This window comes from Centropristis striata, chromosome 8 (assembly GCF_030273125.1).
Source record: "Centropristis striata isolate RG_2023a ecotype Rhode Island chromosome 8, C.striata_1.0, whole genome shotgun sequence".
Classification (NCBI taxonomy): domain Eukaryota; kingdom Metazoa; phylum Chordata; class Actinopteri; order Perciformes; family Serranidae; genus Centropristis; species Centropristis striata.
In genome coordinates, this window is record NC_081524.1 from 31,432,089 (window position 1) to 31,720,446 (window position 288,358).

Genomic DNA, 288,358 nt, shown 5'->3' on the forward strand with positions numbered 1-288,358 from the left:
ATGTCACTGTGATTATCCGCCTGGGTTATCAAAATTGCTACACAACAATCTCATTCGGCAGTCTTGCTGTGATTGCCTTATTTGAGTTCCATTCTCTTTGGGTATAAAAGTAAAAAAGGAGCAGATGATTCTACACTTTATATCAAGGTACAAATCCTAGAATTTAGCAATGATTTGGGATGATTTAATGGATATATTGAAGCAGGATGTGTCATGAATTCATGTTGCTCCTCGCTATCACATAAATATAAAGCGAATCAGATGCAAATATTTACATTTTGCTGCACCAAACCTAATCATCAAAATTAGAGGGTGATGGACTGGAATATAATAAAACACAATAACTTTATATTTCTATGGGAAGAGGTAATGTTCTGCTGCTAGAGAGCAAATGCATCAATCTCAAACAAACTGTTAAATCCAATAAATCTATTAAATATATTGAGGACAAAATAATCACACGAAGTCACAGTGGTTGGTCATTTGTTAATGGCAAGCAACAGGGATTCATGATATAGCATTCATGTATGTATTGAATCACCATGAGTCATGCATTAGTTAAAAAATACTTGAGTTTGAGATGTGTAAACTTATTATACAGTGTTATCTGGGTCTGGCATGCCACACAGTCACATTCAAAACTCAAAAACAGAAGTAAAAATGTTATATAGTTCCATATTTGTTCCCAGTTAAACAATAAGATGTTGGGTGATTCTGAAACTAAATGAATCACTGAACATCCCTCAGTATTACCACATTCCTATAGGGATTTAAAAGTTTGTAATAATCATGTGAGTCTTAAGCGGAAACTTCTTCAGCATTCAAAGGACATGGTATGCTCCCCCAAGAATATTCACCAGAAAACCCATAGGATCATTTTCAAGTCCTAGTTGAAGAGTTCATGACATTTTCATGTGTGTAATATTGGCTTGATTGTTCCCTGCGATGGGAAAACCGACTGAGTTGAACTTATCATGCTGCGATTCACTGATAACACATTATTGAGATGCTAAAGCAATAATAATTATCTCCAGAATCACTGAGACCTGTCTCTGCTACGCTTTATCGTTTAAACAAGCTGGCAGCTGTGGTCAGGGTCCAGTGTAATTATTTTCAATATTGATTAACAATGAATCTATTAATGCTAGATTAATCAATATTGATTAACGGTTACAAAGTAGTGAAAAGTTGAAATCTTAAGAGTTATCCAACCAACAGTTCAAAACTGATAGACATGCAAAAAAAACAACAACAAAAAAAATCAGCAAATCCTCAGATCTGTGAAGCTGGAATCAGATCCTGTGTAACATTTTACTTAATTCAGATCCTAAAATGATCATCAAAGTGCTTGTCAAAGTATGTACCATGCTGCCAGTGGCCAACAAAGTACTCAGAATCTCCTGAAACCTTAACCTTGAAGTCTATTTTCTTCACAGAAATAAAGCAAAGCTTGTGTCAGCAGCAGTATGTGACAGCCACCATGATCTGCTAATAAGCTCAAAGACATTGAATGAGCTCTGTCTCATAACTGAGTTGTTTTTACTTTGGCTCCATCTTGGGGCTCATTTCTGTGGTGTTTGATTGCCAAGCAATGATTAAACACTACGGATGTTACTGTGACACCTTTATTCATTAATCTGATTGTTTTGGCCACTTTTAGGCAGCGGAAACAAGTTGCAAACACAATATTGACAAGATTAATAACTGCCTTATTATCAATCCACCAGTTAAATTACATCATCATTATTGATCAGTTATGTTTTGGAACACCAGATGAATGTAAGTCCAATATTCGCTCTCTTCTAGCTCTGTTTTTTGTCTCTACTGACTACTGAGGGAAATATTATTTGTCTCTGTAGCTTTGAAATGTTCTACTTTGTTTACAAGCTTGTTGCTAACTAACCTTCTGGTGCTTAGCAGTGTACAGAGGGTTTTAGGGCTTTTTTGATGAACCTGATGTCTACAGCAGCTTGGTTTAATCAAGCTATAGTTGTTTGTTACTTTTGTTGATGTGCTGAATGGCATGCAAAGCACCTTTGAGTTTTTTATTGTGTGCAGTGGCAGTTCTGCCATTTTAAATGGGGGCAATGCTGGGGTTTCATGCAATTTTAGGGCTACCAAAGTGAGTCTGCTATGTTCAAAAATTGATTTGGGATTAAAACTCATGATTTTTGGAGATTTCTGGAGATTTTCTCAGCTAATGTATGGTGAGCACAAACTCCATGGGATAAGCATACATTGGGCATTTCTGTAAAGGCATGTAAAGACATGTGTTTACCCATAGAACATGTTCAGATATCTTGATGTCAGAGGTCAAGGGAAATGTCAGTTTTTCCCACCCCAGAATTTAGCTTAACTTTGGTGCGTTATTTAGCCCCCTTCCCGACAAGCAAACATGACAGGGTAACAAATTATTTCTTTAATCATCTTACTTCATATTATACCAGTATCTTCATGTTAACTTTAAAAAAGAAACCAGCTATAGCCCATTAAATGTCGGCCAACATCTTGGGGGATCAGACGGGGATCCAGGTTTCAGATTACAGGGGCATTATTTTGTGACCAACTTGACACAAGGGGATTAGAATAGAGAATCCAGGGGGTGTTCCCAGTGGCGGACCTGGTAGAGCGCGTACCAAAGAGGCATTGTGCTTGTAAGCGGGCGGCCGGGGTTCGAATCCGACTTGGAGCCCTTTCCCGAATGTCTTCCCCTCTGTCTCCTCCTTCACCCTGTCCTATCAAAAATGGCCAAAAAATATCTTTAAAAAAAGAATAGCGAATCCAATAGCTTTTTTGAAATGGATATACTGTCGTATTATATCAATTAATTGCCTCATAAAAAATGCAAATTGATTTTTTTTCAATATCACAGATAATTACTATAATGCTAACAAATGTATTGGTTTAAAATACAGGACTGTGTTGCAGATTACGGCATTAATGGAAGCTTACATCTTCTTCTAAGATATCTAAAAGCACTTTTCTTAAAGCAGTGAGAAGTGCTGGCTGCATTTCTTTGTGAACAGTGTTTGCTTCCATGTCAGAAGACACACTCCTTTTCACTGCTTCTAACACTATTGTTTGCCTTTGTCCTCTTCTCCTGACATCCTTTCTATTGCTTTGTGTCCCATTAGGCTCTAGCTGTAGCTACATTTCAAAGAAATGAAACGGGTGCAGGTTCAGCAGCGATGGCAACGGAGGAAAGGTCTAGGTTAGGACAGGTCAGAACGAAAAATAATTCAGTGGTTTCTGCTCTGGTCAGACTTTTAGAACCCACAGGTGCAGCTCTGCACTCGCCAGGTCTCCCAGGAAACAGAAACGGTACTGACAAGAGGCGAGGCAGAGTGGAGAGCAGCCATCCATCCATCTGGACATGATTAGATTGAGTGTAACCTCTTAATGGTCAGTATAATTGTTATTCAAAGGTCAGACACACAACAACAACCAATACAAAACAAATAGATGAAAGGTTATTTCACAGAAATATGACAGAACAGTTTGTGTAAACTATTGAATTTTTAAATACTTTTAAACTTTTGTTTTAACTCTTTGTAATTGCTGTATTTTATATGTAAACTGTTTCTTATTTCCTTTGTGTTTACTGTCTGCTTCTCTAGTATCAATTTCCTTTTCTCTTTGATGGACTCCATTGCTATTTGTTTTTACAAAGAGTACAAAGTCCTGTGGTTTTGACCCTAACTTCCTCCTTACACGGACTTTATCACTCTTCATAGTTCGTCAACTGATTTCCTCCTTTTTCATTAACCATTAGAGGTCGTCGCCTAACAACACATGCCAATATGGGTTGAAATGTACTTCCAAATATCCTGGATACGGGCTTTGCCAACTGTTACCAACTCTGATTGCATCATTTGGGGGAAGAGCTAGAGAAAAAACATTTTTGGAATTTTTTTTTTTGATATGCAGCCGCTGGGCGATCAAGCTGTTTTGACTTCAATTTGGGGACCTGCCATCTTGTCTATCTTTATATACAGTCCAGTCTAAGGTCAAGCCCTTATGACCTCATAAGGCTTATATTCTGAGACTTTAAAAAGATCCCTTTATAGCCACTGAAGAAATTTTACGTCTTTTTTTACAAGCTGAGTAGGACTCCTTCCGTGCAATTTAAAATGGGAGGCTATTGTATCTCAAATAGCACATTGTGTCCAACCATAACAACAACTTTGTCTCATTAGAGTTTGAAAATTAGATCCAATAGCATATTATATAGATATTTTCCACTAGATGGGGCTATTTTATATTGAAGACATGCATTTAAGATTTTAAAATCCAGCTGTGATGAGAATATGCTGTTAGCTTAATGTGTATTTAAGTGTCCAGCCCCTGCTGAATGTTTGAATGCTGCTGTCTCTGGCACTAATTCTCTCTCTGTGTGTTTGCTGGGTCATCAGTTGAAATAATGTGAACACTGTACCAACCAATTTGATTTAGCAAAATCTCTTAGGTTAATCACTGTGATTCCAAACAGCAATTGTACATACAGCTCCAACATTTGTGGATGCATAATCACATTAAGAATGTGTCTGTACTGTCTGTTCCACACAACTTGTGCTCTAAATGTATTTTTGGATTGTTTTTCTGCACGTACGGGCAGCTCTTTGTATGGGTTTCTCTCAGCACGGTATGTTATTTTACGAATTATGATTTACGAATGCGGTCTCTGTTTCACAAGTATCTCCAAACTACATCAGGCATGCTGTATTTCAGATTTTCTGTCCTGAAGATAAAGCAGATAAGCATTAGTGTCTTGCTTTGTCAGATAAAGTCAAAAATGAGAAGGCTGTTATCATTTACTGAGGCTTATGAGAGTTGTGGCCCAAAAAAGTCAAAGCTATAAAGTATTTTTATTACTTTCATATGTCAGCATACAGCACAACGTAAGGCAAACTTTTAATAACACATTCAGAGGAAACTAAATCCTTCTATTTAGTTTCTCCAACAAAGCTAAAATATATATTTTGAGGTGACATTTGTGGCTACTCTGGGCACCTTCCTTCATATCTAACCATACCACCTTAACTATCAGCCTTCCCAGTCAAATCCTGTATGTTGTGAATGTTTTGTGTTTATTGCTATGCCAGCAATCAAGCTTAGCTTTGTGTGAGATGTTATCTCAGATTTTTTCCCCTTCTACGTGATTAAACCAAAAAAGGTGAAACCAGGCAATGTTTAATATCCATCAGGTTCCTTGGAGGTCATTAGACATGTGCAGAGATAAGGTGCAACTGCTCATATGCCAAAGGGCCCTTTAGGTGAAAGGACTTTTTCCATAACCACATTGGCAGTGACCCTAGAAGTTTAGAATGAATTTATGCCAGCATTAATAAAATAAGAGACATCTCAACCTGTGAATGAAAAGTATTGAAATGTGTTGCATGAATACTGAGGTCAACGCCTCACTATTCATCAGTCAATTACTCAATTTCACGCTCCCTGTCATTGCTTCATGTTTGGCCAGTGTTGCTGCTGCTTGTGGGTGTTTTCTTGACTCTCTTTGTACTGGAACATCTGAGCAATTTATTTTGTAACATTGTTTTGCATTTAATAATTTTAATAACATATTGGGGGGGGGGCAATGTCTCCTTCCCTACTCCCTACTCCCTACTCTTGGCACCCCTTCCTCAGACCAAACCCATCGTATTTCATGTTGGTCTGAAAAGGACAATTTGCTTACTCATCTAGATGCTAATGATATACAAATTGCTAATGTTAAGTTGTATGTTTTTCTATATAAGATGATTTTCTTCACTCTGTAGAGTTGACTCAAGTAGGCTTTGTAGAACGCCAATGAACATCACTCACAGGGCCTTTACTTCCTGACATATAGGCTCATTTGTGGTTCCGGTAATCAACAAACCAGAAAAAAAAACATGAGACGGTACATTGTATACATGTAGCTGGAATATCTTCAAACCACATCTAAATGAACCTTTTAGTTAAGGATGAAAGGAGATCCATCTTGCTGCTGTATGCATGAGGACTTTCAATCAGGCTTATTACATTCAGGACAAATGAAGATGAGAGCAAGACTTCTGGTTTTATGACCAGCATGTAATCAAGCAAAACATTCAATGATGCATAAAAACATGAAATCATGAGGATGTGCCTGTTTTTGGGCCCTTTAATTCACCATCTGTCACTGTCTGCAAAGAGCACCCTGTCATTGTTGTGCTGTTGTGTTTTCGATCAATATGTGAGGATATCATGATCTCCTGTTTTGAGTAAAGGAAATATGATAGCGTACAAAAAGCACAATTCCCCTCAACACAGAGATACATGGATGACAAACAACCCCTTCCTCTGAGTTACTGTGATGGATAATCCCTGCTGTTTTAGGTCCATTACCTCAACTGAGGCCTGGATATTTCCATGACAACCAGTTACTGTATCTCTGTCGAAATCAGTCCAGACTCAAAGCTAATGGCTTATTATTATATGACTGACAATGTCGAGTCATTTTCTCTGCCTTGGGCTGATCTCCCTTGACTTGCCAGCAGCCCTCCCCAACCCCTACCACCCAATGCTACCCCTCCCCGCCGTCCAACTCCCACAAACCCAACCTCTGCAGTCACAAATGCTATCAGTAGCTCTGAGTCAGGATAGATTGGACCCAGTCCTCCCGGATACATTATCACGGGCGATTTGATTTCTCTGGTCATCCTATTACAGCATCAAATCTGATCATCTTTAAGCAGGATTGTTATGGCTCAATAGATTGTCATGTCACAAACCATGACTCCACACTACACCTTATACTTGAGTCTTGATAGAAATGGTCAGAGATTTCTCCAAAATTCCAAAAGCACGATATTGAGGTACACCATACAAAAATCTGTGATTTCGTATGAACAACTTTTGACGTTTGTAGATTTTTGTAAGAACTGCATTTTTTAGTGCTCGGATGATGAGCACTTCTGTTCTGGAAACTGAGAAAATCTCAGAAACAGAGAAGCCCCATATAGACTAAACCCTCTAAATGTCCTAAGTCTCTAGTTGAGTTTAAAGTTGTAAAGTTTCATGTCAAGCTTCAAGGCTGTGACTATCCTTGAGGTCATTTTATACAATTAGATCAAGTTTCAAAAATTTGTCTCACTATAATGTCTACTGTGGTGGCTTACGTAACCACACTCCAAACTGCATGGGCTTGGCATAGAGTGGGCATGTCTGTTAAGGGGCTATTTGTGGGTACCAGTAGAACCCATTTTCATTTAGATATTCTGAGGTCAGAGGTCAAGGGACCCCTCTGAAAATGGCTATATCAGTTTTTCCCTTGCTGAATTTGGAGTGTTATTTTGTCCAAATTCTATTCTATTACATCTTATCAACACGCTATCATGACATGGTTGATACAAATGGATACCTCAGATCTTCTAGTTGAATACCAGTACTGTAGCTTTTAAACTGACCCCGCTACAACCGCTGAAAGAAAATAGATGTCTGGGCCACTGGTGGGCCTTCGCAATGCTAAGGAGTAAATTTAATTTTACAGATAGAGATCTTCTCTTTTGTTGTAGTATAACTGTGTAATTGTTTAAAGAAAAAGAAGAAGAACCAGGTCATTGTCCTGCTTTACTTAAAAATAATTAGACTGCAACAGTCAGTAAATTTAACTTCAAAAAGACGGAAAAATCAATGAACAAATTTGAAGAGAGTAAAGTAGGACTCTAACAGAATGCCCGTTGTCACTGCCCTAATACAACCCTGTCTCTCTTAGTCTATCATAAAACATCAAAGAGAGCGGTAACAAAAATCACAGCAAAGTCAAATGAATTTCAGTTAATATAAAATGTAATTTAGCCTTGCACTTAATAAATTAAAAGTAGTGCATCCTTCCAAATAACATCGCTAACATCAATACAATGGAAATAAGAGTCACATTCAGCTGAGTCAACAAATCTCACATCATCCATAAGCTTTACACAGGCAGCATTTGTTGTAGAGCTACTTTCCAAGATTGCAATAAACTGTTCAAGTTGTTCTGTCCATCTGCTGTAAATGACAGATAAATGCAGTACCCGGTGTATGCACTTTCCCAAACTTGTTTAAAAAATATATATGTTGGGCTGAAGGATTTGAATTTCATCAATGCAGATCTCCACAAGGTTAGAAGTTTCAGGGGGATTTTTGTCAGCCTGAGTATCATCTCTGAGGTAGGTTCTTACTTTGGCTTCACTTTCAAGTTTTAGAAGATTTTCATTGGTGCTCTGAAAGGATAAAAGTCAGAACTCTGGTTCGTTGAAGTGATGAAACAGTATTATTTCATCAGTAAAAAAAAAAAATCCATAAAATGTGATTCCATGACTCAAAGACAAATGTATTATTTATGCTAATACCACTTTAGAACTTGTTTCTCAGGAACAACAAAGAAAATAATAACAAACAAATCTAAATAAGACCAATGGGATATTTATTTGAAGTGTACTAACATAAAAGTGCTTATTGTACATTTGTGCAAAATTTGCTGACATCAATGTATATTTAGGCCTAATTTAATTCCACTCAAATAAAAATATATTAACTCTTCTTTCCGGGGCTCATACAATATATTTATTTATTTTAAAATATAGTGTATATATGTTGACTTAAGTAGGTAATTTATAATATTATATAATATATAAAAGTTATGCAGCTGTATAAATATTTTGTCAATGTGTGAAAATGTTTTGTGCCCATAAATATAATTTGCATGTGCCAAAGGTTTTTATAGCTGTAGAAATATTTTATGTATGAATCATAAAAAATGATGCAGGAGTTTTTGCACATAAATCTCCTGTCTGTGTATGCACGCACATAAACGTACAAGCACACATTTTGATCCTGTTTTACACTTGAGAGCTGACCTCGCGCATTTCAGATAAGCTTAGAGCAATAATGAGCCTTATCTGATCCCATACACCTCTCCCTATAACAGGGGTCTCAAACTCAAATTACCTGGAGGCCGCTGAAGGCAGTATCAAAACGACCAAAAAAAGACAAAAATTACTTAAAAAAGACACAAAATGACCAAAAAAAGACACTAAATTACTAAGAAAAAGACAAAAAAATGACAGAAAAAAAACTAAACTACTCAAAAAAGACACAAAATGACCAAAAAAACGACTAAATTACTAAGAAAAAGACACAAAATGACAGAAAAAACGAAATTACTTAAAAAGACACAAAATGACCAAAAAAAGACACAAAATGACACAAAAAAGACACAAAATTACCAAAAAAGACACAAAATACCAAAAAGACACAAAATTACTAAAAAAAAAAAAAAGACAAAACTAGAATATGTAAATTTCAGTGGAGATGTATGTATATTCCAAAAATGAGGAGTTTTTGAATATGATAAAGTCCCCAAAAAGGCGATTTAAGTTTGGGAATAATAATAAGTGAGAAAAAACGGACCAATTACAATAGGGTCCTCGCACCTTTGGTGCTCGGTCCCTAAAAAGTACCAAAAAGACACTCTTTTTGTTAACGCCGTCATAGAAACAAGTGAAACAAAGCTCCAGCTTGCGCAATAAAGGGACCTTCCACACACAACATGGTAAAGTGCCATTTAAATAAAACTCACATTAAACTTAAATGTCAAGGTGAGGGCCACAAAATATCGTCTCGAGGGCCCCAATTGGCCCGCGGACCGCGAGTTTGAGACCCATGTCCTATAATAAAGGTGCCCATAAGCAAGGCACCGACACCACCACTAGCTGCCAACAATAAATATACATTTCAGCAGAGTGGTGCAGGAAATGAGCTGCCTGTAGCTTTTTGTCTTTGAATGAAGAAATTTTGCAGCTGTTCGAGTCATTCTCTGTGAGATCCTCTTTCAAAATCACGACTCTGTTTCGCGCGTTTATTTAACCCTCCCTACCATGAAGCACGAGCTACTAATCATGCACAGACGTGCACCAACGTGCTTTTTAGCCCACATTTCTTGGCGGACTAAAGCTGCATTCCGCCCCACCCCTTACAAACAACATCATCACCACTGTACCTAAATCAGGAAGCACCGAGACACGTTTTCCTTTTCTTTTTCTTTTTTTTATACGGAGACACTTTGGTGATTACAGCAGCGGCGAACCATAAAGGGGAAAAGGCGTTATTGTTGATGTTGTTGACGACCACCGTCGACCACTGTTGAAAGAAGATTGACAGTTGGTTACATCCAGTACAAGGCTCAGCTGTGGATGCATTTGGCACAGACAAACCGGAGAAGGGTATGTGCACAGTCAACCTGGTAACATTTACACATAAATAAATAACATAAATAAATATAAGGCGAGAAAGCCAGTGTAAAAGACAGTTACACACATGTGGTGCATAAATTTATTTTGCTTTAGTGCTGTTTTTCGACCGCAGGATACGTGGTGTAACGATAGTAAACATGTTACCACGTCGACTGTTGTTTACAGTGCGTAAGAGCCGTTTCGAAACCTGCAGGAAAATATGCTCGGAATGTTGTTCAAGTAACTGTGTGACCGTTTATACTAAGTGATTATTAAGCATCACTGCCACCAAGACAGTGTCACTGCTTTGTCATGTGCTTTGACAGTGTCGCCCCCCACCACTTCTACTACAACCCACACCCTCCTTGTTGCCTTTTCTCGTTGACCGAATCCCAGTTGATGGTTGACTCATTTTAGCGTTAACTTGCTTAGTGGCGATATAACACGCCGTGTTGAATAAGACTCGAGACGTGCTGTCAATCATTACATGGTTGTCTTCAATTCGGCATACATACCGCACATGAAACAGGACTTTCACCCAATAAAATTTAGAGTTTTGTCATTTCTCCACACTGTTTGCTACCGGAAACGCTGCTGTGTTTTGGTGGCTGTGCACGGTTGGACGTTCAGGGAAACTAGTGATTTTGTTGAAGCTTAATAAAATGCACGTATAAGTAGGCGGATCATATGTATGCCGAATATATCAGAAGGTTATAAAGATTATTTTAAAGTATTGATCATGTAACACGATGCATGTGATTGTGCAGCGAACAGTGTTATCCTTAAACTTGAAGGTTTTAATTGGAGGTTTGGGATGTTTATCTGACAATGGAACCTGTGAGTGGTTTAAATACATATTGTATTTTTTGTATTGTCCAGTGGATAGACTGGTATGCTGGCTCTTAGGAGCTGACAACTAACACTGTCAAACCTTGAGGAAATTAAGTATTACATCACTCTGCATCCCAAGTAAGAACTGGTCAGCAGCAAGCAGCACTTGCTACTCTACTTTACATAAAAACAGTGAAGGCCTGTTACGGAAACCATACGGGCCCTATTGGCCTGACTGAACAGAACAACTGTTGACTGCCACACTGTTGGTCTGTTAAAGAGGAGAACTGCCAAGATGTAACAGCAGCATGCAACCCACAGGACAAGGACTGTAATTTTTACACATAGTCTGTTAGTTTCATGTAAAAGAAAAAAAAAAGAAAAATGAGTGGGTGTCAAGGCAGTGACATGCTCATTTACTGTCGCTGCTGTGCACGGTCTATAAATAAAGTACTCACACATGAGTGGCTGCTTACGTCTGAACCACACTGATTTATTAAAGCCTGCAGCCCTGGGTGTCCTCTAGCCAGGGAACACTCAGCAAGGTAACCTCTGGTTCCGTTTCATGCAACTACATGTAGGTTTAATCCTCACCCTTTTTTACCATCCTTTAGTTGATGAAGATGGACCACAAAGCAGGTCATGTAACATGAAAATCACGCTGTTATAGTCAGATATGGCCAATAACATGATTTTCCTAGATTGGCAGAGATGCTGCATTGATAGAAACATCTTTGGCATGATCTTGCAGATTTGTGGCATGTCAAGGATTACTAACACAACAGAAAAAAATATTATATTGATGAATGTGTAGCGGGATGCCAGCAGTTGTTGCTTAACCTTCACATAGTTTGAAGAGAAGCCTCTGTTTTCCTGGGACTACCTGAGCTGGGAACGCCACAGGAATGCATTCCTTTGCGTTGCATTGGATTTGCCTCAGCTCAGCCAAGAGGAAAAATGCCAAGAGGTTTGCTCAGTAGTCACGTGTCACTCTACATTCCTTCAGCTTTATGTACAAGACTTATACCAGCAGGCTTTTGTGTAGTTTTGCTGAGAGTGTAGTGAAAAGTTAGGTGTTTTGTTGTAATTTTCCATTCTAAGTTAAGTTTTCCAACCCGCTCACTGAATGTGTATATGACGGCACGCTATATTTGTTCTGCAGGTGACACAGTGCGGTTAGTCAACTTCCGTCCTCATGAACTTCCTCCCTTCTTCTCTCACTTCCCCTCCTGTCTGCGCCTGTTCTTGGCAGACAGGTTGAGTCACATTACCTGCTATTTGAACACCTTCTCTGGAACGCCGCAATAGTTTTGTAAGTTTGGCCTAGGGCGTGGTGCTGCCAGTCAACTCATGGCGATACATGGTCATCCGCAGTGGCGTCACTAGCCGGCAGTGTGTCAGCTCCACGTAGAGATCACAGCAGATGGTAGAGCTGAATATTTGGCTTCTGGATCCAAGTCGAGAGGTTGTGGCTCGGATTATTAGATAGCAAAAACCCCAGGTGGCAGCAGTTGTGTATCTCCATTGAGGAGAATTGAGCTTATGCTTCAAGCCTGAGGCTATAACATGAGGACGCTCCAGGGAATAACGGGAGGTGCCCATGCATAACAAAGCAAAACAAATAAATGCTTGAATTAACAATGTAATAGCTATACACAACAGTGGACCCCTGGGAGTGTGTTTTTTTTAAAAAGTCTAATATTCCCTCAACCATATGCGCCTTTTCAAGGGGATAGTCCCAAAGTGCTGAATAAGAGCTGTATGTTTGTCTGTATACTCACACCTCATTCTGCAAAACAACATCCAAGTGTTTGTGCATGTGATTGGAAGAGCAATTATCATATGTTGAGAAAGCAGGAAGCTACAGTTAGACATCGGTGGCCCTGGCATTTTAGACAGCCAGCTGGAGCCCACAGGCAAACGTTGCTTCTGTCTGCGGCGGAGCTGCTGTTGTTCAGCCAGACATTCATGGCTGACTGGTCACTAAGCAAAACACAAAACTCTGACTTCTCTTCCAGCCTGGTCCCACATATAACTGTCCTCACTTCTTCACAGTGTTGATTTCAAACCAGACTGGCATTGTTATGTAGGAGGAGGAGTGGTGATGGTCATGACTATGTGATAATAGCAGTGATGAGTGTCAATGCAGAGCTTTATTCAACCAGCATAGCTTTCCTCTGATTGCATGATCTGCCAGAAATGGCAGATATGATTGCAGATAATCCACAGAAAGACAGAATGATGAATGAAGAATCTGGGAAATAATTGGGTAACACAGCTTTGTGTTTTTGTCCTTTCGGTGCCATTTTTAGAGATGTACTAAATAGTTTGAGGCTTCGAAGCTTCATTTATAACTTTGACAATGGGATTCCAAATTAACTTCACAATGCTGCACAGCTTTGTTTTTTTTTCTTTTCTTGACATGCCTATTCATTCTGTTCAAACGCGGTTTAAAGATTAGGCTACACTCATATTATCAGTATTATACTATTTGTAAAATTCCATTCAGGAATCCGCTAGTAGAAGATTTCTCCGTGAGGAGAGTGGAGACTTCAGTGATTTGGAGTTGCTGCAGCTGTTAACTGAAGTTCCATTTGTCTCTGGAGCTGCCCGGGCTCTCCTCCTGGTGAAGTGTTCGAGTAGCGGGGGCTGAGGCAAACAGACTGCAGGTTGTGCTAGCTGCAAGCTAATTCTTGTCTCTTTAGTGGTCTGATAAACGGATGGAGAGAGAGAAAGAGAGGTCCAGACTGGGGCATCTCTATAGCCTACAATGAAATAACACAGTCTTGGAACCCATTGGCCATTGATCTAACAACACCATAGCCTCTGGCTGAAATGGCCAATATTTCTGTTCCAGTGTAGCCAGAGGAAGTCCAGCTATCCAAGCCAAGACTTGAAAGTGAAGTCTTCTTTCAACCACAGCCCATTCCAAGATTGCATTTCAGCCAATGCATTCATCATTCGTCATTCGTTCATTCATCAGGCATTAGCCACAGTCAATGTCAATCCTACCCAGGCTACAGACAGAAACCAGAACGATTCCGATACGAAAATCCTGTCCCATTACCAACAGATTCTGCATCCATATGCAGATATTTGTTTATAGAGATTTGTTCCTCCTAGAAGTGCGATAAAGTAAAACACAGCACTCTTATTCATCTGAATGGGGCCAATTTGTCAATTTAGCGAGGGTGCCAACACATGAGCAGGGTTTTCCCCAAAGAAAGTAGTTAGACCTGCTGGCAAGTTATTATATTATTGTTGTTAAGTTATTATTATAAGCTATTAAATAACCTTTTTCACCATCCTCCTGGAACTGTTAGGAAAAGCAATTAAAGCTGTCCTGAAATGGACCAACTCGATTGTAAAATCTTTGTTTTTCTACATTATCATTCGTTAAAATAATTGCATTTTTTAATTAGCATGGTTGCATATTTAGAATGTTAATTTTTCATGTGTAAAAGTAGAATTTGGTCTCACTTACAGTATATGCATAGGGAATATGATTCTATGATCTGATGAGTATTCATTGGGTGGGTGTTGGCCCTTTGCAAAACAAGATTTTGCCCCCCTGGTTCGTTGCTCAGTAACATGAACGCTGTATTTCATGTTTACCTCGTGACCATCTCAACCAAAGAAAAATGATTTGCTGCTGTGATAACTTGAACAAACCGCATTGCATTGTTTTGGCATAAATCTTTAATCGCACTACTAATGATTACACGTTATGTTAGAGCAGAAACAAACATTTGCTTTTGTTTTTGTATTCGTAGTTTTGGATAAAACTATCCTCAAGATGTGCCAAGTATCACTCGTATTTGCTCTTTCACCGTTAGTTTGATTTTTCAAATAGTACATAGCCCTGTTCTAGCAGAAAAACAGAAAAAAACAAGTCGAGACTGAATGAGGAGAGTGAAAGGAAGTGAGAAGTCTGAAACCGACTGGGCTGGCTGTGAGGCTTCCTGCAGCGTTCACTCATCTGTGCCCTCCCTGTGGGACAGATGTTGACTTTTGACCTCAAATCTCATGTCAAGAGCAGTGTACTTTAACTGGTTGATCGGCAGAGTGTAACTCTATCACTATTTCTCATCTCACCATCACTCTCTCGTGTCCCCTCTCTTCCCCTCTACACACACACACACAGTCAGTATTTATTACGTAATTGACTCTCAGTAGAGTGTAACATGGTGCAGTCACTGGGGGCAGCCACAGGGTTAAAAAGAAGCTCTTGTCTTGCTGCACATGAGGAAACTTAAAGCGAAACAAGGGAACCAGGCAAATGCAAACAGACCCACACGTGTTCCAGCCACTTACAGATTTAGTGGTACACTGAGAAATTGGTTTGTCAGCAGTGTTTAGCCAGGAAAGCTTCTTATCAAATCAAATATGCACGCAGTAGAACGCATGTACTTTAGATAAGAATGATCTAGAAAGAAGCCAGTTTAGAGTGCCAGAAATCATGTGACACTGGCCTGTATTTGAACTTAATAACAACAGTGTTAAATCTGTAAGTCAATCACCACAAAGGATGTATAAATCTATGATAATATAGCACAGCTTTGACTGCTATTCTGATTCATCTCCTCTTTTCAGCACTATAGCAACCCTGTATTATTGGAGTCACTGACCCTTAAACCCTCCTATAACAGAGCAAAATCTCACCACTGTGAGGTTTATATTCCCAAAAGATTATTGGTTTTTCATCCGCCGTGCCTTTGTGGGAAAATTGGACTTGGATGCTTGTATTGTAGACATTTTTTGTACAAACAAGCAGCACAGAAAGAAAAAAATGCACCACATTGTTTACTTGGTTGCTCACATCCATCTTTTCTGTGAGTCACAGGACTATAAATGTCAGATTCATGCTCGCTGGCCCTTGGTTTGAGGAAGTATCCTTCAGACAGGGCAATCCTGGTGGTGTGAAATCCATTTCCGCTTGTTGCTTTGGCTTTCGTCGTAATTGTTTCCCCAAAATGGAAGCACGACTGCAAGTTGATAAACCAAGCTTTACTGTGCTGAATGATATTGTTTCCCAAACTTGATTGTTCCCAAGAATTGTATTACTATGGTTGGTGTAGAATAATCCATTTTCCTCTTTTTGTCAGTATTATAAACAGCTTACTGACAGGGAGATTTATGTTGCAGCAAGGTAATATCCCTTTCATCTTCACAGACCAACAGTCAGTAGGAAAAAAATGGATATATCACTTCATGCTGAAAAAAGAAGGATTGGCCTGATGGACAACACTCCTATTAGACGTCTCTATTTTTCTACACAATGTCAAAACAATGATAATCCTCTCTGAAGAAAGTAACATATTTTTTGCTGATCTCTGTGTCTTCGCTCAGGTGTAAAATTGAAACCCAAAATGGTCACAGAGAACAGAAAATAGGGCTTAAGTAAGCCAATATGTGCTGCAAACAGAAAACATATGGTACGTTTGTTAAAAGCCACATTTGTTTTTCAAAATAACAAGCTCCTATCCACATTGATGCAATGTAAAAACATTAGTGGATTATGAGCACGTGGATTGGAAATAGCCTTGGGTGATGGGCAGCTCAGACAGATATATAATTGCTCATATGTGCTGCAGACGGCGCTGAGTGGTAATGGATTCTTCCAGGTGCTGACCTGTATGTAGCTGCCCTATCATGAGAGCTTTTTCCATCCTAATGGTATATTTAAAAGGCAAACAGAAATGTTTCAAGAGATGCACTCAGGCACAGCGGGCAATTAACAACAACTTATATGGGTTAAATTGGGAAAGAGCAATTTAATTTTCTCCCTCACTGAATGTTTTCCACCGCCTTCCAACCTCTGTGTTAATTACGGGGTGATGTGTGAGGAAAAAGTAAAGACCAGGGAAACAAGTGTTTAGTTTTTTTTTAGTTACATGTAAAAAGTACTGCTGGTGAATTATAATTGCAGGTTTGTACCCCCCGCCCTCCCTCCACTCCCCCTGCTTCTCACACTCTATTATGCAACAGTATTTTCTTGCAAGTCCTTGCAGGATCTCAGCTTGATTGTGTAACATATCGAGAACGAAACTGGCTGCGAGGCCTCACGTTCAGTCACACAGAAACCCTGTGACGTCCCCCATGCCCAACAAAGTCAACATCTACTTCTATGCTAAACTGAATGATTCAGCAACTGAGAGGGCAACTTGCTTTACAGACAGTGGTCAGACACAATTGCGTCAATACATCATACACAACAAAGCACAAGATCTGTATCTCCTGCACTGTCACCATGAATCATGGAAGAGAAGACGTAATCACATTCAGAGTTATAGTTTGTTTACAAAAACCAATAGCAGATGAAACAAATCCAGTTTAATTTTGTCCCTTTGTTTAAACAATGGGGAGCTTGTTTTTTTAGCTACTTGTTTTTTTTTTCTGTGACTGTTGGCTCAACACCCATCAACACTCAAGTATGATTTAATCCATGCACCTTTAAAAGGAAGTTGTGAGCTCACTAGCTTTACATTTTTGTCACACATTTTATGGGTGGCTCTACTGTGGAGGTTCAGTGGAGACTTGGCTGTGAGAAGACTTGTGTGACTACGTATAAGTGTGCTCTCAAGAGCCACTTTCATGTAGAAAACTGCACTAAAATAAATCTTAATTTATCTGGCTAAATGAACCATATCAACTAATCTATAATGTCTGTTTTTCATTGGAAGTTTATATTTTTGATATTTATATTTTTATCAGGAACGAAGAGAGAAATTTAATAACTTCTCATGAAATGTGTAATTAGATTCAGAAAAAAGTATATCAAACCACCACACACAGCCTGTTTTTTTATCTATATAATTAGGGCTGTAGTATTTGGTCTGGTTTCTGTCTTGCATTCGTCTTGGTCTCGTGCCTTGTTGGACTCAGAGCCAATATATGACATATGTCAACCGGAATACTTATAACTTCAACTTGACAGATGCTTGTTAGGGAGATTCAGCTTGACATAATATAGCCGAGTATTGTATTAAATGTAAGCTATTGAAAGTGAAAGCACTGAAATGGACAGCAGAAGATGATTTAAAATAATCATGCATTTCATGTTATGCCTGAGGGCTGCACAAAATGTTTGAGGGAGATCAATCTTGTTTACAGATTTTTTTCTGGCCATCCTAACTCCATAATCATTATTAGCATTGGAAAGACACTATTGCTTATTATGGTTATGAAAGGGACTTGATTTACTCTGGACTGGTATTGACTGCCTTTGGACTCAGTCTTGACTCGACTGGACCAGGTCTTTGACTTGACTTGACTTGAACTTTAGTCTTGACTACAGCCCTGCATATGATATGCTGACGTGATCAGAGAAAACTTACCAGATTGTCCAGCTTTAACCAGACTCCCTCTTCTTACCTTTTAAGTCTATAACTGTGTTAGGTTGATTTGATTCTTAACAGGTCCATGGGAGTCTGGTCTTTTATTTGAAGCTGATTAAAGCCTTTCTGAAGCAGCTGTTGGTGCAACAAGAACATTAACTCAAACTTATAAGAGAACAAGGTTATTTAAAGTTGCATGTATCAATATGGATAGATATAGAAGAACAGGTGGTCAAAGTAAATGTTTTTTGTATCATTAAAAAGGGCTGTAGCCTTTAAAAGTAAATGGTTGTGACCAAGTAAACATAAAAAGGGTTACATTGATCTCTCGACAGACTTCAGACTGACTAGTTTGAGTGAAGATAATGAGCATTCCCTAGCTAGATGATTAGGTTAAAGCAAGCTGTACTTGTTCGTTGTATTTAGCTCAACTGCTGAAAACACCAGCTCACATGGAACAGATGTCTCAACATGCACAATAGTGATCAAATTTAGCAGCCTAGGGAATCCTTAAACTTCCCCCTCCCCCTAGTAAATTGGATTTACAACCAAAGAAGGGGATGTTGCTTGGAGAGTTCATACTTTTTGTTTTGATGTTGCTGGAAATACCACACAACAAACTGCCTCGGTGCTTACCATTATGGGCTGCATAAAAACATGGGCCTTTAGTCTCTGAAGAGTCATTATGGAACTCAGTGTTGTGGCTCTCGTCCACCAGTCACTCATAGCAGCCCTGCCCTTAATTATGCATAACTTTAAGCCTTACTATGTCCCGGTTAGTAATATTAATATTAAAAAAATAGTTATATTAGCTATAGAGACCAAAACTGTTAAACATGAACATTTTTAACAAGGTGGTCATTGGGGATTGACTCACTTTTGGAGCTAGCCTCAAGCAGCCATTCAGGGAATTGCAATTTCTGGCACTTCTACATTAAGATACATTTTTGCTCCAAAGGTTGCTGCCTGCTTCCCACTGTCTGAGACACACCTCTCGTGTCTCAGATTGAGCTCTGTTAGCTTGTACTGTTGTTATCTGGTAGTTTGTTATTAGCATGATAGCCGCCTAACTGAACAACAGCCATACACCAACTCTACAGTGTTGTGTTAACATCCTTACCCAGAATGTACCCCATGTTTTGGTTCAATCTCAAAGCTCTCACCGACTTTGTTTTCAGCCAAAAAGCTCTCAAAACTCACGGTGTGCTACCTGCCCATGCCCATAGCGCTGAGGGACAAAGTTAGCTAGTTAACAGTGGAGAATGTAGCCGCTAAAGAGTACAGTATTAACCCTAAGGAGATGATGAAGACCATGCTAGTGCTACACTGAGAGTGACTATTGCATTTATACATTTAAAATGTGACCAAATGATGATCTTTCTCTATGCTAATGTTGCTCTTTGTCTGCTGAAGGCAAGTTCCAGCAAATGCTCACCATGACAGCTTTATACAGTGATAATATGCGTTTACAGGTATTTCCGTTGCTTGCAAGCAGCCATAAAAGATGCTCAGGGTTGTTAATTTCCTTCATTAATAACTTGTTTTAAGCCAGGCTGCTGCTCTCCTCAGAGAGGCTTCACTAGATTGTGTTTTAATGGGACTGATTTTCAGAAGAGAAACTGACTTTTTTCAGTTCCTGGGAGAATTTATATTTGCTGAAGATGGCCTTTTTAGTGTTTCTTTTGTTACAAATTCTGTTCCTTTGGTTGCTATTTACCTTGAGCCATTTTTCGGTGATAAAAAAAACTTTGAACTTGCTGATTAGATTTTAATCACACTTGTCTCTCCCTGAGATGCTGAAGCGCTGTGAAAACGGCTGGGGATGGTAAACAGTGCTCCCAAGTGCTCCCTGTTCAGAGGACAATAGATGTAATAGCACCTATCAATGCTTGATCTTTAGTCACTGTGGTAAGCTCTGCGTTACATGCAATTACAACTTGTGTATGTGTGTGTGTGTGTGTGTGTGTGTGTGTGTGTGTGTGTGTGTGTGATTTGATTTTTTACAGTGATTGTTTTTATTAACATATGTTTGAATCCTTTCTACTGATTGACCTGTTAGTGGGGAATGTGGAACATTTGAAATATGAATAATAATGCTGCATTCATGAATGAATTCAGATCATTTTCAACATTGTTGGAATCCTTATGAAGACTATCACGCTTTCTTGGCTGTGCAGCCAGTTATAATGTTAGAAGTCTCTGCCAACATCAATGGAGACCATCAACAGACCATCAATAAACCATTTTATCATACATTTTTGGCATAAAATGTACTGAAGCAGAAATATTTTTGACAAGGAACAGCGCAATGTTCTGTCTATGTATTGTTTTAACATTAAGAAAGGCCAGAAAAGAACATATTCATAGTGCAAAGATGATAAAAAGCCTTTTTTGATGGCAGCAAATTCCTAAAAGCCAAAAATGAATAATATGATTATTTGAAAGTAAAGGAGAATGATCCTTCAGAGGACAGAATTTTTTTTTTCTTTGAGTGGTGGATGCAGGCGGATATAATGATTCATGCAATATTCAACACTAACAGTTGATAAACACTGTTAGAATTATATATATTTTCTTTGTGAGTATGAAAGATATTGGTTGTTTTTATCTTGTTAGTGAGCTTTGAACTCAGATAGGTGATACTCCTCCTTACATCATAGACATTTCTTCCACATACAGAGAGCTTAACCTTCGTTACCTTTAACCTTAGTCTACTACTCTTCCCTTTAGGGTAGTTTACCTTTCAGGACATGTTGGGGTTTTTCCCACATTTGACAGTACTGTTGGCCAGAGTCAGTCCGATGTCTTTTTTTGAAGTTATAGATATTATTGACATATTGTTCAGGACTCAACAGTAACCTATCCTTGGTAGCTGCCTTTATTAGGTAAAAAAAATGAAGTGAGAAGGAGGATGATTTTCCTCCCGACTTGCATACAATTGGACTTCTTTTTGCAACTGATGAAGTGGCCCTCTGCTGGCTGTTAGAAAGAATGCCGTTTTAAGGGTTCCATTTGAGCAAATCAGGAAACACTGACACATTCTCATATGTCCCTCACCTTTAAGTGCCATACAATTACCCAGGATCTTGTGATTTTTTTCATTCATTCATTAATTGGATCATTAAGGCCTGCAGTTGAGCCATATGACAAATTAGCACTTTTTTCCATGACCACCACACATTTATTCAGATGGCAGAGCAGCAGGTGATGCTGAGGATGAGACTAATTTGCACCACTCTGTTACAAATAATATGCAAAAAAAAAAAAAAAAAGTGGATCCTCAGCTGTGGAAAATTGTATCAGATTCAAGGATTATAAAACTAATGAAGCTTCTAATCTAATAATGCAGTAGCACTGCAGGCCATCGGAAAAATAAACTCAATATACATACTGTGGTTCATTTGCCTATTTAGCTGGATTTGTTCAGGCTTGTATGAAAAAGAAATCTAGAAACAGAGGGTCTGAGTTGCTCAGGAAGCGATCATATGATAAGCAGTCCTTATAAGCGAGTATTGCCTATGTTTATACAAGATCAGGGTAACCATGGTAACGTATGCATGTCAGCATATCAGTGCTGGATTTTTCCTGTAATATCTGGAAAAAAAAGTGCCATGGCTTGTGCACTGTACACTGTATTTTCACAGTTTCTTATTAAAAAGAAAGTAAAATGTAGCAACCCCATGATGTCATGAGGGTACAATTGCGCCTATTTCGACAGGATGAGACGACCTTATGTGACCCTTTAATTAGCAGGCGACCCCCTCCACCTCTTGAGCCACAGCTGTCCCAGTTTCTACCTATTGATTGGTCGAGTTGCTGTTTAATAATGCTAATAATGCTCCACTGACAGCTTTCACACCAGCCCAAACACACTAAACTGGCAAACACACCAGTATATTTTTATCTTGTGCGATGCTACAGTTTCACACACTGACTGAAGAGGTACATAATCTTCACATAATGTGCTGTTACCGTCTTCTCTTGGTGTAAACTCATTCTCTGTTTTCCTTACAGTCTCTGTCAGCAGCATGGGCCAGCATCTAGGAAAGAGGGAGTCACCTGTAGACATGAAGGTAAGAATCATCCCTGCAGGGGCTCTAATGTCTTGTTTTGCATTATGTGGAATAATACCTTCAAATGTGTGTGTCAGTATTTTGTGTTGTGAGAATGGAGCATGTGTCAGATTATTTTCTTAAACCTTATCACTCTTAACACTGGCCTTTATCAGAAGGACTTTGGACTTTGTTGTAAACAAGCTTTCAGGCTCTTTCAGTGAAACTGACTTTTTACCTTCAACTTTCAGTGTGACTGTTATGTTTTGAACAGAATATTAACATAAAGGTGAAAAATCACAAATTCATTACAAGTGGTGTACTTATTTCTTAGGTCGATGAACATGTTTCGATGTTTACCAACGTTTTTATATATTTCTGAGCCGCCTACATGTTCTTGTTTACAACTTTCAACTCCGGTGGTTGGATTGTAAATCCAGGTTTTCTGGATAATTACAATGCCAGAGTCAACACTTTACTCTCATCTCTCAAATATTATTGAGGAGAAGTATATTAAGTGAATAATTCAATATCTCATTGCTTTTTATTTTCTCTTTGAGTGGAGAAAAGATTATTTAATTTCTTTGAAATTGTTGAATGGATGTCTTGCCTGAATAATATTAATTTATATCTATTATGATGATGCCATGGTTCTGGAGTAAGGACAGGCAGTATGAATAAAAAATCCAATCTACTCTCTGTTCATAGATAATTCGTTCTTTGTGGTAATACTGAAAAATGTTAAGATACACTGATGGACTTTAATTAAGTTTTTTTGGCATTGTATCCCATGCACTAAGGTCAAGTCCTTACCAGTGGTTCCAGGTTCCATTATGACCTGTGGCCCTTTGATGCATGCTGCCCGATCTATCTCTTCAGTAGAATGCATAGCATAGCTCTGATCGATCAAAGCTCCACTCAGAAAGCAAACATTTTAAAAGTTGTTTACTAGTTGCCTGTGGACAGACCTTACAAAGCATGAATTCAGAATTTGTACCGATTTGTATCATGTTGTAGTTATTTCCAGCATCTGTTTATTTCAATGAAATCACAGCAAAAATCTTTTTATTCTGGTCATTCCAGGCCATGCTTGCTGAAAAATGGGGTGTGGCTCTACTGCAGTCCACTTTAGATGATTCAGGACAATGTATTTGGCCATAGAGATCCAACAAATTAGTTTGTGCATATGGGTGGAGTCAGGTCGAAGTTATCATAGATCTAGACATCTGATTAACATCCATAGGGTGCCAGAGGAATGAGTTCTTAGCATTTTAGCGCCCTGGGATCTGTCCTCTCAAACTCAATGCAGATTTTTGGTTAGATGCCTGAAATAAGGTCTGTGGTTAGCACAAGCTCAAGAGATGTTCGTGTTTTGCTGTACGGCATAAAATACATAAGCAAATACCACCACTTGTGAATTTTGGAGTTAAATGAGCTACATGAGAGACTACAGTGGTTGTTGGGGCCATTCAACGTCATCACGCCAGACATGGACTGGAACTCTCTCACTAGTCCACTTCACAGCCGCTAGTCATATTTTTTAGCACTCTTGCAAACTCTTGTAGATAGTAGATTAGGTTATTGAACAATTTATTATGGCTATGGTTTTGCTAGCTTTTCAAAACTGCTGGTTTGACTGTCAGAGACTGTCTGAAAAAAACATGTAAGCATCAGAAACGTGTGTTTGCCACAGACCTATTTTTCCGAAACTGATCCAAAATCCAATGCAAAAATCACATAGGCGAATTCTCAATAGACTTCCTGGTAGCCATGCTACATCCTTTCATTTCCTCTTTATTGGAGTTTATTTTATCACAGTAGAGTAATTAAAGGATTTTAATGTAAAAAAAAAAAATCATGTCAAAAAATATTGTCAACCTTTTAAAGTATTTCTGTTAATGGAATTGCTGGGAAGTTTCCAAACTAATATTTTGCAGACTGCTTTGAAAAACAATTAGTTTTCTGTAACCGTCAGCATCCCACTCTTAATTGAGCCATGTCGCCATGGCAATATCGGAAGCATGATGGGCTCTTGTGTGTTGCCCGATAATAACCCCCCTTGAAACCTTGCCACAACAACACTGTGTGAGAGAACTCATTTGAACTGAAGGAAGTAAACAGATGATTATGTGCATCAAGGCTCACACTAAAACCTCTCCAGGTACACATCTCATTCAACCATTAGCTTGGGCCATCATTTGGATACACCCAGTTCAGCTCTCTGACATGATAACTGACCATCCATATTGCAATTATTTCCACAGAAACAACAATTTGTCACACTGGATGTCCATCTAGAAATTACTGATTTTTGGGAGCTTTTCTATTTAACAGAAATCATAGGTGTGAAATAGCCAGATAGAGGCAGATGTTATTCTCAAAACAGTAAACTAGATTTCAGTCTAGGTCTCTTTTTGCTGGGTGATGGATTGCTGCTGTAGGAGGACTTTGATCTGTCAGGAAGTGGGCAGGAGCAATAATGCACTTTAGTGCACCGGGATGGATCACTCAAAGATTGTGAAAAATAAAGCCTTTACATCAGTGCTATACTATAAACAGGAAGTATAAATATATATGAAATAAGCTTCAAGGTCTAGTGTTAAATAAAGTGCATCAGTAGGCATGTTTAATTGGCCCGGAAGCAAGGTGTTCTGCAGTGCCCCAGGGTTAGCACTTGACAGAAAATGTCTGCCTCTAATAGTGCTGTAATTAAATAGAGCAAATATGTTTGAGAGGATTTTTTTTTTACTCATCTCTCTGCTCTCTGAACACAGAAATTACGAGGCAGACACTGTTCCTGTACAAGTGTGGAGGAGGATCAGGCTTAAATTGGGACTGTAATTCATTTAATGACATCATGTAATTAACCCCAGCTTTGCTTAAGTCATTTTTGTCACCGATTTTAAAAATTACAGCGGATATAACAAGTTGGGGCCATTATGGCTGAGGCTGCCATCAGTTTTGCAAAGGTTGCTAGGTCGTTTGGAGCAGCCTTAACACCAGACTGAGCAAGGAGGTGTTAAGGAAAAAAATGCATTTGAGTCTGTGGGCAGCAGTGATAAACCTGCACAGCGCCTGTGGGGTCTGGCTTGCTGTAGACTACCTGGCTGCTGCCTGGAATGGGCGGAGTGATCATGTCGGCGTGCTGGGGAAGAGGGGGGCTTGAACCAGCAGGGAGGCTGATAGCTCAGCTCACAGATGATTTGTTCCCTGAGCTTACAAAGCACACTCTGGAGAGCGAAGAGCAGGAGCAAGAAAAGTGGATTCATTTGTCAATTGTGAAGCTGCCAGGAGAGGTGTTAGGCCAGCATGGTGCACCAAAGCTGCATTGTTTATTCAGCTTTGTAATTGTTTCAGTGCAGTGCCAGTTCAAAACATGCCTCTTTGGATTGGGCTATTTGCAGCTTTTTTTTAAGAACTGCTTATCCTTTTTAAAAGGAATTTGTTGTGTATGTTAGTATCCAACATCCATGTAACGTTACCCACCAAAACTGAACTGCAGTAAATGAGCTGCGACCTGTAGGTATAGGTCCGCTGAGCATGTAGGTGACGACCACAGGCTTGATAGCAATAATGGAAGTAGTCACGGTGATGACATCCATTGGTTTGTGGACTCTGGTTTTGGCCGTCACTATCTTGGTTTATGGCCAAGGCCATGTTATTTGTTTTTGCAACCAGTGCATGCATTGAACAAAACAGGAGCCAGATTGATGCTACTTCATCACTTGATGCTAGTGCTAGCTAGCTAGCTTGGTAAGTAAAGGGGCAATTAAATAAAGTGAACAAAATGTTACAATTCATTTTGATGAAGTAAAAACATACTGTGAAAGGGCCAAAGTTCTGTAGACAACAACACAGGTCACTGTGGTAGCAACCTTTCAATTACATAGTAGTCGCACAACAGCATACCCTGCTTTATTGTCTATTTTACTCTAAATGAGACAATGATTTACAAAATGAGAATCATAATGAATTGAAGGAGATTTGAAACTAGCAATTGAAGCCATAAACTCATTAGGAAAATGTTTATTTAGATAATAAATCAAGTGAAAAGTAGGGCAATTTTCCTGTTGTCTTTTCTACAGCCAGACTTCTTTTAGCAGCCAGTGGAGTTGTCCCCTGCTGGCTGTTAGAAAGAATACAGGTTTAAGGCTCTTCCACATTGGCTTCACTTTTTAGCCAGAAGCGTTTTTGCTTTGGACAACATGCTCGACTCGACATGTGTAGCGTGTTCCTAGCAATATACCTGCCCAGTGTGAAATAGAATGGCTCTCGAGACATGCAAAGGACACACTCACTCACACACAGATTCCTTGCTTTATAGTTGGATATCTCTCTATATCTGTCTTTGTTTTTTCCTTTTTTTGGCTTGATTATCATGACATCAAAGTCAATTTGAAGGTCTGGCAAAACAGCCAGTTGTCATAGTGACAGTTAAACAGGAACAGAATGTGACAGACGAAGGCAGGCTGTGTTTAGATGCTGCTGTCTAAGTCGTGATCTCTCTCCAAGTCTCTTTTCATATCAGGAAGGGTGAAATGTACCCATACCTCTTTTGTCACACCTCAATATCAGCTCTGGCAAAATATTTCTCTGAAATGTTCACACCGCTTATATTTTAGAGTCTTCAATCCCACTTGGAATTACTGGATATTAACAAGACCCTTGCTCCTTAATATTGTGTTTTTGCCAGGGAACAGAAGCAGATGCACATAGTTTGCTTAAATGCTCCCAAATGAAAATATATCTGCACTGATTGTTGCAGAGTCTCCTGACGCAGTGGATGGAGTCGTCAACATTAAACAGACAGATGCATGGAGATATATATATATATATATATATATATATATATATATATATATATACATACAAAAGTTGTTGTTCTACAAAGTTACTATGTAGAAAGTTGTTTTGTTGGATTCTTTGAATTCAATAATGCAATTTGTTTGAGCTAACTCTGCAGGTTGACACACAAAAATAATTGAATGCAATAAGTAATACAACAGCCACCATATAATTAAAAAATATATATGTATTTAACCTTTATTTTACCAGGAAGTCCCTTGAGATTGCAATCTCTTTTTCGAGGGAGACCTGGCCAAGATTGGTTGCCAGTTACATCCATAGTGTTGTTGCAGATTACTGGCCAACCATAGACGATGATACATGTCATGTTGAGATATTTCCTGCTCAGCTATAGTGTGAGGATTGATTCAACATCAACAGTAAACATCAGGATGTGGTATCAAGGCTTCAGCATTGTAGTGCACACTTTGTTTCTTAAGACTTACCATTTTCTACTTCTGTTAAACAATCAGATAAAAATCAATTGTAGCAAAGGTGGAGATAGTGATTTCCTGACAACAACCACAATGCAATGCAATGCAACCAGTGTACTTTTCTCATTTTGGAAAAAAAACCCTACAAAAGTGACTCTCTCTTAAAATGTCAAGTAATATCGACTGCTGTTTACTTTACTCTCTCACAGCACAGATTGAAGGTCTATGTGCTTTTAATTAATTGAGCACCAGCCTCCCAGGTGTGGATCAGGTTTGCAAAACTCTGTGAATATTCAAGGTATGAACTTTCCATGCAAATTATACGTAATTTCATGCAAAATACATGGAATAAATGTACCATGTCATATGCAGATAGAAACAAAACCTTAAACTAGGGATGTTAAGGTTTCAATTGTAAATCTGAAGTCGATCGAAAAGAGCTTTCAATTTTCAATTATCAAAATGAAAAATCAGGGTTAAAAATGTGACCGTAATGGCTTTCCAAATGAATCTAATAATTTGTAGAATACAAACACTGTAAAATGTGCCTTTTGGTCAGTTAGCTAATGTTACTTTCAAGTTAACTAAGGCAACGACTGCAAACAAACATAAGCCAACAACTAATTGAAATGTATTAAGTAAAACTCACAAATGCTAACAGTTAGCAAAAAGTAGCAGAATGTGTTAACCCAAACGGCTATTACACGGTCGCCCATAAAGTTGTAATAAATATTTTTTACCTATTACCATGATATGTATTTGATTGTGTACATGAATGTGATTTATTATTGACAGATAAAGTGTGTATCTTCTCAAAACTTTATTAATCAATGTTTTCCAAACATATCACAATGAAAATGAAACCACAATTAACAGAGGATTGTGTGAAAACAAAATTATTCCAACTTTATGGACAACCATGTAGATGCTGGTGAACTGAAATATCATTAAAAAAAAAAAAAAAGTATAATCATTCCAATAATTAAATCAAAAAATTTGTGAAAGCATGGCTGGAACAGTGCAGTACTGTTGGCTGCACATGTTATGGGAGAATGTTCTGTGCATGTAGAGAGTTGTCCTATTTTATTGGGTTGCTGGCAAACGATCTGTCCATGTGCTGGAAGAGTGTGCTGCTGAATGCAGTGCATGGTTACAATTCAACCAAAGGGCATACTTTTATCCAAAACATGCTGTAAGACCTAGTTTTTTTATGTCAATTTCCCCCAAAATAATATAACGAAAAGGTACACTTGTTGTGAAATTGTGCAAAAATCCACTTTCCATTTCGTTGTTGATTTCTCCAAGGAAAATTAAATACAATGGTCTGCTTCTGCCATTGGCAATAAATGCCACTAATGCCCAATATATTTATATATATAATAAATATATTGGTAAAATATAACATAACAAATAGCTCGAATGAGACTTACTAATAGAATCCTGTTGGAAAGGAACTATAAGAAATGCTAAGTAGTTTGTCCTTCCTGTAAAGAGGTGTTGTTTCATCAGTTCAGAACTAAGCATGTGCAAGAGATTATTTTACATTGTAACATCACAATATGATATTATTTTATCAATCCTTAATACATTTGCTACTTTGTGCCTGGTTAGGATACAGTTCTATTACTGAAACCACTGAATTGAAGACTGAAGTCTCCAGATGAGGGAGCTTGAGGCTCAGCTAGCAGACAACCAGACTTCAGCTTCACCATTGTGTCCAATTAAAGTGCTCTATGTGTTGTGACCAGCCCAGCAGGCCTCTTCCTGTGTCTTCTGTTCCTCTGTGTGAGATCTGAAACATATCTTATCTGAATCATAATTACACTTTTCTCACCTCAACTCTTCTTCAATTTGTACCATTGTTTGGCTCGCAATCGGATCAGTTTGAGCCACAAAAGTAAAACTGGGAAACCATTGGTCAGTGGAAGAGTTGTATCTTCCTCATGTTAAGATGACAGTTTCTTTTTTTTGTTATTGATCATGCTTTTACATAGGGGATTTCAGTCACTGGACAAAAATGTGTTGGGCTAATGTTCAATATTTCTTCGGATGGAGCCACTAATCCGTCGAAATATAAAAAAATATTATTTAGTGATACTGTTTCCTTTATTTGAGTTACAAACTGCAGGACATTTCCCTCACAGAAGGAATATTGTATTTAATTTTTCCAAATGAAAAAGTCTATTGAATCCCCTGAATGTCAGTTGAAGAAAAGCTTCAAACTATCACTGCTTCGTTTCTGAATGTTATCTTTATACCTTCAGTCGAATCTTCATTAGGTAAATTGAATTACTTTCTTACAGCTCTCAACAGCTGATGAATGTTAAAATGTGATTGTCCTCTTGACATTTGATGAACACTGGCCTTTTGAAGGTAGGTCTACACTGTGTATAGATCCCCACTGTGTCTAGTGCTTTTTATATCTTAGTGAAAAGGTGAGATGATCCCATTTATCTCAGAGGTGTGGATAGGATGAAACAGTGAAGGGCACAGCTATTACCGAACCACAGTTTGGAAGAGGAACTTGGATTCCTTTGAAAGTCTCACATCAGCCAGGCCTTGAAAGGTGTTGAAATGGCTACACTCCTTTTCCCCTCTCACTACTCAAACGTAAGGAGTACTTAGGCACTTTGGACACCATCCAGTACCCTACCACTGAATGGAGATCAGAGAGCTGAGTTGAGCTTAGGTAGCAACCACCATGACTGAGTGTTCCAGTCTTGAGATGCTCCTAAAACAAACCAACATGCACACAAACATTGGCCTTTATTTCTTTTCAGCAGTATAAAGAGCCAAGACACTAAAACACCTTCAGAGATGATTAATCGTTTTTTTTAATTTATTTGTTTTGTACTTGACTGTTGGCCAAGCCTTGCTTCTTTTACTTATTGTTCCGACATCTGGCAAGCTTTTATTCTCAATGGCACTCAAACCAAGACAAATGTGGCTAACTAACTAACTAATTTTTGGAGAAAAGGGGTTCAATGATTTCACAAAGAGGTGGACAACAGCAGTCTCATCTCACTCGTATTAATACATCTGGACATGTATACCTATTTTACTGTAGGCATTACTGAACATATGTTAGGGCTCCATCACCCATTACTCTATGGATGAAACCATTAACTGTATGTAAATAATGGACGTAGTCACCGTGACGTCACCCATTGGTTTGTGGACTGCCCGTTGGAAGCATCGAGTTTAGCGTTACACTCGTCGCATCTTGTGTCGCCATCTTGTTTCCGATACGGGAGCAGACCATAATTGGACTGTGGAGGAGCAAGAGAGATCTGACGACACTAACTTCATGCCTCTCTACACTGGCAACCCGACTGAGCGAAGCCGCTGCTAATTCATGTTAGCATTAACAGGAGCATTAACTGGGATGTTAATTTTACCTATCTCAGAAAACTGAACAGCAACTGTTGGGAGTGTCTCTTAGTCCAACCAAACGCTGAACAAGACATTTTAATGAACAAAACGTTCAATTAAACTGTCATTAAGTGAAAATAAAGTGTGAAAGGGTCAAAGTTATGAGACCAAACTGGTAAACGTACTTTTCTATATCTAACCTTTATATAGAACTTTATTGACATGTTGCTGTGTCTTGAAGAAGATTTTTACTTGTGATTGAAACCATAGTGTTGTCCTAAAAAAAATTCTGAGGTAATAAATCAAGTGAGAAGTTTTCTCATTTTGCATTGAAATGAATGGACAGAAATGTTTTTGCACCCACACTTAGCACCCCCTGCTGGAATTTTTGGTAGAATACAGGCTTAAGGCACATCCTGGTTTGCCTCCCTCCTCACACACGGAGGTTGCCGCCTGAATGAAACCTGGAAATGGTGCAATTAACAAGCTAAAAGGCCGCCAGGGTAAGGCAGAGAATAACTGGAAGCTCCCAGGAAAACATGCATCATTACATGTTGTGATCTTATTTGAGCTGATCTCCATTACATGCCCTATAGGGTCAGGTGATGCTTCACTGTCTCCAGCACCAACCAATAGGGAAGCACTGCTTAACAAGGTCTATATTTAATAAGCCACCAGTGGTGACCTGTGTGAAGTCATGCTGTCAACTTCAGCTCATGGGCTGTAGCTGTAGCAGCATCAAACTGCTACTCAGGCCCACTTAGGAAAAGTGGACCACATATTTTTTCTCATCCACCTAAAACCTCATTTGTTAACAATGAGGGCCAGATACATTGGAAGACAATAGTGTAATATTTTTTTACAGGTGATAGATATTGTATACTGAAAGCCTTCCCTAGACTCACCACTGTCCAACCATACGTTAGCAACCATAACAAGCCACAGGAGGCCTTTAAGGCTTTTAAGATTTTGTCTAGATGATAACCCTGGATTTGCAAAGGAAAATATTTTTCCTTTCATATTAAATATTATATTTATATAATATTTATATTAATATTCAGTTTTCATATTAAACTTCTGACAGCAGTTTAAAGGCTGCTTGAAAGCAGTTAGACTCTGACTTACTTTTTCCTCATTCTGTGATCAGCTGGATGATGAGGTCGAATGTGCTTTAGCATGTTGGATGCGTTTCCATTCACATAGCCTACAGTGGTGGAGCAATGCCAGCACACCACTCTTGTCATATGCACAACTTTCTGTTGCTGTTGTAGAGGACCAGGAACCAGTGGCAGGTCTTTTGCTGGTTCCTTTGGGCTTTCCATAGTTTGATGACTCACCTGCTAGCACGCTAGCTTGTTGTGCTAACTTCAGCTCATGTTGTTTCTGTGTATGGTTGTCCTTCACATTGTCAGGATGATAGGTGCCTAATGTCTGTCTTTTGGAGTGGTCAGTCTTTACCTTGATTTCAATGTCTTCTCTCTCGATTTCTCAAATGCATAATTGTATTGTGAATGCATATTGATTTCTCCCAAGTATTATTCTAGAAATTTGCTATACTTCCTTTGAAATATCTCTCACTGATATTGTTGAAAATGCCAATGATATCAATTCAGTAAACATATAATCTCCCCCCGCTCAGCTGCTGGACTGTGGATTTGTAGGCATTGCTAATGTTCTGCTTTTACAAAAAGTGCAAGTCTGGAGAGAGAGATAAGATAGCTGTGCCTGTATGTGTGGATATGTGGGTGTATGTTGAATACTGAGTGCTTTAATGATGGGAAACATGTTGATGTGCCAGACTGTAGGAATGTAGTGATAATGTATGCTTTATCGATGCACAAAAATCTGAGTGCAAAATATGTGTCTCTTGCTCCCTTGCTGCTTTACATTTGGTGAGCCCTGGACATCTGTTTCTCCACAGATGTCACAGCTCAGATCCTGTACTTGCTGAAAGTGAAAATTTGGATTTAGATAAGATATAGAGATGGGTATAAAGATAAAAATGGCAAATACTTCACCTTACCTTACTTGGATGCAGCGGATCTAGAATTTCTCACTGAGAGAGTCAAGTCAAGTCAAATTTATTTATATAGCGCATTTACAGACAGCTGAGCCGCACCAAAGTGCTTCACATAAAAGTGCAAAAAGTGCAATAAAATACAGAATTGACAAAGGTAAAAAAGAAACAAGCAAAAACAAAAGAGAGAGAAATAGTAGATGCTTCCAGCCCACCTTTCAGACTATTTATTTACTTTTTTTGTGTATACAATACAAAATATTAATCACAGCAGAATATTTCGACACACTTTAAAATGTGCCTGGAGGGCTTTAAGATTATAATCACCATATACATATCTTTGAACTTAACATTGAGCTCTTTGAAGATATTAATTTGTTTTAATGTAATTAAATCTGCATTCAGTTTTGAGCCTTGTTAATTGAATCTCTTCATGACAAACCACATTTACATAATTTGTTTACAGATTGAATGGCCAAATAACATTTCAAAAGCGAGGCACTTGGTTGGCCTTTTATATGTTTTGCATGGGTAAGTGCTTGCTCACCACACTCGTCCTCCTCGCCTCAACTCACAGGACTGTGTCACAGTTGCACTTCTCTGCATGCTCGTGTGATGGTGAGCAGTGTGCCCACAGTTTTTGAACGCCTGTGTTTATTCCCTGTGTTGGCAAACCCACTCGGAAGTGGAAGCTGCGGATATGAGTGCACATTGTCATCAGGGAGGAGGGAGAAATCTGTAAGAGGATTTATCAGACGTGAGGATTAGCAAATGCAGATATTTAGTTCAGTCGGAACCACTAAATAGAAACAAGTAACTTTACTTGTTGTGAATACGTATAGAGAGAAATGAACATGACATAGGGCTTGTTAGTTTTAAAAATGAGTAGCAGGAGAGATTAATGTGTCTAACCCAGTGACTCAGAAGTGCCTGTACATGTTGGTCAATCCATCTTGAACAATCTTTAAATTATGACTTCATGTAACAGCCTGAATCTGACCTGAGCTGACAGGATGGTACAGCTGCATCAATACTTCTGTATATCTGGTATGCCTGATAAGACATTCATTTCATTCAAAGATAAAAAATTATCTTTGTTTCCCCAATATTAACTTCCTGTCAGTGTCAGCTGCAAAAGATAACATTTCCGGCTGTAGCCACAGCGCTGTAAAATATACCCACTAAGTACATCAACAGAAAGAAAAAAGAAAGGATTTTTAACCCTTTGAGACCAACCGTACACCCATCTTTTGTCTTTAGGGGGAGATAGCATGTCAACAGTTGATACAACACGTGTATGTATATATATATATATATATATATATACATATATATCATCTGAAATCTGGGAACCTCAAGATTCATTTGAGATGCAGTACTATGTCCTAAGTTATTCTAGTTATAAATCTGAAAAAAAGTTGAGTTTTGTTTAGGTGCTTTGTCCAATTTTTAATGTGTGTTTTTAATTATGATAACAGTATACGATGGCCATTGTTTTTTTGGGTTGATACCATTTGTTACACAGATTTGGTGGCAATTTTTTTAAATTTTGTGTACCACTAGACAATTGATTGAAATGTTCATAAAGACACTAAGACCATGGAAAAACCCATGTGGTGCTTTAGTATCAGTATCTTTTGACATTTGGAGAGGCAATTGGTTGGTGAGCATTATTCTGGAATTTGCCCCTTTTTGTCAATATACTTAGGAAAGCCATACATCCTCTGAATGCCCCATGTCTCTAGTTTGTGGTTGTAAAGTTTCATAGTTATCCTAGAGGTCACAACAGTCTATTTTATACCAATAGGTCAAGTTTCAAAAAAATCGTTCCACTACAACGAAATGACTACAATTGGGACTAACATCATCACACATGAATGCAATTGGACTAATAGAATGTAAAGTCTCAACTTTCCAGTCATACCCAATTTATGCAATTCAAAGACTGTTTAGCAGCCCCAGTATGCAGAAATATTCAAATACACCATTTTAAAATAGCACAGAGTAATGCATTTATACTGTATGCAAAGACTGGCATGGTCATAGAATTAGCCTAAAGTGGGCATGTGTGTAAAGGGGAGACTCATTGGTTCCCATAGAACCCATTTTTATTTAGATATCTTGTGATGAGAGGGACCCCAAAGGAGCTTACTTTGAAGTGTTTCTAAGCCCTAACCTCGTTCTGGTGAGACATGTTTGGTGCTTAAGGAAGCTTCCATCGTCTAGTTTAACACCAATATCTTCACAGTGCTACACGGTGGTGTAGTGATTAGCATTCTAGCCTCACAGCAAGAGGTTCGACTCTGGCCTGCGGCTCTTCTGTGTGGAGTTTGCATGTTCTCCCCGAGTCAGCGTGGGTTCTCACCGGGTCCTCCGGCTTCCTCCCACAGTCCAAAAACATGCAGCCTAGGTTTAATTGGTGACTCTTAATTATCCGTAGGTGTGTATGAGAGCATGAATGGTTGTCTGTCTCTATGTGTCAGCCCTGCAATAGTCTGGTGACCTGTCCAGGGTGTAATCCGCCTCTTGCCCAATGTCAGCTGGGATGCAGATAAGCAGTTAAGGATAATAAATGGATGAATGAATATCTTCACTGTACTTCACATTAGAACTGAATCCACTACAGCCAGCAGAGATCGCTGGTGTTCCTGTGGGTTAATAGACAATCGCCTGCTGGAAAAGATTATTTGGGTTTCCTTTCTAGCAACTAACCAGATTTCAAACAGATGTGATCAAAATGCAAAACATTTAAATTAGGTCACAGAATTTGTATCAAGATCCACATCTAAAAAAGACATTCAGAGATCTGGTCCAAGCTAACACAATAGACAAGTTAGTCAGATTCCAACAACAGCTATCACTCGGTTTTGAGTACGGATATTGTAAGACTGATTATTGGCTCTGTCCTTTGAGACATATATAAACATTATTCCAAAAGCATAATTTTATTTATAAACAGAAATATCAACCCGAGCAGATATTAGTTTGAGCATATAAGAGGACATAAACATAGAAAATTTGAATTTTGAAATATTATATCAATCCCCAAATCTTATAAGTATGTCAAGTCCACCGCCTTTTTTTTATTTTTTATTACCCAAACTTGAATCTAAAATGCCCTTTTAAAATTCTGTTTGAATGTAGTTTTTCCTCCTGGCACTTTTGTATATTTAATTTTATAATATCACTTTTTATTGCTGTTTCATCTTTGACTGTTGAATGCTGAAATGGTCTGAAATGAGCTTGTTTTGATGATGTAACACTTGACCAGTAAATTAATCAAAGAGCTTTTTCTTCCAGTCAACGGGTACAAAAACATTCAAAACAATGTCAAACCCAAATAAATATGCATGACAAATAAACAAGTGTATATCACTAGGAACATTAAAAAGCTTGCTTTACAGATTGACTCCTCTTTCAAATTCAGATGAATACATCTGATAGATTTTTGAATTTGAGTCAAAATGGGGAAATGCATGCCATTCAGAAAGAATGAAAGTGTAGCACCTTCCTCTGAATGGTAAATAAATGGGTCTGGCCATTAAGCCACTGTAATTATAAAGAGCAAAAGCCTAAATGGGTTTAACTATCCCCGTCGTCCTCTCTCTCTTGTGCTCTCTCTGTTTGTCTCTGTCATTGCTCTGTTGCCATGACACCTCAGCACCTCACCTCTTCAATCTGTTTTTGTGTTCCTATTAAAGGCTCCATCACCTGAACCCGAAGCAGAGCAGGAAACAGCAGCAGCAGAAGCAGTAGCAGAATCTGAACCACAAGATGAAGTCTTTGGTAAGGGGTCAAACCACGTCTCCTATTTTAATTTACATGTATATGACATTATTTTAATTTCCAGAGTTGATAAGACTTCCCTAATAAAATGAACAGATGCGCAGAAAGTGAACTATGTCTTTGTTTAAATCATTTACACTGTTTTAATAAGTGAGTAAGAGGGAGTTTGTATTGATCATAATTAGGGAAATCCACCCTTATTGAGAGACTATAGAATGGATGCCACCGTCATGCAATAACACCATCAATAGGAGGTCTTCTACTGCAAGTATAGGCTCAATGCAGAGGAGCACTGATGCACAGTGAATATAAATATGCAACCACACAAACACAACTGTCTGTCCAACAAAGGTTCATCACTCAATGCAATATGGATTTTGTGTTTGTTTCTGAGCCGAGTTTTAAAGCACAGTGGAAAACACTGAATATTTTATCAGGAAATCAGCAGAACCTGGAATGACAGCTTTAAATCTACAAAGAGACCGTAGCTCCTTTAGCTCCGCTATCTTCGCTCAATATCTCCTTTTTTAACAATGAAAGGCTTCTGTTTCACAACCCTGGCTCCGAAGCTGCTAATCCTGCAGCGTGACATTTGTTTGGAGTGAGCAGTGTCGCTGGTGAAAGGTTAGCAGTTACCATGATGAATGAAACATGGTGGTTTGTGGAAGCCAAACCGTTCCTCATAATGAGAAAAGTTGTTTTTTTCCCTCCCAGGCGTGCTCTTACAGAAGTTTCCCCTCTGTCACATTCATTGTGACATGTTTGGCGTGTAGTGACAGGGGTTAAAAAGGGCTGTTGTAATCCTGCAGCTCAGCAGATGAGGGCAGAGTTTGTTGGCACAAACTAACAAGATTGATTTGAATGCAAGATGTTTTTTACAAATAAGGATAAATGCCATTATACTGAGCTATTTCTTATTTTTTAATAAGGCAGCGATTTGATTTAATTCTAATCAAAATCATATCAGATTGGACTTTTGGCTGGGATATATTTATATATTTCTAATTTATGCATACTGCATGCATAATAGATGGTGTAGAATAATTCAACAGAATAATACAACAGAAAATCTTAATCAAGGGTTGACAGAACTTGCAAGTTTACAAGAACTTTCCTGTAATAACAACATCCTCATTGTCTTTTTCTTTTCTTTTGCCACTTTGATTGAAACCATTAGTGTCTCTGAGGCTTCCCGCTGGCTCTTGTCAACTTGTAAAAAAACTGATCTGAGTAAGACGCAACCTCATCACATGATTGTTTAATGCAGAGGTAGAAGATAGAGACAGTCCTTGTCATATCATACATATACAGATATTATATGAGAAAAATGTCATAAACCACTGTGATAAGAGTCAGTCAATTCAGTCAGTATACTTTGGGCTATCTATACTGAACAATATTACTGATTATAGTATTCAGTGAGTGGGGAGGAGAGCCCACAAACAAATATATGCTACAATTAAACAATCAAAATCCAGTACATTCATGGATACATATGATGTGATTGTGTAGTATTGATTATTATTATTATACAACAATCATTGAAACTGTATCAGAGGGTGGATGCACCAACCAACTGATTGTCAAAGAAAGATCAATATTGACCTAATATTATGCAAATCCAATTTCTCCCTGCTGCAGTGTGTTTGTTTGTGTGTATGTGCATGCATTCATGATTGAATTTGAGTGTCTCTATTGATTTCGTGTCAGAGCAGCTTGTTTTAGTATGTAGTCATGCCTCCTTGTGCAAAGGGAAACTTGGTGGCGATTTGTTGTTCTCACAGATACTTTATTATTGGCAAGAACGCCATCTCATGCAGAGGCTGCGTCAGATTGATCTGTTAGCTACTTGATACGCTCCTTCTCCTGCAGCTAATTGATGTTCCCTGTGTTTAACACTTGCCATTGATCAGCATGGAGCAGACTTAGAGGATCCACCACTGACGCAAGTGATACTTCAAAGAAGCCACCCACACAAACACTTACTTTTAGCCTTTGGGGAGGAAATGGTTACCGAGCAGAGATGTGAAATTATCTGGCATGTAAGTCAAAAAGGTTACAGTACTAGTATCCAGGCTTGCTTAATTTTCAAGTTATTAAATGGCTTGATGCTGATTATTTCTTAAACAAGTGTCTTGGTGGACCTTAGATTTGTTACTCCGATTTAGCTCATGATGAAAACAGGGGTGAACTAAAAGGACACTCGGAGAGTGCAGACTTCTGCTGAGGCCAAATGCCCTATCGCTCAGTGTAAGTGAGAAATAATTGCTGTATTCACCTTATGATTCAGCTCTGCTCCAAAATGTCATGGTTTCTTTCTTGATCCAAGCTACATGGTTGGAAACTTTTTTGTCCACCTGCATCTGTGACTGGTGCATTCCTTATTCTACCAACCAATCAATAGTTTACCATTGTTTTTTATTAGCTGTTGAGTGAAGCAAATCTGGCGGCCACTTGAATATTTCTGCTGGTAGGCTTGTGCCAATTGGAAATCAGATCCGAAATCAATTATTGAAGGGTTGATAAACAATGATATGTTCGCAGCGGAGCAGCATTTCCACCGGCTGAGCCCCATTAATCAGCACGAGTGATGAGTAAATTTCAAATCCTTAATTAAAAACCAATTGGCCGTCTCTTTCACCGAGCCTCCCTTGCTTCCCAGTTACTCAGTAGCTGCTGGGAGACAGTAAACAGTAGCTACATTAGGTGGGCATGCACTCATAGGGGCTGGTTAAGTATACCAGCTAACATTCATGGTGCAAAGCTGCACTTCCAACTCATCCAGCTTTGTCTCCATTACGGCAAATGAACAACACTTATCTTAGCAGCCGGCTGGTGAACAGTCCACATATATGTTCAATAGCGATCTTGAGTAACGATGCTTAGATGTTCTGAAAATACAAATGATCATTGAAGCCTAATGGCTGGTGCTAAGCTCCAACCTTGGCTACCAAGTTTCATTAAAAAGAGCAAGTCGTTTTTCTGAAATCTTTTTGACAAACTGAACCACAAACATAACCTCTTTGGTAATCAGGGTGCGGGTTTAAGTGCCGATCTCTAATGGAGGGTAAGCAGCAGACTAAAACGTGATCTGACTGCAGTTTCTGCCACCCTCATTCTGGTGTTATAAAGAGTTTCATTCAAAGTGAACATTATTGAGCTGTACTTACACCATGAAGAGAAGTAATTAGCTTGGTTTTAAATTGATTAATCTAGAAAATGACAAAAGTGTACAAGAAAGTGAAAGAAAAGCATAGAGGTTCAACTTAAATAGAAGTTTGTCTTGATTAAGGTTTGTCAGCCTAGTGAGTGGAAATCAAAGCTCTATCATAGTGTGTTTTGTTTGATAGTTATTGGTCTAAATGCTGCTTCAGAGCACCACAGTGTAGATTTGATGCTTAATGTTTAACTGGGTCTTTGCTCAGTCAGCACTGCCTGCTGATAGAGTGTAAAAATCCCATTTTCTTATCAGTTTCTAAGTCTTGCTGGGGGAAAATTGCTGTTAGAATACATTTAAAACCTTCCTCTTACCTGTGCACCAAGGCTGAACTAATGTAACGCCATTAGGTTGATTCAGGGCGCGGGCAAAAGAAAAGAAAATGAATTTCCACCAAATTGGCACAGTGTGAGTGGTTTATGACGGGCAGGTTAGCTGTGCTTTATTGGAGCCTGTTTTGGTGTAGTTGTCATCAGCAGGCGTCATGACTCATCCCGACCTGTCCAGCGTCTGGGGATGTCTCCATGCAGCACTTCCTGTTTGCACTGCTTTTCCACTGAAGGGCAAACACCACCATCAGCTGTGCGGGTGTTAAAAGCCCATTATGGCCCCATTACCTGCGGCCCAGCCTGCAGCAGGCCCCTGCTCAGCAAAACAGACCCCCTCTATCTGTCTCTCTGACTGTTCCGTCCTGACTCAGTCTGGGTCTCTGTTCCTTCATCATCACAGGGTGAAGTAAGGAGAAAAGAACAGCAGTTGTGGATAGAAAGCTAGGAGAACCAGAAAAATAGTGGGTTGGTCTTGGACCACGGTTGTCTGACCAGCCATTTATTGGGGATTTTAAGTAGTTTAAAAGGACATATTGGTAATTTTGCATGTATGCCATTTCCATAAAAACAACAGAACAGTATATTTGAGATGTTAGGCTTGACAACTGATTAAAAAACAGTCATTTGAACTAGCCAAGAGCATTACAATAAATGCATTTCCATAGATAGTAGGTTAAAAACTGACATTGTCAAGAAGAAATGCATATAAAGAGGGTTTTGGCACTTTCTCTTGTAATTAGTTTGTTGTTGTGTTCAGTCTCTTTCTCCACCCACACTCATGAAGAGGACTTTAATGAGGTGAATCAATATGGGTTACCTAAGCTCTGAATTTTAGGTCAATCAATACTCAAAAGTAAGATGTATAGGAGGGAAAGTTTTAGAAGAGAGCACATGAGGAGCTATGGCAAAGCAAATTACAATGTATTTGTTGTTATGTCTTTATTTCATATATGTTGTGTGCGTCTTACCATAAAAGGCTAGTGTCATTTTTCCTGTGTTGTTAAGCTTTGCATGTTTCCTCCCAGTATCAAGTATGCCTTCAACACAAGGAAGAGAGGAAAGGGCTAGAGACGAGATAAACTCTTGACTGCATTCAGTCAAAGTGACCACTCCTGTGAGCCCTGAGGCTGTCATTTTTAGCCTCATATCTTTGTCTGTCCAAAGAAGCTGCACACTCTCTGTGAAGCCATAATTCTGCTCTGTGCTAAAGACTTTGTCTGGCAAAGGTCTGAGGTTGCTGGGAAAGTTGACACAGTAATACCCTCTGGTGGGATTAATGGATGAAGAAAGAAAGGCATATTGGATTATTCAGACAAAAAATATAATGCACATAAACTAGAGGTGGGAGAAAAAATAGATACAGCATAGTATCGCAATATTTTGCGTGGCAATCTTATATCGATTCATGGCCACCAAGTATCGATATAGCATTCCAACGGCCATTATTTTCAACTTTTTTTTTTTTTCAGAGACTAAAGTGGTCTCCCTTTTAGGAATATACTGGTACTGGTATCATATTAAAACTAGAAGATCTAAGGAATCTATAGGCACCATCGTGCATCAGGATATCATGTCAGTAAGTTGCTGAAATAACGCTGCAAAGTTAGGCTTTTTAAAAAAAAATATTTTGGTGATTTTCAAAGCGGTTATGTGACCTCTGACGTCATGCTATCTCAATGAAAACAGGCTCTTCCCACAAGTCTCCTCTTTACATACATGGCTACCTCCCAATTCAGAACTGAGAATTCTCTTATTTGACAAAACAATTCTTGATTAAATTAAATTGTGTGGACACAAAATGCAGTTAAACAGTTATATTGCATATATTGCAATATATTGTATTGCAATACTCACCATATCGCAAAATGCATAAGATTGCAATAATATTGTATTGTGACTCAAGTATGCAGATAAAATCGTATCATGTGGCCTCTGGGGAATCCCACCTCTAACATAATCAGTTAAATCATATAAAGTCTGTAGATTATATTTATATAATCTTATGTTAATGATATGTCAATTTCTTTTGAGTTCGTTTCCACTAAAATCTCTTGAAAATAACATTACTGGAATGGAAAGAGTCACCTTTGTCGTCTCGCTGGACTCTTCGGAACTTTACACCTTGAGAAAGCCCAGTTATAAAAGGAATTTTTCAGAAAAGCCAGTGTTGTTACACAATATATGTTACTGTTATTAAAGTCATAACACACAAAGTTTCTCAAACCATTTCAAAGTAACCGTTTTAACTTAATTACATATGACTTATTCCCCTTATAAACTTAGTTTTCAACTGACAACCTGAAACTAAAAAAGCAGAGGTAATGCATATATAATAATTTGCTTAATATAATATAAATAGTAGCCTGCTCACTGGCTACACTCATCACCATCATTATCCCCTGCCGGGGCCTGAAAACATCCTATTCCAAGCTTCCAAAGCTCCTCTGTTCCCAATTTTTTTTTATTTTTTAAATTATTTTTTTAATGAAAGATACTTAAAAGAAGACCATAACAAATAATATAGTGACACTGAACTGAACTGATATGATGTAATGTTGGCTCAGCCAGCAACTATAAAAAGTATCATACAAAGAGACAGTTACATAATTCAAATACACTGAATGGCTTTTACTGTAACTTTACAGTTTCTTTATGGGTGGACAATATATTGGACTGATACAACAAAACAGCATTGGACATTATTTATGAACATTTGATATACAATTACTGCACCCGATGGCTAGTGGTTTATCAGAATTCTGAAAATGTTGTGCACATACTGTAGTTGCACTCCACAAGCCCCTGAAAGCCCAAACAACAAAGATAATTGGATTTCCATCCTAGTCTTCCGAAGTCAAAAGAGGTTCAGCAATGATGTCATTTGATATAAAAACTGAAGAAGCAATCAGCTGACAAAGCTATAGACGGAACAGGACCAGAGATTGTCCTCCGTAGATCCATTTTTAGTTTCGATTTATTCTTTCTGCAGGTCACACTTGAGCTTCCATCAAGGAAATTGGATGATATTGGTGTGAGCCAGTTATCACTTATTTCATACACTATGTGCTTCCTTTGTAATTGCTTCGGGGATCAAGCCGCTACCCTTCAAATCTTAAGGGTGGAACAGGCTGCTTCAGGTTGCATTGATCTGGTCCAAGCCTGGTGGGGTTAGTCAGAGTGCTCTTCCTCAGTATTGGCTGAGAGTGGTAAAGATCTAAGTCCCCTCTCTGTTTGCTCGTTACTAACTCTGTAGAGAAGTTTCTGAAAACACAAATCAAACCATAATGAAAACATGCATCATTAGAATTAGATTTTTCCCTCTGGAGTCCTGTGAATATTTATTAGCTGGTTTTGTTTCCAAGGATTATGAGCTGGATGATGGAGTTAATGCAGGATTGTGTGAGATGTACACAGCTGGGCTTGCACTTAATGATATTCCCTTCATCTGGCCCGCACAGCTCACTATGCTTTTTGCATTAATGATTGTAAATGAGTAGAGGGAGTAAAGAATTTTTGTTTTATGAATTTTGGCTTCATCAGACACTAAGATCCTACAGATCAAGACAAATAGCCTCATAGATTATCTAGTTACATCCGCCAAGGAGGTTATGGTCTTATTTCAGTCTGTTTCGTGTCTGTTTGTCAGCAGGATTATGGAACAACTTCTGGCCTGATTTTAATTGAACTTGGTGAAAGGAAGGACCTATTATATTCCGTAGCAAAGATTAAATTATTTTTCACTTTCCTTAATAATGTGAGATAGGGCATTGGGGTTCATTCATGTGGTGTCAGAATAATTGGAAAATGTGTTTCACACTGGGAAAAGTCATGTCATGGCTCACCTGATCAGTTTTTCTTTGCTGTTTGTCACGCAAATACTATAAAGGGCAAAACATAAAATACCCCATGTTCTTGAATGTTGTTTCCACATCACATCTCGCTCATGAACACACAACAGTCAGAAGAGTGTATTCACGACTAATGGGCCCATCCAAGGAGCAGGTGAATGCATCGTTGGCCTTGGCAGCAGTCTGCCTTCTCTGAGTGCCATTCTTGTTGACTTTAAAATTGTAGAGGTAAATATTTTAAAAGGTTTGTTATACTTTCATTAAAAAAAAAAAAGTATTATTTTGGGTAATATGGAACTGACTTGTAGCTCATTCACACACTCCCTAACTTACATGGGGGGAGCTGTTTATTTTACACATTATATACACAAATGCTATTCATCATACATGCTTATGGAGGTTAGGAATCGGGCGGCCATTAAGCAAGGCACCTAAGCCCCCACTGCTCCCAAGGCACAGACATGTGCTGCCCACTCTTCCTAGCATGGTGTATTCACTGGTATGTAAACATTGGTTTACATTTATTGGACAAAACGCTGTTACAGTGAATCTTAATCTTAATCTTAACCTTAATTAAAATGCAAATTAAACATGGAAGTATTTAACCTTGATATAGTAAATTGATAGCAGGCACTTTTCTTTGCACATCCAGCCAATACGACATTAGTTCACAATCCTGATTACACCAACCTGTAGAATGTAAATCCAATATTTACCTCCCTTTTAGTTCTGTGTTGGTGTCCACCAACCCACGAGGAATATATCTGGGTCTTAACCCTATATCTGGGCTAGCATTAAAGTGAAACAATAAAAAATAGCTGAAAGATGCTAAAACACTACCCTTCATTGCTATTTTTTCTCATTTAAATCGACTGATGTCAGAAATATTATATGAATAAAATATATAACTTAACTTTCTGATCATCATAAATCCTGATGTCAGACTGTCAAAATCAAGTGGGAAAATATAATTTATTTTTGTATCATTTCTCCCTCCTGCCTCTCTTCCTTTGCCTCCTAGCATCTACAGTGAAGTGGAAACTATTTGATTTTAGCTGATTAGCATCCATGTGTATGTACAGTATATTCTCATTGTGTAGGCACTGCTGACTGTGCATGCCACACCGTATTGAGAATATGTATGAATTTGTTCCTCTGCTGTTCATTTGTGAGCTGTACACATATATAAGTGCAGTGTCTCAGTCATTTGTCTCTGTGGCTGAGGCTGACACTAGCTGGTACGGGCCCTGGCACTGCCAACACGAAGCACCTCCTCTCCATCCCCCTTAAAAGCTCTGATTGTTAAAGGGCATTATCCATCACTGGACCAGTGTTCTTCAGTTTGACACCATTGTTCAGATTCTCCCTTTCTGTCCTCGCTTTCTCGCCTCTGATCTCTTTCCCTTTCTTTCAGATTTTTTTCTTCTCTTGAGATCACTCAAAAATGATACGTTTTCATGGTCCACCAAATGCGTATCCATTCTTTTGTGTCTGCAGTTTTAAATTGATTTCATGGCAAGTCACTTTTATGTATATATCCGGACATCAAAAATTTACCTCAGGATGCTCTCTGTCTTTTCCTGAAACTTATGAAAACACACGCCATGTATGTGGGCCTATTTGTATGCCATATTGTAAGAGATTGTGCCTCAGTGTTGCTAAGAGTTCGGGAGGCCACGTCATCTGGCCTCGACCATCTGGCAGGACAATCACTGAGTGTGTATGTGTGTAAGCAGCTGGGTCTGTGGCTAAACAAGTCCAAGGGGAGGGGATGATGGGTAACCAAGAGAGTACTACCCTGGGTACTGCATCCCATATGTCAGACAAGATGAACTGGAGTCCTTTCCACTCGGAAGAAAACAACAAACTCAACTTAAAGTGGCATCTGTAGGCGTGTTTAGACATCGTATGTTGCAATTCAGAAACATACCGACTGTGTGTGAAGGATTACAGTTCACACATGGCACTAGATTGTTTCTCCGGTGTGGCTCAACTGACTGCTTGTCAACGGATTTTGCTGCTCTGCTCGCATTTGATTGCATCTCTGGGAACCCTTTTGACAGATGCCAGAGAAGGATCCACATTCATGCTCATTTTACACAGCTGGCCACAACAACTGTCTATACGGTAGCTCCCCTTGGGTCTAAATTAAAGCACCATGTCTGAGTAGTTTGGCATCAGAAAATCAACAGACTTTTCATCTGTGAAGGAAAGATTTGCTACATTACATGCACAGTTGACCAAGTGGGTCTTTAGTTAAATTTGGGATGGTTTTCAATTCATGTGGTCACATGCGGCCTTGACCGCCGCCAAATGTTGCACAAGCAATTGGATCTCAATACCCACATGTACACTTAGCCTTTTCATGTGTTTTGAAGCGATCAGAATTGAATATTGAAAAAAAAAGTGTTAGGGCTGCCAATGATTGACATTTAGCGTGGAAAAGAAGGATTGAAGCAATCAGACATGATCTGGACAATGAAGGCGGATTTATGCTGTGCAAACAAAAGTGTTTTAAATCCCATCTGGATAAAATCCAGATGTTTGACACTTGAAATGACAAAATCTAACCAGTGCTTTGTGGGTGCACTCTTACCAAAGCTGTCTGCTTGTGATAGATTGCCTAAGATTAATTTCCGTGCCAATGAATGTGATCAGGCCTGCAGTATCAGAATCCATCTCAACCCATTCTCCTTCAGCAAATGGAGCTGTCCCACAGCAGTGCTTTATTGGCATGTGCTTTGATTGTGTCTGCTAGCTGCTGGAGCTTGGACAGAGTGGTCACAGCTATGCAGGCGTAATTCCAACTAGTCTTATTCAGGCTATACTGATGTATATTAATAAACAGATTCTGAATAAAAGAATGTTTCATAATGTTTAGGGACCTAAAGCTCATCCTAAAGGATGATACGTTTCTTATGCCAGTGGTCACGCAGCAGAAACCAAAGTGTAATGTCTCAGTTGAAGCTTTTGACACAAAGATCCAGCTGGCTTACATCATGTCCACTGCCCTGTTGAAGTGTGTGTATGTATAAATGTCTCCATGGGTGAGGAAACGTCCCTGAGCACTACGCTGATGGCATCAACCCATGTTGGGCTCTATTCTTCTTCTGTGCTGTCCCACTGTCCTACGAGAGACACCCATTCATACAGCTGCCAATGAAAACCTCATCCTCACAAACACGTCTGTCATGACAGAGATATAGTACTGTGTTAATGCACCAGGCTGAAATGAAATTAAGATGCATGAGTGAGCTTGTAGAAAAATGAAATTGAACTATATTCATAGTATAAGATAAAATACAAGAGGTAGTTTATTTTAGTCTTTTATTCTCTCAGCTTCTCAGCACAGTTGAATGATGTGTGACGGAGGGAGAGGCTGAGTGGAAACCACATGGACTGCATATCCCAGCGCATTAATGTTGACTAAGTGACACGTAGTTGTCATATAGCTTTCTTTTGTCATTTTCTTTTGTTCTCAGTGATTTGACATACTCTGGCTTGAGGTGTCAAATTAGCTGTGTGAATCCCTTTCCCTTTATCCCACTAATTGGAGGTGTATCGGTCTCAACCATTTGGCACATTAACTGGGTGATTGCCTTGGACTGTCGCACGTCACGCTTGCTCCCCACCCACGTGCACAACGCGGCAAAAATATTCTGTGTGGATAACTGATCTACGTTCAACTGTTGACATCCCTAGGTGATTTGGCTTTATATCACTGTAAATCTAATATCTTTACATGTTTATCCGTTATATGTAGATTTTAACTCAGGCCCTAGGTATGTGATAGCATATTTCCTTATTTTGTGAAAATGTATAGTAGTACTGGGTGATATAGCCAAAATCTTCTCTTCTGCTCCGGCTTCGCTCCCACATGCAAGGATCAGAACATAAAGCGTTTTCCAAATGACATAAATATTGCAATGATGCAGTTCGAACACCAGTTTTCCACATTGTGATAGAAACAATATAAAGAAATATATAGACATAATCATATTGACAATATACAGTATATAGTCATATTGCCCAGCCCTGATTATAAGGATGTATTAACAAAAAATAAAAATATTATGCATAACTTGCAGCTCCTAAACAGAATATTGCATTGTTTTCCTTTGGTGTGACCACAGCTACTGACTAAACCTTGTATCACCTTCTTGAAAAAAATCTATACAACACATCAAATAGCACACACCTGTATTGATGTGAGGTAAAACTTGTAAATGTTTAATCCACTCTTGTCAAGAAAACAAGTGATGTAGAAAGATGTGTAAAAGATAGAGGGTGAAAATAGCTGATGTTTGTCAGTAAACAAATCGATGCGAGGAGCTGCTGGGGATGGTAGGCCATGGCTTTCATCATATTTGGTAGCAGTGCAAGGTGAGCCCCACAGCTGCTTGAATAAATACAGACGTGTTGACACCGCTGTGTACATGATGGAGCTTGGAACACTCACAGCACATAAGCCAAGCCAAATGTGGCTAATGCTCAGTATGCAGCTTCGGAAATTCAAAGTGTTTTTTTGGGTTTTGCTTTGACTTTCCAAAAAAAGAAAGATGTTTAGCTAACGGCATTACAGTGGTACAGTGGTTTGCCTTTGAATCACATCCTTCCCCATTTGAAATCACTGCTCAAAGTGAAGTTAAAAGGTCATGAACATGTCCTGGGTTATAAGAAGGGAGTGGTTCTTCTGTAGCTCTTATCTCTTCCAGAAAAATCTCCGGAGGACTAACGTCCTGAATGCCAGATGGGGTTTCAGAGACAGAGAGGGGCTTTTTTCTCAAGGCTTGTGGGTGCTTCAGATCCAACATGAATGCAGCGGCAGAAGGATTTTTCACCCCTGGGTGGGAGGTTTGGTTCAAGGCCACATAGCGATGGATGTTTTTTCAGAGGAATGCTTCCCGTGCCTCAGTCCCACCACAGTCCTTGTTGTTGTCCCAAAGGCTAGGCTACACATCCTCTTCAAACCGAGGAAGAGGAGGAAAAATGAGGAGATTGAGGCCCACACCCTGCATACCTCTTCCCTTGTAGATGCTGATCTTTCCCCTCTTGCAAGGGCGCCAAATTTCTGTTGAACAGATCAGATCATGTATGAGACAGTGGCGGTGACAATTGTCCTGGGCTCAGTAACCTGAAGTTGTCAGACCATGTCAATTATCCCCTTTCTTTCCACAAGAATTGTCAGGCCATTTTGGAGCTTTAATTTCCATGGGAACATCTTGGAGATGGCATATAATCAAAATGAGGTAACAGGCTAATATCTGATCACCCTCATCTCTGCTACATTATGAGAAGCTGAAAACAAATTTTGACTCAGGCCAGTATCTCTTGGTGCTTATAACAGCAGGTGTTCAGAGCAATGTGTTACACAAAGTGTGTGCACCAGATTTTGACCCCACTGTCTTCCCCTTTGGTGGTTTAAGGACCTCTCTGCTAAACCAGTGATAGACAGGGGGATTTCAACCATGAATTAATCAAGTATTTATGAAGGAAGTCCAACAAAGCGAAGGCAACATGCCCTCAGTAGACCCCAGCCTCCCTCTGCAGAGTTATGAGCCAGACTGCTGGATAATTGGCCCTTAGAAAGGACGATACAGAGGAAAAAGAGACATGCAGCATCAAATTTGGCCTTTTGTCTCCTTCATTTCTGTTTAGCAGCACCTTAGCAGACGGTGAAAAAATCTAAATATGTCATGAAAAGCTTATTCCCTTCTCTTTTAAATGTCCTTAAATGCTTCCTAGGTAAACACACCATCGCTCTACCATAAGCTGCCACAGTGAATAGAGAATTTGCAGCTATGCAGTGACTTTACATCACACAAAAATACAATTAGTCAACGTCGCCAGGCTGAGGGGCACAGATAATGGCAATTTTTGAAAAATGGGTTAGGTGTGCTGAAGGTATTATTAAGTTCTGCTGGGTGCTGATTGATTGTCTGACCCGTGGCAGTTGTTCTTATTAAACTAAAAGGAAGATTGAGTCATAGTGGAAACAAGTCAGTGTGTGATTGACTGTAATGTAGACATTGAGCCTCCACCCAATTAAGAAGTCGGCACACTGAGGAGCGCCTGGCTGTCACACAGCTGTCAGTGACCCAGCCGCTGAAACTAGGTGGCTACAAAGAATCTACCTGAGTCTCAGTCATGTCAGGTTTATTTTACACTTAGTACTGAACTGACAGGAGCCAGGATTTTCAGCTATCAGAAAGAAGGCAGCACTATGTGGGCGGCACGTAAGGATCCATAAGGCAGAGAGAACTCCAACAAACAAACCAACAAGATCATTGTGTCCTCCTAACTTCATTATGTAGCATGCTTGTCATATTACGTTCCAGTGCAGTGCCTGTACAAAACGTGCCTGTTCAGAACGGACTGATTGCTTGGCCTCCTGTAATACTTTCGCAAGAACTGCTCATCCAAACTACTTCACACCCAACAAGACTTGGGTCCTGAGCTATACAGCTGCCTTGATGAAATAGTTGCACCCCCTTGAAATGCTAGAGCACACATGTCATTTGGTAACAGCAAACTTTCTGGGACTAGACTATTTCCCGGGGAAAAGCATTCATTCTGAGGTATGCACTGTTTGAGTTTGCTACAATGTGACATCTCGGCACTCTAGTCTTTTTTCCTTGATCTATTCTTGAAAGCTTATGTCGTGAGTGACGGAGAGCGAGATGTACCCAGCATGCTGATCAACGATGTAACAGTTAATAGGGTTCCCCTCTCAATGCTGAGCACATTGTGTCCATAACTAACTACCCATAAATATGTCCCACAAATCTTAAGAGCTTGCATTCGACACTGCACTTCCATTGGGTCCACAGCAATACCAAAATCAAAGAACAAACATACATACAGACTGGAGCAAGACGGATAATTTGGTCAGCCAATATTATCAGCTGATATCAGGCTATTTTAGCTATATCAGCATATAAGTTGTCCGATATGCACCGATATGAACACTTTTTTTTTTTGCAGAACATATAATAAATTAATGTGATTTAGAAAATACCATCATCATGTCATTTTCCCACCAGAGCAAGTCATCGTACACCAGGATACTCGTATATATATACACATGAAGAATGCATATAGATTTGAGAACCTGTAAACTGGAGCTTTACTTACGCTGGTGCATTTGCTTACATATCTCAAACTTTTATCTAAAGTCACTTAATAATGTTTACACATTAGGTTTCAACTTGTTATCTTTCTTTTACAGACATCACGCTCTTTTGTTCGAATAAATAACAACATGTTTTCGTAATGGAGATTTGGAGGTTTCAGTTTACAGATACTGAAAACAGCTGATCACAATCACAAGCACTAATTAAGGGACCACGACCTGCCCTTTTCCTATTTATATCTAATGGCGACCAGAGAATAATAAACAACGCCGTTCACTATCTGATCTAGGCTGAGGTAGATGATAATGGATGGATCAGTCAGTCTTATCTTCACTGTACAGATAAGTAAGCAATCTAAATTAAGTAAATATCCAAGAAAATCACTAAAAAAAGTGAGTAGCGCAGGGATCAATACTACTACTGTTTCATTTGTGTTCGGAGGCTGAAAACAATTTGGTTCGAGTCATTGGTTCGTCCACCATCCTGCATTATTACGCAAAATGTGTGGGAGAGGATTTTTCGGTAATGCTTTATAATAAGGTCTTTGTAATAACCATTAATTAACAAGTAATAAGGCCCTTCTAATGCTTATTAACATTATTGTGTGTTTATAAGCTTATAGAAGTGTTAATAATGGCATTACAAACACCCATGACCCACCCATTATGTCTTTGTCATGCCTTTATTAATCTGATTTTGTTTGCTTATTGATATTAAAATATACTTTATTGCTCATCTATTATAAGTTAACTATAAGTTAACTATGCTTTTTGCAACTATCGGATCTAAAGCGAGAACAATGCCTTATTACTTGTTAATTAATGGTTATTAAGGACCTTATTATAAAGCGTTACCGATTTTTCTTTTATCCACCAAAGGTTATGGGTCGAAGAGTGACTTTGGATTAACCAGAGAAGTCACCACCTGGCTCAGGATTCACTGAGTCATCGGCATTGACCAACAAACCTGTCTGTCCTCCACACATGTAATATTGTCGGTTTTTGCATTGGGACACCAACACCCTGACTAGTAAGTTACTCATAAGCACATAACCTTTTTTATGAGCCAAACATGGCGGACACACAGCCGGTATTATGCTTCTGTATTATTGACTGTGGAGGGTTGTTAAAGTTCAACCATGTCAGGATGTTTTCCTCTTTGTAATTTGTTTTTTATTGGTATTCTAGTGGTGGATGGTAGCACCACTGGGTTTATAAAAGGGAGCTACAGGTGATGGATGATGGAAACGATTTTTAAGAGGACCCATGGGCAGGACACTGAAGGACACAAAACAATACCTCTCTTATTTATTCTACTAACAGCCACATAGGCTCTCCTGAGAGGAAAAACATTGTAATACAACATATTTACTGTTTGTGATAAAGAATAATTAGATATATTTCACATTATTTACTGCGCACAGATTATACATTAGATAGAATCCATTGTGATGATTTTTATGAGTCTGTGCTGCTGTGGGTGAGGATACAGCTCCATATACTTATGCACAATTTAAACAAATGAGCTGGATTGATTTGCTTATTCTCCTGCAATCCCTTCAGAAATGTCACAGATCCATAAAACATATTGAGCATGCACTGTGTCTTTCTAATGAGCCTCACTGTTGGCTGCGGAGATCCCAAGCCAGCTCTTCCTCAAGTGACTGGCAGGTCAAACTGTGTGCTAACGAACTCCTGGGAGAAACTTGAAAACACAACAGTAAGTCAGGGTTTTTCCTTTGCTTCAGAAACAGTTAAAAAAAGTTTTCAGGCCAACAAAGGAAAAAGTGCAAGCAACCTGCTGACAGTTTGAATAATCTAAGTTAAGCAGTATAGAGCAACTCAGTGTAATTACCTCTCAACTTTAGGAGTTTTCAAAAACTCGGGAGAGTATAGTAGGTACATATATCATCATCTCTGTGAAAGAGATGGGGAAATGCAGTGCTTAATAGCGTTCAAAACTTAAATCACAATATAGTATTGGGTCAGTCTTTGAACCCATCAGCTATGATGATTTAGCCTCTGGTGGCGATGGCCAATATCTTGATGGTTCCATTGAAGACTTCGGTAACGCTTTATATTTAGGTCCTTGTAATAACCATTAATTAACAAGTAATAAGGCCCTTGTAAGTCCTTACAAGATGCTTATTAACATTATTGTGTGTTTATAAGCTTATATAAGTGTTAATAATGGCATTATTAACAGATTTAGATTTATTAATCTTATTTTGTTTGCTTATTGATATTAAAATATACTTTGTTGCTCAACTATTATAAGTTAACTATAAGTTAACTATGCTTTTTGCAACTATCGGATCTAAAGCAAGAACAATGCCTTATTACTTGTTAATGAAAAAATACATTATTTCATCCATTCCTTACACTTCTGCTTTTTATTTTTTTTTGGATAGGCTGGGGAAAAAGTCATCACCCTCCAAACTCTTATTTATTTTGTAGAGATTGGTATTGGGTCAGTATCAAGACTTTTATTTTAAGCCTCCACATCTGATTCCTTTTCCCTGGCTTAGGCAGATAGAAACAAATGTCTGAAAGCAACACCAACAGGTTTAATTTTTTCTATCAGAATAATTTGAAAAGTCAGGACATTTTTACACATAGGGGCTTAATAACCAGTGTCTTCCTCTTTGAACAAAACATGACTAATTTTCACAAAAAAAAATTCTTGCAGCAATGATTTTTAGATATAAAGTCTTGAGAGAAAGTCTGAACAAGATGCATCATCTGCTTTGAAGCAGCTGTTAACCCTGACAGAATTTGATTACTTTACACTGAGGACTTAAATCGTCTCAAAATGACCTATAAAATAGCTATTTCACCTTGACAAGAAAGGAATTATGAGGAACTGAGACACACTGAGTGCTACGACTTTCACTTTTACAGCAGTGCAAACCACTAGGTAGTGGAATTATTGATGTGATAAAGAAACCACTTGGATGGCAGGAGAATGGTATTATCAGATCATTTTTGTTAAAGCTTTTAAATCATTATGTGTTATTTCATAAGTTGTAAAATGATGGAAAAAAAACTTTCTTATTCTATAGTTAAGCAACTGATGAGTTTTGGTCAGTCCTACATAAAAACTGTCCATGTATATTAAGATGTATCTGTCTGTCTGGATGCCATTACTTACAATAAAACTTTTAATGGTCACAATGCATATGCAATTTAAAACTTTTCTCTTCTGAATAATGCTGCAGGTCAAATGTGGTCGCTGACAGTTACACATAATCACCCTTGCTTCTGGATAAATGCCTACGATAAAGGAGGAACTACAAAATTGGGCATTTCCCATAAACATTGTTTTGATGAGTAACCTTTTTATATAACGTAGTGATGTGTGTGACAAAAAGTTGTTCTTCAGGGCTCCTCGGGGAACATAAGTTGGTTTCAGTCTTTACACACCAAGTCATATTTGCATCTATTCTTCATCTATATTCACATTTGATACATGATTTGCATATATGCCAGAAGGAAATCAAGCTGAAGAACTGGTTGGGCCACACTGGCAGATTATTATGCTGGTGTTGTCGGTTCAAATGCATATTTGTAAAGTTATTCCATCTAAAATTGAAGAAAACAGTATAAATGTCTACATGGCAGTTCTGCACCCAGAGGCAGCAGCCTTGTAGCTCTCCGGCCCCAAATCAGATAAGTGTCAACGTGCATTGGGTTGAAAATCCATACTTATAGGAGTTATTTTAGTGACACTGGGCCCATTGTTTCTCTGTAATAACTATGCAGCTCTGACAACAGGCCACTGTTTGGGCCAATATTAGCATGCAGATTCTCTGGTGTAGTGCTACACCATTTCTGTCAGTACAGTGTGTATATTGTTTCAGAGGCAGGAATGCACTGGATGTCCTCTGCTGTGGGAGCTGGCTAACTTAATGGATAGCTGTCAACGTGGACGTTAGAGAAGCAGCTGCATTTCCAGCTCAGTGGAACTAATAGGCTTGAACATTGTTGTTACATGGGTGAACTGAAAAATGAGCCATGATAATGTAGGAAGACATTTTGAAGACATTTTATTGTGAAAAAAAACATATTTAATCATTTTATTGTATTAAAATTAGGGGTTATGCAAGCACTCTCATGCATTATGCCCCACTTAAATTAAGCTGTGCATGCACAGTGCACCTGCTACATTGTTGTGACTAAAAAGTCTGCACCTGAGAAAACAGAAGGGGATTTAGGCGCCCTAAGAAATTGAGCGCTGACCTGAAATAAAATAGTTTAGGAATTTAGTAAACACTTGCTAATGTCTTTAATCTTCAATTTCTACCTTTTCCTTGTGGGCAGGTGAGGTTAGGTCCAAGTAAAAATGTGATCTGTTAGCTCTGCTGGTCTCTGCAGCAGCAGGAAGGGCACGGTCTTGTCAAAAGAGCCCATTGTGCTGCTGTTGTGTGCCATGCAGGCCCAAGCCCATAGATGACCCTTGTTGTTTCTGCGCAGGCCTGGGTGAGGCAGATGCGAACCAGAACAATGGCTGCATCTTGGAGAAGCCGGTGGTGACTGACTCCACGGGCGCTGAGGGCCCCCGCCAGCCCTGGGCCCATGCCAGCACAGCTGACCCTGACGCCGCCACACCACGCCCCCACCTGGCCCGCCTCTTCTCCCGAGATGCCCCGGGCCGAGAGGACAACACCTTCAAAGAGCGACCCTCCGAATCGGACGAGCTACAGACCATCCAGGAACACAGCGGAGCGGCTTCAGAGTGCGGGTCGGAGAGCCCCGAACAGGACCTAGAATAGGCTAGCTTTTTTTTTCCCTCCCTCCTTTCTTTTCTCTTTTCCCTCCTCTTTTTCGGTCTCTCATTTAAGAGAGAAACAAGAACCCCACATTTGACAAATACAAACCAACCACTACTACACCAACCATGGCATCTGCAAGCAGCTCTGCACAGGCCGCCTTCGGGCTGGGCCGGAGGAAGAAGAACCCCGGGCTCCTGGATCAGATTGGAAAGTTCTTTGGAGGGGACAAGAAGAGGAAGAGCAAGGTGAGGAAGCGGGAGAGTCTATGTGAAAACTCAACCTTTCTTATGTATCTGTTCATTCTGCTGAAACACTCCCAGAACCACTTTTTACTTCTGATTCTTTAACAGAATTTCTTGTAAGAATTTGTTGCAACATATTTGTCATATAGATTTGGTTTTATTATTGTTTTTATGGTGAACCGAAGTCTCACATTGTCCTATGATTCATCCTAAGTGGCTAATAGACACTGGATAATGACTTTGGGTGGGGTTTGTTTCATTTTATATTACAAAGAGCTGTGATTTTGAATCATTCAAATATACATTTCTATATTCTTCTGTTTTTCTTTCATTTGAATGGTACTGACATTAGTAGCATTTTCTTCTTCAGTTAGATTTAATATATCTGTTGTAGATGTGATTTGGTGAAATTGTTTGCTGCCATTTGTTTGTTTATTAGAACGTCAAACTGGATCATAAGCAGATGTGTTTCAGTTCAGGTACTTTCCGAAATGATGATGATGGAGGAGATGGGGAAATTCATGCTTGTATCATTGAGATGTAATAGTGCTACATTATTTTGGATTTTCTGGGGGCATTAGTTACTCTGCAGAGCTTCTTTGTAGAGAGTTATTGTCTTTGATGTCTCCGTCTCTGGGGGCATTTAAAAACTTCTGTGATAAGTCCCCCACAGGAAGGTACTTCACTACTGTTTGCACGGTACAGCAGTCAGATAAGCCACTTTCAAAGCTAATGATCGCATTATGCTATAAATGATCAAAGAGATATATGATGTTTATTAACATATAATGATATATATTAGAGTAGGAGCATATTATCATCCTCTGTTTGGGAATATATACAAGAGTCTGCATTCTATAAAGTAAAAACAGGCTGATTATGAGGCATTTGAGCCAGCATTGCTTTTTAATGACTTTGCACTGTAGTGTTGTCAAGATACCATCATTTTAACCATTTGTATAAATATACACAAAATATATACAAATATAACAATAATAATAATTGAGTTTACTTTGTAAGTCAAAGAAAAGTTGTTATAGTGTCTAGAGCCCAACTGATATTGGATTTTCGGTCCAGTGCTGATACAGATATTATGGAGTAAAACATTTCAATATCAATATATCGCCCGATATAGTTTATTACCTCTGTTATAAGGTCCAGGCAGAATGGGCTAAACACTTCAAGTTTGCTGTTTTATGTTACAAAATGCAAATGTTATTTTTATTTGCGCCAGCTGTATTTTGTTACAGTGACTTTAAGCTTTTGTCCTCTTTGTTGAATGTTATTATAGAGTTGACCTCACTGTGAGCAGCTTTTTGTCGCTCATTTTTGCTGTTTGCCACAAAGCCCTCTGCTGGACTTATATGTGATGACACCATCTGATTTACCCAAGCGTCTTTTTCTGCATTATATTCTGTTTAAAAAAAATAACAAATACACAGCACATATTGGACCCCACCTATGGTAATACCGATATATCTGTTGGGCTCTTATAGTGTTTGTCTTTGCTGTGCTAGGTTCCATTTGTACTCCTGGCACCAGAGTTTCCATCAGGTTAGACAGACTGGGATCCACTTCCAGATATGAAGGGCTGCTTGGCACTGTAGCCACAACCATTAAAAACCAGACTGCACAGAGAGCACTGGTGTTCCCACTGCTTTTCAGTCCATTGGCCCTGCACTCAATGATGCCCCCTGGAGGTGGGGATGAAATTGAATCTCAGCTTGAGCACCAAATATTGTGAAAACATTAAGTATTAAAATGTTGGTTATCCTGACAACACTACTGTACCATGCTAAAGCTAAACCCCAAATCCTTGCAGTGCTCTCAGAAAAAGGAAATGCAACTGCTGCTCTGCATGTTCCATCAGGAGTGCTCATTTTGACTACTGTCTGAAAGCATGGACAATACTGAAGATGCTTTAAAAGGAAAGCCAGGGAACAGTGAACCAAATCTTGGGGACAAAAATACCCTCTTTAATTTTCAGCCTGTTTTCCTGTCCAGCTTTTCTAACCCTACAGAGCACTTATCTGCAGGTTTTGGCCAGGTAATTGCAAAGAAACAGCATGAATACTTTCATGCACTCCCCCCGCGCCTTATGTCAATTATGAGAAGGTGTTTAATGTAGGATTCAGGATAAAAGTGAGTTTATACATACTGTGTGCTACAAACCTCTGCTTTAACTTTTTCTGCTCATCATATTATTTTGCTTTTGTAAAAATGTTCAGGGAAAATGTCAACAGAACAAATTGTGAAGCTTTCATTCAACAATAGTGACCAATTTGCTGCAGTATTTGTTTGATTTTCTTTTCCATTGTCATGGAATTGTACATTGCTCTCCATATTGATGACAGGTTTATGAAAACAAAGTTGTACAAATATATATTTATGTATTCACCAAGGGTTTGCCTTCAAAGTGATGAGTGTTCACATCTTAAGTGAATAACAGACAGGTTCGCCCCTCTGTTGCCTCTAGCAAAAGATCAACCTGCACTAACTTTCTGCTGCAAACACTTATTTTTCCAACAAGAATTTATCATGAAGACAGATTTTTTTTGTGCTTAATTTCTGATCTGCCCTGCCTGTCTGTGTGCACGGATTCTCCACAGACGTTCTAAATGCATACTTTGTTTTCTAGGCTGCGGTATTTTTGGGGGGAAGATTGTGTCAGTGTTTTCTGTTGGATCTTTAATATGCATGCTTATTTGAGTAAGGCTGAATTGTTTTAATGAATATGTGGCAGGTGTGGAGACGTTTAAAAGCTGATCCTTTATGCTCTTCGTGTCTTTTGTCTGATTTAATTTACATCTTTGAGCTTTGAGAAGATGTTAAGACATTAAGAGAGGCATGTTTCATTAAGTTTTGAGATGACGCCAAAAAACTCCAGTCTCAGGACATAAAACAACTGCAGGAAATCTGCGTTTCAATGCTAACAGATGTGGGATCATTTCAAATTACAGGGATAATGATGTGCTAATTGGAAGGAAAATGAACTTTGCATGAACATTAGCTACTCAAGCAAAAACGTAGACTCGTAAAGAACAGAGAAATGTTTAATTTCCATATTCATTTGTTGCATGGCAGACAGAATCAGTCCTATAATGCAACACAGGAGTGATTATATGAGTCAGGCTAAACCAAAACTCGTGTGATTCTCTAACCCCAGTGTCTTGGATGAAGAGGGGGTGTTAGCGCTGCCCCCCCTCACATCAGTCTGCTCACCTCAGGTTCACGTGTCTTTGACCCAGTCGGAGAGTTTGTTTGAACCAGCAGTGGGTCGGTGCCGATCCCTGTTTTGTTACGCCTTCAACTTTGCAGTGGATACTTGTAAACCATTTGTATCTGTTGTGAACTGTTGTGACCGGTGACCTGTTCCTAACCTGATCCTGTTCTAAGCTTTTTGGATTATTGCTTGATTAAAACTCTTTAACAACACCCTCAGCTCTCTCTTTGTTTTGTTTTAATGCTTCATGTCTGTCTTTTGGTTCTTTTTCTGTTGTAAAAGTATCATAAATTGTTTTAACTGCTCTGCTAACAGCCAGCCAATTTCAAGTGGTGTTGCAATGCATCTTTCTAAGATCAGCCCCGAGCAACAACAAAAAGCATTTATTCAGCAAGTTCATCTGCAGTCTAAGCCTTTAAGATTATAGACATCAAAACAAATTAATATTTTCCAAAGTTCACTCAGTCAATCACATGAACGTACATCAAAACAAAAGGAATTATCAGAGGAAATTTAATGGAAAGCAGAGTTTATCTCCAGGCTGATAGCACTGAGTGATGGATGAGTGGCTTTACCTATTTGTGTGAGCCTTGAGATGAAATAGCAAGAAGAGAGAATAAAACGGCTTTCTCTCACACTGTAACTGCAAAAAGGGCACAGCTTTGTCATCATCATTGTTTTTGTTTTCTCAAGACGTGAGTGAAACGGAATTCATTTGTTTTGACTCAGCTCGGAAAGCCGCACCGCCACAAAAAAACAAAAGAAAACGGCTCAGAAATTCAGTCAATGCTGACTCATTTTGATTCCTGTTTGAGATGGCAAAATGTGGGCTTGCATTCCCTTGGTAAGATGGACCGAGAAACGAATATAGCCCAGTACGCTGGCACAGGAAATTGTTGTACACAACAAACACTGTCTGGGAATTTTGGACAGACATGCATTTTAATTCCATTTAAACACAAGCTGCAAATAATTGATAGTGCAGAATTAACAGCAGGCCTGCTTTATTAGTCACACATGAAGGAACCTGTTGGTGTGTAACCTCTGAGTTCAAGAAATTAAAAGTGCAAATATAGCTCAAGCGTTTCATTTGTAGGGTTTAGTTATGTTCTACTTACCTAATACAATAATTAGACTTTAGGGACTGTCCAAACATTACTTTTGGGTGGAGTATAATATTATTATTTTTTTTTTATGTATTTATTTAAACAACGCCCTCTTCAGCATCATTATATAATTTTTCAACCTTTTCATTGAAAGAAAATTACAATAGTCCACAATATCACAAAATAAAAAATAAAACATTTATTTAATACAAGTCTTTTCGCCATTAAAGTGTCTGGACACGGAATTCGGAGCATATTGATTTCCTGCACTCAACATGATGGTTGTTTACTGATGTTTTAAATGTAAAGCCCCTTTAATAGGAGCAAAAAAATGTAAGATGGTACACAAGTTAATAGAAGTGGAATTAATAATTACCAGACTACCCTCCCCCCTTATATGTTCTGTACAGTCCCTAAGAGAATGAGTTTTTTTCTTCATCCCTACAGTCTACTACAGCACAGATAATGTCTTAATTACCCTTCCTTTTATTTGGGATTTGATCTTGCGAGGCACAAGACCTGAATGCCTTCCAAGGGGAACATGAAGCTGCAGATACCATGTTTGTGTATCTGTTTGTCAGCCATATCGATTGGCCCCGCGCTCCCTCTGTTCATGAATCTGAGAGAGCGCAGTAACAGAAAGAAGTCCCAAGGGTTAAACATAATTATTACTCCTTTCCTCTGCTTGAGTGAGGATGCACAGTCTGACAAAGAGTGCTGCTTCCTGTCGTTTATTGCTGCAGGGTAAATACCTGATTTCTTGAAAATATGCTGTAGAAATTTCAACACGATTCTGGATAAATATTAAAGTCAATGTTCAGTCTGAAGTGAGTGAAATAAGGATCAATCTATTATTTATGATCTTGATCTATGAAGATATTCACAATTGATGAAGCTTCTGCAAGTCTTCACTGCTCAGGATCAATTATTAATTATCATCCATAATAATGCAGATTCCTGGCCCAGCTGTGACCTCTAACCTCAGGAAGCAGTTGTGATCATTTACCTGCAGTAAAGCTACAGGGCATGAATACCTTGTAGTTCAGTCTGTGTCCTGAATCCTGATTTCTCATATAAAATGTGTACATGAGCAGAAATATTTGAGGGCTGCCCAGTTTACTGACAGAGAGAAAAAAAAGAGTTACATGAGAAGATAGATGCCTCTCATTGCTAATCTGATAATTATGAAGCTGGGACCAGATGATGCTTAGTTAGCTAAGCATAAATACTGGAAACAGAGATACAGCTAACCTGGCTTACTCTAACATGTTTTAGATGAATTTAACAAACAAGATGTGGCATATCATCTTGTGAGCTTTAGGGCAGCTGGCACTAAAATATCTCAGCAGATATTGTATGAATTTGGATTGTGTACAAATGTTCAACGTCCCCAGGAATGAACCTGATGACTTTGGTTATTTTTTTCTAATGTTATTTTATGTTGAATGTTATGTCTTAAAACCTGTTGGACGGATTGCTGTGAAATTTGGTACATTCATGTCCATTATAATCACTTTACTGATCCCCTTAATTTTCATGGACCAAACAATTATACACTCTTCTGTACGCTCTTCAGTGGAAGGCACCATAACAGAGTAGTACCCTGGTGGTGGAAAAAGATACCAAACTCCATCCAATCTACTGAGTCCCTCTCAATCTTTAAGAAGAGACCAGAAGACCATCAGACTTTTGGGCCATTTTTTTCTTTTGAGGCTCTAGCAGACTCAGAAGATATTGATAATATATTGATATTGATAAAATATGAAACAAGAAATTCCAAGGAATCCATAGGTACTAACAATGTCGTCAGATTTTGGCAGAAACTTCAAAGTTAGGCTGCCATGCAATGTGGGGCAAAAGCCACTTGGCACTTTGCATTTAATTTTTCTTATCCCTGAAGGTTGCTGCTTGTCAACAGCCTCACTTGTTTCAGATTGGACAGAGCCAGACTAGCTGTTTTTATTCAAAACAAAGCTAACCTTCTCCTGTTTCATTAGCTTTATGTGAAATGGACAGGTATGAGGGTGATATCTACTCAAAAAATCAAATAAACTTATTTTCTAGAATGTTGTCTTTAAAGACATTTCCACTGTCTTTTGTGCAGTCTCTATCCTAAAATAACTATAAGTCAAACTATAGCCCCTTCAGTAATTCCAGGAAGTTGCTATTTCTTTCTTCTTCATCTCTGTATATTTCTTGTTGTGATGAAAAGGAGGAGAAGAAGAACTGGATAGTTTTCTTGAGCAGAAGCCTTGATTGAAGAAAACAAAAAGAACACCAACTACAAAAAAAAAAAAAAACTCCATCAACAGAAAAATCAAAAAGAAATGTTTCACAGGTGCTGGACAAATTGTGTGTATGTGTTACAGGTAGACATGTCTTTGTGGCTCTTTTCACCCTGAACTACTTCTGACATCAAACAGGGATCAATGATCCTTTTCAAAGACGATACTGAAGTGAATGTTTGAGCTGAAGTTGGAGAAGCTGTTCAGCGGAGGCGTAATATCCTCAACATTTACCAAAACAACTTTTAATTTAGCCTCATAAAACTTCTTTTAACGACAGCTCAGTCTTGGAAGAATGCCTCTGTGTCACTACTCAAGACTTGCAGGTCTCCATCATCATTAACAGCATGGCAGGAGCTCATTTACAGAACCTCATTTACATTTGGATGCACAAAATGATCAATCCCCATGAGAGCAGTTAGATAAATTATTTAGTGTCATCTTTTTTTGATCTTGTTGTATTTGTTTTAGTTTATTTAGGAAAAAAGCGAGAACAAAGTGTGCAAAACAGGAGATAAGAAGAGAAATACACCGGAGAGACTCACTTCACATCAAAGGGACAACTGGCTGAAATTGAGACTGTACAAGCAGGATTCATTCAGCATTATTTGATCTCCTATTTCCTCTCGCATCTCTTCCTTCTCTCGTCTCCTCTCCCCCAAACAAAGGCAGGATAGCGGGCCACAAAGGCTTCTCTATTTTCTCTCCTCCCTTTTATTTCTGCCTCCATTTCCCATCATTTACATCCTGACAGAAACACATAGACACAAGAGGACATCATTAAAGGGTTCACTATTGAAGCATAGTGGGAAGCTACGCACAATGACGGCAACAAAAAATGACGTCTTTTCAAATCTGAAATAGTCATTTTTACACACACTGTATATTTCATGAGTATTCTGGGTTTTTCCATCAAATGGAACAAAACTTTTCTTTATATAAGCCATGATTGTCCATCTAGATACCCATTTTGGGTGATTTGTGTCCTAGATGGAAACCTTTCTTTTTCCCTGGGTTTCCTACACTGTATTGATTTAATTGTCGGTTGGTCCATTTAAAAAAAAAAAACCCATAAAAGACAGTAAAGGTGACGTATAACTAACACCACATCTATCCTTTTGTGTAAATGGTGTTGGTGGTGAAAGTTTCCCCTCTTTCTGTTACCTTACGGTTCTTTGATGTGAGATAATGGATGTGAATCATCAACAACACACACAGACAAACACACAGATTTTGCTGTTACATTAATGGGGTCAGAGAAAGGGATGAATGAGGTAACATTAACCGAAAAGACTGAACACATAGAGTGGGTGGAAATGATTTTTTTTTTTCTTTTTTCGGTGGGCTGCAGGTTGTTAATGGCGTTCGGTATTAGAGGAATTATACTGTTCACCTTTTATGTGTGCTGCATAACTTAATAGAGGATTCTTTTTTATTCCCGAGTGTTTTTACTCAGGCCTTAAAGTCAGAGGATATCGACCCTATTAAACAGTCTTCCTGCCATACTTTTTATAAAGTCTGACTTTGAAGAACTTGGCTGCATCAATTTGTTCTTTGGGATAATAATTAGTCTTTCTTTGTTAACATCAAACGGCTGACAAGAAAATTCTGACATCCTCAACTGCTCATTTGTTCCATTTTAATTTGTTTTTATCCTGATGTGTGGCTAAACGTTGTTGCCAGACTGAGATAAGGGTTAATGAGGTGATGTGGTGTTACTATTAATGCTGCTAATTGAATCTATCTGTAGCTGGATGGATTTTTATTGTGTTGAACAGACGGTGAAAATGTTTCTGATAAGGATTGTGTAAATTATCTCACTGTTATGCACACAAAAACTACTTCACATAATGAAAAAGCTGGAAATATAAGCATTATGTGATTAAGATATTACATCGCCATCTGTGCCAAAGTTGGCATCCACTGTCATTCTTAATATTAATATTCCAGGTAAGTGACCCTGTTTATGGGATTTTAAGATGCGGCTGCCTTCCTTTGCTGCTATGGCAACATGGAAATGTAGTGTTTTGGAAATTATCAACCTTTAAGAAAGTGAATCATTTCGTAATTTGATGTTTTTGTCCTTATCATTCAACAGGTAAGTGGGACAAGCTACAAGACAATCTACAATAGCATATGACATTTAATGGGGGCAAAAGGCCTTTTATTTGTTCATATTTTTTTTAATATAATATATAGTTTGCAATATAGTTTATTGCATAAACTTAAGACATGGCTTATTGTGTTTTCCTTTCTTTTTCTCTTTTCCTTCCTAGGGATCTTTCCGTGGTGCACTGTCTCCAGGCCCTCAGAAAGCTTCTGCGACTTCCCCACGTAAGCGTGGAGCAGAGAACGCTGTGGTCCACTTCTTCCGCACGATCGTGAGTAATAAATAATACACTCGACCTATCACAGTATCTCAGAGTCTGTGCATCTATCCCTGTGTCTTCCACCTTTCCCTCCATGTTTGTCTCTTTGCTCCTCTATTACTTCCTGTAATCTCTCACAAACTGTGAAATCTCTTTACCTCCTGTGATTAACTCCTCTTCAGGTGTCCCCCGCCCCTCCCAAGTCTAGGGTGAGTCTGCTTTATATTGCTACTGATGAAATTTAAATATACACCAATGCATGAAATACAAACATGGTAGATACATATATTCAAAGGTAATATATCCAGAAAATCAAGGATTGTAGCTAAAGTACATTTTATGTTCATGCATGTGATACTGAAACTTACATTTTTTACATTTTTATGACAAAACATTATATAATATTAATATTATAATATGAATTTGCATTTAGATCACTACAACTCTGAAAATTTGCACACTTAACCCTTTATCAGGCGAAGAACCGTATTTGGTAACTTCAGCGGATATCCAAATATTTTGAGAAAAAAGTTGCAAATTTACTAGATTAAAGTGGCAGATCTACAAGAAAAAAAGTCGCAGATTTAAGAGATTTAAAGTAGTAAATCTGCGTGGAAAAAAGTCCCAGATTTATGAGAAAGAAGTGGGGGAAAAAAGCAACTTTTCTCGCAGATTCACCACTTTAAATCTCTTAAATCTGCGACTTTTTTCTTGTAGATTTGACACTTTAATCTAGTAAATGTGCAACTTTTTTCTCGACCCCATTTTGATATCCACTGAACTTACCAAATACAGTTCTTCGCCTGATAAAGGGTTAACATATTCAACCGTTCAAACAGAATGCTTGAATACAATTTATTTAGAACTAGTGGTGTATTTTCAACATTATTTTCTACATGCTGTATGTCTTTGTTTCTGCTGAATGTCACTAAATGTGTGCTCTTTCCGATGTGAGCATCTGCCTCGCTCCTCTCTCCTTCGCCCCAAATATCTGCTCCTCCTCCCTCTGTTCCTCATCTGCTCCTGCCCCCCTGTGACCCTGTGACTTTCCCCCCGGACGGACCCTCCTACCTGCCTCCTCTCCTTCCCATCCTGCCTTTGGGCTGAGTAAGACACACATTTCTATTTGTCCCCTCTCTCTTTTACCTCTTGTCCTTGTCTCTTGTTTCTCTACACATCCAGTGGAGAGGACTAGCAGCCAAGATAGGCCTGGTAGGTGGTTTTAAAAAAAACACAGAGATATCATGCCTAATTAAACTGAGGGAGCAAGTGAGGTCACCCTCTCAAACAGCCTTGTGACGCCTGTGGCTGTGTCTCCATTTAGTCTCCATCTACCACTTTAGCCGTTGTAATCTGTCCATACATCAGTGATAACGCCCTCATTTCCTCCCACCATACCCATTTTGTAGCTTTGCAGCCTGGCTTGTCCACATCATATTCGTGTAATGTATATTCATGATAACACAGGCATTGTTCTGAACTTCATTAGCCGTCTTTCATTTCCAAAATTCCTCTGTGGCTGGCTGCAGTGAGGCTGTCTTCTGCTTCATTTGGGACGTTATCAGCACTTTATTTAGGGCCCTCATGCTTGTGTGTGTGCGTGTGTGTTCAAGTGTGTGGTCAGACAAAGGGGACTCTCCTTAGGGACTGTATGAAAATTATTTGGACAAGACAGGGGGTCAAAAATATATTTTCAACCTTCCTTTGCAAGATAGTTTAACAGTAACATAAATAGTTCCAACAAAACAATAATGCTTACATGCTCCACATGTTATACATTTTGAACTACTTATATTAGAGCCTCTCTTGTCCTCTCATCTCTGATCTGTGTAAGCAGTCCGCAGTTCAGTGTGAGTTTCACTGAATTTCTTTCATGTGACAAATGTTGATCTCAGCCAAGTCATTCACAGCCTCCCAGTGTCTCTGAGGAGTTCAGAATTTCTTATTTTATTTTATTTTTTATAAGATCTGGTTAGTGTGAACACTTTATGTTTGGGCAACATTTTAAATGTCACATGTAGAATAAAGTGATTTTGATAAAAATTTCACCATTTAAGGATTTATTTAAGTTTCCTTTAGAAGAAAACATAGCAATGTCACACTCATTTATATTATTATGACATGTCTTTGTCACCACTTCAATCATTTTCATATAGCGTTTTCTAAGGGAATGACCTTTCAAACCAGTTTATATAGTACATGTTTTTTTTATGAATTTTTGGTTGGATTTCAGCATCTCTTGTTTTTCCACATGAAAGAGTGAAGCTTCATAACCATATAAGGTGTTTCATCAAAGAGTCAAGCAGTGAGTTCTGAAATGTTTCCAAAATAAAATCCATCTGGTTGATTGCATCCAGCTTGAGGAAGTGAATAATGAATGTGATTGAAACACAACAGGAAACTCTTCAAGAGTTGATTAGCATTTGCTGTCATGTCAGCACATTGTCACGATACAGTGATATGCAGGATTTAGATGACTGTTATATAGTAAGTAAGACGTGCATGTTTTTATAATGTGCACAAAGAAATTCCACAATAACGGTTTCAAATTCTCTACAAGATATGCAAGAAGAAAACTTTTCCTTTTCATGTCAAACTTTGCTGCTGTAAATCTTTCCTTACTCATGCATAATTCACATGAAATACTTGGTTGAAAACTTGGTTGCAGAAATGCAACACAATTATACTGTAAAAGTCAGGCAAAATTGGATTCCATCATAATCCTCCGGTATTTTGAGTTTTTGTCGAGCACCGGATCCATCACTCCTGAGCACACACGAGGGAAGGAGGTCTGATGTATAATATTCTCTTCTACCTTTCTGGCCTGGAAAGATCCACCACATATATCCAAGATTTTTTTTTTTTTTTTTTTTTTTACCACACTGACTTCTTTTCTTCGTCCTGCAGGGTGACCAGAAATCAGCCAAGAAGGCCAGTGCAGGGGATGGCAAAGGCACCCTGACTAGGATCTTCAAAATGGTAAAATAAAACTCCTTGTCAAACACTTTCCAAGATATTTCCCAGTGGCTTTTCTCCATAAGTTCTCTTTCCTAAAGCAAAAATTGCATAAAAAGGATTATTTTATCTAATCATTTTCTTGCCCCTTTATTTTTTCTACCTCAGTGATGATATCAGCAGCAGAGTGAGTAACTGATTCGTGATGGAGGGATACTTGAGTTTAACTCACTCCGCATTTGTTCAACATTGATATGCTGAGAAGACATCCTAATCTCATTACCACTGCAGCAGCCGCAGAATAATAAGAGGCTTTTAGAGAAAAGATTGATCATCGCGCATGCTGCAAGCTTTATGCCGGCGCTGATATAATCATGCAGAAGATGGTAGATCCAGCTCTGATAAGGGTCAAGTATGGCTATAGCTAACATACTGTAACTGCTTTACAGGGAGGGAGTGGTTGCTTATGCACAATATGTAATATAACATTATTATGCAATTTCATCAATGGCTTGCCAAGCACGACTGGCTCCTTCAGGTACTTTGGAGGACTCACTGTGCACAATTATAGGCATAATATAAAACTGATCATTAGGCACAGTATACAGTACCTAAAGAAATACTTTTCAATGGCCAGCAATGTGTATTATATTTTAATTTAATCTAAAAAACAGGCATTTTTATAGTTGCTTACTACAATTTCATGGTGTGTGATGAATATACTAAAAACATAAAAATACATATAATTTCTTTAATCAGATTTTGAAATGTTTATAATATCTTGTTATTTATTTAAGAACTGCCCATGATATTTAAAGCTACTATAATCATAATACAATAGTTATTGCTATTGTAAATTTTTTACAATAGCAATAACTCAAATATTTATGTATAATGTGAAAGGTGAGAAAAGCACACGAGAGAACTAGAATGGCACTTGGACAGCACAGACCTCTGCCAAGGCCGATGGTGCATTCAGGTGCTTATCAGATGGGCCCATTTCCCAAGTTGTGAAGTCATTCTTCCGACGTTATGTGAACACAATATGGATGCTACAAAGAAAATGTGTTGTGTTTGAAAAACCTGTTTATAACTGTTTAGAATATTTGAATGATAGCGAATAAAATAAATGAAATGTATAAGGTGAGCTAATATGAGGAGTTCTTTTTTCCAATTCTTCTGACAACACACAAATGACTGCCGTGTTGCAAAAGGGAAAACTAAATTCTGTATCTGCCCTCTTATTCAGATGTATACCAAACTGAAAGGGTTCTTCCTCAACCCATGCTCCACTCTTCCGTCCTTCATGAAAATCCGGCCAGTAGTTTTTCCGTAACCCCGCTGATAGACAAACAAACCAAACCGAAAACGTGACCTCCTTAGTGTTTGTAATTGTCACTGAATTCGACAGTTCTCTTCTATTTTAGAAGTTTTTTTCTATTTTAACATCTTTCAGTCTCACATTAGTATTGTTTGCAGAAGTTATAGGCAGCAATTGTGAAGCATTTAGTGGCTAAAGATACAGCGCCTATCCAAGCTGATGGAGACCAAAACAGCAAAAAGTAGAATGAATACTGGATTTACATTTACCATGTGTTCAGAGACATCAAGCAGTGCTTCTCCCTGTCTGCAGTGGCGGTTCTACACAGGGGCCTACAGGGGCCACTGCCTCTGTGAAGAAGCCCTTGGCCCCTGCTGTGGCCCCTGTGTCAAATTAATAAGAAAAATGATCAATTTATAACGATGAACGACGGAACAATTCTTATCTATATTTGGTTCAAACAATACCTCATTGTACACAAAAGGAACCCAGCATGTGTACACTGTAAAATAGTTTAATTGTGCAGTAAAAGCTTGTGTATTAAGAAAAAAAGATCATTCCTACTGTACTGCACTTTCAAATAAAATAAAAAGTAATTGTGCAAAAAAATTAGATATGTCATTGTCGTACAAAAATAATAGTTATTGTTGGTAAGTCTCATTGTTTCAATCAGTGTATTTGTATCTTCCAAATATACTTAAATTAGATCTTTAAATAAGCTAAAATAAAGGTTTTGAATGCTTAAATATCATCTTTGCCGTTTTTTAATGTGCCCCTCTGATTAAACACTGGCCCCTGCTTGGCCCCCACAGGAACACTGGTCTAGAACCGCCACTGCCTGTCTGTTCAAGGTGTAAATAGGCAACATAATAAGGTGCTATGCTATGTATCAAAGATGTGTTATTATAAGTCCCCCACTATCCCGACCTTGGTATCACTGAGTTCTTAGACAAAAATGAATGCATTGAAGTACCTCTTAATGTTTTATTCGCTAAATAGCTTAAAACATGAAATGTCAAACCAGCTCCGAGCACAGAAATGACTCCCGGCATGACTCAGTGATTTGAGGTTTTCAAACTCCCACAGGAAAAGTTTCTAGACATTCAGTCTGTGGACAAGTCACCCAAATTTTAGGTTTTAGCACCTTCATCAGCAATTACTTCAGATGGAAGTATTCTCAACTGCTTCACTTTCTAATTTCCAGAACAGCATCCTATTAGCTTTTAATTACGCCAGCCTCTCTCACTGTACCTTTGCTTACTTAGTTTAGCAATTATTGAATCTGGAGAGAAATCTAAATTTCCCTGGGGCTGCATCCTCATCTGTAGTGGTTAAATTGTTGTCATGAAGCTACGAGAGAGTAAACAGCTCTGGAGATGAAGAACCTCTGGGACGCTCATTTCAAATCTTTCTGATACGGCTAATCATTGTTGACTCAGTGCCATCATATTATCTGTTTCCTCCACACATAAACAGGCTTCACAGTCCTAGTGAAAGTGAGCATAAAGCTGTATTAACTTTTAATTAACGTTTCACGCTTTGTTTCTATTCAGTCTTTTTTGCTTTAATTTTCCGACTTTGATTTTTTTCCGTGACAGATAAAGCACGAGTGCAGATAGATTATCTTCCTCAGCAATCCATAAAGATTTGTCTCATTTGTATAATCTTTCTGCTTTTCTGCTTGAAAGAGTAGGATGGAAAAATTACAGTCTGAGAGATAGCTTTGTAATAAAGACAGGATGTGTAATCTGAAAATGAGGACAATAAAACAATAGAACACATGTTTTGCCTCTGAAACACTGAAATGCTAACAGATCACAAAAAAACAATATGCTGTGACCTGTAGAAGTCTGATTTCCTGTCCAACTGCTCAACTATATTTTTCTCTTCACTTTAAAGACAAATACAGTAGGCTCTTCCTCTTACATAACTCATTTTTCTGACCTGCTTGCAAAATAACGGTTGCCAACATCAGTAGGCTGTACTCATGAACCGTTCCAGTGAAAGGTGATGCACTGGAATTCATTGCCAGACTTTAATATATTTTACTTGGTATAGTATAACTTTAGCTTATAGGAGGTCAAAATGGTCACACATTATCTAATAGTTTTGACTTTTGATCTACTTTCCTTAAAATGTTAACGTGTTAAAGTATTTGTTTGTCTTTATCACACAGCATTTTATTGATTTGATTTTTATTTTGTCTTCTATCAGCTTCAGTAACAATACACCATTGCATCAGGCTTGACAATTGGCCACAAACTAACTAACTTGTTTATTTCTCTCATTAAAGAATGACTCTGACTTTTCCATGTTAAGGCCAGGACTCATTATTCAGGAAGAGAACTTGATTTAATGATGTCTGAGTTCGACTCTCAGGCTTGATGAAAGAACTGGTAATGTCTGACGAAATACCCAAATTAAGGCCTCTAAGATTCTTTCCAGTTATCCAGACAGCTATCAATGTTGCTTCATAATGGCCTTCATCAGTGGCAAAGACCAAACTTTCTTTCCGTAAGAACTTATTGCCTACAATAGACCCTTTGGTGCAAATGGCATGATTAAATATGGAACATTTCAATTGATTTTTCAAGTGGTTGGATGCCTGAAATAAAGTGTCTGCTTAACACAAGTTCAAGAGATTGTAGCATTTTGTTCTACAACTTGAAATAAATCAGTAAATACCCCACTTTTTGAAGCTTTTATGTGTCTCAAAAAAAGGTTGCTAAAATGTAGCTAAATCAGACAACAGAGGTTGTTGTGTGTCATCGTCAGATTAGAGTTTGCAATGTTGCAGTCAGTTCATTATAGCCTTAGCTTTTAACCACTGGCGCAATTATTTAAACTTCAAAACTCATGAAAGTAGTGTTTTTGTGAAGATTATCTTGCTGATCAAAATGTGTAAATAAACATTTGCCACAGACTTTTCTGCAATAAACCCAAATCCAATGGAAAAATCCAATTGGCTTTTTTGTTGGAGAACAAGTGGGATGTTGCCTTTTGGGTTGGCCTACAAAAATCCGGGCAACACTCCGGCCTCCACCTAAGCTCCACCCACAAGAAAACACCATAATGTTAACTAACAGAAAAAAGGTCCATTACTGTCCACTGAAAACGTGTCACCAAAGGGCCAGACTAGCACCAGAGTAGTCCTTTAATGCCAGATGGACTTCCACCTCCACATTGTCATGTAATGTGTCTTGTCTGTCCTACAGGGAAGCAGGAGTGCTTCTCCAGGCAAACGCTGAAGTCCCTCTCCACAACCCCTTCCAACAGCACGAGGGCAGATGTTCAAGATCACGGGACTAAAGTGGGGAAAAAGAGGAAGAAAAGGAGGAAATCTTGTCACCCCCTAAACTCACCTTCCCCTCCGCCTCTGATAACACTCTAACGTGCGCTAAATCCCTCATTTCCCCCATTACCTCCCTGCCCCCCTGGCTGGTAGATAGCGACACAATCTGTTGCCCCCCTCCCTCTCGCCTGCATGCGTTGTGCTGAGTCTGTGCAGTCATCATCATTAGCGTGAACTTTTTGCTGAAATTGATCCCGAAGCCGCTCACATGTGCAGCCAGAATGACCCCTCCCCCTGCGATGGCTCTCTATACTCGTGCTTGAGTTTCTGTAGCGTCTTCGATGCTTCTTCTAACAAAAAAAAGATGGCTGAACGGAAACACACCTGGAGCAGGTGAAGGATCACGGCCGGTGCAAGTCCGACTGACTCGACCGTCATTGCCGCTTGCTGATTGGATGAAATGGCCGGGTTGTTTCTGTTTTTAAAAAGAGCGGTTTTCTGTCTCGTCACACTGTCTTTGTCATTCCCTCGAACCTTTTCTGTGAACCCAAACAAAAACCTGTGTCTAACAGATTTTACATCCTTATGAGAGCCATTTGGTCACCCTGTGTTTTTTTTTATTCAACCTTTGTGTCTTAGCTGTAGTTAAGCGTCTTGTCATGTAATGTGATCTATGTTTGTCATTAGGGCCTAAGGCTGGCTGTGGTTTTTGTGGTAAGAATTTAATTTCTAAACCTTCTAAATCATATATTCTGCAATAGTCACTGAAGAAAAACAAATAAATTAGTCACTTCTAATGTATTTCTTTTTCAGTCCATGAGATAATGATATAAACTAATTCTCCTCTCCATATATATGACTAAATCATTTCGTAGTGCACTGTTTTCCACCTCTAAAAACTGCCACACAGAATCTGGAGTGTAATGTTAGCGCTGCAGCATGGTGCCAGATTCAAACGTTTCCTCTTCGCTTTAGTGTAGTCTAGGTCTCTCCTTTGTCTTCGCTGTTTCTATCTCACGCATGGCACACATACTGTAAATTAAACACACAAGTGCCTTTCCTCCTGACTACCAAAACAATGTGCTGTGTTGCCCTTCTTGTGGATAGTTTAAAAAAAAAAACACAATTTCAAAAAGGTGCTCTGTAACTAACACATTATAAGGTGTTTCTTGGGAATGTGTAAGTTGCAAGTTTTCTGAAAAAAAGAAAAGCTCAGCACTACCACTTGTGCTGTGCAAAACATCCATCTTCCACATGTTAAAAAGCATCTCTCCCACTGTTTGCTTGAGCCTTGTGAGTGCTGTGTAGTGTTCTTGTGAATGGATCCTGTGGATGAATGTAAAAATCCTCTTCATTATTGTATGTGTAATAAAACATGACCAGCCACTTAACTGAGAATAAAAAATAAAAATTATAAAACCTACTCTCTGTGTTGTGGAGTGCGTGTTTCGTCCGGAGTGGCATGACCGATGGTATAAATGAGTCATCATCAAGAAAACTGAAGGGTAGTGAAGTGATGTAATTGTGTCAGGTCTCAGCATCACAGCAGGCACATGAATGTAAGTAGTAGTTTAGATTAAGTTTCTTTCATAAAGGCGGAATTCATTTGCTATTCATTATTCATGCCGAGCTTTCCCACGTACTCGTGACCGGAACAGCTGAAGCATCATTCAGGCTTGAGTACAGTCACACAGAGTATATATTTTCATGTTGGAAATGACAAAGGTACACAAAGGCTCGCTGTGAATCACACACACACACACGCACGCACACACGCACGCACGCATGCATGCACGCACGCACACACACACACACAGACACACACACAAAATATCATCTTTACCTAGTGTTTATTAAAAAACATTTTTTATTCCTTTTAATTATCCATTTTTTATTATCTTTAAATGAACATGTTTTTCACTCCAATGAGTTTTATATGCATCATTGGAAATGCAGTATACTGACATGTTACTGATAATAAATTGGAAAGACATTACATCTGATCCATTTTAATAACAGATCTTATAGTGCAGCGGGTGTGAACGCTGCTCGCATGTTTTTGTTTGGCCATTTTCTTGTAAAAGTTTAGCTGGGTTTGACGTTTTACTTGGATTGCTTTATGCTGGCACACCTGCTGCTTGGTAGACTGGCAAAGAAGGTCAAATATGACTCTTTGTTTTATAAATTTTCGATCCATGAATGTTTTATATTTGTAAAACTTTCCTTGAGCAAAGAACAATTTTAAAAAGCTGTGGCGTCATCAATTCAGCTACATTTTTTTAGCCATATCACCAATTTGCCTCAAAGGGCTTTACAGTCTGTACAGCAATAACAAAACAAAACAAAACAAAACCTAAACGGGGAGAAAAATAGAAGAAACCTCACAATGTAAAGCCTATGTACAGACACTCATATTTTTGCATACTTTATACGGAATCCAGAAAACTTTTTTTGGCCTATGTGCCAGGCAAGCAATTCTCATTGGGCTGAATAGCCACCATCTTTGGTCTGGTATGCAATTCTTCTAATACATCCATGCTTCACACCAGTGTCCAAGGATCAGCATGTAAATGTAAATATTGCCGAAACACATTTACCTCACTAGATTTTCGACACTGTGACCAAATCAATATAGAGAATTTATTCAATCGTCATTTCTATATTGTTTTGAGGAGATAAATATACACTCACCAGCAATTTGTACCTAATAAAGTGGTGGTGTGGTGATCCGCTGCTGTAGTCTGTCTGCTTCAAGGTTGGACGTGTTGTGCGTTCAGAGATGGTCTCATTCTCCTCTGACCTTTAGCATCAACAAGGCATTTTAGTCCAGAGAACTGCCGCTCACTGGATATTTTCCCTTTTTCAGACTATTCTCTGTAAAGCCTAGAGATGGTTGTGTGTGTTAATCCCAGTAGATCAACAGTTTGTGAAGTACTCAGACCAACAACCATGCCACTTTCAAAGTCACTTAAATCAGCTTTCTTCCTCATTCTGATGCTCGGTTTAAACTTCAGCAGGTCGTCTTCACCATGTCTATATGCACTGAGTTGCTGCCATGTGATTGGCTGATAAGAAATTTGTATTAACAAGCTTTTGAACAGGTCTAATGTGGCCAACTGTGGCTCAGTTGGGAGAGCGGTTGCCCCAAACTGCTCTCGATGCTGCATTCATCCACCTGTCTATGTGTGTGTGCTTTGAGTGGAAAGTGCTCTACAAGCGCAGTCCATTTATCATTAATGTGAGATTTGATCAATCACCTCATCTAACCCTCGGAAAAAAAGCAGAGCACATTTTCCAAAATGTAAAACTGTTCCTTCATTATGGGAAATTAAAGATACAATGAAAACTGCAAGTCCAAATAAGTAGAAAAATTACTTTAATCTTCTTAATTTAATATGGACAATAGAAAATACAACTGCAAAAAAAGAGGGGAAAAAGCACATCGTCTGTACATTGGCTTTGCTTCGTTACAAACGCAACATTATGTTCAAATTACATTTCAAACCAATCCATGTTGTGGTGGTTCATCAGAAAATATATGCAATCTAACTACAATATTTACAGAATCAACTACAGTTAAAGAAAACACAATGCTGACAGCTAACTGCCGTTCTTCACCAACATGTTTGTACACCAATTTGGGCACTAAAAATTGTTCTAACTAAAACAAACGTATGACATTGTCAGTTAAAGAAATATTTACAGTATAAATTTGTAAAAAAAAAAAAGTGACATTTCTTGTAGAGCCATGAAAAAAAGCTTTCTGTGTTGTTACAGTTGTTTGCAGCTCCGTACGTCCCTCTGAGCACAACAGTAATGAAAATACAGGACACTCAAGTCTTTTTCTGCAGAATCCAGTTTCCTCTCTTTCCAACAGGGTCAGCCTGAGAGGGAGCTGCAGAATTCTGTGGGATGCCTGTGTTTATTGAGCCGAACCTCTCCTGAGGTTACCATATTGATGACAATCAGACAGGAGCAAAACAGATAAAAGTCATTAAGCCAATCACAGGGAACCAGACTCCCTTTAGTTCATTGCTAATTTGGATAAACAGCTGGGGGCTGCTGCTCGGGTAAAAGCCCTCAGTATACAGTAGAGCACATCTATAAAGTCTCCAATCTTTTTCTAACTAAATAAGCCTTTTGAGAGGAGGAAAATGTTTGGCAAAGATTCTATGTTTAGTTATAAAACTCAATCAGTGCTCAGTATACTGTACAGTGCTGTCTGACTCTGGGTTTGTCGTCAGTGGAAAACGTTGTGCCAGTCTCCGGATGACTCGGGAACCACTTCCAGGTCCAATTCCGATGTGACCTCGACCTGGGGCGCTGATTCTTCTTGGCTCAGGGACACGTCTTGGATCTGACCTGCAGGGATAAAAGTAAGAAATGTGGGATGAGAAGCATGACTCCCATGCAGTTAAACGCTCCCTGAGAGAGGCGATAACAGCTTTGTAAACCAGAAGGAAAGGCCATTAAAATGCATTCACAGAGCAGCACCAGCAGCTCAGATTCTGTAACAGATTGCCAGAGGCTGTCATGCAAATGAGACCATTAGTCAAAAAGCAATCTTCCCTTCCCTCACTCCACCAACATTTGTTTTAATATCTCACATTCTCTCTCCAATGTCTGTTACACAAACTATGTAATAAGACTAGACAGATGTGGAATGCTCATTTAGAGTGGTAAATATGATGTGAGCCATGTGTCATATTACATTCAGCTTAAATAATAACTTGAGCACAAAACAACAATAAGTCACGTTGGCACAGGCTGAGCAGTTCAGACACGCTTTCTCTACTGCTGCGGGCCACGCGCTCAATTGATTTTTACAGTGGGAGTCATTTAATTATCTCCCTCTACTTTTGCCTCTATATCTGAAACACTTCAAACAAATATTCATTAAGTTGCGACAGATGAGCGTGCTCCTTGAAACCTCAAGTATTTGCACTGAACAGAAGAAGAAGAAGAGCCATAGAAAATTGAAACGAGATTCATCAAGGATGAATTTGAAAAATTTTAACCATTTTAATATTGAGATTCAGGTAACTCCTGCGAGCATGCGTGTCCCTGTGTGCAGTACAGAAGGATATTACATGTACAGAACACTGCTACTGTTTGATATATTACAACCTTAAGCTGCTGATATTATAGTAATATAATAGAAAAACTCTTCACCTGCAGCGGTGTCTTCCGATTATGTTTAATGCTGCAATGGCAGCTTACACTTTAGTTGCATGGAAGCATCATTTTTGGACTGAGAGTTTTTTCTTCATGTTGGATACTTCAAATGTTAGAAAATGCAAAGAAAAAGCTAACATTGTGTATCTGATTAGAGAGCTCTCTTGGCTTGCCCCATTTTTCAGAAAAAAATACTTTTGTACACACACACACACACACACACACACACACACACACACCCACACACACACACACACACACACACGAAGCATTGAGAAACAAGAGATGAGCAGTGTTTTATACTACGGTAATGTACAAGTTAAAACATCTCAAATACAACTTTATCTAATTAGCACTACCGGTAAACACAAATTACTGCTGAGGTCATTAGTTTGGCAGGTATTTAACGATTACCAAAGTGTTGGAAAATTCTTGAGGGGGTCATGAATGTGTGTAACAAATGACATGGCAATTTAATGAGACATTTCTGTAAAACCAAATGTGATGCTCATGGTGGCCCTAAGAATCTGGTAAATAACAGTTATTTTTGGTTGACTGCTGAGGTCAGCCTTACACATGGTTGTGTGTATGTGACTGATTGACTGAGTTAGCCTAATTTGTTTGGGGGGCGGGGCTACTCGAGGCTGCTCTTCCGTTGTCATCATCTACATTCGCAGCATGCGCCTATAATGACACGCTGTCATCGGCAGCATGAGGACAACATGTGCAGGTATTTAACATATTACTTGAAACTGTACAATTTATTCTAATATTCACAGTCCACCTTAGAGAACTGTTCCCACAGAGACTTCAAACAGATTCAATATTCAGTATCAGTAAGAAACCAGACTTTCACAGCAAAGACAAACCGAAGGGTTGTCTTTTCAATCCCATTTCTGCTTACTGTCGCTTCAGGGAATTGAAATTATTGGTGTGTGGACACAGCTGGATTGTGTCTGGGCAAACATGTTGCCACATTGTATTAAAAACTGAATGACTTTTTCGGACAGATAGACAATATTTCACATCTTTCTGTAGTCTTATCAGACCTAGAAATGTGTGTTTTTAGCTCAACAGGTATTTCAGGGTTTGCATGACTTTAGAAAACCCAAAAAAGTGAAGTCAGTGTGCCCTAACCTTTTAGAGTCTGAGCTTTATTCCCTGCAATGCAACAGAAACCAGTATTTCAGACATGACTTTTTAAATTATGTGCACCCAGTGGGTACCTGAGTCGAAGCTTCTGTGGAAGGGTTGAACAAGAACTGTCAGCATTGTTCTCCTCCTCAGGTAATCATCAATAGATGCCTGCCAGCCTCCAAGGAGAGGTGTTTCAATGAAATGAATAACAATGCATGTGTGTGTGCTGGTGGCCCTCTTGCAAAGGTTGACAAAAGGGAAGTCTCAACCTAAACCTTAACCAATGCTGTTGGGAAGAGCTTAACATGCAGGACATGCATCTGCTCATATCAAAGAGGAATCTGTTCTGAAAGCTTTGAGGGAACAAAGCCTGGTGCACCTGTCATCACAGTTTTCCTGCTCTACAATATCACGCAGTCTGCGAGAAACACAGGGGCATGTGTGTGCATGCACATTAGTGGTGTGTGCGGGGTGTCCGAGCGCTGGAATACGGATCATTCTGAATAGATAAATGAAAAGGATCATCAAGTGAGCAAGACAGAAGCTGAGAGTGAGAGAGAGTTACTGTTCCACAGGGGAAGGCCAGCACTGCCTCTCATCACTCTGAAGTGTTCAGGGACACCTTTTATGTGCAGGGCCTTGCAAATGAAAAAGTGTATTATATAAGGAAGGTGTGTGATGGATACATAAACACACACAAACACCACAAGGTGGAAAAGGGGACTTCATTATGGAACACCCATCTACGCTGACACTCTTAGAAGTACTGAGTTAACTAAGTTTTTGTTGCCCAGCTGCATGAACATCTGGCTGCACACACAAGTGTTTTTGGTCGGGCTTGTGTGTGCCGTGGAGTGTCGCCCGTCAGCTGCTCACCGTAGCCGTGGGATCTCTTCATGTGGTGTTTCATGTTGCTCTTCTGGGTGAACCGGATGCTGCACACCTCACACTTGAAGGGCTTCTTTCCAGTGTGTTTGACCATGTGGACCTGCAGAGCGCTCTTCTGGTTGAAGGCCTTGTCACACTGGCTGCACTTGAAGGGTCGCTCGCCTGCACAACAACAAAAACAGCAGAAGAAATTTAGAATTGCTGAATGGATCATAATGATGCTGCCAGGTTAACTGAGATCTACAGTATTGTATTGTAGTATAATCAGCATAAATTAATGAATCCATGGTTGAACTGATTTTATTGGATTCTTTATAACAATATCTAATGTGACAGAGAGAATTAAAAGTTTTAAAGTTATGCATTATATGAGTAGCAAAAATGGTATTTACACTATTCTGCTACTAGAAGGTAGTTTTATGGGCAGAAGATAATGTAGGCGTCCTGCATAAGTTCACAGGCAGCATAGTAAGAGCACACCTTGCCCTTAGGTGTGAATGAGAGCGTGATTGTCTGTATCTATATGTCAGCCCTGCGATAGTCTGGTGACCTGTCCAGGGTGTAGCCTGCCTGTGGTAAACGATAATGAATAAATTAACTAATTAATTTAGTTTTGTCTTAGAAATGTAAGAAAATAGTGAAAAATATCTATTACAAGCTGTCACCTGACTATTTAGTCTTAAAAATTCTTGTTTTGACTAACCGTTCAAAACCAAAAGATATTCAATATCCTGACAGACGACAAAGGAAAACACACAAATATTCATACTTTTCAAGCTAGAACTAGTTAAATATTGACATTTTTGCTTTTAAAATGATTTGATGCAAATAAAAACATTTTTGCATTTTTTCCAAATTGTTTCAGCTTGGTTTGAAAAATAAATAAAAAAATCCACCATTTTTGTCGCGTTTGGTAACAGTCTGTTGCTGAAACAAAACACTGTTGGGCAGTGATAGTAAGCCTCTCAGGTCCTGACACATCTTGTCTTATGATCAATAGCCAGGCATGAGAAATATAGTGTAGCCTTTGATGTGTGAAACCGTACCTATGCTTAAAGTATTTCTTTTATATGACACTTGTGGCATTTAACATTGTGGGAAGCCATGCTGATATCTAATGTAGTTGCATTTGGGGATGAGCACATGATGCACATGCACTCAAATGCCTCACATTATCTTTCAACCTATCATTACATGTTGAGCATTATCCAATGTTATCTGAGGATACTCTACTGAGGAATATCAAAACTGCAGTGTTAATAATCCTTATTTACTACATAAGTTGCTAAAATTGCTAACATAGATGTAGGGGTATTGTTCACATAGTCTTGTTTGCCAGTCACTGGGGACAGTATATTGTAATAATATTCCTTTTATTAAACATAATCTTAGTCCCTCGAGGCAGGACATGTCTATATTATCTGACATAAGAATAACAAAGCAGAGGAAACACACAGCTGTGCACTTCTAATGCAAAGACCTGTCAGCTAAATCACCACTCTCACTACTTCTGCACTCACACAATACAGTGAGTGATTAATAAAGGAACCTTTATGAATAGGAACAAAACTCTCTCACTTTTCATTCCATGCACATTCTATAAGCTGTAGATCCAGAGGTAAAAGAAGATGACGCTACAGATGTCAGGCGAGGTGGATGGGAGGTTTTAGGCCTTGTAGCTTCTTTTTTTTTATGTTGGTTAGACACAAAAGACGGTAAAACGCTCTTAACGCATTATTCAAATGGTTCTTTTCAAATGCTAATAGTCCAACAGAACTGTTGCTTGTACACTGAAGGGTAATAAGCGTGTCTGGGTGCTTAGGATTTCTCACAGAGATGAGGCATTCAAGGTATTTGCTGCTTATTAGCTGAGATTGTATGAACGCACAAATTGGTGAGTCTGAGCTGATAAATATAATCTGCTGTGCAGAATCTTGTTTTCATATCCAGTTCTTTTTTTCACCATGTTCTTCACGACTGTATCAGGACTCTTCATTCATCTGGACACAGTTCACTTGTTTTTATGAGTCAAAATTATAAAAAAAATTATAATTATTATTATTATAAAAATAATAATTTGGGTAAACAGCTGTTGATGTGGAACAATCCAATTTTAAAAAAAATCCCTGTCAGTTAAACATTTTATCATGAGCATGTCAATGTAGCAATTCAATGTGGAATTTCTATTATACACTTTGTGTATGTACATAGCACAGATTTGACCTAAATGTTTCTATGGTGCTCAAATGTTTCTCTTTATTCACATAAGTTCCCTAAACTTCACAGATGGCTGATATTACACAAGCCAGATTCTGAAATGCTCTCCTTTAATATCCATCATTACACAGAGACTTAGGTAGTTATGGAGCCCCAGTGTGTTCAATTGAAAAATACCACATAAGGAAAATAAATAAATATTTGAGAAAAATGTCACATAGATTGGCCATAGTAATAAAATTATAAAATGATTTTTAAAAAATCATTAAAACTGTACCTCAATTCGTAATTTCGCAATTTTTAATTTCCAGATAACAACATTTTGCTTCTGTCTGGCTGGATTTATAATCCTTGAAAACCTTCAGTGCAGAGAGCCACAGCCACATGAGAGCAAAGTACCTGAGGAATTCTGCCAGCTCTTCCAAAAAAGTTGCTCAATTTGTCACTAGCACAAAAAAAAGTAGTCTTAGAAATGACCAAATCTAAAAAAATAAGTTAGCTATACTGACCACTGTCATGAAAAGTGACACAATCTAATAAAAAATGCTATTATTAAATGAAAACAGAATTTAGAAAAATAAAATAAAATTGCAAAATGAACTAAAAACGATGGTCCTACATAGGTAGTGTAAGGGAGCTTTATAACCCAAGTTCGTTTGGTTAGTCCGAATCAGAGTGAAATTGATACATTTGGTGCGTTTAGTATTTAGTCTGATTTGTTTCCACAGTGCAGAAATGTAGGCGGACCAAATTAAAAAAAAACTTGCAGAGGGACCTGTACGAAGGCAGAGGTCTGGAAATATGGTCACAGTTTTATTTACCTGTTATGTTCATATTGTGAAGACTTGTTCCATAATCCTCTTACCTGTGTGTGTTCGGTTGTGTCTCTCCAGCTGGCTGCGCTTGGCGAAGGCCTTCACGCAGGAGGAGCAGTTGAACACTCGGGGTTTCTGGGAGCTGGGTGACGGTCCCGGCTGGTGCACTCGTTCATGTTCCTGCAGACAGATTCAAAGATAAATTTTAAACCGTTTCTAGTGGAGCACAAAAAAGTCCTCTGCTAGAACATCATCGAATGTCATGTTGCTCCGGCAGAAAGTGACACATTGAAGCACAAATCAGACAGACTCTGGAGTGTCTGGACACCCCAACAATCATTCTTAAAGACACTCTGATTTGACTTGATTTTTCTCTACTGTTTTGGGAACCAAGACTGTGAAATGATTTGCTCTGTTGCTGGGGAAATAGCGCGTCTAGTCATTTTGTTAAAACACTTTTACATTTTCAATATTGTGCATGATTCCTTTGAAGATAATGTTACATAACTTTCAATATTATTATTGTTATGTATTATATATGCACTATACATATATTAATACATAGACTGATAGATAATCAGACAGACAAATTGTGTTATGCAGATTATCTTTTTGATGAATGACTAGTTTAAAGGCTAATATGAATGAAAATTGGAAGATCTAGCCAAATAATTGATCCACTCTACACTGTAGTACAGTGTAATAAAACTAAAATCAGTAAGTGAGTAACTGAAAGATTAATCTGCAACTATTTTGAGAATTGTTTTTGTTATTTTTCAAGCATTGTTCAAAAAATTCCCAGCCACTCAAATGTATGTGTGTCAATTATGATGCTTTTCTTTGTCATGTTTGATAGTAAAATTTAATAATTTGAGGTTTTGAACTAGCAATTTTAAAATGTTCTTGTGGACATATTTTTTTTTACATTATGTGCACCAAAAAAACATTTTTGAGACTTTGAGACTAATATTGATAGCAATAAATCAATTATCAAATTCAAGCAGTTCACTGGCTTTGCCATGGTCTTTTGAGGGTAAAACATTAGAAAGAATAAAAACCATCGATCGAAAAATCATTTTTCCTCATAAACTTCTCAAAATGAGAATCCGGCAGCGTTCTTCTAAGCTTCTTATGCCTCAAAGGTGTTACACTGAGAAAACTGAGCCTTTTTAATGGAAAAAATGATTGTGATACAATAATACCTGGGCTTACGGCTCTGTATACAGAAATAAAATAGCATCAGACTGAAAGAGCAGTGACCCAGCAGGATACTGATGATCATAATGAACCTGCTGCACTGAGCAGGACTCGAGAAAAGTACTGGGCAACACAAGGCACACAGTCCCCAGGGAAAAGAATGTAAACGTTGGCATAACAAGTCTGCTGATAGGGGAAAGGGCCAAACTTGTTATGCTGTTCCTGCATCAAGTTTATAAGGAGATAAGAAAGACTGGAGGGTGTTTGGGCCCATTATGGAGGCAGTGTTTATTAAAGTGCCCAGGGTTGGTTTGGGAAAACTTTAATAACAACAACAGGAAAAAAAAACTTTAAAATACACAACCAAAACACAATTTCCATTGCCCAGTACCTCTCTGCTTCAGTCACCATGCTCACAATAAAATAATAAGATTTTTTTTTTTATATATATCATATGCGCTGAATATATTTGTGTTTATGAGTTCTAAGAAATCATAAAAATATGACGTTTCTTGGAAGGAGTAAATATTTACTGGCAAGTTGGGCTCCGTTACCTTTAACAACACGTTCACAGAGGTTTTCCTTCAACAGACAAGACTTATTTGAATCGTTGTCAGTAATTTGAAATGATTACTCATTCAACAGACTTTCCCACAATTCAATCGGTTTTGTGATTCATTTTGTCATGTTTTTCAAAGCAGAACTCTGATTTAATGAAATAACTTGAAAAAAATTGCATGTAAGTGCTGACTGACGGTTATTCAGGATGTCTAAAAGAAACTTTTACTTTAGATAATTCAACTTGAGTTAACAAAAGAGATGAGAAAAATTAAATATTGGCAAAAATGACAAGTCATACAAAGTCATATGTTATGATTAGGGGTATAATCGGTGTAACAGGGAACCCAGAATCTGGAAAGTAGTAAGACCTGGCTGGTGTTAATGACGTGGAACGTGTCACTCTGAAAAACACAACGAGCAAACAAACAAATACCTTGCCTATTTTTTGCAGAACTTGCATAAATTCTCTGATTTTGATGGATACAGAACTGCATTAACACCAAACCATGTGCTGTGGCTAAAACACTAGTTCTCCCATTTATTTTAACGTGGGTGGTGCGGCATTGGGGACCTCAGTGGGTGTAAATTAATGTCACACTGCGGTGACCAATCACGTTACAGCAATCAGACTGGACTTAACAAAAGGTAATCCGCTGCTTTGATCAGTTCGCATCAAGGTTATTGTTTTTTTCACAGACAATCCCTCATTTGAGCGGCCGAGCAGCTAAATTCTCACAACACAATGGAGACACAAATGAATCACACTCAACCCTGTGCTAATCTCCCCAACACCTGATGCAGCCTGCAGTGTCACGAGCAAAATAGGCAAGATGGTAATTTAAAGTGATCAAGTAATTGTGAAAGGGAGGAAGATGTAGTTCATCAAAGCAGGCAGATACACCAAATCCACTTCATTTATCTCTCTGTCAAGGTCATGTGAGGATAAATACTCCCTGTGAGTCTCTGTGTAAGCCCACAGATTTTCCCGACCCATATAGCACATCTAGTTGCAATTAAATCTTTATCATTAAATTATTTTTTCTGTGTTCCCAAATTATAAAGCAATGGAGTTTTGCTGTCTAGCGCTAATTAAATGGTGAAATTAGTATCCAGAGGCCAATAAAATGAAAATAACAGCACTGCTGATTTATCTCTCTCACCACTGGGTCCTTAAAAAAAATCTAAAAGTAGCAACAGAGTTCTGGTTGCAGACTAATGAGCAGCCTTGGGAACTGGAGAGGATGAACTTCGGTCATGGTCACTGTAGCTGTGTTTCCGTCAACGGACACATTTTGAAGATTTGAATGAGAAAAGCTTAATGGAAACACCAAAATCCGAAAAAAAAACTGAGCATAACAGTTTTTATGCTCGCTTGAGGTGTTTTTTGTCTTTGTCCTTGTCGAATAATAGTTATTGTGCTAAACAGGAGATGGAAACATTTTTTTGCAAATAAGTTCTGACATAGTGAACATTTAACTCAGCTGTTTCTGCTCTGATATGAAAAAACAATTATAAGTTGCCCAATTGAATCTAATTCCGATTCGATCTAAACCAGCTGATGGAGACATGCCAAAATAGCATTTTTTTCTGAATGCAACATCTAAAAATCTTCTACAAATTTGATGCGACTTTAATGGAAACACGGCTAGTGACACTCACAGAATCAGAGCTTGTGTAAAAAGCCATATCTTTTCTCCCTTTTCCTCCTGATCTGAGAGCTCTCGCATTTTATGCTCCAGTATCTCAACCACATGAAGAGGATGGGCGAAATAGAGAAGCACACATGCTCGCTAACAGGCTGCAAAGCACCTCTCAATTTAAGTGTTTTGTTTTGTTGTTGAGAGAGACAGTTTAGAGTCTGTCTGAAATGATACTTCATAAATGACTCTTATTTTTGCTCCAGATTGATAGACACGACTAATTTTTCAGCCTGAGTTAGAGGCAGACGACTAAAAATGTGATTTATTTGGCGAGGGTTGATTTATTGTCATAAAACCTTTTATTCATTAATTTACAATGCTAAATGATTAAATAAGTGGCTACTTTATGTATAAGGAGAAAACAATATGTTGATGGATACCATCATTAAATAGAAGTCGTCAGTAGCTTCAACTTAAAGCTGTTTATCATCCTGTGTTTTGACACGAGTTCTTACCTTCAGGTGTGTAGCTCTCTTGAAGGCCTTGTTACACAGAGTGCAGACGTGACAGCGGTCCTTGCCGTGAGCTTGTCTACAGTGCCGTCGCAGTGTGTTGGCATTCTGGCACACCTGATTACAGTAGTAACACTGGTTCCGATTATCAGCCTCCCTCTGGCCATCCTTCCCAGCCTTATGGCCATCATCAGTAATCTGGATCACACACAAACATAGTGAGTAGGCAAGAAGGCATGAGAAAGCATGTTTTCTGTCTAAAAAAATGATAACCAAAATTACAGGATGTATCACAGCCAGAAGCTGTGAAAACAGAAATGATCTGACTTTCAAATTTCTGATGGCCCTAGAACAAATCATGTGTGAATAATGCTTTTGTCCGGAAAAATAACCAAAAAAAAACTAAAAACAATTATTTTGTTCTGCGTGTCAAATTGAATATTTGGCTCGAAATAAAACTTTTCTTGTCAAAAACATTCGATTTTGTGTTCTTCAGTGCAACTTGGAAGCCATGAGACAGTCACATGACTAAAGATTCTGTGAAATTTAAACTAAACTGTAGGCTGTTTACACAGAGCAGAGAGGAAAGGACAAGAGAGGTTGTAATTAGAGGTTGTAAAAATGTAAATATTTCAAACACCTTTTATCTATTTTATTCTTTTTAAGATATAAGGCATTATAACTGTGCAACAGAAACTTGCCATCAATATGCTGATTCCATAGAGATGCAAGGCTTGAATAAATAAATGCATAAATTGCATAATAAAAAAGGCTAAGGTGAGAAAAATGTGACAGGAGCAAAAACAACCTGAAACAGCTTTCCATGAAAACAAATCGAGATTAATGTCTTCCTTTATATCTCCCAGACAGGCCGCTGTGGTCTGTCAACAGTTGTTTACCAAGTTGCCATTTTAAGCATTTGCTGAATTCATCAATGTAAAACCAACTCCCACCTCTGTTTGACAGTTTCTCTCCTGGATACAAGACAAACACTCACATTGTAGCCATTGTCAGATGCTCCATTGGTGGCCTGAGAATGGTGACTGACCAGTATGACCTGCTGGCCTGAGCTGGTTGGCTGTCCTGGGTCATTCAGCACTGCAGGGAACGTCTGACCCTGAAGATCAAAACATACTCTGGTAAAGAAGCTGACAAACAGCTAATTTTCATTGTGTCTGCTGTAGAGTCAGTTGAGATATACATTTTGAAATATACATCTTTTTTTTACCTGTGTATTGAGGTTTAGAGTGACACCATCCAGCATACCCTGAGCATCTGCTAGTGTCAGTGTAACGCCGTCATCGCTGGCCACGCCCCCTGGTGACATCACTAGGCTCTGGGATGCAGCAGTATGTGTTAGGGTGGTGCTTGGTGGCAGGCTGGAGACTGACAGGTGCAAGATAGAGCACAAGGTTAGAGTTATATAACTTTTTAACACCCAATTTTCCAATCCATTTTCAACAACAGTGGGAGCTCTATTCTTTTTGTGACAATGTAGTAGAACGTTAACAAACTGTATTTGAATGAGGACCATCATGTTCTTTGCCATTGCTGTAATACAGTTCAAATTGCCTGCCTATACATGAGTGATTGACAGGAATTGAGGCAGCATATAGTTGTGAGTTGCTGTTGTTGAGTTATTGCAATTTCCTCACATTAAAATCAGGCTTACTTTCTATTGGATATTCTTCTACAGCTGCAATAAGCTACTGTCAATGCCAAATAAATATTTTCTAGGGCTGCTGCTTTAAATTAAAATCATCCAACTGTTTTTTATTGTGAAGCAGCTGCCTTTTTTGACAGCAAATCAGTTTTATATATTGCAGGGAGTAATGAAAAAGTTGCAGGTGAGATTGAGTAGCTTCCCCCGCTCATACTCATCTGGCAGACTTTTGCCAGCGGGTGAGTGGGCAGAGCTCTGGGCACTGCGCCATTAAAAGATCACACTATGACTTCTTAAATCTTGTGTGTTGTTTTATATAATTGATTTTTAGTCAGATAATTGTCTTTGTTTGAGTGAGAGTGAGAGAAGGTCCTGTAACTTGTGCAGTTTTGGAGAAAAATGACTATAGTCATTAGAGGGAAAGAAAACCAAAATTGGAAGTAATTGGATTCAGTAGGTCTGAGTTTAAAAAAAAAACTAAATCAGTCAAAAAAAAAATATACCAGTGGCCATATATTGACTGAATGTTTTATTAAAACAACTGGAGTTACTCTTCTGTTGTATTCCTTACAAAGTAGCTGCTCAAGGAGTATTTTACCCCTGATTTCTGGGATCTGTAGTATAAATCATTGTTGCTGTTACCACCAGTAACCAATGGTGTTGTCAAATCAGAAGTGAAATCTAAAATATTTATGAATTTAAATACCTGTTGTTGAAGTTCATGACATTAAGGAAATGCATAGTTTATTATTATTATTATTATTATTATTAATAATAATAATCATAATAATAATATCCTTCATTAACTAGGTCATTATTGAAATTATCATCTCTTTTCCAAGAGCAAACTGACCAAAAAGGCTATCTGAACATTGTTAAAACAATAAAACACAGACCATACAAAAGCTGCAGGTCAGTGTTTGAAGGATGGTTACATTTCGTTTCAAACTGATTTGATTCTTAAACACTGGACCTAAATGGTCTCTTTGGTCACAGGCCTCAGTGTGAGTTGAACTCCAGACCACTTGTTGTTGTGCTGCCTGCAAAATGTTGCTCTCTAATTGCTGAAGTGAGTGGTTTGCTCACTGACAAAAAAATAATAATGATGCATTCATTAGTTTTAGCCAGCGAGGAACCTTCATTATATTAGCCATAAATAACACCAGACGATATTTAATTTTAATAAAAAGGTGCATATGGGCCCCGTGCAGTGTGTTAGTCAAAGCACAGGATTATTATTAACCTACAAAGTGACTGGAATGCTTCAGTATAATTAACAGAAGCAGATATGCTCTCGATGACTCTGTGAAGCAGAGGGAATGTTTTCCACTTGAGTTGAGAGGGGAAGATAATGAAGAGACGAGGCTGGAAACTTGATTAAGCGTCTAGGTGACAATCGAAGGGTAAACAGAACAATCAGGGAGCCATCTCTGACAAAACAAATCATATTTGCTCACTTCAAAGCACCCACGCTGTTTACTTTCTTATCATGCATTAGTTTGCACAATCATTTAGTGAGGGGAATTCAAACTGAAATGTGCATCCCTATTTCCTATATATTTTTTAAATTTGTTATTTATATGTTTGGCAGATGTATATTTTTGAACAGGGATCGAAACCCTGTCTTTGCATGTTGTTGACTTACAAAGGAATATGTAGCACACTAGAAAAGACAGAGTATTCAATAATACTCAATTTTGTCAAAAGTGTGTTCTGTTTCTCGCTACACAATCATTTTTCCAAAGGTAGAAATACAACAGCAGGGTTGTGAGGAATAGTGAATTTGGCTGCGCTCAAGTAAACCGCAAATGTTAGCATGCAGAGCAAACTAGCTCACATCTAGTATCCTAGTTTTTCTTGCAAAAGAAGAGAACTCATGCTGACTTTTTCCCGGGATGTGCAGCATTTTAGACCCTATTACAGGTGTCTTAAATAAAAAGAATCAGCAGAAAACATTAAATGGTAAGCTAGAGATAAAGAGTGTAACTAATGCAGATACAGCGTTGATAAGCTAGGAACAGTTACTTAAGCTGGAAAAAAAAATCTGCAGTTGTTAGCTAGAAATAACAAGCCTACTTTTACTTATTGTGCAAAATAAAAAAAACTTTTGTTTGAAACATTACGAGGAGTAAGTCTGCCACAATTGTAAACAGCATATGACAAAGCTAAACATGCAAAGGGACAGTAACAAAGCAGGACAGGGGGAAGTGAACAGTCCATTTGCAGTGCCAGAGCACCGTGCACTGGCTCACCATGTGAAAATGATATTTGGTGTCAATTTTCCACTGCAGCAATTTTTACATTTCTAAGAGATCTGTGAACCAGCAAGCCTTATTCAACCTTGAAAGTCTATCTGGCAGCTATTTCAGCTTCCCGCATGCACTTTGATGACTCCATAGTGGGGACACACACCCCTTAGCATGCCATTTTATGAAAAAGGCCACTGATGGAGTGACTGTCTGAGCCTCTCCATCAGTGCTTTAGTTTTATGCTGGGATCCATCACTGGCACTGGAGGCAAGGGAAGCTCTTTTTGAACCTTTAAAGGAATTCAAGCTAAAGTTCCTCTCACATGGTGGCATTCCCACACCTCTTGTGAACTGCGAACACTCATTCACCTGTCATGTATCTTTTTTTATTTGAAGTTGTTTCAGATGATGACTGTTTTGGTGATCCCTACTCTTCACCTGTCACATCTGGCGAACAAAAAAGGCTTTGTGTTCAGATCATTTATAGAGAGAGAGCTCAGTCTTGTCAATATGATCCACCTTTGGTTTTTGAAACAAGTAAGAGAGGTTAAACTCAGCCTACGCAGTCTCATTCTTTATGTGTTGGGAGCGAGTGCAATGGCTTACTGCAGTACACACAAGGACCTCCCACTTGCTGCGTGCTCTTTCTACCAAACGGCTGGCAGTTTAATAAGGTCGCATCAAGTGGGTTACATATGTGCATCAGCCGGCTCCTCTCCTACTTTGTTGCCATACTATTGGCTGAAAGTGGTGGACCTGAGTCAAGCGGTGTTATGAGTGAGTGGAGCAGGTCGCTAACGATGGCTCCATGCAGGTCAAAGATGGCTTTTGTGTGCATCTATCAAACCCACAGAGTGAAGTTGTGTGGAACAAAGTTGGCTGAAAGAGAGGGGCTAGTTTCTTTATTACCATGAGTTCTCAAAGTCATTTTGTCTTAAGGAGATACACTAAATAACTCTGAAATCATTCTACGATTCATTTCAGTAAATAAGGGACTGAGATGTGTTTAATTACTATCACAAACTGCTCCGATGTTGTTCACTTATATCCCATCCTAAAATTTTGGAGGGTTACTTCCACCCTTAAACAAGACAGCAATACCAATTCAGCAAAAAGTTAAGGCTAAGGGGTAAAGAGCAACTGCAGACTGGGCTGAAATGTTTGGTTATTCCAGATTCAAACTGAACAAAAGATACTAATATACTAGATTTTCTGAGAGAACACACCGTGACACACAAAACCAGTCCTAACCTGTCATTCCAGTGTTTGCGGGGCTCTGAGGTAGGAGGTGGTCATTGGTGATAGTCAGGGTTGCGCTGGTGGGCTGGCTGTTGAGAGGTGATGCCAGCCTGATGCTGCCGTTCATCTCAGCACCATTAGGGTGACTGTGCTGAGGGAGCAGATCCTGACCTGCAAATGTAGGGAGAATTTTAGTTGAGTCATTCACATTTCAAGCTCTTTTTTTCTTCTTATATTTGGGTTGGACAGGATGTAGAATATTTTCAGCCACTTGCAGAAGAAAAGTGTTCTGTACATACAGAGATGGCAGGATATATAGAAATTTGAATACAAATTTTGAATAACAGAGAAACTGAAAAGGAAGCCAGATTTTTTCGCTTGGAAACCATGCACCATGATCCATCTTTAGTTATTTTCTTCTGCCTCTTGTTAAAGAAAGAAAAATCAATATTTTGCACAAAAAAAAAAAATGCTGCACAGAATGTCTTGGTACAGCTTCAAGACAAAGAAAAACAAAAAATGAGGCTATATATAACAGAGGGATCTATATTGACTCCTGGATGCTCAGAAGAAGGGACACATCCACTTCACTGTGGATACAACATAAATCCCCTGCTGATATATGACCAGCTGGCTTTGTGTCGGCTATGATATATGGGAATAAATTGCTTTGTGAAGAGGGTGTAATACTCATAACCTCTAATACTGTGACTTTTAATCTGTATTTATGAAGCCGCTTCAAAATAAATCTAAGCGCTGCAGGATTTTATTGTGTCTTTTTTTCCCTCTTCTTGCAAACATGTTGGCCCCAGTGAGGAAATCAATATGTGTTACAGATCCTAGAGGGGATTTTTATTTCATCTGTTGCTTTGTTATTGACAGTCTGTTTCTGCACTTTGGGAAAAAAAAGGTTGCTATATACAGTGGTGTATACCTGATATGGTGAGGGTGATCTCCTGAGGGTTTCCTGCTGCAGAGCTGGAACCTGAAGCTGAGGCCTGGGCCTGAACCTGGGCCAGGGCTTGACTCAGGCTGGAGTTGTTGATGGTCAGTGTGATCTCCTGACCGCCAGCGCCTCCAGCTACCAGCCCAGAGCTGCCTATGACATGGCTTAGGTCCTGAGAACCTGCAGAATCCACAGGAAAGCATTGGTCATTATTTGAGCTCCAAAAAGGGAGTGTTTTTTTTTCTCTGTCAAGGCAGGGACCCACACCTGCAGCATCCTGCTCCGAGAGGCTGGACAAGGTGACCTGAGCAGGTGTGATGGTGGAGGGCTGCAGGGCCAGCGGGTGGATGACCACATTCGCGGACACTGAGGGGTCAGTGGTGGACATGAGCTGGCTGCCAGAGTGGGAGACGAGGCCAGTGTCAACGCTCAGGGGCTGAGAGAGGAGACCGCCTTGTTGTAAGGTCTGCTGGAGGAGGGCATGGTCAATCTGGAAGAGAAAGGACTACTTCAGATGAAAGAGGAAGGGTGATGTAGAGGAGGAAAAGGAGGGTGAGACTTGTAGAAGGCAGGGTCATTTTCACCCTCTGATGTTTTACGTTGAGATATCTTGAATCTGTGAGTTAAAGGTATAATGTGTAACATTTCCACATTGATCCAAAATGCGCCATCCTATGTTATGTATTTGGTTGAGCTGTATACCTGCAGTCTCCCTGATGTTTCAAACAATGTTCAGCAGTTCTTATCTTTCCACGATTGAATTTGCCACATGATGATATAAGAACATGAATAATACTTTGACATATCGTCACACTGTTAAAATAATCGGCTAAGTCATTTTTTGTCAAAATTGTTTTTTTAAATCATCTCCTCATGACGCCGACCACCTATGGTAAAATCGCCTACATCCTCAGTTGATCAGATCATGTGATTTTACCCCTTTAAGATAATGGCCTATGTCAAGTGTGTGACTTAAGCGGATTTTAGTGTCAAAATAAAATGTGACTTAGGCAATTTTTTGAACATGCCTTTGTGACTTAAGCAAAATATGGTAACACTTTATTTTGAAGGTGTCTACATATGAGTAGGGAGGGGTACCTTTCACATTTGAACCGATACGGTACCGATACTTGGTACCTGGGAATCGGTACCGGTACTCAACGGTACCAATTTTCGGTACTTTTGCGTTTGTTTATGTGGTAATAAATGTTAATTTGTTTAATAATAAATCAAATTTTTTCAATTCAACATATTTATTTCTCAAAATATAAACTTTAAAAAATATATCAAAACAATATAAAATCCAGGATGAGCAGTGCTTTATTGTTGAGTGAACGTGCATTTTGTAACATGAAAGTTGCAGTGTTATCAAAGAATGCAGAGGAGCGCTCTCAGGTGGCAAGTGCACGGAGGAGAAAAAAAAAAAAAAAAAGGTTGCAAGTGCACGTGTGATTTGTTGTGATGACGTCGTAGCTGTGCGGCGCAGCACCGGTCAGACAGTATTGTGGTCATAGCATGATGGAATAAACAAAGTTGAGTCGGGCTGCTCTGTGCACATATCGAGGATGACGCAGGAGTCTGAGGGATTTAATTTCAGCGAGGCAGTTTGGAGTAAATTGGCAGGTAATATTCCTGAGTTGAAGAGCGGAGTATTAGCGGAGGACCAGAGCTAGCTGCTAGCTGTTAATGACTGGTCTACAGAAGAGTGGAGAGAGCAAACGGAGTAAGGAAGGTCCAATCTGGAGGCAGACGAAGGCCAAGCCCGGGTAGAGACATTGGAGAGATAGCAGCTTGCGGCTAGCAGGCCTAGAGCCGGGCTGTTCGTCTCTGCGCCGGGTTGGAAGACGGCAGCAGCTAGTGGCTAGTGACCGCGGTGAGCAGACAGGACCAGACGAGGAGGTACATAAAAAAATAAAAAATAGTGCGATCGTCAGCACGCTTGTTAATCAAAGACTTTAAATGAAAACAGGTTGAAATAAATGATCAGTTTAAAGTTAACGCCGTTTAGGTACCGAAAAATGGTACCGTTTGATTTTACATGAATCGGTACTCGGTAGTACCGACGGAATTCGGTCGGTACCTATAAAAGTATCGAATTCGGTACCCATCCCTACATATGAGTGACATGAGCGTGTCATAAACATGACATGGGATGTGTCATGAACATTAATGACACTTTGTAAAAACATTAATGCTCATGATACTTGTCATGTCATGTTTCTGACAGGCTTGTGTGACTCTTATGTTGACACCTTCAAAATAAAGTGTTACCATATCTTGCTTAAGTCACAAAGGCATGTTCAAAAAATTGCCTAAGTCATTTATTTCTCTTAAGCTACATAATTTACACTCAGTGTTATTACTATGCCAATGGCCATCCTTTGTTACATTCTTTTTGAGTGAAATGATCAATAAATGTCATATGTTACACTTTCGGTGAAGTTTTTTGTGTTTCCTGCAAAACTTTAAAAAATGAGTTAGGCTATTATTTTGGGTGAGGGTGACGATAGTGACTCGTCTGTGAACACCAATTCTAGCATACACTGTATGAAGTTTCTGACAAATAAACTCATTCTAAGTTTTGATGCAGGATATGAGTAACAACACAATTTGAACACATTTCTTTATTCAAATTACAGCCAGCCATAAAAAATTGGAAGAAAGGATTGGAACCCCAGTGTGTGTCTAAAATGTTCATTTATTACTTTTAGAGCTGGCTGAACAAAACTCATCACTGGCTCCCAGTTCAGCAGCTCTGTTGAATCTTGTTCTGGTGCTATTGTGTGATTGTAGATTTCATTCTTCTTCAGTAAACAGATTATTTGGCTTAGTGCATACACGCTCTGGCTGAAAACTGCCCTAGAAGAAACATCTTTAGCAAATGCATGGTGCCACTATGGAAATCGGAAATGCTGCTACAGTAAAGAAGTAACTCATTAATATTAACTGACTGATTGATTAAATTGTTTTCCTTCTCACCACATCATTGCTGTTCAATTGGTGAATACATTCACAACAGAAAACAAACAAACTTTTATCTCTAGATTCCAATCAAATCTCCCTATTACTAATTAATTACACAATGTTACACAATGGCCTTTAATTAAGAACTAAACTCAATCAATTGCTAATGATACACATCTCAAAACTATTTTGCACAAATTAATAGTTTCAAGTAATTAAGGGAAATGGGTCGACAAATAGGAACCTCGGGAATAATTATAAAGTCGACTGCTTGAATATTCTTCTGCTCAATTAAATTACGAAAATAAAGGAAATATCTAAAGCTGTGTGATGTTATTAAGGAAATATGCACTAAAAAGCACTAACAATTAAAGCAAAAAATTACAACCAAATATTTGATTAATTAAAGACAACAGTAACAATAATTTTGCAAGATGTATTCACAGAACAGAATGCACTCCATCCTGTGAAACTTTTAAATGCTTTCTTTATGAATCATATGCAAGTATAAACCATTTACTTTTTTTGTAAATGAGTGCATGTATTTTGGAAATGCTATGAACCAGAAAATGTTTTATTCAGTATGTTTAGCATAATCATACATTATGTATGATAATTCTAATATAATGGCAAGGTTAAGCCATGAAACAACATATATGCTGTAGTATGTGTCTCTGTAAATGGAGATTACTCTAATTGCGCATGAGGCCATTAACCGGATTGCACTGAACTATGGTTTCCATTTCTAACATATTACTGCTAATTTTATGTTACTAGATTTGTCAGTGATGGTTCATATTCTTATATTTGAAGGTCTGTGTCATGAGACTTGAATAATTTAGGAAATAAAATCATGCCAAAGAGATTACTAATCAAAATTGCTCCTTCATGTGATGCTTTGAAGATATTTGATTCCCTCCATTAAAAAATATGCCGCAGAGCACAGGCTCAATTTTCTCGCTGAAAGAAGTAATAAAAGGCAAACACCATTCAAGGGATTCATGAAGGAAAATGCACAAATTAATTAAGCCTAAAGTCAAGGTAATGGCACAAGTTCATAATACCACATGGCTCATTAGGCATGGATGGATTATTAAATGGACCTACAGGGCACGGGCCCAGGGGCCCAAAATGTCCCTGACCTTAACTACAAGCATCCACTAAAAAAAGACAGGTACCGGCCAGAAAGAGCCTCAAATTTCACATGAAACAACTTTGACTACAAAGACGCCAAAACAACTACAAAGAGAAGTAAACGGCTACAAAGAGACCAAAGAGACTCACAGCAACTATGAAAAGGGGCAAAACAACCACTTAAACTTAAAATTACTTAAAGGAGACTAGAAATGACCACAAAGAGACATAAAAACGAACAATTTAAAAAAAGAGACACAAAATAACTTCAAAGAGACACAAAACGACCACAAAGGGATGCAGAACCTCAACAAAAACAGGCTAAAACAACTTTAAAGCCTACTTTGAAAGAGAGTTGGTAGGTGTATTTGCATGTCTGTGTGCTCATGTCAGTTACCTGTAGTGTGATGTTGTTGATGTTGCTGGTATCGATGCCAGAGATCTGAACGTTAGGGCACACCAGGTTGGCAGGCGTCAACTGCAGGTGGATTCCATCCAGCGTGGTCAGGCCATCTGGGAGCGACACAGTCAGGTCTCCTGCAGCTGCAGCACACACACACACACACACACATACTTATTTAGGTATTTCACATTTTAGTGTTAAACTCAAGTATTCCTTTTTTAAATATTTTTTTTATCACTGTTACACCTCCAATAGCCTTCAAGGAAGCAGAGGGACCAAAAGTGTAGTTTTTTCATATGTTCTGTAAATCTTAGAAATAACCTACAGTCCAGCTCTTAACGCACTTAATAAGCAGGTTATCTCAGGTAAAGTAAAATAATGTGTTATGAACAAAGGGATGTGTCCGAAACTGTGGATTTTAAAAAAGGAGACATTTTTATGGTACCAGATGAGGAATACCCTGGAGGTAAAATGCTAATTATACATCTCATGTCAAAGGCCAGACGCAAAGGCATAAAAATGAATCTGTTATGCACTGTGATGCTTTTGAGCTACTAAAATGACCTGATGGCTTCTGCTGGAGCAAGAATATCCCTAAAGTGAAAAGGTACAGATTCTCATGAATAAATATCATCAAAAGATTTAGACAACAAAGAAAGTATTCAGTCTTTTCCCAGATGATGAAAGGATAGACTTTTTTGGAAGAGGTTTGCCTGCAGTGAACTGTGCACTTCTTTCAAAATAGCAGAAAACAGACAGAGGGAGTGAGAGTGGTGAGCTTGAAGAAGAAAGCAAGGACTGGAAGGCATTTTTGGTCCTAACCGTTCTGTTCCAGGAGCTGTGTGGGGAAAGTAATTTCATGGCTTCAAACAGTAGCACAGACGTCAGTAAACATATTTATCTTAAATGAATTGGAGTGTTTTGGAGAATTTGCATTGTGCTGCATTCAGAAATGACAGCTGCTCCGTTTACATAGCGATATGAACCCAGTCCAATAAACATTTTTCATTAGTGTTTGTTTCAAATCAGAAAACTGTCATTTCAATTTTGTGGAATACATGGAACAAGTCTTGAGCACATAATTGAGGAAAGGGAGCCGAACTCAGATGAAACTAGCTTAATGCATACACATTTTTTAAGTGAAGGACACATTTCCATGTCCAAGCTGTTTTATCAACATTTCACAAGGCACACATACAGCAAAACCTTGAATATTGAGCTTTGAAAGTGCAGAAGCCTTTTATAAAGACCTCAACTCCTTCTCTGACACCTGAATGATTTATCTGCCTCAAAAATGCAGCAAAGCTGAGTTGTGACATCATGCACGTCCTGTTTAAAGGAGTATCTTGAAAAAGCTAATTTCAAAAATATCCAATAGTATCCTGTGATTCGAGGAAAAGTGGGTACAAAAGGCTGGCTTTCGGTGATAAAGCACATTCCATCCTTCCAGCATTGGCCACATCACGGCGTGTAATTCATCTTGTCCTGAAGCAACTGCCAACTGATTACCGACCGGCCAACCGTCAGGGAAATTATGATCCCTGCAGCATTTCAGTTATGCCCACAAACTCTGGTGCATTAATCATCAACCTGACATTACATTTAGAGTAAGTGTCAAATGTGTTGTTGTTTGGTCATTCATGACACTGCACAGTGACCTTTTTGATAAATTTAGTGCCTTCATTTTACTGGTAATTTCCTCCTCCAAATGTAATGTCTACTGACCGTGATTCTCCTCTCCATTTCCAAGCTACAACAGAGGATCACAGAGGAACAAGGAGGAAACTGACGAGACTTCAGGTAACAGCCAGCATAACGCCTAGTTACCCTGAAATTAAATGTAGCAAGAGGGTAACTAACTTTGCTTTAGTTTTCAGCCTGCATACTCTGTAGTTACCCTGTAATTACATGTAACAAGAGGGTAACTAAGAGTGTGTTAGATAACTGCCTGCATGGCGTGTAGGTACCCTGAAATTAAGTGCAACGAGAGGGAGAACTAACTTAGCTTTAGTTTACAGACTGCTTATTCTCAAATTAACCTGAATTGAAGTGGAGCAGTAGGGGAAACTAACAGTGCTTAGGATAACAGTCCACTTACCATGTAAGTGCTTTAGATTACAGAACACATAACCTGTAGTTACCTTGTAATTAAATGTAACAAGAGGGAAACTAGCATTGGTTTAGATCAAAGCCTGCATAACCTGCAATTACATGGTAGGCAAATGTTATAAGAGGGGAACTAACAGGGCTTCAGATTGTAGCTCACATACCCTGTTGTTACCCTGTATACAGGCCTGTGTACTTTATAGGTCTGTATACGTAATACTGTTACAGTGTGCAGGCTGCAATTTAAAGAGTGTTTTCATCATCTACTGCTCTGCATGATTAATTACAAGCTATTTAACCCATTGAAGCCTGGAAAGCGGATACGTCGTTTTGTAGTATTTGTATAAGCTCTCAAATACTTTTTGAATTTCATTTCTATCTGCTACAGAGGCTGAAAAATCTATTATTTAGTAGAAGCGTTGACACTTCTGTTGAATTTCCAGAAAAACTTCAGGTTTTAGGGGTTTATTTTAAAATCGGCCAGAGGTTTTACAGGAAGTTTTAGGCGTCAATGGGTTAATATACTATAAGACCTATCCATAATCCATACCTGACATGGAGGCGGGCAGGATGGCCTGTCCCACCAGTCCTGGTTGCAGTAGGTTCTGGTCAAACTGCCCTGTCAGAACCTGGTTGGCTGGGAGGTAAATGTTTGGGTCAGAGTTGGTTGTTTGTAGAAGACCCACAGGTTGAAGAGCCTCTGAAGCAGCTGACTGCTGCCCCTGGCCTGATGCAACGACCTGCCCAGTCCCTTGGTCTGGACCCTGACCCGCCTGACCCGTAGATGAGGCACAACGCTTGGATTTGCGGCTGTCAAGGCTTGGCCGGAAGTGGCACTGGATGTGGGTTTTGCGGTGGCCAGAAGTTCTGAAGCGGAGTTCACAGAAGGGACATTTGAAGGGTTTGGAGCCCGTGTGGAGTCGCATGTGCACTTTTAAGCTGCCCTTTGTGGAGAAAGAGGTGTTGCACATGTGACAGCTGAAGAGTTTCTGACCTACAAAAATACAGAAAGGAGAAATATCATGAGTGGCTCCATCACAACTCCAGGGTACAACCCACTTGTTGTGTCTTTGTGGTCAAAATTTCATAAACCTTTGTGCTCTCTGGCAAAAAAAGCAGTGATGTAACTTGTTCTAAACATCAAATAGCTTTGCAAGTACATGGACAAACCCAAAGATTTTGCAATCAGCAGACTCTTTAATGTTTTATTGTTTAAAAACACATTCTCTTTCTCATATCACTGTCTGAATATATCTGCATTCACCCTCTGTATAGCTCCCAGACCTGCTTAATAATCAAAAAGACATGGAAATCTCACTTCTAACAACAAGGTTTCAATACGGTTGGGCTGAAAACTGTTAGAGAAATAGTTCAATCTCTTGGGAAATCTAAAAGATGAGACTCTAAAGATGAGAGTGGTATCAATATTCTCATCTTTCTCTCAAAAAGAAAGCAAATAACATATATACCAAAATATGAAAATATTTTTTCAGTAATCTAAATATAAGATTAAATCATATTGTCTGATTTTTGGTAGATCCTGTTAAAAATCCCTATCTTGGTTCTATATTCCTCTCCAAACACCACAATGTTTCAGAAAGCCCACGCTGTCATAAACTAAAACAACTTCAATCTAATTAGGTGATGAAGTCTAGTAATAAAACTCTAACCTGTATGCGTCTTCACGTGGCAGTCCAGGGTGGATTTTACTGTAAAACTCTTCCCACAATTATCACACTTGTATGGTCTTTCTCCTGTATGGATCCGAATGTGTCTAGACATTGAAGGAGATAAACATAGACACATTGGAGAGAGCACAATGACAGATGACAGATTTAAAGTGGGGAAAAAAGACAGTAAGTGAGTGCAACTTAAAAAGGTCTAAGTGAAATAATGGAAACAGACAACACACTATACAGTTTTGCCAGTGTTTACTGGTTACTGCAGAGCACTCTTCCATCTCATGTCTTATATGAGCTTGCAATGGAATTTGTAATGCACTCCGACACTGAATATAAAAAGTTAAATAATAAATGTGGTTCACTGGTGTGTATCGGACTTGTTTAGGAAAATAAAAGTCAAAGCTCAGTTCAAAACATAGACTGTAAAAAAAAGGGTTAAAAACCGAAGTGGTTGAAATTTTACAGATCCAATAAAGTGGACCAGCTCTAAAGAGATGTAAAACATATATATAATTATTTCTATATTTTAGTTATTTTAAGACTGTTTCCACATTCTTTCACAGCTATTATCTGAATGCTTTAAACACATAATCAGGACATGTGACCTTGTGAATTTTCCCAGTTTTAATCGTTAATTAGAAAGTCTGACACATAATTGTCTCTGTAAATTGTATGGGGAGTTTGACTAACCTACTAACCCTTGATGTAGTAGGTCCATGTTTTTATTTAAATGGGTACAGTATTATAGAAATAACAGCCATGTGAATGTGATGAAAAAGATAAATTCATGCAGCAGGAAAAGACGGCTTAATCTTCCCTGTGTTAGAGACCACTTGAGAAAACTGAAGTCCACTTGTACCATATATAATAATGCACATACTTAAAAACCTTGGTCTTTCTCTCAAGTGTGGCTGCTCTGATTATAAGTGATAGTAACTTTGTCCATTGAAGAGAATGGATAGCTGGCAAGTCGAGTGTTTCCACTATTGATCCCGCCTTGCCAAACATATTTTAAGGCAAGGTGGTTAGTTCACACAAAGGACAGTCAAGTATCTGTTATCCAAACTGCTAAAGTCAGTTGAACAGGTGATTCACGGCACATTTCCCCAATCAGCTCGTTGGACTGAGATTCAGTGCTTGGATCTTCCCTTGTGCCCGCCTAATGAAGGAATCCTGATTAGCTTCTTCTCCGCTTAGTAATATGCAACATAAGGTGAAGTGAAGACAACTTTGGCAGTAATCTACCAGAGCTAACGTGCTGACTGATTTTTGCTGATTGCTCTTTTTGATTTCTGGAAGTGATATAGTTCTGTACGTTTATGTGTAGTTCGCACTGTGCCGGATTCCATTTAAAAAGCCTGTTAAACGGTACATTGTTTGAAAGTTACCACTCATATGGTAACTTGGGAGGAAATGTGGCCTTGTGTGCTTTGATTAGTTTGGCATGCAGTAACACACCAGTCATAATTTAGTTTTAATGAAAACTTAACTCCTGCCATCTGTTCCTGGTGTTCTTAAGCTTTAAAAGTGACATGAGGTGCACTGCGGTGGATCTAATTTATGCTGTTGTGAAGAGTGGCTCATGTGGATTTATGAATAATTCGAAAAGACAGACATGATAAAACAGACATGATATTTACCTGACCAGGTCACTGGGCTTCTTGAAGCTCTTGGGACAGTAACTGCAGCAGTTGGCAAACTTGGGTTCTGTTTCCAGTTCCACAGCCTTGTCTTTGATCTCACTGATTCGATCCCTCTCAGCCGCTGATTGGGCGAGGATCCGCTCAGACACTGAGGCCTCCTCACCGGGATCCTTTGCCAGCTCTGCTGCCTGTTCCTCAGTGAAAGTGATGATTTCCAAACCCCTCCTCTTTGACTTTTGCTCCCCGTCCTCGTCCTCCTCTTCTTCCTCTTCCTCTACGTCTTGACTATCCAGACCTATAACTTCCGAGAATTGGGGTCTATTATGTTACACTTCTGGCTAGGTGGCTCAAACTGAAGTTGAAACAATTTCCTCTTGGACAAAAACACACATACATTTATCCAAACAGCAGAAAAACCTTTCCACACACACACTTGTTACTTGAAACCTCAGCTTTTCATACCAGAAGTATAAGAACAACTTCAAACCTTCTGAATTATAGCGATGCAATGGAATTTTAAAGACACTGTGTATAAGAAAGTGTATTAAAAACATCTGAATGTTGTCTATGTGTCCTTACTATGCTCCTCCACAGCGTGCTCCTTCTTCGTATGCTTTTTACACAGCAGGCTGGTCCTGAAGCTCTCGTCACACATGGAGCATTTGAAAGACTTGATGTGGATGATCATGTGGCGGTTCAGGCTGCCATTGGTGGTGAATGAGGCATCGCAAACATTACACTTAAAGGGCTTCACTCCTGTCAGTGAGAGATGAGAGAGGCAGAGTTCCACATTGAGTGTTTTTTTAAACGTTTTAGGAGGTATTCATCGTAATATTTAATTTAAAACTGGTTTTGATTAATGACGTCCTCTTGGTCATTTTTCCTAATAAACACCCTAATAAACTTTCCCTAACTTTCCTCATCCATCTTGATTTTTTTATATGAATTGAAGGTATATGAGTTGCACAGTAATGATTGTAGCGGGGCTCTAAGTTTAATTTCAAACTTTTTAATTTGTAATCCTGGTGTGAATTACATGCATAAGGAGGCTTTGGAGGATAAGAGAAGAACATTTTTAATTACAATGTACCAGTAGGATACTGGTACATACTTTAAATATTCTTATACACTGGGATATGATTTGTTCATGACCTTTAGAGGCTTTCAGTTTGTAAAACTAATTCACTTTGGAAGACATTTGGAGTGGGCTCACCTGTATGTGTATTAAGGTGGGACTTGAGCACTCCGGCTGATACAAAGGCTCGTCCACAGAGTTGGCATCTGTATGGTTTCTCCCCGGTGTGGGAGCGCACGTGCTGTTTCAGATGACTTGACTTTTTGAAGCCTTTATTACACCAACTGCACCTGAAAAGAAAAAAAGACTCAGTCTATATAGTCACATTTCACATTGGGTTGATCGTGGACATGGTTTATTTTTAATGGAAAAAGAAAGGCTTTGCACTGAATATTGGAAAAATGTAACAAGCTATCTCTCCAGTTTATTTTCAATGTCAAATCTCTCTCTCTGTCTGTTGAGTAGAACACTGTATCAGAGTATATGTCATAATTTTAAAAAAATCTGCAGTCTTTAAGGATAACAGCTCACAAACTTAGAGGAAAGACTCATTTTAAAACATACATGATCCAGACTGCAATAAAGACCGATTTGTCTCTCTGTCAACGTGATTCAAAAGAACACTTAACTCCCCACATCTGATCCCACACCTGCTCGAACCACATCCATCTGTAATCTTGGCCCTCAATTCAATCCTAACCACACATCTGTAAAGGTTTGTGACCGCATATTGCACAGTTAAGAAGCCATAGCGCTGACAACTCTGTCCACTAACACAGACACACAGACACAGGTGCTTGGTAAAGTACACAAAGCTGCTTCTCTTGCAGCCATACATTATTTGTGTATTATGCTGAACTTACAGTTCAACATAATACACGAGAGACAGTATCCTGACTCTCGCCCCTCATTAATGAGGAGAAATGTTATACAAACTTTATTTAATATGGAATATGACAAGGGCTGTACTGAACATTTTCATAATAGAGATAGGTTCACAACCATGAAAAGACATGAGTTGACTGTAGCTTGTAATAAATTGGTTGATATTGCTGATTTTTAGGCCTGACCATAGCTCTATGGTTGGTGTGTACAAGATTGTATGTTCTCTTGATCAGACAGACAGACAGACAGACAGACAGACAGACAGACAGACAGACAGACAGTGGTTGCGGCTGGTAACTCAGGACAGCACTCATCACAAACACCACCACTGTTTGTTGACAGCCAAGTGTCCACCGTCCCCTAAGCAGCTGGCAGGTGAAATGAAGGTTGCGGTTGTTGTTTATTTCTTGCATGGGCAAGTCTGGGCAACTGTTAATTATGCTGGGTGATGTTCTGAATCATTTTAATACACCTCAAGTTATATCCTTGTGAAAGGAAATGAGGAAAAGAAGCTGCAACTGTTTTGAGGAAAAAAACACACATAAATAGGAGACACATGTTCAGAATTTGATTTCATTATCTTTTTTCACTTGTGTTTCCTTCCTGTTCACAGTCAGTTTTTTTATTCTAGTCAAATTAAATGAATGGGATCCTGTTTCTTTTATTCAGGTTTGATTTTTAATTGGAACAATGGTGACAGAATAAGGAGATGCCCCAGATACCTGGGCAAATATGCCTATAAATACTTATGCATAACCTGGGGAAAAGTTTTAAATGAAAACTTTGCGATTGCTGTAAACAATGCCTTTTTCTACCCTGACTCAGTGTTAATGATGTCGCTCATCATTAATCTGCTTTAAGTCCTGGAAAAGATTTGTTTATACATAACAGAGCTCACAATCACAACGGCAACACTGCAATTAGGGAAAATTAAAAGCCAGCAACCCAACAAACAAGAACAGGATGACTCTTTGCTGTGGTGCATCTTAGATAACAGAGATTCATTAAGGAGAAGCTGGTAAGATATGAAAACATAAGCACGCTCTTGTGTGGACCTGTCCAAGCGTCAGTTTAAATAGATCTAGTTTAGCCCTGTAATGATACTGCAACCAATACTGACCAATGCCTAAACTTAAATTTGAAAGATAAAACCTATTTAGTCAGCCAGTCCTTTGATAAAAAATGAATTTGATTTTACATGGTTATGGTTTATTCTTATGATACTCAGTTTTTGCATTGGTCTCTAAATGTCAAATTGTTTTTTGTCTTTTCTTCGTCTATCCTATTATTGACTCGTCCACCATCTGTGAAGGTCTTCAAACTGCAGTAACCTGTATGAAAGATGCTATATGAATAAAGTTTGACTGACTGAAAGGTGACAAAGAGAAAAGACAAAGAGGAGTCGAGCAGATGTTCGTGTGAGATGGGAGAACCTGTCGAACAGAAAATGTTTCATGGCTGCAGCAGCACGGCTCATCAGGCCAGAGTGCAGCAGAGTAATAAGGCCTAAATGGTGAAATAAATGCCACTCCTGAGACACCTGGAGTTTGCCAAAGTGCTCTCAAAGTACTCTGAGAGCATGTACAAAAAGATGTGCTGGTTTGATGAGACAAAATTGAACTCTTTGGCCTGAATGCCAAGCGCTGTGGTGAAACAAGACAAGGCTGAAACCAAGTCTATTGCTGGCCTGGGGATGCGCTTAATCGTGGCCAGATTCTTAATATTAAAAGCAATCAGTGGTAGTGGTGGTGGTGTGTACTGAACAGACCCTGAATGACTTATCAGTTAGACGATATCATCTGCCAATCCCCTATCACAGACATATTGGTAAATATCAGCATTGGCATAAATATATAAAACGATGCTTGACTTGTCTAGAAATAGTGTCATACAGCTATTTATTTATCTTATTTAATTATTTGACACAGACACACACCGTACTAATGTATATTAAGCTATGTAATTTAATTGTTACTTTCTCAGTTTTCCGAGATAAAATACATAGAAAAATTTTAAATATGTCTGATAAAATGATTTGTTTGAGAAAGCACAAGCCACAAAGAGAAGGTAAACAACATCAGAACTGGCTGTGATTCACTTGTAAAATACAACTTGCTGCGTTCATCGTGTGTGAATGAATCCAATGGTGGCAGGTGGCACCAGTGTGCCCTGGTAGCCTCGGCCACCAGTATGAATGTGTGTGTGAATGGGTGAATGAGCGTAGAGTGTAGTGTAAAGCACTTTGGATAAAAGCGCTATATAAGTGCACCCCATTTACCAGTGACTGAAAAGTCTCTTAACAGTTCAACCAAATACTGGAAAAAGACCACAGTTAACTGATGTCCTCCATCTATTCTGACAGAGTTTTAAAAAAATCTGTCTGAAAGGGAGACAGAAATTGCCTTTGAGAAATGCAGGTGAGCAAAGATGGCAGAGAGAGAAGAGAAGAGTCCAGAAGAGTATATTTACCACGACTGGCGCTTAAACAAACGGGTGGAATTTAAAAGCTGAAGAGGTGGGAGGACTTGCTGTATGGGTTACTATTGTGTCTTTATTATGCAATCAAACAGAAAAGTTTGGAGTGCAAAATTTTGCAATCAACAAATTAATTATTGTGGATCCAAAAGTTTTGTTTGCAAAAAAAAGAAATATGTTTTTTATTCAAAAAGTTTTGCTTGCTGTTGAGCTGAATGTCGTGGGTGGGACCTGTGCTGAAGGATTTAACACACGTCTCTATTGACCAGTCGCTATCGGTTTGACAGCTTGACAACATCTATTGTCAGGGGCTGGAGCAACGTTGCCAAGCTGTCTCTCCACTCGAGACGGTCAATAGAGTCTTACATCTTTCAGCATAAATACTGCCTAGGAGATTCAGTTCAATAGCAAACAAAAGTTTTGGATTTGAAACACTCACACAGGCAGATACAGGCATGGAGCGGACACACTCAAACTCTTATACACACAAAAGAAATAAGTGAGAAGTAAACCTGTAGGCTCTTTTGTTGTTGTCCTCAGTGTCATCCTGGTATTCCTGTGTTTCAGTGGTCAGCTGGAGCTCAGCCTGACTGCTCTGCTGAAGAAGCCCGTTTGTCTGCATTATAAAAGACAAATCAACAAAATTTCTGTAATGTAGATAGAAATATAGTTCCTAGGACATTATTAGTTTCAAATGTCTCATGTTTCATTTAGAAATGTCCTTGAAGGAAAAGTTTTACATTTTCTTCAAAAGATTGATTTCACTCTTGCATCCATAATCAAGAATAAAGGCAGGCTGTTAATCAAACAAATCCATGCAGCTCCAAGATTAATTGTAGTCTTAAATATCATTATTGAAAATAAATCTGACACTGTGAATATATCAGCTTTCTAAATCTGAGCATTCTAGTCTAGGGCCCAGGACTCACCACCTCTGCACTGGGAACGTGGAGCAGATTCGGGGGGTGATAGCTGGAAGACAGGGCCTGAGACTCCAGGGTGCTGGAGTCCTGCAGCTGCTGGACGGTGGAGAACTGGGACTGATTGTAGCTCGACTCTGTGATGGTGAAGCCTGGAAGGAGCCAACAGAGAATAAACAGTCTCTTGAGTTATTGACTGGATGTAAATGCACAAGCATTGGTTGATGGAAATCCTGGCTCGACAAGGAATTGAAAAAATAAAATGGCAACTATATTTTTAACTGAGTAATCATTCAACAGTTTTGGGCGAAAAAATTCTGCACTTACACATATAGAAATGTGAGTTACTATGATGCAGGTTCATCATTTATAATAACACTGACACGAAACCTAAGAGAGGCAGAATGTCTCATGTATTTTCTACAACTCAGCACAAAGGCACTTGATAAGTCAGTAAAGTAATAAGTAATCATTGCAAACTATGAAATTTAGATGCACATTTTTGTTTATCCAACTTCTGCACAACACAGCAAAACAACAGGCGGTAGCTCGGCCCGCAAGCAGTGAGCATGGATTTTATTGATTTTAAACTTCTGAGCTTTGAACACAATAACATGATTCATTGACACTGATTACAGACCAGCACAGGGATTAGGCAGCACAGCCTTGAGTCTGCTATTGTTAGAAATCTGTGGATAACAACAACAAAACAAAAAAACACTATACACAGAAATAAATGTGATAATGGGGAGCTAAATTCATGAGAGACAGTTTTTAAAAAGAACCGGAAGGGGAGTTCATATCATACTTCAATTTCTAGTTCATCCTGTTAAGTGCGTAAAGAGTGCTGAGTGAGTGCTGTTGGATTCTAAGATTTTCACAGAATGATTTTTATTTTTATTTAGATGAACCATCTTATTTAGATGAACCATCTGTCTATCATCGTCACCGGCTGTGCCAGTTGGTAAATCAAACTCTTGCTGAAGCCAGTCGGGAGAAAAACAAAAACATATTTTCCATTGGGAAAGCCATCAGTGCGGTTATTTAGCCTCCTTTTAATTAAGAAATTCTCTACCATTCTCATGCAGCATCTATGCTAGTCACTTTAGGATGGTCAACTCCCCGTCTCGTCACACCAGACAAGTGACTCAAGTCTTTGGTCCAAGTCACAGACGAGTCCCATATCATTTTGTCTTGTCAACTCAAGTCAAGTCACAGGTAATGTAAAGTCAAGATGAGTCCTAAGTTAATACAAGCCAAGTTGCAAGTCAAGTCACAGCATAAATCATAATTATTCAACAGATAACAGCAATTTAAAGTAACATTAAAGGAAATGTGAACATTTAAGAGTTTGATATGTAACTTGAGCACAACATTACAATGCCAACTTTTATTCCATTGATTAGATTGATCAGTGATATCAATCAGGCTAATGTAAGCTAGCTACGGAGTTGTGAGAGAACATTGTAACTGGCTAACATTAGCTAACATCGGCCCTCATAGACACTGATCGCTGATCCGAGAGAGTCTTTAAATAATGAACCAATGTGATGTTGTAGTTAACAGGTAATGTTACAGACACTCGTAATGTCAGCATTAAAAATGTTGAACATTTTAAATCAAGTCTCAGGTCGTTATTTTGCTGTCAAGTCAAGCTGCAAGTCTTCAAAACAGTGACGTAAGCTCACTCATGTCAAGGTAAGGACTTTTGTGTCCGCAGCTGTGACACATTTGTACAGAATGCAACAATTGCCTGTTTCTTGACATAACATATTATTGTTCATAATGTTGACTGCTCTGAGCTGCCTGACGTTTTTATCTCTTGTTTTGTGTTATTGTGCACAGGTAAACAAAGTAGTTTCCACTACTACTTCCACTACTTCATAAAAGTATTCCATTGCCTTAATTTAGCACACACTTTTGTTTTAAAGTCATTTACAATAAATGCATTCAAGCCACACATATTCATATAAGTTATTTATCTAAGGGCTCATTTATGGGTTGGGAATATTAAAACTCTCCTTTGAAATTCTTAATATTCAGTCGAATATAAAACAGAAAGGCTGTCTCAGCACAGGGGGAATTTAAAAAGCTGTATTCAACTATTCAAGGCTATGACTGATCATAGCTATGACTTTTTAAATTGTGGCATTGTTTGAACAATTCTGAAAAAAAGTAACTACTGCACAACCCACAAAGGAAAATGGTTTAAAGGTCCTTTTTGTCATTTTTAAAATGTAAGAAGTTTGGCAGACCGAGGGTTCATTATTCAAACAGTTTTGAGTGAGGTCCACATTCTCAGTCTGCAGCAAAATTAGTGTCTCTTAAAAGGATAGTTCAAACATACTGAAGTGGGGTTGTATGAGGTACTTACATAGTTAGTACAGTTGGCAGTTTGGAGAAGCAGGCAGGAGTAACAACCTCAAAAAAATCACTTGCAAATTCAGTGTACACTATATTTACAATAATTATTGCTTTACCTTGCAGTCAGAAAGCCTTTTCTGGAGGGGAAATTAGGGTGTTATATACAGTTCTATGAGTTGCTGGTCTACTGCTTCCTCAATCAGTCATTTTGTTTGTATTATTGCATGACTTTAGGGAATTCACTAATCCTTTAAAACACCAACATCAACTCCTGTATTCTGTGAGATAAGAACTGTTTTGTCAAAGGGATCTATATGGCTTTGAAGAGAGCATAGCTGAAAATATCGGCTTCAATAGGTTTACCACTAGAAAACTGGACTACCACCCGAGAAATGAAGGGCAGTGGGGCCGACACCGACTGGGCTCCATATATATCAGCCCGACTTCTTGAAGTATGGCTTTTTGTGCATGACAAAAAACAACACATGATATCCACAGTGTGTGATTTGCTCTGAAGTGATGGCAAACGGAAGCTTGAAACCAGTAAAACTGAAAAGACATTTAGAGACAAAACACAGCAGCTGACTATCTGACTGACCCAAAGTGGGTTGCTTGCCTTGCATATTTAGCCAGCATTTTTGACAAACTAAAAAGCTTAAACTTGTCCCTGCAAGGCCCAAACACAAATATCCTAATTCTCTCTGATAAGGTCACAGCATTTAAGAGAAAGCTGGAGTGGTGGTCTGCGCAAGTAGAAGGGGACAGTGTTGAAATTTTTCCTGAGCTGGATGACTTTATGCACAGTTACGACATAACCATTCAAACTATGAAAGGAAGTATTGCCTCTCACCTCAGGAGCCTGCTTGAAAGTTTCAATAAGTATTTCCCAAACGATGACACCCCGGAGAAGTACGACTGGATACACCTGCCTTTAACCAACTCCACCGTGCATCGGCTGCCATCACAGCTGCAGGACGCCCTGCTGGATCTCTGCTCTGACCGCACATTACAGACTGCTTTCTCGGCATGCACACTGGAAGAGTTCTAGTTGTCAGGAGCTACAGAATATGCAGCATTGTCAAAAGCTGCAACCGATGTACTGTTTCCATTTGCATCCACATATCTGTGCGAAAAGACCTTTTCTGCACTGAAATATGAAAATAAATACAGAGCACGAGTTGAGAGTGATCTTCACGTGGCCGTGTCTAACATAAAGCCAAGAACGCAACTGCTCTGTTCAAACAAGCAGGCCCAGCCATCACATCACAACATGCATGTTAACTTGCGGGTCGCGGCTCAAAAAGGTTGAGAACCACTGCTCTAATGGTCCCGCAAATTTGGATAGTGTATCTTAGTCTGTCCATGGTAATTCATTAATGCGCAGTAAGGAGATTGATTAAACGTATAACAGTATTTTTTTTTTAATAACAGAAAAATAATATGCTAATATTGATGCAAAATTAGGCTATATATAATGAATTATTTAAAAAAATATATGGAAATGGAAATGGAATTCAGCACCGCTATATATAGCCATATAGGAATGATCCTTTCATAACCATGTTTTCCTGCCACTGTGACGACGGCTATCGAGTATTCAGGGTCACCCCTACAACATAATAATGTTTAAAAATAGTCTTCATTGTTATTATATAGCTCACTATACAACGAAATTGAAAGTGCCACTGCATAAGGTGCATAGTTATGACAATCATAACACAAAACAACATGAGTAAAAACATTTAAAAAAAATACCGAGCTAAACAAGGACAAAAACAAGAACAAGGACATGTGATGTAATAAATGAGTATAAAAATAAATAAATGCCTACTGAAAATACTATAATTTATAAATGAGGTAGATTGTATGTGTTGCACATATCAATTGTATTGCACATGTTCGTTTTATTGCACCTTTTAATTCATTTATCCTGTGTGGGTGTTGAGAGTTCTGAGTGTTGAGAGTTCTGACAGCCCAGGGAAAGAAGCAGTTTTTCATCCTGCTAGTTCCGCATTTAAGGCTTCTGTACCTCCTACCAGAGGGCAGCAGGCTTAGCAGGTGGTGACCTGGGTGGAGGTGGTCACGGGCGATCATACTCACACATGACCGTGGTACACTGGGGTACACTGGGGGTTAAAAAGTAGCTGCGAGTGCTCTTACCCAGCCCCATGTGCATTATGCCCTTGAGAATTCAATGGCACTTGAGGCCATTTGGCCTTGTTCCTGAAATTATGAAATTCCAGGTTTGTTCTGGAAAGATAAAAAGGTTGTAGAGCCTCCTGAGAGAATGGAAAAGGGAGATCTGCCTGACAGATGTTTGCTGTCAGTTTGCTTTGCTGCCCAGTGTTCTGGTGCCACAGAATCCAGGCTGCCAACAACAGGCAGAAGATGCCAACTGACTGGGAATGGTGGAGCTGACTTGGTGAGTAGATTTATGGGAGTAAAGAAGCAACCATATGTTAGAGAGCACTCCACTAGATTAAAAGTTATACAATGGAGAGTGTAGAAAACATTTAGAAAGTTCATATACCATCTGTGAAAGTTTCTTCTTTCTCTCTATAACCACACTGGTTTGGAGTTGTAGTGAGTTTGGCTTTACCCCCACAAACAACAGCTGCTGTGTCATCTGACAGTCCAGTGAAGCAGACAGAAAGTTTATTTTTTAAAGTTTGTTTTTTTGATAGATTTCTTTTTATCTTTAATTTAAAGTGAAAGATTTCAAGACTAAGATTATTTCTTGAGGCCAACATTTGCCCATTGCACAATCAGAAAACAGATTTTGTCCTTTTTTTCATACATAAACACACACTCAGTAGTGTACTTTCATGTAATATGGAAATCATAGTTTGAAAAAAATAACTGAATGGAAAAGCCTGTATGACTGAAATAAGTGAGACAGAAAGTTTTATACCTTGTGTGAGAGCTTGCTGGTCAAAGGCAGGCTGGGGAAGTGCTGGTGTCTCGAACTGGCTGATATTCTGAGGCAAAGCATGTTGGGTATTCACATACGAGTCTGTCACCACAGAGGAAAAGAAACAGAGATTACAGCAGGTTAAACACAAAGACAACAAAAGGATAGAGAGGACATATTAACACTTCATCTCATTAAGGTTAAAAAGGTACTTTGGATTTAAAGTGTACTTGAACAGCAGATTAGTTAATGAATTTGTTGTGTCTAACGTTGGTGGTGTTTGCCCACTACACTGTAATAATAATAATAATAATTGGCAATATTAACCTCAAAGTTCATCATGCATAGTAATAGAAAGATTGCAAACTGAGAAGAGATTCATAATAATAAAAAAAAGGTATCGTTGTGAGGTTAGATAAGGTCGAGCTCATTACTGTGGATGCTGCTTTTGAGAATGATATAAAAATAATACGTTCTATGTTCTTGTCTCCTCTTTTAAGCATTTGTATTAACGATAAAAGGTCATACACTATCGAGATGTCATCAAATATAGATTGCTAAGGTCAAGAGTACTACACCTGACCACAAGACATGCATTTTAAAACTGATATCGTTTTATAAAAACAATTTTAAATTAGGTTGATCTGCTTGGTTCTACTTTTCAGACCCTCTTAGCAACTTCATTTCTTAAACGCGAACAGCAACAAATTTAGTGACATATTCAGACTAACAGGGGGAAAGCGAGAAATATACTATATACTATTACTATACTATTCTGCCTACAGTGCAGGGTCTCTACCTCTCCTCTTGTGCCATGCCCAGGCACTCACCCGACACAATTATTAAGCTTTATGCAAATGACTTGTGTCACTAGTATGCAAATTAACATATAGATAGATGCTGTTGTCAAGGGACCAGGGCCCTTTATCCAATAGGCTGGCTCAGTAATCCATCTCTGATCCATCTCCCACTGGTGCAACTACTGCTTACCTTCTCCTTGTACAAGGGGTTGATCAGCCAGGGGCGCCTCTAATGTCACTTGTTGACTTCCATTCACAACTTCTGTCTGGCCCAGTCCCAGCATACTTTGCTGCTCTGCTGAGGTAGCAGACTGTTGCTGGAGAGAATCTCCCTCTATTTCCACCTGCATATCATGGGCTACAGCGCCGCCTCCTAACGGGTCATCTCCTGACTGGGGCTGCAGCTGCTGGGCCAGTTCATACCTGGTTTGGCAGAATAGGAAAGACAAAACCTTGGATTAAATTTATTTTGTGTGCTATTATATTTTTACAGTCAGACTCCCTCACTGCTTCCCAAGTACAGTACAGGCCAAAAGTTTGGACACACCTTCTCATTCAATGCGTTTCCTTTATTTTCATGACAATTTACATTGTAGATTCATCAAAACTATTAATGAACACATGTGGAATTATGTACTTAACAAAAAAGTGTGAAATAACTGAAAACATGTCTTATATTCTAGTAAGCAAAGGGTGGTTACTTTGAGGAATCTAAAATACAAGACATGTTTTCAGTTATTTCACACTTTTTTGTTAAGTACATAATTCCATATGTGTTCATTCATAGTTCTGATGCCTTCAGTGAGAATCTACAATGTAAATAGTCATGAAAATAAAGAAAACGCATTGAATGAGAAGGTGTGTGTCCAAACTTTTGGCCTGTACTGTACATGTCAAAAAGTGAAAAAAGAACAAACCAATGTAACCACAAACACACAAAAAATCCTAAACCTGTGTGTCTTCATGTGCTTCCTGCAGTTGGGGGATGACTTGAAGGTCTTCTGGCAGTAGGGGCACATGTAAGGTCGCACGTCACTGTGCGTGGTCATGTGGCGTCGCAGGCTGCCGCTGGTGGTGAACGTGGTGTCGCAACTCACGCACTTGTACGCCTTTAGTCCTGAGTGTGTCCTGATGTGAGCCTTGAGGACTCCCGAGGATGCGAAACCCCGACTGCACTGCAAACACTTGTAGGGTCTTTCTCCTGTATGAGACCTGGGATGATAAAAAGATGGCAACACTGAACTGGTAAGGACATAAAACTGTAGCTAAAGTATTTCGTTTTAAATATATAGTGGCAGCATTTTATAACCCACATCATGACCCTTTCCTAAACCTAACCAAGTAGTTTTGGTGCTTAAACTTAACCAAATTCCAACTGAGTACTAGAAAAGAAAGCCAATCAAAAGCAGATAATAATAAGCCAAGTCTGGTATCTCACTGCTGTTTAGCTCTCATTGTGTTACGAGGCGGAGTTTAAGGATGGCTGCTAATGAACTTGAGATTGCAGATTCTACAGGTACATTAGAGTCAGCAGTGATACACTTCAAACAAACATTTAATTTACAACAGCATCACCTGAATGTATCAATCACGGGGACTAAACAAAGACAGAATGGAAGGCGTACAAGTAATATGTTTGCATATACTTTACACCCAAGACAATGCTACATCAAACACAAGGTCAAGGTGCTTAAGCTCCACTACAGTGTGCTTTCACATGTGCATATTACACTATGTCCGTCCTGCAGGAGAGGCAAGGGGTGCCGGTGCCAATTTAATAAAACGCGTGGACCCCCCTGTGGTCCCCCCAACTAGAGTTCAGTCGACATGAGCCTATAGAGGTCTCTGTTCTAAAGCTAGATAATGTATAGAAATGAAATATGCAAGTACTTTTTCACTCTTTATAGTATTGTTCCTACAACTGCTACTACTAAAGCTTTCTGGCAGAAGGCTTTGTCAGAAAGCCATATGGATAGCCAAGGATTAACAAAAAGAAAAGAAAAAACCTAAATCTTTAGAAAAAGCTGGAATGTTACTGCGCATGGTTTGGTGCGAACTATCAGGACAATTTATTACTTGGCCAATTTGAATCAAATTTCCTGGTGTTTTATTCCTAGTGTTGTCCTTCCAGGTTCATTAGTGAATCAAAAAACTGTCACTTGTGACAAGATATGGATCCCCTGTTTGAGATACAAGCCATTAATCTAATCCTGCTTCCGACAAAAGTGAATGGAAAGGCCCAACCATCGGAAGGACCTGAGAGAATGACAGCTCCATTAGTTAGATTGACCTCTCAATGCTGAAAATGAGACAAATGGTGGATGTCATAATGTGAAAGCTAGAAAGTTAAATGGAGACACACGGGTCAGAGAAGCTGAATTATTAGGCTATTTATCATTCTTAGTGCTGCTGTTTCAATATTCTCCTTTATGCCTGACCAACAGGGACATTTTAAAGTTAGTTTAGAAACATCCTTGTAATGTTTATTTATGTCAAGTATTAAAGAGCCACAGAGCGGAACACCACCTGTCTGCTTTTCCTCTATGCACCTGCTATCTTCTCTTTTTATTCCGCATCACACTCTCCTGTCTTGCATCATTTTCATCTCACCGGTTCATCTTTTCGGTACTGTTGAGCCAATTTTATTTTGAGCTAAATCATTTTAATGTATTATTTTTGTATATATTTTTTTATATATTTATTTTATTTAGCTCATTCAAAAAAATTCACTTTCATTACATTAAAAGTTAAAATAAATCTGCTGGGTTTTTTTTTAAGTTCAAATAAAGCCATGAGGCCTTCAAAGTTAATGAGTAATGGTGTTATACTGTATAATAGCAATATCACTATTGATCAAAATAATCAGGATTATGATTCTTGCCAAAAATCCAGCATCTCTATCACTTAATATATCTCTTAGAAAAATGATCCATCGCTTTCAAATATTGCTTCAACTGTTACATTCATGCAATGTTATAAAGATGTTTTACCTGACATGTTGTTTCAGATGGCTTGATTTCTTGTAGGCTTTACTACAGAACTGGCACTTGTATGGCCGGTCGCTACCCACCACCTCAAGGTATTGTTGGAAAGCCAAGCGAGGGTTTTGGGACGGGATGAGCCCTGTGAAGCCACAAAAGGAACATGTGTTCCATGTGAAAAGCGTTTCATTTTGTGTAAAAAACATGTGGAGAAAAAAAACAAGAAAGCTGCTGAACAATGCATTCTACTTCATCCCAAGGCGACAGGAAAAGTAATTTACAATCGTGAACACCACTGCATGTCTCTCTGACAACACATGCTCTTACCAAAGTCAGTGATGAGGATAGGTTCCTGCAGGGGGATATCAGGCAGAGGTAGGTTACTCTTTGACACTTTGGCTTTGTTGGTTTTGCGGGGAAACTTGTGCTTCTTCTGCTGCGAGCTTTTGAAGTGAGAAGCGATGTGTGTTTTCCTGTGGCCTGACGTTCGAAAAATCTTATCACAGTGGGGGCAGGGGAAGGGACGCACACCTAGGCAAAGTGGAGAAAAACAGCACTTTTGGAGGATTAGTATTTAGAGAATTAGACTGATTCTGACTTCTGTATTTACCTTGACATAAACGTCAAAAGATTCCAAAAGTAAACTGAAAATTAACAACATAACATAATTCACTATCCCTAAGCCAATCTAAATGATATAAAACCCACACATAAACCAAAAATGTAAGCAATCTCTTATAATTTTATTTATTTATTGTCTACAAAAGGTTACAAAGCCTTTCAGTTAGCAAGAGACAATATATTATTCTATTAAACCAAATGACATCACAAGGCAAAGTGACAAAGATATAAAACTGGATAAGCACAAAGCCGTAAAGAGAAATACAGCTGGGAACAAGTCTATAATATTTCATATTATAGCAATATTTTATATTTAAAAAAAGCCTTAGCTTAGAGCTAACACATAACCAAAACTAAAGTGAACACTTAACACAGACAGTGCTATTACATAGCAATTAAATAGACTAATGCACATAATAATTCAACTGTTATAGTTGTGTTTATTCACACTAATGCTGACATTCCATGTCGACTGGATGATTCTTTAAGGCAGGGGTGTCAAACTCAAATACACAATGGGCCAAAATTTAAAACTTGAATAAAATCGCGGGCCAACATTGAACAAATAAACCTTTTAATATATACCAAACATGTTTTGCGTTAACATTAAATATGGAACCAGCAACGCTTATAAACATACAATATATAACTAAATAGTGCAGACATGCAAAATCAAATTTCAAATAAAAACACATCAGTGTCATTAATTTATTAAATAAAAATTAAATAAAAATCGTATACCTCTTTTCTATTTGCATCCTTCTGATTTAAATATCACAATATAGTTTTTCAACAGGTTAATACATTTAAAAATAAAATAACAACAATAAATCTAGTATTAGCGGTAAATGCGCCGTATAATACCGGCGGGTCAGCTTTTATAGTACAATAATAATATAGTAATTTGGTATTGCCTCGCGGGCCAAATAAAATTACACTGTGGGCCAAATTTGGCCCGCGGGCCAGAGTTTGACACCCCTGCTTTAAGGTTATCTCTCTAAGAAGAAGCAAGTACAGAATGATTGCAGACATACGAGTGCAGATGAGGGCTCTAGCTGTAGCAGCACTGCTATATTTACACAGGTCCAGCTTTTGCCATTAGCTGCATCATTTATCATAACATGTAGCTAAATGCTAAATGATAGAGGCTACCAGGAAACTAAAAACATCATGTTGAAAGCTCATATGTCTCCTTTTTAGTTATGCGCTTATACCGATTGTGTTGGCATATAGATGTGGCATGATTAATAAAGTGAAATAAAGTGCATTGAATTTAGTTTGGCTTTAAATGTAACCCTTTCATGAAGTGAGCCTGCTTCTCACCTGTATGCAGACGCATGTGTACTTTCATGCTACCAGAAGTGGAGAAACACTTGAGGCAGCACTGACACTCAAAGGCCTTTATACCCGTGTGCGTTTTCATATGTGCTGTGAGGGTACTCTTGACAGCAAAAGCTCTGAAGCACTGTTTGCACTTGAAAGGCTTCTCGTGAGTGTGGATGCGGATGTGGCGGACAAGGTCGCTGGGTTTCTTGAACTCCTTGGAGCAGTATGGGCAGCCGTGCCAGCGGACGCCATTCTCCTCCCTGATGGAGCCTGGAAGAGAGGGCAGAGTGAAGCAGCTGTTGGGTGTTTCTGTCGGTCAAGAGCATGATGCTGTAAGCTGCTTTCATTATAAAATAATCTACAACTGTTATGTAAAACATTAATGAAACAGAATGCAAAAATGTCCTAATCTTTTTTTGATATAGATATTTTTAAACGAAAACTGAACGAATGTATATTCAATGTCATCAACGTGGATTGTTGGAAATATAGGCTAATTCTATATTTAATACCAGCGACACATTTATAAAAAGTTGGGACAGGAAGAACAAAAGCTAGGAAAGTTCTAGAGGTTAATTGGTAGCAGGTGATAGGATCATGGCATCCTCAAAAGGCTCAGCTGTCCACAGGCAAGGACCGGGCGAGGTTCGCCACTTTGTGAAAAAAATTGTAAAAAACAATGTTGTAAAAACAAATGTAAAAACAATGTTTTCAACACACAATTTCAATTATTTTAATTAATTTCAACATCAACAGAAAGAGTGAAAACCAACCCTCAGGCAGCACTGCACTTTAAAAGGACATGCTTGTATAAAGGCCATTACAACAAGGGCTCAGGAACACTTTGGGAAACCGTTGTCATTAAACAGAGTTTGTCGCTGCACCCACAAAATGAAAATTAAGACAGTAGCATGCAAAGAGAAAGCCAGTTATCAACAACATCCAGAAGCACCGCCAACTTCTCTGGGCCCAAGCTCATCTGAGATGGACTGACACAAAGTGGAATAAGTGTGCTGTGGTCTGTAAAGTCCACACTTCAACAGACTATTACCAGTTCAAAGTTCAAAACACCAGAACTCCCCATGGCATCATGAGTAACTTGCACATCTGTGAAGGCAACATTAATGGTGATGGATACTACATACTGGATAGGAGAAACATATGCTGCAATCAGAGCCAGTTCAGACCTCCATGGGGCCCGAGGCAAAATTCTGCTAAGGGGCCCTCCTAACTGAACCCCAAAATGATGATGCTTGCTGTGCACGCGTCCACTCGACCTGTGCTGCTTGTACTGCCTGAGGTGGCTGCATCTGACTCATCTGTACCGGTTGAAGGTGTAACGCTGCTTGTGAGAAACTTAAGCATAGCACCTGTAAAATATAGATAAGGCTACTATTAATTCAGCTCCATCAAATTGGCTGCACCTGTTTTACTTTCATATACTTTAAATGTAGGTGATTTAGATTATTATTTAGCCTATTTAGCACTATTGTCATAATATTTCACAACATTTATTTATTCACTAAATCTGCAGCTATTTGCCTGTGGACTATCTAAGCAAACAAAATTAAATCTTAGTCAATATAAATATAGTCAACTAAAATTATAGAAGCCAGCAAGACGCACACAGAGACCGGGGTTCACCTCACCGCCCCGTTAATGTAGGTCAAACACGGACTAGTCCTGTCCCTCCCACTCTCCCACTCGGAGAGGAGAGTTACCTGACTGCTGTTTTCCGCAGTTCATTTTCATGCTGTTTCTTTCTCCTTTTCTCATTTCCCGAGGGATAACTCCGCTTCACCTTGTTAGGTCGATGCACATGCAATCTGACGTGCGCGAGCAGCGCAACGGACAGTCACGTCGTCACGGTTTTTTTTTGTTTGTTTTTTTCACAGGGCCTCTATTAGTTTGCGGGGCCCTACGCAACGTAGTGTGCGTATTGGGTGGACTGGTACTGGCTGCCATCCAGACTTTTTTGGTACGCATTACAGGTATCAATTCAGTGTATATTTACAATGAACAAAGTTCAAAGTTTTGTCAGTTTTAAAATTAGATATGTTGTCTTTGTGCTGGTATTAAATATATGTCAAAAATTATTTAAAAAAATATCAAACTCTGTTTTATTTATACTTTAGACAGCATCCAACCTTTTTGGGGATTGGTGTTGCATATTAAACCTGGTATAATTCTTTGTTTTGATGTTTTCATCAATATTCTTTCAGGCACAGCAACACAAAGAATGCAGCCAACACCAACTCGCCAACTCTGTGCTGTCTGTCTCTCCTCCACTCTGCTGAGCTGTGTGTGTGTGTGTGTGTGTGTGTGTGTGTGTGTGTGTGTGTGTGTGTGTGTGGGTGCAGGGGCTGAGCTCTGCCCACTTAGAAACACCACACTCCACAGGATACTTTTGATGTGTGTTATTTACCTCATTTATGCGGCCTCATTTCATTGAAACATATCATGCATTGAATGGCACCGTGGGTGGGGCCCAGCACCCACTTTGAGGAGAGACAGACAGCGGTGCTGATGGCCACAGCAAGTTCAACAAAAGCCACTTGAGCAATACCTCAATAAAATAATTATTTTATTTAATCCAAGCAAAAGATGATGAAAAAAATCACTCAATAGAACACATTTAATTCAGGTAGCTCAAAAGAATTAAAAAAAACTGGAGGACACTTTTAAAAGGAAAGAAAGACAAAGATGAGGCCAAACAGTTTACAGAGAGGGTTGGGCTCTGAAATATCTCCCTACCTGGCATTTGTATAGGCTTCTTGAAAATGCTCCTTTTCTTCTCCCTAGCTGGTTTCTCGGGACCTTGTACTTTCTTGCTTTCTACAACAGAGGTCTCCGTGGTCTGGTTCTGTGACTCTCTGGATGTGGTGTCGCTCTGTGGCTGGACCACACTCAGCCCGCTGTTCTCCAGAGCTTGCTACAGGAACAGAACAAAAATCTGCTTAAATACCAAAGCTTAAAAATGCTTTTATGTACAGTTTTAGAAATACCAGTGAAATTTAACAATACAATGTTTCTTCAATAATTTGAGCTTGTAATAATGAGGTAAATATTAATGGAATGTTGGCCAAGAAAATTAAGTCACTGTCCAGAATCAAAGCGTCGTTTTGTGTTGGAGAGCACTAGGTCTATTCAACTCTACAGCAGTACTCATTTATAAGGCTTCCTGGTACAACTCATTATAATATGGTCTCTTTTCCCCTTGACAGAGAATTTAATTTGGTTTGACACAAACAATATTTCTGGAACTTTTTAGTTTATAGGAAACTTTCTTCTTTCCATCTCCTTCTGTGTCCAAATTAATTCCCACTGTGGCTCCTCCGATTTCCACTCAAATCATTTCCACATAAATGGATCAGCTAACTTTTTAAGGTCTAAACTGACAGTAGCTGGTGCCTGTGTGTGTATGTTTGGTGCAGGGCATTTGTGTTTGTGTGCTCCTGTGCCCTAATTGCAAGCACTGCACACAAAGACAGAGAGAAGTTTCTAAATTTGTTTTTTTCCCATCCTCAATTTCTCAAGAGTGCATGTCAAATTGAGGGATTGGAGTTGAAATTGAGCCAATTTTACTCACTGTTAACGACATAGGGAAGATACTGGTTCTATGAAACTAGAAGACCTAATCCATTGGTACTGTCAACCACGTCATGATATCTCATTGGGAAGGGAGCTTATAAATTCTCCAAAGTTAGGCTACATTCTGGTAGGGAAAAAACTGCCATGGCCATTTTGAAAGTGGTCCCTTGACCTCTGACCACAATATATCTAAATGAAAAAGGGTTCTATGGTCACCCACCAGTCTCCCCTTTACAGATCTGCCCACTTTATGCTGATACAGAAGCAATGCAGTTTTTTTCATGCACTATAAATATTATTTTAGATTATTAATAGATTATTATTATTAGATTTGGCATAACTAGAAAGCTGAGACTCTTGTTGATTCAATGAGCTCAGTTGCATTTATGTGTGATGATGTTACTCCCCATCGTAGCCATTTCATTATAGTGAATTGTTGGTACTGTTGTGTGTAATCACATCCTCATGAAACTTTACAACCACAAACTAGAGAACTAGCATCTGTATATTAAGATATTTGTGTTAAAAGGGTATCAAATAGAAAAAATACTGCAAGAACTTACAAGTTTTAGGTGAGCATGAGAATGGCCATCATATAATTCCATTATAAAAGTTCTAAGCCCTTATACCCTTTCACCATTTATTCTAATTAATGAATCAATTAATTATTTTCTTTGTCTGATTTCACACCGATGAATGCAGCACTGGAAGCAATTTGGGATTCAGTATCTTGCTCAAGGATACTTCAACATGTAGGCTGCCATGGTCAGGGATCGAACCACCAACCATCCCATCAGGGGGTGACCGCTTTATCAACTGAGCCACAGCCGCCCCTATGTGGTTCCAAGTCAGTCTATGGGGCCCTGAACAGTAGTTGGTCTCCTCCTGATCATCTAATTTATTTAGTGTGGTTGAATGCCCTTTGCTCACCTGCAGAATGTCCTGGTTGATCGCAGTTTCCATGGCAATAGCTGGCTCTGGAGGTTGCTGCTGAGCTGTCTCCCCGCTGACCTGTTCAGACATCTCTAGAAGTTGCTGGATGACATCTGTCACCCCCTCGCCGCCCTCTGACCCCCCGGGAGCCTGACCTGTTGTCTCTGTCTCCTAAGGGAGAAGAAGAGGGAGAGAGAAGACGAGGACCTATTTAACAAAGGGCCATTCACAAGATCAGGACAGGCTGCAATTTGAAAGCGGACTCATTTTTAGTCGGGACTTACTAGAGCATAAAATGAACAGAACATTGGGCATTATTGAATAAATGTTAATTAGAGTCTACATCTGTGTGAATCACTGACACTTAGATTTAGCATGCCAGCAAAGACATTTAAATAAATACAGACAGTGGCTATGGTTACATAAACAAGGTAAGTTTTCCTGGGTATATGTTGCATGCAACATTTTAACACTGGTGGCCTCAGAGGGTGCACCCAAGTTAAAAAGTAGACGCCCCTTACACTCTTACCCCCCAAAAAATGTCAATAGGCAGCTTATTAAAACCCATACTTACATTTGTCGTTAACTTTCAAACCCTATTAGCCGTATTAACTATTAAGGGTGTCGTAATCCTCCAAATCCACAATTCTATTCATGCATTCTCTACACAGACCTACTTGCTCCACCATTTGCACCACTGCCAATCATCATTAGTAATTAATCAACTACTCATTATCAAATAAAGTTGAAATATAATTCTCACTGTTGCAAACAAATGAGGCCATAACTGAGAGGACTTACAGGCTCTTCTCTGCATTTTAAAACTGTATTCCTGTCAGGTTAAATTTGCCTGATGTATTGCAAAATGGAAATTGTTAAACAGCACAAAACTGGAAGAGAGTGCTCCTTTTTTAGTGCAAATGAAGCTCCAGCTTTTTAAGTTTTGGCACAGGTAAACGGTAGTACTGAAATGCTGATTGAAAAAAATAAGCAGCATCGTTATCTACCAGTAAAAAGGAAGATAAAAACATCTTTGGAAAATGCAGTGACACAGAGGCTCCAATTGATCTTAATAGTAGACTTGTTTTCAGTAAATAAAGCAACTAATGCATGATATTTTAAATTCAGAATAAAATAAATTCACATATTTAAACGACACGCTCTCTGTTTATCTGCTGTTGGACTAAAGTCAGCCTGCAGTACCCCGTTTCTCTCCTTGTTAGAATAAGTAAAAACTAGTATCAACCTCATTTACCAGGGTCAAAAGAATTATCATTCTTGAATATACTTCAAGGTGATGCTCAGTCGAGGAAGTGTAACAACCTTTTTTGCTCATGTGTTCTGCATGCTGTTCTCTTACCGGAGTGCTGGAGGGCACCTCAATCACAGAGATGTGCATTTTGCTGATGTGGGCATTCAGACTGCCCAGCTTCTTGAATACACAGCTGCAGTCCATGCACGGGAACAGCGGTACCCCTTTAGTCTGTAAGAGAACATAACACATAAGATATTATCACTGGACGGATGTGTTGACACTGTCAAAGCTCCCCTCCAGTGACTCACTCTCAAATCCTGTATTTCAAAGAGAAAAGCACAATGAGGTTGTGGTGTTCAGCTGTTAATATATCAGAGATGTACTACTCCTAGCCCCTTAAAGATAGAAAGTTAATGCATTTCTTCAGTAACGCCGGAATTGATCAGTGTGTCAAATTTGTATAATAAGGGCAGAGTGATATGGCCAAAATCTTCCATCCTGATACGTGTCATTCTTGGGTGTAGGTATACAGGACAAACAAAGCTGGATGAATAAATGAATGAATGAATGTATTAAGCAAATTCTGCACCCTGCTGTTGGACAACACTACTCACAATTGTACCCAATATTTTACATTACATTACATTACATTACATTTACATTATTATCCACCATTATTCTGCAGAGAGAACCACGTCCTGAGCTGATGGCACTATCAAATACTGAAGCTTGTGATTGGAAGGTTGCACTGATATGCGACCCCCCTTGTGGGCATTAAGATCTCAGTATCATGTTTTCAACCATGGTTCAGGTAAATATTCAGTTCCGATTGGCTGCAGGGTTTATTAATTCCTGACCATGGATAACTACTCAGTAGTTCCAGTTAAACCGTCTGTTCACCGTAACACACATCCTACAAGAAGCACAATGCCCCTCTGAACTCTGAACTGATTACAAAATTTGCATTACATAAATGATCGTCTCACATCCTATTCTCTATTCATATGGCTACATCAGGCAGTAGCCGACAGTACATAATGGACTATCATTTTTTTGGGAAAATCTTGATGCTGAATGTGGGAAAATGACATGGCAGGATAGCTATTTAACATAGTGTCAAATTATATCTACTGTCAACTGTACGCAATGTTCCTGTTGTCACGTCGTAATATATGGGGTGGAAATGGTTGTTCCAGGCATTAGTAAAACACTCAGGTGTTACCACGGAAACAGAGTTGTGGTTTGTGAAAGACTTGATTGCAAAACACACAAAAGTATAAATTATTTTCCTGCATTTATTTTCTTTGGCAAGAGACCTTGGCATAGATTAGTTTATGTCTTTCAACGTGTCCACAATCAGGACTCAGAGGCCACTCTGGCCTCCCTATCATCTATTAATGAACACCTTGTTGACTCGATTCCTTACATAATCAAGGGAAAATAATTATGTTCTACTAGTTTGTAGAAGTTTTAGTAGTTGAGTTTGTTGAAATTGCCTTGAGGAAAATACACAACTGAAGCAGGGAACACGGACATTTGACTGAGTTTGGGAGAAATATATGTTTGGAGAACCTTGAATTTGGAAAATGATGCTGAAGTATGGGTGGGGGGAAAAACCTTGAAAATAGAACCACTCACATCTATGACTGAAATAACAGCCAGTGGTGGATTGAAAAAAAAGTTTTAAGTGATGCTACTTAAAAACTAATTTGGCTGTAGGAGCAGTAAGACAAAGTTCAGCAAGTATGACTGTTGATGTATTAAGAAAGAATGCAATGCAATTGTGATTTATGTGAGGAGAAATGAAGGACCTCCAGTACGGTGTTACACTGTCATAATGATCGGTATGTGGCAGCTGGGTTAAGGATTAGTGTGTAAGTGTGTACAATATAGGTAAATATAGTTGACAGTTAATTTCTCATGGGGCCAAGATGTGTGTTTTCACTGTAGCAATGGTCATTAAGTGGGAGCAAAGGACTGTGAACGACAGGAGAGTGGAAGAGATGTATATGGGACAGCTGATTTTTTTGGGCTATTTTTTGTCTTAAGTCTTAATTTAAACAAAAAAAGAAACATTTATTAACAAAACAAACAAAACATTTTAATAGTTGGATAGCAAACAATGTGTATGTTGTTATAGGCCTCGAGGTGGTGGCACCTCAGATGAGTCCACATATTTGATGTGTTTTTCTTTTTTCCAGTATCAGCCGCAGCTCACCAGCGAATGGCAGATGTTGCACCGAGCCTTGCCTGGTGTTGGTTCAGTGAAATGGGCTAATGGACCGGCGAACGCATGCACGTATCGGCCTATGCAGATACAAGTAAAAAACGCAAATATCGGGTGATCTATCGGTCTATCTCAGCCCTGAAGTGCAAACCACACCAGCAATGCACCACAACACGCCAGCAATTCACCACAACACGCCAGCAATTCACCACAACACGCCAGCAATTCACCACAACAAACCAGCAATTCACCACAACACGCCAGCAATTCACCACAACACGCCAGCAATTCATCACAACACACCAGCAATTAATCACAACACGCCAGCAATTCACACAACACGCCAGCAATTCACACAACACGCCAGCAATTCACCACAACAAACCAGCAATTCACACAAACAACCAGCAATTCACCACAACGCGCCAGCAATTCACCACAACGCGCCAGCAATTCACCACAACGCGCCAACAATTCACCACAACACGCCAGCAATTCACCACAACAAACCTGCAATTCACCACAAAATGCCAGCAATTCACCACAACACGCCAGCAATTCATCACAACACGCCAGCAATTCACCACAACACGCCAGCAATTCACCACAACAAACCAGCAATTCACACAATACGCCAGCAATTCATCACAACACGCCAGCAATTCACACAACACGCCAGCAATTCATCACAACATGCCAGCAATTCACCACAACACGCCAGCAATTCACCACAATATGCCAGCAATTCACCACAACACGCCAGCAATTCATCACAACACGCCAGCAATTCATCACAACACGCCAGCAATTCACCACAACACGCCAGTAATTCATCACAACACGCCAGCAATTCACACAACAGGCTAACAATTCGTCACAACACGCCAGCAATTCACAGAACACACCAGCAATTCGCCACAACAGGCAAGCAATTCACAGAACACGCCAGCAAGTCATCAAAACGGAAAGGGTAGGTACATATTGGACACTCATCCTGATTGGTTCCTGCCATTATTCGCTTCTCCATAGTCAAACCAGCTGCCTCTATATCTGTTTGCCTGCAGTCAACCAAACTCAAGTCAAATGCGACTGGTCAATGCCAAAGACTGCAATTCCCTGACTTGCCACTTGAGGTCTCATTAGCTCCTTTCATTCTGCCGTTTCAAGCTGTGATATTTACGGTTCTGACTTTTACATATAATCTGAACGTTCCAGAGGCATTATGGGGGATCAATGTGAACCAGCAGAGCCGATAATACAAAATATACGTGACGTACGTTATGACCAACCTTATGACCAACACCCGGGTTATAGGAAAGGAAGTGGACTGTATCATTAGAAACACGCCTCTCATTTGGGTCGACAGTAATCGAATCGTGTTCAGCAAATGCAGAACAACTCTTCTGGGTATGTAGAATCTCAACAGCTAAAAACAGCATGACGGGCAGTTCTTCCACAATCATTGTTTTGATTGCACTCGCCACTGCCGTAGCTTATTGTACACGTACCGCTGCTCTGTCACACTGCAATATCGTCTCCTCCCAACCCTGAAATGCCCGATTGCTATGTGAATGGACGCCAATATTATTGTTCCGGAATCATTATGAATGTCCTAAGACTAAGACAAAATGACAGCAGAGCTCATCACGGCACTTTTCCAGAAACTGGTATGAAAAGGCTATTGACTCACATGTTAAAATGCTCAATATAAGCATAAGGACACTTTTTATATAACTCAACGGTTTATGGTTAATACTACTACTACCAGAAAGCTTCGGATCACAAAAACGGTCCGGTTGCCAACAGGTTGTGCATATGCAGTATCCCTTGACAGATTAGTTGAAGTGTATTAAAGGAAAGTAGATTAAATCTGTTAAGGTATCGGTGGATTTATATTCTGCAGCAGATTCATGCTATTTATGAACTGACAGCGTGACTGTCTCAACATCCTGTATAACTAGAACACTTCACTGGATTTAAACCATGATGATTTTAGTCCCTTGGCTCCTAAGTATGCATCTGCTCATGAAATCTATTGCAAATAACGCCGGACCATTATTTATTCATAAAGTCAGTCAATCATAAGGACAAACCCTTATCTGGAACAGGAAAACTGAAGGACACTTGTGAAAATTAGATGCATTATTCAAATGGTCCTGCTGTTTGGCTTTCCAGAAGTAATTCAATCAACTGGCCGTTAGATGGAATACAAAATCATGTTAGCAGAAAAAGGGGGGGATCCACACTATAACCACTTTAAGGACTATTTTGTAAAAAAACTGATAAACTGTAAGAAAGGCCATCTGACCAATTGCACCACTAAAAGAAAATGATTATGCAACATGTCAATTAAACTTACAAACATGTTTTTTTCCAGGTGAATTGAATACAAAGGATGGGGCAAATCCAGCCATTAAATGTGCACTCTGAAGCATTAATTCAACCCGACTGACACAGTGAATTGAATTTGAGGCTTTTTATGCAGACTAATTAATTCTAAACAAAACACCAGTGTAGAAACAAAAAAGAAGTGCTAGTGCTGTTTGTACAGTTGCACCAATTTCCTGTGTCTTGTTTGTCCATTACACATTGTATGGGCAGATAATTAGTGAAGGACACTGTTATTTATGGTCTACGGTTAATAGTTCAGCTTGACAACACACTGACGACTGAAAATGGCTTTCTATATTCTAAGATAGAATCTAAACTACAGATTGTAGATGGACCGTTTAACTGTTTCTATCTAGCTAGCTTTGAAAGACGATAAAAGCTACAAAAATGACAAGCACTGACACAGAACATCAACTCTGCACTGAAAACAAATCAGCAAAGATTATTTGTAATTATTGCTAAATTCTCCTTAAGAGAATCCTCCTTAAATCCCAAGGGGATTTAAGGAGGATTCAAGTAGTGATGGATATGTTAAACCTTCCTTTCATATCTGACTGTGATGACTATTTATGACGTGCAAATTATATATTTCAAAATCACTTTAATTCCTTTATTTTCAGTTCATCCCAGTAGATGTTAACCTTTTGTTTCATTTTGATTAACACATTGCACATAATTTTGGTGTAAAACAAACTATGGTGAGAATTTAAACACCGAGCTTCTAACACTGCACTTCCTAATGCTGCAATACACAACTACATAATCACAGAGGGCATCCCATAACACAGAGATTTTTCCTATGCAGTATTTGAGGTTTGAATATTTCACTTGCTGTGCTCTTACCTCGGAATGAACTCTCTGAACGTGGGAGTGCAGGTTCCCTTTCTGGGAGAAGGAAGCAGGACAAAACATGCAGAGGTGAGGTTTCTCTCCGGTGTGTCTCACCATGTGAGTCTGCAGCACCACCTTCTGGTTGAAAGCCTTGCCACAATGTGAGCACTTATAGGGCCTCTCACCTGTAAGGGACGGGCAAGGTCGGGTCAAACACAGACCAAATAGCTGGAAACACTGAGGATAATTTACTGCTATTTCTAAAATATATTAATAACTTCAAAATAAGGGTAAATAGTTAAGGCTAGGGGTAAATACTGAGGGATTTTTTAATACATCCTCACTTACAATTTACAACATTTAGTTTAACACGCATGGTTGAAAGCAGCTTTTGAGGCCATTTTAAGCATTTGATATTTAGGTTTTTATGTATTTACTTAAAAATGACTCAGTGATCTGTACTTTACTGAAACTATGCTGTTTCTTTTTTATTTTAACAAAAATGTGACAAAAAAGTATTTAACAAGGTACAACTAATCGAATTTTGAGAAATTTGAAGGGAAAGTCAGCTTTAATTACAATTCAAAGATGATTATTTGATGGAAATTTAACTTGTGAGCTCCATTTTTTTTAATAACAAAAAAAACCTATACAGTAGAGCAACCTCAAATTGTGCTAACTAATTAAATGTATTAACTAAACTACACAATAAACACGGGGCTTCAAACAGACCATGTGAACTAAATCACACTTAAATAAATCCACCAAGTCTGTTTTATGGTCATTTATTCTGCAATATGAATGACATATCAAAATACCTCATTTTGTACTTGTGTGATGACGCAATTTTATCACCATGGCACCAACAAAGAGGCCATTTCTGGTATTAGCCTAAATAAAGGTGACTCATATACAATCTTCTACCTATATCAACTAGTCTGTGCATCACAGAGAGGCATAGTGTGTGTGTGCATTTGTGTGTCTTCCCAAAGTGACTCTTAACCTTACCAGCTTAAGGGTTGTTTGAAATTCAAAGCACAGAGGCATCATCCACCATTAGTCATCCAGCCAGCCCGGCAACCACACAGACTAACATGTGGATGATGTGTAAACAGCATGTGGGTGGAAGCTACTGGCTACGTTATCTGAACAGAGACAGCTGAACAAGAGCACTTCCACATGGGAATATCTGTTATATTAACACTGAAATTTTCGCCGCACCACATCCCTGCCTGACAGCTGAGTGATGAACTGAGCTGAGGTGTGAAGTCCCTCAGAAACGGAGGGTAAACAGAGTAAACCGATTAGGAGTTATGTTACAGTTCTGAGGCAACTTAATGAAAGAAAAGTCCAGTTCAGAACAAATGTGTTCTAATTTATGGTAACCTGCCCAAGTTTTCCTGTTTGTGGCATCAAACCTGCAAAGTCTCTGGCTGCAATCAGGATGTACAGCGATTGAACAACATGCTACTAAGCCACAGACTATTACAGACAGGTGCAAGTGCCCACCCACCACTTACAAAACATCCACTTTAGGTTTTGCGGAAACTTTGGTGCAACACTGACCACACAGAGTTTTTTATAGTAACTCCTCTGAGCATGAATAATTAACCCTGTGAATTACATTTTACTCACTGTGGCCTCGTTTTTCACTGAAATATACAAGTCCTACACCTCTATGGAAATGGCACAATCATGGCTAGAAGTGCAGGATAATAGAGTTAAAATACCATAAATCACTGAAAAATATAACTTTAATTTCTTTAATAATTTCCTTTTACAAAAAAATTAATAATTTTATAATAATAATAATTGAATCTATATATTCAACATTTTTCACCAATCCAACATGTGTCACCATCATTGGGAGAAAATGTGGTCTGCACATGGACACATATTTAACTATTTACATTTTTGTCTATTGTATCTCCTCTCTGTAAACAGCCTAAAAAACAATGTTTTTCACTGAATTCTTATCCTGTGACTGATGATTTCAGGAGTCATTCATGGATTCCCAGTTGCACAGGATCTGGTTAATGAAAATGGTTTATTTTTGGAAGAAAAAATATTAATGAGACTAATAAATAAAGTGATTTTGATTAGGTGTTGTTTTAAGCTTGGATTTGGTTATTTTTCATTTATCACATTCATTCAAGGATCGTCAGAAATGTGATGATCTGATGATACTTCCTGTTTGTACCATTTTAAACATGCCTTTTCAAACCAGCTAATGTGTTATGGGGTTCAGAGGTTTAAATGAACTTTAGATCCACATAATGTAAACATGACTTCTCCTTCTCTGTGATTTTCACTTACCAGTGTGTATTCGTATGTGCCGAACAAGCTGGCTGGGCTTCTTGAAAGCCTTTCCACAGTGATGACAGCTGTTTTGGAACCCACTGCGGTCAATGTTTTTCTTGTAGTTTCTGGAACTAGAGTTGAGTGCCCTAGGGCAGGAGTAAACACAAAAAATGTCAAGTTGTTTTTACATAAATTCACAGAGGATAATCAAAATTACCACAGTGCAGATTTTATCTTGTTGTTGTTGTTATGCTTAATCCTTGTAGGATTCAATATGGTTTTGTATGGTTATTTTGATATTTCAACAAAAATGAGTATGAAAGTATATTATGAAAGTTTAAAAAAGCAAACTTATTTCTCCGTAGACATAAAGTGCTTTCAACATTCACAACTCAGCTTTTAATACTATTTTTTATATTCTTTGTTGTGGATTTGAACTGAGGTAAAGACATGTCTGCTGGAGCTTCAGCACGATTTACTTTAAAAATAAAATTCCATTTCAGTTTCACAAAGCACATAACAGTTGTAGAGTGTTTGGATTACAGAATGTTGTGGCATAATATATAGTTAGATACCTTTTTTTGGATACTACAGATCGAGGGCACTTGATCGCGTCAGTTGTTTGGGTGCTATCTGTCCCCCTCGCTTGTCTCTTATGCTGGCAAATGTTTTTTTGGTTTGTAGTTATAGATCATACTATACCTTTAATTTCTTCATGATATAAGATATAAGATATTAATGTACTAGTGGTACAAACAGAAAGAAGCCACTAAGGTTCCATCAGAGACATAATTGACCATATAATACCTTGTTTTGTTGTCATTGATGTTGTTGCAAGGCTCCTTTTGGACCTTGGTTCTAATGTTTAGCTTCAAATAGAAACAATCTATAAAAGGTTTTGCACACAGCACTGAGGACACTTGCCCTTGTATAGGCTGTATAACCGCCTGTTGGCATTCAATTCATGAGAACAAATTGAATGGAACTCCTATTTCCTGTTGAATGCCATGACAGACTGCATGTCCTCATGCAATCAGTGTAACCTTTTCCACAGCTTGTGAAAATGTTTCACCACGAAAATGACCAGAAAAATATTTCATTTGAAATGAAGAATGTATCAGCATCATAATGTCACTGCGACCTACAGGACGGCTGTTAAATGGCCGAGTTATTGTCTTTTGATAGTCTAACTGCTGTTTCAGATGCCTCTCGTTCTGCATGACTCATGCACTGCCTCCTTGGAATTTGTTTGGCATAAAAATGTGAAAAAGAATTAGATGCAGAACACTGCATACAGCTACAATTTCCAGTATCATTATCACAGTGTAGACTTTAGATTAGAAACTGCCTCGGACAAGGACCTCATGGTTCCTTTTAATGCGGTAGCTGTTTGATCAGTGCTTGCCGTTTTTCTGACGACCCAATATTATATATTTAACCCTAACCAAGTGGTTTTTCTGCCTTAACCACAGTAGTGTAACATAATTCTTCTTTGGGAGCATGTCAGCAGTCACTGGGCTTCAGAGTGTATTTTCAACTATCGAGCCACCTGGCCCATATATCTTTGCCTTGGACAAATGGGATGTTGGAACAATGAGCAATGCCTGTTGGATTTTTTTTTTCAACTCAATGAAGTTATCCACCAATGCATGTGCAGCCTGCTCAGTGTTGGAAACTTTCTAGATAATTATACTATATTTCTAAAAAGCACCAACAACAAATTTAGCAACTTATTCAGATCATAAGTCGTGTTTTCATTTAAGTCTCAGCAAATTTTGAAGCAAAATTTTTAAATGTTTCAATAAAGAAAATGCAAATTAGGGATGTTGACATCAACTGGTTTAAAGCGAATAAACAAAGCTGCTTAAATGTAGTCTTTAACAGAAGATGGTGTAATGAATTGGACTGAGTAATGTATTGCTGGAGGCTAATGACTCTGACTCTCTTGCTTTATACAGGTGTGTGTTGCAACTTGCGAGACTCAACTAATGTCTTTGAAGGAGACCAAAAAGCCTTTCTTAAAGTCTCTGTGTGTTCAGCTCTCAGTACCTTTGTAGTTTTTAACTGAATCTTAGTCACATTGGTTTCTGTGTCACTGTTATTACTTTTAGAAATCTGCTTGTTTTTTACTTTTTCATGTTCACCTTTAGCTGTAAAGAATTTGTTGTTGTGCTGCTGCTAAAAACCCAACATTTTCTGATTTTGCTGCTTCATAATAAAAGCTTTTACAATACAAAATGAAGAGGGGCTTTTAATTTGAAGAGTGCATAGAAAATTTAATGTGTTTGTCACAAGTTTGTGATGCTTAATTAGTGGCTATTCTTCAGTAAAAACAAGTCTATTAATACTGCAAGGATTAGTAGATCTCAGTTAGTCAGATGTTAGATAAAAAGATGCAGACAACAGGGAGACCTTTACTATTAAGAATTTATAGATTATCAAATGTGTTTATCCACCATTTTGCAGCTGCTCCTTTGGACACTTAGTTATGCATACCAGCCATAAATACCATAAATACCAGCCAACACAACTATTAATCTGATATGCAATGATGTGATAAATATGCAAATGAGCATAGCGACTTTTAGAGCTAGTGATAGCTACTTTGATCGGAAAAGAGTTGGCAACACTGGCCCTGCCTGACCTCATCTTGATGTGACTCTTCATGTGCTCCTTGAGATGTGCGGACGTCTTGAACTCCTTGTCGCAGGTCTTGCAGGTGTAGACCTTGATGCCTGACAGCTCCTTACGGTGCTCCTCTAAGTGCAAAGACAGCTGACTCTGTAGAACGAACTCATCCCCGCACTCCGAACAGATCAAATTCTGCGGGATGGGTAGCGAAGTTGGTTAAAAAAAAAAAAGAACAAAAGAGAGAGACAGATTTCTTCCTAACAGGTAGTCAATGCAAATCAGTGATGGTTTGATGTTTGAATCATCAGCTGACTAACCTCCTCCTTCTCATGCAGCATAATGTGAGACTTGAGGCTGGCGATGCGGGAGAACCTTTTATTGCAAACGGGACAGGTGAAGTCAGAAGTGTTGTGTGTGGACTTGTGGAGTGTGAGGTTGAACTCCACATTAAACGTCTGTGGGCAATGGTCACATCGATGAGGCTGCAAGAAAAACAGAGAGAAGTTAAACAAAAAGAGTGAATAATTTAAATGTAAAATATCTTCAATCAAAATATCTCCCACTGCAATCATGTCCTTGTTGTTGCTAATTCTCACTCTTGGTGGAGACAGATAGAGACAGAAGGAGTTCCTGTGGCACCTAAATCAATGTGCTAGCTTAACTGACTTAAGCAAGTGCATTTGCTGTGGACTTGGAAAGCATTCTCTCTATACTCTCCCCTGTCCTACTACAGTGTCTCTTGGATCATGGACGGCTATATGTAAAGCAACAGATGTTAAAACACAATGTTTTATCATTTAGCCATAAATGATGTTTTATGTGTTGGTAATCTTTGTTTTTATGTACCTCAGCCTGACAAAGAGGAAGAAATAAAAAGAGAAAGTAAATCACTGTAACATACAGAATATTACCAGACATACAAAAATACAAAAAATATAATTTCCCATGAGGCAGGAATGGCCCTCATATTAAATTCAGTTTTTATAAGAGGAGCTGACTGAGTTAATTTCAGAGTACTTGTGACTATCTGCAGTGGAGGCCCAGGGCAACACTGACACCAGTGAGTCTTACTCAGAGTGGCAGACCTAGAGGCTGCAGCTCTTCAGCCTGGAGAGAGCGCCTAATATAAGTGAACATGGTGGCCTTGATTTGAATAGGCCCACAAATACAGGTGCAGCTGCAAATGAAGTGAGGTAGGATCCTATTATCGTCTTTTCGTGACAAAAGAGATGGCTGAGTGAGAAGAACAAACAGAAGTTTTCTTTTCTCCTGCAGCCTTGTTAATAGCATGGAGTGAACAACATATCCCCTTAACTTGTCTGGGATTATGTGTGCAGTGTGTGTGTGTGTGTTTGTGTGTGTGCATGTAAGAGTGCGAGAGGGAGAGGGAGTAGGAGTAGGAGTGAGACAGAAACTGTAGACATATCGTAAAGCTGAGGTAGGCAGTGTTTTTGGCATCATTAGGCCAAATATCCAAAATAACCGTTCAGCATAATGTAATTTAACTAGTCTGAAAGAAAAAAAACTACACTTCTGCACCTCCTTTTGGCTCTGTTCTCAAGCTTTTGGAAAATCTAGCCATTGATGGGAGGCTTTGGCCAATCAAAGGTCATTCTACTGTGCAATAGAGAGAGAAAGCAATACACCTGCTGGAGGGGGAAACTATCTGTGCCACAATACACAACAATCGACTGAAACACCAACAAAATGCCTGTAGCTAGGGAAAACTATGAGATTTAAACATATCATTTGATTATTTTAGCACTCTATGTCTACCAGAAAGGACGTTGGCTGTTAACAAGCTAATGTTAGCTATATACTAGCAAGCTAATGTTAGCTATATGTTAGCAAGATAATGTTAGCTATATGTTAGCAAGCTTAGGCACCTAATGCTGTATTGTTTTCTGTTTTATCCACATTCTACCACAACAAGAGTTACATAGTGTCAAATGCTTTAGCTTAATTTATAAAAATGTAGTTTGTCTAAACCTGACTTTGCCTTTATGACTTAGTGACAAAATGCACTGTATACATAAGTTGATGTTAAATATACTTTTTTAGTTTCAGGATCACACTGTTTTCCCCATTGTAATTGCTGATGTCTTTATAAGTCTGCATCCACATTTGTCCTCTTACAATTTCCGTTTTTCAATTAGTCAAAACTAGTTCTGGTTCTTTACCCTGTTGGTAGTGCATTTCGTCACACAACAGCTTTTAGAGTGAGCTAACATAGAGGCTCCTCCGTTCAATACAAAGTCAATGGAGACAGATGGACTGTTTTTCCCCTCCTGTGGGGTTTTGGTCTCTTTTATGTCATTTTCTGTCAGTAGTGGTCTTTCAATCTAAACAATAACAAAGATAGCGCAATGCTGTCATTACCATCAGTTCCTCCTGGCTAGGATTAATTTAGTGTTTTTACCGCGAACTGAATTGCACGCACAGGTCAGACCCAGATAGTTGTATTGCTAGTAGTTGCCAATAGCCTGTTGCCGATAGTAGCCTAATGCTCATAGCTGCAGCTAATTCAAGTTTATGTTTATGTAGCTAGTTAGAGCCTCAAATCAAACTCGTAATTCTATCAGTGTCAGAATCACAATCACAATCGTATGAATTGTGTACATATGTCTATGCTCGTCTAGTGAGAAGGGCTTTGAACAGAGAGGAAAGAGCTGCAGGAGGACTGTATTTTATTTTTTATTTTTTTTACAAAAACTGCCTACCCAAGCTTTAAAAAAAGGGAGAGGGAAAAGCAGCTGGTGAACAGAGAAAAGACGATAGAAGGGAACTAGACAAATATTCAAACATAAACTATTAACTACAAAAATATGCATTCATCAACATGAATAATGCACATTTATTCTGTATGCATATTAAAAACATACATTATGAATGAAAAATATAATTTTTCCAACAACAAGCATCTGCTCTTTGGAAAAAAAAGTCCCTACAAAAATCAATCATGTTGAGTAACCACTTCACTCATCATACCTCCTTGATGGGAAGGATGTCCTTCACACAGTTTCTCTAATAATCATAAATTGCAAAGCACAGTTAGCAGAACTCTCTGAATCATCTGTTGACTCAGTGGATGCTGACTGTGAACACTTATGTTTGGACAATATGTATTTTAGGAGTTTCCTAAGTAAGGCCACAAAACATTGGAGGAAGGAATGGAAATTCAAACAAATAGCCACAGAAACCGAGTTACTTTTACCGGCCAGTAAACACTGCAACAGAGGAAATTGCAGCTGTGAGTCAACATCTACAAGAAGGGGGTGTAATATTTGCTGCGCTATTTGAGATTGTTATTGGGCACTAGAGAGGGAGAGACCGCAGCCAGGGGGGGTGGGGGGTTGGATTAAGTAATTTTGCTCCTGTTACAGCAACAGCAACATGTTAATGATAGTTCTGCTATAACTGTACTGCACCACCACAGCAAACACAAAAGACATTGAAACGGCTCACAGCAAATCCACTCTACTTGCATTATGACTTTTCATTCATCCAGGTGTCAGAATGTGCCACTGCACAATAGTTTCCACTGCTCAAAGTTGATGAGCAGAGGACATGTTGTGCTTTTGCGCTCCATTGCTTTCCAGATACAGCACAAGGCATGTCTTAAACAGCTCTGCATAAAGTCTTATTTAGCAGCACTTTGTTTCATTATTTACATCTCTCCCTGTTAAATTAAAACATGTGGCGGCAGAGTATTGTGTCTGTAATGTAATGTTGCATAAGCATAAGTAAACAACCCCAGATGTGTTCTGTAAAAGGAAAATATGGAGCACATCCGGCACATTGGAGAAGCTTTGGAAGCAGCGGGTGATTGGCAGACTGAGTTCAGAGCTGTGCTGAACCCGTTAAATAAACAATGGCAGCTTTAAACTTCCACATTGTGAAAATTCATCTGAGCTTAAAAATCCAGGACACCTCCAGCTTTGATGGTAAGCCACCAGCTTGGCCCAAATCCACCCTGTAGCTGGAACATAGTTGTACTCATCACCTGCACCAAACTCAGGTGGAGTGTTTTGTTGTGCCTTGTTCAATGTAGCCTCCTGCTTCTGTAATGGCTCAAATTCTTTCACCTCCAGCCCCCATCACAGCTGCACTCTGGTATATTGTGTGGTGCCTGCACTAGCATTGTTAAGAAGCACAGTGATGGTTGCTATAAAGGTATACTGTGCAGAATTTTTCTAAAAATCAATGTACATTCTCATTCAAAGAGACTCCCTCTCATTCATTACAAATGACTCACTAGCAGTCTATGGCAGTGTCTGAATTTGCACTCATTTTGCTATGTTCAGGACATTTCTAGGTTTCAACCTTTGAGCACGAAGCTCTGAAAATTGCGGGCAAAGCCTGGAAAAAAACCCAAAATATTGCAGGGCAAAACACCAAGTACAACAAGCTCGACAGTAACGTAAGGGTGCCATTGGCAACCGTTTCTTGGACTTTAGTTGCCATCAGTGTCAACCAGATTTTAACATAGAAAAATAGGGACAGCAAAATGTGCACCCCTATAATAAATGCATTTTTAATATTTGTGCATCTGTGATATTTAAATATTGCTGTTACAGTTCGAACCCGACACATTTCTCACATGTTCTTGCATGTGCATAGCACATTAAGATATTTGACTGTGGTAGCTTACTTTAATAAGCTTTATTCTCATATGTCACATTTTATTATTATGATTAAGAACAACTGCACAGTATCTTAATTTTTAAAATATATGGTGAGCCCTGACCTAGGAGATTGAATGTTGTGTTTACAAACAGCTGGTGGTGGTAAAAAAAAAAACCCAACAGGGCACAACCAGGGTAGCATTATCGAGTACGCAACAATTCCTGCATAGTAAGCATTTAAAAAGGCACTTAAATCTCACTAGATGTTGAGAGGCCAATAATAATGAGTAGTTCTACTGAAGTGGATGTGCTTATACAGACTAGATACAAGATCTGAATCTGTGGAATCTTCAGAAGAATACAAATACATGTGCTGATGACAGAGAGCAGGCATGCTCTTGTTATATTATCTGGATGAATAAAAGTTAAAAACTGTGTTCTCCGTCTTGTTATGGAGTGCAGTACTTACCTTATCGTTGATCTCATGTTCACGGAGATGCTTCTGCAGCTGGCTCTCCGTGGTAAATATCTGAGAGCATATTGTGCACTTCTTGTCCTTGAGCTCTCCATCGCTGAAACCTTCTGCCTTACTGTCGCTGCGATCGGCATCTGATTGAGTACAAGGAGTACAGAGAGGAACACTTAAGTAACTTCATTTGGTTCAAGTGGCTTTCTTGTGACAATAATTTGCGTTCAGTCGATTTATATTTCTAAAACCAAAGGTTTTTATCCAAACAGCAATTTTATACACACCAAATGTGAATTAAAGTGAATTGGTGATATTAAAATTTGAGTTTCTCAGTTTGGAGTGTAGGAACTTAATGATTCATAATTAAGTGGAACAACTTATTTACTGTGAAGAAATAAAAAGGATTTTCATTTCATAACTTTGTATTGGGCCAATTGCCCCAAACTGTGTATTGGGGCAACAACTGATGGGGGGTCCTGGGGTCTATATAATGCATTAGTAAAATTACAGTACAATAATGAATAGAAGGGCATTTTATCTGTTATTGGAGGCTGATTATGATTAAGGCAGCAATGAGAGCAATAGTTCTGAATTGAGCCTGATGGTATTTTCAGTAATTTTAAGTAACTTTATGCTACCACACCCACAACAATTTTGCTGTATTTTACTAATACAATGGTCTAAGTTCAACAACAAATAGTGTGTACATAATGGAGGTTCACTAGTTAAATATATTTTTTCATTCACCTTATTTGCCCGAATAAGGACAATTAAAAATAATCGATCGTTTCGTTGTACTCTTTTATATTGTGCACATTAAATGCAGTTCCCATCCTTTATCAATAACGTGTGTGTCAAACAATGTTCGTCTTTGAACCTGCTGGGGTGTTTTTGATATAGATATCGTCACACTGTTAAAATAATCGCCCAAGTCATTTTTTTTCAAAATTGTTTTTTTTTTTACTAAATCATCTCCTCATGACACCAGCCACCTATGGTAAAATCACCTACATCCTCAGTTGATCAGATCATGTGATTTTACCCCTTTAAGATAATGGCCTATGTCAAGTGTGTGACTTGATCAGATTTATTATGCCTAAGTCAAAATAAATTGACTTAGGCAATTTTTTGAACATGCCTTTGTGACTTAAGCAAGATATGGTAACACTTTATTTTGAAGGTGTCTACATATGAGTGACATAAGCTTGTCAGAAAAATGACATGGGATGTGTCATGAACATTAATGACACTTTGAAGTAACATTAATGCTCATGATACTTGTTTAAGTCACAAACGCATGTTCAAAAAAATTTTCATTTTCATCAGTCATTTATTTCTCTTAAGGTACATAATTTACACACCGTGGTATTACTATGCCAATAGCCATTCTTTGTTACATCCTTTTTGAGTGAAATGATGAATAAATGTCATATGTTAGACTTTTGGTGAAGTTTTTGTGTTTCCTGCAAAACTTGAAAAAATGCGTTAGGCGATTATTTTAACGGGGTGACGTTATTTGCCCGAATACGAATGAGGACAAATAAAAATAATCTATCGTTTCGTTTTACTCTTTTATATTGTACACATTAAATGCAGTTCCCATCCTTTATAAATAACGTGTAAGCCAAACAATGTTCGTCTTTGAACCTGCTGGGGTGTTTTTGCTATAGATATTCAACAGTTTGGTTCCACACACCGATACTAGCTGTCAGTTACAGGTATTGCTTGGACAGTATGCGAGTGATTCACAGGGAAATGACCCAGTGGGAAACATTTATGTAACGTTACCGCGAATGTGAGGCTGATTTGTTTTTATTGATCGCCTAACGTTGCATCGACCCGCGGTATCATGTCGTTTAAGTTATCCAACCAACGTGCCACAATAACTAGCGTTAAGGTATATCAAATATTCCGGTGATGACAGCAAATGCCAGTATATTCTATACATTCCGACAACACATTGCAACACTTCTTTAGCAATAAGTGACTGTGACAACTTGCTTTGGTCAGACACAGCTGGTCCATCAGCAGCTGGACAGCCTCGCTACTGTGCCTCACAGGATCAAAATAACAATGGCCAACGTTTTTGGTGAGTTAGCCTCGAAGCTAACGGTAGCAAAGCGAGCTAGTTAGCAACAACAAGCTAACGACCAATTACTAATAAACAAAGATAGAGTGTAAAAAACGCACATTAAAGAACACTACATGAGACCGCGGTTCTTTCCCTCGCGGACACCAATTTAGACTGGAAGCCAATAAGAAGAGCCACCGAAACGTTATTAATATCATTCCGCCTCAATCACTCCTTCGCCGCACAAAGCAAAGCCCACCCGCAATACTATATCCGGGGACTATATGTACTACATTGAAGTGTTATTATATAAGATACAGAGATGTTTGCCCAAGTAATAGCAGGTTATTTGGATAGTCCATAATCTGTATTTTTTATTCCTTGCATTTTGGTACTTGTTACCTGTTTCGTCGTTGCTTTTAACTCTCAGTTTGCGCGGCCGGCCCCGCGGCATAGTTCCAGTACTCAGGGTGGGTGTGCTGTGAACGATTTGCTTTTCAAAATGGCGACTCGGTCATCTGTAGACAGCATCGTACCCAAGAAGACACGCAGCTGCATGGTGTAGGGAGACATCTACTGTTGGGTTCATTGTACATGCATCTTCAGGTATACACAAAAACAACTTTTTTGCTTGTTTGTTTTACTGACCATTACTTCATAATGAAAAACTAATGAATAACATTTTATACAATACACACTTTTAGTGCGAGTTCGGTTCATTTAATGTATGTTGTTTTCCAAAATCCATTAGGCCTATTATATAGCCTAACTTAGGCACATATATATATTTAAGAAATATATATTTTATGATTAATTGTTCTTTGAAATAGTTGGGTCTACAAAGAATTGTTTGCTATGATGGAGCAATAGAATTAAATTTATAACTGAATAAAAAAGGCCCTACAGGTGGGTAGGCTACTGCATTATGACATGCTCTCTTGAGCACTCACTTCAAAATTCCACTGTGCATATTCCTAAATTATTTCTGTTTTACCAGGGCATTAATTAGTGCTCATTGTTAATTTCTGCCCCACTACCCTTTAGTGCAGGGATTCTCAACATGCTTTGCTTAGGGAAAAAGTCCAGCAGTTAATAAACAAACAATAGGCAAATTATATTTATATTTATCCGATAACATGAATTTACTATATTAACTAAGTCCAGTAACCAGTCCTGTGAGCCCTGCACAAGTCAGGAGCAGTTCTGGGATATGAGGACATTAATGGGTTGTTGTTTCTTTGTATTTTTATAAAACCATAACATTTTGATGCTTTTTTTTGGCATCCTGCCACCTTATTTACATTCAGAGTAAAGATAAACCCCATTGTGAATTAATTTATTTCAATTGTGAATTAGAAAATGGTCAGCGGACCATGAAAAAATCATACCAAAAAAATTGATTGATTGATTTACAATTAAATGGGAATTCCAGTTCCAAAAATAGCAATCAGACAAGCTATTTGCAAAAGTTTAAAAAAATGTAGATAAATGATAGTTTGATTTTCTTCTTGTTTTTTTAATAATCTTTGCACGTCCTTACTACCACCATCCAGACCACACACACACACATTTTTTTTATTGACTATATTATGTTAATTAAACTGTTGGAAAAAAGTATCTAATCCTAAATGTTGAGAACACACTGTAATTCCCAAGAGGAACATAATTGGAAATTTCTGGTTGTACTTTGGGAATAAAAATACCACAAAGTATATGAAACCCAGTATTGATTGCAGTGAATTTAAAAAGATTACTGATACCAAAGGAAATTTAAAAATACCATATAATACTAGATGATAGGGTGACTATAAACTCACACAGTTAAAGTCCCTAAGGAGGAGCAGACATTTAAAAAAAAAGTGAAATGTTAGTTTTGCACTCACAACATAGTGGCATCGACAGTATCCTATTGATTTTTCAAGAGGGGATGAAGCCTGTTGTAAAATGACTTTACTGCCCATTAACACCAGCAGAGGGAGGCAATGAGTTATGAATGACTCTGGTCATTTATGGGCCAGAGAGCTGACTGTGCTGATGTTCCGTTTAGGACTGTGCTACTGTTCTTAGCTGTCGGACATGCTGTGTGTTTCACTCAGATCTCCTCTGGGTCTGAATGAGTTAATGACTCCAGCAGTTTCGTTTGTGGTAAATATCCTCCCTAACACTTGATCTTACATTCCAACCTGAGCGACACACCGGCAGCTCACACACCCACACACAAATATACAAAGGATCACTGAGGTAATGTTTAAGACTAGAGCCACGTCTCATTTAAGAGATTTTCCTTTGCAGTTTATAATCTGGTGTTGGTATCGATGACATCTCTTTTATAAATTCACAATGACAGGAAGTCTGGAGAATGTATGCTTTCATTTGACACAAATAGGAACTCTATATATGGAATTCAAACCATTAGGGAGCAGAGCTGCGAGTTAAAGTCAATGAAGAACAGTAAAATTGTAGAAAAGAACAAGAGTATGGATATCCAGTGACTGAAAATATATTATTTTGTGTAGGTTAATTGATTCTATTATCTAGGGGACCAAATAAATCCCACAGGGTTTCATCTGGTCATGTTGTGTTCTGAGTCAAGAAATGTGTGTTTTATTTTACTATCAACTTAAACTTATGGGAAGTGTGTGGTGGGCCACTTGATAACTGAATTTGTATATTCCATTAAGGACACTGCATCCAGAGTGGGACATTACATACTAAACATAGCACATATGGCATACTGTAGTTGCATGTAGTGAAGTGTATACTGTGGACTATGTAGTGCATCAGAATGCTTCAAGGAACTATCAAGAAAATACCGTCTGGTTCAAACTTTATGTCCAGTTTGTAATCCAAAGAAAAATAATTGGGAGTAAAAGTAACATATGGCACTATGTCCGGAGATTTTTCAAGACAAACAAAAAAGAAAAGGAGGCTAAGAAGAAGAAGAAGAAGAAGAAGACACATGAAAGTCTACTTAAATCATACAACTTCATTGTATTTTTTTTTAACGTGAGATATAATGATGTCCATAAATAGATGCACATCTGTTGTGTGGATGTATCTTCAGCAGGACGTAAATCATACGGAAAATGATTGCATCAGCAAAATTTTTCCCTGATACAGGCCTACAGGTGGAAAGCTTTGACTCTTCTCTGTATTTTTCTTTGTTTCTAAAAAGGGGAAGTCAGCCCGTTGACTTTTAGTGAATAAGCGACCAACCAAATGCATGTTCATTGTGTAAGAACATCTGTTCCTGCCAGGCCGCCAGTTACTCTGCCTGTCCCCTCGCGGCTGCACAGGCCACTGATCTCACCACTGAAAACAAAAGACTGGACATCACTCTGACCTTGTGGGATTGTCCACGCCCCTCTTTTCCTCCCTCTCCTTTTCTTTTTTGCTCTGCGGTCTGCTCTCTATCCCTCTCACTGCAGCCAAGAGGAGAGTGATCAATCATTAAAATTGTCACGGGTCTCTGGGAGTGGGATTGTCAGGAAGCCCACCTCTGTGGGAGGACACACTAAACTCATGTTGGGGGAAAAACACGCTGAGAGTGAAGGAGAGTGAGTGAGGGAGCTTCTGTTGTTGAGTCACATCTCTAGCCTTGTCATTCATGCTAACAAGCCTCACCAACAGCACTGACATCAATGATACTGGCTGCGCGTTTCCACAGACAAGGCTAGACATGAGTCAGACTTGAAAATGCGGTGCTTGTTTGCAGCACTTTGCAGATGAGGTATCTAGTGAGAAACTCCTGTGCAATCAGAAGCTCCTGGTGCCATTTAATGACGCCCGACTATTCACAGTTAGAACAGAAACAAGCATTGCCTGGAGGGTGTCCTTGCTGGTTTTTGCCTTTCCCCTTTTTCAAAACAGGACATTGTTGTCTGCAGATTCACCACCACCTCACATCACACAGAGGCAGACAAAGCCAAAGTCTGACTCCCATCTCAAACAAAGGATAAATTCAGACACAATATTCTCCATATGTTAGCACCAGGCCGCGCTGTAAAATCCCTCAATGACAGAGCTGACAGGTCTTACAATGACCCCTTAGAATGACCTTGCTCTGTAACATTTCACATCCTGCCACTGTTCCTTCTCCCAGGTGTGGCAGAGTCTCCCCCCCGCGCTGTTGGAGTGCACTGTCCGGATCCTTGAAACCAATCATTCTTTGGCATCATGGCAACAGCATCTGACAGCCGTGGTCGCTACGGGCGTCCTCCCCCGTGACCATACTCGACGGGGGACCGGGGAGGTAAGGCCATGCTCAGCAACACTCTCTGGTCTCTGCTTTACTAAAGAAGCTTTTAAAGCATGCAAAATATTTGCACGTTTTATTGTGAAAAGTCAAGACACAATATACATAAAACACAATGAAGCTTTAATGATTGTTGAATATGAAAGCGAAAAAAGAGAAGCCAGAAAAAGAAATGAATATAAATAAGCCAGCAAATGAATATTTAACATCTCACAGTCAGTAATTGACACTGGAATTAATAAGAATTCCAATGAGATGTTGTTACACATGCAGGTTGTGCAAAATAACACAAGTAGTGAGACAGATGTTAGAGAGCTTTTAGTATATGTGAGGATATAATGTTCAGTGAGGTGATTCTCATGTTTGATATGCACCCATGTGTGTGTGTTTTAATAACTGCTGCGCCCGAAGCTCAAAATAAAGTCAAATAAATGCTGTTAGGTGTGACAGAGTCACTGTGATAACCATTAGGTTGTACTTCAACCTCCCATTGTTCCACACTGGTTTTTTCTCTGCCTACCTTTGTCTTTTGTCTTGTGCAATTCTCTGTCAGCGCGCTGTGGAGTGGGATGTGGAGATAAGGGAATTGTTTCTGCATATCTACCGTTTAGCCTCCCACTGGGTGTTATAGGGAAAGGAGGTGAGAGAGGGAAAAAAGAGGGAGAATGCATTACACAAATAAAGCAATGCAGCCAATCAAAAAGGTGCACACATTAATACAATGTAAATCTGAAAGAAAAAAAAAAAAAAAGTAAAGCCCAATTCATGTTCAGCAGTGCTGGAAAGATGAAATAGCATTGCAGGAGTGTTTTGTAATCAATAATGCATGGCTGTCCATCTTCGGAAAAGAGAAAGCCCCTCCAAACACACCAGAGGCATCAGACACTTTTCATTTCATGCTGAAGGTCAGCAGAGCAGCATGGACGTCCCTACAGTACATAACACGAGGAAGTAAACAGAAAATCATTTTTACATTCACTCCTTCTATACTTAGATTCATGTTTATATGCTGCCTTGAAGGGACACTTTTTAATAGAGGAGAATTCTCTGATTAAGTGCTTGTAATGTAATCAGGGTTGGTCCAAGCTGGTCATGTAATCTGATCACTAATGTAATCTAATCTTTTCAATATCATGCATTAGATGTTGGTAATGCCTTAGATTACAGCACACAAGTTACCATATAATAAGGTCATACTTACTGGACACCTTTAGGTCACACTTGCATACACAGCTCAAATTTAATAATCACAACCCACAAACAGAGTTCTTTCACAACTATGTCATCAAAAGGAGACACGCTACACATGGCACTTACTCTGTGGAATTTATTTTTATACAAAAAAAAAAAAAAGAAGTGAAAAAAGAAAATCAATACATTTTGTGCTCCTTATTGTAAACCTTATCATGTATTTTAAAACAAATACAAGGAGTTTTTAACTGGGTATGAAATAGTCTCAATATGATAGTGATGTATCTAGATGACCTACATAAGAGACCATCAGCAAGAACATTGACTACTTCTAGAATAGTCATTATTAATGCCTGTCACCGTGTCCACTTTCCAACAAAATCAGACAAAAAGATTGTGTATATGCTTACATTTTCCCAGACAAAGTTTGTCAGTAGGCCGTACAGTTTCAAGGAAGCAGGAGGAGATTTTTTTTCCAGAAGATTTTATTTGCTTATGTAGTTATTGCTGATAATGGGGCAGGATCCGCAAAAAATGGCTCAAAGAAGAAGAAGAAGAAGGACAACAACAAAAGCTAAAAGGGGTAGTGATAGAGCAGGGAGAGAAACTCAAGTCAACCTTGGCTGGTCATTCAACAGATTCAGAGAGAATTCTTGGAGAATTGAGACATGTGAAAGGATTCAAAACTGACAAACATGTAACATGTCTACTTTATTTATGAAATACATTGCAAGACCTGGTTTTAAATCAATATATGCATTTATGTTGGTGGCTAAAACAAAGTTTACATTGTTTCACCATCACCATATTACATTTATTAATGTTACATAACCAAAAAGATCCATCAACTCCTCACTCTGCATCCTGCAAACAGCTATGTTAAAAACAAAAAAACGCTAAAAATTAAGAGTGCATTTCCATTGGTCCAACATCTCAATAGTCTAAATAGGAGGTCTTTCTCTACTATTAGCAAAGTGGATTGTGTGCCTAAACTTAGCCATTGTCACACCATTATTTTTGAAGAAAAGTATCTTTGGACTATTTGGCCATCAGAACCATATATCTATGTGTCAAAATGAGCAGTCCCCAGAATAAGTAGTGTCTTTCTTTCTTTTGCTGTAAGAACAAATGCATGCGCTAGCCAGACAACGATCTTTACAGAATGAGGCAGTGGTGCTCATGGAAACACTTCCAGTTTTGTCCACGGTGGGCGGCAACAACAACACAAAATGAAAGTTACTTGTAGTGGCTTTAAGTTCCTCTTAAACAAAAAGTTGTTAGCCCATATGTTATTCTCTAACCTCTTCTCTTCTTCCCTTTCCCACTTATGTATATGTTCAGATATATCAGTATCAGCATCTACTTAAACTAGTAATTATTTCAGCTTATTTTGGTAACTATATTACTATTTACTGTGGTGACTTGGCCTTGATATGAATTCATCCTCACACTCCTCAACGTTTTTATGAACGGCCATCTGCTCAGTCCAGATTACTGTTAAATATTAATCCCTCTCCATCCTTACTGCATTATGACAGTATGCTCATCACCTGCTTGAGAGCCATCGTCGGTATCGATTTCCCTCTAGCTTCCGCACATCTGGATAAATTATTCCGACCACAGCAGCCAAGCCTCCCTTTAGCCACTATAAATACACAAGCATGCATACACACTCGTAAAAATACATGGTCACCCTTTGTACACACAGCAGTATGATGGATACTAATCTGTAAGTGCCTGGATGTAATGCACACATAGACACAAACAGGAGCCCATCCCCCACCTTTGAGTCGCACAGAGTACATCAAATTTGTAGTTATTTTTGCCTACGCAGATCGCAGGCACACCTGTATGCACATACAAGCATGCACCCACCTCATCACACTGTTAAAAGCCAGAGCGCTAAGCTAATGCTCACGCACTGAGGATGACACATAAGGATAATCAGCTTCCTACCACATGAAGCCATGGCCCCATGACAGCTCAGATCAATTAGACACCATTAAAGGCTGGTCCCAGAACAGCCATGGAGACTTCCTAATGTCTTCTCTTCCCTCGGCAGGGTGCTAACAAAATCCATCTTCTCCCTCGCCCAAACCTAATTACAGGTAGAGATGCACTGTGTGAGATGAAAAGCTGAGAGACGCTTTGATGGATGGTGGGCTCCTGCAAAACAGAGCAAACAGGTAATTAACATGACAATAGGGATGAGGCAGGGGTCTCATACAAAGACACAAGGGTGGTGGTGGTGTGTGTGCGGGGTGGTGTGGTAGCGGAGGTGTGTATACTTGTATTATGAGTGAGCGTTTCGGAGACAAAGACACCAAAGTGCAGAATTAAAGGCTGAAAACTTTGATGTACTGTGAAATCCTTTCACTGTGTGGTGAAGTAGAATAGATAACGGTCCTGCAGGGAGTGACCAGACGCTTAATGGAGGTGTTGAAACCTCGTGCAGGGATAAATAATTTATCCTTTGACAAAGTATACCTCATTCATATTTCATCACAGCATATTTATGGGTGAATCATGAAGATGTGATAGCTGTATCAGTTTAAATTGTCAGGCGTATAGCGTTAGAAGCATTGCGTTTAGATCTGACCAAATTATCTCCCAGGTCTCTTATTTCCCTGACAGTTTGCAAGCTGAGCTCATGGAGAATGTGACTCATTTTACACGTAAACCATTAGCATTAGGTGTTTCTACGTCTCATTAAGAGAGAGATAAAACTAAAAAGGTGAAGTGAAAGCAATAGCACAGACTTCCCTACTGTATTTTATGGCTCATGAGAATAAAAAGCATGCCTCACGTCCTCGGGGAGTTCCAAACAGTAGTAAACGGCTGTGCAACATGATTCCTCTATGGGCAACGTGTTACACTTTTGTCAGGGTTTCTATGTGAGGATAGCAACAATCGCTTGGCAGCCAATTTGTTAGATAACCAGTGCTTTTTGTTGTTATTTCACATCTTCTGAGATAAAACAAACTATATGAGAAACAGTTTACTGTGTCAGCATGGTCACAGAGGAGCTGAAAAAGAAAATATTAAAATAGGTTAGCGAACACACAGTGATATATAAATAAGCTGAAGCTGTTACTGCATTGTAAAGAGACTAGTAACATCTATTATGGCAGACATAGTTGAAAAATAATGGATCATTGAATGAGTTAACATTTTTATCATTTTATAAACAGGTTTTCCTCTTAGCTTTTCTTCTTGGCGCTGTCAAGCACTAAAAGCCAAAGGAATCTTTTAAGTATCGCAGAAAGTATTTGCAACAGCAGTTTTGACAGCAAACCATGACTTCCTGTGGCAGCAGCAACTTAAAAAAAAACCCTGACAAAAGATAGACACTGAAGCCTTCAGCAGACACACCATATGCAGCCTAACGTTCCCATACAATGAAACCACAGCAGTGTCAATTATATTTAGAGAGAACATATTTTCTCCCGCATTACATTTGTTGGTGACGTATCAAAAATATATTTTGAATTAAAGCCTGCAAGTCCATGTAGGAAGAGTGGAATTTACAAACGTAGCTTACATAACACACTTATAAGTCAGCTGCTGAAACATGTTTTTTTTAAAATTCATAAATTATCACACAAATGCTAGGATATGGGTCTACTTTTTATTTTTATATCCCATTCAGGTTTTTGAACTGGAAATCCCCCTCAGCCTGAACGAACAGCAGTAATCTAGGTAAGTTGGAATGCTAGCATTAGTTTGCGCACCCAATGAAACCTACAGCAGTCTGTTTTCTTCGAACTTACCAGACAGCTTTGGCAAAAAGATTAATTTCACCTCTAACAGCACATGAGTTGTTGGTCCACCAAGGCTCTAAGCTACAGAATGATAGAAAAAAAAATCCTCACTACGCTGTCTGTGATGCAAGGACTGGCACCAAAGACTCAACTTGTGTCTGTAATAAGTGTCTACATCCAGTCATTGTTGACAGCTAGCATTGTTCTGAAAGTGGATGGTTACATATTTTTAATCATGTAATTGAATGTGTCAGCCAGCGATGAAATAGAAAATGTCGACAAAAGTCTGAAGGGTCAGGAGACGATTAATGGGGTGGGGAAGAAGAAAAAAATCTACCACACAGAATTGTATCACTTTTTCAGACTTTTAATCTTAAATAATTCCCATCTTTGGGCCTTTTACATTTTTTAACTGAAAAAAAATGCAAAACTCTCTTCGGTGGAAGTACTCACATCTCATGAAACGTGTTTCTAGAGTAGACGCTGCTTTTACAATAAGGGGTCACAAGCCACAAAGGTTGGAAACCATGGTATGTTTTTTATGTTAAGTAACCAGTAACTAGCTAAAAAAAAATGGTAGTGCAGTAAAACATACAATAATGTCCTCTGTAATGTAGAAAAGTAGAATTATAGCATATAATAGGAATACTCACATAATGTACAATATATCTAAATCATAGCACTGCACAACAATAAATGTACTTAGTTACTTTCCACCACTTGGGTTAGGGAGTACAAATTTAGACTGTTGTTACAAAAAAAAACATATATACGGTGTCTAGCTGCTAATTCTGACCCATATTCACATTTATATGTATTGTTAGGGGCCTATAGTGGTTGTAGTAATTATGACAACAGAGGAGGAAATGAGGTGACTTATAAAGAGCAACAAAGTCCGCTTTTATGTATTTTATAGCTTACGATCTTATGACCCCGCAATTCTTGCTTTATTTTTTTTTTAATCACAAGGATCCATCTGTCATGCATGAGTCCAACTCTCCAACGGTCAAGTATGTCATTTTGGGAGTCACTGACACCAACTTATTTAGGTATGAACACTTCAAAATTTTGCATTCTTAATATTTAATTTCCTTTTCTAGATGACAATGATAACTCATTTAAAAGTCATTACCAGCTTTCCATCGCTATGAAATTGAATGTTTGCTGTGTTGCTTAATGCTGAATATATGTAATGAAATGTTGTGACTGTACCTTTGTGGTGCAGCTGAGAAGAACCTTTATAGATTTTTACAACCTTGATGACTTTTTTTCACTGTAGACTTTCAATTGAAAATCTAAGTGTGTTTTTTTAAATGAACACTTAAATTTGTTTGACACAGTAGAGACTGCAGTGATAAATATCTACTTAATATTTTTATTAGTGACCCCTAAGTGACCCTTCCAAAACCTTCCCAGTGGTGGGTCATGACCCAGACTTTCATCTCATCTCTTCTCTAAATGAGATTATCTGTTAACACGCTGAAATACACTGTTTTCATTCAGAACCTACGTTGTAAAATAATGTTGAGGCAATATAAATTCTTTGCCACTGGCCATAAGCTTACACCCAGACCCAAACACACAAGTAAATGCTGTAACCCCCTGCTTGATGGCCCATCACATGATTGAAATACACAGTAATTCCCAGTCTACGGCAGAAATGTTCCTGTGGGATTAGTGTTGTGGACAAGAGTCCTTTGTTTTGGATTTCAGTCGAACATTCTCTCTGCTCTCAAATCATTTCACAACTCCAAAACTTCTTTCTGCTCAGAATGTGATCAGCCAAATCACACTGACCTGCCACCATCCCGATAACAGTTAAATAACCATAACCATGCATCTAACACCAAGCTGTATGCCTATAGTTACTACAATACGGTTGTGTATCGGAGAAGGGGTGAGAATGAGAGACTAGAGAATGCTTTCAAGAGGGACGCTCTGAAACTTCCAATGCACATTTGTCATGCTTTTAAGTGATTTACAAATGAGAGGCATAGAGGCTTTGTGAGGGAGAGGGAGAGAGAGTTTTCAGTGCGAGGCTTTGTGTGTCCCTGCCTACCCGCAGCATATAGATGGAGTTGGAAATTGTGTCTGTGCGTCATCAGAGGTCATTAAAGCAGGAGATACACCAGAGCCACTTGTGATCAAGGAAGAAACAGCGGTGATATAGATGGTAAATGTTTTCCTGATTGTCCTTCGAAAAAAAATTATTGATTTGAGAATGGGGTGAAAACAATAAGAACTATGAGATATTGTAAGGTCATCAACAGTATCGATACTTGATACGTTTTCAGGGCCATATGTTTAAAACATACAATATCTTTAGTATCAAAAGTAGAAAAGCTATAAATATAAAAAAAAACTATGATTTTACACCTAAAGCTGCACAAATGAAACAACAGGAAGGAAATAAAGTGTATGTTGGTATCTATTTGGTGACTTCTGTTCCAGCACTGTGTGCAGGCTGATAATTTAAAAAAAAAGAAAAAGGTAAAAAATCTATCTTAATTGTGTGCCCTGGACGTTATTCTGGGATTGTGAAAACCTTAATATATTATAACAAAGCAATTAACATTTTTACATGTATTTAAATGTTTGAGTATTTTAAGAAAGTATTGATACTTTGAATACTAAATTGTTTAAAACAATACAAGATGCACATTTGTTAGTATTTAACGTTCCAAAGCTATGAAAAAAAAACTATCTGGAATCAGATTTTAAAACAAAAACTGCACAGATTAAAATACGGGCAAGAAATTAAAGTGTGTGTTTTTATGTATTAAATGACCTTTTTCTGTAGTTGGTTGAAAATTTCAAAAAAGTTGTGAATAAAAAAAGAAAGAATAAAAAAAGTCATTTTTTTACTTTTTATTTTTAATTATTTTTTTACTTTTTTGCTGTGGTATCAAAAGTATCAAGTATCATGTTTTTATTGTTTGTTAAGATTAAAATTATAGTATTATGACAAATGTATTATGTATTATTATATACAAAAGTATTAAAGTTTTGGTTTTGATTTGTATTTAAATGGATGAATATGTGTGTGTGTGTGTGTGTGTGTGTGTGTGTGTGTGTGTGTGTGTGTTTATTTGGTCAGCCATATATGTTCACTTTACTGCCTTTTTACTGCCAACCCCCCGACACCCAATCACATAGACACAAATACACACGCACATACTCTCTCACACAGGAACACAGTAGCCCGTACACACACACTACGACCACACAATAATAATATACAATATCTCAAGAAAAAACACCAACTCCCAGTCAGTGACAATGTCTTGCCGACCACTTGTGACTCATTTATTATGACTTTGATTCAGCTTGCAGTGGCGGCTTGTTTTAGCCAGGCAGCCCTTGAACAAAGATGAGAGGGAAGAGAAAAAAAGACAGAGGAAGAGGGAGGAGGGATAATCTAAAAAGCCACCCATCCCCCTCTCTCGCTAAAAACAAATGCATGCCTTACCAGGATTTCCTCCCTCACCTTCCTATGTATTTTTCAACTTTCCTATTCAAAGCTTAAAAATAATGGAAAAGACTTCATGTGAGTCATGTGACTTTATTCAACATTGAATCGATCTAAGAAAATTAGTTGGCATGCTTGGTGCTTGAGTCAACAGGTTCCTGTGTGTAGAAGCACTTTTGATATGCTTGTAGACTTTGATCAATATTATTTCAGTGTGTTCACTTAACATACACTCCATATGCTCTCAATTCTATTGGAATGAGGTCATAAACTAACACTTTTCTATGTCAGCTGTTTTGAACATGGCTTCTGTGTTGGAGCTATTGTTACTGGCTTGAGCTGTGTGTGTGTGTGTGTGTGTGTGTGTGTGTGTGTGTGTGTGTGTGTGTGTGGATGATTCAGGCTTGACTTTGCAGAAGGGATTGGGGGTGGGTAGGGTGTTGTGATTTGGGACGGTGCGTGCTGGTGGTGGGGAGGGTCATGCTTCTTTCCCTCCCCACACAAACACACACACACAAACACACACACAAACGCACACATGCACACACACATGCACACACACATGCACACACACACTCATCACTGCAGTAAAGTAAAACGTAGATAGGGCTAATTACAAAGTTGGTTCGAGCACTTGGGGCAATGCAAACAACAGCTGTCTGTGGCATAAGTAGGAAAGTCAAACACACAGTTGCGTACACAGGCACACACCGACACACACACACGCCTTGGATATAATTAGCAAGATCAAGATAAGTGGAGGGCAACTCAAGACGTCTGGGTGTGTGTGTTTTTGTGCTTTGCAAAACAACTATTTGTTAAGTTTCACAATTGCAGATAAATATGCACCAAGTTACCACAAAGCTGCTAGATGTAAAGTAAGTTGTTGTGAGTGGACAACAAGCATGTGTGTATTTGTATATAGTGTGCACTGTTCAGTTCATCACTCCTGATGATGAATGTCCTATAGAATGTGGGAAAAGGAAGGCAGCCCATACATATAGGTTTCTAGCATTAACAAGTGAAGAGCAGACCATTAAGTCCTTCAGCCTCAGTTTCTTGTTTAGAATGAAAGCTTGGCCTTACATCACACATGAAAGAGGCTAGCTGTGACATCTTTCATTCACTACTGTATTTGTACTGAGTAAGGGAGAGCGAGATCCTTGACAAGGATTTTACATTTTCACAGATATGACTACTCTGTGAGGATTACAGACCGATCCATAGCCTGAGAAACATGCAGAATTTTAAGGGTGTAGATATCAAGGGAGCAGGGATTTTGTTCAGCTTGTTAGAAGGTGATTTGACTTATTTGAAGAACCCTTTTTTAAAAAATCTTTTTCATTCAGTTCAGTCTTTTTAAAGCAATTCTCAGTGAGAGCTAAAATGTGCAAAATATTCAAGGAGGAAATGATTGGTCTCCAAAGAGGAAAAAGGAAAGCACAAACAGATGGTAAGATTGAAAATATCTGGTGCTAAATGCAAATATGAATTCACTCAAATTATTTCACATATCAATAATTTTTAGACACAAACAGTCTGCTGTTGTGTGCTACATGTGTGGATGGGGACCACAGACCTTTTTCTGCGGACATTGTTCATATGAGAAAGCAGCTAATGTGTCAGCCCTGTAATATTTTGGTGACCTGTCAAGGGTGTACCCTGCCTCTTGTGAACCTGAATAGGATAAGTTGTTAGAGAAGATGGATGAATGAATGGATAATTTCTTTACTAATATTAGTACTATACACCCATGTAAAAACAGTGCTAAAACATCTTTTGTGGCTCTAGTAAAGCTTTGTCAAACAGACAAAATATCTCTGATGATGTCACAATGATGTAATCAGGGTTACCTCAGTTTGGGATGAGACACTGCAATTTCATTACAGAAAGACTGACTTACAAAAAGTAGTAGAGTATGAAAGACACATGTTTAGCAGGCACAATATCTGTACCTGTGTTTCTTTGATTTCCATCCTTTCTTTAATCTTTAGTCTCTTGCAAGTTTTCTAAGCTTATAATATCAGCAGTAGTACTGGTATTATTATTAGTAGTAGCTGTAGTGGAAATATCAAATTCAATGTTTCCGTCCTGACAGTGGAGGGAGTGAGTGTGGGGGTGGGTATGATGGTGTGTGAGTGAGTGTTTGAGGCGAGGGTTAGGTGAGTGGGTGTGTAAGCAGGTTTTAGATATAGTACTATTTCAGATTTTGTAAGTGTCTGCAAAGCCGGTAATATGGGGCCTGAACTCTATAGCTCTTCCAGCTGAATCGTGTTTCATGGATTGTCAATAGTGCTGGGCGTCAAACTAAAAAAAAAGTAACACTGGAAGTCACCTAAATTTACTCAAGTCAGTGTGTTTGCTATAAGCTTTTTCCCAGGTACTTTTTAAATGTCCAAAAAAAAAAAAAGTACAAGCTACCATCATCTGGCACATGCTCAACTCAATTCTACACCTTTATTTAAAGCACTGCAGTGTGCAGTACGACAGGAGGAGCACAATTATTAATGCTTGATCACATCATTTAATGCAGGTTTATAGTTGTCAGTGAGCCTTCATTGTAATTTGAAAAACAAAGTATTTTACAATGTATCATGTCATTTTTATGAAGGTAAATTCAGTGTGTAAAAGTAACGTATGTTGTGAAATTAAACTTTGTGCACGGATGAAGCTTTCAACAAAAAATATGCAGATTTATAAGAATAAAATACAACTTCCAAATGCTGGATATGGGCCCATCCGAAGAGGATATAAAAGTGCCATTTTTGTTTCTTGTATCTGTTTCCACTTGAATAGCTTGTTGGCATCAGCAAATTGTCTTAGTCAATGTAAAGTCTGTGTCGGTATCCAAAATCTTGCTTTTAAATAAGGACAGGAAACTTTTTTAGTTGTTGTTTTCTATTTATGGAAATTTTGTTTCAATTAACAGATTAAGAGCTGCACACCATGTTTATGCAAAAATTGCATCACCACAGTTTTGTGTGACCTTGGTCACCAGAACAGTGTTTCAAGGAAAATGTGTCGCCTGAAAAAAAAAGAAAGAAAGAAAAAGAAAACCACTGGCCTAAGTAACACTTCCGTCTTACTCTCAACACCTCGATTTCAAACACAAAAAAAACACGCGCATACACACAATTACACATATACACTGTGGAAATGTCCCTCGTCTAGCTGAACTTTTGCACTGTATGACGTGATGAAACCCAGCAAATGAGAGAAAGGAAATCTAGCAAGACAACAAGTTACAAATTCAGCTTTTATCTCTGCTGCACTTTGCAAATACTGGCTTTTTTTTTTTGCAATGCCCTTGCATCTTTTAAAGTGTTGCATTTTATTGCAGGTGTCATACACTAGTAAAATAATTAATTGAATTTTGACTGAAACAGAACAAGAACAGAAGCAGAAGGAGAGCAATAAGAATTGCTTTTGGAGTCTCTTTTTACAGCATCTACAATGATCCTTCAGTTTGTGTTGATTTTGGTGGCCTCTGTGCTCTTTCAACAATGGCCCTCTCTACATTATCCCGCCTATTACACGGCTACTTACATTACATCTGATAAAACACTAGTCCACAGCTTTGCTCACGCAGCCAAACACCTATCAGGTGCAGCAGCACAAGACATAACAAGCCAGCTAATATTAACATTATTTAAAAACTCAACAACAAGAAGACCAGCTCAGCATCTGTCTTGCAAACTTTTATTTCACAAAGCTCTCTAAAAGCCAGCTCTAGATTGTTTCCTGTCCAGCGCCCTCTTGCTCAGTCGCTCTCTCCTTTCTACTTTGCTTCCTCCGCCACTTCCCTCATGGATCGTTTACTCTCTGCCATAATGTCTGTAGAGGCTGCTTAACCGGAATCAGTTGCCCAATTGCCTGGCTCCAGTTCTGTTGCTTCACACCCACATTTCCCCCACTGCAGGCTAAAAAAACCTCCTGCTCTTGTGGTCCATAGCACCTGTGCTAGAGGTGTAAACACTAACACCAACACCCCCCTGGTGCTCTAAGCAGTCCTGGCAAAAGACCTAACTAAGGTGTCTGACTGCTGCCATAGTTAGCAGCAATCTAGCAGTTAGCATTACTTGTTAGCAACAAGCTAACATTTAATTTCTTGGAATCCTTTGGCAGATTGATATGATTGAATAAATGTGGTCCTCCAAAGTCTATGATCAGTACTTCTGCCATAGCAATGGACTTCTAAACATATAGTGTGTTAAACATAATATCTCAGCTCAGTAAGACCCTAGAATTGATTGGCCAATCAGAAATGAGTATTCAGCAAAGCTAAATAGAAATTGTTATTCTTCTTGCTGATGGTCTTATTTGTTTATGTAGGCCATATAAAGGCATGAGAGTGTTTAGTAACCAGTTAAAACTCATTGTAGTTGCTTTAATGTATGGTTATTGTTATGTTATGATTGATTTCCCTTTATATTAATGATGTAAAGATAATTATAATCTCAAATGTGTCTATGTTTTTGTGATCCCAAGAAGCATTTTGTAAAAAGTTTCTGTAACTAAGAACTGTGAGTGCAATGTGTAGCTGCATCATTATGGGATTTCATGGACACATTTCAACAGCAGCAACATCACCGCCGGTTGGAGAGCTCACTAAATTGGAGTAATAGAGCCTCATGCCAGACAATAATGCGAGTTAAGTCCTTTAGGGCAAGGAGCTGCAGAGATAGCCAAACAAAAGATAATCAATATCATATGGTGTGTCGCCTGGAGTCTAGACCAGCCTCTCGCCCGCATACTCATCACATGCCTCTGAGCGGTTGTCTACCGACAGATTCAATGTCAGACACAATGTCAAACGGGCAACACGTCCAGGGCAACGTGTTAATTACAACATCATCACACAAATAAACACTGGGGTAATATGACAGCTTTCAAGGTAAGGTATCATTGTAGATGTGCTTCAAATGCAATAAGCCTCTAATGATGTTAAAATGCCAGCTTGGTTAGATTAAAAAAGGAGAGATGACATAAATTCTTCCCTGCAGTTATAGACCTACTTACACAACATTTACTAAAGTCAAAAATAAAATATGAATTTTGAGAAGAATTTAATAACTTCATATCACCTTAATTGTAATGTGTGGTTACATGCAAGTGTCATATTGCTACTTAGATGCCATCATGATCACATCATGGTGGCATGTAGCCAGTGCAGTACTTAACATCTGGAGAAATATCACTATAATTTGTCCACATTACAGGTAATGGCAGCTGGAAAACTAGTTTAACACAAAGTCAGTAAAACTTAAAATCCATAAGTATCTTTTTAATATAAAGTTGTGTTCATATGTTGTGAAGCTAAAAACTGCACGTGTATCTGCTCTTCATCAGTTGGCATTGTTTTCACATCATGCATGCAGTTCTGCTCAGCAAGGAAAACCAAAGCATGGGTGCAAACAGTAGCTAATTTCTTACACACGTGTTACATTAACTGCCTATTTGTGAGCACATGCTGCCTTATTTTCGTCTTTATTTCATTTCCATTTTTTGGACAATGCTCTGTGTTCTGCCAGATGTCATTCAATTATATTCTAAATCAGATGAGGGTTGTATAGTATTTTACAACTTCCAGCAATCACATTCATTAACTATGTAGGTGTAATCAATGTATTTGCCAACAAGAAGAACAGGAATGCTCCAACTGGTACATCTGGGCAGTTTCAAAATGTTTTATACATTATCTGATCATACAGTGTTGCCTATAAAGTTTGAATAATTTTGTTTTCAGACACAATTCTCTGTTAATTGTGATTAAATAATTATAATAATAATAATAATACGTTTTGTGAACATATACACTTCATCTTTCAAGAATAAATCACAATGTCATGGAAAGAGGTTTAAAAAATCCAAACTTTATGAGCAGTGTGTAATTGGTATGAAATAAAATGTAGTTTTTTTTTATTCCCCCCCCCCATTTTAGTTGGTTTCAACTGTAACTCACACTGTTTATTTGTAGCAAAAGACAGTGTCCACTTTCATTTTATTTCGTAAAGACTTTTTTTTCTCTATTGAAAAACTTGAAGTGGTTTATGATAGGGTTAGGATTAGACAGACACATGTAGCAAAATATTCCAATTGTGCTGACTCTCCACTACTAAATGTTACTAAATCCAACACACACCATCATCTTTTTAAATATAGTTTCTCAGAAATACTGCAGGCTTTTTTTACCTGATGAGAAAAGTGGAAGCGATACTAGAGAAGTCAGTAAAAAGGATGTTATGTGAGTGCTTTTTTTTTTTTTTTTTACCACTGGACACTGTATATGCATGAGCGCAAGCGGCGCTGGTTACAAAGCCAGTGGGTGACACAATGTAAAGCACAATAGTGGCGGCTTCAAATTGCAGTGTGTGCCAGTGTATAGAACCAGGCTGATTCACATGCAGGCATATGCACTAGCATATATACAATATACACAAGCTTTAGGCACCTTTCCTCCCCCCAACTAGCATACACACACATATAACCAACACCCTCTCCTTCCGCTCCATGTCTTTTGAACCTGAGGACAGACAGAGGCGGCTCTGTGTTTGAATTAAAGGGCTGCGACAGGAGTGGATACTTCTCTCTTCCTCTGTGACAAGCTGTATGAAACAGGGGCCGCTGTCACTGGTGAAATTAACCATGCATGCATGCATGTGGCAAGGTACAACAACAGCTCCCTGTCTGACTTCCTGTTTGCCTCGTGTAAGTCAGACATGGGATCCTTATGTGAGCTTTGCAACACACACACACACACACACACACACACAATGACATAAGATTTGATGATGAAATCCCATGCTGTGATATACTCTGTGTATCCCTGATGGCTGTTTTTGTCTTGTTTGCTCTTGCGGCACCTTGTCTCTACACATGCATGGCTGCTTTTGAATGAGCAGGGAAGTGTGTGTGTACAGTATGCAATAAGGAGGAGGTGGTGGTGGGTATACCTTTTGAGTGTGTGTTTGCATGTGTGCACTTCCTGACACCAGTTTTCCTGCAATCAGCTTGTGCATTTTTTTTGTGTGTGTGTCCTGTTTTTTCGTGCAGGGTGTGTGTATTATGCGTGCATGTGGCTGCACTTGCTCCTGCACGTGTTTGTGTGTGTGTGTGTGTGTGTGTGTGTTTTAGAGTGATAATTCTGCTGAGAGGCAGGCAGACAGTAGGGAGGGAGGGTGAAGGAGGAGGAGGAGGAGGAAGAAGAGGAGGAGGACTGAAGACAATGTGAGCGCTGCAGTATGATCCTGTATCCATCAGGCTGCCTCCTGCAGTCACCGCTGCTTAAAATGCACTGCCACAGACACACACACTCTATCTCTCTCTCTCTCCCTCTCTCTCTCTCTCTCTCTCTCTCTCTCTCTCACACACACACACACACACACACACACACACACACACACACACACACACACACACACTCTCAAACACACACACACACACACACACACACACACACAGGAAATGGCCTCAATCACTGTAGCACACAGTCCACAGTTTCTCATTCCAGATGGGATTATGATGTTATTACTGCACGATTACACCACATAACTATATTAGCAACAGAACACAACCTGGGACTTCTCAATCAGTCACCTTCCCTTTATACCGAGAGGACTTTTCAACAACCCATCCCTGCCTTACGCACAGACACACACCCTGAACTAACAACAGCAGGAGTCAGCCATTTACCTTCATCTTTATCCTCCCTGCTGCTGCTGAATTAGCTATTATAAGCATGATTTAACATTATTTGTGCTGCAATATATTGCCATTTTTATGTCTCTATGATTTTAGTGACGCAACAAGATTTGTGTTGCATCGGGAGCTTTCTGCAGGTGGATGTTGCGGCCCAGCTGAGAACAACGCCACTAAAATAGCATGAATGATTACCCATGTGGGTGGATCCACCCTCACTTCCCCTCCCCACCCTATGGAATTTGATAAGATGGAAAAGGAAAGGTGGTCAAAAGAGAATAAGAGGAGTAGAGGGAGGGAGGGAGGGAGGGAGGGGAGGAAAATGAGAGAGATGTGAAAAATTTAAGGAGGGGAGGAGTGTAACCAGGAAATAGATGAGTTCCAAAAGCTGTTTCAGATTGAGTCAACAAGATAGAGAGCGAGAGAGTGAGAGTGAGGGAGCCGCACTTCCTCCTGTAACGATGAATAACCTCATGTCCCTATTGAAATCACATGAAACTGCGCACAACCATGTCACACAGCCATTTCACACAATTAACAAAAGGAGATAAAGGAAATGTGGATTTTGTATGTTTTAGATTTATGTTTCATTCCTAAAAAAAAAGCACATTTGACTTGAGCTGGAGTCTTTTTCTGTTCAACTGACTTGAGAGAGGTGTGGCACCAGAGTCCAAAAAGGGTGTAATTTGTCTTATTCAATAGAGGTAATGTGATATCCCATAAATATTTCACGTTGTAGGGCAAGATGTGGTATTCCTCCTGCTGCTCTGAGATACTGTATTTGCTCATGGGCTGGTTAGGCAACAAAGCACGCTGTCACCCTCCAACTATCCTCCCTCCCCTCCTCCCTCCCTCCCTCCCTCCCTCCCTTCCCCCTGAGGTATCTCCTTATCTCCTTGAGGGTTCTCCTTGCACTCCTTTGCCAGCTGACAATTAGCATGTGGTCGCTAATGCACTACAAGCTAATTGAGCACAAGGGGGCTGAAGGTGTCAGTCACTGGAGAGGTCTTGTGATAGCTGCGTATCCTAGTACCGAACACTAGTGCCATTTTAAGACAGCGTGGGGTTACAATTCAAGCGCTCAACTTTATTGAAGCATTTGAGAGAAGTGGGTAACAACATGAAGTCAAAAAGACACCTTAAAAAAAAGGGAAATATTTAATTTTATTTATTTTCATGAATGCACACCCGATGATCGCTGTTTAAAACACATTGTTAATGTTGTGAAGTGGGACTATTATTGTTAGGTTTAGTGTTAGCAGCTCTGTTTCATAACAAATGTCCACTCCCTGGACAATAAACTGAACTACCTTTTATCTTCACAGTTCCTTCCTCTATGTACAGCACTGTATATATAGATGGATGACAATAAAGTATCTCTCATTTAATAGTTCAGCCTTGGATTAGGCACAGCCGTTCATGTTTATGTAGCCAATGTCTGTATGTCAGAGTGCTTCATAGGTCCATGTTTGAAAAGAGGCTTTTGTTTTCTAATGAAGAATTGAAAAATAGAATAGATAGAATAGAAATAGGCTACAGTTATGATACCATTTGAATGAATGACAAGTACTCAAAAAGGTTACTTTATTAAGTGTGTGCACATGCATGCTTGTCTTGTGTGTGTGTGTGTGTGGGGGGGGGGGGGGGTGGGGGTGGGGGGGGGGGGTAGGATGGAGAGCAGAGAGGAGACGGATGCATGAGGAGATAAATGATGCCATTTTTTTTTTTTGCTGTTTCCAGAAAAATATATAGTACAGCTCACACCACTTCAATTATGATGTATAGAAAAAACGTTGAGGATTTTTGCCTCCCCAGAAGACAATATGTGAAATAGGGCTAGGGAATGAATTTCCTTGTGGTTGTGACTTCCATTTTCATACTTATTTATTTTATTTCCATTTTATTCTTAAGTTCCATTCCACCTGTAGTCAGGTAACACACACAAAAAACACATACAGACACCACATTAATGTAAATCAATGCTGCCGAACACAATGCACATCGTGTTGGACATCATGGACAGCAATTACAAGAGTTGCCCAGGGGTGTGCTTCAGTGTCTACCACGCATGCTTAAGCAGCTATGCATGCAATAGTGTGCAAATGCACTGTTGTTTGCATTAGAGTTGTTGTATGCATTTGCACCGCTGGTACAGTAGGTAGCGGAAGATTTCCACCCCCCCCCCCTTTTTTTTTAAAGGTGAAGGTTCACTGTGGTATGTTTTAAAATGCTGAGTGGGAGACCTGCAGAATGAAGGGCGTTCGATAAACGACAGGGAGGCTTCTCTCCCGACCGGTTCAAAGAGGAGAAAAAAAAAGAGAGAGGGAGAGAGGACACCTTGGTGTGTGTTTGGCCTGACATTCCCTTCTGATTTGGAAAGCAGGAATGGAGAGAGAGAAGGAGAGAGGGAGGCTGTTTTAAAGACTGCTCTCTTATAACAGGAAGTATCTGAACAGTGACTCACACACTACGGGGAGAGAGAGAGCAGGGAGGCTCTGTTCATTGTATTGTAGCTATGTATCACTAATGTGCAGTGTGTTTGTTATTACATTCATGGGTGTGAGAAGATTTTGTTTTCCATGTATGTCATACTGGATGTCAGTAGTGACGATGCATGAGAGTGTGACATTTATAAAAGCATGGAATGATGTATTTTAGTGTGTTGCTGTGTTGCATGTTTAACATATATCTTGTGTGTGTGTGTGTGTGTGTGTGTGTGTGTGTGTGTAAGGAAGTCCACATGGTCTAGATCACATTTCAAGAATGCAGCACTGCATTTTAGTAGATATGGGTGTGTGTGTGCTGGAGGGGTTATCAGTATGTTGTCATGTGTTTCTTATGTGTATGGCTAAGTAGATCATATGTCATCAGGGACATAATGACTTACTTAACAGTTTAGTGTGCTCATATATGTGCATGTATCAGTTAAAACTGATACTATATCCTTATATGATACTCATAGGTCAATGTGTATGTGTGTGCATATCAGTATACAAATGCTCCGGAAGCCCCCATGGAGCTCCGGGGGCTGCATATATAAAGCGTTGCCGTTACCATTCAAGCGCTCTTTGCTGATAAGATGTCTGTGTGTCTTAACTCACTGGTACATCACCAGTCAGCAACATGGCTCCCTCTGACTGCACGCATGCTGAGCAAACAAGCCTGACCTCTGCACAACACCCACAACAACGCCATGGAGTGACACTTATTACACATGACTTCAGTGTACAATAAGCTGGAGTACATTTTAACAGCAGTATGTTAAAAAAATCTGTGTAGTCTTGTGTTCTTAAAGGGATAGTTTGGATTTTTTTGGAAGTGGGGTTGTATGAGGTACTTGTGCAAAGTCAGTGTGGGTTCAGCACAACCCCAGTTTGGAGAAGGGGGGCAGCAGCTAAACATATTACAGACACCAAAAAAAAATCATGCACGCTATATTTATAATACTGTCACTGCATTACCTTGCTGTCAAACAGCCCTGTTTGAATAGATGTGGGAGGAAGTGATTCTGTTCTCTTTGCTCTTGTCAAAGGCACCAGACTCCTTTGACAAAAACAGTAATTTTACCTTGCAGAACACGGAGTTGCATATATACTGCTGTCTTAATCATTTAGCTTGTTTGTGTTGTTGTGTGACTTTGGTGAATGCAAATTAACCCTTTAAAACAGTGGTTCTCAACCAGGGTCAGGATATAATTTCTGGGGGGCGCTTGATGGTGAAGAAAAAAATTAAATAATATATATTAAAAATAAAATAACATATTTGTGATTTTTTTTAGGGAATGTTTTTTTACATTACTGTGTGAATTTGGTCACAACATGTAAAAATTAAGAAGCACTGTTTTAAGGCACACATCACACAAGAACCCAAAAAAACGAATCATAATAATAATACATTAAATTCGTAGAGCGCTTTTCTAGATACTCAAATATGCTTTTCATCGACAGACCAACTAACCAATCAAGGCAGCAGCAGACCAGCAACTCTCGTGTTCTGTGAGATAAAATGTTTTTGTTAATGGAGTCTGGTGGTTGTGACACGAGCAAAGATAACAACTTAAATTCCTCCAAATCAACATGAACATAGCTCTCTGACAGTATGATAAAACAGGGAAAACATTCTAATTTTAGCGTACACTTAAACTGATATTGATTCTTTTCGGTGACTAAAATATGTTTTGCTGTTTCCCCCATCCACAGCAGTACAATGCTTGGCTTTCATGTCAGTACTCCTGCGTACTTCTCCAAACCGTATACATTTTGGGGGTTATATTTGCTGATAAAGACAAATCACAAGTATCACAAAATACACTGCTCCTCGTTTATGTAATGTGTAATCAGATTTAATGGATGAATAACCACAAACATTTCTACACCATTGGGCTATCACATGTATTTTTCATGCTTTTCTAGATTTTCCAGTCCTACAAGGGAGTTAACTTTAACCCTTATTTGTCTGGTATTGACTTGACTTGTGTCAAACAAGAACTAATCTATAACTAATTTAATTTTGTAAGGCTTATTTTACAAAAAAAGTAGAGCGCAAGTAAAGCAATTACAACTACTAGTAGCTGCAACATGTAGGGGAAATAATGATTTTGAAGTTATAATGTAATTAACTTTTGAGCCAAGATTGACCTTGGGTTGTTCCTTATTTTGTTTGTCATTGTTAAGAGTGTGTGGAACTGGATTGAGAACCTGCTTGACTGAAAATAAAGTAGTTTGGCTCTAGTCATACATTCCAACAGAATCAAAAACAAGGGAAACTCTGCCAGTAAAAGCATAAGAAGACATAAGAACATTGTTTTGTATACAGTTTCAATTCCATTGGGGATTTTCCACATGAAACAGAAATCAATGTCTGTGATAGCACAGAATGTAACAATGTATCAATTTGTGTAACATCTTTGTTTTTTTGTTTTTTTTTTTAAAAAAAGTGGGTTTTCCCAGCTTTGATTCAGTCATATGTTTCTTTAATTGTCATAACAGTGAGCTAAGGTTCTGCTTAATTTCCATACACAGTATTTTCCTGCTAAGAAAGAGTTGCTTGGGTGTTGCAACAGGGTGGATCAAAGTGGATGACTCTTCAGCTGTCTATATAATGACACTAGCTTGGCAAACTGTTAAATTAATTCGCCATATTATTGTATCCCTTTTTGCTTTGCCTTGACATCATACAAACATCTTAATATAACTGTGAATAAGTCAACATGGTGGACGTCCTCGCACTCTTTTAACACTTTTTTGAGTCTTTAGCAGTATCAACAACTTTTCGCTGATGAGACAATAGCAGATAGTTCCATTTAATGCAGGAGGAACCATTCAGCCGCAGAAAAGGGGTGTCAAAAAAATTAACAAAACACGCAGAAAGGCGCCACGCTGACATTTTTAAAGCAATCATTGCTGTGTTTAAAATCAATCATCTGAGTAAATATATTTAATTTCAACACGAAACGTTTTGGCGATATGGAAATAATCGCGGATAGGAATCACTTCCCTCCCCCGCGGGACTGAATGGACTCGACCTACTCAATCATGCACTTCAGCATACACTGCAAAGAGCATGCTTTCACCTTTAGGATTGTCTATGCTTCTTGAAGTCACCCTGGATTATTCTTTTGGATAAAGCAGGTACGCAGATCTCTGATTTTCTCCCTTTTATACGCTTAGAGAGTAAACCGGACCACCTCGTGTGCTCTGAATGGGCTGTAGCTGGAAGGCGATTGTCGGATCTTGATTTATAAATAGGTTACATGCAGGGAAGGGTGTCGTGGTTGATTAAAGAAAAATAATAAAATAAAAAATACATGACCTCCTGGCGATGATCTCTTCAAGGCAGCCAGAAGTGTGTAAAAATCATTTATAATTTCCACTTTTCATAAACGCTTTATAACTCGCAGCAGTTTAATGATACTTGAGATCTAATGTGAGTGGTACTTAATGACAAGCTTTTAAAAAGCTGCCTTAAGTCAGTTATTCTCATTTAAAATGTGGGAATAAACTGAGAATGGCTGCTCCGCCACGATTCCTGATGTTAAGCAAACTTTCCACCAGCTCACCATACACACTCATCTCTTCCTTGAGTAATTTTTTGGACATCACACTCTATCACCGCAGCACCGCACAGACACATTTGTGGCAACAATAAAAGTGCGAGTAGAATAAAATAAATAAAATAAAATAAAAGACAGAACAGTGCAGAAACATCCAAGAGATGGATCTCTTCTTCTTCCTCCTCTTCTTTATTTTTTATTCTTTAAAAATTGTTTTATTCACACACACAGGGTGGAGGTGGACGTTAGGGAGGGGTAAGGGGGTGGAGGGGTGTATATCCATATTAGGAAGACGTGTCCTACATAATAGATATGGCACAACTGCCACTGAGCAAGGCACAGGTGCCCAGCAGCCGATCTGTTCACCACGTCATTATTAATAAGAGGATCTGAAACCGCTGGAAGATGTCTGGTGTGTCGCATTTCTTCTTCTTTCAATCTCTGCGCCAATTCAAGCTCTCACACAACTCATCTGCATGCGGTGTATGTGTGTGATTGTGTGTGTGTTTGGGGAAGGGGGGGGGGGGGGGCGGAAACATGTGGCGAGGGAGGAGGAGGGGTGATGGGGGTGGGGGGGGTCTATGCATGTAACTTTTTCCCCCCCTCAAATGATGATACAGGATGTGAGCCTGCTGTTATAGTAAAGGGACACAATAGGACTAAGCTGCGGCTGCAGGGGTGGGGGGCTCAGTGCAAGACAATCCGAATTAATGACGTGTTCTGGTTTCTCTTTAACGCCATGATCGGACGTGTACGTACAGGTGAATGTGCCAAAATAATGTAGCCTACGTGGGCAGGAGGATAGATAATGCTATCTGCCATGCCTGTGGCACCAACATGTCTTTTTACGCACAGACGCGATTGCGCATGTGGGACAGCCCTGTTGAGCTGGGGACAATTGTTCACCGTCGCCTCTTCCCTGCTCTGGACACTTTAGACTAAACACACACACACACACACACACACACACACACACACGAACACGCCAGCTGATCCCGCTGATAGGAAGCGATGGAGACATAAATGAAAGAAAGACACAGTGAAATGTGTGTCCTCTGTGTGTGGACAGAGGCTGAGTGACAAGGACTAGGCCCACACCGCGGGGACAAACTTTTCTGCTTCTCCTTTTTTTCGCCCTCGATCTTGTCCTCGGTGTTTCACACACAGGGCTTCTTTCCATTTGTGGTGCGTTCAGGTGCTCCCATAAAGTCCGACATTTCATTGATTGAATCGCGAGAGTGATCAGAAATACCCAAATATTAGACAGGGAAAGGAAGCTGTATGCCTAGCCTACTCTCCACTGTGACATGAGGGTTGTAGGATGATAACGTGTATTTTTATCAAAAGACCATCTATGTGAGACAACTCAGTCCACTTCCTTATAGATGAGTGAAATATTGGAAATGGAGTGGGCATGGTCCCATTTGATGTTTTTGCGGAAAAAGTTAAATTTGACTAACCAAACACACAGTATATGCAAACAAAATATTATATTCTAATCAAAGTAAGAATGTTATTTATCTACAACTATTAATTAATCAATCAATTAGTCTATAAAATAAAATCCAAAATAGAGCCTGATCCATATGAGATTTTTGAGACTGATACTGATAAAGATTATGGAGGGGGGAAATGAATTACCAATATGGTGGCAAATAAAGCAGATACTAATTATTTTATTTTAATGATTGCTGACTATCTAATTAAAGAATAAATAGAAATGAGATAAATAGTGAACTAAATCCCCCCAAGCATTGTTTTCTGCGTTATATATTTTGTAAAAAAGTTTTCATATCGGCACATATTGACCCACGTATAATGAGTCTGGTAGGCCAAAATAGGCAAATTAAATCGTCCGATCAATACATTAGTCAGGTTTTAGTCTAAAATAAGTGTCAACAATTTGGCAGAGCTTAGCAAGAAAAAAAAAAAGATGTAAAAAAATGTAGTTGAATTGACACACCCAATATCCCACCATAGAATCCCCCTCACTCAAGGTAGTATCTGATATAAACCATAGTGTATGTATAAGCAAAGATATCATTAAAAAAAAAATCTACGAAGACTGCATTAATCAGCTATTTATCACTATACTGAATTCACCACTGAATCCTACGTTTGCTAGTTATTTTATCTCTGAGTCGCGACATAGCCGAACAACACCTGAAGGCAGCACCAGTGAAACGACAAGAGACAAGAGCGAGAGACCCAGAGAAACAGCGAAGGGGAAGAGAGAGAGAGAGAGAGAGAGAGAGAGAGAGAGAGAGAGAGAGAGGAACCTGTACTGCTCTCTAACACAAGGAGATAGGAATTCGCCAGAGATAATAATAATTCCACACGATATTTGCAGAGTTGAACCACGGGTCGCTGTTGTCAGTCGCTGCACTGGAAAATACAGTGTGTCTCCTCTTATCTCTGCCGGATCTGGACTCTTTATATGTGCTTATGGAGAGCTGCACCGGTCCTTTTTTTGAGTGTGTTTGAGCTCAGCGGTGTTTTAACTGGTAAGGAAGTGACTGTATATAATTATCATTGTTTGTTATTTTGAGGGTGCGTTTGTCGGGCTGCTGCTGGTGCAATCTTTGGCCATTTCAGACCGACTTATTTCTTTAAAGAGTCTAAAGAGGATTGATTGAGAAACGGGTAGCAAAAGTGCATGTGCTACAATGGAGATAAGGGTCATTTTGAGGAATGTTTGACTGATAACAGAGTGGAACCTTGGGGAAAAAAGAGCCACAGTAATGATATGATACATGTAGGAAAGGTGCCATACAAATAACAGAAAGCATGAAGTTCTTAAAGGGATTTTATAGTGATAATACAGGCGATATAACAATGTTATAAACTTAACTTAGGAGTCCCTAAGTGGACATTAGAGGTGATAATAGGAGCAAAAAATCCATAGAGGTCACATTAAAATCCATTAAAGATACCTATTATAGGTGTGTTATAGGAACATTATAGGATTGTCATAGTGATCCTCCCTTAGGGGCAGGCTGGAGTATCAGAGGAGATAGTTATGTAAAAGCACAGTTTGCAGTAGAGGGAGAGAGAGAGAAGACATTGTGCACGTGCACGTACGTGAGCGCGCATGTGTGTCAAAACATGCTCATGTCCGTGTTGTTTATAGTTTTAGGAATACAAATGACAAAGAAAACAAACTTAGACAGTGTCTTATCTGAAATTTTGACTTTGAATAGTTGAATATTTGTGCTCTCTCTCTCTCTCTCTCTCTCTCTCTCTCTCTCTCTCACACACACACACACACACACACACACACACACACACACACACACAGTCTTGTATTTCTATCTTTGTGGGGACATTTTAAAAATAATGCATTACCTTGTCCCTTACCTTAACTTTAACCCTTGCAACGTAATGCCTAACCCCAACCCATTTACGTAATTCTAACCTGAACCTTAAAACTAGAGCCTGACTAATGTGGGTTTTTTTCGACCAATGATTTTAAAGGCGAAAAATGTATAGATAACCGATTTTTGGTCAATATGGTACCTTTTAGAGCTGGATTGAAAATAGATAATTTCTATATGCATTATGCAAAGATTTTGCACCAGTATCACTGAAAAGGTACTCATAAGGCTGCTTTCTTAAACAAATATCTTTATAATGAATATTTAACATTATTATACACAATTAATGCATCATACATACAATGTATAACAATGTCAACACATTCTAAAAATGATAACTGAGATATGATAACTAACTTTGACATTGACTGCATATCGCAACATATAAGCCGATACGATATGTCTGTGATTACCAAATATTGGCCAAGAATATTGGTCAAACAATATATCAGTCAGACTACACTTGAAACCAAATATCAATCCTCAAACAGACCTGTGAGAACCAAAATGTCCTCACTTTTCAAAAGTGTCCTCACTTTTTAGGGGAAAAACACAAATTGGTCCTCACAATGATAGATTTACACGCGCACACACACACACACACACACAGAGACACAGACACAGACACACACACACATTACTATGCTATTCTGGTTGTCGTGTGTGTAGTACTTAAGTAAGTTTTACTGCATGTTGTTTGTCAACTTTAAATGGATTGTATTCACTGTAGTATTGCTTCAGTGTTTATCTTTTATAAACTCACAGTGTGCGTGGAATCATCAACTGTGAGCTTTCTGTACTTGACAGCCTTTTCCTCGCTCTCCTTTGATATTGTCTTTCTGTGGTGTACTGTTGTTTTTCTCTGTTTGTGTAAAGATACTGTATTTTCCTCTGTGTAAGGTCACATACAGAAAGAGAAAGAGAGATAGAGGGAGGGAGGAGGGAGTAGGGAGGAGGGAGGAAGAGACAGAGCGTTGTTTTGCAGACAGGATTACATTGTCTCCCCTATGTCAGATTTCAGACATTATGTTAAACATTTTCTAGTACACCCTGTAGCCGTCACTCGGTGGTTGTACTCGTAAATACAACACCACACAACAATAAATTATCTTACTTCCCCAAATTAACTGTTAGATAATAAATAGTCCTTAAGAGCCCCACCTGTTCTCCAACCCATGAATAGCACCAGGATTTGAAGGTAGTCTATGACGCTTTAGGGAAACTATAAATAAATGCTTTTCTAAATGTGTAATAGATTTTTATGACAGTTCTGAAAAAAAAAACTTCAGGTCATACTTGTTTTTTACATGTCTGTTCAAAGGAAAGCCACAATGTGGGAGTATTTTTCTTTCTTAGACGGTTATCATACACGTGTCCCAACACTGTCATGTCTGAGATCACTTGTTGAGCATTATGAAGCGAGGCAAAAGAGGAACATGACCTATGTTTAAATGTGACATATTGTGGCTGCCAGTTGACTAATACAAATGTGATTCAATCGAGCTTCTACCGCAGTTGCAAAATGGGATTATTCTTTTTTTTATTTTAGAGAGAGCCTGTCGCAGATGCCTCATATTCACAAACAGATCCCTCGAGAGCTCACACATGACTCAAGTGAAGCTTTTTGTATTTGCTTGCCATCCACCCTTGTGTCTCTTTTCATACACTGAATAAATGCTGCATACATTCGGCTTTTGTCAATAGGACTGTTTGTCTTTTGTAAGCAGCTTGTGTGCTTACTTTTCCATCCCTGTGCTTATCGCGATCAAACTTTCAACTCTACCATGACTGTTTATCTCCTCCAAAGACCTGACTTTTTCCTTTTTTGTGAAGTTCACCCCCCCCCCCCCCCCCCCCCCCCCCCCACCCCCCCTTCTTTCCCGTATCTGTAGGAGTAAAATTAGCAATTTAATTTTTTTATCTTCTCCCTTCAGAATGTGGAAGTGTTTTATTGGTGTGGTGAGAAACAATGAGGACAAGGCAGGGCTTTGTGGTGGCAGAAATGCATTTTTAACCCATGTGAATGAATGGCGCCTCACATTCCACAGCAGCAGGCCCTTTACTGAATGGCAGCACTAACTCGGCTGTTTTCATTACTCATTACTGCCTTGTGCCTTTTCACCATGGACATAGTCATTTACCTTCACCAACTGAGAGGGGGGGTTCAACACTATAAAGACTCTGTCATACAAGATTTTTAGGAAATATCACTGAGCTGGAATGGTGCAAACCTTTGTTGTTGTTGTTGTTTTACTAATTGATATAAGTTACTGTTTTGCTAATTTTGGCCTTACTCAGCAGCTAATATTAAAGTCGCTACAATCAAAAAATATTATATGAACAGTGGATCAAATAATGATGTGTAAAGTGAAAGGTGTTGCTCAAAGTGACGAACACACGGTGAACGGTGAATTATCACCATTATCAACAACTTTAGTGTTCCCCTTCTCTTTAGATTTATAGATCTAAAATCTATAGATAGATTTATTGTGACTTTTAGCTAATTGTTTTGTTTTTTTGGCTTCACTTAGTGCTCTCATAGTGTTGTTTGTGTAGCAAAAAAAAATCCCAGAACTAAACATCAGATAGACAAAGTTAGGAGTTAGCTAGTGTGGAACATTAAGCAGCTAAAGAACCAGAGATTTCACTCAGCAGTTGGTGTGGACCATAACAGAGCTAAAAGGAGAGTGAATATAGATCCTACATTCAACAGGTGGCCAGAATCACAACCCTTAAAATTGCTTATCTGCAGTTGCTGGATTATGTAAATGCATCACTGTTTGCTAGCAAGTTTGTCTCATCAGCCTAATAATGTGTCAGTCATCCTTCTGCTTGCCTTTATGTCTTAATGTCTTAATGGGAGTATTGCGCCAAGCAGCATTACTCTGTTAGCCAGGTGACTGCAACAACATATCTGCACATTTATTAATGAATATAGTTAAAGTTAAGTTTTTCAAATTCAGATTCAAATCATTATAAACAAGTGTTTGTCACAGGTGAGCTGACAATCCAGTTTCCTGGAATACACCTGAGAAGGGGTGGGGCTGTTCAAATGGGGTTGAATTACAGTAGAGAACCTATGTTAAAATCAAATAAATAAATAATTTCCCATTATGGCACAAAATTGTTTATAGTTTCAGTAGTCAACTAAACAAAAATGGCAAAAAAAGAAGACATTTTGCTACTTGAATCACAATGCAAATATGAATGTTGTTGAAGAACCAGTTCACTACTCCACAACATAGCTTACAACCAGGTTTGCATTCACTCTTTTTACCGGGTATATCTCCCGGTTAGTATCTCTGTACTGTTCTGGAAAATGGCAGTAGCTTAAGTGTGTAGATACCTGCTTTTTAATGTAATACTAACATGTGTTTGCATGGACCAGGTTCTCTGTGGGTGGTTTCCAGCACCTTGTGGAATTCACGTCTGGAAGAGTTCCAGAGCGAGCTACTTGGTCTGTGCATACTTATATCTTCGATTGAATCCATTCAGTCCTTTACAGAGTGTAATTGCTACCCTGCTTTGACTCCACTTCTTCATCTCTGTCCAAGCTGCTCATGTTAATGTTGCGCGTCTTTGAACTAGAATACATATGAAAAAAAGAGTCCCAAGACAGACACTGAGTCAGTTAGGCTGAAATCTTATGTGCCTGTTCTTTTTGTTTGTTCATGCTCATCTTTGTAATAAGACTTTATCAATCCTTTCTACATGAAAGCTAAGATGTATCTCTACTCCACAGGGTTAAATAACTTTCTGTGGCATTTTGAGGTTGGATTATGGAGAGAGGCAGTAAGTAACAAGTGCAAACCCAGTTTAATAGCAGTTCCTTTTTTGGGGGTATGAAACAAAAAATGAAAATACTACCAGGTCTAGTGTCTGTTCTGTGGTGACGGCATTGATTCCCTGCAGCATGGTGGGGGTTTCCACTCTGAAAGGGCAATCTCTCTGTGTTAGCCTAGAAACACCAAGCTCCTGGATTAAATTATAAATGAGCCCTCCATGGGAAACATATTGCTTACTGCCTGGGATCGTCACAAGGAATTTACATTTCCTGTGACTGTGATAATGCATATTTCAAGTATATGTTTAGTCTTAATTACTAAAGCATCCTTGGCTTCCATTTTTAGTGAAACTTTGTCAACAGGTTGGTAGTTAATCCCTTTATTTGGGTAACACCAGCAAGGATCAATGGAGAGTCCACCAAGCCAACAGCACTGTCCAGGTAGTGAACTGGGTGGGCTGATAGCTGCCTAAATTACAGCCAAAGAAAATGATGCAGTAATGGTAGGATTAGGATAGGAGAGGGGCTAGAGTTGGTGGGGGGTAGGGGAGGTGCAGGAGGAGGGGGGGTTGAGGCTCAGGGCCTTTTTAGCCCTCGCTCATGGTGGTTAGGAGGGGGAGAGTAATGTGGCAGTAGTGTTGTGAAGGGTTCAATTGTTGCGCATACTGATATTTTTATGCTAAAGCTGACAATAGTTGATATTTCATGCTGGGATTCCTATCATTAAACTTTAGCATTATGACAAAGGTGGAGATTTTCCACCACCTTTGTTGGAAAACCCCACAAAAAACACCATGTGGGGCCAAAGACTCCCTGTAACACCAAATCACCAAATAATGTTTTCTGGTAATTTAGCAGATGAATATTCTAAATGGGATAACCTCATGGTAAAGCCTATTTTTATGTACTTTTGTGTGAATTACATTCTTGACAAATAAGAAGTACTGGGTAATTTCTCATTTATTTTTTAGCTTTAGTACAAAAACTAAAAAGCCCACTGTCAAAAACAAGAAAAAAACTGAATGAAATAATTTGCTAATTATTTTTTGACATTATTCAATTGAAAACTGCACAGAGACAAGATACACAGTCGCCCAAAAAGTTGTAATAATTTTGTTTTCAGACACAATCCTCTGTTAATTGTAGTTTAATTTTCATTGTGATATGTTTGTAAGAGGTTGATTAATAAAGTTTTGAGAAGATATTAACTTTATCTGTCAGGAATGAATCACATTGTCACAATCATTTCATGGAAAGAGGTAAAAAAATATATATATTTTATTACAACTTTATGGGTGACCGTGTATTAAATGTTCAAACTGATAAACTTTTTTGTAAACATACACTCTGAATTATGACTTTGATGCATTCTGTTCTTATTTACACAGTACTCAACCCTTTTTTGGAATTGGGATTGTGAATAACAGAGAAAATAAATAGAATAAAACTCTGTTCACTCTATTCATACAATATGGTTTTAAACTGATGTTTCAGGGTCACTAGTGAATAGATTGCAGTGCTGTTTATACAGGCAACAAGTAACAACAGCTGAATGTAGGTGTGGAAACAACCCACGCTAATTAGTTCTAGCCATTTCTTCAATATACTTTGCAGAAGGCTACTTTATAAATATTACTACGATGTCACACACCCACAATTGTTTAACATCGACAGCTTAATGCAAAACAATTAATGACAATATGCAGTGTAAATAGATCCTACACACAATAAACAACACACTGAATGCTCAAGTAAAAAAAGTAACACTTTCTTCTCAGTTATATAATTGACAATATTTGCAGGAAATATTTGAAGGCTTTTAATGTTGCGATCAGTCCCACAGAGCACAATTCCTGAATGTTTTAGTGATGAAAGTAAATGGCTTTTTTTATTGCTGTAATTGTATTTGAGAGCTTTAGTTAGTGCAAGCACTTTAACAAAACACCCACTGATTGGAATTGTGTTTCGTAACTGTTACTTAACTGCAGTAAAATACTTTAAGTAACGAAACCAACTTACACATTTTATTTGAAACCAGTACAAAAATATGAAGCTAATCCAAATGATTGAATAATAGGGAAGTAGTGCAAGGATGTAATGACTGTTTGTGTTTGTGCTAAATTTGTCTTTATCTCACACATGCAGGTCAGGGCTGGGAGATGATGGCACAAATCATAATCACAACTTTGGTCAATATTAAGATCTTGATTATTTAAAAAGGTTACTTATTGAGGAAAAATTGTTTGTGTCTTTTTAACAGTGGATTTTCTTCAACTTGAACTATTATTCAACTGAAAGTAGAAAAAAATGTTAAGGAAAAACATAAAATAAATAATAAATAATTTGTAAATATACGCTATATACATTTAGATAAATAAATACCATTCAGCTAAACATAATAAATACAAAGAAATTAGACTCAAATAAATACAATCAACTCTTGTTAGGAAACTACTAAACATATATTCAATATATAAAAATAAATCAGACCAAAACAAATTAGATCAAATATGTTTTAGTGCACTGCTACAACCTATTGAATAGCTTAACACTAGGGCTGTCAATCAGTAATTAAAAAAAATATTATTGCACAATTTGCTGTGATTAATTGCGATTAATTGCCTTTTTTGTAGCTTGTAATAATGGATATTGTCTGTAATGGGGAGACTTATGGGGACGCACAGGACCATTGAACCCATACCTTGTGTTGAGAAGGAGCCCTTTGAAAATTGCCTCTTTTGCCTCTAACTTTGGAGCGTTTTTTGCCTCCCTCCAAACAAGATATCACACTCTTCAGGTGTCGTATTATACCACTGTATCTGTAACACTCAGCCCTGAACTTCGTATATTATGCACATCTGTCGCTAAACCTTATCACAGTACTTTTGTTTATGTAATTGTTAGAAGCCAAAATGAAATAAAAAGATGAATCACTCAACCCTAATAATATAATGCAGGTGTTTGACTGCAATACTTGCTGTTTGAACACTAACAATTTGCATGCTCTGAAGGTTTTTACTACGACTAGAAGTTGTACTATAGATTATAATTTCATCAGCTGTGCAAAGGCCAGAAGCATCATTTAAATGAGAGGAGGACCACACTGAGTGGCTGATAATCTGATAATCAGGGTTGGATATCGACCCCATTTATCAGTGTTTGCATTAACTGAGGACACTCGCAGCAGGCCGGCCCTGCAGTGATGCAGGCAGCCATAGTGCTCCTTGTCAGTGCACAGATTCCATCAGTGCAATTGAATAGGAAGAGTTGTGTTTTTTTTTTTTTTTTTTTACAGAAAGTAGAATCTCCCTTCAGTTCAAATGGGATCCCCTTTACAACATTACAAGCTGCATTATCCATCATTGGCACTCATGTTGATTTTCCATCTTACACATTATTGATGATCCAATGAAATAACAATCACGACCGTGCAGCAGCTGAGCTGAATGTGCTGGATTCATTAGCAGTGCTTATCAGGTTTTCAGCTGACATAGTGATCATAGTTAATAGATTTCTGCCTGCGTCTATGAACCGACGCTTGGCATTGTTGCTGTGATTGCTGCGGGATTAAAGAAGAGAAATAAGCTTAGCTGGCCCAGAGAACCACGTGGCTGTGATCAGGGATTGAGAGGGAGGGAGGGAGGGAGGGAGAGAGAGAGAGAGAGAGAGAGAGAGAGAGAGAGAGAGAGAGAGAGCTGCCGGGGGAAGGAACAGCACTCTTTGTCCAGCCCAGATGTCACCATAGTAGACTACCATTATTGATCCTCTGCTTTACACACACACACACACCCGCACGCATGCACGCACACGCACACACACACACACACACACACACACACACACACAAACACACATTCATTCCTTAATTAGATAGCATTAAAATGGGTATTTTAAACAATGCTGTCAATTCTGTTTCAGAAACACCTTTTAGCATCGATTCACCCTTTATTCCAGCAAATAGATGTCTCAATATATACACTTCTTTTGACTAAAGCACTCTGATTGATGAACCATGAGTTAGCCATGCAGTATAGATCAGTTTAAGCATATTTGGATGGATTTTAAACAATGCATCTCATCTAGTAGTTCCCTTTTCATTTGTAAAACAAGCTTTTCCTTCCTCTGCATTCTCTTTACCGTTACCTCTGTCTATTTTAATTATATCTCTGCAAGACTGTGGCCTTCTATTGACGGGCAACTCTATGACACACAAACTCCAAATGTATGTTTTGCAGGGGTGACAGCCAGGCTCGGTAGGGAGGGGACATGGCACCCAAACTTAATCCAAACTCACAGCAGCCCAGAGGGCATTAAGGGTGGGTGGGGGTTGGGTGAACTGTTTCCTAAGCAGAGAGGCTCCTTTTTAGCATTCACCATTCCGTTCCAGTTAATAAACACACTCTAAATGGGAAAGAAAAAGTCTGGCAAAAAATTTAATAGGTCTTCAATTATACAAATTTAGGTTCTTTTGTGTTTCTTGACGAAGAAAAAAAAATCCTCAGATGCACAGGAAGTCATGCTTTGGTTGGAGATGATTTAGAATAAAGAGAAGAATATAGTTAGCATAGTTAATGGTGGCCAGCGTGGCTCTGCAGACAAGGAGTGTAAGGAAGTGTCACCTATGGGTTAGGGTTAACTTTCAAATAAAGATAAAAATGCAAGATATGATTGATAACATTTGGGGATCTTGAAATTTGGATTTCTTCAAGGACTGTATGTAACAGCGAGCATTGTTCATTTTCAAGATACTTAGGAATACCTAGTGTTTGTAAAGTTTAATGAGGCTGTGATTATCCTAGAGGTCACAACAGGTGATTTTATACCATGAGGTCAAGTTTAAAGAAAGAGTCCCACTGCAATAACATGGCTACAATGGGGACTAACATCATCACACATGAATAAAATTGGGCTCATTGAATGCACACGAGTTTAAGCTTTCCAGTCAGACCCAATTTGTGCAAGATTGTTTGCTACGCCAGTATGCAAAAATATATAAATACACCATTTTTACAGTCAGTGAAAATAACACATTTGTACTGCATGACAAAAACAGTGTGTTTTTTGCCAAAAAGTGCGTGGAAGTAGCATAAAATGGGCATGTATGTAAAGTGGAAACTTGTGGGTACCCATAGAACCCGTTTTCATTCAGATATTTTGAGGTCAGAGGTCAAAGTACCCCTTTGAAAATGGCCATTCATTTTACTAACTTTGTCCACAACAGCCTTTAAAGACATGGTGGCTAAAATCTAATTAGGGGGACCAGTAGGGGGTTCAGGCTTAATATTACAGGGCCACTGAATGGTGCTTGAATTTACTCCTAAAAAACTGTATGCACCCTGTAAGTTGGAAACTTCATAAAGAAAGAAAAACAGGAATTTATGGATTGCAAATATCTTAAGTTTCACTTTGATGCAAATATGTAACTGCTACCTGCTTTACCCCTTAACACACACACGCACACACACACACACACACACACACACACAGTTGTCTTATCTCCCTCAAGGCACTACCGTTGTGACTGTTGAGTATGAAAACAACTCTTAATACAACAAACTTAAATGCCATTTCCCCTACACTGTATCCACCACATTCATTACACTGTCAGCATCATCTATTAGTCCGTTAAGTCTTTTCTCTGTTTTGAGTCAAAGAGTAGATGTTGTTTGTGCAGATTGAAGGCTAGTGATGTTGCATGTCCGACCAACTTAGGGAAACAAGCTGGAAAAGTCTCCAGGCTACTGCAGCTAATCATTCAGCCCACAGAGGAACTGATCGTTAGCCGCTGATGTCAGCCTAACCTTGCCGCGATGCTTTTTTAGCGAGTGTGTGTATGGGAGAGGGGGGAAGAGATGGAAGTTTGGACTTAATCCTGTCATAATGCTTTTTGATCATTATAGGGGAGAAAGACGTTTCTTAATTAGGGGATTCCAACATAAAAATACAACAGTTACTGTAACAAATATGTACTCCTGAAGAAGAATGAATAAAAGTGACTCCAGTGCTTTTTAAATGAGCAGGACTTTTGTACAATGCTGTTATTGACGTCCCTGCATGTCACTATTGTTATGTCCTTCTGCTGTGGGAAAAGCGGTAGGACAGACCCACTCATATGGAAACACAGGGGGCAGTTTGACTTCTCCTTTGCTGCCAGAAATGAGTAAAAGGAATGAATATTAGGAACAAGTGACCATATTTGTGCAATGTAAAAGCTTTATTATCAGCCCAATGGAAGATTCCAAATTTGGGCAAAACTATGACAGCTTCACTCACTCATTTTTCTACTTAAGATGCTACTTTGTAGTGAAGGGATTGAAGAGGCATTAGGAAACAGGGTATAGGAAGTAGTGGAGCTCTGGCAGGGTCAGACAGGTTTAGGGTCACTGAGGACAGAGGTGAGGTGGAGGAGGAGGAGGAGGAGGGTCGCCCTGGGGCTAATGAGCTCACCCCAAATCCACATGTGGATCAAAGATCCACATACAGTTTAACTCCAAGCATGCATGCAAGATGAATGTAAGCACAATGCAGGGGCAGGTTGCAGGCCAAGTGCATCTATTCTCAGTGTTTCTATTCAGCAAGGAAAAATAAGTGCAAGGCTACTCTTCTTCATCTTTCATGCCTCTATCTATCAATCTTATTAATGCAAATAGTTTAAACAAAGAAAGTCTGTTACAGACAGAAATAGCACAAATTCTCTCCTCTCAAGTGTTGTAATGACTGTGAGTGATATACATTACATTATGCTCTCTCAAGCGAGACCCTTATTGTAGCCCGTGCTTTGTTAATGTTGGCAAATTGGATTGTTGAGATAATTTTGGCTTTTCACTGATGGCTTTCTGGTTGACAAGATTGATGTTTTAAATGATATAAGTATGGCACTTTTACACATCAAAGTCTGTTTACAGGTCTTGGGGAGTACTGCATGTGTTAACAAACGTGTAAAGGCTTTTGTCTGATAGATTGTTAGTCATAAAGTGCTTTTTTTGCAAGCCGAAAGGACAGCCTTTAAGACACTCAAGTGTCTAAAAAGGCAAGACGAACTTAAAGGTCCAGTGTGTGGGATTTAGTGGCATCTAGAGGTGAGACTGCAGATTGCAATCACCTGAATACCCTTACTGCTCACCCCTCCTTTTCCAAGCATGTAGACAACCTATGGTGGCCTTTAGAAAGCATACAAATACAAATGGCCCTCAGTAGATCAAGTGTTTGGTTGGTCCGTTCTGGGCTACTGTAGAAACATAGCCTGTAATAAAAAACATTAGCAGGATTAGTTTATCTAGTTTGACGTTTTATTTGTTAGAATTTGATTTAGCTATAAACAACTGCTGAAGTGTTCAAAATATATATTTTCAATAACAGGAAACAGGTCGGAATAAGAAGGTCAAACCCAGAATATATTCACTGAAAAATTACATTTATTTAAAAAAACAACAACACATTTTTATGGCATTATATCTACTTTTCATACAGGAAAAGTAGATATAATGGCAGCAAAACAGCCAATGGAAAACTGACTAATTAATAAAAGCAGATTCTGATTTTGACAAAATTTGAACAGGAATGTATTTATGGCATTTTGGCTTTGTAGGGCAGTGCTGTGACATACTGAAAAAAAAAAGGTGATATGATAACAAAAAAATCTTGGCCATATTGTCCTGTTGGTTTTCCACCAGATTTGGCTGTTTGGGCTGATTGTGAGACAGGTATCAAATTGGATTTGATGTGGTGTTTAAAGTCTGACACTGAATTTGGTGAACCCTTTGAAAGCCATGATTATGGCTAATGTGGGCACTCCTTTGAACCCTGTGTTTCATATCAAAAGTGGTGTCAGTGACTGTGTACGGCAATCTAAACCTGTACTGATTGCTTGTTATGCTTGGTGTATTTCCCCTGTTAAGAACAGAAACAGCAAATTTTCATCACGTCTGGATTTGTGCTCCCACACTGTTCTCTGGGCTGCTGTTTGCTTCCTACCTCCGTTCCCAGCTGCCTCTCTATCTGTCTATTGCTCGGGGCCTTGCAGTCAACTACACAGGGAAGAAGAGACCAAAGACAGGGAGCTTTTTAGTACCCCCCTCCCCACCTTCCCACCACCACAACACACACAACCCCACAGCCCCACATCCACCAGCAGCAGCAGCACCACCACCACCACCTTTTTCCATTGGCTCTTGATGTTTTGTAAAGAATCCCCCAGCACACTCACACCCTCCCTTCAGCTATCCCCCTGGCCTCAGTGCCCTGTTCCCACATTGTATCCAGATGTGAGGAGGATAGTTCAGGGGAGGAAGGTAGGGGGCCCCTGGTAGTGCCCCCCTCCACCCCCCATCCCAGTTAAACACATCCCAACACTGGAGGTTTTCCAGTATTACCAGCTCAGACTGAGACCTGCAGAGTCAATATCCTACTTTAATGTTACTCCTCGTTTTCAATATTCCATAATGTTTTATGTTTATGTTTATGAGTTATGTACACCGGCAAACATATCTATATAAAGTAGAGCATCCGGGCCTTCTGTATCAACCTGCTTTTATGGTTTCCCCCTTAAACTAAAACCATAGAGATGAAAATCTGTTGCTCTTTAGGCCGACTGGCTGTGATCATCTAATCCCTGGCTCTAGAACTCTATTTAAAGAGCATAGCCGCTAATCCCATCAGATTATACCTGACCAACTCCACAAAATCACCCAATTAATAGTCTTAAGAATCGACACAAAAGCCTGTCTTCCCTAAAAAACAAAGCCCAATGAGTTCCATAGAAAAATCCAACAGATTTATGCAGTTTTAATCTAATTCTTAGTATTAACAGAGAGGTGGGCAGGGTACAGTGACTCCTCATCTAGAAAAAGAGCTGATGGAAAAAAAACCCCTCTGCATTTTTATGCCAGTTAATATGTTACTTAATCTTCACATTATCTCTTAAGTACAGATAGTATGGTTGCACCATTCTAATGTGGTTATTTAGGTTGTAGCTGGCAGCTGCACATGTTCCAACATGACTTCTTGTAAATGCATATTGATTTTCAAAACTAGGTTTGGGCCTGGAGTCCCACAAGCAGTTGGTATGCTTAGGTTTAAATACCTGGACAGCAGGCTCCACAGGCATAATTGTCCCAGATAGATCTGAGGTAGGTTTCTGTGCTATACTTTAGGATTTGTGAGGGCTGGTACTGCCAACTCTTTAACTGAAGCAGCAGAGAATTTTGTGCCAGATTTCAACATTTTCTAAAACACTGTTTTTTATGTATTTGAACCTTTCGAGGAATTGAAAATAGTCAGTGTGGAAAGGCCCCTGAAACAACACTGTGTGGGACCAATTAAAATATGTCATTGGCCCTCTGCTGCATGAATTATTACTTAATCAGATTTATATTACATAATCCATTCCGACCCAATTTCATCAGGTTATCCATGCAGACGAAGGAGGCCACTTGACTAGGCTTATTGTTGAAATGTACACAAAAGTGGATCCGCATGTAATCTGGGTGTCCAGATAATACAGTCAAGTTACAAATTGACAAAATATAAAACAAATATTAAAAGTTGAAAACCCCCACCTCATCAGTTCACTTCCATGTTCACTGATGTTGCCATACGGCCAAAAACGTATCACATCTAAGCTGGTTTTAATGATTAAAAGTTAACATATCCTCAATTTTTTTTCTTGAAGGAATTTTGACTAAATATGGAACAATTAATCAACTTTTGTAGCACACATGACCTTCTTAGTGTCCAGTGGAAAAAGTAAGTGGATACAGAAATTCTAGATAATGTATGTGATCAATTATTTGTCATATAGAAGAAGAAGACTCTCTTTACAATTAAATAGTAAAGCATGGTTTATATATTACTGTCTTTTTAAAAATGAAGAGAAAGTAATTATGGCCATGAAATAGAGGGTTGGAATAATTTCAACAAGTTTGGTATTGATTAATTCTACAATAGATGCATAATCAATTAAACTGCCATCGAACCAGCAAACTTAGATACATGACAGTGTGTCCCATCTGCAGTAAAGGGCCACTGTCTTTTTGTTTTAATATACTATATGACATATGTTAAGCTCATAATTGCTGCTTAATACGGTAATTACAGTGAAGCTCCTTCTGATCCTTTCATAACATTGTCTGTGCATCTCAAAGCTCATTTGTGATATTTGTCACAATATTGATTGCTGTCACCAGTTCTTTCATTGTCAGCTAAAGCTTTGTGCTGCCAGCTCATACACACAGCACTATTTGATTTGCTTATCTCAGATTCATATAAATACATGCAAATTAACCAGAAGACTCTCTCTTTTTATGTGTGTCTCTATGAGTGCGTTGTCTCCATTTTTAGTAACCCGTCCTGCAGTCTTTGAGTCTGGCCTCGGTGTGTTGTGTAAAGCTGGTCCACTGGTGCGATGTGGAGAGAATGACAGTATGTGTAATCCTCTGTCGCTTATTTCTTGTGTAACAGGCCTGTCGGTTTTTAGTGGCCGCCGATTGGTTGGTTGGCTGGTTTAATGGCTGTTTTGCTGCCTGGCTGGTGCAGGTAAACTCCTGCTGGAAGTGTCTGATCTCTCCGGGGGAAAGCTGCGCAAACATGACTGCTTGATGCAACATTTGCTTTCTCCTGTATAACCCTCAGTCACTCCTCTGAATTAATAGTTCAACATTAAGTAGAGCGCAGAGTGGAGCTGATATTCTGTTGAAAAGGAATGATAGCCTCACTGCAAATTTCTAAAATCTACATTTAGTTTGACTTTCTATACTCTTTTCACTCCATTCAACTTCTAGTATAAGTGCTAATTCGACTATAACAACTGCTACTACTGCTTAAAATGGAACCCTTAAACCTTATTTTTGCTATGTTGGCCTGATATATGAGTATAAACATACCCTCTTCCCGTATGCTGAGAGTGTATTTTTGAAAGAGTACAGATACTGTTGTGTCATATATATATACAAACTGCATTCAAATTCAGGCATATACAGTATCTCCTGCCAGCTGATATCTCATGCAGAAGAACGAGGCGACGCATACAGCTGTTAGCCAGCATTGTACTCTGCTTAATATCAGGGTCAGTCCCAGAATGACCATTAGTAATTGATTATTGGTGTCACATAGTAACAAACACAGAGCAACTGCTTGGTATGTTGTCCTATGTGTTATAATGACAAGTGTTGTACAAAACTTATATATTTTGCCATGTAGTAAAACCTGAAAAACAATTTTTTCAGGAAATAACCACCAGAAACTATTCATATGCATGGGAGGTAGTCAAAAATCTACTGTTCCAATATAGGTCATATGATATCTCGATACCAATATATATCACAATATAACATGTTTTCTGGTAATTCACTAAATAAATACATAGAAAAACCATCTGGAGAGGGCCATTCGCATTTTTACATTACCGTAGGTTCTGTTCCGGCTTGAAAAGGGAAGGTAAGGTGAAGGGGAAAAAAAGACATGCTGGCATACTCGTGAACTCCTGTCCATATCTGACTTTTTGTAACCAAACCACAGAAACAACAAAAAATAGCCCCCGGTTCTACATGTTGTTCCTTCTCTAGGAACAAAGCAGCTCTATGGTTCACAGGTGGACTGTAGAATTCACCTACTGCATAAAACTCCCTTGGATTGGGTGCAGTTTGGTTGTTTAGGCGTAACAGCTACCTGTTTAGGTACAAAACTGCTTAGCTTTAGGAAAAGATCTAACTTTTGATTAAAATAACTACAGCAGAAGTTAAAATAGGTATACCCGTGTAGCCTGCAAGATTGCAGATACTCTTCTCATATGTAAGGGTCAGAGCATTAAGAATTGTCCAAATAATGGAAAATTGCCCAAATGTTTTGAGGATACATGTCCTCATGCTTCCCAGCCCTAGGAGAGACTTTTACAAACCCTGACCACACATCGTTTCCAAGCCTCTGGAGGACAGTGTCCTTCATTTAAAACAAAACCCTAGAAACTGAACTCGCACTCGTTTTCACTTGACAGCAATTTGTTACCATTAATATCCCACTGACATTATGTAGCCCATTACCAGACAGGTTGTCAGCCTGACATCCATGCCAGTGTAGACACTGCATGCTTCCAGATGTCAATCGGGTGAATCCACTACTGTCTAAACACAGTAACTGGTGCAGATCTGGTTGTGCTGGTGAGTTTATTGCAAACAGCCGGGTTGAGGAATGCTGCTTGTTTACCGACAAGATGCTGTGATCTGGTTTCCTTAAACCCACCTTCACCAGTAGAAGGAAAGTGAAGACAAATGGTTTATACTTCTACATCATGGAGTTTTTCTACCTGTTTTGCTACATTTACAAGACAGATATTACCGGATTACAGTAAGCAATATTTTCCTATTTTGAATTTAAAGTATGTCAAGTATGTAGGTGTATTTGTTTTTGTCATACTTTTCAAGGAAACATTTACCCCGCAGCCGATGTCATTTCTAGTAGCTGTTTGGCATTTCCAGTCAAACCTCTGGAGACAGCTGTTTTCAGCCATTAAAGACATTAGGGTGATTTTTTTTAAAACTGGTACTTGGACACAAAGGTTGAAACTGCCAACTCTTTAGCGAGACATTTCTTTGATTTTGAATGTTTTTAAACCGAAACATCTGTCAAAACAGAGGAAAAAGTAAGAAACTCACAGTTTCCCACACACAGCCACCCACCCTTGCACAAACACACCTCGATGAACACACACATGCTGTGCATACTGTTGCACACGTTTTGCACTGTACAGTGTGGGTTGTTTGGGGGCTGAGGGGGGTTATAGTGTAACTATACTAGCAGATTGTCTCAGTAGGACTATTGGATGAATGTTGAGCGTGCATGGATCCTGGCCAATTTCCTGTGCTGTGGTTACACTGCAAAGAATATCTGTCATAACAAGCCATGAAGTTTCATTGGGTGATTCAATCATAAAGAAAGTTTCAGTGAGAAAACACCAGACAGAGCTAATAACGAGAAAGACAAGTTTGTTTTTCTGTACCCATCTCCTCATCAGACAGTGGCGATCAATAGTCTGAAAAAAGTCAGAGTACTCTTGTATGATGGACATTTTGTGCAGCGTGCAGCCCATGGCCTGCATTTCTCCCTCTTTCTTGCTCTTTGTCTGCCTCAATCTCTCACATCTCCCTCTCAGTCAGCTCTTATTATCCCAATCCATCTCCTGCCGTGACTTTACATCACTATTTACCACTTATCTTCCCTCTGTTGCCCTCCCTCTCATTATTTGCTCTGCCTTTTCTACTCTCCTTGACATGCATCTCTCTCCCTCTCTCTTCAGTTGCTGCCTTGTTTTTCCTCAGTATTAGTTTAGAGGGTTTTTTTCCACTGGGGTGGGTTAACAAGCCGGCATGATTTCATCAATGTGTATCAGTCAGCCTGATAAGACGTGACCCAGATGGGATCTCCGGCTCTTTTTATACAGCCATCCATCACTAACCACGTAGTCACATAAGCTCTGTCTCGCAGTAATGCCTGTCTGCTTGTATATGACAGAAATGTGTCATGTAGCTTCAGTGCGCTCTCTAGAAAAACTCTGTCCCGTATAAAAGACGAACAGTGTTTGTTATTCTCATCTAGCAGCCCCAGTTCCTGTGTGGTGCTTGTTTTTTTATGTTATTATTTTTGGCTATGAAATCCTGGGCAGATGTTTCAGCACACACACAAACAAAAAGTGGAATATTCCTTTTGGGACTTCTTACGGTCGATAAGGACTTTGCAGCGACCTTAATGAACTATGTGGTATTTTTTATTTCCAGTTGCATCGCTTTCATATTCCTATAATAATCCCACAGGGACTGAAAGTATGTCTCTAGGACATGAAAGTGAATTTAAAGGAGCAGTCTGTAGGATTGTTTGTAGGATGTTTTCAATAGTGTATAATCCCAACAACAAAAATTTATTACCACTGTGTTTAGTAAGCTTACAATTAGCTCTTCATATCTACATGGGGAGTGAGTCCACCATGCCACACCACAACATTACTACAGTAGCCCAGAACAAATAAACCAAACACTGTTTCTAAATAGAGAGCCTTTTGCATTTTTAACATTACCTTAAGGCCTCTATAGGTTCACCCACATGCTTGGAAAGGGAGGGTCGGGAGATATTCAGTTGATTGCAATCTGCAACCTCACTACTGATAGATACTATATATAAAACCTCCATGGATCAAAAATTCATAAGTCAGAACTTGTTTGCAGTTTGAGACGTCCGATCAACAGCTTAACAGACGTCTTATTATGATTGTGATTTATCGGGAAAATGTTTTTTGGGCTTTAGGGGGATTTTCAGCTGCAGAACAACAAATGGGCACAAGGGCATGTCACCACAGACACCCAGCTCACAGTACTGCAAATACAAGGGCTTTCATCAGTGGTCATGGGGTCAATCACAATCATGTTGCCTCATTTGGTGATTATATAGTGACTTTACAGACATTTATTTAAATGGGAATATTTGGTAATTATTTTAAGACTAAGAAGTATTAGTGGTGATTTGTTTCTATTAGGTTCTGAACCCAGTTGTAACTTTTTAAATACTTTTTTATGATCATTGTGTGTAATAGATTATTCATGTTTATATGCTGATCCTATAAGGATGTATAGGCTCCATATGAAGCCATATTGGCTGCTTTTTATTTTCTATAGTATCACACACAATCACACATACTGCATGCACACTCAGAGGGGGTCCAATAGTCAATCCAGTGTACTTTGCAAAATAACACTTTTTCCATGAGATTCAACTGGATTTTACCCACAGGTTACTTACTTTGGAGTTTTGCTTCTTTTTAATGTGTATGTGCTTTTTTGGCGTGTGTGTTTGTACTTTAGAGCAGTGTGTGAACCACCTCGCAACAACAACAACTGCCTGTTGGAGCCCACACATTCTCTCTGTAGTAGAGCCATCAGGAGATTTCTGTGGAAACCCTCCCATCCTGCCTGCCGGATTGTGTGTGTATGTGTGAGTGTGTGCGTGTGTGTGCAGGCGGTAAGGACGAGTAAAAGGCAGATCTGTTGCCCTGTTATGTTCTCATATCTCCTCTTGACAACTCTTACAGGATGTGTTCTTGAGATTTTGCCTCAAGGTAACACAGGTTTTAAAACGAAGCATACAGCAAGTAACAAAAACAGGTAACCATGTAAATGAGTAGTCAAAGAAAATTCAAACAGACATACATGTTGATGCAGAGAAAGAAAAGTGTCCATGAAACACCACAGCAGAGGCTATTGTTCCTAAAAGCATGCATTAATGGTCAGTTTAGTTATTTAGGAATGAGATAACAGACTCTATAATCCTTTTTGGTTCTCCAGTAGAACATTGACCTGAAAACTCCAAGCTAACACGTTCTGAATATGGTGTTTTAATACCAAGAAAGCATTTGAGATAAGTGGAACAGTTCTAAAGCTGAATTTTAGATCTTAAAATCAGCTGGAGGTTATTAAATGCTGGGTCCATTATTCTTTTGCTTTTTTGAGCCTTTTGTATCCTTCTGTAGCTTCCCAGTAGCAGTAATGTTCTGCTGTGGAAGCCACATTAGTTTGGATCCAAACCCAAAAGTCACACAATAACACAAACACACTAACAGATCCAGGCAGCAGTGGACCAACAACTCCTGTGTTCTGCGAGGTTGGAAAAGGAGTCTGGTGGCTTTGAGGACAGAAATATACTGCTTTGAATGGGGGCTGTAACAAAACTTATTTTAGTCACCTTAAAAAAGGACCCCCTTAAATAGAATATCAGTTTAAGTTTATGCCATAATTTGGATAGTTTCAGCCCTATACCTTGCTGTCAGACAGGCCTTTACAACCGGGAACTGCAATTGTGTCTATGATTTCTTCAAAACCACCAGACTCCCTTGACAAAAACAGCAATTTACCTCAGAGAACATAAGAGTTATTATCAAATGCAAATTAACTGGGATAATGAATGTACATAACTGCTATTTGCTAAGACTAAGTGGCCATTTCCATTTTTAAAAAAATTGAATTGAATGCTGGTGGACTCGGCCTTTGATGTAAATTTTGTGAGACATCCATATTACCCGATTATTAGTTTGAAATTTATGCTCTGTCTTGTTAAGGAACACATTGGCAGGTAATAACACTGGCTCCAATCCATTTCACCATGTTGTGTGTCTGAGTCTGTCTGTGTGTGTGTAAACTCACTAACCACCGGGGCATCTTGCTGCAGCGAGCAGCAAAATAAAATGGTTATATCAGAAAGTGTGACAGTGTGAAAGACTGGTGGCCAGCTTTGAGGTCACCGGTCTAATTACACTTCAGAGAGACTGATTTAGGTTCAGTTGCAGAGGTTGTTCGGGGGCTGCAGACGGATGGAGGAGCGCAGAGGGAGAGGAGGTAGAAGACAGGGAGAGTTTGGAGAAGGGTGGACAGTTGGGCATGGAGTGAAAAGAGATGGAGGAGTTTCAATTTAGATTTGAATCGAACACTATTACCACGAGTGCCTCTTCTGCTATCGCTGCTATAACACCAACAAGTTGCGGCAGCACTTGTTTCACCTCTGCTCCTGGTGTGTTTCTGCTCCATCCTTCTCTGGCCCATACTGCCACTACATGTCTTTGATGTCAGTGGGAAGGAACAGGTAAATGGGAACTGGTTTTGCAGCCATTTGCATGGATCTGAACAGAAAACAAACATATTTGATCAAGCACGGTCTTTGTTCACACCAAACTCAAAGTAAGCTTATACCACCTTCTCCAGAAACTTTGTATTTATGACTGCCACACAGTGTTAGGAACCCAAAATAAACAGATTTAGCTGTGTGTTAATGCCAATAAGCCAATCCAAAGGATGCCGAAATAACTACATCATGATGCTGATTTGTAAAAAGTCTGAAATCATACAATGTTTGTTTCTGAATGGAGTTTGGTTCGATCGGGGCTATGCTATGCAGGAGAGTATCAATGCTGATAGGCTTTTGAGGCACAGCATCATACAACTTTCTTGCACTAGTTGAAAAAAATAAAACCCCTGCAAATATGCAAATGGTGCAAAAGCACAAAATCTGCATAATTTGCATATTTGTTTATAATAAGTTTATTTGCATTGGCATTGTATATAATCATGCAGTGCAAAAGTTTGCTTTGCATTTGCAAAATGAGCAAGAACCTGTTACATAAGCTCATTTGATCATTATGATTTAGGGTTTGATTAAGGTCTAGGTCAGAGTTAAGGTTGATGAAGGGTTAAAACCAGCACAAGAAGAATTTATGCTATAAACATATCTGTTGTTTGTGAACTCCAAGGTAGTTTAGATCATGTAATGATAGTTTATTCTGTGCGGCACAGTGACAACAGAGCTCAACGTTTGTGTGTGTGTGCGTGTGTGTGTGTGTGTGTGTGTGTGTGTGTGTGAGGAATGCTGCTGTGGTGCAGGAGGAGGAAGGGGGCTCTATGGGCAGGAGCACCCAGGGGTTAACGAGCGGTGTGAGAAAAACAGGCAGTGTTTGAGAAGGAGGGGGGAGGGAAGCATGCACACACACACACACACACACACACACACACACACACACACACACACACACGTATACATTTGCACAGTAAGTCCCAGAGGAAGCTGGGGATGGTTGGACCCATGAGAGCAGGCAGCTCTTGTTAGCTCTAAAAAAACTAAATGATAGCAACAAGTATCACTCCATATTGATCAGTTTGGTAATATTAAATATTTGTTTTATTTTATTTTATTCTAAAGTAGTTAACAGTACAAAAGTGATGCATGAATTTTTTTTTTTAATGTGTAAGCAGCAGAAACATGTTTTAAAAGTTTAGTTTTGGAAATTTTGTTTGTTTTTTTTAGGTTTTTTTATTTAACTTTTCACCCTTCTTGTATCGATTTTTGTTGTTTAAAGCAAAACAACCCAAAAAAACCCCTGCAAATAAGCAAACCAAAACCAAACAATGATATAAGATAAGAGAGATAAGATAAATTAACAATTATAATCAAATAAAAAGTAAACAAATTAAAATTCAATTTAAAAAAAATTAAACAAAAAGATAAAGCACTTTTTAAATTCACAGAATGATCATCATATCAAGAAAACAGAAAATAAAATTGAGTCACATGGAACAGTGCAACAGTAAGGGAGCAACCAACAGGTGCATACCAACAATATTGCAAACTAATCAGGCTAAGCAGGAAGCTGTTTATGTCTAATTTCCATAATTTTCTACAAAGTGTGTTGTTGGAGTGTAATGTGCTCTATATGGCTGAGAACCGCCCCCTTCTCCTCCTGACCCGTCCAGTAATCCCACTAGCATGGACCGGTCACCAAAATGTAACATGACAGTATTGACCCAAACACCTGCCACTTCCTACACACACACACACACACACACACACACACACACACACACACACACACACACGCATACACAGAGACCAAGTGGACTCTTTTCTATCCAAAGAGCCTTCTCACGCAAATGGAGTAGGCAGGCAGGATCCCTTCTCAGCCTATTTATCAGAGAGGGAGGGGGTTTAAGAAGGGACAGACAGCGTGGACCCCCTCTATTGTTCTGGGTGGGTTTAAGGGATGGGGGGGGCAGGGATGGAACTAGGGATAGGATGGGAATTGGAGACCCCAACAATGCCACAGAACCCCCCACTGCTCTTCCTGCTTATGAGCATGACCTGCTCTGACAGACCAGGGACAGACCCAGACTAGAAGGAAACTAGACCAAAACTATAACATAATTCAGCACAAACTGCATCAGATCAGACCGAAAATGCTTCTAGGTAAGACCTTCACTGGAATCAGTTTTCAGTCAAAGTAGACTCACCAATCAAATTATATAATGAGATCCTTTGATGTGTTTGCCATTTAATAATTGGGTTTTTTCTTCCCAGAGTCAAACTAAAATGACTCAAATGAGCATCAATGAGCCAAACTGAATCAAAATCAATCATACACCAATACTAGAGTGAAAACTGAAGTTTAAATTGAGTCAAAACAAACTGAAAAAGCCACACTTGATTCAAACTGAAAACAAAACTGCCATTCGGTGTGAAATTATCAGTCAGAAGACCTAAATCAGGGAGCATACATTACAAACTGACATCAACACACAGCTGCACCACATCCATCTGCATTTAGTCTCTAAAGGTTTGTCCCATGTAGCTCACACACAAAGGCATTCATGGCCAGATGTGGTTATGTGCCAGTATGTGAGCAATGGAATGGAATGAGCACATACTACATAGTAAACATTGCAGTATTTTTGAAAGTGTCCTTTCTTTTTTTTTTTTTTTATACTTTTCATGTACTTACACGGTGTAAAGAAGAAGAGGAAAACTCTTCTATGTGTGTTTTTCACTTTTCAATGCACACAGAGTTTTTGATAAATGGGATGTAAGTGAATTTACACTACTTATCAGCAGGCGAAGCCCAACGTTGTCTGTCAAGCCCAAAGTTTACAAAAAGCTCCTTTTGTGCTCCACAGCTGACATGTTTGTCACCCTAAATATGTCCTAAAGCTCCAGTCTGTGTGTTTTGCAAACAGCCTGTAGGTGTATCTGTGTGTGTGCATCCAGCTGTGCTTTACCCCTCTCTCTCTCTTCATCATGGAGCTTGCAGCAGACCTCTTTGTCTGCCGGTTTAGAGCAGGGTGTGAGGTGAAGAGCAGTTTGTTCATAATGGATTATTGATTGGTCTGAGAATACACTGCCTCTGCACTGTGTGTGTTGTTTGCATGTATGTGTGTGTGTGTTCGAGACTCCATACCATCCCCTCTGTCCCACTCTGAGCACTGAATGTCTCCACTTCATGAGCAACTGAACAGAGGATAGCAACGTTTTTTTGTAAAGTGCTCTCTGTATGTTATGCTCTGTGAAGCAATGTGTGCGCGTGTGTGTGTGTGTGTGTGTGTGTGTGTGTGTGTGTGTGTGTGTGTGTGTGAGCAGCTCTCTGTATGGGCCGTTAAGCTCTCAATGCTGCCTGTATGAAACAGTGTTAAAAGCCCACAGTGTGCACATATAGACTTTCAAAAGATGTGTGTGGACAACATTAAAAGCCCCCTCTGTTTTGCTTCTTGATTCCTCAGTTCCCCTGCATGTATGCGTGTGTGTGTGTGTGTGTGTGTGTGTGTTTGTGTGTGCATTTAAACAAGAGGTCCACTCTTTATTTTTCCCCGCTGTGTATTTTTTCTTAACCTCTAACGCTCGTCTCTGTGCTGCTGCCGTGTGGGAGGGAAGCAGAGCCCATCATGGCTGAAGGATGTCCCGCACGAGAACGACCTACAGTCATTATCAGTGATAAGGTGACAGTGTGAGTGAGTCAGTGTGTTATGAAAGCCAATCTCTGCACCCTTGGGTGCAGGAGATTTGTGTCATGGCTGCCTCTGAGATGATTGCTATGATGAAGGTGCTTCCTGGCTGGATGACAGTGTTTTCCATCACAGAGGAGCAAAACAGTAAAGCTTAACACCTTCTGCTAAAGCTTTTGGGACTCTTTGTTAGAATTCTATTTAAATAGTAGACTGTAGTAGTTCTGTTTTGCTACCAAATTTGAATACTTTCTTTTTTATATTGGTGCTCCAAATATGTTCTGCCAGCTGGATTTGTTGCCTCCAGAGGGATTCATTGAGAAGCAAATATGACAGACAGAATAGTAAATTTAGTTGTTTTTCTAAAAATAGTGGACGTAACCAGTGGGACCTATTGGTTTTGAAGCCTTAAGTTTGGTATATTGGCTGTTGCCATCTTGGTATTTTTCAACAAGATGGTTAAGATTGGGAAGGAGGATGCTACATTATCAGCTAATGCTGGCAAGCTAGCTTAGTGTGCAAGGTGCATTTGTATTTAAAACTGAACAGCTGACTCCTCAGTGTTTTCAAGTACAACAATGAACGCTGAACAAGACATTTTTAGTTGGCCAAAATGCTACAATGAACTTTCCATATACTGAAAACACACTCTGAAAGGGTCAAAGGTCAACAAATTCGCCAAATGGACATCATGTTTAATTGAAGAAGAGGATAAACGCATTAGAAAAATGTTTACAGGGGTTATAAATCAAGTGAGAAGTAGGATTATTTCCTTATTGACTTCTATACAATGTGACTTCTTTTTCCAACCAGTAGAGTTCAGACCTGAAGGTTTTGTTTCGAACTGGATTCTTTTCCTCTTAAACTTGTTGACATGTTTTGTATTTTTCACTGCCTCATGTTATTGATATTAAACTTAGCTTTTAAAGTTAAAATTCCAGTTTTGTGACAGTACTAATGTGTGAAAAGAACAGAAGAGCTTACAGCTGTGGGCAGGTTCTCTGCTGGCTGTTTGACACCATTTGTTTCAAGACTTACTCCAGATGTGAACCTCAGGAGTCTCAGGAACAGAAATAGCCTGGCTGCTCTGAAAAGGTTGTGTATGGATGGGAAAATAAAAGTGGATTTCCTCCTCTTGCCTGACCTTAGCCACTACGGTTCAGTGTTCGGAAAGCAGAACAGCAGAGGTTGAGCATGCAAGGAGGGAGGGAAGGAGGGGAAAAACAGTTGTTTTTGTTTGACACAGCAGTCATTATCAGCTGAGTGTAGGCCTCCACTCACTCCCAGTGACTCATGTAAAGTGTCTATTAATGGCACGTCTGTTATCAGACCAGTGACGTTCACAACTTGGGTTGGACTGGTCTTCCATATGATAATTCTCCTGCAAGAAAAAAAAAGATATACACATTTAAACACATTAAACTAAGAAATAAAGCTCCAATTTAAGCTACACAACATCTCATATTTTTATCTGTGTGTGTGTGTGTGTGTGTGTGTGTGTGTGTGTGTGTGTCTGTGTGTGTGTATGTGTGGTTCATTAGCTCGAGGATGTCAATGACTGATTTTGCTAGAGCTTCAGGAGGACACTTTTATCTTTTTATTATACCATATTGGCCTTTAACAGAACTCTGATGCCCTCTCTTCTTTTTTTGATGACTTTGATGATTGCTAATCTTGTCCGTCTCTCCTGGACAGTTTCTCTCTCCTTAAGCCAATTTGTAATTTTTGCCCCCCTTCGCCTGTACAGCGAGGAGCCTGCATTGTTTCCCTTCTGGGGGCTAATCTCATTACGTTTCAATTTGCACATGCGACTGTCTGGTGGATGACAGGCTTACTGTTGAATAGTCTCAACCCCCAGGCCCTCCTGACCCCCAATCAGCAAGACCATTTAACAGGAAATAAGATTATTATCCTCTGTTTTTAGCGCTAGAACTGGAAGAAACTACTAAGTATTAATGAGTAACATTAGGATGGAACAGATGGAGGGGGAAACCATAGTGGATGGGTAGACAGGGTTGGACCGGCTTTGTGTTCCTTGTTTTGCTGATTCATGCCCAAGATCACCTGATTGTGTATCATGCCATGTGTTGGATGTAATTCCCTCGGGCTTTGTTGTTCTTCATTTCAGTGATGTGTCAATTTGATCATTCTTTTTTTCTTTATCTTTAATCTTTTGCAGTAAAATCTAAGCTCATGAGTTCATGATGTTCACTTGGTCAGATTTTACATCATATACTTCATAAACAGTTGGAATATTGTATGCACCTGTGTGAATATAATGATTGCTTTATATAACACAGAATCAGTTTGTTGTTATGGTGTTGAAATAATTCAAACTGAAAAGTGCACACTGCTGTGCTGTTTCATGTGATAGCACAAGGCACACAGATAACGATCAACATTGCTGCATGCAATACAAATTATAATATTCATAAATCCAAAAGCGGCCCCTACAAAGTATGTATGCATGCAGCATGCATACAACATAGGCTACTACTACCTTGAACTTTGACCCTCTTGCTCATTGATGGTGCACAGGATTGTGGGTTATAATAGCCAGAAAAGCATGCTGGATTCCATACTGCAACTTTTGCACTGCATTTGACTTACTACGTATTGAAACTAAGGATGGACATGAGTACTTGTATACTGGATTTGGACGTCAAGGACCATGTTCACTATGTTAGTTTAACATGTTAGCATCATTAGTTCAATGTCATTTGTCTTGTAGTTATTTTGTCATAAATAATATGGGACAAATTGAAAGTTAGACCAGATAATGTCTTTAGATGAAACCTCAGAAGATCATAAAAGTGATTATAGTCTGATTCATCTCAAAGGTGACATTAATGTCTGTTCCCGAATTTCAGGGCAATCCATCCAATAGTTGTTGAGACATTTCACTCCAAACCATAAATGTGCTTGTAGTGGTGATTTAGGATAAGTTAGGGATGACTAATGTTATTATTCATCCTGTGGGACCTATAAATGTCCATCCCAAATTTTATGCCAATCCATCAAGCAGATGGTGAAATATTTAACAAAGTAAATGAAAAACTGACCTGCAGGTGACACTAGAGAAAAAATCAGAAGATCATCAAAGTCATCAGGGTACATCGTATGGGGAACATGAGTGTATGTAGACCATTTTATGGCAATTCATGAAGTAGTTCAGTCTGGATCAAAGATGTGGTTTAGATCCTTGTTTGGATCAACATTGATATAGCCTTGTATGTTATATTTACACAGAAAAAGGGTCTGGATGTGAAAATATATATTTCTCAGTAATGTCAGCCACAGCTGCACTTCTGGCTGGAAGCCTTTAGCCTTAGCTTACTAAGCACTCCAGGAGGAAGCATGGTGAACCATTGAGGGCGCGTGGATTTCAATAGCATAAATCATTCTGGATAGATAGGTGGCTCTGGTGCAGGGTAGTCATTTTCAGTGCAAGAGTTTAAGACATATGATTGTTCTTGTGCTAACTTCCCTCCTCCACCACCATATCCTCTTATGATTATGATCAATTATCCACTTATAATTAGAGCCTGGCAGTAACTCAGCTTATGGGCCCTGGCACTTTATATAATAGCCTGTAATAATGCTGTCAGTCACATTTCATATAGTCTACACTTTCAGGCACTAGCATCTGCTGAAATTAAATACTCCAGTAAGAAATGTGTCAAATTTATCAACAAAGCAGTAACAGAAAGGGGTCTTTTGTAATGATATTATCGATATGCTGAGAAGGAGAAAAGAATAAAGATGTGATTAAACATGCATGATTTGTGCGAGAGCTTTATATGTCATTATAAAGAAATGTGGTGAAAACATCTGACAAACTTGACAGACATGCATAAAAATAACAGCAGGACTGTCAGGGTTTCGAAAGAAAACAATAGTGGAGCAAACTAACACCTAAGCTGTTGATTAAATTATGCAAATGATTCTACCCATTGATGGAAATTTATGAAGTATGAAATCAGTCGACACTGTTTACTTTCTTCTGTTACCACCCTCTCTCTTTCTCTTTCTGTTTGACTCTCTCGGCGACCCCATTCAACTCTAGTTTGAGAAATAGAGCAAAGCAAACTGTCTGAAGAGCCACTTCCTGTTGTGTACTTAAGATCCCTGTCATGTGATAGTGTCAGTTGAGGCGGCTGTGTGAGGCCAGTATGGGGAGGGAATATGGTGGCACTGCTGATCTTGCTGATGTGAACACAGCCCCCACCTCCCCCTCCCAGCACCCTGATTGTGTAAAGTGTCGACTCAGCCAGTGTGGCGTCAGAGCCCCCGAGCCCTGCACGACTTGTGCACAAGCACAACTCGAACACACATGCACATGCAGCTGTGGTGCACAATGTCACAGGCACTTAATACAAGATAATACTCCATCTACACCCATTTTACACTGATGCAAATCACACTTTATAAAAACCATCATTCATAAAAGGCAAAATGGTAGTTAGTCAAACTTTATTTAGAGTTATTTTACTGTTAACAAACTATTAAATTATAATTAATAATGATTACTCAATACAAGTAACGCTGTAATTGTATTAAGTACCTGTTAATGATTACCAAATTATTTGTAAGCCGTAAATAAACATTACTAGACAATATCTATCTATCTATCTATCTATCTATCTATCTATCTGTCTGTCTGTCTGCCTGTCTGTCTGTCTGTCTGTCTGTCTGTCTGTCTGTCTGTCTGTCTGTCTGTCTGTCCGTCCGTCCGTCTGTCCATCTATCCATCTATCTATCTATCTAACTATCTATCTATCTATCTATCTATCTATCTATCTATCTATCTAATGCCTCATTAAATAGTTATAAATACTTAATACTTAAACCATTATATCGATACTGTATAGATAGATATTTGGTTTGAGAATGGCTTGGATTTTGAATAAAGTGCTTGAAACTGCTTGAAACTTAAGATGCTAAGTCTACTTACAAATAGGTGACACATTTTAAAACACTAAACCTTGTTGTGCTTTTTTCATCTTTCTGTAAAATGCTGTCACAAAATATCAATTTAGTTGTTGAGAGCACAATAACATTTAAAAGTGAAATAATCAGTGTGCTGAACATACCGTACGTTATGCATATAAATCTGTTATTTGCCATAGCTGTAAGGTGTTGGGAGAGCTTGCATGCACCTTAAATTATTGAAAAGTGCTTGACTTTGACTTAGGAACAGATCCACAAACCCTGCACAATTAAATGTTTCTGAAGAGGTCATGGATTGTACTTTATCTCTGTTGGTTGTACTTTTTTTTATCATTACTACACAGAGATATGCAAATCTACTTAACGACAAACAGTTAGACACCTTTACTGTAGCTGAGATGGCTGTGTATGCAAATGTTAACTGAATGTGACTGAAAACTGAAAGTGCCTCTGAATTTTTTTTTTATTTACTTATATGTTCTGTGTTCCTTTTCTAACCCTCCTCCCCACTTTTGTCTCTTTTTTTCTCAGGTATGCGGTGCATTCGATAGAGATCTCACTGTTACATGACCTGGAGGCAGCTAAAGTGCTTAAAAGGAAGAGGAGAATGAAGAAAAGACAATAGAATGAAGACAGGAAGTGGGGTGGAATAGCAACCTTGATCAAAAGACACCTTGAGACTTCTGTCCAATGACACAATGATGACCTGGAACTGAGAGAAAATCGTCCCTTTATTCAGACAAAGCTAGGACTAAGCTTAAAAAAAGAGTTTCCATGTTACTACATGTGTCTAAATAAATGACAAAGCCTTGTATGGCCCCAGTGGCACGCAGATAGTTTAGGCTACTGATTCATTGACAGCGTCAGATGAAGATGGATAGATGGTGTTGCATCCAGTAAGTGAAGAGTGCTAAATGAGCTGCTGTGTAAGCAGCTTGATCTCTGAATGATTGAAGGCAGATAGCATTTTAAGTGACCAACAAAGGCACGCTACACATCCCTAGATGTGCAACTGCAGATAGCAGTAGTTTCAGGTTTTATTGAGCTTGTGAAAGGCCAGGTAGACAGGGTAATTTAGTTCCTACAATGAATCCTCGAGACAGTGTGGAGGTGATGGAGACCCAGGAGAAGCTGGCTGGAGATCAGATCAAACCTGGAAAGGAAGTTGACGGCGAGGATGACAAAGTCCCCGGGGCATTCGACTGCAATGTGTGTGGACGCAGCTTCCCGTTCCTCAGCTCTTTGTCGCAGCATATGAGACGCCACACTGGTGCGCGCCCTTACAAATGCCCCTACTGTGACCACAGGGCTTCTCAGAAGGGCAACCTCAAAGTTCACATCCGCAGCCACAAACTGGGCACGCTCTCCAGCCACCACTCCAATGAGGATGAAGAGGGTGGAGCCGAGGAGGAGGAGATGAGCGTGTCAGAGGGTCTCGATGGAGGTACGAGTCCGACTAAGAGCAGCTCAGCTTGTAACCGGATGATCAATGGGGATAGTGGCGAGGAGAGTCGGAGGAAAGTGCCTGGGAGGAGCTTGAAGAGAGAGAAGCCTGTTAGCGACCAGAGGCCTTACTGTTGCCGTCTGTGTGGCTACGAAGCATATCGAGAAGACCAGCTCCTAAGCCATATTGAAAAGGTCCACATCACAGTAGAAGCAGAGGAAGAGACAGCTGTTAAGGAAGAGGCTGTGCCTGAACCTGATGTCGTCCAACCCCAGAACGATGGGACCTTCCCCTGTGAGACCTGTGGCCAAGTCTTTACCCAGGCCTGGTTTCTGAAGTCACACATGAAGAAACACGCAGGGATCCTGGACCACTGCTGTCGTATTTGCGGACGACGCTTCCGCGAAGCTTGGTTCCTCAAGTCGCACATGAAAACACACAACACCAAATCCAGGTCGCGGTCCAAAGCGGATTCCACCGAGCTTCCGGCCACCATCAACGACGTAGCTCAGGATCCCGAAGTCATCACTGGGTCTTTCCCATCCATCTATCAGATGTGTTCCAAATGTGGAAACCTGTTTCACAACAGGGAGAGCCTGAGGGCCCATGAAAGAATCCACAGTCTCGGCTATGGCAAGAAATCACAGAGCCAATGCAGACTCAGCGATGATGAGGACCCACCAGCTGCTAAGAGACGTTACCTTGACTACTTAAACCTCCAGCCTGTTGAGAAAAAGATGGATGAAAAGGAGGAGAGTGAGAAGAAGATGCTGGGTCAAAGAATCCCAGAGCTGGATCCAGTCTGCAGCTACCAGGCCTGGCAATTAGCTACTAAGGGACGGGTCGTTGAGCCAGTGGAGCTGAGTTACAAGGCTTCCTGTGGTGCAGGAAGTATGGGGGAGGAAGCCTTCGCTGGAGCCGCTGTGGTTTTTGAGAAGGAGAGCAGCCGTTATGTCCTGCAAGGTCAAGAGAGACGCAGCTCAGGACGGCGCAGCAGCTCTGGTTTGGGAAGCCATACTTCTTCAGGGGACCGGACACCTGAGAGCCTCAGCGACTCCGAGTACCGGCCTTCATCTCGCCAGGACAGACGGAGACCATCTTCCTCCAAGTCCAACGAGTGCTTTGAGTGCGGGAAGGTGTTCCGCAATCGTCACCAGATGATCGTCCACCAGCGCGTCCACAGTAAGGATGGAGGCAGGGCGTCTGTGGGGGAGAAGGAAAGAAGTGCAAGAGACGACCGATGGGGATCCACCAGTGATCCAGAGTCAGGTTCCCAGAGCCGGCCCAGCACCCCAGGCTATGGAGACTCTCCACCAGCCTCCACCCTTGGAGACCAGGCCTCAGAGATGGGTACCGCAAACTCTGGAGAGATAGCAGGTTGGTCCAAAATTGTATCTCTTTTTTTACCCTGTTGTTTTTTTTTCTTGTACTATGATTTGAAATTAGAATTGCAGCATAGTGATAGACAGATGGTTCATCCAATCACCTGCAATGCTTTTCTAGAAAGTGCCCTTTTCAGAACTGTTTCCAATGGTGGCTTCTTTGATAGTTATGCATAAAAATAACATCTGGTAGATGGTTTACAGACAAATATCCATTATCACATGCAACTGTCTTGAGATAAAAAAAGAGATTAATTGCAATTAATCACAGCATATTATGTAAATGGTAAATGGACTTCACTTATATAGCGCTTTTATCCAAAGCGTTTTACACTACTGCGCTCATTTACCCATTCATGCACACATTCATACTGGTGGCAGAGTCTATCCTACAACGGTGCCACCTGCCACCATTGGGAATTCATTCACACACCAATGAACGCAGCATCGGGAGCCATTTGGGGTTCAGTATATTGCCCAAGGATACTTCAACATATAGGCTGCCATGGTCTGGGATCGAACTGTCCAATCAGTGGACAACCACTCTACCAACTGCAACATAGACGCCACTGTGATTATTATGTGGTTAATAAGTTGTTGTTTTTTAATAAATTGGCAGACCTCATTTTTCTATATCTTTTCTATTTTGTTTCTAAATAAACAAACAAACAGCTTTGTTATTGCAATATTTACGCCATTTGGATGAGGTTTTACCTTCTGATCTTATAAATGTGATTGAAGCTGGAGTGAACCATAAAGGCACTGTGTTGTAAACATGGAGAATAGGATATACAAAAACAGGCTTTGCCATCTGGTTATTTCATATTGATTATTTATATATGGAATTACCAGAAAACAGATATCTTTGCTAATCATAATCAACCTACACAATTACGAAGTGTATATGTTCATATAATCAAAGTTAATATGAACAGCTTGTAAAATAAACAATGGGACAATATACATTTATTGTCTTAAGAATGAATTCAATCTGTAAACTTTATTTTTCACAGTTACATTTATATTAATTTAGATGTAAATGTGATAGATAGATACTGACTCAACAATAGAATAGTGTAACAGCTAGACAAGTCAATGAACAGCAGTTCACTAACAGAAAACTAACAGAAGCACGCTCTGCAGGAGTTTTAGTGGCAGAAATGACTGCAGCCCTTTTCAAGCCTCCCACTCGAGGCCTCTGACTCTGTCACTCTGTAGTAAACATCTGTTGATGAAATGTGCTTTGTGTAGGTGCAGCAGCTCCTCAGCTCATCCGTCTCTGTAGAGAGGGAGCTGGAGCCACCGTGTGGCAAAACGTCACAACTGCATCCGCTCTTTTATAGAGTGCTACACACAAATACTATCAAATATGGTCAATAAAGTTTAACTGCCACTGAAAGTTCTGTTTACAACAGTGCAATTACTTTGTATCACAGTGCAATAAAGCCAACAGCGAAGGGAAAGTTTGTGCCTTTCAGTGGCATGTCAGCAGAGGAGAGGGCATTTTTGGAATGCCTATCATTTTTTCACCTCCACAACCAATAAACACCGCAGAGCAAAAAAAGAAAAGCTACCCATGCAAGGGCAAAAACACCCATAATCAGAGCGGAAATATGTTAAAGAAGGGATAAGCATGTATCTGGCTTTTGTCTTTTAACTCCTCTGAAAACAATGTTTATATAGGTTATTACAGTGGATAGCTAAGAATCACAGTGATTGCTTCCATTCCTCCCTGTTAGTTCAGACATTCAAAAATAGCAGCAACATTTCTTCAGGCCTGATCGAGCTGTGTGCTATTTCAGGTCTTCCTGTCTCAGGAAACTCCCCTCACCCCCCCTTATCTGTGTGTGAATATGTCTTTTGCTCTCCTTTTTATGTCTTCACGATGGAAATCAGTCTGCATGTTTCCTTTTACTTTGCTGAGGTTGTTTATTGTACAACAACTAATTATTAGTAAGGAAACATAGTCACATTCCTGGGCTGTGGCAGTTAAAGGTGTGGTTCACTTCCTTTATGGTAACAATGTACTGAATAGTATTCACTGTCTCCTAACCCACTGGCATCCGGGTGTCTGGTTTCAGGAATAGGGATTCAGGATCTTTCTTAGCTCAATATGTAAACTGCATACAAATGTATGGGTCACACTTTATGATGCACATATTCACCATTAACTAGTTGCTTATTAGCATATTAGTAGTGTAATCTCATTCTAAAGTGAATAACTAATAGTGGATAAAAACCAACACTAACAAATGCAAATATGGATTTTATTTGATGGCACTTTTATACTAGGACAGGCAATACAGGTTTTACTATATGATATGTTTTTATTTAAAAAAGAATTAAGAACAGTCAAATATGCTTAAAATTGCCTCTTAGTTGATGGTTTATCATTAACAATGTGCCATTCCATAGGGGCTGCTGTTGTAGTGTGATGTCAGATAACTGCTTCTTCATGAAATCTAGAGTTAGAACTCCGGCACACATTGGCACAGACCCTAATCTTAATTGATTGGTTACAATTTAAAAAAGATACACAGGTTATATTCTCTTTCAGTAGTAGAATAGCAAAGTCAGCACAAGTAGAAGTGTCTTCTTTATATGGACAAATTTAGAGATTTTCAAAGAAACTCCTAGTGAATTAATTATGATCAAGACCTCACTTTAGAATGGACAACATATTCTGAGCTAGGAAGACTTGATGAAGAGTTATCTGGACACTATTAACACTTGCAGTTTGTGTTTGTTACATAAGAGTGAACTATTTGTAATTAGTGTTTTTAATGGAGAATGACTATTCTAGTGGAACTACAACCTCACGTTATCCATATTAAGCAAAGCAAAGGATAAGATTGTAAACAATGGCAGTATGGGCACCAAAATTACTTACTTAGACATTTGCACCAAAACTTTGTGGTTAGGTTAAGAGACAAAAAAAAATTCTTTTTTTAGGCTTAGGAACAAATCATTGTCTGGATTACAATAAAAACGTTATAAGTTATCTGAGACACTGTGAATGTGACAGAATCTGTAGATGCACTTCTTTGCTGGTATTTGATGACATTAACAAACTCGCCCATAAAGTTTGAATAATTGTGTTTTTAGACACAATCCTGTTAATTATGTTTAATTTCCATTGTGGTATGTTTGGAAGAAATTGATTAATAAAGTTTTGAGAAGATAATAACCCAATAATAAATCAAATTTCATGGAAAGATGTAAAAAAAATAATAATAATAATTCCAACTATATGGAAGACCGTGTATTAATATTTTTGACAGAGCCAACTTATATAGAGGCAATAGAATTCAGCCAAAACAACATTTTTTTTAAAGATATCAGGGCTTCTGTCCATCTTCTCTATACTTTTCCTCCCTGTCCCCTAATCTCTAAGGTTACGTCCTGTGACACTTCCACTGCCACTCATCCACTCCTCTTACCATTGAGCCAGCCAGGCTGCCCGGTGTCTGAAGGATTGGTTATTTATAGAGTCACCTCCCGATGGAGAGGGATGCAGGCAATGGGGAAAGAGACACTCAGAGGACGCTTTAGCCGCGATTACCCTAATGTCCCCCACAGCCATATAGCTACTTTTTGGGAATGCAAATGAGAAGCAACAAAGCGCAAACACATACCCACATGATCAGCTTTTATACATTTTCTAAGGGTAATAAGAATCATTTGGGTGTGTTTATAATAAGGCAATTCCATTACATCAATTCCTTTGACTGTGACAGGTCAATAACTAATTATTAAAAGACTCATGTCAGTCTGATATACAGGACACATCAGCCTAACCACCCTCCTTACTAAAACTGCCCAGCCCCTGGGCTTCACCTTGGCAGAGTGTGAGCTGTGTGTGTTGGCCAGTGTTGCCAACAGGAAGCCAAATGAAAAACAGATGGCAGGTTACTGGTGTTATTGTGAACAAGAGGAGGGGCAGCGGGGAGTACCATAATGTGCTACTTACAGAATCTGATTTGTTGGATCATAGGAGACTTTAATGTATTCGTGTACGATGATATAATGCTCTATGATCCAGACTCTGGCTGATTTTATAGTTTTATGTTCAAAAATCTCTGAATTCCAACTTGAGGCATTGTATGTTTTTAATTGCTTTACATTTAATAATAATTCAAATTGATTGTAAATACAACTTATTCTACTACAGTTGATTCTTATTTTTTATTTACATCCTTATTCCTTTAATTCCTAAAACTGGAAACCGGGAGAGCTTAAGTTTTCCAGTGTCAACAGTAAAATTCACATTTAAAGAACTGGTCACAAACGCCATCTTGTGGGGAATTCAGAGAGCTGCACTTCTGGAATCTGCAATATTGACTCGATACAGTCAACACATGTGTTATGCAATGCTTTTCAAATATATAAGCTTTAAAGTGACAGTTCACCTCTAAATAAAAACGTTTTCCCCTTCTTACATGTAGAGCTGTTTATCAAGATCTTATCTAGATTGTTTGTGATTGTTGTTCAGTGTTGGAGATCTCGGCCATGGCTCAGGGTATTCGCACAAGGTATACAAAGTATCTAATACATGTGCATACAAGCTGTATGCCAGACTGTGTGGAAGTTACTGGAATCATTTTTTTTATGTGTAAGGCAACACCAGGCTTGACTTAAACATTAGCATTTCCTAACTTTGTAAAACAAAATGTAACAAAAACATTTTTATATATATATAAATGAACTGTAATGTTGTTTATTATCAAAATAAAAAAAATCTTCACCAGTGACATGGTAAAAATATCTTTAAAGTTAACAGAAATTAAAATTCAAGTGTAAAGATTGGACCTGCAGCAACAAATCAATTAAAAGTTAAACAGGAATTAAAATTTCAGTGTAAACTGTATATAGAAATTCAAACATAGAATTTAATTGAATAGATTGGCCTCATTGTCACTGACTCCTCATGTAGCTATTTAAGATATCAATATTATTATCAGTGCATCTCTACTGTGAATCATTGAACAAGTACCAAAGTCTAAAAACTTACCAATGACGATATAATTATCAATTATATTACAATTGTTTATTTTGCTGTTATGCTTATTATCCTTTTAATAATAGAAGTAATAGTTGTATTTCAGAATGTAGTCACATGGAAACATGAGAAGAGGATAGTGGAATACCGGCCAATTCTGCAGCCTGGTGGCTGTTTACTAATACTACATGTGACGGAAAAAAAATAGAAATGTGGCACAGTGAGCTGTTGTAATGAGCTCTGACTTACAGCTGGTAGCAGAGAAGAGTGTAATCTAGATCATTTCCTTTGCAGTCATTGACCTTTATGTTGTCTTCCCTTTCTCCTACAGATGAGAAGCCTTACCTATGCAGCCTTTGTGACTTTGTCAGCAGAGAGTTGCAGGCCTACTTGACTCACGTTCGTGTCCAACACCCGGCCGCCCCCGAAAACAGACCCAGCCCCATTCCCAGCCCCAGCTCCAGCTCGGATAGAGGAACCCCCAGTGGTTATCCCAAGCTAAAGAAAGCTCTTCTTCAGGGGATGAACAACTCCCCTCCTAGTTACCTTTCAGCTCGCTCCTCCCCGCTCGACCCCGGCATGACCCCGGTGGATCTATGTGTGAGGGCTGAGGGCTACAGGGGCATAGCCTCTCTAACCCAGGACAGGAAGAGCCTCCCAAGCCACAAGTGCTCCTTCTGCTCCCACTCCACCCGCTACCCCGAGGTGCTCTGGATGCACCAGACTGTGGCTCACCGCATCAACAGCAGTAGCTCCAATCTTGCTCCTAAGTGGGCCCTGAAAAACAGCTCCAAGGTCTCCAGGGACAACTTATTATCCTCCAGGAGACGCACTGGTCCCCCGCCAGTCCTGGAGGGGAAGGAATGCGCACCCCTTCCTCCACTGATGCGTGCCCAACGCACTCGGCCTCCAACCAACTCCAGCGAGGTTCAAAAGAAGAGCAAGCCAGCGAGTCAGGCAGCCATGCCATCATCATCATCTTCCTCTAGCCCCTCCTCCTCGTTCTCCAGGGGCTCCTCATCCACCTCAGGCACCCAAGCTGGGAGAGTCCCCATCCGACCAAGCAGCAGCAGCAGCAGCAACAGCAACAACAGCAGTGTCAGACACATGGAGGACCATCAGTCACGCTTCAAACCCAAAGTGGATATTTACCCTCGGGGAGGCTCATCATCTTCCTCCAGCTCCTTGGAGAAGAGCACTGGTGCCCTCTCACGCTCCTCGGCCCCAAGCCCCAGCTCTTCTACCGCGTCCCGGATTACTGATCGATACTTGATGCCTCAAGAGGGCCTCGGCTTCATGCTGTCCAGCAAACACGGCCTAGCAGAGTACAGCCGAGCCAGGGGTTCCCCTCATCAGCCGCTTCCCAACTCCCACAGCCAGAACCGGGCCAACTCTTCGAGGCCCAGCACCATCACCCATAGCTCTACAGCAGGACACAACTACGGAGCTTCCCAGGCTCATGGAGGCACTCTGCTCAGTTCTTCCTCCTCCACCTCCTCCTCCTCCTCTTCTTCTTTGCCTTCAGAGGCCCGTGGAGATGTGAAGCAGGAGCCAATGGCAGAGACGCCGGAGACGCCAACTGACATCCTCGGTTTCCTGAAAAACTACAACCCCCATGAACTGGCTGCACTCTACCACCGCTGGGGTGCGGCAAATGCACTGATGGATCCCACTGGTAGGGAGCAATTTCAATTAATGTTCAATTCAAGTTCAATTTGTTGACTTATCTTGTGTGACAGTATGAGATACTTGTCCATAGACAGTGTATTACCTGCAATAGATGGTGGTTGGCCAACCCCTCCCTTTGGAGAAGCACGCCCATATTCTGCAAAGTAAAATTTTTGTTAATGGAGTCTGGTGGCTTTGACGATAGGAAAAAATAGCTTCAGTTCCCCCTATGTAAACTTTAACAGCCTTCCAATGGCAAGGTAAAGTTGTGTAAATATTCTAAATACAGAGTGCACTTTAATTTATGTTATTTTAGGTAGCTAAAATACATTTTGCTGCTGCCCCCATCCACAGCAGAATGTGGCTTAGTTTTGCTTAGCCGCTACTCCTGCTGCTTCTTTAAACTGGGGGCATGCCGACGGGCAACTACTGTACTAATACACTGACTATGGATTAATTCCTCATACAACCCCACTTGAAAAATTCTGTACTATCCTTTAAAAGTGTACAGTAACACAGTGCTAATTGTGTTATTTTTGTTAATATAAATATTAAATTTAGTCTTTTTAATCCCATCATTTAGAATAGGCTCTCTTAGAGAAACTCAAGTGAAGTCCCTCATCATCAGCTCACATACAAAATACCCACAGGAGCTTTACTTTGGAGAAAATGCCAAATGTCAGGAGTTGAAGAGAAATGTTTTCCAGTGAATGAGCATTTTCTTTTGAGCTGTCTTGAGTAGAATTGCCAAAAGTTGACAGACTAAACCAGGAAAAGACACTCACAGTCACATAGATCCACACTTATACTGTATATTCAATCAGGTTTACATATTTATCCTCTCTAACACATTCTGACTGTCTCTATCACACACTTTCTCGCCATCTGGCAGAAAGTGATTGACAGACACATATACTGCTCGGTTCTGACAAGGTTTTGAATAATGAAGAGGAGGATCCATTAAATGGGCACACACACATGTGCTTGCATGTTTGTGGGATATGATAAGAGGCCGTATCTGGGGCAGCATGTGTGTCTGTGCATGTGTGTCCATATGTGCTTTGGTTTTTAGATGCAAAAGGAGTGTGTGTGTGTGTGTGTGTGTGTGTGTGTGTGTGTGTGTGTGTGTGTGTATTATTTTTTATTTTTTTTATGTGAGAGACGTGAGAGAACCTTTGCTACTCTCAGGTCTGCGAGGCATGCCTAGTCTCCAGCTCCACTCTCCCAGAAAGCTGTCACAAACTGTTTAGGTCACGGCTCTGCCTGACGAGAGACTCGCACAGATGCGAATGGAGGGAGGCAAAACAGAGAGAGAGGGAAAATAAGAGGCAAAGAGAGAGATGAGACAGAATAATTACCCCACCAGCTGCTTTGGAAATGGTCATTACCGAACATGCGTATTATTTGCCCATTTTCAGTTGTGTCTCTAAGGTCAAGTGGGGCTGTATGGAGCCAGGGGTCAAAGACAACAGCCCCAGAGCAGACGCATGACATCGCTGTCACCCGTCCAGGCGCATATCGTCACGATCCGCCTTAGCCCTTTGAGTCACATGCTATAAAGTGACCTTTTTTGAGCAACTGAGTCTTTCTCCCGTTTCTCTCTGTAATATGTGTAAGAGTGTGTGTGTCTGCTTGTGTTTTCCGTCCAGCTCTGTCTTGTCTTTCATTAGTGCATCAGTGAGAAGGGCTGGCAGCCCAGAGTAGAAGTAGAGTATCCAGAGGCCAGCAGTCGGGCTGCCAGAGACACTCTCTGTCACCTCCTCCGCCTCCCTGTCCTCCTTGTCCTGCTGTGTCCCTCCAATCCACCCACCCCCTCAATTCCTACACACAAACATACACACAAGTATTAGGCACTGCCCAGGTGTACGCCAGCGTTAATGCTCGGGGTGTTGATGCTTCCGCTCAGGGTTTGTGCAGTAAGTCACTGAAAGCTCCCCCAAACCCCCAGGCATGTTGTCTGTCAGCAGGGGAGGTCACAGGAGTGCATGTGTGTGTGTTTGTGTGCATCAGTGTGTGTGTGAGTATGTGTGTGTGTATATCATGTGGTCACAGTGTCGTGAAATGGATCCGATCAACTTATTTGTACTCTTTCTGGTGTCCCTGTGGCTCCAACTGGTCTAATCACATTTACATGCACACCACACAACAGGATTATAACATGACTGACAGGTCCTTATTAAGTAGTTATCGAATTATGAATATGTGACGCCTTATATGCAGTTATTGCAGTTTTCCTCATCGTAAAACAACATGTTTCTTCACGCTGAATGGCCTCTTAGATACACTTAGAGCATTACATTACTTATACTACTTGCTCACTAGTAGACAAACTATGGAATGGCAAAACTTTTTCTAAATAACCTCAACCCTAGTTCGGCACATATGTTCTGTAATTTCTCATTTCTTGGGCTGCATTCACACCAAATCAGCCAACAGTTTTGGCGCTTTATCAGCTGATATACATTGATAAAAGTATAGCTTTAGTAAGTAGCTGAGGCATTGGTCTAGCTCTGTTTGAATCTATTTGGTTTAAATGTAATTTGGTTAACAAAATGATGCTATAGTTAGAATGTGTATTACGGTATACATTGAATATACATATATACATATTATGCATTGAATCAAGAAGTGCAAGGTGTGCCCACATGGACAGTACATTTCAGCAGGTTTTTATATCATACTGCCAGAGTGTCATGATTTTTAGGCAAAATGCAATTATTTCATCTCAGGTATAATACCTACAGTGAAGTTTAGCAATAATACTGTACGGTAAATTAATCCTAAATACCTAAACTCAGTTGCTGTATCAGATATAAACACAGAAGAGCAAGCATCAAGAATTTATTAAAAGAATGTAATAATGACATAATCTTTTCACAACCTGTAGCAAGACTGATTGACAGAAAACATCCCTGATTTCTAATTTACTCGTGTCACGTCATGTGACAGGAGATTTGAAGTCATCAAAATTCAACAAGTTTCTTTCGCCATATAAGGCCATTAACATGACTTAATCTGACTTGTGCATGTAATAGGAGCCACTGTGTGTGTGTGTGTGTGTGTGTGTGTGTGTGTGTGTGTGTAGCCAGTGTGTTCCACAGCCTATGCCTCACTTTCCTCCCTTGGACCAAACACACATATATACAACTCTTGAAACACATACACATGCAGACACACACACCTGACATGTGACACACGGGCAGCGGAGCGGGCACATCACAGCCGGGGCGTTTTAATTGCCTGTAATTTATGCGGTGTGTGTGTGTGCTATGTGTGTCTGGCTGTCAGCCTCTGAGATGATGCTGTGTGACAGCTGCAGTCCAGCCCCTGGAGCTAGCCGCTCATAATGACACATTAGACATACTAATGATGCCTGCGCGAGTCCACTACTGACGCTACCTACCTCCACCGCTGCAGCCAGGCTCTGTGCTTATGTACACCCACTCACTTTCTGCCCATTACTGACCTTTACGTCGTCATTCAATCTGAAAATGTCTTCTGCCTCAAACTGATGCTGATGTCCACCTTTTCCTCCACTCTTCTTAGAAAAAGCCACACGGGAATTCAAAGCACACACTGGCCTTTGAATGTGAACATGTACCTTTTTAGATATTTTCCCTTTAATATTCTAAAATGTGAATTGTCTTTTAGTTTGTGAAGTTAGCTTTCTACATGGGAAACCTACCTTATGTGTTGCTTTTACCTTACTTAGTAAGGTACCATTGTTCTGAGACAATACCTGATCAAGAATAGACCTCATCAAGTATTCAGATGATCCAGAACGTGGCGGCGCGCCTGGTCTACAACCAGCCAAAAAGGTCACACGTCACACCGCTGCTCATGTAGCTCCATTGGCTACCTGTTGCAGCCCGCATCAGATTCAAACCTCTAACGTCACCTACAAAGTTGGCTCCGGTACTGCACCCACCTGAACGCCCTGATACAGGCATATGCTACCTCATGACCGTTGCGCTCTTCCAATGAAAGCTCCTGGCTCTGCCACCCGTTGTTCCCCGTCGGTGGAACGCACTACCAGTTCCTACCGACAACTCTACTCCTTTAAGAATCCTTGCTGGCACTTATTGCTGCACTAATGGCTCTTATTGCACTATACCTCGATTGTTCCCTTTTGTTCTGTAAGTCGCTTTGGATAAAAGTGTCTGCTAAATGACTAAATGTCTAACAATAAATTTGGCAAAACATGACGTGAAAATGGAGATGGGTATAGCTAGACAGACTTTTTTTTTAGAAATAATAATATACTAAGAAAAGAAACTGCTCTAGAGAGAGCAGTAAATCCATATTTTGGACCATTATGCATGTCATAACTGTCCTGTCTGGTCTCTTAAAAAATATGTTCCCATACAATGAAACTGTCAATCATGCTTTGAGGGATATCATTTCTCCTGGCTGATGTTTGTTTTTGACGTGATAAAAATATGTTTCTAATCAAAGTCCATGTTGAGATTTTTACCCAGGACTTCACTGCTCCTTCACATATTCAAACTTATGGACATTACATTCTTAATTAGCTTGACTTATGTAACTAACGTACATAACTTAAGTTACTTAACAGACAAACTTATTCTAACCCAAACCATGATCTTTTCCTAAACCTACCCAAGTAGGCTAATTTTGTTTCAGGGGAGAAAGAAAGAAAATGCATTTCCCTCTAAAAATAATTTAAATATGCAGTCAAAACCGTGAGTATTGTATGGGAACTAGGGGCCATGGTGGTAGAGTGGTTACTCCTGTCACCTCACACAAAGAGGGTTCCGGCTTGGGGCCCTTCTGTGTGGAGTTTGCATGTTCTCCCTGTGTCAGCGTGAGCGTTTTCTCCAGCTTCTTCCCACAGTCCAGAGACATGGAGGTTAATTGGTGACTCTGAATTGCCCGTAGGTGTGAATGAGAGCATGAATGGTTGTCTGTCTCTGTATGTCAGCCCTGTGATAGTCTAGCGACCTGTCCAGGGTGTACCCCGCCTCTCGCCCACGATGACTGTATCGACTCAGAATTAATAACCTCTGGAACTGTCTTAATAATAACTATCTTAAATCATACCTCTATTTTGACAACTGATATATTTAACCTGTGAATGAACTCATCTAAGATTTTCTCTTTAGTGCTTTGTCTAATTGTATGTTTCTCTTTCCTGTGTGTGTGACCAGGGATGCTGAGGTCTCTGATGCGGCAGGGACAGTATTTCTGCCATGAGTGCGGGAAGAGTTTCAGTCAGCCCAGCCACCTGCGTACTCATATGAGATCCCATACAGGTAAATACAAGACAATGACACACACATTGAAAGGAACACAGATTGCATACATACACATACTTCCCAGACTCGACAAAATGAAACACCTCATGAAAACTTGTTTTCTAATCAACTAGATCACAGCTTTTAACCCTCGGGTTTTGTTAAAATTGTTTTTCCTGCCACATTATTGGGATTCTGCAGACTCCAGTGCATTTCCCTTGAAACATACTACACTTTTCTTTTGACGTTTTTTAAACCAAATATGTAGAAACACATTTAAGTATTAACCCACAAAGTGAGCTTGCACAAAAGCAGCATGAGGCTTTGGTATTGCACCACAGAAGGAAATATGTCATGTTTTATTAATCCCATGGGCTATGCATGAGCAAATGTTGTGTTCATTTCTTTTGTTTGCCAAAAAGTACGGAAGCCATGCAAGGCAAGTGAGAAATAAAATTCTGGTGATCCATTTTCTTTCCAAGTCTGAACTGAGTTCTTTATGCTGCTGTGTGACTTAAGGAGAGGTGAAAAAAAAGGGTTTTGCGTTGTAATCTTTTAAAAAGATGAACCCTTTTTGTCAGGATAATTTTTAAGGTTTGTTTTTGTAATACTCATTTCAGCCACAAAAGGCTGAGGTGCACCAGTTGTCTTATGCAAAAGCATTTACGTTTTAATTTTCCCATGCACTCTGAACCCAAGGTACATAGATTTTGTGTTAACCAATTATGTAATATTACTATCATGTCTTTCTCTTGGCTAACGGGAAAAACATTTTTTCCACCGTTTGGACAAGTAAAAATATTTTTCAGAAACTTGGAAAGATTATCCTGTAAAAAAAATAAAAATAAATTCTTAAGTCATAAACACGAGAGAGAAAATTTTAGATCACACTAAGATAATGGAAAACCAGAATCTTTTCTTTTTTTCAACTGCCTCTCAGGTCTTCCATGAAAAAGCCAAATGTTCAGCATGCTACCTTGCACAGCATCATTACTTCTGTTTGGGGATCAATGACATGATATTAGAACAGAATTCATTTTCATTTTGAAACATCTCATACCTTCAAAATTGTGTTTACAAGCAATTCTCCTTAATTCTCCTAATCCTCTAAAGTATCGATCCAAAACAATGTTAAGTATGTATTTTGTGCTTTTACATAGGGCCCTGGGTCTCCAGGACTCGAAACAGAACAATCAAATCCTTTAACATGAGTTTTTTTATGCTAAAGGATACTTGATTGTTACAGTTTGTAGAAACTGAAATACGTTTTAGTTGGGAAGTTGCATGAGCACAAAACTATAGAATTTAAAAGGGAGATCTATGACAGACAACCTCAAAGCAAACAACAAGCAGAAATGACTTTTTAATCTGTCAAACGACCTTATTAGCTAATTGTTATTCATGTATTACTTGATGATTTTTTTGGCCACTTCTTCAACAGTCACTCATTCCCGTGCCACCTGTGCACACACACCATCACCCTCACAGCTACTTATTCACCCAGAAACACTCACATGAGATATAGAGAATATATGCAAGAGGATTCACTTTCTCAACAATATTTCATCGTCTGACTCTCCATACGTCTGCTACGTTCCTGCTTTCTCCAAAATAAATCAAAACACATCTTTTTGTTCAGTTGAGTGTGACAGCCAGTCTGTGAGTCCTTCCCCGCCCTGGGCTGGGCAGCTGTCTCTATTTTTTAAACTGAAACATGATTTGCTCCGGATACTGACCTGTGACAAATTGTATACATTATTAATCACATGTCAATTAGAGAGATGGAATTGCGCATTCTAATGAAGCAGAACAGCATTTGTCCACGCCAACCTTATGAATCCATTTGCATGCGTCCCGATGCCATTCACTAAACAGCTTGATTTAGACATCCTGCCTTTCCTCTACTTTTCCTTATGCCCTTTCCTTTCCTGTACCTTCTCTCACTTCCCTTTCCTTTCCCTTTGTTTTGTTTCCTTTCTTTTTCATTTCCTTGTATCCAAATGCCATCAAGCCTTTTTCTCTACCTTTACTTAAAGTCGTTTCCTTTTCTTTTTTCATTTCCTACTTCCTGCCCCCTTGTCCTCTCATGTTTTCTCTCATACAGTATCCTACTTTCTCCTGTCTTCTTCCTCTTTCATTTCATTATTTCATGTAATCTGAATCTTTCAACTCTACCTTTATTGCTTCCTGTCATTTATCCTACTTTCCTATTCTTCTTTCCTCTCCTGTCTCATCTCACTGTTTCTCCTCTCCCCTCCCTTCCTATAGTCTCTCCTCCTATTTCTCTCCCCTTTTCCTCTTGTTTGCTCTCATCTCACCTTTTCTCCTCTCTCCTGTCCTTCTCCATTTTGTCTCCGTCCTCTCCTATTTGTCTGCCTTCCTTCCTCTTCGTTCCCCGCTTTCTCTCCTCTCTCCTCCTCTCCCCTGTCCTGTCATGTCCATCAGCCGGGCCGGCAGTGATCACAGTAGACAGTGAGATAAGTAGCTTCTTTATAGAGAGTGTGAATGATATGTGGCACAGCCAGTGATTCTAAGTGACAGAGGCCAAATGGTAAGTGATGCAGCGCTCAGCTTCCCCCCAAGCCCTGTTGTAAACACACACACAGTGCATTAACACACACACACACACACACACACACACACACACACACACACGCCCATGCATAGGGTCTGTAAACACTTGCAGAGGCTGTAATTAATGTTGTCACCGACGGTTGTCTTCAGCATGGACGTGCACATGCAGAAAAGGCCAGCCACCCCGAGGCCTCTATTAACATGCGTCATATCAAATCACTGACTTGCCTCCACCAGGTTCCATCACCATCATCACCAACATCATCACCATCATCATCACTGCCAGCTCGCCTCTATTAGCAAAGGGTGCTGGTGGCAGACGCTACTGTGTGCGGGTGGTGGTGGAAGGGGGAAAAAAAATGCTTGTGTGGATCTGGTAGAGCTTTTAACCGAATGCCCTCCTCCCCCTCCTCCCTTCCTCCCCCCTCCTCTTCCTCCCCCCCCTCCCCCCAATCCTCCTTCTCCCCCCACAGTTGGGTTTGATTTTAACGGACTCCACAGAGGTACTGACGCTCACACCACCGCTTCTGAAGCTCCCAAACAAGTATGTGGCACGATGGCTAACCACTGGGCTCCCTCATCGCTTCTGCATGTTTCGTATTATTATTGTCTCACCTCTGCATGTGTGTCTGTGTCAATCCTGCACCCCCCCATCCTTTTGTCAGCACGTTTTTTTTTTCATGTGTAACAGTCACATGTGGCACCCTCTGCACCTGGCATTAACACCTGGCTTTCTCACATGCTGCTGGATCACACCTGACATTACCGTGTGCATCCAGTATGCATATCACAGTTGTCTCATTGCAAAGCCTCACTTTTGCTTCACTTAATACAGTATATTAATTATCAACATAATCTGTAATTTTTTAGTAATTTTTCATGAACGCCTGTCAGCACTGGAGGCAGATTCCTACACATTCTTTCAATACATGATTGCATCACTCGTCTTAATTTACACTTTAAAATATATACAGTCAAATCTGTAACCATGTCCAAAACAGTGTGGGTTGATTGCCAATTCAATTAATCCTTTAACCAGTTCAAACTCCATAATAACAGTTCATAAAACCTGTAACAATTGATCGATTAAATGAGAAAATACAAAGCAGGTTAATCAATACTGAAAGTATTTGTTAGTTGTCCCTATTAGGAATAGGAAAAGTATTATGGGTTTTAATCATAGACTGTGAATGTAGCCACAGTGGCATCACCTCCTGGTCTGTGGATGTCCGTTTTCGAAGCCTCGAGTTTACTGTTTAATTTATCAGCTAACGTGAGCTCTAGCTAGCTAGCTTAGTAGCAAGTAATTGGGATGCTAATTTTGGCTAGCTTAAATCAGGCTTCAAACAAAATGTACCTACTAGAAAAGATCTACAGCTGCTTTCTTGAAGTGTTTTTTAGTACAAACACTGAAGATTTTGATAACAACGCTATCATTTTTATGGAACTCAAAATATAACGATTAACTTTGATAAACGTCAAACTCAAAGTGCACAGTGGTAGCGACATGTCAATCATAAGATAGCCACCCCCTAAACCATACCCCTGCTTTATCGTCTATTTTTAAATGAAACCATAATTTGCAAAACGAACATCATGCTGTATTGAAGAGGACTGAGGCCGTAAACTCATTACGAAAATGTTAACCGTGGTGAAAAATCAAGAGAGAAGTAGGGTCATTTTTGCATCAACTTTCACACAGACTTATTTTTGCTACCAGTGAAGTCACCCCCTGCTGACTATTAGAAAGAATGCAGGTTTAAGACACTTGCGCATTGGCTTCGCTTTTCAGACCCAGACTCTACGTTCACTATACCTTTCATGCAGTCTATGGTTCTACCACAAACCTGTAACAAACTTTAAGAATTGCAAACACATATCCTTTGGATTCTTTAATGTCGTTAAAGAGTTTTTAGAGTCAGTCATTGAGACAGAGGAGCAACAGAGGAGTAAATCTGTTCTGCTTTGACATTCGGAGAGAGCTGGGTTCTACACACTGCGCCTCCATCTTAATTAATCACACACATCTCACACACACACACACCCGCATGGACTCAGATTTACCGCACAATATGAATGATGGGAGCAGGCGCGGCGGAGGGGTCCAATTAGATGTAGTGTTGACGCTGCTTTACGGTGACGATAACCTTTATTATAATGTAGTGCACCGGTCCCGTCAGCGATGTTTCCTCACAGGACGATGTCGTGGAGGTTCTCGCTTTCTTCTCACGTCTCACCCTCGCCATCTCTCCAGCTGTTTTTTTTTTTTTTTTTTTTTAGATTTTTGTGTGATTAATTATACCTTTTTTTGTTGTTTTTTTATCTCTCTTTTCCTCAAACCCCACCCCATCATCCCCCTCCCTTTCTTTCTCTCCGTTGTGTTTCTGATGATGTATGATAACAGCTATATTTCCCTGTTTCTTCTTCAGGGAGAAGGGTGCGGGAGGGGCACGGGGAGTCATTTGTTTTCCCGCTTTGATACTCTTCCATTTATCAAAATGATAATTAGGTGCAATTAAATGGCAATCTCATTTGTTTTGTTCAGGTGTGTGTTGCTTAGTTTTTTTTTATTATTTTTTTATATTTTTGCAGAGGTGTCTGCCATTGTAGGTCAGTCTAATTAGAAGAGAGAGAACAGGGTGTGTGTGGAGTGTGTTTGCATGTGTGTGTGTGTGTGTGGGGGTGGGGGGGGGGGGGGGCATAGGGTGGCCTGGGTGATTGAGAGAAATACACAGAGACTAAAGTAGGACTGTTCAGACAGGGGATGTGTGGTGCTCTTCTCCAGATGGCAGGAAAGCGAAAGGAAGACTTCGTCCATCTGGGTCAGGATAGAGAACTTTTAAAGGGAAATAAGGTGTAAAAAATGTAATGTGAATGCTGCTCTTAACCTGCATAATATTCCTCTATTTCTAGTTGAATGCCATCATGTGTCTTTTTTACGTTTGTCTGTCTGTTTGCTTGTTTCTCCCTCGTTTTTTGTTTCCTCTGCAGCGCGTCTCATCCGTGGTTTACATCGTTGTGTCTTGTTTAATCCCCTGTATATTCAGAATTCTCTAAAAAGTCTCCACATCCCATATATGACAACCTTTTGGCAGCCACCTCACCTTTAAACTTAATGTGTGTGTTCCTCAGGGGAGAGGCCATTCTGCTGCCAGCTCTGCCCATACCGAGCATCTCAGAAAGGGAACCTAAAGACGCACGTCCAGAGTGTCCACCATATGCCTTTTGACAACAGCCAGTACCCAGACACAAGAAGCTTGTTTCTGAGCCAGGAGGAGCGAGGAGCACTGGCTGACAAACACCCACCAACGCCACAACAACAGTAGACCATCTGATAGACCAGGATCTGGACTCTGGACCAAACTAGTCACACAACCCAAATCACCATTCCCAAAAATCAGAGGAAAAGAAGTTGTCCTCTCCACCCACAATCCTTTAAAGACCTTAGAAGAATTTTCTACAATGAAGACGCTTGTAGTTTTTGGATTTTTTTTTTTTCATTAAATAAGAAGCTAGTTAAAGGTGTGCTAGGCAATTTAAAAATCACAATGTGAGCTGCAGCAGAAAAGAGTGTCTTATCTACTAAAGGAAATCATTTCCAGTGAAATTCTGCAGTTAGAAATTCAGGTGTCAGTTGTGAAAACACAGGGAAAATTTTCTCCACGCAGAAGTAATGAAGAGTAATATATAAAGTTTCTAATTAGCTGGACTCACCAATGTCCATCTTTTGCTTCTTGGTAGGCTTTGGCGGTATCTAGTTTTTCATGTCATACCTTTCTGACATTTCACCGGCGTATACGGTATATGATGATATTTGTAGTTTTGTTTAAACAAACAACCCACCCTCACACTGCAGCTGCCATTGTTTCAGCTGGAAGTATAGTGTAGTATAATTCTTACGCATATTTTGCTTATTAAACAGAAAAATACAACAGTATAACTTATGAATGTAAGTTTCTGTACTTCACCTAACTAAGACTTGATTAGTTGCATTGTTAACTCATCTAAAACGTACTTCACTCTAACTCAACAGGGACTTACCATCAAGTATCGTCTTTCCACTGTTCAATCAATGGTCAACTCTGGTTTGTATGAAATTAATCTTTATTTCACAGAGTATAATGTAAAATATACTGGCTCTACATGGTGTTTTCCACCACTGCCGTTTTTTGCCGTGGCGGGGCTGCCAACTGATCAACGCTGCAGCAGACTCGGAGGCAGTCCAATAAATTTGCTGAATAAAATGACAAAAATTGCACAGATACAGCTTTGTCCTTTATCAATGTGACTAAAACAGGGACAGAGGCTTTTTACTTTTTCTTACTTAAATCTTAAGAGCCCTGCAAGTCGGCATCTTTCTCAACTCTACCGCTACCTGTTCCACCTGTAGAACCTGTACACTACACATCAACTAAATACAGCACCTCTGTATCAGCATTTTTGTCTGGATTTCCAAATATCCTGTTAAACCATAGTACTGTGATACCGCCTAAGCCTATATCTTGGTCTTCTTTAATTTGAAGGTTGGCAAAATTGAGCAGATTGTGTGTAGTTTACATCACCTTAAAGGATTTCTGAATATAGAAGCCCTCAAAATTTTAAGAGTTACCTCTTGCTGCCATTTCGGAGGTACCAACAAGTGAAGTCGCCTTATGCAGCTTTACAAGAAGAGCAAAGTTTTTACGAAAAGAAGCAGAAATACTGAACTTGAATGCAACTGCTAGCATTTTAACCAAGGACTGTGGCATTGCATGGCTGCTGTAGTTGCTTCCTGTTACCCTTTCTACTTCTTTGTTTTTTTTAGCTTTATTGTATAAGAGTTTGTGCATTCCTCAGGCCACCAATCATCAGAAATGAGATGAGAGAAAAAGATGCTCTGCAATTCATCAACAGTCAAGTTTGTTTCCTCTGGGTTCATGAAGATGAAGACTTGCATCTGTGTGTGTGTGTGTGTGTGTGTGTGTGTGTGTGCATGCACAAGTGTGTTAATCGCACTTCCCTCCACTCCAGAGTGTAATGTTAGCAGTGCAGCGACCACTGAGGCTGTGTAGCTGATGATTGGAAGGAGAGAGAGAGGTAGGGTTAAGAGAGAGAGAGAACGCTAATGGGGGTGTCTGCTTTAGTGCTCATTAAAAAGAGTGTGCGTTTTAATAGCCAATATAAATGAGCGTACCATTTTTATGGTCATTCAATTATTGTCCATTTAAGAGGAAGGGACTGAGTGGAGGCAGTTTTCCGCCATAACTCCATCATATTAAGGAGTGTTTCCGACACTTCTGACTTTGAGTTAGACTGACTTCATAACAGTGGTGATGACAGGAAGATGCTAGCTCGGCAGTGGATTGCACAGATAAAACTCTTACGTGTTCACTTGCAAAAGAGAATTTGGAACTGCTAATTTTAGCAAGCAAAGCTACATCTCAATTTCATATTGCTAAAGGGCAACATTAACTTTTTGGCTTGTTGGTTTTTGTGTGATGAAAGCTTTGGTACCAAAACCAAACCCAATCTCTCTGGTAGAATGCCTCTCAGCAGCACAGACTACCTTAGAACCAATGCAACCAAGATTATTAACTCAATAGGAAAGAATTGAAAAAAAAAAAACCCTTCTTTGACCCAAAGTTAAGTTTATTTTTTGACACCCTTCTAACCATTTTCTGTTTCTTGTAAAATGATAAAAAGTTTAACAGGTTCAAGCTTGTAAAAAATAACTAATGAAACAATTTCAGAAGGGGAATTCAGAGAGAAAAGTATTCCTTTTAAACTAGCCAGTGTGTTAAAAAGATAACGGATATAATTCAACATGCTCGATATAATAAAGCAGGCTCCTCCGGCAGAACAAACAACCAGAGATTTAGGGCTGATTTTGCTACCAAAACATTTAAGCAGACTAATGAGCCAAACTCCCATACTGTCAGTCTAACTTCTTGAATGGTGATGTGAAGATTAGCATTCTGGGAGGAAAGAGTGTGGAGGTCAGAGAAAGATGGAGAGAGAGCAGCCAGAGGTCAGGAGGTCAGGCTTCCAGAGAGTTCAGATATAAATACAAAAGATGAAGCCTATTGAATTGTAGAGCCGTCACAGCCTTAACACAGGTGTGTGTGAGTGTGCATTTATGTGTGTATGTGCATTCTTTGGTTGACTAACTTCTGTGTACTGCAAGAACTCCAGCCTCCATCTAGATGCTTTGTATACTAGCCTACCTCCTTTGCAATGAAAGTTTTTTATTGGCTGGTATGAAGCCGGGACTGTTCTTTGTGAGGAGGAGATGTTCCCTTTGTGTCCTCTAGGCTTGGTTGTCTCCATGATTGACATAGCCATGTCTTGACATGCTGGGGAAAAGAAAATCAAGGCAGTTGAAAGCAGACTTACAGTGCGAGAATGGAACTGTGGAGACGTTTTTGTATGCATAAACTCAAAAATCAAACCAGTTAAAGATTACGGAGCATACAGAGTACTGTACTTCCCAACTATTTTGAGACCTCAGACATTTTTCCATGATGATGAAATAAATGGTTGCTATACCAGTGGGTCGTCGAGTTATGCATACAAAGTTGTGTGCTTGAATATGCCTAATAATACACCAATGTGTATACTGAAGGTGTGGGTAGTGAAAATACTTGAAACGGATACTCTAGCCTTCGAGGTAGTGTAGTACTAATACCAATGTTGTACAGAATTCCCTTTAAGATTAACTCCTCAGTTATGAATTTGTACTCCGAAGTGTGACTTAGAAAAACTATGAAGCAGGAGTGAGTGTATGTAATATAAAGTGTATATCTGTAATCCACTTTTACCAAACCCTTATATACAGCGGTAGAAACCAAATGGCATTACTAGTGCACTTAGACTAGGTTACTGCTTTAACCGTTCTCATTTTGTCCGATTCTAGCTAAGGTTTCTTTGAGAATGTCTTTTTAATGGTGCCAGCTAACACAATGTCATTTCTGGTTTAGATGCTTTTTGTTAGGATTATTCCATAGATTTTAAATGACAAATGATTTGTTCTGTGACGGCTGTGTGGCGCAGCTTTTTAGCTTTGTTTCCTCATTGAAAGTTTGATAATGCTAGGTGCAGCAGTGCTTATTTTTTCATAAAGATGTAAGAGTGTGTTTTTAGTCTTTCTCTTTGCTAAACTGTAGGATTTGTTCAGTAGCTAGTCATGGCTGCCCTCCCAGAGGGGCTGGCAGGTGTTGTTCTTTTCTCTTTGGTTGGGTTTTTATCATGCCTCTTAAGTTGTATTATTTGTGTCCGTATTGCTTTTTTTAATTTGTTATGAACTTTCATGATTAATTTACCTTAGAAGACATTATTATTCCAAATGTATTTGGTTGATATCTGTATTTATTATCACTTCAAAAAGGATTCGAGGACAGAGGCAGACAGGAGCGTTTGTTTTAATTTGATTTTTCTGGGTTGTTTTTGTTTTTATACTGTGTAGTTTTCATGCCAGCAAGCCGATGTGAAAGCTCTACCTCGTCTGAGCCATTCTCAGTTCTGTTACACTTTTGTACATCATTTCAAAAAGATGTAATGTCATGTCCACAATAAAGACACACAAAATGGCACCTGTTGGCTCTGTTTCATCTGGTTTTGCTTGTTTGTTTTAAATCTACCTCAGCCGCTGTGACTGAACACGTCCAAGTTTAGATGAAAAAGCTTCACACAGATTTGCCGTTTGCAAATGTTCTTTTTCCCTTTTGCTCACACTGCTGGTGTGAAATTTACAAAGAACCATGCAGTGCGGCGTCTCTGAATATTGACAAGATTAAAAACGGAGCATATTTTGTATTCTTTTGTGTCTCTCACATGACTTATTCTTGCCATGGTCACTCGCTGTCATCAGATGTTACTGTCAACACTGTGCACACATGCTGTGCTGGTGAATCAATCCTAAATATTCATGTCCGTAATTCCTTCCTGACTGCAGCTACAGTACACACACACAAAAACCCAGTAAAAGCCGCAACATCTTATATTGTTACAATTTAGGTTCCAAATTAAATGATAAAACTGTTCTTGGGATTTTACCCAAATAAAACCATATGGTTGTCATTGTTACCTTACAACAGAGCAGTCCTGTGTTCAAACTAAACTAGATCCTGATTTATTGATTCAAAACCATGGTAACATGGTGTGGAGTTGAAACAAAATATGCAATGGCACACAGCAGCAAAGGACAGCATAAATGACTTCAATAAAAATTCAGCAATAAGAAACCTAATTTACATACTGTAGAACTTGGCTTATCTATCGGTTTAATTGAAAAATGTATTGCCTTTACAACCCAGATCCCAAAAAAGTTGAGACTTCGAAAATGTAAAGACAACATAATACAAATATTTGCTAATCCTTTGTGACATATATTCAATTAAAATGGTACAAACCACAGTTTTACTAGTTAATAGTCCCACAGTCCCTACCTTAATTTTTTTTTCTCCCCTTAAAGCTAATTCTCTTTTTAACTACAACACATATTGAAAAGTTGCATTGATTTGGAGTGCTGCTGTACATACGTCTCTTTTTGCTCTGGTTTTGGTCTCTACCAGCTCCTGAGAGAAATATCTGTCTAGCAGCTAAATACTTGGCTGCGTGTCAGTCTGCTATCTGGTGATCAGCAAGTAATCTATGTACAGTCGATTTTTAGCGCTTTTTCAATGTAAAGAGCTGCCTGCTGTAACCAAAAATATCACTATGAGAGCCGCAAGAGTGGATTGAGGCAGTAAAGTTGTAGGTCAGACATTTAAACAATGAGCTTAAACTTCTTATAAAGCTCTGTGAGGCTGACTCTCAAACACAGATAAAGAGTCTTTGCAGAGCAAATATGGTGACATATTAGATGTATTACTAGGAGCATTATCCAATACCTGAAAAAGCCATGGCAATGGGAAAGGTTCCCACCCAAGAAGAATGAAATCACAAAAATAATGTAGGCCTAGCTAGTTTGGTTTAATTTTTTCACTTTGACTTTTGCTTGACTTGCCGTGACTGATTGATCCAAATAGTAAGTGTAATTCCTTATTTCTGCCCCCAGACTGGAGTTTTCAAATCAAAACGTGGTCAGTTTTCAAAAGTTTGGAGAAGTACTGTGGATGTTTTAAATATAACTAGGTATAAATGGAGCAAAAGTTATGCTTTTTAAAACAAAAATGCATTAGTGTGGGTGTAGCCGTAGGGTGCCGCTGACTTTAAAATACTTCACATACATGGCTCTTAGTGTCTCATTATGGTGTACATGCTCCTATAGAAGCATTCCCACCATCACAACAAACTTGCCATCCTCAGAGAAATGCTCTTCTCATTATTTTATGTGTCAAATGTGGTCAGATCTTCATTTTTTTCAACACCTATCTGAATGTTACAGGTGTCTATACAATAGACTACATTGTATTCATGTTCTTAAACCTCGCGGCTCTGATTTGGCTCCGCACACACTCTCCATGACCTGCAGAAGAAAGTGATCATGATTCATGAAGATGAGGTGAAAACAGATCAGACCTAAGCCACATTGCAAGCTGTTCTCTTTCATAGCATGTGACATGTTTGATGGATAGCGACTTTGATGTTCGCCCGGGCCCGTTGGCACCTTGATGTCCATGTGTGGCCGTGCGGTTGAAGTCGAGCTGCCAAGCAACGGTGATGAGAAACCCTCACCCTTCAACTACGAGGGACCACCTAGGGATTCGTTGCTACTTTGCCAGTCTCTTTCATGTTCAGTGTCTATGTGCACCATCTGTCTGTCGGTTTGAGCGATGGGTGAATGACGGGTTCCCTCTGAGAACATGGCACATAACGTTAATGCCAGGCAGGCCCGCGGGCTGAGAAAAGACTGCAGCTGCCCGTCACTCTTCCCAACCTCATCTGTCACTGCGAAGGCAGACGTGACGGCCCTGAGCTCCCTCGAAAAACCTGTTCGCTGACATCTCTTCTTTCTGTCACACAGCAGAGAGAAGCTGACTGACTGACTGACTGACTGACTGAATGACTGACTGAGGCGGAAAATACGCCGAACGTCAGGCTGACTCAGATTTGATGGATAGGTGTGGTGGAGAACACAGTATTATGTGCTTTTCTGATTCCGCGTCTTTATGTCGCGAAAGAAAGCTGTTGTTTTTGCTTTTACAAAGGTGTCACCCCACAGGGTTATATCTACAGATAACTTTTGAAGAAACTGTACAATGTTTTATTTGTATCCGTTTAAATGCAGGTTTACGGCTTACCTATGCGTGGGTGCAACTTGGATTCAACAGATGTAGGATTTTTGGATTGATACACAGGAGCAAATATAATATGACCATTTGAATGATTTTGATACAGTTTTTCACTGAGAATCATATTCTTATCAAGTTTGGTAAACCTCAATCTAAATTTAGGCTCCAACAAAACATATAAGACATCATGCTTTAAAAGACATGTTTTTTTGGAAACCCAACCCTCAACACCATTTTGACACTGGATCTGAGGGGGCTGTGTCTGACAATTGCTTTAACTTTACAAAACCAAATCCTACAAGCAAGCCCTTCACACACCACTGAGGCAAGTGGGATTTACACTCAATCTCTTCTTTCATTCTTCACGCAAATACTTTCATCACCTTTCTTGTTAACTAAACTAAAAGGAGAGACTGTACTTTCTGCCGTCAGATGTGGTTGGACAACATTTATGTCTACAACTGGTTTACTGTAAGACAGGGTGAGGTTTAAAAGAAGAATAAAAGTCTGCAGCCAAGATTCCAACATCGCCATGCTAACGTGCTTCCAATGACAAGGACCGAGTCTGAAATTCCATACTAACAGGCTATTTAGTACACTAAACATTGAGTTTTTTTGAGTATAGGTCCAAAATCTTGATCATGTATCTCTAACTGGCAAGAAGGCTCTCAGGGAACAACGTGGTAATTACAGATTGATTCCAGATGCAGAGAATGTTAACATTCTTATCAGGTTTCATGTTTATCATGTTCACTATCTTGCTTTAGCACGTTAGCATGCTTATAAACACAAGGTAAAACTGAGGCTGATAACGAGAAATTCTAACTTAATGGGATGTGAATGGACTAAAATAATAACATTTTTACACTTCTGATCAGCTAATGACTCATAATAATAACAACTGAGTAGAACTGTCTGGAAGACGTGGTGCCATCCTGTGGAAGTATTAAAAATGGCAGTCAGTGCTTCGTAATCCTGCCTCAAGGGCCTGACCCTGGGGCTCAGAATAAGTGGGCTGAAAGGGACACATTATTAGGCACTAATTATCACCTATAATGCTTGATTTTTCTAAAAACAAAACTTCAAAATGATTATCTGGCCAGTTTCTTACCCTTGGTATACTATTGTGTGAGTCCCACTGAGCATACCTTGCATTTAATCCATGTCTGGAGGTTTCTCTTGTGCTGTTCTAGCATCTAAGAATGAACTAGTCATCCCTCAGGAGAAGCTTCCTCTCTTCTTCTTTGCATGAAACCCTCTGTAGCTCTGCTGTATACCGTCCAAGTCAGAGGGCATGATCTATATCTGCCACCAGGGAGCACTATCCCTCTCTAATAGCTGCTAAACGGCCTTCCTCAGGAGGACAAGGGCCACATCACAGACCACATGGCACTTGTGCGATGGCTGCGGCGGCGTGGGCGGCGGAGGGGGTAAATATACTTAAAACACACTACGGCGTATATCAGTGCGGCAGCCTTGAATCCAGTTACCACCAGAGAGTCGGACTCCTCCGCATTTCCCAGGCAAAAGGCCAAACGCATTTACAACACTTCAAGTGTCTGCGACACAAGAACGCCCTCTCCACTGTGAAATATGTAAATATTGCACTAATCAAAGGGTTGTGGAATCGCAAAATGCCACGGAAAGGTTATGACCCGGAGCCTGTGCTAATAGGGGAGTGAGGGAAAAGGGGGGGAGGGGGGGGTGATGGAGGGGGATGAGCTGTGGTGGGGTGGAGGTGGTGGAGGAGTGACAGCTACCACAGGCGTTTCTCCTGCCTGAGGAGGACCTTCACATGCTGACCTCCGCCTCCTGCACTCCAACGCTCTGACAGTAATGAATAGGAAGGGGCTGTTTATGCATATCAAATGTTATTTACTCTCCCACAGTCAACTGTAGCCACAGAGGAAAGAAAGAGAGAGCGGCAGAAAAAAAACAGGATATTCCCAAAGACCGTGGGCTGCCATTAGAACAATGTGGACAAGAATGCAGAGGCCTCTGCGGTGCACTGAGGTTAATCTATCTATCGCAGTGAATTACATGACATGGTTTTTGTGGGGCTCCGGCTCGACTTGCTTTTAAAATGCTGCATTGTTCGCTGCCTTGATTTTTTTCCAGGATTGGAGTGCTTGACAGATACAGAGTACCTACATGAAAACAAGCCCCGGTGAGTATATAAGTGAACTTGACAATGAACTCCTCTTGATATCTAGCCCACATGATTATTTACTTCAACTATCTCCAGCTCCACCAAACTAAAGTCTATATCCAGAGACAGAATCAGGGGGGATGTTAACATACATTCTAGTCATGTAATATATTTTTAAGCAGGATTAATTCTTTTCCACATTGACATGATTGGTCTTAAATAGCGCAAACCTTTAAAAGCCAGAGGGAGGAAAAGCCTGAGTGGAATTATTCAAGGGAATGACGTTCGACGACAAGCTCAAGAAAATAACCTTGAGCGCGAACAATGAAGAATCAGCCGCCAGAAAACGTTTGTATTTTTTTTTTTCCCCAGCCCTGCGTGTCATCGTCGTCGCTTTACGACTCGGCTTCATTTCCCATCACCTCTTGTGAGAATTAAGTTGGATCTTAAGTATGTAAATGAGAACCTATTCTGTGGCCCCCACCCTCTCTTTATATGAATCCCAGGACAGACCATGACATTTAACATCGCCTTCACTAATTTGTGCTTAATAGCCAAAAAGTGATTAGAATTAACATTAATGACATTTCATATGTCTCCCCTTCTACATTCATTACCCCTTCTCTGCTGCTGATACTTAACCAGCTAATGCTGCTGGCTGCTTCTTGCAGCTTAAATTTCACGTTACACTTTTGGCAGAGATCTTTCAGGCATCCTTTTTTTTTACATTTTACTTTTTTCCTGGTCCTTTAGCAAGAAGACAACAAGGAAAGAGCTTTAGAGAAGGAGAATAAGGGGGTCATATAAAGCCTTTAAGTTGGGAATCTATTCTATCGGTCACACCCCCTTCACCAATTGACACGAGCATCGCGGCAGATTAAGAAAAAAAAGGGGGGGGGTCATCTCTTTTCTGGCTCAACGCCTGTTCTATCACCCTTCTTGTTGAAACAAATGCTGTCCAATACCCTTCATCTCTTCTTCTCCTTTGGCGGCTTGAACCCGCTGTAGTCTTCTCCCCCAGCAAAGCCAAATCACAGAGGATAACAGGGCCTGAAGAGATGCTGGCATTTTATTATCATTCCTCTGCTTAGATCTGTACATGGAGGAGATTATTGTGTGAAAAATGAGTATTGTGTTTCTATAAAACGACAGTCTCCACCAGCCCTCCGCCCTCCTCTCGGGTAATTAGTGATGGTCTCCAACCTTGTTCAAGGGCAGTGAGCTTTTCCCATGTGTTTCTACAGGGAGGTCACCCGATCCAACAGCAAGCATGCGACGAAGGTGGTTCCACAACACAAGCCTCCGAATTTACGAATTTTCATAATGTGATGGTAATTTAATGATAAATACTATTTTTGATGAGAAAAGGAACAAAGATGTGGATGCAGGAATGTAATGGGTGGAAACATCATGTAACCTTTACTTTTATAATTGACATTATTTGTAAGTGAGTGATTCTCTAATCGAGGTGCCCTTTGTGCCCCCAGACTTGCTTAAAAGATTTTCAAATAAAGGAAACCACAAAATGCATTTCAAAACCATCAATTAATAGAATAAGGTGTCTGGCATTATAATGCAAAACTAAAAAAATTCAAAAAAATATTTTTATGGGTTGTCTGAGTAGTACACGACAAACATTTTTGCATGTCTTAACTTACTATATTATATTATATTTTCATTTAATGAAATGCAATTAATACAGAATTCTTGCTGCTACTTTAACTTAACAAATATTTATTTTGAAAAAATACATAAACTACAAAATTGCAGTTAACCCTGTCACAGCACACCTATTAGTCCCAATAAAAATAATGGATCAGTCCCTGTGACATCAGCACTGATCATCACACGTCATGATACGTCTGTATCGTTTCTTATCGATGCATTGTTGTTTTTATTGTCAGATTGAGATTGTTCTGCTTAACATTTCAACTGTGTTGTATGAATAAATTATATTAATAATTGTTTAGGAATAAATTAGCAATAATGTTGCAAAAAATATTGCAACTTTATGATGTTCTAAATGCCATGCGGTGCTATTTTCTAAGCTAAATATGGAGTTATAGCTACTTTTTTGCCAAAATACTTCAACACCTTTCAGTGTAAAAGCCTTAAATAACAAGGTTGAGCTCTTGTGAATGTTGAATTTTTGACACTTCTTAATAGAAGACTATTGAATTCTATCCTGTTATTTGACAGATTTGTATTAATGTTATGATGATAGAAGAAATATGAGGTTAATGGTTTTTTGAACTACATCTACAATTTGCAGGATATTCAGAAAAAATATGAAAGCCTAATTAAATTGTAATATAAATGCTTTTTTTTTTTTTTTTTTTTGAAAATCTGAAGGCCGTTGGTAGATAAAGTTATCATTACCTGCTTTGGCAGTCAAATGGTGAGTATTTAAAAACAAAACATGTCACTCTGAATAAGTGATCTGGTACAAGGGCACCTAATTATTAAGCTTCTACAAGAATTTACTTGAATATCTTTTCAAATCACACGGGGTCCAAGTTGGCCATGAAAGGGTTGAACTCAACATAACATTTAGTGAGAAAGAAATGCCTAATAATGATGAATGGGATTTCATGCCTGAGGTGGGAAAACATATTTTTTGATTATTATTTGAGGTATTTTTTCAAAAGTAGTATGACCCAAAGGGCACATGTCTCAGATAATCATCCAATTAATTTACAAATTCAATATATATTATCTGCTAAAACTGCTCTTTTCATAAAACCTAAAAAAAAAAAAAAAAAAAACAACAGTCACCATTTTCCAACAATTTTCCTAAGAGTTGGGCAAACTTTTGCACATTTTTGAGTAGCAGTATTTGACTTTATGCTCTGACCTCAATGAGCACATAATATGAAACACTGTGGAGAAATTGAGTACAAACAATTCAGAACATGTCTGCATCTGAAGTAAATAAGACTGATTTACATAAAACTTTTGACAAACCAAGAGAAACTAAATAATGCCACATTGGCAGAATCTTGTCTTACTGAAAGTACTGTTACTGTAGCTCCAAAGTAATGTAAATGTTGCATGTAAAAAAACAAATTGGTGTAAGAGTAATTTAATTTTTATAAAAAAGGCAAAAGCCCATTAATTACTCCTTTTCTGCAGGTTTATCTGATTTTTATTACGTCGGTTGTTTTGTCTCATTAAGATCATCGACTGGAGGGCAAAGTTTAAACACCTTTTTTGTTTACCACTACAACACGGCTGTAATACAAGGATGGAGGACAGAGGTGGCAGTGAAAGAGGAAAACACAGAGGGATAGTGTGGACAAAAGGAGAGGAGAGGGTATTTTAGTGCAGGGGTGGGGGGTTAAAAGGGTAAGAAGAGCTGGGGGTGATCATGGGTAATGGCAGAGACCTGGCCGCTGACAGACAGGCCAATCTCCTGCCTGGACAGACTCAAGAGAGATGTGTCAGTCTTCGCCGGCACCCCGGGCCAGCTGCACCACCACACCGCTAAATGTGTATTGGCAAAGTGTCGGTGCCAATGCCATTAGCCAGCATACTTAAATTCCCCTGTAATTTTCTACGGGGCTCCTCGTTATTGGCACCTCTGATGGGTCGAGTATTTGAATCCTGGTTCAGTTTTAATGGATGACTGGTGGTGGTGAGCAGTGGGGCGATTTGTTATCACTCCTACAAGACATGTCCACATGCACACACATACACACACTCACACACACACACACACACATGCACACACTGGTGCTACTGTCCTTCTAAGGACCTCTATAGACATAACTCATTCCCCATTGCCTCACTGCTACATGTTTACTCTAAACTAATCCCATTCTAAACTACAATTAGATTAGATTTCCATTCATGTATAAATGTGTCATCCTGCACAAGTGAATTTACTAAATTTTCAGTAAATTATAATCAATAAATTACTTTTCTTCTGAAATTCTTACAAAAAGGGGAACTAAATAACACAAATTAAAGTAATTGTCATTAACTACTTACTAATTAAGATGGTAAGAGGAAGATTGATTAAAAAATGAAAGTTTGAATCTGTTGCTCGTTAAGTTTAAATAAAAATATTTTCTTCCTCTTTCCATGAAATGATTGTGACAATTTGATTTATTCTTGACAGATGAAGTGTATATCTTCTTGAAACTTTATTAATCAATGTCTTCCAAACTTATCATAATGAAAATGAAACCACAATTAACAGAGGATTGTGTCTGAAACAAAATTATTCCTACTTGTCACATTTCAGATGTCTATGAGATGTCAGCAGTTCCATTATAAAACATTTAAATAACTGCTGCACACCCAAAGAGTGTCACATTTCACAGAATACCAAAGAAAATTAGACTAAAGTCCAAAAATGGATGTAAACTTGTGCATCTTGTTTTTAAAATATATATATATTTTTGTCTCAGGGTTAAGGCTGCAACTAAAAAATATTTCCATTATTGATTGATCTGCAGATTACTTCCTCAATTAATTGTTTGGTCAAAAAATAAATATTGAAAAAAGTCCATCCCACTTTCTAAAAGTCCAAGGTGATGTCTTTAAATGTTGTGTCAGTCCAAAACAAAAGACATTCAGTTTAAAGTAATATAAAAGAAATAAAAGCAGGATATCACGATATGTTAAAGACAGCATGACAATGACTGTCAAATCGATAATCACTTTCAAACTAAAGCAGTTAAGAGTAGCTCCATCTCCACCAGCTGCAGCTGTAAAATGATACTTACACAGTGATACTTAGTACTAATTATCTATTGCCACACACAGGGGACACTTCTGAACAATGACTAGTTTTACCTTTGATGCTTTTAGGAAATGCTTCATTTTTAATGTGGGCTTCCCACAAGTTGGAATATCCTTGTAGTTGTATTTGTACTTTAACTTGTGTTGAGGATTGGAGTATTTCTTGCATCGCTGGTACCTCCAAAGTTACAGGTCAAAAACATGTAGTAGTTCTTACAAATAGAGCAATAAAGTACAAAGTGCAGTACAGACACCTTAACACGTCTCATTACACCACCGGGACAGATCTAATGAAGAAGAATAGTTTTGAGACAGGCTTCCAATGCTGATGTGAGATCAGGCCTTTGCCAATCAAACTTCATTCATTAGCTTTATGGGACAACAAGGACAAAGTTACATGTGAACTGATTGTGATTAGCATTTAATTTTAATTTTCCATCTTAACTCTCCCTGGATCATGATAAAATGAGTGCAAGGAAAAGAGATATTTTTACTTTCTCTTACCATCTGTGACCCCAAAACACATTAAAACGCTAAGAATTTTCATGAGCAAACGATTGTGAAGTTGTTTTGGACTCTTGTGGGATTTGCAGCTTTGAACGTCTCTTTCGCAAATTTTTTTTTTTTCCACAAATCTGCTCTCTCCCTTCCAGGGACATTGCCCGGATAGTGCATCGAGGGAATACAGCCTTCATCAGGCCAAGACAAACACACGCTCCAAAACACACATGAGCCACCACAAAAGTTAAATAACTATATACAGGAGCAATTTAGCTCAGCTGTAATTTGTATATAGTGTTTGACAACCTTGCTGGAGAAGTTTTCACCCCAGAAATGCTAAGTAGTCCCAGCAGGAGTCAGTCAGGAAGAGGAGAGGGGCTCTTTGCTGTTTAATGTATTCTTCGGCAGCCCAGAGGCCTCCAAAACGCTGCATGTCTTTACAATCCGTGTACACACACACACACACACACACACACACACACTCACACACAGACACATGCACACACACTCACATATCTGTCGGCAGTCAGGCTCTGAAGGAACACTGCTAATGGGGCTGTTTTTAATGAGCCAGGAAGAGGAGAGTGACCCTTCGAAGGTGAATATCTCTATCTCTCTCTCTGTGTTTTGCTGCGTGGAAGTGTATGCATGCATGCCATTCACACACACATTTGCACGTATACACGCATACACCCAAGTCCTCATGATTTTATACGAAGTTGTAATATTTATGTCTAATTGTTTTTAACTGCCATAATTACTTTCAGCTCTCGGCTCATTCATTCGTCCAATCCTCTCATCAGGAGCGAGCGTGTGAGACATCAGAAGGCAGAAATGTGTGTTTTTACGGCTGGAGAGCCTGCATAAATTGTAAGGGTTTGAAAAAAAAAGAGCCCTGCAGCAATAGTCCTCTGCAAAGCTGCAGGAGATCCGTCGATTTCCTCAAGTTCCACTTCACGTTGCAAGGGACATATCCATCCCCAGACAACCATTTCACTTTATTTCACTGATTTTATGATCTTTTCCTGCAAAGAAAAAAAGAGGGCAGAGGAAGCAGTTCAGCAAGCGGCCAAAAGATGGCACACTATGTATGGCGGGAAGAGGGTTGTGATGAACGTTGTGGCGGCTGTTGGTGTCTGTATTTAACCTAGAACCTGGAGAGCGTCTGTGTTTCCTCTGCTGGGAATCTTCAGCTTCTAGGATTCATAGAGAAGGAGGAGGAGGGAGAAGAAGGTAGGTGAACGGATGTCATGCTTCTGCCCATGTTGCTCAACAAGCCGGCAGCCTTTACACTAAAATGAGCCTGAGGATATATAGCTGTGACATTTCATCTTGGAGCCCCCCCTAGGTTCATTTTGTCTGTAGAAACATGTGGAGTTATACGGTGCAATCTGAGAAGACGGCTAAAAATATTCTGATGATTTGTGTTTTTAACGTCTCATTCAGAAAATAAATGCTCCGACTAAACAGGTAGGACGGATTGTACAGGTTAATATTTTTGGTTCCTAAAATAAAAATGAGAGGGGAATGAAAAAGATCCTTTCATACATCATTTTTTAAACTAATTTGTCATGAAGCATGCTCATTAATCCCACCAAAATTGTCTTTTTATGGGTGTTGCTGATTTCTTTTAATCATTCTTTCCTCACGCTGGTGCTGCAGAGGCAGTTTTAAATCTGTACTAAACTATTTCATTTTGCCAGACATGAATGATCAGAATGTCCCTTTTTCTGGTTGGGAATCTTTACGTCATCATTATGAAAATACAACATGTGACATTTAAAATGTATTCATTCACACATGCTGAAATTGATATTTTCAAATATCAAATGTGTGTATTTTCTTCTGCATTAACACTTCTATTTTATTGTAGTTTTTACATGCAGTTGGGGATTAACACTGTAAATGTAACAGAGTGTTCTGTTACCACTGCTTTGAACATGGACACAGTCTACACACTCCACAAAGACACACACACACACCCGCCCATGCTACTAGACCACTGAAAATCAATGTGACAGGTTTCAGTCGTCCCTCAGTGTACACATCCCCTCTCAGACTCTCTCCTGACATCTGCTCGATTACCTCCTACAGCCACACACACACATGCACATGGAGAGAGACGCCCTCCCCGTGGCCGCTCTAAGCCCCTCTGAGCCATATGAAATGTAGTCGGTGCAGGAGAAACCAGATACTGCTGGCTGTGTCACATTGCGTTTGCCGCCACCCGTCAGGAGCGGGTCTGTTTGACTGCCAGACGTTATGACAGCGTCAGTCATCCTCCAGCCCAGCAGCAGGCTGTTTGGACGGAGGGGGGGGGGGGGAGCGCAAGACCTCCACCACAGGCTGGTGGTGAGGAAGGAAAGGGAGTAGAGTCCAACGTTTACAGGAAAATTAAATCTCAAATTTCAAACGCAATCGCATAATGCATTTGATATTTTTTAACATTTAGATATAGAAGAAAGTAATAGAGTTTTCTTCTCAGCAACACCATGCTTTCATTCAGGGTAGACCTAGGTAAGATGCCCCCCCTTGTTATTCCTGTCCTGACTGTTACATGGGGACAATTTTCATTCCAGCTCCTTTCTTGGACAGCAGTGGCCTTGGTAATCTTTAAATAGCATCAAAGTAATTTTACTGGTGGGTGGAAATAAAAAGTAGGGGTTTTGGCGTGAGTTAATGTAATATTTTGATGGTACAAAATAAGTGGGAGTTTTTTTAAATATACAAACTTTGTTTTACTGTTGTTTGAACAAAAAATAATAACACTTATGCACACAGTATGTATGTACACCATCATCATTTCACAAATGTATTATGTATGATAATACATGTATTATTTTACTCTAAAAGGCTAAATGCTCTAACCTAGCTGACTTAATGTGAGCTAGCAGTATCAGCTTGCTGTAATGCTAGCTAGCTTAAATTTTTCGGAAGTGCAGGCTCAATATCTAAGGTAATTAGACTAGTTGTTGCCTGAATGCACATTCAGTTGTGTGTGTGTGTTTGTTCTTGTAGCCTACTTCTTACATAGTGAGGACCTCATTTTTCCCGGTCCAATCTATTTTATTGTATTGTTCTTAATTCTGTGTATTTTATTGTTGTTTCTTTTTCTATCTTTTGTACGGTTTCCTTGAGTGCCAAGAAAGGCGCCTTCCAAATAAAATGTATTATTAGTATTATTATTATTTATTTTTTTAATCAACATAATGAGGACATATTTGGGAAGTGAGGACACTGTGGCTTGTCCTGACTTCTTCAAAGTCCTGTTTATGGGTTAAGACTTGGTTTAAAGGTTACAATTTGGTTTAGGTTAAGGTTAGTGTAAGGGTTATGGTTGAGCATTTAGATGTGGATTGTTTAATCGAACCATTGGGTAAGAATTCCCTTTAAAAGATTTTATATTTATGCCTTATACTCTCATTCACACCTATGGGTAATTTAGAGTCACCAATTCACTAAGTGCATGTTTTTGGACTGTGGGAAAGAACCCACACTGACACGGGGCGAACATGCAAACTCCACTCAGAAGAGCCGCAGTCAAACCGGCGACCCTCTGGCTTTGAGGCAAGAATGCTAACCACTACGCCACCTTGTAGCCTGGGATTTTATTATTATTATTTTAATTATTATTTAATTACCCTTTAAATGTGTTACCTTACACAAATTATATATATATTTTAAAAGAAAATAGACATTGTACTCTGGTTTACTTGCCTATTTTTTTCAGCTGGTCCAAGGATTTAAAGAGACCCTCCAGTGGCTCTCTAACCTCTAGCATTATGCTTGTGTGTGTGTATGTGTGTGTGTGTGTGTGTGTGTGTGTGTTTGTGTCTGGCTTGGGGATTTGACAGCCGGCAAGTTGATGATTGAGCTGCTTATCCTGTCAGACCTGACGGCTAGACTTGCATTTTTATTTCATTTTATGCTGCTTTATATATTTTTTAGCCTAAGCTGCAGGAGGGTGCAATATGTCACCCCAGAAGGAGCGCAGATAAAAGCCTGCTACAAACACTCATGGCAGTCAAGGACACACACAAACACAGGTGTACGCTCAAACAACCCTGCACTTCATACTTCCCAGATACACACAGAAGATGTGAGCCCGGTTTGTCAGGTCATCCGACAGCGCCGACAGCACCATGAGCTCCCATGTGGCCTGGAGAGTTTCCAGACAGCAGGACAGGAGGCCTGGACAGCAGCACCTCATGCCCTCCCCTCGTCTCGCTGCCGCCGCCACTCACCCCCCCCTCCCTGGCCTCACCTGCTGCCTCACCTCCAGCCTCACCCGCTGCCTCTCACCACGCAGGACAGCAACCCTCAGAAGAGCCTGGCAGAATGAGAGGTGATGGACAGATCGTCTCTGGTGTGAACTCTCGCCCTCTCTGGTCATGGACAGACAGCTCGCTGTGACATAAAGCAACAGAAAAAGGAAGCTGAGTTTAAGTGGTAATCCTCAAAATGCTCGTGTTTGGTCTCCGTGCGTTGTTGCGATGTCTTAGCTCTGTGGTTTCATGTGTCAATCACGGAGTGTCTGTGGGGTCTTTTTTACTTAAAGTTTCTATAGGTGGTGCTCTTTTCTTTGTCTGCTCAGCCACAGTGGTTATCAGAGCTCCTGCTTAATCTGAAATGTCAAATGCATCACCTCCTGTGTGCCCCATGCTTAGTTTTTAGAACTGCAAATGTCAAAGCAGTTTTAATAGCTCAAATTTGATTCACTACTGTGTCATATTAGTGACTGACAGCTGTAACATATACGTCCAGTGACATCCTTCACTAAGTCAAAATACCAATACAACGATGCAAAAATACTCTTTTACAAGTCCTTTATTCATAATGTGTAATAGAAATATCACAATAGAAAATATTTATTACGCAATAAAATGACCCCTGAGGGTGATATATGTCATTATTAGATTGTGACTGTTGCATCAATGTGTTTTCAGCCTGTGACATCACTTATCAGGTAAAGGTAAAGTAAAAGTAAAGATTATGGGTGTAGTGTGGTATCCAATTATTCAATATTATCAATGAAAACTGAACATTATATATATATATATATATATATATATATATATATATATATATATATATATATATATATATATATATATATATAATCCTATGCCTTTATTTTGAAATTATTATTTCATAGTTATTCTTTTTATTAGAAATTGGGGTTTAAATGTCCTCAGTATTATAATTATAAAATCACACTTTAGTTGCTTTTTGTGAGTTGACATAACTGATTCTGTCAAAAAGGCATATGATATCACCTCATATTGATAGCAGGCCCCTGAATTGAAACCAATCCAAATTATATATAGAAATATTTTGTGATTGAATCAAATTGTATGGCAGTCCAAAGAATCAATATAATATTGTATGGTGATTTGCGAGCCCAGTAAAGATGGCAAAAAAAAAAAGCTACACAAATCTCTATTAATTTTTGAACAATGTGGCAAAATCATGCTCTATTAATTTGATATTTTAATCTGAAAAGTAATTCTTATTGGACTAAAATGTACAATTATGTAATTAAAAATGATTACATTTGTTTGGTGTGTGTTTACATTTAAAAATAACTCCCAAAAAAATAAATTCCAGAAATCATGATCTGGTTCCTGTGATTTTTGGTGTATTCTCCCTTTAAGTACAGTACTTAGTTCCTTTCTAGTACTACATATACTTGCATTAAATGGCTGCAGAATGCAAGTCTTACTGTGTATTGACACAGTAACACTTGCATTCTGCATGGACCTCACTCCGTGCTGCTGTCAGTCTCCTTCATAGCCATTCTATGTATCACTACCTCAGAAATGAAGGCCCTCTCCTATGAATGATTAATAAACAAAGCTCTTAACAATGCAGCAGACATTTCACAAAAAGGTTCATTTTCGGAAATACAATCTCCCTTTTGTTAATAATGTCCATTAATCATGTGAGGATGTCACTTAACGCAAGGTTAATGAAACACTGCTAATGCCTGGCTAATCTATCCCCAGTCAGAAAGCCGCTGTAACTGTAATTCCTAACCCTCTAAACTATTTTCTCCGGGATTCTTGCAGTGTGATTGATGGATGCGGGACAGGGGATGTCCATTATTTTTAAGTGGAACACAGAGGCAGAATATGGGGTCAGCTGTGGGCCGAACTCAGAAAGCTTTACCTGTCCAAATGGCTAATGAACCACTGACAAGATATATGGGAACACTTTGGGGGAGAATTTAAGTATGACATAACAACTTGATAATGGATTTATTGTGGCGCTCTGAACCATTCATTCACAATCAAGCATAATGTTCATGGCCTTCTTCCTTCATAATCCTCTGGCAAAGTATTGATGGCAACTTCAACTAGTGCTGATCTTTGCATGACGGTGTGTGCGCCGTTTTGTGTGTGACTTTCCATTTTCCAGCTGTCAGGCCGACCTATTAAACAGAGTATTATTTTTTTATGTCTGTGTGCATTGTGTCTGTGTAAGCATGGCGTGGTGTAAGCACAACATTAGGAGAGATGTTTATTGTAATGTGAGTGTCTGGTGCCAGCTGAGCTGAGCTGCAAGCTGTTTGGAGAAGCGGATGACTGTTTGATTGTTTGATGACAATGTGAGCCTTGCATCTCGCTTCCTTTCGTCTGTGTCTCTGAAGAATGCTGACATTAAATGTTTGATGTTGGCATGCACAACTGATGTACAAATAAAAACCTCACCGGTGAGACATGTTTTTTTTTTCTTCTTGCATTTTGACAATACATTTGTTGTTTCTGTTGTTTCCAGATTCGATTCAAGTTTACCTTTTCCCCCTTTTTAAAAGTTTGGATTGTTTTATCTCTTATTTTCTTTCCTCTTGAACCAGAAAGTCGCCAGAATTGAGGCACAAAAACAGAAATTTCACTCAGGGTGGCATGTAACTTTAAGTGTCAAAAGACAAGTTTTGTGCTTTAACTTATCATTTTGAAGTAAATGTAATGACTAAAGAATAATGATGCTATCAGCGTTTAGTAGAGTCCCCTATGAGCCTTGCTTTTACTGTCTTACACCAGGTCTGATTTACGACACAAAGCAAGTACTTATGAGTTGCACCTATACTTATCAAGGTAATAAAATAATGAGAATCCATAGTTTTAACCAACACAGCACATTGTCAACAGCAATGCATTTCAGCTTCACTACTTTCCCTTTCACTCTTCCTCTATAAAAGCCTGCGAGAGAGCATTTGACTGAAAATCAACTCAACAAAATACTCAACTCAATTTAAACAGCTTACAGTAGCTGTCCCCAGGCAAACAATGGAATCATAGCAGTGAGATCAGGATTTTAATTGGGATTCTCACAGTTATTCTTTGGATAGTAGCCCAAATTGGTCCATCTGTGTGTGTATAGTACTACAGGACACGCCCTCTAAACGGTTGCAGTTTGGGCACCAAAACTACTTAATTTGGATGAGATTAAAATAATATTAGGTTAGGTTTAGGTACAAAAACTATGCTGTTAGGTTTGAGGACAAAAAATTATCAATGAGGTTTTGGGAAGACTGTGGTTTGGATAAATATAAAGCTGGGATACCTGAAGTTGTCTTCGGGAATGTGTCGTGTGGTCTGCAAGACTGTGAGTTCGGCCATGTTGCTAACACAAAATCAAACCAGGGACATCAAGAAAGCCAGGACATTATTATTATTACTACTACTTTGACAGAAATAAGACCAGCTTGGCGTCTGTCTTGTAGTCTTTTATTTTGCAAAGCTTTATAAAAGCCAGATTTACTCGTTGAGCAGCCTCTTGCTTGGTCTCTCTGTTTCTGTTCCTAGCTACTTCCATCAACATCCTCTTCAGTCTTTTTGCCTCTCTTCACCATGATGTCCATAGAGGCGGCTGAACCTGGTTCTGTTGCCCGCTCACCCAGCTGCAGTTCAAATGTGACACCTGCAACGCTATCCTCCAGAATTCTCCTCCGCCATGGGCCTGAAAACCTGAACCGAGTGGTTCAAAAGACACAAGCATCTATTTTTCTTCACAGATTTTCTGTAAACGATGCAGCGTGTCCTGTGTTGTTGCTAGCTATCAGACTGTTGGCTCTGAGGAAAACAGAAATAATTTGGTTGTCTTCTTTATGAAAGCGGCTCCAACAATAATAGCACTTGGAAACACTAGGGGGGGCTAGTGGGTAGAACGTTGAAAAAATTGTCTGTTGCCACTTTTATGGTTAAATGTTTTCCAGTTGAACACCTCTTGTTTTTCAATCGGGGGTGTATACAGCATGACGCTATGAGAGTGGAGGTGGTGCTGGTAGAGGAGAGGCAGGTCAATATGAGTCCTAATAAAGCGTGAGTTCATTTCCCCGCTGCGCTCCCCCCTGGCCACCGGCCGCTCCATATACAAGTCAAATCGGCTTTTTGCCTCCCAAAGCCCTGTGATTTATGACCTGGCTCCATTGAGCAGACCAGCTAGTTTTCATTTTTGTTAAATCACGCGGCCCCTTAAATGAAACTATTGATTTAAAGTCAGCTTACTGAGGATTTAATTTGTATTTGGAAAATTAAAGCAGGTAACGCTTTATAATTTCACACTACACTGGAGTAGAACCAGTTATCCTCTATCCCAGGACCCACTGTGTCCCAAGAATTTCACCCCCACCCTCCCAACACCAACACATACACCTATCCCCCTCTCATTTCTCCCTCCATCTGGTTTCACTGGCCACTTTGTGTGGCCATTAATGAATTTTGGACAGGGAGAGGAGGGATTTATAGCCCTGGGACTCCTGCCTGGACCGTCCCATACTTAGTGCCCCTTTGCTCAGGGCTGCTGCCACAGCACATCAGCACTTAACTGCTGTCTTTCCCCTGATTTCCTGTGACCTTGACTTGCACCGTCTCAACTTGACTTTCCACTGGTCAACACGTCTCCTGTGGCTGTCAGGATGCTGCCGTTCTTGTCATTTCATCACGGTGAGACGAGAAAATCAGGTTAACTCATTCTTTTATCCGTGTATCAAAGAAAGGCTTTGTGTCAGTTTATTTGTTTGTTCACTGGTTTGTCACCACTGTTCCACTTTTCATGAAACTTGGGGATCAGTTCATGATAAATCACAGACAAGAAAAACAGTAAAAATATCATCCCGCTACATTCTGGTATTTTCAAAATGGCACGGCAGGGGAAGGTACTTTGTTGCTCTCTCCATCACATGTGATTCCTCAGACACCCCTGCCTCCCATTTTGACAAAACCTGGAGAAATGATGCATCTCACCTTTTCAAAAATTACACTTCCTGGCCAAAAGAGGAAGCCACAATTACAGCTCAAAACAAAAGTGACATATTTGTTACTGATTGTCCCTCATTTGTGGGGTAGAAGACATGCTCACTGTCGCCTTGTCTCAGCTTTGTCTCCAGGTCTGCTTCCACCGTCTCCTCCGCTGACACCACGGCAGCCAGGCATCCCTCCCCGCTACCCTCTCCCCACTCCTTCACCCCTACCCCTGCCATAAGCTCCTTCACCAAGCCCCTCATTAACCCCTCCCATTCCCCTGGCATTGAAAAGGCGCTGTCTTTAAACCTGTCCCCGCATCTTCAACAGAGTTTTCAATAGTGAGCATGTGGGCGGATGGGTGGATCCCTTTCCCCGTGCCCCCGCACTGACTGTTTTATATTATATTTAGTAATAATAATCACAGTTATCGCGCCTCCTCCTCCTCCTTCCTTTTTGTTAGAGCCTCCCGCTTGCGGATCGGTGGGACGGCATGGCTGTCTCCCTGGCCTCCTCACCTCCGAAAGGGCTGTGTGTGTCGCTCACCCTCCATAAAGGAGAGGGAGGAGCGGCGGGTGGGGGTGGGAAGCTCTAGTGTGTCATTAACTCCTTTCTTCTCCCCAGGAGGAAACAGCGGTTTGACTACCATGATCCTGACCCCCACCCCACCCCATCCAGCACCCCCCGTTTCCCTGCCCTCCCCAACCCATTCACCCTTCTTGCTTCCTTCCATCCTCACGACCCCCAGGCACCCCCACCCCCGGGGCTCTCCATAACTGTTTATTAACACGTCTTTGACTTCACCAGACTCTTTAAACTGAGCTCACCCCTCCACCCACCACCTTCACTCAGACGTCACTTGAAGCCTGCGCTTTCCCTTTCATTATCAGGGACCTGTTAGAGCTCGGGAGTCTTAACCTTTTAGCTCAGTTCATGTGGGGGAATTTCCCTTCACTTGCTTTTGTTGTCCTCATTTCTGTCAATACTTCCTGTGGAGGCAGCCATGCTTTTACTTCATTAAATATAGAGAAAAAAAAGCTATTATTGATAATCTGTTTTTTTTGGCGCAGCAGCAGGATATAAAGCAGAGAGAAACTGTTCTTACCCGGCATGACCATCAGTTATATTCAGTTAATGCTTTATGATTAAGTACGCTGTCACCACATAGAATACTTTTGGCATATTGTGCTGCAATATGCATATCATTTTCTAGTTATTTTTAATATCTTTAAGGGTTAGGCTAGGTTTATCACCAGTAGGGGGTGACTCCACTGTACAATTGTATAAAAGCCTGTGAGAAAATGAGTCTACTTCTCACTTGACCTATTACCTCAGTAAACATGTTCCTAATGAGTTTATGGTTACTAGTTTCAAGTCTTCAAAACAGCATGACGTTCATTTTTAACATGAGTGAGTGTTCTTTAGTTCAGCAAAGTTAATTGGAATATTTTAGTCACTTTAAATGTATTCTTCAGTCTTCAGTTGGACTAAAAGACACTTATAGGAGTTAATTATTCATTTTGAATAACAGATGCCTCCGGCTAAGCAAGCTAGCTGGATAGCACTAGCATTGACCTTCCAGATTCTGATCCATTCAAGGCTATGATGCAGTAGAGGGTTAAAAACGTACAAATATATTTTATCGATTTTTTTTTAAATGCCGAATGAGGCAGTACCAACTAAGTTAATGGTATGATAAAGATATGTTAAATAAATGTAACCTTTGACTTTTGAAAGAGAGAATGGGTGAGAAAAGTTTTTGTGTTTGTGAAAATGATTATAAAAATATTATCATTATAAGGCATAAATCTACTTTTGAAATGTTCTGAATATGCTTTTAAAACTGTAAAATCAGTTAGTCAGGCTTATTTTAGTTATTTTCAAAGAAAATGAACCACATTTCAGAAAAAGAAAGAAAAAGAAAAAGTTACAAATAAACAACAGAAAGTATGTGTGTGGGATTGTCTGGAAAGCCTTTTATAAACACCATCAATCAGAAATTGAGTACAGCTGTCGGTCAGGCCTGGCTTTGATTGTTTTAGTCTCTGGAGGAGGAAGTTTGACTGGGACGATCCAGGACAGTAGTAGCTGCCTGACTGTATGAGTGTCCCAGAGGGAGATTGCACAAGGGTCTTGGGGCTGGGCTGCCAAGCACATATCTCTCTCCTCCCATAAACATCACAGAGCGCTGATGTCTTTAAAAGGCCCTGAATGACATCTGGGAGTGGAGGAACACTGTGATTAATCGCCACGTTGATTCTCATGGAAATCACCCCGGGTCGACGCAGAAAAGAGAGGAGGAGGAGCTGGAAACCGTGTGAAACCGACTCCGGCCAAATACACAAAGATGATTGCTCACAAGGGGATTTTTATGTTATCAAAAAGGGAATTGTGTTCAGTACAATGGTCTTCCTCTTGTACTAATGTGTTAGTCCATAATTCACTTATATAGCTTATAAATTGGCATTTGAGATTGCACTTAGTGAATGTCTTACCTACAGCTTGATGAAAAGACATTTGAATCCTTTCCTAATCATGTGCAAGTCATTGAATCTATCTATAGAATTACAGAGAGGAGTAAGAAAAGTATGTGGATTTTTTTTTATTTCAAAGTCACTTGTACAAATCAGTTCACTTTCTACAATATGTACATCATGATTGAGTGAGCAACATCAATTAAAGTGTTGCTTAAGGACAAGTGTAGTAGAAGCAGGATTATTCTTGATTTAATGGCAACATTGGGTACTGAGTCAGTGACTCTGATTTCCCAGAGGAAAAAACCTCTCTCGCTAGTAAATGCTGTGCATGTACTGGCTCAGGTAATTCATCCAGGAGATCATTCAAATAAACAGACCTCAATGATAAATGCAGGCTTTGGAAAGACGTAGACAGATGTGCATTCATAAAAAAAAGGGAAAAAAGTGTGCCACATATGAGGAACTGTAGAATTCACAACACTACTTCTTCATAACAAAGCCTTGGAAAGTTGAGGCTGACACCACCAAAAATGAATGAAACTTCAATGGCGTTCGGAATGTTTGTCAGGAGGTGTAGTTTATACTGTTTGGCATAACTGCCTTCCCCAAGCCATAAGTCTATGCCAGCATTAAAAACAAATAGCTGGACTGAAAAAAAAAAAAAAAAAAGCAGAGAAGGAGGAAATTTGCCCGAGTGAGGAATTGATTTTGTCTGGCCCAAGAGAGTACTTCATTCTTGGTCACGGCAGCAGGAGGGCTCCGAGACGTGTTTTACTAACAGGAGAGCAAAGGCACCCATGCAAAACTATTTTTTAACAGCGCCTGGAAAAATCACCCACTCCTGTGCACCATTTTTTTCTTCTTTACAGATGACACAATACTTTCCAGTCACTCGTCACCGCGAGCACCTCACGGCCACTTTTCAGATTTAAAGCTGCAGTGCTGCAACATGCCACCTTTTGCTATGCAAGAAGGTGGAAACAGACACTTGCTATGTAGGATTTACAGTTAAAGGGAGCACGGAAACAGAAGGGATTTCCCACTGGAGGCATATATGTCACACTGAACACACTCCACGAACTGTGCTGCACATGTCTGCATTTATGGTTATTCACTATATTTTGTTGTTTGCAACAGGATATTGATTTTGATTCCAAACGATTATGGCGAATGATAATACAATTCTCCCCCATATAATTGAATATCTCTTTTCTTACTCTATGAAAACACAGGATACAGATAGAGTGTACGCTACGGCTGTCACCATTTCTGTCCACCTCAGCAGAAGCGGCTGGTTTTATAGGGCTGGTAAGGAGCGGAAAATGTGAATAAGCGAATTTGGAAAGCCTGACTCTCCTCTGCAGTGCTATGCAATTTGCAATTTAGTGTGAGAGCTAAGTGGCTCATTTTTATGTGAACACCATTGTGTTCCTAACTGTGCAGCAAACAATCGCTGTTCCAAGGCAAAGAATGACACAATGTGAACAATGGAACAATGAGGGTCTTTTTTCTCTCTGTTGCTGCCTGGAGGAGAAAAAAAAAGATCCTTACAAAACAAAAAAAAACTGGGCTGGTATAATTGTTTTCTTAGGCTGTGATTCGGAGATGTTAAGTATTTTTTTCAGGGAGGAGACGAGATGATGCTATGCGCAAAAGAATGTGAAGTGTGCACACACACAGGAGCATGCAGGGGTCGTGTACAGCACACACTCAGGTGCACGTATACACGGCAGCGTATCAGCCGCTGCCGCCGCCTGATGTCATGTGTGTTAGTGTGTATGTTGACAGGGATCAGCGATGGGTGTTAAAACATTTCAGGCCCCTGCTCTCCCCACAGCCATAGCATTGACAGTGTGAGACCTGCCACTGAGCAGCCTAACCTGACACTATCTATCACTGGGAGCATGCAGGAGTCAATGCTACACTGCACACACCGACACACAATCTCCCTCACTGTCTACTGCACTCTGTCTCACTTCCGCTGCTTGGCTATTTCATTCGCTCTATCTGTATTTATGTATGTCTCTTTGTCCCTCTGCCTCTGCTGCTCTCAAAGACACTAAAAAATCCACACAACCTCATGCACACACAGTCTCAGTGATTCCTGGAAGTCTTGCATGCATGTCATAAATCAAAATGATCATATCAGTCTTGCGCACAAAGCCGTATTTATTGCGAGGAATGATGATACAATAGATTCCATCCTCCCTCTTGCTCTGCGTGGTAACGCATTATCAGTTATCAAACTTTTTTCTTTTTTTTCTGTGTGTGTCTCGCTTTCAGTCCCACCCACCAAACACTTGACTCTTTCCAAAAAAAAAAAAAAAACGCCCCCGGGTGGCTCAGCCTACATCTGTTTGTGATATACAATGTAATACAACACCTCACCCACTCGCTACAATGTCACAGATTCACAGTACGACAAGGAATTGACACTGTGTACTTTCCCAGAAGGTCTTGCTCTTAACGGCTGCAACCACCCCCCGACCGACGCAACCAACCCCCTCTTTCAAATTCTCACCCCGGTAACATGGACAGCCCATAATAGCAGACATGAATCTGTGTCTCCCTTTGCTCCAAACAGATGCTGGCTGTCCATAAATCACATGCCTCCATTTTGTTGAGGAGAACAAAAAGCGTTGTTTCCGTGGGCCTGGTAATAATCCCTGTGCCCCATGTTGTGTTTTGTCTCTGGGCCGGCTCTCGTCTCCCCTCTCCTCTGTCACGCTCCGGCTTCTCCACATGCATTACAATAGGGGCAGCCAGGTGATGAATATTTGTGTCTGGCCTGCCGTTAAGATTTCATTAATCACCCCAAGACTTGAGAGCAAAGCAGCGTACCTGGCCGGCCAGCAGGCAGCGGGCCTCCGCATACAACCTCCTGGGGATGACGCGCAGCCATGTTGTGTTATGTTATGGCAAGGCTTATTTGTTGTATTTGTCTCCCTTCTCCCTTTTCTGTCTCACTGTTTGTGCTTCCAAGTAACACGCTTTCTGTAAAAAGAATGAATTCGCTGAAAGGAGCAAAAAGAAAAGTTTTTACTGTCCAAGAGCACAAAATAACCGTGATATGTCAGCAGGGGCTTGTTATGGTTGTTGATCAATACCAACTGAGTCAACAATTATTTGGCCAGGTGTTGAGATTTCTGGCTTTCAAAACTCTATATTTACAACTGTGCAATGATGGAAGAGCACTACAAGTATGTGACTGGAGCTGCAGCAGCTTACAATGGAGAGCCAAGAATGAAAGTTACAGGACATAAATATTATTTTAAGATTCAGCATAGTACTCCTCTTAAGGCTGGTTAGGTTAGATTTATACTTTAAGTGCTCTTCACAGTGAAAATATGGGTTATTATGTGCGTTAATTAAAGGCCACAATTATACAACAGGATGTGAGAGGTGACTTATGTGACGTTCTTTCAATGTTTTAGCGAACATTTTAAGTATTCTAAGTAAAGTGGGCATTAGCTTTTTCAGCATTTCCTCCCATCTATGTGAATACACAGTTAGGGAGTTCTTAAAAAAAAAAAAAAAATCACATCCAATCACCAAAAATAATGAGTATAAATCAAGCAATTCAGGATAAAGGGCTTTATCTTACATCAAGTGCACAATGATACACAGCACAACTGTCATTGCTAGTTTCAGACACAACACAGCACCTATGTTGTGTACAGTAAGTAACAAATATACTATACAATTCGGGCGCCCATGGGCATGTTGATCCCAAGAAGAGGGTTGGTCAGGCGCATTGTCATCTGAGGCAGCAGAAAGCAATTGCACCATTAGCTAACAATAAACCTGGTCTGAAGTCGATGGCGGAGTATTTTCCTTACTAAGGTGGATTCACAATCCTCACTTAAAAAGGTTATCGGTGCTTTTGCACGAGAGTCAAATGGAGTTGTTGATGGGACAGAGGATTGGGAGGCAGAAAACTGAAAACTACTCGCTTCTCCAATTTGCTGAATCCGCCATTTAAATAGCAATGTAGCAGGTGCCGACGCACCTGGATTTTAAAGGGAATGGGGGATGACACTCTGATTTGTTCAATTAATGTAAGACCCTGAGGACTTATGATTAATTAAGACACTAAATGCAACCTCTTTGCCTCTTGTGTCTCACACTGGGCCCAGATTTTTCACAATTAAAGTAGCAAAAGTGATATTGGACATGTCCTAAATGCACCATACACTTTAGAATGTGTACTAGATGTAGTCTAAAAATGGCCCAATGACTATACAGCCAGACCAGGGTAAGACTGGCACATTCAATTCTTCAATTCTTGCTTATTCCCACAAATAAAAAAAGTTTTATATTGTTTTGTTGTCTGAACAAGGTCAGACTTACACACGTACATGTCGATGCATCATATCAGCACAAAAATTGTTACAAACAGTATTCTTTCTCCCTCTCAGCAGTATAAGACCTAATAGCAGGATTTCAAAGGTTCGCGTTAACAGCTTAACTAAAACTTTTACCAAAAACCTAACTCCAGGCACATAGCATTACCACTGTCTTTGTCTGTCTTTTTCTTCTTTCTGGTCCTCTCTTCTTTTTTTTACGGCGCTGGTGAGGCAGTAACAGATGGAGAGACAGAGTGCAGGGATGATGAGGACGTAAAATGTGCAACGTTTACTCATTTGCTTCTTTATTGTCTTTCGCTGCAGGAGCGGAGTGAGGGAGTGAGCGGAAAACAAACCGGTGGGTACAAGGACACGGGCCTCCCGAGCCTCATTCACCAACCAATCGGCCTTGATAGGATCCACCAGCTGCCAAGGATACACTGACTCCCTCTCTCTCTTCCTTCCCTCTCACCCTACCTCTCTCTATCCACCCTTGCCTCCCCACCTGTTCTCTCACTGTCAGTCAATTTTTACTCTCTTTTTGCTGTCTATTTGCACCCCTCCCCTTTACTGCCCTCCCCCTTTTCCTTCCTTTCTTCCTGTCTGTAATGCGGAGCGGTGATGGATAGACATGTGCCGGCGTACAGAGGAACCTATTTGGACTGGTGTGTCAGCCCATCTTTATCAAATGTTGCAGAGGTATATTCTCTTGCTATGCTTCATTACTCTGGAATGGCGGGCCCTGAAATGTTTGACTGCTCTGTCTTCTCTCCTCAGACCCCCTCCACCTCAGCCCCCCACCCCCACCCCCTCTCTCTCCCACTCATTTAGCGGCTGTGAGCTGTAGTATTGGAGCTGTGGAGTGAGTGTGAGCATTGCTGTCTTCCTCTCTCTGCCGGCTGGCCAGGGGAACACAGCGATGCCTCGGGGGGTAGATATCGATTCCATTGCATGGCTGAGGCGCTAACGAAGCCCCTCCCCTGCCTACCCATTCTCATGACAACCAGCTGCCACACCGGGCCACCATTGGCTGAGCCTCAACGGTGCCTCTGCCAATCAAAACGCCAATGACAGCCCCTGTTTCTGAGCATGACCTCGGGATGACATCACTAGAAAGGCATTAAAGTAATAAAGAGCTTGGTAGTACAATACTGTAAAGGGCAGTGCAACATAAAGACTCATCGATCAGCGCATACAGAATCTAAATTGAGGTGTTTCACTCTTGGTTGAATGAGGGGTCAGCTCTCCCTGAGTAGCCTCTCAGGGAAAAACTTTTCTCTCACAGTCTATCTGTTCTGTCATAATATTCTCCATATATCTGCGCCGCACACCTTGTCGGTGAGCTTGAGACTAAATGTGTGTGTGGATGAAGGTATATCACCCCGCAGGAAGTGGAGATCAATAGTAAATCCTCCTGAGCTGGGGGTATTTCTCCAGAGAGGTGGGGACTCTAAGCCAAATCAATGAGGAGCATAGACAGGCATCTTGGACTTGATGGAAGTTTGGAATGAGGGTCGAATTATAGTAACTATTATAATGGAGAGGATGAGGTCAGGGCTGGAATGGAATGGGACAAAAAAAATGACCCTGGCATTTTGGCCTGGATTGGCCCACAACAAGCAATCACACACTACCCATTCTTGCACTCCCCTAAATATGCATACCCACTGTGTCACTCCCTAAAACACTAAAGCTGGATACTTGTAATGAGTATGAACATTAAGAGAGAGAAAACATGACAGATACCTTCAAAAAAGGGTTTGTAAAATTGTATACTCCAATTGGCACTCCTTTTAAAAAAAAGTGCTGTTAAGGCAGTGAGCAAAGAGGAAGGTTTTAAAGATGCCATTGGGCCAGCCCCAAGCATGTAATTACATTGGGGACTTGGGGGTCATGTATAAAAGAGGGAAATGAAGCACCCCCCCAAAAAAAATCTAGCAATACAGGTTTAAGCCAAAGCTCAAGCTCATACCTCTCTGTGTTAAGTACTTAGTCACGTTGAGGTAGCTTTCATTGTAGATGCTTGAGCATAGAGATATACCATGAAAGAAACAAATAAGAAGAAACGTCCAGACAGTAGAGAGGGCACAGAAGAGGCAGACTGAGAAGATGCAGTTACGAGGTGAGGTCTCTGTCTCACCTATGGTGACTTGCTTCAGCAAAACTAACAGGTGATCCTGTGTAATATATTCAATGAAGTTGGTTTTCATCTGTCAACATGGGGGTTTCCAGCAACAAGTGGAGGAAGTGGCTTGTTAACATTACAGCTGCCTAATCAGAAACATTATTTAACAAAAAGACATGTAAGCAATACAATCACATTATAACAAGCTACAAAAACTACACAAAAAAATAGAAATAATAACAAAAACAGTAAAAAGGCAGCAAAAGATGGCACACACTTACCGCCAAATAATAGTAAACAACGTACTTTTTTTTTTTTTTTTTTACAGATAATTTAATAATTTAAAGTAAACATTTGCATTTAAAAGAATATATATCAGTAGAATAACTGAAGTTTTTTTTTTTTTTTTTTACTTTATTATGATGGTAAGTGGCAGCTTTTTACCTTTTTTTTACATTAAATTTAAAGTTTTACTGTTAGTAAGTTGCCTTCATTTTAGTCCTATTATACTAATTTACAGATTAAACACATTTACGGTTAATATTTGTAATTAAAGTAATTTACTTTTTTTTGGTATTTGCACTTAAAAACAAGAACACCCCTGTACAATAATACAGCACATTACTGGGAAATAATGTTGCTTCATTTTTTCTTACAGTGTATTCTGAGAATGTGCTGCACATAAAAAGCATATCAATATATGTGAAGGTTCTTTTTACTTGTCATATAATAAAAAAGTAAACTCAGGATATTTGTCAGGATTGTGTAGGACTGATGACTCTGTTTTACTGTAATCTGTTTGGTTAGTGTTCAGGCTGTTGACACATTCTGACACGATACTCAGAAGTTAACCTGCTCCAGAGCCCCCCATGCATCGTGTATAGTTATGTGTATGGTTCTTTCTTTCTCTCTCTCAAAAACAATGGTCTGGTCTACCTGTTTTAGACAAAACAACAACAAAAAAGACAGTTCTGTCAACCAAAAAGGCACGCCGGCCCACCAGGAAAGTGCCCAGTCTGCCAGATGTCTCATCCAGCGCTGGATGATGCTTGTCCAAAGCTCAAACAGAGCTCCAATTTTAGGTGGAGTTCCAAAACAGAAATGTCTCCTCATAGGTCATCATTAGATCAATTGCGGCTAGTTCATTGTGTTATTTTCAACATTATTTCAAAGAATGACACCGAGTATCAACCGGGTTGGAGCCAAACTGGAGGGCAGCCAGTTCAACTGTTAGATTTGTTGCAGTCATATCGAAGCTCTCCCCGAGGCCAGTGGAGCCTGTGTTCTTCCACCAGCCCCATTTGGACCTGACTGGCCTTTCCCCAAATAGCCCGTTTGGCCCTATAATCCACGACAGGAAAGGGGGGCACTATGGGATCAAAGGGAAAGCTCGGAACCCTAAAGAAGCCATAACTCTGGGGTTTAATTGTGTTTCGAGTAAATGTCAGAGCACCCCAGACGTCTGGGAATCATCTGCCTCCCTTTAATACCAGTTATTGTCATTCTATCAAACAAAATCACATTTGAACCAAAATATTTGGAGAAGTAGCATGTGGGAGATTCACTCCACACAGAGCACTAAATTAGAGAATAAATGTAAACGGGGAGCTGTTTTATGACACACACAGTAAACAGGCTGTAAATTGGATTGTCATTGGTTCATTTCTTAAAAAAGCTGCAGAGAAATGTGTGCAGGATGTTAAAGGGAGAAGTTGTGTTGATCATCCGCAGTGAGATTGCTTTATAACTAGAGTGAAACAGAGTGGCTCATGTGTCTGTGATAATTAGGACTATATTCTGTTTTGCATAATCGCCCAGAAAGATAAAAAAGTTGAGATGAAGCATTATCAAAAAAACGATAACTGCACGCGGGGACGTTATCAATATATCTGTTTCACATCCTGAATTCTCTCTCATATTTTGACAACCTATATAGCACATTTAACCTTCGGTGTCTGTTTCTCAAAATGAAATTGCACTGTGAAAAAAAAAAGGAAAGAGAAAAGAAAGACTCATATTACCGTGAAAAAAGATGGCTTTTCTCTGGAACAATAAGCAGTCCTTGAACTCCACGTCATTAAAGTGAACGCCATCATTTCCTTTCATTAAGATGACTGTGTGCAGACACATATTGCAGTTGGAAGGCGAAGCTGCGGCAAGAGACTCATTTAAAAACCGCCCTAATCTGGAAAATGATTCTAATGTTTCTCAAATGTTATATCCTCCCAACCTAGCATGTGAAACGCTTAAGAGAGCTGTTATATTTTGAGGCGTTTAAAGCGAATCTCTGCTTTAAAAATGCACCCTAAGAGCTGCTTTCTCCTAGATCCACATATATTGCCAATATTTTTGACAATAAATATCTAAAAACTGAATAAAATCCATATCTTTTACCCCTAGGAGATTACCACATGCATAAAGGCCTCTCATGAACTGAGTGTCTGTTGCTGCTTTTCTGCCGGTGTCAAAGCATAGAAATAGCCGTGCCCTCTCCTGTTTTCCTCATTTGACTCAACGGGTGTGAAACAGTCCCTCATATTCTTGTCTTGTCTATAAGAGATGAAATGACTTTAAGACTGTTGCCACAGGCAGGGCCGACTGAAAGGCTATTTCAGGAGAAATGGACATGGACATAAATATCCTCACAGGGTGCTTTGTAATAAAAAAAAATAAAAAAAAACAATGTTATGAAACGCAGTGAAACATAAAGGAAGAAAGAAGGAGGGGTGTGTGGGGTGTGGTGGAGGGGAAATATCCATCAAATTAACACATCAGTGGCTTTGATTGTAATCTCTCCGCCCTGGCTCTTGCTCTGCCACGCTAGACAAGCAGCCAAACGTGATTTATCAATGCAAAGCTAATGGCATCAATATGAATCTAACTAAAAATCAATATTTCATTACCAAATTGTTAGCGAGAATGAAGAAAAATGGCCGCGGCCCGAGCGTTCTCCAGGGTAGGAGCATCTGGAGTTCAATGTGACAAGATGAGCGATGCGTGACTCGGGGCTCGAGGAAGGACACGGCGAGGACAGGACTCAGTCTAGGCACACTTTGAACTCTCTCTCCTTCTCCCTCCTCCGTGTTTCAGCCGGGCCCAACAACGTTCCCTACACTTTATTATGTTTTCACTGTTCACTTCCTTCTCCCTCTCTCTCTCTCCCTCCTTTCATATCTTTATCACACCGTTTCCTCTATCAATCTCCCCTTGTGTGTCAGCGCGGGTGTCGGCGGAGGACCACACAGTGTTTCACATTCCTCCTCAATTAATGACCAACTTGAACATGGAGCCACTCAATCTCCCCCCGCCACCTCACCCCACCCCACCACTCCCGCTCACACACACACACACACACACACACACACACACACACACCCCATTTCAATTATTTTTGCCTCCTTTGAAGACAAGTCAGCATTTTTTTATCTATTCCCCTTCCCCTTCAGTCTCTCTCTACCTCTCTCCCTCCCAGTGGATATATCTCCCAAGGCTCATCACACGTTCTCCTAACCAGCACTGCATGGCTTCTCCTGTAATGAGCGCGAGAGAGAAAGAGCAAGAAAGAAAGACAGAGTATGAGAAAGAAAGAGAGAGGGAGGCTGGGTTGATGGGTAAGAAACCTACCTCTGGACTAGATCACGCCTCCCTCAGATGTGACCTTCACTTTATTTATATTCTAGTTTTTAGTAACGAGTATTTATTAGTGAGGGCCTGTGATTGTGGCGCTCTGTCAGGTAAGTAATGATGCACCTTTGTGCTTGTGCAGCAGCCCCGGTTGCAATTAAAAACAAACACTCTTTCTCTCTTTTCCCTTTCTGCATCATCCCATCAACTCCACCAAACATACACGCACATACAACTCCCTCCCTCCTCCAGTGTTTGGACACACTCCAGTTTTACCTTCTTCCTCCTCCTCCTATAGTCTCCCCCTATTGCCACTCGCTCATTTATGCGTCCCCTGGGAGGAGGTGGTAATGTCCGAGAGGCCCATTTCTCTCCAGCAGGAGTGGACAGGTCCACTCCTCCGAATGAAAAGGGGAAGGGGGTGATTGTAAAACATGTGTCATTACAGTGTCAAAACACCACACAAGCACAATGACTCCATCCTCCATCCTTCGCCTTCGATGTTTCGGAGGGAATTCATCCCCTAATTTATGGTTCATGAGATAAGCATCCCTGAACTGTGTTGGTGTGCTAAAGGGCTGGCAATGACGAATATCATACATGGGCAGAGCGGCTAATATGAATGCTAATATCGCCCCTGACATACAGTAAATCGACCCCGGGTGTGAAACATATGCGGCTTTGGATAAAGTGTTCATGTTTCCATTGGTGGGAGATTAACCTGCTATGGATTTTATTGACATTTGCACACTGTGGAGCAGTAGTGTGGGAACAAGAGTGTGTGTGTGGGGGGGTGGGGGTATGGAGTTTTGCACACATATAGCAGGAGGGAAAAAAACGGTTAACTCCCACTTAAAGTATAGAAACACATGTACACACTCTCTCAATACCAGCAGCACATAACTCTTCCAGCAGTAGCATTCAGCACAATCACACAGCGGTGGAACGTGTACTCAGAGCCTTTAGTTAAAGATTCCCTCCACTCAAAAATGTGTTTTTCTAACGTTTATGTCCCCTAAAATGTCTGATCTTGACTGTACTGACTTGCATCTGTGCAAAGTTTTCACTAGAGAGGTGGTTTCACATCCCTCTACTGAAGAGGGAGATGTCTGTGCACTTCATTAAAATCTGAGATTCAAACATACTCAGGGAAGCTAGACTTGGTACGTTACAACTTCGAAAGCCAATCACTATCTAATATGCAAAAACTGTAAAAGAACCTCCGGAGCAGAGCAGACTTGTCGGTACAGAGAGTGAAAACACACTCACATTGTAGGAGGTATCATTGAATACTTTACAACCATGAACACTTTCAGCCACTGCCAGTTACAAGCTAAGAAACAACATCCATTACATTGACTACGCTTTCCATTCTGATTCGTCTGTTAGTCACCAATTTTGGTGCACAACAGACTCCTCATCTGAGTGTGGAGGCCTTAGAAGAGCAGGGCTGAATCTCTACAATGTTAAAAAAAAAACACCAAACCAAAGCTATCCCTGTAGATGGCAAATGAGTTTGGTGTGCAGTCGGCCATCTTGATGTGCACTGGTCAACCTAGCGCAAGCAGCAGAGGTGGAACACAAGGCCAGATTTTCTCAATGAGAGAAAAATGAATATAGTAATATAATATTGATCTCAACCATTGTGGTATAAGACAATCCAAGTATGTAATGCATACATAATATGACATATTTAATATCTATATGAGAGATAGATATAGCCTAAGATCATTGTTTCAATGGTAAAATACATCAATAATGATAAATTAAACACTGAATGTCTTTTATTAATTTTTCTGTGTTGAAAATAAATGAAATGGAATAGAAGAAACAAAGCATGTTAACTGCTACACTCAAATTCAGTCCTGCCTTATCCAAAACAACTTTAAAGTTAATAATAAACCAGTGTTATATGCAGGTTATCCTTCATTCTTGTCTTTCTGACTGCAAAAAGCACAATCATGCTTTAAAAAGAAGAGCATCACAAATAATTATTTTTTTCCTTTTGATTATTTTTCCAGTCCTATATTTCAGTTAATCACCCGTGGATGTGTGTCTCAGGCTGCAAACAGCCTCCCAGTCCTGTGTATAAATAGGTTTGTATCAGCGTGTATCAGTGTAGCATGGCTTGGGCTCATGTCTAAGAAATGAGGCTAACAAGACTTTCGTTTTGTCTTAATGAATAAATTAGGGAAGGTAATGCATAATACATAGATGATCCCATGTTGGATGGAGTGATAGATAATACATATCTTTCATTATTTATTTAATGACATTAACTTGGTTGGGAGGTTTGGAGCCAAGAGTCCAGCATATATAGAGCCTGATTAGAATATCAATCAGGCTGAATCACCTTTGCCTGACCAACACAAGTAGCCACCTGGACGTTAAGGAAATGCTGGAAGATGGCAGGATAAGTAAACTACTGTCAGTGACCCTGAGAGGCATAGATCAATCACATCCTGGTGAGGACAAGGACGTTTCAGCACTTCCTGTATTTATCAGCATAGCAAACCATTTCATAGTGGTCACAAATTCATCTCTGTGATATCTGACTCTTGACTTTTCTTCTCTCTGTGTACACAGAGAGCGACAGGTCAAGCTGGGGTCAGGTGGCAAACTGGCTCAGAGACAACAGGACTAAGTTACTGATGGTCCAAGAATAAATTGAAATAGTAATTATCCCGTAATCGTTATTGGTTATTGGGTTATTTTTCACTTTCAGAGTACACAGATAAAGAAATACACTGATATAAAGCATGTTGATTTACAAACTGCTTCAAAAGAATTGTTTCAGCCACTTGGGAAGAGCAGAAACAATTTGTAAACTCAGCAGTAACATATTATCAGCTGTTGCCTATTTACACACGGAGTGACTTTAGCAAGTATTTGTGGAAAGTTTCTGGCCACCTGTTGAATGTATGTCCAATATTTGGTCTCCTTTTTTTCTGTCTCTTTAGCTGCTCAATTCTCCAATTCTATTCACCAGCTCACTTTGTCTGTCTGCTTTATGTTATTTCCGCACTGGCTTCACATTTCAGACCCTATGAGTTTGGTGATAATTTTCTACAGGTTTCTACTTACAAGCAAGTTGTCTCAAATTCCACATTGTAATTCCTGTTTTGGATATTAAGATCATCAGGAAAAGCAACAAAGTACACAAGTATTAATAAAAGCTACAAAACTAATGTCCATTGACACAGTTGGTGGTAATAGTGAAAAGCCAACACCTTTACAGAATTCAATATTTATCAACAGATGAAACAATAACGATTGAAAGCTTCATCTCTGTGATTGTAAATCAGGCCGGACAGTGAGACGTCTAATAGAGTCATTTGGTTAGCAGCGGTACCCCAACCCCCCGTCTCCTTTTCCTCCCCTGTAAGCGATTACAGGTTTTAATCAGCCATACAGCCCGAGACCAATTAATCGTGGAATAAATTAGCCAGTTTGGCCCAGACCTCACGGCTCAACAATAGAAACAGAGCAGGGAGAAGAGGGGGCTGATGGTGTGGGATAGGGCAGGGCTGAGAGCCATAAGGTGGAGCTCATAAGGCTTCAGGAGGGTAATGGGACTGGTGTGTCGGTTCATGACATGTAATTTAAGGCCCTGTGACTGAAAAAAATCAACAGTCACGTGAAAGTCAATAGTTATGGTGATCAATAGCCTGTGACTCAAGGGTAAATGTTGATTCTGATTTTCCAATCTGCTGTTCTATCATATATTTGCCACTTTTTATGACGCTGTTTCAAACAATCAGGGATTTTTTTATGATGAAATGTATCATGAAAACAATTTAAGTATGTTTAAGTCAAAAGAAAAATGTCTTTATCTATTTTGTTCACAGATAACATCAATTGGCCCATATCAGAAAAAATCCTGACATCAGCATTCAAGTGTCCCATTAGAATTTCCACCATTTACCTGGGGTATCTAACCAATCAGTGGTCCTGAAGGTGGGGGTGGTGGAGGGGTAGGAAGGGGCCTCTGGGGTTTATCTGTGGAACATTCGAGGGATCTTCATGGAGGCAGGCAGGATTTGATGGGCGAGGCACACTTTAGTGCACGGTGAAGGCAGTATGACTAATGTGTGGAATGGGACATTTACATAGGAGAGGCAGGCTGTGCTCGCAGCCTCCCAGAGGTATGTATGGCTGGCCCAGCGCTGTGTCTGCTGCCTGTCCTCAGGGCTCCCTCTGCCACTTCATTTCCATGCTCCATTTTAGATCAAGGCTTCTCTAATATTTCCACATTATCCAAGGAGGCAATCTAAGATTGGAATTTGATCCACTTTGGAGGGACGTGCCATCACTACCCCCCTTCTTCCCTGGTTTTAAAGGCTATTTTTTGTTGTGTACCTGTGATGAGATTCAAAAATCGGTAATTGTCGTTACTCTCAAAAGAATCATAAAAGAAATAAAAAAATATCACAAATTCCAAATCTTAGTTGACACGTCTCTGTTTTTCCTCTCTCTTCATTGTCACCTGTGACAAATTTCACACACAAAACAAATGATTTACTTAGCAGCAGGAGACAATCAGATTGCATTGGAAATTGAAAATTAGGCAGAGCAACAGTAGGTATTTATACACATCTTGTGACTACTATAACTCATTCTGCAGGAAGTAATTATTACCGACAAACCTTCTCAGCTTGAACATTATTAGTGCGCATTAACTAGCACTCCCCTTTGTAATTGTACATGGCAAAAGCAGCGGGTTGGAGGGTAAATTAGTGCAGGGGAGAGCCAAAGGGAGAGACAGAAAGGATTGGAAAGTTAATCTCAGGCAGAAGATGGAGAACTGGAGGGTGCAGACAACAAGAAGAAGGAGCATTGGGGGAAAATGGATGTAAATATGATAAACAACAACATGGAGGAAACTGCATGTTTTGCAGGCCGTCTCCCTTTGGACCCGTTCTCTCCTCTATACCATATTGTTGTTGTTTTAATTAGGTGTGTGAGGAGTGTTTGCGTGTGCATGTACTGTATATGACTATGGGTGTATTTATGAGATTTTTTTTTACAGGTGAGATGGATGAGGAGAGAGATGTAATGAGAGTTCCCCTGTTCCCAGCTAACGTTAGCGTGCAGCCAGGCCCTTTCTTGATGCGCTAAAAAAAAAGGGATTTTACAATTTTTTGATTCACCCAAAAATGCAATTTATCCTCTAAGTGTTAAAAACACAAAACAGAGAGGAATTGCTTTCTGAAAGAATAAAACGGGCAGTTTTGTTCAGGATTTACCAATACATATAATGTAAATGAGGTTGGTGCAATATCAGTAGTCCCTGGGGCTTGGATTGTGCTAAAAAAAAACTGCATGTAAAAGAAAGACAGGGAGATAATATTTTTGCAGGCAAATTCAAAGCAGTTTAGCAGCAATTCTATTGTGACAGTGGACAAATGAGAATAACACCTTCTATCTGCATTTGTCATATTTTTTACTGTATGTCACTGTTTTGTCAGTGTGGATTTTTAATTGGTGTTTCATTTAGTTTACAGAATAAAACTCTTTTTCTGTACCCCAGCATGATGTGCAATCCAGTGGAAATACTGAAGACCTGAGTCTAAATGAATTAGAACAGGAAGTTTCAAACTTTGTTTTCTAAATTAAAGATATTTAACTAAAAAGTCAGATATGCTGCAACCTGATTCATTCATTAATTCAATTCAACATTAATGTATGCATGCATGCGTGTGTGTGTGTGTGTGTGTGTGTGTGTGTGTGTGTGAGAAACATTTTCATACATTTTCCAGCCCACATTTATTCCCACAGAGGGGAAATATTTTTAATTATTCATTTGCAATGATAAATAAAATGTGTGTTAACACTGAATGAGTAACCTTGTGTTTATATGTGTATTGTTCATCTTTGTTATGCGACAGTTAAGTGCTTAATATAATTACTACCCTTAAAGCTGAAAAAAAAAGAACTTACGTCATTCACAAATTCTAAGAAAAGGACTGACCTTCCCTCTGTAACCGTCAGATTGCAGAGATAAAGTAAAATATCTTGGATTTGTAATTAATAAATCTCTTTCTTTCAAGCCTCATATCTAAAGCTAAGTTTCTTTTCTTTCAAGGCAAAGAAAAAATCTGCCGCCACATTCTTTCTGTTTTTGGTTATGGATTATGTATTCATGCATTTTAGATTATTTTTACCATGAAGCATTGAGGTTCATTACAAATCCCACTGTCATGTAAAACAGACCTAGACTTCACACTTAACCAGACTAAATTTGTACAAAATACAAACAAAATGTTTTAATTCAGGGTAAGTGCATAAAGGTACTCAGTTCCCATTCATGCTCCTGAAATGTGATAATGATTTTACAGTTGTTGGTCTTAACACATGGAAAAAGCCAGAATAATGTCTTGTTGTGCCATTAGTGATCTTTAGCTTAATCCCGTCCAGATGGTGGAGGTTAGGATTGACGTCCACAAGAACCCACAGGCCCAAATGACTCTACAGTGAACACAGTGGAGTCATTCAAGTTCCTGGGGGACCACCATCTGCAACACCATTAAATAGGATGCAAACATCTCCAATGCAATTAACAAGACCCAACACAGGATGTCCGTCCAACTACTCTATCTACTGGGGCAACATGTCACTGCTGAGCATGGTCTAACTACATCAACCAGAATGCCTCTGTCTTTTCTCAACAGTGGAGGATGTCATTTGAGGAGTTGAGAGGTTAGTGTGCTGCTGCCCGCTCTCCATCAAAGACCTGCAGGATGGCAGAGCACACAAAAGGGCAAAGAAAAGATGGCTGCTGGCCCTTTCCAGCCAGACAAGCACCTATTTGACATCTTCCCCTCTAGAAGACAGTTCCGGTGCATCAGTGCAGCACCACCTGCCATAACAACACTTTCCTCCCAACAGCAATCGCCCTCCTCAATCTGCCCTTCTCACACACCAAAGCCTACTCCCACAAGTACTCACAGATTGACTGACCCAGCTGACTTGCACAAGAAAACATGAAAGGTTCATTTTTCTCATTTATCAATCCACTTTTGCTTTCTATATCTCATATTATGCCGTGATACTGTGACCAAGCTTGCATTTTTGAAAATTCTTTTGATTGTGTAGTGTTTCTAAGTCTGTATTGTTTTGTTTAGTAGACAAGGACATTTCCCGGGATTGTCTGTCAGCTGTTCATTGCAAAGCATCAGCAAAACAATCCTACTATCATACAGAAAAAAAGCATTCAGAAGATCCCTCTTGCATAAATTCTCTCAGTGCCTGTGTAACAACTTCAGTCACGAAATTCTCCACGCTAGACAACATGGTCACAACAGTACATTCAACTCAAATTTAAAGGGGTACTTCAGTATTGTGGAAAATACACATTTGTTTTTTATTTTACCCAAGAGTTAAAGGAGAAGATACAAGCAGCAAGTTTGGCTTTTCCAAAAGTAACAAAATCTACCTACCAGCACCTCTAAAGTTCAGGAATCACAATATATCTTTCTATATTTGTTTAGATACAGTAATTTGCACCAAAACCAAAGTGTAAAAACTACATGTTTAGTTCTAAGGGTGCTTTTGTATAATACAAAGACTATAAAAGAAGTGGGGGCGTCCTGGTGGGTCATCGGTAGAGCGCATACCATTAAGGCTTAGTCCTTGCAACGCAGCAGGCCGGGATTCTAATCCGACTTGAAGCCCTTTTTCTGCATGTCTTCCCCTCTGTAAAGCCTAAAACATTCTTTTTTAAAAGAAAAGTGCACATAGTTTCTGGGTTTGAAACGTGAAGTCAATGCGTAAGTGCCTTAAAACTGCATTCTTTCGAAGAGCCAGCAGGGGGAGACTCCACTTGTTTCAAAAAGAAGTCAAATTATGTAGAAGTCGATGACAAAATGCCCCTACTTCTCACTTGATTTATTAATCTACTAATCAAGATTCATTAATTTAAGTGTAAATAACAAAATTCTAAATTTAATAATCACTTTACATTCACTTACACATGAATACAGTAAGTTAATATTGCAAGTACCGAATGAAAAAAATATAGTGCCAAGAAAATGCTTACCTTCCTTGGGAAAAAGAGGAAAAACCAGCCAGTGGAAGCACAGAACTCACAGTTACAGTTCATCAAATTAACCAAACTAAGCTTAACTTCCTGCCAAAACTCTGATTATTCCCCTTGGTACAAAGTGTACAAATACAAAAGAAAATGCTTATTTAAAAAAAAAAGATATTGTATTAGCAACATTATAAAACCACAATAACTGTTAATCTGTACCCAATAAAATAAATCTTAATTTAAACTACATAGGATTACATAGAAATGCCATTTGCTTCTCATTATTTTACAATAACAACAACAACAACAACAACAACAACAACAACAACAACAACGACAACTATATTTGCTTTCCAACAAAACTTGTCAGTCTTAGTTTTGTGGAACTGTCTTGTACTACACAGTACCAATTAACCAGGTCAGATTCCTTATGAAACTATCCTGCTCGCTCAAAGTGATTGATTGCAATTTTGATGGGGAATGAAATGTACAAGGCTCTGGCTATTACAAAGACAAGTAAAGAAAAAAACAACTTTCTTTCTTTTTTTTTTTCTTAAGAAAGGGGTCATGAGAAAAACTGGCCACATCCTCTTGTTTGCTTGCATTCCCAGGGTGGATATCTGTCTTTTCATCTCAGTCCTCTTCCTTATTCATGTCTCTTCTTTTCAGTCCTTCTTCTCAGCAATGCAATGTTGCACAGCATGCAGCACACAGCAACAACAGGCCAATTTAGCGAAGGGGGAGAAGTGGAGGCATTCTTTCTCAAGGCAATAAATACCATCGTTAAAATAACGAATTCTTGCTTGGAAGACCACATAAATGGAATCATTTGATTACTGTATTCCTCCCTGTTTTTTTTTTTTTAACTGTAAAACACACACGTAGTAACCATTAGCCCAAATATAAAAACCCTTGGCAATTTAAAAGTGTATTCTGCTCATGCAGTCCCTAGTTTCTTTTAAAATTAGCACTTTTTTTAAATGAAAATTTAGATTAAAAATGAGTGACAGGATTATAATAAAGACGCATTTTAAGTATAGCGTAAAAATCCAGTCTGAAAGAAGTAGCTTTTAACATGCCACTGTAGATGAGATGAGAAGCTGTAGGAAGTAATCTCTTACCAATGTAGCAGTTAGCGTGAGTGGCTGAAAGAACGTGGGTTGTCGAGCCCTGCGCATGGGTGACACCGGGCGATGCTTGGCAGAGATGCAACGGGAGCGCGGGTGAAGCCTCCTTGACCCTGAGTAACACAGTGGGTGTGGATGGGTGGGGGCGAGGGTGGCCTTTCTGGGGCGCTAAGTGCTCTGCTTGTCCAGCCCTGGCAGGTGAACTGGCAGGGGCTTCACCCCGAGGTTGGAGGGCTCAGCACTGAACACTGGCACTGGATAGGGGTTCTGGGATACATCCTGGCTGTGTGTGTGTGTGTGTGTGTGTGTTGTAAGCGGGTGTGTTTGTTTGCTTGTACAAGTGCATATACATAACAACACATGCTCGTATGCGGCTATCTTGTGTGTGTGTACGGTTGTGCCTCTCGTGTTTAGCCCCTAAATGATGAACACCCTGGTAGTACCAGTTGGCAGATGGGGACCCCCGGCCCTTTCTTGGAGTGGGGTAACATGCAGACGAGTGTTTCAGAAGCGGCTCGACAGGCTCTACACCGCCGCATCCTAGGGGCCCTCTAACCTCTCTGTCGTCTCTGAGGGGCCCTTCCAACCCTCTGTGGTGGCCTTTTCCAGTCGAGGGGGCGCACAGTCCCTGCCCCCCCGGGACCCTGCTTCTCTACCTGGCATGCGGGTGACAAAGAGGGCAGGAGGAGTCAGCGGATACGAGGGTTCACCTGGACAGGACAGAGAGGAGTAACAGGCCAAGCTACATCGCCCTGCCTCCCAAGCTGACATGATACGAGCTGTTCTTGAGAGCCACTTTGACCTGTTTTCCCTTTATGAGAAGAAGGTAATCCTTGCCTACTCAAACACGTTTGATGCTGAAGTGTGTAACACCTTGTGCGCCACAGTACAAATGAATCCTGTCATTGCAGAGCTACAGATGAGCAATTTCTCCCTGCTTTGATTCCATCTTTTATATTTCTTTTGCTCAAAGTCGTGCACTTTTATGCCTCCACCTCACCATAAACACGTGTATGACAAGTATATAATTGTAGCTCCAAATCGGCGTGTTGGTGTGTGCCACATGGAGGCAGAGGAGGCCATAATTGGCATTCCTACCTCTGTGTGCCAGCCGGCTCTCTCTCCTCTCGTCAGAGTGAGAGTTGACAAAGAGAGCGCCAAGCGTTTCCAATCCCACATCCCTCACTTTTTTTTCTTCGCGGCCTGTGACGAGAAGAAGGCGAGATGTGTGTGTGTGTGTGTGTGTGTGTATGTGTGTGTGTGTGTGTGTGTGTTTTGGATTAGTGTCTTGCTGCACAATAAATCTTTGTTAAACAAATGCAAAGCAGATGGCACCGTGGTGTCTCCTCCGTGAGGAGAGAAAAGAAAAAGAGAAGGAGAGAGAGAAAAGGAGAAAGAAAGAGAAAAAAACACACGCCTACTCCTTATTCTCATCCTCCACAGACACACTGATCATGCACATTACACAGACGGTGACTGTGTTGAGCTGCAAAACACTTAATCCTGGAGTGGAAGCTAAAGGTGGTGTCTGAATGCTGACGGACACCCAAACACATTCTGTTCATGAGAGAGAACATTTTGTTTATCAGAAGGGACCGTGCCTGTTGATATTAATGATAGAGCCGACATTTCTTCCCCCAGCACACATGAAAACGACATGACCAGGCCACGCACCGCATTAAAGCAAGGTAAGGGAAGGTAGAGGACTCTGTTATGTCTCTACCTTTTCATGTAGAAGTGGCCTTTTCTTGCATGAGACTGGCCGAGCCTGGCCCTGGCTGTCGCTGATAGTTATGGATCCTTTTTTTCAAGAGCTTGCGTGTTCCCTGACACAAAAGAACGAGCAGGCCCTTGGGCAACATTGTGCACAGGAGCAGCATTACAAGATGGCCGGAGACGATCGCGTGGTGAGACTGATTTGCTCGTCAGGAAGAGACACGGAGGAATCCGGTGACCATTGTCCAGATCAGACAAGTCTCAGAGACAGCGGGAGGGCTGCTATTGGATTCGGGGCAAATACAAAAATTCCTCTGTTTATACTTCTCGATGAGTTATTTATTTTTTGCTCATTATAATATTCAACCTGACATCATGTCCAGTCGGCCCTGTGTAACCCCTGTGAGGAATCATGGGATACACATTTAAAAATAAGAATAACAGAGAGCGCGGTCATAATTATGATGATAGGTGACAGTGCTAGTGAGCCAAACATCATTGCAAATGACAGTGGCCTGTGTGTTTATATTTGTATGCAGCCGCATAATACTGCACAAAGTGGAAATGTGCTCCTTTGAATTACCACAACTATTGCTCACAGATATGAGACTTGGACTGATTTTTACTATTCTTCTTTGTACGTTTTACCTTCATAGACTGTGGATTGTGATTAATGAACTTATTATGCAGCATCCTCAAGGGACTTGATTATTTACATATATTCAGGAAGTAGCCAGTCTAATGGAAAGAGCCATTACCCATGATGATGATCCTAACATCAAGGTGCTCTTCTCTTTCTCTTATAAAGCTGAGACTCATGATCCATGGCATATATTTTTAGACTGCGTGTGTGACTAGGAGGCCGGATTGAACCACGTATTTCAGCAATGCGAGTCTTTACCCCTTTCATCTCGCCTGAAAATGGAGGGAAAGCATCACTTAACATTGCAGCTTACCACACAATTACCTGAGTACCTGTTCTCACTGCAATTACAAGCCCAAGACAAATAATTAGTCTGACAAATGACTGCTGGGCACATCGCCCTTGTTGTGGTTGAGCCGTGTAATTTGGAGCCCCAGCTCCGAATGCTGGCTCCGTGGCAGTAATTAGCGATAGGCGATGTAACTTTACACCCGCCGAGTGTGTGTGTGCGCGCGAGTTTGTGTGTGCCACTGTGAGTTCATGTGTCACCGCGGCCTCGGCTGCAATCATAAGCTTCAGAACCTGGAGTCTGGGATGCAGGGATCTCTGCATGTCGGCCCTGATCTCCCAGTCAGTGACACACAGACAGCAGCAGCCCACCTGCCAGCCTGTCACGTCTCCCCAGCGAGGGGCTGACACCATATTGTCAATGCCGCAGATTGAACGGCGATCTTTTTTACAATCCCCCCTCCTTCACTCCATCTGCCATCATGCCGTGGTCTGTCTCTCTGTGTGTATATCTGCTCCTTCCTACCTTCCTTCCTTCATTCACTCAGTCCCGGTTGTCACAGCTGACAGCGGCTTGTCAAATGTTCCTGCAGCTGCAGGTTCATCCATCATTAAACGGCTGAGAAGAATTGAAATCATCTCTATCAGAGCCCTCAGGTAGTGTTGGCGCCTTTGGAGACGCGGGTCTGTAGACTGCGAGGCCTCGCTTGTAGAAGGCATCATTACTTCCACATCTGTCAGATTTGAGTAAAAGGTTACATGGTTAGAGGAAAAAAGAAGACTGCGCTAGCAAATTCAGGATGATAGAGTAAAGTCATAAAAGTAATTTGAACTGTCTGCTGCGATATGTCAAGGCTTGCTTTGCTTCTCTCTCAAATGAACAGCCATGTCTTCACACAATACGCATGCACACACATGTGGCTCAGTCCTTTTATTATAAATATACGCAAACACAAACAAACAGCACATGCTTTTGGGCTCCCGCGGGGCCTCTTTAAGAACATTGGTTCTCAGAAGTAAATGTATCGCAGGTGTTTTTTCCCACACAAGGGACGGGATTTGCCTGACCTCTCTATGGGGATTAAGTGCAGGTAAATCTGGGGTGTGTTCCCTGCCCGGTCCCGTCAGCCTGGGAGGCCACGTCTGACTCCCCTTAGTGAGTCACGGAGGCCCTGGAGCCGGGAGCACACACCGTGCAGGCAGACCGCCACCCTTGAGGCCAGGACACACACACACACACAGTAACCACTCACACGCAGACTGTACACAGGTGTGGAGCCAAGCAAAACAATAATATTCCTAATTAGGTTATTTTTTAATCTATGGAGGCAAGGAGACTAATTACTACAAGGTGTAAATAAAGACGTTTCCATATTTACCGCTCATGAAATAACAGGATGCTAAGGTAAAACAAAAGGGGAGGATCAGGGAAATGTTAAACACAACACAGAAAAAAAACCCCAATGAGAATTAACAAACAAAGCCCTCCGTTATTCTTATCGTGCTATCTGATCAATCTATTTTTGTTCCTCAGCAGCTCTAATCTCTCTCCCACTCCCTCCCGTGTTGCGCCGAGAAACATTTTTGCACTTCAGAGATAAAAATCACAGTCTTCTCATCCACTCCTCTTCTTTTGTCTCCATTTCACACAACAAAGAGATAACACCCACGTGTGACAAGTCCACCCACATCCATCAAACTTCGCTCAAATCCGCCAGCAATAGAAAACAAAAGGATGACTCTTTCACCACAGAGTGGGCCAGAGAGCATCGATCACTCTCAGAGAGGCTAAACAGTGAGACACTGAGTGGAAATGTACGGACCTGTTATGCATTTTAGATTGACTTTAAAACCACTTATTTGCACGGCTTGTAGCAGTTGTTTTGCATTAGGGCTAACCATTTTATTATCGTGTAAGATTTGCACTGTTTTTGGTTGTTTGTCTCATTTATAAAATATATTGCGCTGCACTTCAAAGATTCAAACAGTGTGGCCTGTATCCAACACTGTGATGTCTTCTTTCTGGGATTTTCTGTGGATAAAGTTTGTGTTTTTGTAGGTGGAGCCCTTTTTTTATTATCTGATCAGCCACAGCTGCTGCAGCTGCTTTCAGCCAAGCTCTTCTTCTTTTTCTTTTCTTTTCTGTCTTCCTCTTTTATTAACCCAGTGTTGATACTGCCACAAATGTAAAACAGAGGGCCCCCTGTGCAGTTGAGCATTCTTCCAAGGAAAGTGACAGCAGGCATGTATCATGGGAAATGTAGAAGCTTTCATGTGCTGGACATGAATTGATTAATTAATTGATTGACAGTAAAGCTAACTTATTATAGCTGACTCATTGGCACTGGTTTCTCTGCAGAAATATGTCGACTGTTGACAGCATGTTCTGTGGATTATCCAGATCAATGTTTCCCAAACTGGGGATTGGGACCCCCCAATAGGTCGCAAAATAAATCTAAGTGGTCGTGAGATAATTGATAGTCAAAATACACAAAATACAAATAGGAGTTTCTAAATTTTAGTATAGGATAGTTTTACAGCTGTAGTAGGGCTGCACCCAATAGTTTGAAGCTTCATTTATAATTCACATTTAAGTTCTAAGTCACAGTAGACTTACTATTTGTAGAATTAAATCGCAGTGGTGGCTTTGTAGGATTGTTTCAGATGCGTGTGATCCGACTCCCTTTATGCTGCTAGGAGCCGGGAAGAGAGTGGACAGCAGCTTTGGAGACAGACCATAAGTTCCAAGCTGCAGCCAGGCCCAGCGTCAGGAATCATGAACAGGGGGACCACATTATCCACACATTTTCCTCTCATCCAAACCCACTCCAGCACCTTAGACGTTTGTGTGCCCCCTCCTTGAACCTTGGGCCTTGTCTTTATGCCGGCCAAAGTATTCAAAAGCAATTTACGAATATGAATACTTTATTTTTGGATAGGGACAGTGCACATTAATGAACATCGATAAACAACTTTGTAAATATGCTGGATTATAGCAAGGCTGCTAGTTTGCATCCGTAGTCCCTAAAAAATTAAAAAATAAGTACATAGGTAAGATACAAATAGAGGAGACAACACACACACAACACATAACAGACCCAGACAGGATATAACAGCAATAAAAAGTAATTTTCAAGTCATATCAAGTCCAGTTAGTGGTCACACTTTTGATGTGATTTGAGCCATTGTTTCAGATTACCTTTAAAAGAAGAGTAAGTGGGACATTCCCTTATTGTGGAGGGAAGACTGTTCCAAATGTCCCCCTTGGAATGTGAATAAGATTTTACTCAAGCACTGCACTTAAGTACAATTTTGAGGAACTTGTACTTCACTTGAGTATTTCCACATATATGACTATACTTTTACTTCACTAGATTTTAGGGGTAAATATTGTACTTTTTACTCCTCTACATTTAGCTGCCAGCTTTAGTTACTTTCAGGTCAAGATTTAACATGAAGAATAAGATTTAAAAGGATTACATGTTTATAAATTCAACACCATAAAAGTATATTTAGTAGTTAAAATTAGTCTTTCTTGACGACAGTAAAATGCTGCTTACACAAATGCATAAAAAAAAATAATACAAAATATATTTGGAATATAGGTTACATAACAATCTGCGTGCAAGTTCTTTTGATACTTTGAGTGCATTTTGATGCTGACACTTTTTAACTTTTACTTCCGTAAGTTTTGAACTCAGGACTTTTACTGAGTAATTCTGCACTGTGGTATTTTGTACTTTTACTTAAGTAAGAGATCTGAATACTTTTTCCACCACTGGCATTGTGTCCCTTATCATGGGCCTGTGGCAGAGAGCGAAGAGACAGATATGTCAAAGCCTTCACAGATTAAATCAAAAGTATCTGCATGGGTAGATTATAATAGAGGTAGGTGATAAAATGTTTCTTTGTAATACGGATGATGCAAACCTGCAGCTAAAACTCTCCAGTACGGCAAGAATTCATGTAAAAGGAACAGGCCAGACAGACTGGCTGTGAAATATGTTGTACTTTTATTTCAGTAAAAATAGCTCCACTATTACATAAATCCCACAGTTAAGATCCAAGTGACGAGCACAGTGAAACAAAGACACTAATATTCCACAACAGATGAGGTACCAGCAATGTGATCCACCAGAAGAGAAGAAGGAAAAAGGTCAAGGTAAACTGGACCAGAGATTTAAAATGTTCATCACAATCACAGCTTGCCATCAGCTATTAAGCGTCCGGCAGCGGACAGCCACACAAATCCAGGCCTGACTGCCTCTCACAAAACCTCCTTATCTCACCTGTCCACCTGTCCCGCTCACTCGTCCATCTTCCACCCGCCGACCGCCGTGATTGCATCTTTAGTGTTACTACCCAAGCGACAGCTCTGCTGCAAAAGCAACATAAAGTCAGCCATTAAAAAAAAGTGTATTTATTATTTCTGAGACACAAGGAGACAGCAAAGAGGATTGCCTCTTCCATTTGCCGCGTTAGAGTACAGTGATGGAGACGGCGGTGAAATCAACAGTTTATCAGCAGTGTTGGGGCAAAAGGGAGGCCCAACTAGTTCAGACTTGATTCATATTGTTATTTAAGATTAAAATTTATTCATTCAACACTAAACTGTGCGTCATAAAAATAAAAAAAATTAGTGCTTGGTTATTTATGATTTTGTGTTTCTATTGTACGGAGTTCTTAGCAGAGATTTCATGTTAGATATAAATGTGATTTTTGGATGCTTAATTATCAATATTTTACTTATAGTCCCAAAGGTTATTACCTTACCTTAATTCTAAGTAGTTTAGTGTTTCCTTACAATTTAAGGTTATGAAATAGTTTCTTCAAGTAATCTAGTTTCAAAGATGGTAATTGTATTCAGAACACCATACATTTACATTGTAACAATTATATCAATTATATATATATATATATATATATATATATATATATATCCTCCGCAACTCTGAGCTCATCATACATGTAGCGGATTAATTTAGCAGAACAGCTTCTGTCAATGTCATATCATTTCAATTCTGGATTGTTATTTTAACATTAAATGTGAGAAGTCATCTAATGTTGCAGTTGCATCTATAGTTATTTAGGATATTTTTTTTCTTTGCAGGCAGTTTAATTTATGAATGTCAGCATATTTTATACAGCAATCATACGTTTAGTAACTGTAAAAAAAAATGTAGTGGAGTCAAACTATAAAGTAGCATAAAATGGAAGTACACTTGTATAATTACCAAATACTGTACGTTACGTTGGTTTCCACCTCTGTCCAATGATTTTTTTTAAAAAATATGTATCTGAAGACCTTGTATGTATGCAATGTGAAACAGTATTGCAAAATGTATTCATGGAAATCTGTGCTATGCAAGCATAGGTGCAAATCAATAAATACAGAATGCTATATACAGTATCTTTATGTTAATGTCTTGTGTTATCTATAATTGGTCAACAAGACATTTCCTGTGTTATAATGAAGGGCCCCTCTTTCCACAGAACAATAGTTCAGTGCTCTTAAGCCCTACAATGTGTGTTTTTCTCTTGCTAAAAGTGACTGTATTTGTGTTGTCTTGTTTGGTGCCGGAGGGTGTAAAGGGCTCTAAAGTCAACGGGTGTCGTGCTACTTCCACCAGGCAGCCACCCGTCTCTGAAGCCAACATGCGTCACACTTATTGACGGAGGAAGTTCCACGTGTTTCTGCAGACAGCCCTGTCCGCCTGCGCTTCCCCTTCGCTGTGCTGAGATACATCCTTACAGAACGAGGTCAAGCCTGCATAATGACCCTAACGAGTCAAGATTCGCTGGATTAGATTATTTCAAACAGTTTGCAGAGCTACCGTTTTGACAACAAATATCCCCGAGCCACAGAGTGATGGTCATTCCCTGGCTGCTTCTGACATCGCAAAAACAATGTGTTGATTTGGATTTCACGTTCAGCCGCTCGTCGCGTCCACACGGCTTATCCGGAGAGATATGTCATTCCGGGGGTTAGGCTAATTTCAGCCAGGCCATTTTAGATGATGTCAGTGGGCGCAGGAGAAAATGGAGCTGACCTCTCATGCCCCATGCTGCTATGCTGCGTTAGACTTGCCGCTCACCAAATTTGGTAAATCTGCCGCGTTTATTTCCCCCAATGTCCACTTCATTACGGCGCGTCTCAGATATAGGGTGCACCGTCCCATGACAGATCGCGGGCTTCCTTTCCTCCTCCACCAGCAGAGCAGTCTGCTCTTTTAATGCAAAGTGATGGGAGGCAATGTGAACGTTTGGTTCAAAAATAAAACACATTGCTTTCTCTGTCAGTCTCCTCTTCAGGAAGCATTTGGTGAAAAATGTCGTCCTAATCTGCCTTGTCTTTGGCTGTAATTATCAACCCTATAGTATAACCAGGCCTCTGCCTCTCTCTTCTTACATTGTGTCTCTTTTGTGTTTCGCTTTTCTCATCTGTTTTTTTGTTCCCCTTTCTGTCTTTTGATTCCAGGGGATTGAAGAAGAACAGGCCTGATTGTCTCGCCTGAGGTAAGATTTCATAGGTTTACATATCAAAGTCTATAAATAGATAAGAGCTTTTGAAAGGGAAAGTGAGCAGAGGAAAGTGTGTATGTGTCTGTGTGTGTGTGTGTGTGTGTGTGTGTGTGTGTGTGCATGTTGATTTGTGCCTGCGAGTTTGTTTGTATGTCTCTATGTGTATGCATGTGTGTGTGTGTGTGTGTGTGTGTGAGTGAAAAGACAGAGAGGCTTTCCCACTTGCATACACAGCGAAAAGAGCCTCCACCAAAACAAAAGGGATTATGGCGTTTCAAGGGTGTTGTGTTTGCTGTGTTTATTCACATAGCTCATGGGGCTGCGCAGGACCAGCAATGAATGTCAATGTCAGGGAGTGAAAATGCTGCAACACAAGATAAATATGATGAACAATAAACACAGATTAAGGCTGAATATGTCACGCTACATCATACACAGATCCCAAGTCTCATGACATTAAGTAACCCTTGAAAGTGTTGACATGATCATGTTAAAAACGATGATGGTTGTTTGCCTCGAGTGCACTGCCACAGACTAAACATTATTTATATGGATAGTTCGGCAAATTCAGGTGTCACACCTGCTTAATCCAGTCCTGGAAGTAAAGGTGGTAGTGTAACGGGGAGTGGACCAGTGGCAGACTCAGACTATCTGAGGGAAAAAAATTAAAAGGGCACCAGCTGCATGAGTTGGGGCACCAGCATGCAGAAGTTGTTCTCGCATGTATCAGCCTATATGGCACTGCACTGCATCTTCTTAATTTTAAGGCCACCCTTAAAATCACATTTTCGTCCATTTATGGGCCCCCTAGAGGACACTTTAGCACATTTTTTCCATCACAAGTAGAACCTGGTGGGCACTTTATCATGTTTTCTCTACTAGAGTGGAACCATAGAGGTCACATCTTCATGTTCTTTCCGTTTAAAAGCATGCTATAGGGCACTTTATCATGTTTTTCCCTTTTCTAGGCAACCTTGGGGGCACTTCTAGAAATCTAGAGGGCACTTCATAACATTTTCTCCACTGGAAGAGCACCATAGAGGAGACCCTATCATGTTTTCTCCATTTATGGGTACCCTATCACATTTTCTCCATTTAAAGGCCCTCTAGAGGGCACTTCATCACATTTTTCTCTACTCGAACTGATCCCTATAGGGCACTTCAAAACGGTTTATCCACTAGAAGAGCACAAAAGAGGGCACTTTAACATATTTTCTCCATTTAAGGGCACCCTACAGGGCACTTTATTTTGTTATCTCCATTTAAAAACATCCTAGTGGGCACTTAATCACGTTTTCTATAGAATGGAAACCTAGAGGGCACTTCAATACATTTTCTCCACTGGAAGCCCACCATAGAGTTCACTTCATCATCTTTTCTCCATTTAAAAGCATCGGGCACTTTTTCATAATTTCTCCATTTGCTGGCACCCTAGAAGGCACTTCATCATGTTTTCTCCACTGGAAGAACACCATAGAGGGCACTTTTCATGTTTTTTTCCATTTATGGTTACAACAGGGGGTTCGAACTTGTAGGGACTACGGAGGGCGGTCACCCCCCTGTCCCTCTCGTCCACCAGTGCAATGGACTATATTTGCAATTATGATCATAGCCTAGCAAAGAGCAGAGATGCATGAAGTACTATAGTTGATGGAGTTAGTTTGAATAAACTAATTAGGCTAGAGTGTGTATTGTGCAGCAGGTGCAGTCTGTATTGCAGGTGCAGCAATACTCACTATTAATGCGCAGGAAGTACAATATCTACGTAATCAAAATGATGCCTCAGCAAACACACCCTTACCTATAAATTTTTCCATGAAGGAAAAAAAGTTGTGCAGTCTGAAAGATAAAGCCTAATGTGCACAATATTGCAACGTGTTAGTTAACAACTGTAGCCTTAACTTTTAGTTAACCGATTGCTTTTCCTCTCCCCTTTTTTTGTATTTCCACATCTAATTACACTTTCATTCATCAATGTTGATTAATAGGTCCTGTGGCACGCCTGCCTCATTTTACTCTCAATTAAGCTGGTTGATGCATGTTCTCATCAAGCAAGATGCATTGGCCTGGTTTACTTGAGGCGCTATTAGTGGACACTGTAATTAGTATCCCAGCACATAGAACTTCCCCCACCTCCTGAGCCCCTCTCCCCGAGCTGCCATCCCTGGCCTCTTTTAATGCCTTCCAAATAATGAAGATAACAGAATAGATGAGGGACGAGCAGTCCGGCCCACGTTAATCATCTTCCTCTCTGCAGTTTTTTTCTTTTTTCTTTTTTAGCAGAAGAATTATGGCTTGTAAAATCACCAAACTACCAATGTCTTGACAGACCTCTTTTGTGTGCCAACCACTCCAGCTCCTCCCCGCATTTTCCTTATCAGTGGAGAGATGTATGTCTTTATCACATTTCACACTCAAAAGGGAACAGCCAGCCTGATACATTTGCCAGTTACTAAATGTGGGGCTTTATCGAAAATATCAGTCTAAGTTGTGCACATTAGCCCTCGTGCTCTTTGAGAAGCCACTTTAAAAGAGGGCTGATTACACGCTTGTTGCTGTCGTGATGCCGGGCTTCAGCGATGTAGCCCCCTTTTTCTCGCTCAGCCAGCTTTCCCAGAGCGCTCCTCTGCCTCTGATTCCCTGCACTTCAAGAGATCTCTCTGAGGAGGGCTCTGAGGGCCTCAGCAAAGAGCCCGGCTGGGCAGACAGAGACTAAAGGATGGGTGAAAGATGGAAAGAGATGGAGAGAGATGGAGAGAGAGAGAGAGGCAGCGGGAGCAATAAAGCCAAGAGAGAAAGGAAAGTGGCTACACTGCTGCCGTGTGGCTGCTCTTTGTGTTTTAGACGCTGTAGCGGTGGCCACGTCTCGTCCCCATGTCTGCGCAGACGGCTCCCATGGGCCCCTGCGCCGAGCTTGTAAGAGCTAATTGGGCCTGTTAGGGTCAGCAATTAGCCGGCTGCTATTGAAGGATCGTGACAGCCAAGCCTTTCAAAGTCCCGTCATTCTTTTAGGGCAGAGAGAGAAAGAGCAGAACATAACGTGGACAAGGCTCAGACAGCCAACAGACAAGCAGCAGAGGAGGATAAACCAACAGGATATCCCAGAATGCATTGCGCTGAGGGAAAGGGGGGGAAGGGACAGTATGAGGCAACACAGCTCTTATTGACTTCAGTCACAAGTAAGAGGACTGATGCAACTCTCTCCTGCTACAAATAATGCATCAACTAGCACTTTTCGCTTCCTGTACAAAATGAATAAAGTTTGGAAGTGAAATTCTCTTTTTAGTGTGATGCAGTTTGACTTGCTGCTGGTGTTGTGTTTGTTTGGTGTCTGACTCGTACTGTAGTTACTCAGCTACTGATTCCATTGTTTGTTTCACTGTGTGATGTAGAGGTTATTTACCAAGCTGATGTAGGTTATGCTAGGACAGGAAAAAGAACACTACACTTTGATGTTCTTCTAAAAATAGACATAATTTTCTCCTTGTTTTTTTTTTTTTTTACAATTTATTATATTTTAAGGCTCTTTGAGGTCAGTTCCTATTTTCCAACATCATTGTTAGCACTCAATTTTTGCAGACAATACCAGTGTTTTTGTTCACATATTTTTACATGCATATTGAATATTGCGTTCGAAAACTGAAATAAAAATGGAAAATTTGATAAAACTTTCTCAAATGTGCAAAGAGTTTAATGCTTACTGGGGATTTCCACCGGGCACGTTACAGCCGCGGAACGGCTCCACCGCAGTTTTGCTCCGTCTTCTGCCCAGTGTCAATTCACACCGGGCGCGTTACAGTCGCGGCACGGCAGCATAGCGAGCCAGCTGTATACACGCGAGATAATGAGAACACGCGATAATCCTGACCATACGGGAGACCGCGAGATCCCGTGATAAACTCTAAACTCAATTTATACAGTCTATGGATAAACTGTGTGTATAAAGTCAACAACAACAACAACCAACAGCTTACTTTGCTTCTCTGACGTGAAAGATCTGTTGATCTGACCATCTATCCTTATAAAAACAATATGTTATGTCATAAATGATTGTATGATGTTCCACTTCAACAATCAGTCTCTTGTCGTCCGTGTCGCAGATCCTCTGAGACCCTTTGATTGATTGATTGATTGCTGATCTGATGCCCCGGGCATAACATTATGTTGATGTGAAGTAGTTTTAGGCTGCATGAACTGCGTATTGTGTTTTATTTTGAAAGGGGGCGGAAGTGTTTTTACGCTGATTCTGAGTCGGACTTCCTGTCTGGTGCGATCTGCTCTGTTGAGATTTACGAGCTTTAGCAGCGGCTCGCGGAGAAAATAGAAGTCCTACCTAATGCTCGCGGAGAGCCGCGGCTGAGACGTTGCTGTAACGTTCCGCAGCGCGCCCGGTGGAAATGCTCTCATTGATTAGAGTGGTACCTATTTGTAACGCGCCGGGTGGAAATCAGGCTTTAGTTGAGGTGGTTTTTGGCCTTGGTTTAAAACATTGGGCTTCATGCATGAATAGTTTGTACACACAGATTTGATCTTAAATTGTGCTTTAATCTTCATAAATAAAATACATTTCTTAGGTAAAATTACTATTAAGGGTTGCCTTGGTACACATAGAAGCCAATTATGCATTTATCTCTGCTCTTTAATTTGAATATTTGCAGATTCAAGGCGTAAGTGTAAAGCCGAAACCGCCAACTTCTGGTTAGTTTATTTACTTCAAACCAGTTGACCTGGATGCAACGCAATTCACATTTCTTCTTTGCGACATTTCAAAAGTTTGCCTAAAATTTGCTCAACAATTGACTGGAAGCACAGCTATAGTGTTTTAATGTAAAAAAGCAAGAGTTTTAGGTTAGGTTTTAGAGTTTCTGAATACTAGGGATGCAACGGGTAAATACCAAACCATTCAGTCCACACACAGTACAATATTATCTCATGGACCGCAGGTTTTCGGTCCAGCAATTCATTTTTCACTGATGGGGCTTCTTATTTAGAAAAGTCGCTTGTAAATATTGGTAGTTGCGAGTTGCGGTTTTTTTGTGCTTGATCTAAAAATATTCAGTTGCTACTTTGGGCTTGTTCTGCTCCCAAACCCAGGAGACCTGAGGGGCGATTATAAGAGAAACCAACTACAACACGTAACATTCATTCATTTGATTTATTTAACTGCAATGTGATTGATACGGCTACTGATAGCGGGGTAGCGGGCTATCGCTAGCAGGCTATCGGCTATTATTATTAATCAGTACACCAGTGATAGTGGGATTATTTAATGCGATATGACATTTTTTGGGAGAAAGATTTAATAAGAGATCATTTTGGGAGAAAACAAGTTAAACAAAAACACAAATCAAAACCGTATCGAAAACCGTGGCCCAACTACCGAGGTACGGACCGTACCATGGGTTAACTGTACCGTTGCACCCCTACTGAATACTAAGAATCAGTAACTCTTTTTACTTGAAGACATGTTTTCGTGGAATAAGTCAGCTGTTAGAAAGTGAGACCTTCCACTTGTTAAAACCCAAGACACAGATGATTGTAGAAGGTGCTAATTTTGATTTTTTTTTCATAACACGGGAGAATAATCCAGCCCAGCATTTAAACACCTGTAACCGCCAGCACAGTTGTACGTGGCTCTCTGATGTTAACGACAGGCGGGAAAATGCCCGGCAATCACTGCAGCCGTGCAGACACTGATGAGGTTCCCTAATGAATATGACAGGGGGTCATTAACAGATTTGGCCTCTCACAACCACAGCTGTCTCTTTTTGTAAGGCCTTCCGGTTTGTGTGTGTTTGTATGGGTGTGTCTGAGACATCTGCTGCAGGGTTACAACCTCAGCCGCCAGAACATACGAGTCATGGAGCTTTCATCTTCGTTGTGTTCTTTTTAAAAGGACCAAACACATTCATCAGCTTTACTGTAAATGTGCTCTTATGTGTTGGCCAGTTGGCAAAATTTCAACTGCAGTCTTTTGGCAGGGACATTCTAAAACAAATGAACTAACAGGTTAAAGGTACAGTTAACCCCAAAATCAAAAGGAACTTTTTTCTTTCTAGTGTGGAAACTGCTCACAACAAGGTCTATGGATTATTTTGACCATGGCATGCATAATTAGTTCTTAAGGAATTCATAAATATTCATAATGCTTTTATAACAATATTCGTAACACATTATAAAGCATTTTTATCTTAAAACGTAGGAGTCATGATAAACTGCAATTGAAACTTGACCTAAGTAATACGTTTAAAACATTAAATGTTATAATATTGTTATGACGCATTATAATGTGATTGTAGGGTTAGGGTAGGCTAATCCTATAATGCATCGTAATATAATGCATTATAGACAAGTGCTTGCAAAAACCATTGTCAGTTAGCGAGCAGTTGATGAAATATAATGAAATGCTTTATAATGTTATTATTGTTATGAGGCATTATGAATAGTTATAACTATTAGGATCTGTTTATAGCACTGTATAATTCTACATTTATAATGAGCAGGTTTATAATGCATTATAGACATGGGCTTCATAGAAAGTGTCATTTTATATTTTACTATTATTAAGGTATTGTTAAAGGTATTAATTAAGTTTACATTTCATCATTTTTTAATGGTTAAATTATCGTGCCAAAAATCAACCAAGCATTTAGTTGATAAAAATAAAAATAAAATTGTAAAATGGAGCTACAATAAATATGTCATGAATGTGCATCCTATCAGTCATATTGGAGGTGCACACTGCTGAAGAGGTACATATCTGATTTTTAATAAGAGTCCAATAAAGTCAACCTAATCTCTCACACCACTGAAGAATAACATTAGAATAATGTAATTTTATAAAAGCAATAAGCCTATCAACGTTGTACTCCACAATGATTTTAGAGTAGCTCAAAGGCTTCACATCGTGCCTAACAGCACCTCTTAGCTGCTCTAAATGCACTGTAAAGCACTGCCTCTCATTGCTTAAAGCTTACATCAAATAGGACCTTTTACCACAAATAGCAAATGAGGAGCAATATAGAGTGGTATATACAAGTCAGGAAGATTACAGTATATTTGTCTCACAAGTGGCCCTCTATTTGTATTTGTTCATTCCCTTTATATCGTGAGCAAGTTCAAAGCTTTATCAGAACATGTATTTGCGTTAAATAGCAGAAAAATGTATGGTTTCAGCTCAAAGTCACCATAGCAACACTGTCATTGTTTTATTTATGCCTTTCATTTTATCTTATCATTGAGTGAAGAGGAGAAGTTACTTTCTGTGTGTGTATGTGTGTGTGTGTGTGTGTGTGTGTGTGTGTGTGTGTGTGTGTGTGTGACAGGTGGGGACTTGTTGTGCTGTGTGAGAGTGATGGGTTAGGCAAGATGACAGGCTGGCACAGGGGGCAAGCAGGACGGCGACTGAACATGCTCGGATCTGGGGAGAGGTGTCAGTCCTGCAGCCAGCCAAGCAGAAACACACAGGAACACTTAGGAAAAGGTGATTCAAAAGGAAACAAACAGAAGCTCCATTTTAGACCTGAAAATAGTGAATAAAAGGCAGAGAATGTGTTTTCTGATTAGGTATAAATATAAAATTACATGCGTTTGGATCTAATTATCTAGATACTTAATAGTTCCTGAATCTCGTATAATGTGCTACCAAATGTTGGCAAATTTAGCAGTCCAGTCACCAGAATGTTAAACCATGGATACATTGGTATGAAACATTTTCAGCACCCTTTAGCTTCAGCACCCGGCTGGTGGTGTGTAACACATGTTTGACACATGGGGTAGTTTTTTGTCTCTAATGTATATATGCATATTCTTATGAAATGGTACGAATTATTTCCTACGAACATGTTTGCAGTAGGATTCGTATGATACTCTGAGAAATGTGACATGTGAGGACCACTGTTTTCTACACGTTTCAAACACGTGACCGCAACATATTGTTGACATGTAAAATGAACGTAACATTTTGTTAGTGCTCTAAAATTGTTTTGTTAAACCACCACAACCACTCCCTTGAGGTTGGGCACCAAAAACACTATCTTAAGGTTAGGAAAAAAGAACACATTTAGGCTTAAAAACAATTATTACAACACATTGTGGACACGTGACAACCGATGTTGTACCTTTCGTCACGATTGCAGTTTTAAACTTCATAATCGCTGGTTTATACACGGTGTAAATGCTGTAAGCCTCTCACATTTAACCACCAAAACCGCTTCCTTCAGGTTAGGAAATAAAAGGGTTAGGCAAAAAGCTCTGCTTCCGGGGAAAAAGGGGGACAAGAACACCAGTCTTCTAGTTGTGATGTGAACGGTGATTTTAATCCATCCCCCATCCAGTCCAGCAAACAAATTATCAAAAGTCACATTTCCATTAACAAATTAATATGCGCATTTTGAAGATTCACATGAGAAAAGCTTGATGGAAACAACAAAATTTGATCCGATAAAAAAAATGTCCATAAAAGTTTTTACACTCGCTTAAGGTGTTTTTTGTCTTTTTCGAACAATAGTTAATGTGCTAAATGGGAGATGGAAACGCTTTTTCTGAATAAGATGTGACATAGCAAACATTTAACTCATATGACTCATTAGCTGTTTCTGCCCCGAAAAGAAAGACAATAAGAAGATGCCAAATTGAATTCCTGAAGAATTATTTTCTCTCATTTGTGGCTAAAGTTGTCGGATTGGCAACCTAGATTCTCTCATTTTTTCTCTCTTGCTCAATCTCTTCTTCTACTACTGTTTACTGATGGATTAGCCCACAGCAATACATTACACGACCATCTTCTGATGAAAGTGCATTTATGCAGCTTTGTTTATTTGATCTAAACCAGTTGATGGAAACTTTCCTAACTGGCATTTTCTTTAATGCGATATTTCAAAATTTTTGCTTCAAAATTTCATTTTACTTTAATGGAAAGACTGCTAATCAGTCATGATCTTGAAATATGTCACTGTGAATGGGCTGAATTTAGATTATTTGGTTAGATTTTTGCCCTTTATTTCACTGACAAAAGAAAACAAGAGTGAATTTGCTCTGACTGAGGCCAGGGTCTTATTAAATGTGATCTCCATCCACGAGGAGTAAAAAGAAGACATACCAGCTGTTCAAATTCATAGGTGATGAATCGTGCTGCAGGCTTTCAGCCATCATTTTTCAAAAAAGTCCTCACGGTCACAGTCCATTTTTTACATAAAACAGCATGAGGGGTTTTTAAAGAGAGATGCTCCACTTGTAGTCTCTCTTAGTCATGGCTAAAGAGCGATTTTGCTTCAGCTTCATCGTTTACGTGGAGCAAGGGGGGAAATTAATCAAAGCTGAAGAGTGATTTTTTTTCACACAGCTCCCTCGGAGAATAAACATCAATAAACATTACTTAATACCCTACAACACAACCCCGCAGGGTCCCATTTAATTTCACTGGTGGAGAACGCCTAAAGTGCTACTGTTTTACACCAAATTACATACTCTGAAAGTTTGAAGAGGCAGCTAGTTTTCCCACCCTTGAGAAAGAAATTAAATTAGCTCAAATAAAACATTTTTTGGGGGGGGTCCATGGGTGCCATGGGTCCAGGCCCAAAGTCCAGGTTGACACCTTTGTTGTTTAAGGTAGTCTAGAATATTGTATTTTTCAAGAAACAGTCCAAGTTAGCGCGGAATTGAATAACAAAATTATCCGTCATACACAACTCTGTTTCACTTTTTTCTCACTTTTCCAGCAGCTGCTTAATGTTCACATCACTTTGAGCTGTCGCGTACGCACGGTGCACTGTGACAGCCTTCACAACACTTCACATTGTACTTCTCACAACACACTTTTTAAGGAACCACTTGGACTATATGTTAATTACAGGGAAATTACCTGATGCCTCACTGATGTGATCTCTGTGTTTAAAAATAAGCTGTAGAATTGAGTGACAGGGAGATGTGAGGTGTTTCGCTGCCCTCTAAAGTCTGTATTTTGTAGCAGACCACTTTCATTAAAACCCTGTGGTCGAAGGCTACAGAACGAGTGTCATTCACTGTCAGCACACCATGCACTCATGTGGGCGCTTCATGCAATATGTCAGTTTAGTAACAGACATTTTGTGGCACCTTGTGAACCAGTCGGTGTTGTCAATTCTGTGCGTTTAACACAGTTTGACCTCATGTCAAACATGAGATGAGTTCATCATATTCTATCATGTTTTGAAAAGATGTTCTTAAGAAGTCTGCAGAGATTTCATCGTGTTACCTCATTGGGTATCAAACACAGACTTCATGACTTTCCTCACATGCAGGAAAATCTCTGTTGAAAACTGTCAATCACAGCTGTCACGTATAACTGACTGAGCCCGTTTGCTTCTCTTGTATCCTTTATTCCTCTCATTAAAGTGAAAGACAGCTTCTTTGATGTCTCAGAAATATGAAGTTATTTAGTTCACTTTTAATCTTGTTGAGTGAAGAGAAGGTAATGTGTGGGCCACAAGTGACAATCAGGTGGCATCATAATTTGATGGTGTACATTTCATAGACTGTACAGTATAAAAGGAGTGGACGTAGCCTCCAGGTCTGGAAAGAGAAGCCAATGTGGAAGTGCCTTATGCAGGTTGCATTCCTTCTGATGGCCAGCAGGGGGCGGCTCCACTAGTTGCAAAAAGAAGTCAAATTGCACTTTAAATAAATGACCTGACTTCTTAGTTGATTTATTAACTCAGGAAACATTTTCCTGATGAGTTTATGGTGTCAAATTGCTGGTTCCAAGTCTTCTGGAATACAGCATGATATTCATTTTGTAAATTATGGTTGCATTAGAGTAAAATAGATGATAAAGACGGGTTTGCTTAAGGGCGTGGCTTCCTGATTTAGAAATCACTACCACGGCCTTTCAATGACGATGGAGGCGCAGCAGTGTGTATCCATGGCACTGCACATTAAAAAAGCCATTAACTTGTATTTGGGTGTTGATCGTGTTTTCGTCTTAGAACTTTGACGCTTCCAAAGTGTGTCTTTACTTCAATGTAACATTTTGGTTGCCTGAAACTATCTTGTTTGGCATTTGGTTGTACTAAAAGAAGAGACTAAAAGAGTCAGAGATAGACATAGATATGACAGTAAATGTTAATTTCAGATGCATCTTGCTAACCAAGCTAGCTATCTTAGCTACTTAACATACAAGCGGTAAGTATTTCTGCTACTTGCTCGCTTAACTGTTTTTTTCCTTTGCCCAATATTGTTCCAAACTCAACTCAGATTTTACCTCGGTCTGCTCAAATTGATCAACACTAGCTCAAAAAAAAGACCCTCCATTGTGGAGACTGCAACAGCCAATTTTTGACAGCCTGTGTGTGCATGCACAGATCTGTTCTCGGTCCAGTTCAGGCATGCTTTGACTTCATGGTGTGAGTGGTACTGGAGCAACATCTTTTTGAAAGATCTGCTCTGCACTCCACCCAAAATCCTTTCTTTCTTGTTCCACTTACATGCTCTGTAGTTATCTGGTAACTCTTTGATCCTCTCCTGCTCCTCCCCCTCAGTGAAATCTGGAAACTTCTACTTCGAAAAGCAAAGACAACGACACAAAGAGGACGTCACAGTGGCTACATCCAGTTTTTTGATATAGTCCA

At 39.6% G+C, this 288,358-nt stretch overlaps 4 protein-coding genes across 7 annotated transcripts; 3 read left to right on the plus strand and 1 right to left on the minus strand.

Moving 5' to 3' along the window:
* The first annotated feature begins 9,616 nt into the window (after positions 1–9,616).
* On the plus strand, positions 9,617–56,428 carry LOC131975865 (myelin basic protein-like). 2 transcript variants are annotated; one of them, XM_059338665.1, is made up of 4 exons: positions 9,617–10,208; positions 22,424–22,476; positions 36,825–36,909; positions 55,909–56,428. In XM_059338665.1, exons 2-4 carry the CDS (start codon positions 22,432–22,434, stop codon positions 56,205–56,207), a joined length of 429 nt encoding a protein of 142 aa, XP_059194648.1. In that variant the 5' UTR covers positions 9,617–10,208; positions 22,424–22,431; the 3' UTR covers positions 56,208–56,428. The 2 variants fall into 2 exon arrangements, with proteins under 2 accessions (XP_059194648.1, XP_059194647.1); XM_059338664.1 differs by having other exon boundaries at positions 9,618–10,226; positions 22,418–22,476.
* On the plus strand, positions 56,199–74,423 carry LOC131975866 (myelin basic protein-like). 2 transcript variants are annotated; one of them, XM_059338668.1, is made up of 7 exons: positions 56,199–56,452; positions 65,340–65,444; positions 65,615–65,641; positions 66,615–66,644; positions 68,340–68,411; positions 68,556–68,574; positions 72,924–74,423. In XM_059338668.1, exons 1-6 carry the CDS (start codon positions 56,333–56,335, stop codon positions 68,556–68,558), a joined length of 357 nt encoding a protein of 118 aa, XP_059194651.1. In that variant the 5' UTR covers positions 56,199–56,332; the 3' UTR covers positions 68,559–68,574; positions 72,924–74,423. The 2 variants fall into 2 exon arrangements, with proteins under 2 accessions (XP_059194651.1, XP_059194652.1); XM_059338669.1 differs by lacking the exon at positions 66,615–66,644 and having other exon boundaries at positions 68,349–68,411.
* Positions 74,424–76,359: 1,936 nt separating this feature from the next.
* On the minus strand, positions 76,360–143,393 carry LOC131976678 (zinc finger protein 236-like). Its single transcript, XM_059339816.1, has 32 exons — positions 143,256–143,393; positions 140,783–140,922; positions 136,006–136,170; positions 135,702–135,880; positions 133,073–133,203; positions 130,769–130,941; positions 125,413–125,535; positions 124,050–124,223; positions 122,283–122,460; positions 119,526–119,798; positions 117,909–118,112; positions 117,591–117,723; positions 115,552–115,812; positions 114,791–115,023; positions 113,801–113,902; positions 108,535–108,677; positions 108,118–108,221; positions 104,384–104,535; positions 103,750–103,926; positions 103,168–103,471; positions 101,516–101,619; positions 100,396–100,839; positions 97,734–97,879; positions 93,506–93,728; positions 93,227–93,418; positions 92,305–92,463; positions 88,371–88,528; positions 88,140–88,259; positions 87,146–87,340; positions 83,283–83,412; positions 80,189–80,362; positions 76,360–77,362 (listed from the first exon to the last, which is right to left on the minus strand). The coding sequence occupies exons 1-32, from the start codon at positions 143,305–143,307 to the stop codon at positions 77,241–77,243; spliced, it is 5,568 nt and encodes a 1,855-aa protein (XP_059195799.1). The 5' UTR covers positions 143,308–143,393; the 3' UTR covers positions 76,360–77,240.
* A 28,163-nt stretch (positions 143,394–171,556) lies between these two features.
* LOC131976366 (zinc finger protein 516-like) lies at positions 171,557–226,568 on the plus strand. 2 transcript variants are annotated; one of them, XM_059339376.1, is made up of 6 exons: positions 171,557–171,783; positions 202,210–204,499; positions 209,835–211,178; positions 216,340–216,444; positions 219,474–219,544; positions 222,133–226,568. In XM_059339376.1, exons 2-6 carry the CDS (start codon positions 202,765–202,767, stop codon positions 222,190–222,192), a joined length of 3,315 nt encoding a protein of 1,104 aa, XP_059195359.1. In that variant the 5' UTR covers positions 171,557–171,783; positions 202,210–202,764; the 3' UTR covers positions 222,193–226,568. The 2 variants fall into 2 exon arrangements, with proteins under 2 accessions (XP_059195359.1, XP_059195360.1); XM_059339377.1 differs by lacking the exon at positions 219,474–219,544.
* The last annotated feature ends 61,790 nt before the right edge of the window (positions 226,569–288,358 follow it).

What these genes read in the sequence shown, in the direction of transcription:
- LOC131975865 (XM_059338665.1), top strand. Translation starts at nt 22,432, where the DNA reads ATGGGCCAGCATCTAGGAAAGAGGGAGTCACCTGTAGACATGAAG. An exon ending in AGTCACCTGTAGACATGAAG is followed by an intron (nt 22,477 to 36,824) that starts GTAAGAATCATC and finishes TTCCTATTAAAG; the next exon opens with GCTCCATCACCTGAACCCGA. An exon ending in ACCACAAGATGAAGTCTTTG is followed by an intron (nt 36,910 to 55,908) that starts GTAAGGGGTCAA and finishes GTTTCTGCGCAG; the next exon opens with GCCTGGGTGAGGCAGATGCG.
- LOC131975866 (XM_059338668.1), top strand. Translation starts at nt 56,333, where the DNA reads ATGGCATCTGCAAGCAGCTCTGCACAGGCCGCCTTCGGGCTGGGCCGG. An exon ending in CCGCCCCTCCCAAGTCTAGG is followed by an intron (nt 65,642 to 66,614) that starts GTGAGTCTGCTT and finishes CTACACATCCAG; the next exon opens with TGGAGAGGACTAGCAGCCAA. An exon ending in TAGCAGCCAAGATAGGCCTG is followed by an intron (nt 66,645 to 68,339) that starts GTAGGTGGTTTT and finishes TTCGTCCTGCAG; the next exon opens with GGTGACCAGAAATCAGCCAA.
- LOC131976678 (XM_059339816.1), bottom strand. Translation starts at nt 143,307, where the DNA reads ATGCCGCGGGGCCGGCCGCGCAAACTGAGAGTTAAAAGCAACGACGAA. An exon ending in AAGAGTCACATCAAGATGAG is followed by an intron (nt 133,204 to 135,701) that starts GTCAGGCAGGGC and finishes CTCCTGCCCTAG; the next exon opens with GGCACTCAACTCTAGTTCCA. An exon ending in CCTGCCCGCCTCCATGTCAG is followed by an intron (nt 97,880 to 100,395) that starts GTATGGATTATG and finishes TGTGTGCTGCAG; the next exon opens with CTGCAGGAGACCTGACTGTG.
- LOC131976366 (XM_059339377.1), top strand. Translation starts at nt 202,765, where the DNA reads ATGAATCCTCGAGACAGTGTGGAGGTGATGGAGACCCAGGAGAAGCTG. An exon ending in AAACTCTGGAGAGATAGCAG is followed by an intron (nt 204,500 to 209,834) that starts GTTGGTCCAAAA and finishes TTTCTCCTACAG; the next exon opens with ATGAGAAGCCTTACCTATGC. An exon ending in TCATATGAGATCCCATACAG is followed by an intron (nt 216,445 to 222,132) that starts GTAAATACAAGA and finishes TGTGTTCCTCAG; the next exon opens with GGGAGAGGCCATTCTGCTGC.